The 288,358-nt window shown below is 47.0% G+C and overlaps 2 protein-coding genes and 1 pseudogene across 4 annotated transcripts; all 3 read left to right on the top strand.

The window, feature by feature from the left end:
• The first annotated feature begins 15,861 nt into the window (after window positions 1–15,861).
• LOC128103625 (kinesin-like protein KIF11) lies at window positions 15,862–27,724 on the top strand (annotated as a pseudogene).
• Window positions 27,725–28,739: 1,015 nt separating this feature from the next.
• On the top strand, window positions 28,740–134,358 carry Fam120a (family with sequence similarity 120A). Of its 3 annotated transcripts, none has more exons than XM_052728173.1 (18): window positions 28,740–29,260; window positions 50,087–50,333; window positions 55,718–55,800; window positions 78,495–78,623; window positions 79,528–79,624; window positions 86,762–86,859; window positions 87,044–87,327; window positions 95,379–95,466; window positions 97,478–97,705; window positions 100,037–100,211; window positions 110,433–110,682; window positions 114,912–115,026; window positions 120,164–120,373; window positions 121,740–121,922; window positions 122,405–122,552; window positions 125,949–126,090; window positions 126,673–126,769; window positions 132,464–134,358. In XM_052728173.1, exons 1-18 carry the CDS (start codon window positions 28,787–28,789, stop codon window positions 132,776–132,778), a joined length of 3,363 nt encoding a protein of 1,120 aa, XP_052584133.1. In that variant the 5' UTR covers window positions 28,740–28,786; the 3' UTR covers window positions 132,779–134,358. The 3 variants fall into 3 exon arrangements, with proteins under 3 accessions (XP_052584133.1, XP_052584136.1, XP_052584135.1); XM_052728175.1 differs by having other exon boundaries at window positions 28,741–29,260; window positions 121,740–121,923; window positions 122,415–122,552; XM_052728176.1 differs by lacking the exons at window positions 121,740–121,922; window positions 122,405–122,552; window positions 125,949–126,090; window positions 126,673–126,769; window positions 132,464–134,358 and adding an exon at window positions 116,324–116,378 and having other exon boundaries at window positions 120,164–120,213.
• An 8,821-nt stretch (window positions 134,359–143,179) lies between these two features.
• On the top strand, window positions 143,180–217,267 carry Phf2 (PHD finger protein 2). The gene is made up of 22 exons (XM_052727986.1): window positions 143,180–143,338; window positions 181,803–181,888; window positions 185,860–185,974; window positions 189,333–189,493; window positions 192,184–192,325; window positions 194,949–195,135; window positions 196,774–196,936; window positions 197,955–198,042; window positions 198,420–198,526; window positions 198,911–199,002; window positions 200,117–200,206; window positions 200,678–201,046; window positions 202,007–202,126; window positions 202,501–202,616; window positions 204,563–204,741; window positions 204,830–204,900; window positions 205,565–205,725; window positions 210,960–211,231; window positions 212,969–213,064; window positions 213,530–213,639; window positions 214,233–214,614; window positions 215,324–217,267. The coding sequence occupies exons 1-22, from the start codon at window positions 143,241–143,243 to the stop codon at window positions 215,410–215,412; spliced, it is 3,294 nt and encodes a 1,097-aa protein (XP_052583946.1). The 5' UTR covers window positions 143,180–143,240; the 3' UTR covers window positions 215,413–217,267.
• The last annotated feature ends 71,091 nt before the right edge of the window (window positions 217,268–288,358 follow it).

A 288,358-nucleotide genomic window follows, 5' to 3' on the forward strand; every position in this document is an offset into this window, starting at 1 on the left:
AATTCCATTCTTATTGTTAAAATAGTCTATCTAGCCGGGCAGTGGTGGCACACGCCTTTAATCCCAGCACTTGGGAGGCAGAGCCAGGCGGATCTCTGTGAGTTCGAGGCCAGCCTGGGCTACCAAGTGAGTTCCAGGAAAGGCACAAAGCTACACAGGGAAACCCTGTCTCGAAAAAACCAAAAAAAAAAAAAAAAAAAAAAAAAGTCTATCTAACGTATATGTAACATTTTTACTTTTACTCACCTGTTCATAGGCAAGCATTTGTGGTTTTCCCATCTTTGGCTATTGGGAATAAAGCTTCAGTGAACATTAGCACAAAGTGTCTGTTAGTATCTGCTTTGAGTTTTTTGGGGTAAATGCCTGGAAGTGGAATCTCTGTGCCATATGACAGTTCTAAGTTTAACTTTCTGAAGAGCTACCAAGTGGTTTCCCACGGCAACAGCACAAGGTGGTTGGTTTTAACTGTGAACTTGATGCAATGGAGAATTACCTGGGGAGAGTCTCAGTGAAGAGTTGTCTAGAACAGTTGTCCCGGAGGCATGTCTGTCTCGATTCCAGTAAGTGATGTCAGAAGGCCCGCCCAGTATGGGTGACATCATTCCTAGGCAGGAGATCCTGGGCTGTGTTAGAGTGGAGAGAGTGAGCTAAGTATGCTTGATGTACTCTCTGCTTCTTAACCTTGCACGTAATGTGACTCACTACGCGAACTTCTTGCTACCTCATCTTCCCCACAGCAATGGACCTATGACCCAAAACTGTGAGCTGGAAATCTTTTCTCCTCTAAGTTGCTCTTGTCGGGGTGTTTTTTTTTTTATCACAGCAGCAGGAAGATAACACTAAGACATGCCTCGTTTTACTTTGTAATCGGCAATCCGAGGAGTTTGTCCCCCCATCTCACCTGCAGCTGTGCTGTGGTCTGGGGAGGACTGAGAGCATCCTTCGGAAGCTCACGTCTTCAGAACTTGGCCTTCAGCTGATGATGTGTAAGGCAGCAGGGTCATTAAGACATGAAGCCTAGGGCTTCGAGGATGACTCAGGGAGTAGTAGAGTGCTTGCTGAGTAATCGTGGGGACCTGAGTTTGTATCCTAAGCACCCACAAGAAGCCAGGTAGTATGTCTGTTACCCCAGCACTGGGAGGGGGAGTACAAAATCAGACGGACCCCTTGGCCTTGCTGGCCAGCCGGCTTGGCAAGCTCTCGCTTCAGTGAGAGACCCTGTTTTAAAAAAGAAGTACTAACATTATTCTGTAAGGACTTTCTCTATAGAATTAATGTTTTAAATTTTAAAGGAAAATCTAAGGCTCAAATCTTTTTTTCTCCCAGGGCAAGGTTTCTCTGTGTAACCCTGGATGTCCTGGAACTTATTTTGTAGACCAGGCTGGTCTTGAACTCACAGAGATCTGCCTGCTTCTGCCTCCCGAGTGCTGGGATTAAAGGTGTGCCACCACCGCCCGGCTAAGTCCCAAATCTTAACGAAGCTAGCCTTACCACTTAGGTTAGTGGACTGCTTTGTGCTTCAGATTCAGGATTTAATGAATTAAAATTTTAGTGGTTTTCTCTTACCACTATAAAGATGGTAGTTTTTTTAATGACATTTAGTGTGTGTGTGTGTGTGTGTGTGTGTGTGTGTGTGTGTGAGAGAGAGAGAGAGAGAGAGAGAGAGAGAGAGAGAGAGAGAGAGAGAGAGAGAGAGAGAGATATTCATATACCACAGTGCTCATATGGAGGTCAGAGGACCACTTGTGGGAATGGGTCCTAGGTATCACACTTGGGTCTCCAGGTGTGGTGAAGCACCGTTATTCTCCGAGCCCTTGAAGTTGGCCGTCTCGGCAAAGTCTTGTAAATAAACATGTTCATAAAATTCACATCGCTGTTTTTCCTTTTATTTCATGGAGTAGTCTTCTAGCAGGGGTAGTCTTCTAGTCAGTGGGAGTTATGAGTTGGGGGGACTTGAGAATGGGCCTGGGGCTCATTTCTCAGATGCTCACTTCAACCCTCCGCCTGGTTTCCAGAGGTGGCTTCCTGTCTCTCTATTCATGCGTGTACTGCACCCACTCTTTCCTTTGTAGATCTGGACAATTCGCAGTGCACTCTGTGCAGAAGTCCTGGTCCAGGAAGTACTGTTGCTTAGCAACAGGTTAACAAGTTCTTCCTCTTTGTGGCCCATGACAAAAGAGCTGAGCAGAACCTCCACAGCACTTATTTGTCCAACAAATACACAAGTAGTCTCTTGTGCAGTGTTATGGATGAGCAGCAGAACTTTGTCTGTCTTTAGCTACAATATGGTTGACAATGTATACTTTCAATCAAACATTTATTAAAAGTTACATACTTGTTTGACTTGATTTTGTTTTAATTTTTTAAAAGTTTATTTTTATTTGTGTATGTGCATATATGCGTGTGCGCTTGGTGTGTGAGGAGGGGCATATGTTCCAGGGTGCCCACGCAGAGGTCAGAGGACAACTTTTTTTCACTTTTTTTTTAAAAAATTAATCTTTTTTCGTTGGTGTTTTGCCATGAATGTTATCCCCTGGAATGGGAGTTACAAACAGTTTTGAGCTGCCATGTGGGTGCTGGGAATTGAACTCGGGTCCTCTGGAAGAACAGTCAGTGCTCTTAACCTCTGAGCCATCTCTCCAGGCCCCAGAGGACAACTTTTTTAAGAACATTTTTTACATTAGTTTATTTAGAGAGGGCAGGGAGACGGAGAGAGAGAGAGAGGCATGTACCTACCACAGAGTACTTGTGGAGGCCAGAGGACAGTTTGCAGGAATCCGTCCTTTTCTTCCATCATGTGGGTCCCAGGGATTGAACTCAAGTTGGCAGCAGGCTAGGGAGCAAGCATGTTTACCCACTGAACCATCTTGTCACCCCTCCCCTTTAATCTCTCTCTCTCTCTCTCTCTCTCTCTCTCTCTCTCTCTCTCTCTCTCTCTTTTCTCCCCTCCCTTCCTCCCTCCCTTCCTCCCTCCCTCCCTCCCCCCTCTCCTGTGTGTGTGTGTGTGTGTGTGTGTGTGTGTGTGTGTGTGTGTGTGTGTACTTAGACATGTGCCTGCAGGTACCCTTGGAAGCCAGAACAAGGTGTCAGACCTGCTGAAGCTAAGTTATGGGGCCACCCAGGGAGAGTATTGGGAGCAGAATTCAGGTCCCTGAGAACTGGTGAGCTATCTTCGCAGTCCCCCCCCCCCCCCCCCCCCCCGCAGATGTTTTTAAAAGGATTAGCTATTATTCTTTGACAATTTCATACATATATACAGTGTATCTTGAGTATGAGCATCCCTCCTTAGCTTCCCCCTTCACTGCTCCTTCACGTTCACGGCTCTTCTTTGTTTTCTTTTATTGTAACCCACTGAGTCCAATTAGTACTGCCCGCCCTGGCCTCTGAAGGCACCAGGCCTGCACACGCACAGACAAACATGCAGACGAAACACCCAGACACACAAGATATTGAGACATAATTTACACACAGCTCTTATGTGTGCAGTTTAATGGGTTTTGCCGTACCACAATATCAATTTTTTAAAATTACATATTTATCATTATTGTGTGTGTATGATGTGTGTATATGAGTGTAGGCACTTGTGCATGCCACAATGCTTGTGTGCAGATCAGAGGACAGCTTTCTGGAGTTGGTTCTCTCCTTCCCAGGGTGGGTCCAACTCAGTTGCCAGGCTTATCCACAAGCACCCTTGCCTTCTGAGCCGTTTCACCAGCCCCATCAATATCAGGTTTTAAAAAACTGTGGTAAAATACACATGACATAAAATTTCCCATTTAGCCATCTTAAGGTATGCAACTCATAGATTTTATTCACAGTGTTGCACATCCGTCACCAATGTATAGTTCCCTAATTTTCATAGAAGTTGTACAATTCAGGGCTGGAGATACGGCTCAGTGATTAAGAGTGCATACTGGTCTTGCAGAGGACCTGAGTTTGGTTCCTGGCACCCATGTTGAGCAATTCAAAACCACTTGTAACCCTAGCTCCAAAGGGAACTGATGCCTCTGACTTCTATGGGTGTCTGCACACACACACACACACACACACACACACACACACACACACACACATGCATCCATCTATCTATCTGTCCATCTGTCTATCCGTCTGTCCATCTGTCTGCCCACCCATCCATCCATCCATCCATCCATCCATCCATCCATCCATCCATCCATCTAATTAAAAATAATGAAAATAAATTTTAAAAGAAGCTATAAAATTATGCAATAATATTCCATTGTTCATCCCCAACCTCTTGAAACTCTGATTACATTCTGTCTCCGTGAATTTACTTATTTATTATTATTCTAGCCTATGCTTTTGTGTTATACTTACGTAATTATTACCAGGCTGGAGAATTGGCTCAGTGGGCTAAGAGTGTGTTACACTTTTCCAGAGGACCTGAGCTCAGTTCCCAGCACTCACATGGGATGCTCACTGTGTGCTTATGCACACACACATCTACATATATACACATAAATAAAATAAATCTTTTTTTAAAGTAAACAAATCATTGCCTAATGCAGAGCCATGAATTTTCATCTACTTTTTCCCTGAGAATTTTCTAGTTTTAGAGCTGAAGTTTTGTTAAGGTCTTATTTCTTCCTCTCCCACCCACTGTCTTCTCCTTCCTAATGGGCTGGCTGGAACATTCGGTATTTTGTGAATGGCCACAGTGAGGGTGACGGCTCTGGCTCCGGGTGGCCAGTCTCTCCTAGCATTAACTGCAGAAGTTGGATGTTTTGTCTTTGTAAATGATCTTTATCAAGACAAAGGCATTTCCGTCCTATTTCTATTCTTTGGAGACTTTTTTCTTATGAATGGAGACTTATTTTTGTCAGATTTTTCTCTGCCCTATATGGGCAGTTATATATTCTCTTTCAGTCTGTTTTTTTACTTCCCAGTGCTGAACTAGGCCTGCATTCTTAGAGGAAACCTCACTTTGTCATGTGTATAATTCTTTTTCTATATAGCTGGCCTCAATTTGATGATATTTTTAAAAGTTGATAATAAGGGTGGGAGACATGTCTCAGCAGTTAAGAGTGCATACTGCTCCTGTAGAGAACCTGAGTTCAGTTCCCAGCACTCATGTTGGGTATCTCACAATTGCCTATAACTCCAACTCCAGGGGATCTGGTCTCCCCTTCTGACTCAGGGCACTTGGATGTATGTGCACATACCCACATAGATATATAATTAACACAAAAAATTTAAATTGATAAAAATTAAATAGGAATAAAAATTGATAATGAGCAGCAAATTTTAGTCAGTCTAGTAGGGGCATAGTAATATTGATGCATATAACATTTTAAACATTAATATATCTTAAAGTATTTTCATGTTTATATTAACGAAGAATACTGGTCTACAGTGTCTTATTTTTAATATGTCTTTGGTTTGAGTATCATGGTGATACAGCACACGTACCAATGTGAACACATCATACATCACACACACACACGCACACATATACACACACTTACATACACACACACACACACATACACACACAAGAACACATTTTATGTTTTGAATTCTCTCAAAATTGTTGAGGATTGGCTTTCCATCTCTGTTTATTCCTTCTCTTTTCTCTCTTTTTGTGGAAAAATACCAAAAGAAGAATTTGAATCATCATGCTGTTCTGGATTCTACTTTGCATGGTCTGATTTAGTGTGTTCCCCACTCGCTTTAGTCCTTCCTTCCTTCCTTCCTTCCTTCCTTCCTTCTTTCCTTCCTTCCTTCCCCCATCTCCCTCTCTCTCTCTCTATTTTTTATTTTTTGTAAATTGCTAGTTAAAGTAAAAGGTAATAAAAGCACTAAACACTAAGTACTAAGCACTAAGCAAGAAACAGCTCAGCAGTTTGGAGGACTTGCTACTTTTACAGGACCTGGGTTCATTCCCCGCACCCATATGGGGGTTCACAACCATCTGTAACTTCTTACTTTCAGGGAATCTGATGCCCTCTTCTGACCTTTGTGGACATGCCCATAGTGCACTTACAAACACTCATGCACATAAAATAAATCAATCAAAAGAAAATTTTAAGTAATGAGAACACTTTGAAAGTCTATCAGAATAATGAAGGAGTGGAGTAATCTCTATGTAACACCAGATTGAGGAAGCTCAGGGACCTCAAGGGTGATGTCTGAAGAGAAGAAGCCTGTCAGAAACCAAGTCTTAGGGTTTTTATTGCTGTGAAGAGACGCCATGACCATGGTTTAATCCATTATATTAAAGAGGGGAAGCATGGCGCATGTGGGCAGACATGGTGCTGGAGAAGGAGCTGAGAGTTCCACATCTGGATCCTCAGGCAGCAGGAAGAGAGACTGACGCTGGGCCTGACTTGAGCATTTGAAACCTCAAAGCCCATCCCCAGTGACACACTTCCTCCAACAAGGCCACACCTCCAGCAAGTGACACTCCCTCCTTGTCTATGGTGCCATTTTCATTCAGACCACATAGAGGGTCGCAAGATGGCTGAACAGCCTGGAGAACTAGAAAGGCTAAGCAGAAAGAATGAAGCCGACTCCAGCACTCCAGCAGGGGAGAGGCAGCCACAGCCTCTCCCACCACATAGGCCAGGAGCATTGGTCTGGAGAATGGCAGCTGACCCTAGTCATGGGACAAGCCCACAGTTTTCATAGCCTTAAATTCAGTTGTAGGATTTGGTGTGGGAGTGATGCCTGCGGAATAGTTTGGCATTGGGGAAGTCCACTTGGGCACTCTCCATACTTCTGAGGACTGTGCTCACGCACATCTTGAGAGGGGATGCATTGCTTGAGATCGATGTCTGGTGGGCCTCTTTGGTGTGCAGGAAGCGGTCATGGGTCAAGGAGGGCTGGACACAGATATGCTGAGAAGCCCAGGCAGTGAGAGGCTTCTGTGCTGACAGGGTCAGAGGACAGCAGCCCCGCCTTCTTTGACTGAGGACAGGGTAACTGAGGAGATTGCCAATCCTGAGCCAGAGGTCAACAAGCTTCTCCAACTTCATGCCTTCCTCTCTGCCAAGCGGATTTCCATTTGCAGGAGTGAGAAGCCTGAATCCCAGGTTCAGTGGATGCCTTCTGCAACCTCCTCCATCCTCCAGGACGTGTAGTTTTGAGCAGAACTAGAAATCACTGAGGGCAGTAAAGACCTCAGTGCTCCCACAGGCTCCCAGAAACCTCCACACTCCCTGGACATTAGTTATTAGCCACCCCAAGATACACAAACTGAGCAGCCTCAGGAGAGTGAGCAAAGGCACCTAAAATGACTGTGACCCTGTGAAGCAGCTGACTGTGAGCCACCCCAGTTTGAACAACAGGAAGCGGAAGAGCCTCAACTTCAGTTGATGTCATCTTCCACCTGACCACAGAATATTCTGGAGAATGCAGGCAGAAACTGCTCTAAGACACTGTCTTTGAGCTTCCCCCTTTGCCCCTATATTTTTTCTTTTTGCTCCTTTTCTATATTTGTTAATTTCTTTTAAAAAATTGCTCTTAATTATGAGCATGCGTGTGTGTGTGTGTGTGTGTGTGTGTGTGTGTGTGTGTGTGTGTGTGTAAGTCAGGCTGAAGTTTCCTCTGCAATCCTTGTTTGGAAAAGAGTAGTTCTCGTCTAAGGGCACTGTTAATTCAGTGTGCAGCTTTCCTGGTTCTTTCTACTGAAGTCTGTTAGTTTTTCACTTGTTAGTGTTTTCCTTTGTTTGTTCCCTCTGATTTTTATGTTCAATTACTCTTAGGTTTGCTCTCTAGGTAGTGCTTTTAGTCTACTTAGCAGAACAGGAGGAGCTTCCTTGACTCCATCTTTCTGGAAGCAGGTTCTGAGTGTGTTTGAGCGTGGCTTCCCTTCCGGCAGCTGTCCTTCATGGTTGGTTTATTGCTGTTGTCCTTGACTTTCCCTTTCCTCTCCACATGTGCTTGGATCACAGCGGTGTCTGTGTGATCTGGTCGTTGTCCTCTGTGGTTCTGTGACGTGTATTCTTTGCCGCTGATTTCAGCAGATGCAGGTTTTCATGTACAACAGCTTTCTTTCAAGAGAGGTTGTAGACGTCACACACAGTAAATGCTGAGACAATGTATTTTCATACCTCTCTTGAAGCATTGTTGTGTTTTGTGCTGCAGGCCGCAGGAATATATCCTAAGAACTGAGCTGGTTATGGCAAAGTCACTACCTGGAGGGATCAGGGAATTCCTCCAGAGGAAGCCAAATTCCAAGGAGTTTTTGGTGTTATTTGGCTTGTTATATATCAGCTGTAGTCTGTTATGAAAATCATGTGTGCCTTCATAGTTTTCCCAATTGACTTTTCCCTTAGAAGGGCTAACAGTGTGGACTGATCACTCTCTGGACATACGCATTCCAGGAATTTGGAAAACAGCCTCAGGAAAGGCTTTCTCTGGAATCAGATTATCTCCCTTAGCCACTTTCAAGGACTAACAGGAGACACCGCCCAGGTGGGTGCCCAGCTTTCAATGACTAACAGTGATAGCAGCCCACATGCAAGTCTCCTGACTTAAGGTAAATTCCACAAGGAGACACCGCCTAGGTGAGGTGGACGTTAAGTAAATAGCTTTACACAATTTAGCTCGGACCCTCCCTTTATATACCGGGACTTCCAGGGCATGTGGAGGACAGAGAAGAAAAAAGAGAATGGAAGAACTAGATGGGTAAGAACTTGAGAGGAACAAACTGAGATGGGGAAGAACTAAATTGAAGGGCTAGAAGAGAGGACTAGAGGAATGAGATGGAAGATGAGGAAGAGTCAGATGGGGAAGTCCTAGCTGGGTAAGAACAAGGTGAAAAGGACCTAGATGAGGCAGAATCAAGACGAGAGAATTAAGACAGAACTTAAGAGGGAGCAGTAGATAAACAGAGAGAAATCAGGCAAGAAAGGAGCTAGACATGAGAACAGAACTGAAGCTGTGTATAAAGGATGTTATGCCAGAGGAATTAAAGCAAGTGGACTATAGAGCTTGGTGTGCTGAGATCCTATTTCCTGAAAATAGTCCTCGCCATTAGTAGTTCTATCTCCTGACCCCTGGGATATATAATATTAAGGTTGGTCCCGCTAATATTATACAAGAGTTTTGGTCATGTATATATGGAAAGTCTACTTCTGTAGGTTACAAACTCTATAATCTGAGTTTGATGGACCGAATTGTGCTCTGACCCAAATGTGACTTTGGATTACAGCCTGTAAGGAGGTAAGCAAAGCTGGGGGTATTCTTTTCTTTCCCAGTTAGGTGAGGACTCAGTATCAAAGTAGCTATCCTCAAGCCAGGAAAGCAACCCTCACTGGAACCTGACCATGCTGGCTCCCTGAGTTCCCACTTCTACCTTTTACAACTGTGATAAAATAAATGCTTATTATCTAAGCCACTCCGTTAAAACAGTTGTTTGTTACAGCATCCTAAACTAATATATGCTATTATCAATTGGGTTTAAACTTTTGATAAATAGCGTCTTAGTTAGGGTTTTTATTGCTGTGAAGAGACACCATGACAATGGCAACTCTTATAAAGGATAAGATTTAACTGGGGCTGGCTTACAGTTCAGAAGTTCAGTCTGTTATCATCATGGTGGGACATGGTGCTGGAGAGGTATCTGAGAGTTCTACATCTTGTACAGACAATAGGAAGTGGTCTGCGACACTGGGCATGGCTTGAGCATTTATGAGACCTCAAAGCCCACCCCTACAGTGACACACTTCCTCCAACAAGGCCACACCCACTTCAACAAAGCCACACCTCCTAATAATGCCACTCCCTGTGAGATTATGGCTGCTAATTACATTCAGACTACCACAAATAGTTTGTAAATAATTTCCTGAAGAGATTTGTTTGGGGCAGTGTCCAACTATTTGACGTTGAACTCATGATCCTCTTACCTCAGCCTTCTGAGGGCCGAGATTGCAGGTGTGTATTGCCACACTCAACTTTCCTCAAACAATTTAAATGAGAATTTTAGCCACATGTGGTGGTTTCCCTCTGTAATGTCAGCATTCAGGAAGGCTGAGGTAGGCGTATCAAGATTTAGAGGCCAGCCTGGGCTACCACAGTGAGTTTCAGGCTATCATGGGGCTATATAGCAAGACTCTGTCTCAACAAACTTAAGGGAAAAGAAGAAAGGAAGGAGAAAGGAAAGGTGGGCTGGCTTCATCTAGCTAGGCAGGAGTGTCTCTGTTCTCTTCATTTCTGTAGGCATAGATTCCCATCAGGTATGACTTCCCCCAGGCCAGAAGGATGGATATCATTCAACTTTTAGTTTGTGACGGGGTCTCAGTATGTGCTGTCCCAGCCTCCAAGTGGTGGAATCACAGGTGTGAGCCCCCGTGACCACCTCATCTAGTTATGTTATGGGGGCCAGTCTTTTGCTAGTTTTTGCTTGAAAGGGTCCTTGTATTTCCTTTGTTCTTGAAGGCTCCTTTTAAAGATTATTATTTTGTGTTTGCGTGTGTGCCACATGCACACATGTCCCGACCTGTGGAGGTAGAAGACAGCTTTCAGGATTCCATTGTCTCTTTGCACCGTGTGACCCTGGGATCTAACTCAGGTCTTCAAGTTGGCATGAGAAGCACTTTACCCACCAAGTCATCTTGTTGTCCCTTGAAACAAGGCTTTGCTAGATCAATAGTTCTTGGTTTTCAGGAAGTAGGTGGTGCTGTTCCTCATGGAGATGTGCTGCCATTCCTGTGTTAGTCTGTTAATGTGGGGCAAGGGTGCCTGCACCTGTTACAATGTTTACTTTTTGAGGTAAGCTTTTAAAATCTGTTATTGCTGGGGGTGTGGTGCTCACACCTTTGATCCTCAGCAGGCCCGAGTCCTAAGTCATTCTCTTGTTAATTCAAGGAAATGCTATTCCACTGTATATATTTCATGATGCTTCTTCTCAGAACCATGGTTATTAGTCATAGTTGTTAGTCCCCCAGGTGGTTCATCTCTCCTCTCTCTCTCTGTCTCTCTGTCTCTGTCTCTCTTGCTTTCTCTATCTTTCTCTCTGTCTCTGTCTCTGTCCCTGTCTCTCTCTGTCTCTCTGTCTCTCTCTCTTTAAGACAGGGTTTGTGTAGTCCTGGCTGGCCTTGAACTCAGAGATCCGCCTGCCTCTGCCTCCCGAGTGCTGGGACTAAAGGTGTGCGCCACCACTGCCAGCCTCGGTAGATTTTCAATGTGAAACCATCAAGTTAAGTGTTTCTTCATAGCAATAGAACAGTAACTAAGACAACTTCTGATTTCAACATCTCTAAATTAAGAATTAATTTGTAGGAACTGAAGATGTGGCTGAGTTGGTAGAGTGTTTTCCTAGCATCTATAAAGCCTTGGGTTCAATCCTCAGCACCATTTAAACTGGTGTGTACACCTGTAAATCCCAGAACTTCAAAAAAGGAGTCAGGATGGGGCCAGAGAGATGTCTCAGTGGTTAGGAGCACGGGCTGCTCTTCAAGAGGACCAGGTTCAATTCCCAGCACCCACATGGCAGCTCACAACTGTCTGTAACTCCAGTTCCAGGGGATTTGACACCTTCATACCAATGCAAATAAAATAAAGTTAAAGAAATTATTTTTTTAAAATAGAGAAATTTATTAAAAAAAAAAAAAAGGACCCGGGACGGGTGTGTGAGTAGAAAGATGGTGTCTTAGTCACCGTTCTATTGCTGTGCAGAGACACCATGACCAAGGCAACTCTCATAAAGAAAGCATTTGAGTGGGAGCCTGCTTCCAATTTCAGAGCTTTATTCCATTATCACTGTGGTGGGGAGCATGGTGGCTGATAAGTGTGGTACCAGAGAAGTAGTTAAGGGCTACACACCCTGATGCATAGGCCAAGAGAGACTCTGGACTTGGCATGGGGTTTTGAAAGCTCAAAGCCCACCCACAGTGACACACTTCCTCCAATAAGACCACACCTCCTAATCCTTTCCAAATAGTGCTAAGCATTCAATTATATGAGCCTATTGGAGTCATTTTTATTGAAACCATCAGAGATGGCGCAGCTGGTAAGAGCACTGTCTGCTTTTCCAGAGGACCTGGGTTTGATTCCAAGTCCTTACATAGCCGTTTACAACTGTCTTTAACTTCACTCTGGCCCCTGCAAGCACTGGGCATGCAAATGCTAATAGACACAGACTTACATGTAGACAAAAGACCCTACACATAAATGTAAAAAAAAGTGGAGGTAGGAGGGTCAGAAGTTCAAGGTTCAACATAGGCTGCATGTTGAGTTCAAAGCCAGCTTGGCATACATGAAATCCTGTCTAAAAAACAATAATTTGTGTTGTTTTATGTTTCATTTTCTTGTGTGTTTGTACACATTAATGTGTGACAGGCTTATCTGGCAAGACTCAACGCATACACCAACTCGCCAAAGGGACCCATAAAAAGACAACGGTAAAAACTGCATCGAAGTCCAACTCTGTGAAGTAATGAGGTTGTTGTTGTTTTGGTAACTAACAGGAGTGTGGGTGAAAGGTGACAGAAGCAGGAAGGCCCAAAGGCAGCCACGCATCACTGAAAATCCCACTCCAGCATGCATGCTGGCTCACGAAAGCTGCAAGGGGGCTCTCTGCACGGCCTGCATGCCTCCCGATAGTCCAAGTAGTCTCCTCTCTCTGCCTTGCCTGGTCTCCTTCCCCAGGAGTTATTTACTCCTATAAAGCTAGGGAGGGGCCTTCGAGAATCCTCCAAGTTTCCACTGTCCCAGACCTGTGACTTCCCTCCCAGGTCTTATGAGTCTCCTTTTCCCTCCTGGAGAGAAAGTTTCAACCCAAGGAAACTGTTATACAGTAACATGCACACCACAGCACACACATGTGGAGGCTGTTATATAGTAACATGCACACCATAGCACACACATGTGGAGGCTCTTATACAGTAATATGCACGCCGTGGCACACCCATGTGGAGGCCTGGGGTTCATTTGGGGATTCCTTTTGCTTGCTCTTCCACTGTATTTACTGAGGCAGGACCTCTAAACCAGGTCAGAGCTCCTTGCTCGTCTTACTAGCCAGATTGACCTGAGGATCTCACCTTTAAAGGCTGGAATTGCAGGTGGGCCATCATCTGCCCAGCATCTATATGGGTTGTCCTCACGCTCGTCATCTCCCCAGCCCTAATCTGTGTTATTTTAAGCCACTGAGTTTGTGGAATTGTCACAGAGACTGTCACAGAAAACCAGCACTTTCCACTGAAGGTGTTCATACTCTTGCAAACCTGGTAACTTAATTGAACACTCTTTTGTTTTGAGTTTGGAAAGGTCACAGGGTCACTCAGTGTGGCAAGAGCAGCTGCATGCTTTAAGAGGAGCCTCTGCAGACATACTGTTTTTATTTATTTATTTGCTTGTTTACAGACAGTGTCTCATTATGTAGCTCTGGCTGGCCTTGAACTCAGAGAGTCTCCTGCCTCTGCTTCCTAAGTGCTGTCATTAAAGGCAAGCACCACCATGCCCAGTTCAGACATGCTTTCTGAACAGCATCCCTCTTTCCATGCCCCATCTCTCTGTTTTCTAATCAACCTGCTCAGCCCCCAACCCAAGGACTAACAGGACCTACTTCAGGTACTATCCCTTACTTCATGGCCAGAAAACTTTTTCTATGCTTGGAGCAGTTGCCATGGGGAAGTTCATCTGATTTTTAATCAGTGAAGGACCCCTGCTCTTCATTTCCTGATATTTGAACATCTAATATTTTGTATGCTATTTTGTTTCTTCATATTTATATTTTGGGCAGGTGTGTGTGCATGTGTATAGGCACACATGTGCTGTGGGATGTTCTGTATGGCAAATGTGTTGCTAATTAGTCAATAAATAAAACACTGATTGTCCATTGGCTAGGCAGGAAGTGTAGGCGGGACAAGGAGGAGAATAAAGCTGGGAAGTGGAAGGCTGAGAGAGAGACACTGCCAGCCGCCACGATGAGAAACAGCATGTGAAGATGCCGGTAAGCCACGAGCCATGTGGCAAGGTATAGATTAATGTGTTTACTTGATCGGGTCTGAGTGGCTGTGGGACTGGCAGGTGAGAGAGATTTGTCCTGACTGTGTGCCAGGCAGGAAAACTCTAGCTACAAATGGCGCCCAACGTGGTGGCAAGAGTTTCCACCTAAAAACTGAGAAAAAAGATTCTAAAATGGAGTTAAAAACAGCTTCCTAATTGTCTCTCTCAAATAAGCGGCAGCTGCTGGTTTGAGCTACTGGTGGGTTCCTAGTGTGCACGCTTGACCTGCAGTATGGCGGGAATGAGACCTCTGCAAGTGGCACATTAAGCTGCATGGTGGATTTAGACTTTGCTAGTACAAAATTAAAAAAAAGAGGTTTCTGGGCTACATGCTGCTTGGCTAAAAGCATAGACCCATGATAGCTCCCAGAGCTGGTGGTAAACTACCACTGCCATGTTGGGAAGCTGAGGTGGGTGGAGCCAGCAGCCACAGCTGCTGCAGTTTAAAGCAAAAGATTCACAATAAGACAGATTCAGATGTAATAATTTACAATGTGTGTAAAATATACGTAGGCTTGAAAGAGACAAAAAAAAGGTGATATATACAGTTATAGAAACAAATACATAGTTTTAAAAATAAAGTCTTTAAAGAGACAGTAAAATTAATATAAAAAATAAGCCACATAAAGATGAATATTACACAGAGAATCTGGATTGTGTTGTCTTTGGGATTTTTAACTGCAGAAAAACATTGGATTGTAAAAGCTGTTGAGTTATGCCAAAATGTATATTTTAAAGGTACCTTGACTTCAAAATTTGGATATAAGGATATGTTGCTTTGGAAAAGGGTCTCTGCTTTTGTTCCCACAGAAAGCCAGAGGCTATGGATTTGTTCCAGATTAAGATACATCAGGTTTGATCAGCCAAGACCCCCTGAAAGGTCTCTGATGACATCATGGCCCAGATGATCCAACATCCAGAATGGTTTGAAGGCAACTGGCTCAGATGATACACCCTCATGGACTATTCCATAATCCTAAAATTTTCTTTGTATCCCCATAAGATACAACGCCCTCCTCCAGCAGGAAGTAGTAAGAGAAGCTACGCCCAAATTCCCAAATTATATGTAATTTTACTTTGTTAAGGTTAAAACCTTCCTTTTTGAAAAAAAAAAGGGGGGGGGGAGTGCTGTGGGATGTTCTGTATGGCAAATGTGTTGCTAATTAGTCAATAAATAAAACACTGATTGTCCATTGGCTAGGCAGGAAGTGTAGGCGGGACAAGGAGGAGAATAAAGCTGGGAAGTGGAAGGCTGAGAGAGAGAGACACTGCCAGCCGCCATGATGAGAAACAGCATGTGAAGATGCCGGTAAGCCACGAGCCACGTGGCAAGGTATAGATTAATGGAAATGGATTAATTTAAGCTGTAAGAACAGTTAGCAAGAAGCCTGCCACGGCCATACAGTTTGTAACCAATATAAGTCTCTGTGTTTACTTGATCGGGTCTGAGTGGCTGTGGGACTGACAGGTGAGAGAGATTTGTCCTGACTGTGTTCCAGGCAGGAAAACTCTAGCTACACACATGTATGTGAATGGATGGGAGTGGAGGTGTATGTGTGCATGTAGAGGTCAGAGGTTGATCTCAGAGGTCTTCCATTGCTCTCCACATTATATATTGAGGCAGGGTCTCTCACTTAAACACACGGCTGACCAATTTGGCTAGTCTAGCTCACTAGCTTGCCCTGGGGTTTTGTTTGCCTTCCTTGTGCTGTGTTATAGGCAGGCTACATACCTGCATGGCATTTTGGGGGTACGGGGGGGGACCTGAATTCTGGTCCTCAGGCTTGCACTTCCAGAGCTTTACCACTGTCATTTCCTCAGCTCTTGTCTGTTTTTTTTTTTTTTTTTTGGTTTTTCGAGACAGGGTTTCTCTGTGTAGCTTTGCGCCTTTCCTGGATCTCGCTCTGTAGACCAGGCTGGCCTCGAACTCACAGAGATCCACCTGGCTCTGCCTCCCGAGCGCTGGGATTAAAGGCGTGCACCACCACTGCCCGGCTTGTCTGGTATTTTAAGTGCATTAGGTGGGTGGGGAATTCAGTGCCATATCACGGCCAGAAGCGAAAGGATACAATTTAAGATTAACTTGTTGAATCAAAATCTTAAAATATATTTCATATGCTTTCTAGGTATGAACTAATTCCTTTCCAAACACCTTTGAAGCATCTACTAAACAAATTAATTATTGTATTAATGCAAGTTTTATATGGGCCTATTTTACCTCCAGTGGACTAGAGAGTATGGAAGTATGTAAGCTTCGGTACAGTGCTTTAAAAATCTGAATGCTTTGTTGTTGGTTTCTGGGCAGAGATGAGTCTGAAGGTTCAGTTTCTCCAGTTGGTGCAGGTTGGTGGCCACAGTCAGAGACCCGTGTGAACAATGGGGGTGCTGTGCTGCAAGCCTTTAGTTGGGAGAAAGATGTGGGTGCCCAGGCCCCCCAGTGTCAGAATCATCTCCAGGCCAACAGATTTTGGCAGGACTGTCAATATGTCTGTACTGGATACTTTTGTCAACATAAGATATAGTCAGTAGGGAACCTCAATTGAGAAAATGCTTCATGACCGATCGTGGAGGGCTCAGCCCATTGTAGGTAGGGACACCTCTGGGCAGGAGTCCTGGGTGCTATAAGAAAGCAGGCTGAGCAAATCATGATTAGCAATAAAGTAAGCAGCACCCTCCATGGCTTCTGCAGCAGCTCTTGCTTCCAGGTTCTTGCCATTTGAGTTCCTGTCCTGACTTCTTTCAATGATAGCTATGATGTGGAAGTGTAAGCTGAATAAACCCATTCCTCCCCAATTTGCTTTGGGTCGTGGTGTTCCATCATTAGCAATAGTAACTCTAAGACAGTGTCCCAGGAAGAGCTCTCCCGAGAAGGAGCAGAAGGGCAAGAGCATTCAGGTGGTGGTGAGATGCAGACCGTGTAATTTGGAAGGGAGGAAAGCTAACTACATTCAGTAGTAGAATGTGATCGTACACAAAAAGCCCTTAGCGAATCAACTGTAGGACTCACTGACAAGAGCTCGAGGAAAACATTTCCTTTTATATGGTGTTTGGAATATCTACTGAGCAAACCAATGTTTACAAAAGTGGTGTTTGTCCATTCTAGATGAAGTTATTATGGACTATAACTGGGCCATCTTTACAGACTGGCACTGGAAAAACTTCTACAGCGGAAAATGAAAGGTCACCTGGGAGGAAGATCCTTTGGCTGGTATAATTTCACAAACTCATTTAATTTTTGAGAACCTTACTGATAATGGTACTGAATTTTCAGCCAGTGTCTCTATTGGATATCTATAATGGAGAACTTTGGATATTCTCTGACCATCTTCTTCTGAGAGACTACTTTGTTTGATGATCCTGTAACAAGAGCGGAGTAATAATCAAAGGTTTCGAGGAAATTACAGAGCACAACCAAGGTGAAGTCTACCAAACTTTGGAGAAGAGAACAGCAAAAAGGACAACTGGAGCAACCTTGGTGAGTGCTTCCTCTAGTTTTTCTATATAATACACATGAAAAGATGCGACAATTGGTGGAGAGCAGCTTGTCAAAATTGGAGATATGCATTTGGTTAATCTTGCAGGAAATGAAAATTTGGCCATCTTGGAGCTGTTGACAAGAGCATCCAGGATGCTGGAAATATCTATCAGTCCCTGTTGACTTTAGGAAGAGTTATTACTGCTCTTGTGGAAATAATACCTCATGTTCTTTATCAAGAGTCTAAACTAATTAGAATCTTGCAAAAGTCTTTGTGTGGGGGGGGGGTACGAGAACATCTACAATTGTAACAAGTTCCCCTACATCTCTCATTTTTGAGGAACCTGTGAGTACATTAGAATATGCTCAAAGAACAAACTGAGTAAGCCTGGAGCTGATCAGAAACCTGCCACAGAACCTATTAAGGACGACACAGAAGCGATGGAGTGTGTAACAGGAGCTCTGGATCCAGCCCACAAGAAAAATGGAGTGTACATCTCTGAAGAAAATCTTAAAGAGTCATGAACGGAAAATTAACTGTTCAGAAAACTTATTGTTGAACTGGTTGAAAAAAGTATCAGTGCCCTTGAGGAGGGGCTCAGTAGTGTTAATTATTTGTGGGTGATAAAAATGAACTTGACCAGTGTAAATCTGAGCTGCAAATAAGGCTCAGGGACATGAACCCACTCATTTACAAGAAATAGACTTACAAGTTATTAGAGAGGAATATGTCTCTTTAACATTGGAAAGAACATAGGCAAAACCTCAAGCCTCCAGCAAGAAAATGTGGCAGCTAGTGTGTCTCAGATTTCTGATGTGCTATGAGAAGAGCGATCATTAGCTGCACAAAGTAAGACTGTTGCTCTGCAGAAATCAATTACTGAGCTTGTGACTGGCCATCCTGGTTCCCTCAAGGCTGTCTCATCCCCTGGTGTGGTGTCCACACTGAAAACCAATATACAACTGCAACACAGTTTCAGGACTTTATTGGCAATGGTTGAAAAGACAGGAGATTTAAAAAGAAAAGAAAAAGAAAAGTTTTCTCAGTGTATTATATACTAATCTACATGGACTCTAAGAAAATATAGTTTCTTCCTTGGTTCAATCACAAAAGCTTTGTGGAAACTTAAGGGAAGACTTGAAGGCAGCATGGAAACCCATTCACAGGAAATTTGTCAGTTAATCAATAGTTGGATGGAGAGATTCTGTGCTTTGGAGGCAAAGTGTGAAAATGGCCAGAAACCACTTAATAGTACTCAAGAAGACACAGAGTGGAAGTCAACAGATGTAATCAATAACACAACACACTGTAAAAACTTATTGAGGCTGAGGAGACGGCTTAGCAGTTAAGAACACTGTCTGCTCCTTCCAGAGAACCTGGGTTTGATTCCCAGCACTTACCTGGAGGCTCACTACAGTCTGTAACTACAGTTCCTAAGGGATCCAATGCGCTCTTCTGACCCCTCCCCCCACGGCACAGTACACACATGGTGCACCGATGCATGGAGACAAAACACCCATACACATAACATAAAGAGAACTTAAAAAATTATTGCTAGGCCAGGTGTGGTGGTGCATGTCTCGGCAGAGGCAGGAAGGAACAGTAAAGTCTAGGGCTTAATGAAACTATAAAAACTTGTTTGAATAACCTTAATTGCTTATTGCTGAAACTAGATATCCCAACAGGTTTGACACCAGAGAGAAGTTATTTATATCTATCAACACTGGTGAGAACTGAACCATGGAAACAGCTTCTTGATCAGCTGCAAAAGAAACAGCCCAAGCTGTCAATGATGCTAAATTGTTTGGAAAATGACAGAGAGACCAGTCAAGACATGGATGAAGGAAAGGGGGTTTCTGGAGCTACTGACTGAAGAACCTTTACTTCAAGAGCCATTTGTATGTACCAGTGTGGATTGCTCAAGTGGCTGTGTTCTATTTTTCCATCACAAAAACACAGGCGTTAACCCAGTGGAGAAGTCTAAAGTGAAGAAACCTCACACACAGCACTGTTTAAAAGAGCAGACTGTACTACAAGCCTGCAGTAAATTTGTGTCAAGATTATTTTTTATTTATTTTTGGTTTTTCAAGACAGGGTTTCTCTGTTTAACAGCTCTGACTATCCTGAGACTCATTTTATAGACCAGGCTGGCTTCATCTATAAATTCAGAGAGATCTGCCTGCCTCTGCTGGGATTAAAGAGGTGAGCCACCACCGCCTGGCTTTATTTATTTTTATGTGCATATTTGTCCATGTGAGGGTATTGGATCCCCTAAAACTGGAGTTACAGACCAGTTGTGAGCTGTCACGTAGGTTCTGGGAACTGAATACAGGTCCTCCAGAAGCCAGTGCCCTTCTTAACCACTGAGCCATCTCCTCAGCCCATCCCCCCCCCCTTTCTTTCTTTTTTTTTTTTTTAAGAAAAATAAGTCAGGTGGTGATGCCTTTAATTCCAGCACTTGGGGGGCAGAGGGAGGTAGTTCTCTGAGTTCAAGGCCAGCCTGGCCTACAGAGCTAGTTCCAGGACAGCCAAGACTATGCAAAGAAATCATCTTAAAAAACAAATAAATAAAATCTGACAAGCCATAATTTGAGGCTGTGTACAGACTGAAATGGGATAGACTTTATCAAGCAACACAGTTAATGTATTAAAGTTGAATGTGCTTTTTTTGTGATCACTGTAGTCCAAGTGTGTAGGGAGTATACTGAGTACATGTGTTTCTAGTTTTTATATAAAGTAGTCCTTCTAGAACAAGTGAGAAGTATTTTTCTTGTATGCTATTAAATACCAGATATATGGAAAATGTGTTGTTCTAGGCTTTGGCTGGCATAGGGGAATGTTGCCAGCACTTAGCCTTGAAAAGTGCCATCTCCTCTGCTGTTTTGCTCTGAGTTCATACATACATACATACATACATACACACACATATACATATATATGTATACACACACATACACACACACACACACACACACACACACACACACACACACACACACACACACATATATATATATATATATATAAAGCCTGTAAAGAGATTTTCCTGTTTTGCCTTCTCAGCTCACTTCTCCCCTTTCATCTGTTACCATGTCATTTGTAGAGAGCTACAGGTTTGCTTATTATAAAAAATCCAGGGTTTTACTTAGCAATCTTAAGCACGTTTTAGTGGTTATTGCTACAATCATTGTCAATAATAAACTTGACCTGGACTGAGCCATTGAACTATTTGCCACAGCAGTTTTTAGTCTCCTAAGTGATGGAAATGGCATGCAGTGTTTTCACACCAAGAGATGCATAGGCATCTTTATTGAGAGCCTTTGTAATAAAAGCAGACATTGGGCTTTTAGTGTAATTTGTGGTGTTAAATTCAAAACAGAAAAAAATCAAGTGGATCAAATTACAACAGGATAGTTCTTTTAGACATCTGGTTTCATGGTAAATCAATTTATAATCAAGGGCTTATGATTTTTAAGGCATGGCCTGGTTTGTCTCTAAGGACTGGGTCTCCACAAATCTTACACGGGTCAGGCATGTTGTAACATTTAATTTTTTTAGATGTATGTACATGAATGTTTTAACCTTCATACATCTCTGTGCACCACATGCCTGCCTAGTGTCTGTGGAGGACAGAAGTGGGTGTTCTTCATACATCTCTGTGCACATGCCTGCCTAGTGTCTGTGGAGGACAGAAGAGGGTGTTCTTCATACATCTCTGTGCACATGCCTGCCTAATATCTGTGGAGGACAGAAGAGGGTGTTCTTCATACATCTCTGTGCACCACATGCCTGCCTAGTGTCTGTGGAGGACAGAAGAGGGTGTTCTTCATACATCTCCGTGCACCACATGCCTGCCTAGTGTCTGTGGAGGACAGAAGAGGGTGTTGGATTCCTTGGGAATTGGAGTTAGGATGGGTATGAGTTACCATGTTGTGTGCTGGGAATCAAACTTAGGTCCTCTGCAAGAGCAACTGCTCTAAACTGCCACGCCATCTCTCCAGACTTATTAGTGCAAGTGTTACTGAACCATATGGAGGTTAGAGGACAACTTTGTGGAGTAGTTCTTAAGTAGTAGTCCTTACCTTTTCTAATGCTGTGACCCTTTCCTCATGTTGTGACCTCCAACCATAAAAATTATTTTCCTACCTCCTAACTGTAATTGTTACTGTTTCTGAATTGTAAATATCTGTTTTCCAATGGTCTTAGGCAACCCCTGTGAAAGGGTTCTTTGACCTCTAAAGGGGTCACAACACACAGGTAGAGACTGAAGTCATGTTGCCAGATTGCATGGCAAATTGTTTTACCCAAGCCATATTGCTAGCTCTTAATTCTGATAGGGCCTCATGGAGCTCAGGGTAGCCTTACTTTGTAGCCATGATGACCTTGAAGTCTTCCTGCTTCACCCCAAGTGCTGTAATGATAGGTATGTGCTACTACTACCCAGCGTTCTTTCCTTACTAAAGACCAGAGTGACTTTCACTGCTGGGTTAATGACATTCTGCTCAAGTCACTAGCACCCCAGGTGTATTGTTGATACCCACCCACCATTCCTTAACCCAGTACCTTAGACTGCTTGGTCAAGCTACCACTGAAATTCTCATCATTCGAATACTGGCGCTTTGACTAATCTTTGTAAGAAATGATTTGTTTATATTGTACTTTTTGTTGCCTATGACCTGAGGGTCCAAACTGACAGTGTAACATAAAGTCTTAAGAGACTCTGGAAAAACAGTAAGTGCCCTTAACCCCTGAGCCATCTCTCTAGTCCCTTGAAGGTTTGTTTATTTATTTTGAGACAAGGTCCTACTATGCAGACCAGGTTAACCTTGAGCTCAGAGATCTGCTTGTCTCTGCCTCTGGAGTGTTAAGATTAAAGGTATGAACCATGCTTGCCTGAAGGTATTTTTTTTGGGGGGGTTGAATAAAAATGGCCCCCATAGTCCTATAGGGATTGGCACTATTAGAAGGTGTGGTTTTGTTGGAGGAAGTGTGTCACTGGGGGGTGGGCTTTGAGGTTTCGGATGTTCAAACCAGGCCTAGTGGCTGGCTGTCTCTTCCTGCTGCCTGAAGATCCAGATGTACAACTCTCAGCTACTTCAACACCTATGTGCCTGCCTGCTGCCATGCTTCCTGCCTTGATGATAATGGATTAAAGCTCTGAACTGTAAGCCAGGCCCCAATTAAATGCTTTCTTTTGTAAGAGTTGCCATGGCCATGGTGTCTGTTCACAGCAATGAAACCCTAAGACAGGGGGTTTGGCTTTTCGAGAGAGTATTTCTCTGTGTAACAGAGCCCTGGCTGTCCTGGAACTCTGTAGACTAGGCTGGCCTCAAAATCACAGAGATCCAACTTTCTCTGCCTCCCAGTGCTTAGATTAAAGGTGTGTGCCACCATGCCCAGCCTAAGGCTGGCTTTTATACAAAGGACTAGGTGTTGTAATTGTGATGAAATTCTGGGTGTGGGCTGCCCTATGTGGTAGATGATGCTCCAGGCCCCACTTACCAGGGCAGCTCTTCCTACTCCACATGCTGGGGACTTTAGGGGGGCAGCAATGATGAGCAGGGGAAGAAGGGCAGTTATTTAGTCTCAGTGTCTTAGGGTAGAGCTTTCCCATGCTGTCAGTAGCTCCACCCCCACTGCTTTCTAAATGTGAGGCAGAACTTACTGTTTTCTACATGCACTTTGTTCTTGTAGCTCAAGTAACCCAAATCTCTTTGGCTGTAGTCCCAGACCTAAGCAGGGAGTCTCCACCATTCTCAGGATGACTATGCTTTCCAGAGAGAATCAAGTTCATGTGTCCCAGCCTGGATAGCTTCTCAGACTCTGATCTAAGAGCAGTGATTTTTCTGGATATATTTTTATTGTGTGCACAAGTGTAACAGATTACTGAGTAACTCATCTAGAAATGGTTAAACCTTAAAAATCACTTTGTACTTGAATGAATTTCTTAAAAACTTCCATTGGATTTCTAGCATACTAAAAATTAAAATTTAAGGGTAGTGGCACACTTCTGAAACCTTAGCACACAAGAGGCAGAGGCAGGAGGACCATGAGTTTGGGGCCAGCCTGGGCATTCTAGTGAGAGTCTTTCCCCCAAAACCTAGAGATTTCATCCTGCATTCTATCAGGCAGTATTTATGGAATGACTAGAATAAGTTCTTTCTCCAAATAGGATTACACTACAACAGCTTCCACTACTGCTGCTGCTCGGGTCACCTCTTGGAAGTTGCCTAGGGAACATACAGCCCTCATTTCAAAGTCCTCGGCAACTCTTGAGCACAGCTATTTCTGATTTGGCCCAAAGCCATCAGGACACAAGTTTGGATGGCATGATGGCTAATAAACAAGAAACACAGCAAAAGGGGCTGGGAAGGTTACCTGGGAAGAAAGCGCTTGCTATGCAGACATGAGGACACGATTTCTGGTCCATGGTGCCCACATAAAAGCTAGCTATGGGGGTATCACCTGTCATGACATCATGGGGTGGGTGTAGAGACAGGTGAGTCCTGGGGTCTCACTGGCTAGTTAGGCCAGCCAAAAGAGCAAACTTCAGGTTCAGAGGAAAGACACTTAACAAAAGATGGAGGTAGACAGAAGACAACCCGTGCTGACTTCTGCCTCCACAAACTTGTCAGGGGCAAACATACATCCTCTCTCCACCCTCCCCAAAAGGAAAATGTCAGAAGCAGGCAGTGTTCTTTAGGTTGAAAACGTAAGACAAAACTCTGAGACCCTAAGTTCAGCTGCAGTGCTGGTTGCTCTCACCCATGTGGGGGGACTTGTCTTACTCAACCTGAGAAAACTGTCCCTGTTTGGTGGTGACACTAGTTTTCTTTCTCAGCAGAGTCGGCATCAACAGCTGACCTGGTGGGCAGATCTACACTGGTGGCCTTGAAAATGAGCTTCAGTATTGCTGAGTAGGTTATTTTTGTTTTGTTCTGGCAGGGACTTTGCAATTAACACAACAGCCTCTGGAAATCTGAAAAGAGAAAGAAAGGTAATTTACATCAGTTGTTTGAATATGCATGTTGACCAGCCTTCTCCACTCATGCTAGCTATCAGGGCCTGAAGACCAGCCAAACAGAACTGTGAGCATGCTGGAAAGGCTCAAGGGACCAATTACTGACCTTCCATTTCCTATGCAGTTCCCAAGTCTGCAAAAAAATTCAATAATTTAAGGCTAGGAGTGACTCTCCTTCCTTTTTACTCCAATATGGGAACCGGAGGAAAACAGGAACATGGGTTCTCAAAGGACAGCAACACACTCCTAAATCCCATTCATTATTTGAGGGGAAAAGGCAGAGACCTGTTCATTCAGAAATCTTACTAGGATCCTGGTTCCAGTGCAAAGTCAGACAGTTCTGTTTTTTCCTCTCCTTTCTACCCTGGCCTATAGCAGTCAAAGTTCAGCACTAGGTAGGGAGTCCACAAAGCATGATGCCCAGATCTCTAGCTTCAGTAAAGAGGAATGTTGGAGAAGCTGGTTTTAGATGCCAAGAAGTGGTACAGTGAGACACAAGAAAAGGACCCCAAGCAGCCTCCACTAGTATAGACAGGCAGGTAGGGAGCAATTCCAGCAATTAAGGAAGTGCAGGGACTTTTGGCTGAGATGGTAAATAACTCTCATATAATAATCATTTCAGGACTCTGTTCTTTATCTGTGCTATGCTGCCTAACAGAAGCCAGAATCATCTAAGAGGAAGGAACCTCAACTGAGAAAATGCCTCCGTAAGATCAGGCTGTAGGCAAGCCTGTTGGGCATTTTCTTAATTACTGATTAACTTGGGAGGGCAAAGCCCATTGTGGGTGATGCCATCCCTGGGCTGGTGGTGCTGGGCTGTATAAGAAAGCAGGCTGAGCAAGCCACGGGGAGCCAGCCCTAAGCAGTGATCTTCCAAGGCCTCTGCATCAGCTCCTGCCCTGACTTCCCTTCATAAAGAGCTGTGAAACTGAAGTATAAGCAAAATAAACCCTTTCCAACCCAAGTTGCTTTTGGTCATGGTGTTCATCACAGCAAGAGAAAGCCTAACTCAGACACCTGCCAATGTTAGATTTTACAAGATCTAACTTTACCTTCCCATTGGCTTGTAACTTAAAACTTTAAAATGTATTTTTAAAATAGTTCAAAGGGAAAATGAATTGACAGCTGTAAAGAGAACAGCATTTTTAATCCACCTGACTGAGGAGGACAAGAAAATGCTTCCTAATCCCAGAGTACCCAAAACCCCCAAGCAAGAGAAGCCTCAAGACTAATGAAAAAGCCTGTGCTCTGTGGAGACTTGGAAGCAACAACCAACGAACAGAGCAGGTCTAGGCACACAGCACAGGTTCAAATCCCAAGCAGGGACTACTGTGTCTCTTCATGGTCACAGGGTCCAGACTTGGCTGCAGCCTGCTGTTCCTCTAACCTTGGCTCCTGACGACCTTCGCAGGAAAGAGGCTGCCACCACTTGAAGAAAAACTCAACTGTTATTGCCAATATTTTTGTCAGGCATTGTGTCTCATACCTGTGATCCAGTTCTCAGGAGACTGTATCAGGAGGATTGCTGTAAATTGAGGCTGGCTGGACTTCATAGTGAATTCCAGATCTTCTCGGGCTATCTAAAGGAAATCCCCCAAACCAACCCAAACTCCCAAACCAAAACTGGGCAATAGTTTCCTGCTTTAGGCTATAGATGAATTAACTGATGAGAAACAAGTTAAAATGGAAAAAAGCTAAAAGCAAGCATTTCTCCCACTGCCTGGGTAAATTTACACACTGTGGCTGGCTTTCTTTCTCCATTAATCCAGTGATCATAACTTTTTTTTTTGAGACAAGGTCTCTCTATGTAGCACTGGCTGGCCTGGAACTCACTATGTATACCTGACTTGAATCCACAGAGCTTCACCTGCCTTTGTATCCCGAATGCTGGGATTAAAGGTATGTGCCCCCTTGCACTTTCATTTGGTAGTTCTTGTGAAGCCTACGCTTAGGCAGGTTTTAACATTTTTATTTTTCATCTGTTTTTTTCAATAGCTTGGTAATCTCTTCACGAAAAGTTCCTCTCATACAGCCCAAACACTAAACAAAGAAAAAAGTCCCGAGTCATATTGTATTCTTAAGCAGATAAAAAGTTTTAGTGTTTTTCAACAGGGCTTGCTTTTACCTTGCTACTTAGAGAATTTAAATGTCACTCAACCTGAGTTTTATTTACAGTGTTGTCAGCCAAACATTTACCCCATCATTAATAAATTTTACTCAAAAATTGTTTATTTTGAAGTGCATACCCAGTTAAGTAGGGAAAGTAAGCATGATTACATTTTGAAGGCTTTGTTTATGAAAATGAATTTTAAAGTTCCAAAAATTCCACAGTCTACACAATCACAGGAGTAGGAAGTGACTACAAATTCAGTACTATTGGCATCTGTGTAACAACCTGGGCGGTCAGTGACAGCCAGTGTTCTCACAGGTGAAGTGGTTTTCAGAAGGACCAGAGTGAAGAGGGCACAATTTCTGTGGTCCACCTCCAGAACCTTAGCGTTCCCGTCTTAAGACGAAAAGTACATTTATTTCCAGAATCATGAATACTAGCACAAAAGGGTTTTCTCTCTTTTTTAAAGAAAAGCAAGAATGTTTAAAAGAAATAAAAACAGGATGGGGAGTCAGCAGGGGCCAAAGGGTGGCGGAGCATGCGCAAGGCCCCAGGTTGGTCCACCAGCTCTCAAACAGACCAACAAACAAGAAACCTCAACCAAAACAAGTCCAAACCTAAACAACTGGATGAAAATATGTGGAATGTATTTGTCAGTGAAACTACAAGTGACGGGACTCAATCTTGTATACTAACCATGAATTCCAAAACATTTTGGCTATTTTTGGGGTGTTATTATTTAGCTAGGCTTGAAGTGCAACTCCGGTTTCTAAATAACATGTAATCCTGGCCTCATCACTAATCTTATACATAAGAGGCATAATTTATTGGGTTTTCAAAATCCATCAAGGCACCACGAGTGTTTTATCTACGTCACAGGGGGCCTGTGCTTGAGATTAAGAATAAGGTGTTATGATCACGATACACTGTGATATTCTTTAAAAGAAAAAAAACGTATAGAATTCAGTTTGCCTTTTCTCGGAGTCGGGGGCTTTGGGTCTGCATGGACTTGGTGCTCCCTCTGCGCGCCTCCTGTGTCTGCTGCACCCCGCTCCAGCACGGGCTTGCCCGGAAAAAGAACAGACGAAGAATGGGAGGTAAGCAAAACCCAAAACGCTCCTTTAAACTTTTTTTTTTTTTTTTTTTTTTGAGACAGGGTCTCTCGTAGCCCAGACCGGCTTCCAACTGGATGGAGATGACCTTGAACTTCTGATCCTCCTGCCTCCACCGCCAGAATGCTGGGGTGACAGCCTGCGCGCTACACAGGGCTCGAAGCCTGGGCTCGGTGCCTGGCAGACAGGCACTATGTCAGCCGAGCCACATCCCCAGCTCCCTTTCCGACGCCCAGGAGCACTGGGAAAGATTCCTCTTTCAGGACGTTCGGTCCCAGCACAGCCTACGTACCGTCGCCGCCCGGGTTTAGCGGGCTCCTCACTACCTTCTCGGGCAGCCCCGAGGCAGCGCACGTCCGGCCGTCTCCGGAGGGCGGCGCAACGCGGGGAGGCTTGCGGCTCCCGGGGAAGTCTCCTCAGCCGGGCTCTGACGCGAGGCCGTGAAGTCACGGCCTGGTCCCGGGAGCGACGCCGCCATCTTGTCGCCCCTGTCCTCTTCAGCGGCTCGCACTCTCAGGCTCCCGGCTTCCTCGCCCCGCCGGGCGACACACGCGGCGGAGGAGGGGCGCCAGCTGTCGGCCACGCCTCCCCAGCTCGCAGCCGCGCGCGGGGCGGGGCCGGCCTCGCAGGCCCGTGGCCTCGGGGCGCGGCCTGCACGGGCCCAAGCGCCTCCCCGAGCCCGCCCGGCCGCGGCCCCCTCAGGGCCCGACCCGCGGAGCAGCGCTCCTCCTTCTCCGCCCCGCAGCCGCCGCCGCCGCCGCCCCGGCAGCCCGGCCGCGGCCCGGCGCCGCCTCTTCCGCCTTCCGCGTCCGCGCGGGCGGGCCCGACGTCAGCGCCGCCCCGCCCGGCCCAGCCTCGGCCTCGGCCTCGCAGCGCGGCGGCGGCGCAGGTCCCTCCCCAGACATGGCCCTGGGAGGTGGCAGCACATGGCGGCCGAGGCGGCCGTGAGCGCGCCCCCGGCCAGCCCCAGCCCGCCCTGAGGCTGCCCGCGCCCGCCGGCCGCGCCACGGCCCCGCCGCCCCCCGCCCCGCCGCCGCCGGCCCCGCCGCCGCCGCCGCCGCCGCCACCCGCGCGCGCCCGCCCCGCCGCCGCCGCCATGGGCGTGCAGGGCTTCCAGGACTACATCGAGAAGCACTGTCCGAGCGCCGTGGTGCCGGTGGAGCTGCAGAAGCTGGCCCGGGGCAGTCTGGTGGGCGGCGGGCGGCAGCGGCCCCCGCAGACCCCGCTGCGCCTGCTGGTGGATGCCGACAACTGCCTGCACCGCCTGTACGGTGGCTTCTACACCGACTGGGTGAGCGGCGGCCAGTGGAACCACATGCTCGGCTACCTGGCGGCTCTGGCCAAGGCCTGCTTCGGCGGCAACATCGAGCTCTTCGTCTTCTTCAACGGCGCGCTCGAGAAGGCCCGGCTGCACGAGTGGGTCAAGCGGCAGGGCAACGAGCGCCAGACGGCGCAGCAGATCGTCAGCCATGTCCAGAACAAGGGCACGCCACCGCCCAAGGTCTGGTTCCTGCCACCGGTCTGCATGGCCCACTGCATCCGCCTGGCGCTCATCCGCTTCCACGTCAAGGTGCGGCTGGGGCCAGCGGGCCGGGGTCTCACGGTTGAGTCTGAGGTCCCTTTGGGCTCGAGTCAGGGTCGGGCCTGGTGCCCTTTGGACTGGGATCCCTTCGGGTTTAGGTCAGGGTTGGGGTCTGGTGTCAACTTGGGCAGGGGTCAAGAGTTGGGCTATGGGCCTCTTCGTGCTTGTGTTTGGGCTGGGCCTGGTAGGGATCGGAGTTGAGCCTGAGGTCCCTCGGGCCAGGGTTACAATTGGGCCCCGGGTCCCTTGTGCTAGGGTTCAAGGCTTGGCCTAGAGTCCCTTCGGGCTTGGGTTTGGGTTGGGCCTGTGGGGCTCTCCTTGGGCCAGTGTCAGGGCTGGACTAGTTCCGGGAAGCCCAGCCTGGCCCAGGCTGAGTCTTGGGTGCCCCTGCCTGTGGAAGGCCAGGGAGCAGGCCTCAGTGTCTCTTAGGGGCCCTCTGGGACACAGCGTGTCACCATGCTCAAGCTCGATGCGAAGTCCGCAGAGGAGCCCTGGAGCAGGATGGATGTCGGGCCCATTAGGCCCAGCGTGGTTGAAGTCCGCCCACAGCCATTCCTCTCCACTTTCTCTCTGGTCTGCTGTGGGCCCGTAGACCTGTGTGTAAGACACTTAAGGCTTGTGGACAGACCCACACCCAAGAGGGATTGGTGGTGTCATCTCCAACATCCTCCCAGTCTCTCCCCTCCTTTTGGAGGCTGGCAGGCCACTCCATGGTCTTAGACTTAATTGTGTATGCATCTGTCGACATTAACCCGCTCTTTCCCAGCAACAGGTTTACCTCGGAAGCCTGTAGAATAGTGACAGTGGGTCGCCATGGCTTTAGGGACAGGCAGCTGAAAATAGAGATTGCCTCCAAAGCTGTGGGAGGCAGACCTTGTGTGTAGCCCCTTGCTGCTCTCGGATTCTGAAGGCAGACCCCCTACCTCTACCTTTGAAAATGAGATGTTTGGAGAAATTGCTATGGTACAATTTTGGTGTTAAGATTTCAAGGGACTGTAAAACTTGATGGAGATGGGGTCTCGTCAGTTCTGTATGTCTGATGTGAAGGTAGTAGTTCAGAATCAGGAGTAAGAATTTGGGGGTCGTTTGGCATAGGCACAAGCTTGCTGGAGCTGTTTTTCTGCTGCACAGGAAGCATTCAGTGACCTTCAGCGAGCCCTGATGAGTGGGTAAGGAGAGCTGCACATTGTCAGCCTTCTGCTGTCCCTTTGGCAGAAGACTCTGCAGCCAAAATTGGGCCAGAGGAGAGCTTAAGGGCCCAGCAGTTGACTGAAAGCGGAGCACCTAACTTATCTTCAAAAGTTTGGGTAGCTTGCATTTTCATGTTTTCTTTAAAACACTTGTTTTTTGGGGGGTTGCAGGGTGGATGAGGCTATTTAAGTTTTTAACATTTGCCACTGTCTTCCAACTTGTTCATTTCTTTGGAAACTGAGCTTGAGTTGAAAGTTTTAGACTGTCTCCCTCTTCCTGATCATCCCTGCTGGCAGTGATGAGATGGTGGTAGTTAAGCCTAAAATGATTGCGGAAGTCCCACCCAGGATCCTGTTGCAATTGGTGAAGTTGTGTTTAAGTCTGTGGGTGGAGGCAGCTGGAAGAGTGGTGATTGGCCCAGGAGTGTGGCAGATACACTGCGTGTCATTTCTCAGCTAGTTCGTGTGAGAGGCAATGTGTGCTTTTTCACTTTTTCTCTGTAGCCTGGGGCTCTCGGAAGGGGAAAGTGGAGCCGGTCCTCTATGATCCACCTCTAGTGGACAGTCTGAAAAAGGTCCTGGTTTAGTGCTGTTTGGTGATGGGAAGTGACATTTAACACACAAGGAGTTATCACCAGCTTTTGCTAACAGCACAGGGCTGTATCCTTAGTCAGCCCACATTCAAGAAAACATTGAATATTAATTACTTCAGAATAGAATCTGGGTGTGTGGGTTCGTGTGTGCTTTTACCTTTTTGCAAGAAATGTTGAATTCTTACAAATGGTAAGCTCTTTTTAAAGACAGGATCTCACTATATTGCCCTGGCTGGCCTGGAACTCTCTATGTAGACCAGGCTGATCTCAAACTCACAGAGGTCCGTTTGCCCCTGCCTCTGCCTCCTGAGGCTGAGATTTAAAGGTCACACCACCATATCTGGCTGATTGTAACATCTTTGGGCCCTTGTGAATGCCTCCCATACCTAGTAGATACTCGGGATTTTGACCAATGTAGTGTGTGTTTAGAAGCTAGATGTAAGCCACATTTAAGACAGTCTCGATGTGTTTGGTGGAACATGCCTGTCATCCCAACACTTGGAAAGTTGAGGCAGGAGGATCCTGAGTTTGAGGCTAGCATGCATGGGCTTTAGGGTAAGAACCTGTGATCTTACTAGCAACCTCACTTTTTTGAAAAATGCCTAAGAGATTTAGCTTTTAGAAATTTCTTAGCAACCAAGCACAATCTCCAGAACATTGGGTAGAATGACAGGAGAATAGTGTTGTCTTTCCTGCCTGAAGGACCTCTCTCAGCCTGCTCTAGCCTTTGCAGAGGTAAGTCTAGCAACCCCGTTGTCCATTTTCTCAGCTCTGCTTGAGGAGAGAGCGAGTGAAGGAGAAAGTCTGCTGGAGGCAGGAGTGCCGTTAATAGCAAAGGAGACACCAGAGAGAAGAGGGGAACTGCAGAAAGCAGACGGAATTCTGGGGGTGTTTTTAATCAAGAAAACAATCCTGTGCACTTGGTGCCCCTGAGGATAGTGCAGTATTTATTCTCTGAGGATGATTTTCAGGGGCTGGAAGGTGGCTTAGCCGTTAAGAACACTTGTTCTTGCAGGGGCCCCGGATTTGATTCCCAGAATCCGCACAGTGGTTCCCAACTCTCTAGACCTCTGGTTCCATGGTATCGGAAGCCCTCTTCTGACTTCCGCAGTCTCCAGCTGTGAATGTGGTGCACAGACATACAAACAGGCAAAACATTCACACACACAAGTAAATCAAAAAATAATTTTAAAAAAGTAATAATGTACTGTGCATGTTTTAAAAAGGATGCTTTTGAGTCATAAAAATTACCTTTAGTGTTTGTGTGTGCATGTGTATATTGAATTTTTAATTGTTTTTGAATGCTCATAAAAACGTGAAACAGTGATGAGCTATCACTACATGTCTGGCCGAATAGGTGAATAGGAAAGACTGTCAGCACCAGGTGCTAGCAGGATTCTGAGCATCTGGAATTGGGCTGGCAGTTTATTTGATTATGTGTATGGGTGTTCTGCCTGCATGATGTAGATGTGTCTCCCTCCACAGCCCTGTCCCTCTACCCTATGTACACATACACTCTTAGTCCCAATGCTAGACCTAAAATTGACACCAAGCAGCAGGATTTCTCCATTCCCTGTGGTCACCCTTCATCATAAGCAGCTTCACATAGCTCAAACAGTAGAGCATTCAAGTGAGGACATTAGATTAGGAAGGACACAACTGTGTGTGGTAGACAAGCACCACTTCTGTGCTTGGTGCCTGCAGAGGTCAGAATAGAACATTGGATTTCCTGGAATTGAAGTTACAGATGGTTGTGAACCACTATGTGCGTGCTGGGACTTGAACCTGGGTCCTCTGGAAGAGCAGCCAGTGTTCACCACTGAGCCTTTTCTCTAGTGGCAGTTTCTTACTAAGTGTTCATATTCTAGCAAATCTCACTAATGGGTATTTTCTTAATGAAAGTTTATTCACATAAACACTAGCATTTGCCCTGGGGATATAGCCAGTTGGTAAAGCATGCCTTGTATGTGTGAAGCCCACAGGTCCATGCCCAGCACTGTATAAACTGGACATAGTGGCACATACCTCTAGTCTCAGTACTTGGGAGGTAAAAGCAGGAGAATCAGAAGTTCAGGGCTAACCTCAGCTGCATAGCACTTAGAGGCCAGCCTAGGCTCCATGAAACCCTGTCATGGAAAACAAAACAAAACAGAAAGCCTGTAGCAGTTGGGAAGGTGGCTCAGTTAGTAATGCCTGCTGCACAGAGAAGAGCTCGGGTCTGAAGCAGGACTCCAGCACCCATAGAGGAAGCTGAGCATGGCAGTGTCAGCTCTAACCCCAGTGGGGCATGTGGACATGGGGAGATCCTCGGGGCTCGTTGACCACGAGTTTCCATGTTCGGGGAGAAACCCTTCTCACAAAGGTAGAAAGTACTTGAGGAAGACACCCATCCTGAGCCTCTGGCTTACACACACACACACACACACACACACACACACACACACACACACACAGAGAGAGAGAGAGAGAGAGAGAGAGAGAGAGAGAGAGAGAGAGAGAGAGAGAGAGAGAGAGAGAGCTAGGTTCACAAAGTGTGATTCTCTTTTATATGACCTCCTCTGAAAGAGAAAGCCACAGGGATGGGAGTCCAGGAAGTGACTGAGAGTCAGGAGAGAGGGTGTGAACACTGGCTACAGGAGTGAGCTGCTTGGAGATTGAGGGCAGAACTGTCTGTTCTGGTGATAATAACACTTCAAAATCAAAACTACACCAAAACTAAATAAAAATTAATTTACTGTATGATAATTACTACTTCAAAAAAAGATAAATTTTGGTAAAGAAATTGACATGAATACCTATGCATATATTATGTTGTGTAAAAAGCATTTCTGTTACAAAAATACAAAATACCATCTTTTTAACTTTTTCTAGTGTTTTTAAAGTAGGATATCTTTTATTTATTCTTTGACAGTTTCATACATGTAAACCATCTCTTTTTGTCATCTCCAGCTCTTCCTCCCCTTTCCCACTCCCCTACCTTTTTTAGTGTTTTATAAATTGGCAGAAAGGTATAATTTCCTGTCATCTTTGTTTAGAGAAATCCTTTTTGATTTAGAAAATGCTTCTTTGATAGAGTAATAACTATGTTTTTAAATTGCATTTAAATTTATTTATTTGGTGGTGGGGCATGTGTGTTGGGGCACTTGTGGAGTCAGAGGACAGTTGGGCTTCTCTCCATGTGGGTCCTGGGACAGACTCAGGTTGTTGGACTCCTTTGTCTGCTGAGCCGTCTTGCTGGCCCTTGCTGCATGTTTTGCACAGTTAGTGGATCTGTGACCATTAGAAGTTGGTTTAGAGATAATTTTCTTGTGGACATTACACAGCATTACTTGAACATGGCATTTGCTAGTCACTGGGAGAGTAGCCTTTGTGTGCCTTGAGTCATGGTAACCTTTGAAGCCTCAGGGAGTGACTTGTGTTTATTTAAAAATCTTGGTGACATTCATTCACTGGCACTGTCTAAACACCTCTCCTACCAGACGGGAGGTGTAGGTGTGAAAGTTTATCCTGAGGTTCCTCAGACCTCAGTCTGAGTTCCTTCCAGTGGGGCTCTGGTAAATCTATGCTCTGGTCTGTTTGCTCAGAGCTTACACAAAATGGTGTTCCTGTGTTCAGCCACGCCAAGGAAACACACTTGTCTTTAGGACTGATGGTCTTTTCTTGAGAGTCAGCGGCAAGGAATAACCAGTGTCACCCTGGATGCTTCCTGGTCCTCGGTCACATTCACTCTGTCCTTAGCACTCAGTACCTATCTTCCTGGCTATTTTACATGGTGAGAAACAACGTCTACTGATTCAGTTACAAATGGGGAGGGACTAGGCACCCTGCAAAGGGAAGTGCAGGCTAAAGTCAAAAGTCCAGTTCCATTGTGTGAGTACTTTAGGGGTGTGCCTACATAGTGCTCATGCCCTGGCTGTTCTGAGAGCAGGCGTTTGCAGTTACAATAGGAGCAGCAGGGTTTCTGCTCTCCGATCACTAGATCCGGAGAACTAAGAGCAATGCTCAGGGACCTTTAAGTAACCAGGAAATACAGTTGAGAATTTACTGAAACTGCTCATCCATTCAAAATAAATATTTTTCTCTTGTATGTCAGTTTTGTAACTAGTCCCCTGTTGCTTAACGACAGGAGGAATACATATTCAGGTGGTTTCTTGACGTATACTTAAACCTAACTGGTGTAGCCTGCAGGCTATATATATATCTGGAGACCTGTTGCTCTCAGCTACAAGCCTGTACAGTGTCTGGCTGTAAAGAACACCAGAGACAGTTTAACATAATGGTATTTACAGCTCAAAACAGAAAAGGTACAATAGAAAGCTAGACACAGTATACACTGACGCTGAATGTTCCAAGGCACATGGCTGCAGCTCACCACTTGAAGGGTCAGTAATTTTGTAAGCTAAACAGTATTCCATTTGTGTGTGATAGCGATATATATCCATAGCTAGACATCTGAATTTCTCCTGCTTTTTGATAATTGTGAAAAATGAGTAGTGCTTCTATGAATGTGGTATGCAAATAGATTTGAATCTTTGCTTTTATTTCTTTTTAAGTATGTACTCAGACTTAGAATAGCCAAGTAATTGACAGTTTTGTTTAGCATACATACACATACATACACACACCACACATATTAGTGGTGTTGGGGATTGAGTCAAGGGTTCATGCTTGCTAAGCAAGAACTTTGTCACTAAGTTACATCAGTCATATATTTAATTCTTTCAAAAGTGCTTTGTTATTACCACAGTGGCTACAGAAGCTATATGTTTTATGTCATATGTTATACTACACATTATCAGCAATTTTTAATATGTGAAAAATCTTTTTGTGTTTTTTTTTTTTTTTTTTTGAGACAGGGTCTCTCTATTTATAAAGTTCTGGGTGTCCTAGAACTCACTATGTAGACCAGGCTAGTCTTGGTCTCAACAGATGTACTCTTGCCTCTCTGCCTTTGCTGGGATTAAAGGCTTGCAACATCACGCCCCCTTTCTTCTCTTCTCTTTCCCTCCTCATTTACCCTCCCAACTCCTCTCATGTCTTGTCTTGCCTTTTTACTTTTCTCTTCCAGACAAGGTTCACTGTATAGCTCAGACTGGCCTGGAGCTAACTGTGTAGACTAGGCTGGCCTCAAACTAATGGCAGCCTTCCTGCTTCATCCTCCTGGGATTATAGATGTGAGCCACCTTGCCCAATGGCATGACAGCCAAGCGGGACTGTGCATCCATGTTGCCAGATGTCCAGATTTTTTAAGTAAACCAGAAATCCACATTTTATTTAAAGTTATCCTACTTAAAAACTGTCAAGCCAAGCAAAACAGTACTCTAGGCTGGATTCAGCTCCTGAGCACAAGTTTGTCATTGAGCACTGATTGTTCTCAAGTTGTTGTCCTCACCAAAGTCTCTTTTCTAGAGTCCCACTGTCTTTTCCCACCTTGAGTGCTCTTCAGTGGCCAAAGCAGTTTAGAGACTTTCCCTAAAGGCCAAAGGCCTTAGGGTTCCCTCTTACATGCTCCTCTTTTTCCTGGTGTCCAGTATCACCTTTTGTGAGGGGCATCCCAGCCACATGCTCTTAATGTCGGACACTCGCCAAGCTCTCGATTCGTGTCTTGTCTCCTTGCCCTACTAACCAGTGGTCCCTCCCCCTTCCACCAACCAGGCTTGTTCTCCACATCCCACATGCTCACACCCCCACCAGCTATGTCCTTAATCTGCCTCTTGGCTTCTCACTCTGAATAAATTTCTAATTTCATTGTTGCTGTCCCAGAGCTTGGACCCGATAAGAAGTGTCAACCCCTTCAAGGCTTGTGTTCTGTGTTCCTTTCTGGACGTCTTCCCTGGACTTCCCTTGCCTTTTCCCAGTTCTGTAGTTTTACTTTCTACCCAGACAGATTTGAGCCTCCAGATCACTCCCATCAGTCTGCACTGCTTCAGTCACTTGACTGTTCCACCTCCCCACTCTGCTAGTCCCTACACTAATGACACATGGTAGCACCACAATCTTCTTACCTCTTCCTCTTCCTCATTCCCAGCATCCTTGACACAGAAGGCTACCTACCACACAGCTGCTCTGCAAACCCATTGGCAGGTTCTGAAACCAAATTGTTCTCTATCTGTTGGCATTTAAGAAATGATACAGACTCATACAACCAGAATCTAGAAATGTAAGACATATACTAGGAACTAGTACCATTTCCTGCTGGTATGTCAGAATGGCCTCGAACTCGAACAGTTAGTTACCCCAGGTTATTCATCTTTCACACCCTGGCAGAGCAACCCACCACATCTTCAGAGAGGCCTCTGTTGTGTTCAGACTTGACTAACTTGACTAAGCCATTAGAGTCCAGCTCTGTTCAGACTTGTAGACCCTTCTGCAGCCCTGGCCATTATATCTTATGCTTCATGATTCATGCCATCCCTACCTTATTTACCTGTTTAACTTATTTGAGTCTGTCATACCATCTTTTCTGATTGCTACCTCACTTAAGTTTGTCAAACTTATACTCTCTTCAAAGCCTGTCTCAAACACCACCTTGCTTCCTTGGTGTGTGTGTGTGTGTGTGTGTATGTGTGTATGTGTGTGTACGTATGTACCCATGTTCGTGCATTTGGAGGCCTGAGCAGGACGTTGGGTATCTTCCTGTATTAGTGACCACCTAACTGCTTAGAGACTGGGTCTCTCAATGAACTGTAGCTTGTTTTGGTTAGGCTAGGTTGGCCCGTCTCTGCCCCTCAAAGGGTCACAGATGCATGCAACTGTGAGTTCTGGAGATTTGTCCTCAGGTCCTCATGCTTGCAGAGCAAGCACTCTTACCCACTGAGCCATCTTCATAGTCCCAACATTTACTTAAACAAACAAACAAACAAAAAACCCAGGGTCTCACTGTGTAGCCCTGGTTGGCCTGGAACTCCCAGAAATTTGCCTGTGTCTGTCTCTGGAGTGCTGGAATTAAAGGCATGTGCTGTGGTTGATGTAATGTGTACCCCAGTAAACTTATCTGGGGGTCATAGAACAGAACAGTTACTAGATTAAATTTAGAGGTTAGGCAGTGGTAGCACACACCTTTAATTCTAGCATTCCGGAGGTAGAGATCCATTTGGATCTCTGTGAGTTCAAGGCCACACTGAAAACAGCCAGGCATGGTGACTCACGCCTTTAATCCCAGGAAGTGATGGCAGGAAACAGAAAGGAATATAAGGCATGAGGATCAGGAACTAGAGGCTTTTTAAGCTTTTAGGCTTTTAGCAGCAGTTAAGCTGAGATCCATTCCAGTGAGGACTCAGAGGCTTCCAGTTTGAGGAAACAAGGTCAGCTGAGAAATTGGCGAGGTGAGGTTGGCTGTGGCCTGTTCTGTCTCTCTGATCTTTCAGAATTTACCCCAATAGCTGGCACCATGTTTTAAATTAATAAGACCTTTTAAGATTTGTGTTACAATATGCCACTATGCCAGGCTTTGTTTTTTGTTTTTTTTGAGGGTTTTACTATGTAGAATTGTCTAGTCCAGAACTTGCTATGCAGGCCAGGCTGGTCTTGGCCTCACAAGTACTGGGATTAAAGGTTTACACCACTACATTAACATTCACTTTTTTAAAATTAAATTTAAATTTAATATTTACTGTATTCTTTTATATAGCCAGAAAAATTTTATTTTCTTTAACATTTGGATCAATATACATTTATTAAAATGTGTTTTCTTATGCTTTTTTTTCTGTTTCCCGAGGGGCTTAATTCCTTTTTTTTTTTTTTTTTTTTTTTTTGGATTTTTCGAGACAGGGTTTCTCTGTGTAGCTTTGCGCCCTTCCTGGAACTCACTTGGTAGTCCAGGCTGGCCTCGAACTCATAGAGATCCTCCTGGCTCTGCCTCCCGAGTGCTGGGATTAAAGGCATGCGCCACCACCGCCCGGCTCCTTTTTTTTTAATGTTTACTTATTTTATGTGTATGAACCATTTGCCTGCATGTATACATATCTATACATATCAGGTGCCCACAGAGGCTAGTAGAAAGCATCAGATTCCCCCAGGTCTGGAGTTATAGGTGGTTGTGAACTGTCATGTGGGTACTGGGAATCAAACTCTCAGTCTTCTGGAAAAGCAGCCGGCGTTCTTAACCACTGACCCATCCCTCCAGCCCTGAAAGGGGCTTAATTTTAGCAGGCAACTGAGTGCCTCTTGCTGCTTGTCATGGAGCAGAGAAGGGAATTGAGAATTAGGGAACCTTTGGGAAGCTTTCCCTGGGTTAGCCAGCGTCGAGGTAAGTCTTTCATATTAACGTTTAGAACTTTTTTGATGCCGTAAGATGACATATTTGTGAAGACTTGGGAGTAATTCTTAGTTAGGGTTGACAGATGAGGTAGTTGGCAGTGTCATCAGAGCCCCCAGGGCAGAGGATGTTAGTTGGGTAGAGGCCAGGGATACTGCTAACATTCTGCAGAGTCCAGAACAGCTCCCTGCAGCAGAGAGTTACCTAGTCCTGAATACTAGTAGTGCCAAGTCAAGGAAATCTTGATGCACTCAAATCAAGGATTCTAAGTTGTAGGGCTTTGGGGGCCTTTGTACACCGGGAAGAGAACTCGGAAGTACAGCTCAAGTTTCTAAACTAAAATATACGTTTATATATATTCCCTATCTTTAAGATATTTTTAGGCCTATATTACTCTTCATTTGAGTTTACTGAAATTTATACCAATGAGAAGAAGCTAATTAATACACAGTACACATTCCACTTTGGTAAGCAATTAACTGTAGGAGTAAATGTCAAAAGACTGTATATGAAGAAAGGTAGTTTAGAATGATTAGGCTATTTTCTAGTGGATTTGTAGACAGAATTTCAAAGAAACAAAACAAACAAACAAAAAACCCCTAAAACCAATTAGACATATAAATTTTGAATCAAAGTTTGGGGCCAGAGCCATGGTTCAGTGGTTAAGAGCACTGTCCTCACTCATGTAGACATATACATGTACACTTAAATAAATAACAACATGCAGTGTTTTAAAATTCTCCAGCTGCATGTGTATCTTACTTATTTTGCTTTTTCTTTTTTTCCTCCCCCGATGGAAAATAAGTTCTATGAGGACCTTGGCTGTCATCCAGCTCCTGGAACAGTCCCTGGCATATTGTAGTTGTTCACAGACTACCTGCTGAGTGTGACACACCCAACACTGCAGCTTCCTTCTGCAGGCTGTGTGACAGGAGGAAGTAGAGGATTTTTCAGGCCAGAGTCAGTTAATTCCAAAGGTGACTGACTGACTGAGCTCATCCCAGCCACCTGGTGCCTGGATTTTATCTTGCAATAATCCTTTTATGCTTCTTAACTCAGATGTACTCTGTTGAGAAGGCATAAAGGAGGGCTGTGTAGGTAAACTGGCATCTGCTTTTCTCCTTGCTCCTGATTTGAGGCATCATGGGGGAGTGTGGACTGAGCTGCCTTTGAGAGATAGCATCCATTTGTGCCCTGGCCATTTTGGTATTTATTTTGCTATTGTCTCAGAAAAAAACAAAACCAAACCCTGACAAAAACTAGACTAGTGGTTGGAAAGAGTGGATTTCCCGTGCTGTTGCCGTTTTGCCGTGCTACAAACCCTGCAGCTAGTGTGGTGTAGTTAACAGGCAGTCCAGCCAGAGGCTGGTGGACTCCTCAGGCCAGTGTGGGCTCCTTTTGGAACTAGAGCCCATTCAGGAAGAGTGACAGGACCACTGAGACAGCTGGGGGTTCTCTAGACCCTGCCCAGACCATTTGCAAGTTGTTGGACCGTAGAACTTTGCAGACATTGCTGCGGTAAATTGTATCAATCTAAAATTCTTTTTTTTTTTTTTTTTTTCTGAACTCTGAGAATTAAGTTTTGGCTTTTAAATTTTGGAATGAATTTAAAATTTTACCATTTATTTATTTATTTAGATACAAGATGTTGCTATGTTATAACTGAGACTTCAGGTGCATGTCACTGTGCCCAGCTTAGAGTGACTTTTTTTAAAAAAATAATTTTATTTAACTTTATTTCATGTGCATTGGTGTGAAGGTGTCAGATCCCCTGGAACTGGAGTTACAGACAGTTGTGAGCTGCCATGTGGGTGCTGGGACTTGAACCTCTGGAAGAGCAGCCAGTGCTCTTAACTGCTGAGCCATCGTCCCTCCAGCTCTTAGAATGACTTTTAACAAAAATCTGTTTTAAGTTTTAGTCGAGTCATTTGGAGGTTTTTATAGTAGACTATTTTAAATAGAATCCATATAAAATACTATGAATGTCTCTTATCAAGTTTTTTAATTTTTAAAAAAATGTAAAGTTTAACTTGCATTTCTTTTATATCTACTCCCTTGTTTGTTTTTTAAAGAAGAGAAAGAAAACAATTTTATTACCAAATAAGCAGAGTCAAACTGCAGTCATGTAACAAACAGCCTGCTAAAGGAATTGAAAGGGGAAAAAAATCATACCCTTTGGTAGTTCAGAAAAGGCATTACATACATGCTCCATTGTCATATATCCACAGGGAAAATAAGGTTTGTATTTTTTATTAAGTAAAAAGTTTTATCTTGGAGTTAAGTGCCTAAGTCTTCTAAGATCAGGAGTCGAGGTGGTACCCTTCTTTTATTATTGTGTTTTTACAATTGTAGTATGGTATACATAATTTGGCGCCTTAACCAGTTTTTGCATATATAAGTGTGTAGTGTGCATTCTTGTGTGAGCACATGTGCATGTGTACATGTGAAAGCCAGTTGATGTTGAGTGTCATCCTTTACTGATTTTCACTTTCTGTGTTGAGGAGCAGGCGGTCTCCCACTGGAACTCAGAGAGCCTGAGGGTTCCACTAGTCTAGCTAGCCAGCTTGCCCGTGGAATCTCAGCTCCACCTTCTGATCCCTGGAATTACAGATGGGCCACCATGGCCCCACGTCTACACGGGTGTGGCTAGGTGGGCAGTTGCAAGGCAGCTGCTTTACCCTGTTGAGCCGCCTCCCCACCCTGATGATGCACCTTTTTGGGAACTGCTATGCTGTTCTTCATACTTGCTCTACCACTTTACATTCTCGCCTCCCCACCCCCCGGGTTCTGATTTTCCACATGCTTGCCTATACTACTTCTTACCTGTTTTGAATAGTAGCCATCCTGCTGAGTATGGTTACTTGTGGTGTGGTTTGCATTTCTCTAATACTTGCCAAAGTTGTGCATCTTTTTTGGTGCCACTCCTTTTATTTCAAAAGAAATGTTGCTGGCTGTGGTGGAGTTCAGATATTTTTCATTGCTTTTAGGACCATTGCCTTCTATTCTTATGGAATAAATGAGGCATGTAGGATCTGCTTGGTCAGCTGTGATCGCAGTTTCTCTAGAGGGAGAGATTGGAATGAATGCTATTACAGTTAAATCTCTATCTCTCCTTTAAAGTCAGAAGCAATAACCCACCTCACCAGCTGGAATTGACAGTTGCGTTCTGATTTGTGAGTTGGATGAGGGCAGGAACAGAAGCCAGGAGTGAGTTTCACTACCTAATACCTGTTGACTAGACTTTTGTGGGCATACGTCAAAGCCTGTTCTTGTTTTGTCTTTTTTTCTCTTTTTTTTTTTTTGGTTTTTCGAGACAGGGTTTCTCTGTGTAGTTTTGCGCCTTTCCTGGGACTCACTTGGTAGCCCAGGCTGGCCTCGAACTCACAGAGATCCGCCTGTCTCTGCCTCCCGAGTGCTGGGATTAAAGGCGTGCGCCACCACCGCCCGGCTTTGTTTTGTCTTTTAGACAGAAGAAGTGAGGTTCATCTATGACCAGGCTAACTTGTATTTTCTTGGATGGCTGGAGGATGGATTAATTATTCCTTGAGCTATTGTAAAAGCATTTTGAGAAAGGTTATACACAGTGTTTCTCTGTGACATGTCCTGTTTTACTTCAGAAGTGCCTGACACATTTCAAGTGTTTGTTACTTGAAATGATTCTGTGAGGTTCACATGTAATGTGTCCACTCATCCCAGTTTCCTTGTAATGAACACAGAAGCACACCAATATTAAGTGGGCAGTTTACCCACCTGCTTAGCAGGGACATAAGAGCGTGCTTTCCCTGGAGTTGAGGAGCGAGTGGTAGGGCTGCCTCCAGGGCTGTCCCTTTGTCTGCATTTCACAATTAATGGATTAATTATTATACTTGCTAGCTAATCTTGAAAACTTTAAATTATTATTCTTTATAGAAGTAGCTTTTCTCGGGAGGCAGAGCCAGGCGGATCTCTGTGAGTTCGAGGCCAGCCTGGGCTACCAAGTGAGTTCCAGGAGAGGCGCAAAGCTACACAGAGAAACCCTGTCTCGAAAAACCAAAAAAAAAAAAAAAAAAAAAAAAAGAAGTAGTTTTGACTTACTTGCCCCTCTGTTTTTAGTATGTGTGGGTATTTTGCCTGCACATATGTCTGTGTGCTGTTTGTGTGCCTGGTACCCACGGAAGCCAGAAGAGGGCGTTGGATCCCCTGGAATGGGAGTTACAGACCGTTGTATGCCACTGTGTGGGTGCTGGGAACCAAACTCTCGTTCTCTGGAAGAGCAGCCAGTGGTCTTAACATCTGAGTCATCTCGTCAGCTTCTTATTTATTTATTTATTTATTTATTTATTTATTTTTTTTTTTTTTGGTTTTTCGAGACAGGGTTTCTCTGTGTTGCTTTGCGCCTCTCCTGGAACTCACTTGGTAGCCCAGGCTGGCCTCGAACTCACAGAGATCCGCCTGGCTCTGCCTCCCGAGTGCTGGGATTAAAGGCGTGCGCCACCACCGCCCGGCATTATTTATTTTTTTAATATGACATCTAACACCATATTGACATTAAAAATCAACCCAGAATTCTGTGTAAGTTGATAGTAGAATAAAAATCATCCTAAGCTAAATAGAAGGTACCTCCTTGAGAGCTAAACCAGTACATTTTGCTGCCACTTAAGCTTTTCAGCACTAACCTTCCCTGTTTCTTGGGAGGGCTGGCTTAGACGGGCACCTTGTGTGGGTCGCTGGCCTTGCACTCAGCTGGAGCTGAAGAAGATTGTTCTTTTGAGTGTGTTCAGGGATTCTGGAGTTTCACTTTCTTGGTTGGAAGCATGCACTAGTTCTAACACTGTAGGTGGTCTCTGGCTTCTGACATGGGATTTCCAATGACAGATGGGTTCTCTCTAAGTATCTGTGAAGGCTTCGTTCTCTTGTTGTATGCTTTCTAGGGGTTAACAGTAACAATCTTCTCAATGCTGTGTCTCATAGCATTCTTTTTTGTTTTTTCGAGACAGGGTTTCTCTGTGTTAACAGCCCTGGCTGTCCTGGAACTCCCTTTGTAGACCACGCTGGCCTTGATCTCACAGAGAACCACCTGCCTCTGCCTCCTGAGGGCTGGGATTAAAAGAGTGCAACACCACTGCCCAGCTATTTATTATTTTTTAAGAAAGGGTCCTGCTATGTAACCTAGACTGTCCTTGAACTTTCCATGCCTTGGCATACTGAACACTGAGATTATAGACATCTGTCACCAACTGATCACATACATTTTTTTTTCCCCTGTGTTGGGATTTGAATCTAGAACAGAGGTTCTCAACCTGTGTGTCATTCCATTTGGGGACCAACCAACTCTTTTCACAGGGGTCACTAAGATCATCAAGAAACACAGATATTTACATTATGATTTATAATAGTAGCAAAATTGTAGTTATGGAGTAGCAATGAAAATAATTTTATGGTTGGAGGTCACTACAACATGAAGAACTGTAAGGTTGAGAACCACTGAGCTAGAGTCTCCTGCTTGTTAGGCAAGCACTTGACCCTAGAGTTCCACCCCCATACCAAAGATTTATTAATTGACTTCTGCGTGTGTATCTGTGTGAGTGTATGTGCAGGTGTATGAACTAGAAGAGATCTCTGCCTGTTCCTTTTCAGGCAGGGTCTGTCCTTACAGCCAGGGCTCCTTCTTGGCCAGGCTGGAAGCCAGCAAACCCCAACATGCCTCCTGTCTCTGCCCTACTGTGCCCTGGGGAGTGAGGGAGTTAGGGCTGCAGGCATTTGTGGGGTGCTGGCTTAGGTACTTGGGTCCAACTCTGGTTCTCATGACTGCAGAGCAAGCACTCTTCTTAACCACTGAGCTGTTTCTCTAGCCTTAAGTGTCACAGTTTTTATTCACTTCTAAAAATGAAATTAACAAGTTTATGAAGTTATAAAAATACAAATTATGTTATTCCCAGGCTCATCTTGGGAAGAGTAGAAGCAAGAGAAAAGGAAAAAGTAATGGAGTCCTGAATACCAGAGGAGGATGGCTCCTATTTGTCCTACCCTGTCTTCTGAGCACTGAAACTTTAGTACTTCATTTGTGTGTGCATGTACATGTGTTCATGTATGTGTGTGCACATGTACATGTGCACATATGTGCGTGTGCATGTGGAGGCCAGTGGTCAATGTTCAGTGTGTTCCTCTCACTCTCTACCTTATTTTTTGAGACAGGGTCTCATCGAAGCTAGAGGCCATTGGTATGGCTGGTAAGCTCCTGGCCAATCTCTTGGCCTTCCTCCTTAGTGTTGGGATTACAGAAGTTCTTTTACATGGATTCTGGGGATCCCAGCTCAGGTTCTTATGCATGTATAGCACACACATCACCTGAGCCATCTCCCCAAACCTTATTTTAAGTTTTTAAAAAATACAATCCAATCTATTTATTTTGAGTCAGTAATTATGTAGCTGAGGCTGGCCTTGACCTCTTGGTTCTCCTATTGCCACTTAGCAAGTGCTGGGGTTACAGGTGTGTGCCACCATGTCCAGCTTCTTCATTATTACATTTGATGAAGACTGCCTGTGGTGCGGCACTCTTCCCTTCTCCCGCTCAGAGCTCCCGTTTGTGCCGTTTTCCCTCTGATCACATCCTCTGCTAGGTCTTTTTATCAACTACCATTGCCTTAAAGCTTGGAGAATTGTGTCTTCGGCCACTGTAAACATTCATAGTTATCTAGCTCATTCATTCATTCATTCATTTCATTATTCAGTCAGTCAGTCAGTCAGTCCTGGTTAAAGGCTGGAAGCAGGTTAGTGGTGGGGTGAGGGTGGATTCTGCCCAGTACTACTGCAACACAAAACAAAAGAAGAAAGAACAGTCTGATTAGAAAAAGAAACACATTCTTTGGTCCTCTCTGCTGTAGACTTGGCGCAGATTCTTACAGTTTATGGGACCCTCTCTACAAAGAACAAGGACCTCTGCTCACACACACATCTTTGAATTAGAGAAGACTTGCTGCCTGACACTGGGGAATCACTGAGGTGGAGAAATGCTATAGCTTGTGAGTTCCCAAGGATTCTTAAGTTACAGATTAGCAAGGTGGTCTCTCCAGCAGCAACAGTATGCGCGGTCGCTGAGTGGTCTGCAGCAATTCCCCCATTAGTTTCTTCCTCCACCCCAGCAGAATTGTTTGTTCTCAATACTGGTTTTCAGATTAGCATTTAAAAGCAAAGTGTAGCTGGGTATGACTATGAAGGCCTGTAACACCAGCACTTCGTAGGCTGAGGCAGGAGGATTGCAAGCTTGAAAAAACACAGTGAAATCCTGCCTCAAACAAAGGAACAACAAAATCCAGTGTATTAAAAAGCTCACAAACTTTAGTAATTTACCCCAACTCTAATTTGCAAATGATTAACAATACTGTGATTTTTCAATAAAGACAGATAAAGCACTAAATAAATAGCCAGCTGCAGTGGATATATGATTAACTGCAGGGGATGGATGATTGGCTGCAGTGGATATATGATTAACTGCAGGGGATGGATGATTGGCTGCAGTGGATATATGATTAACTGCAGGGGATGGATGATTGGCTGCAGTGGGTATATGATTAACTGCAGGGGATGGATGAGTGGCTGCAGGGAATGTCTGAGTGGCTGCAGGGGATGGGTGATTGGCTGTAGTGGATGTCTGATTAGCTGCAGTGGATGTATGATTAGCTGCACTGGATGTCTGAGTGGCTGCAGGGGATGTATAATTAGCTGCAGGGGATGTCTGAGTGGCTGCAGGGGATGTATAATTAGCTGCAGGGGATGTCTGGCTGCAGGGGATGCATGATTTGGTGCAGGGGATGTCTGAGTGGCTGCAGTGGATGCATGATTTGGTGCAGGGGATGTCTGAGTGGCTGCAGTGGATGGATGAGTGGAGGTCCTTTTGTTTTGTAGAGACAGACTTCTAAACTGTAAGAATCTGTCCGAAGTCTCCAGCAGAGAGAGGACCAGAGAGTGGTCTGCTTTCTGGTGGGACAGTTCTTTCTGTCCTTTTGTAGTAGTGCTGGGATGGAACTGAGGGCTTGTACATGTTAGGCCCTCCCAGCCACTAACCTGCTTCCCAGCCCTTAAGCAGGTTTTGTTTTTTGTTTTTCTTTTTTTTTCTTTCTCTTAAAAAGTTGTGCACCCATAATTCCACTACCCTGATACAACTCTGTTGGGCCTTTTCATTTCCAGTCTGTTTCCACAGACACAGTTTTACATAGCTATAATTAACATTTTATTGTGTTCTAATATGATTAATGTTTTAATGAAACTTTCCTCAAGTTTTTCTACAAAACGTTGTAGTGACTACCTGTTTCATAGTTTAAGCTTAGTTTTCTCCTGTAGGAGTTACTATGATTCTTTTCATGGTTCTAATGATTTTTATTTGGTAGATTAATTTTTAGTCTATTTCTTGGAGTAGGGTTACTAGTCAAAGAACGTGAAGGTTTTACAGCTTTTAAAATATATCGCCTACTGTTTTATACCACTCCCAGCATTATTTGAAAGCTGACAAGTTAGACCTGACCCCTGCTGACTCAGTCTTCACCTTCTGCTTTCTGGCTTCTCAGCCCAGGTGGAGTTCTACTTCCTGGTCTTTGATTTTTACCTCAGATCTGAATGGGCATGGCAGTGGAAGCCCACCCAGAACTGCCTCTTCTTCTCAGCCTTTGGTTGAAAAACTTTTCCTTAGGAGAAGCCTCTCCTGCTTTGGGATGTAGCCACTTCCCTGCCCTGTGAAGCCGATAATCTAGGAGCTCAGAGAGTGATGTACTGAGGAGTTGAGCCTAGCCCTTCTGGTCCGTAACCTTGGAGGTGGATCTATCTGCTCTCAGTTTTCTGGAGCAAGGTGCTAATAAACCTCCCGCAGATAGAAGCATGGACTGCGTAGACTCGCTGCACCATCTCCTACAAGCTCACGAATCCTCTGGAACAAGCAGTCACCTGTGTGTCCTAGGAATCTTTTAGGAAATGGCTGGAAAACAACCAGTGTGGAAGAATATTTGATAAAGAACTTGGACTAGACTAAGATTACCATTTCTAGATGGGATTAATTTTAGAAATTTTTTTCAGCTACTTTTCTGTTTTAGCTGGTATGTTTCTAGATTAAGGATGAAGTAAATTTCTTTTATTCTAGGGAGAGCATTACCTAATTGTAGTTTTGCTTTTTCTTATAACGTATGTTTTATTAAATTTTCTCCCCAAGAGAATTCAAAAGGTTATTTTTCCTTTAACTATTATCCTCAACAGTTTGCTTTGCCTCTTGATGAGATTTCATTACAACTAATTTCAGCTAGACCTGGAAACCACTTCCATTGTGAAAGCCAGCAAGGAGATTAGTTTAATGATGGCCACCACTGAGGAGACACAGATGTTCTGTGTCACTTAGGTACAGTAGGATAGCTGCTGGTCACTTGACCCTTGGCTGCTGGAACTTAAAATTTCACTCATTACATCCATACATTAGATCGTAGTTCTAGAAATTTCAGGTTAAAGAGGCATGTGTTTCTCCTAAGTCTCTGTGGAGATTGAACTGAGTCCCCTGCTTCAGTGGAAATTCTAGTCTCTAAAATACCTTCATTGGCTGGGTGGCAGTGGCGCACGCCTTTAATCCCAGCACTCGGGAGGCAGAGCCATGCGGATCTCTGTGAGTTCGAGGCCAGCCTGGTCTACAGAGCGAGATCCAGGACAGGCACCAAAACTACACAGAGAAACCCTGTCTAGGAAAAAAACAAACAAAAAACCCAAACCTTCTTCATTCATAGAAACAAATAGCTTTCTAGAATTTTAGTTGGACAGAGTTTGAGAATTAATAAGAGAGGGAAATCAGTAGTTTGGGATTTGAAGTATTATACCTTGTTTAAAATTTTAAAAATGGCCGGGCGGTGGTGGCGCACGCCTTTAATCCCAGCACTTGGGAGGCAGAGGCAGGCGGATCTTTGTGAGTTCGAGGCCAGCCTGGTCTACAGTGCGAGATCCAGGAAAGGCGCAAAGCTGCACAGAGAAACCCTGTCTCGAAAAACCTAAAAACAAAACAAAACAAAAAAAATGATTTTGACTTTGGTTTTTAACATTTCAGAGCCGTTTTCAGTGCTGTGGGTATGTGTCTAGGACTCCAGAGGACTTCGTAGGTGTCTTCCTGCTCCTCAGCGAGCCTCCAGGCTAGGTTGCTGTGTCTAGTTGACAGTGGGGATGCAGAGGGAGAGTGCCTGGGCTCCTTCTCTTCATAAACATGGCAGTTAGCTAAGTGGTAGTCCTGATGTGGCTTGCACAGGGACAGTTATCTTTAGGGTGTTCGTGTGTACCCCAGGCTCATCTCTAATGAATACCTCAGGAGCATAGACTAGGAGACAGGTAATGCAGGCCTTTACTTAAGGGAGACAGTATGGTGTTCCTTTCTGACCCTTTTGATGTCCTTTGAAGAGGCTGTTGGCTCTGCAGATGTGGGTGCCCTCTTTGTCTTACTCTTTCTGCTTTATTTTCTTCTTCATCTCCCCTACCCCTTCCATTTTCCTTTCTCTTAAATACTGTTGGAGGGATCAGTCAGATTTGCCTGTTTTTAAGTAGGATAAGTTTGGATTGTCATGAGTGGGAATTAATTTGCTGTCTAGATGGGATAGTGGGTTATTGAGAGGTGATTTGAATTCAGTTTTCCTACAAAGTTCCTGTTGGAGCACTGTGCTGCACACTTGGTCCTGGCGCTTTGTGATCCTTTGGGTAATGTTTATGTCAGACTGCCTGCTGAGCCTGCTGCTGCAGTTAGAGCCTGCATTTTATGGCATCTCCTTTTTTTTGTGTGTAGGTTGCACAGAGCATTGAGGATCACCATCAAGAAGTGATTGGCTTCTGCAGAGAGAATGGTTTCCATGGCTTGGTGGCGTATGACTCTGATTATGCACTGTGCAACATCCCCTACTACTTCAGTGCCCATGCCCTGAAACTGAGCCGCAATGGGAAGAGTCTCACCACAAGCCAATATCTGATGCACGAAGTTGCCAAGCAACTGGACCTGAACCCAAATCGTTTTCCTATTTTTGCTGCTCTGTTAGGTAGGTGGAGTAGTGTGAAAACTATTTTCTAAGGGAGTGGTACAGTAAGCATACTGATGTATCTTTTGAAGATTTTCTGCCTGAGTGCTTTGGTTTTATATCTGATATTTACATTTAAGAATGAAAGAATGGGCTCTTCAATTGCATTGTTTTGGGTATGTTTTCTTTATTTGCTAGTAATGTATTATTCTTGTTTCTAAGCTTTATATGTTGTTTATATATTGTTCTATCCAGGCTGAAAAACTTACTTTGTGATAAACTCCAAATTTTAGGACAATAACATTTCTGAATTACATATGCCCACTATGTTTTCTGAACACATGCCCACTATGACAGTGTTAGTGATCATCAAACTGGTATCATAAATTGTGTTTATAAAAGAAGAAAATATATGTGCCTGGCATTGTGGCACAAGCCTGTAATCCCAGCATGCAGGAAGCTGAGGCAGGAGAATCACTGAACTGAGCTACCCAGTGAGACTTTCTCAAAAAACAAGTGGGCTTAAAGGGTGACTCAGCAGTTAAGAGTGTACTGCTCTTGGGCTTTTTGGAGCCCACTACCTATGATGGGACACCTCATGCAGCCTTGAGGCAGGGGAAAGGCTTGGACTTGCCTCTACTGAATGTGCCTCCCAATGGGAGGTCTTGCCTTATTATGGGGGGGGGGGGAGTTGGGAGGGGGAGGCTGGGGGAGCGGGAGGAGGGAAGAGGGGGATCTTTGATTGGTGTATAAAATGAATGAAAAAATTTTCTTAATAAAAAAGAGTGCACTGCTCTTGTAGAGGACCTGAATTCAGTTCCCAGCACCCGTGTTGGGTGGCTTGCCTCTGTAAGTACCTGCACACATATGTGCATATTTCCACATAGAAACACACATGGGCTGGAGATACGGTTCAGTGGTTAAAAGCACTTGCTGCTCTTTCGGAAGACCTGATTTCAGTTTCCGGCACCCACATGACAGCATACAACTGTCTGTTACAGGGAATCTGACACCTCACACAGGCATATATGTAGGCAAAATACCAATGCACATGAAATAACACACACACACACACACACACACACACACACACACACACACACCCACCCACCCACCCCAGAAATTTCTTCGGTCGTGCCTAGCCCTGTGGTCGGGATGAATTTCTCCTAACTGCTTTCTCCCACCTGCTTCCTGCAGCTGCTTGGTCCCAAGTAAACATACAGAGGCTTATATTATTTACAAACTGTATGGCCTATAAGTCAGGCTTCTTGCTAGCTAGCTCTTACAACTTAACTCAACCCATTTCTATTAATCTATATATTGACATATGGCCATGGTGTTACTGGTCTGTGGGCATCTTGTTGCTCCTTGGGCGTGTGGGCTGGTGTCTCCCCCAACTCACCCTTCATCTCGTCTTTAGTTTGAATGTACCACCTAACCTTATCCTGCCCTGTCATAGGCCAATGCAGCTTTATTTATCAACCAGTCAGAGCAATGCATTCTCACAGCGTACAGAAAGACAGAAAGAAACCCCGCGCATGCGCACGCGCACACACACACACACACACACACACACACACACACACACACACAATTCAAAATAAATCTTTGATTAGAGAGACAGTTCAGAGGTTAAGAGCACTTACTGTTCTTGCACTGGACCCCACCCCCACCCCGGTTGGTTCCTAGCACTCACATGGTAGCTCACAAAACATCTATAACTCTAGTTCTAAGGGATCCAATGCCCTCTTCTGACCTGTGGGCACCAGGCACACATGTATGGCACACATACATACCTATATACATACATGTAGGCAAAACACTTGGACACATACAATAAAATAAATAAGTTTAAAATTAGAAAAAAAAATCTTGCTGAGCAGTGGTGGCACACATCTTCAATTCCAGCACTTGGGGAGGCAGAGGCAGGGGGATCCCTGAGTTCAAGGCCAGCCTGGTCTACAGAGTGAATTCCAGGACAGTCAAGACTACACAGAGAAACGCTATCTCAAAAAAAACTAAAGGGAAAAGAAAACCACACACACAAAAATCTTTAAACACAAAGAAAATATGCCACAGGGCTAAAGCATTGCTGTGATTTCTTTCCCTTTGCATGGTAGCCACTATTATAAAAGAAAACAATTACTTTTTTGTTGTATTTTGTTTTGAACAAGAGTCTTATATAGCTCAGCTTGGCTTCCAGTGACCTTGTAGCCGAGGATGAGCTTGGACTTTAGGTCTTCCTGTCTCCTCTGGGATTACAAGTGCATGATACCACACCTAGCAGAAAAACAACTACTTTAAAATAAAAACAAACTATTGTAAGTAGATTAAAAACATCCCATGAAAGAATTATTTTGCTGTATTTCCAGAAAGGATATACTTTATGTATTAATTTATATTACTTAAATATGTTTCAAGCAGTAACATGTACATATGCACATTTTTTTGCTTATTTGCTTTTTTGTTTTTGTTTTTTGAGATGGGGTTTCTCTGTGTAGCCCTGGCAGTCCAAGAACTTGCTTTGTAGACCTGGCTGGTCTTGAACTCACAGATCTGCTTGCCTCTGCCTCCTGAGTGCTGGGATTAAAGCTGCACGTATACACCTTTTACTTTGCACCTGCCTTGTGCAGTTCCTTTCCTGTTAGCCTCCCCTTCCTATGTCTTTGTGTATGTGTCAAGCTACTTTAAAATTCATCTCTTTAACTTTTTTTGCATAATTGTGTCCAAGTAGAAATGCATGTTTTTTGGAGTGATTTTTTCCTGAGACTTAATTCCTTGGCTCTCTACTTTAGATACTCAGGGCCCTTTGGGGAGCTGAATGGTCTCTAGTGAAGTTACTGTGCTTTCTATGGAGTTAGCTCATCCTGGGAAATTAATTAGATTGTGGGTTATTTTTACAAATTTCTAGTTACCAGAAAGATAGGTGTATGCAGGTCAAAGGTCAGTCTCCAATGACTTTCCTCTGGACAACTGTCCACTTTTGTTGTTGATTTCTTTTATTTTGAGACAGGGTTTCTTATTGGGATCTGGGGCTCACCAGTAAGTGTAGGCTAGCTGGCTAGTGAGCCCTAAGGAGGGTCCATTTGTGTCTGGTGCACATGTGCCTCATGTTGGGGTTATATAGGATGTGACATTATATATGTCTTTTTATGTGGGTGGGTTTTGGGGTTACAGTTTGGGTCTTCTTGCTTGTAAGGTAAGCATTTGCCAACTGATCTCTGTCTCTATTTAGCTCTAGTTGCAAATATAGCAAAAAATTCTTATGGAATTTTTTGTGTTTTGAGATTTGGAAGATTAAAAGAAATGAAATATATTTTCAGAAGTTATAATGTAAATGGATACTTTTTTTGATGTTAAAAGTATGTGTTGAGCTGGGCATACATGCTTAGCATTTAGAAGGCTGATGCAGAAAGATTGGGAATTTGAGGCCAGCCTGGGTGACCTTGACATATTAGTTCCAGGTCGGCAGAGTTGTATCTGAACCTATTTTATAGCCAGGTGGTGGTGGCACACGCCTTTAATCCCAGCACTTGGGAGAGAGGCAGAGACAGGAAGATATCTGTGAGTTTGAGGCCAACCTGGTCTACTGAGCTAGTTCCAGGACAGCTAGGACTGTTATACAAAGAAACCCTGTCTCGAACCCCCCCCCACCAAAAAAAACCCTAATATATTACATATATATTGGTAGGTAGGTGGCACGTTACATAGATGATTCAATGTTTACTTAAGTGCTAAGCAGAATGTCTTTTGCCTAGATTGAAATATGGATGAATATTTGATTTCTGTTTAAGAAATACTGAATATATTTCTTTGAGGTAATATCAACTCATACTTTTCTAGATAATTATATTAGAAAAATTTGAAATAAGTGAAGAAACAATCCATAGCAATACTTTAGCTAGCTCTGTATATCCCTGTTACTCAGGAGAATGGGGCAAGAAGATCATAAATTTAAGTCCTGTTGGGCAACTTAGTAAGGCCCTGTCACAAGACAAAAAAGTGAAAAGGGGGCTGGAGTGTAACTCAGTGATAGAATGATATCAGCCCTTGTTTAGTTCCCAGTAGTTAAAAAAAAAAAATAATAAAGTCATCCAATTAATTTGAGGTATAAGAGTCTAGTCTATTTAAGAAGTTTAGGCAAATTATGAGCAAGTTTGTTTATTTTAGATTTTGTAAAAATTTCATTATCTTTTTTTTTTTTTTTTTTTTTGGTTTTTTGAGACAGGGTTTCTCTGTGTAGCTTTGTGCCTCTCCTGGAACTCACTTGATAGCCCAGGCTGGCCTCGAACTCACAGAGATCCGCCTGGCTCTGCCTCCCGAGTGCTGGGATTAAAGGCGTGCGCCACCACCGCCCGGCAAATTTCATTATCTTTAAATAAAGCTATTTTCCTTTTCTGTCATAGAAAGTGCAGCTATTTAAAGTTTTATTTTAGGAAAGTTGAGTGGAATACTCATTTAAATGTTTGAGTATTTTTATAAAGTCCATTACTGATACTGGAATTAACTTCATATTTTTTTAAGTTGAATCTTTAAAATAACCCTGAGACTTTGTATTTCACAATAAGATTCTGTGCAGGTCACTAACAAGTTCAGCAGCACAGAGCCCAGTTGTGTGCACAGCTGGGCTTATCTGTGGGTCTGATGTCCTGGTTCCTATTGCACGTTGGGGTGGGTGCTGTGCTGTAGCAATGCTGCAAAGGATTGCCTTTGTATTACTGCTTGTTAGTAGGGAGTTAATGAATCTGATGTTTTAATGTGGAAGTGATAAAACCATGGTACAAACATCACAGAGTTACTTAGGAAATTGCTACTTTTAAATTGCAGCGAGAGTACCAGCACCCTGTAGGTGTTAGTGTTTCAGGCACTCATGCCCTGCTGTGAAAGTAGAATACCCTTCAGGAATGTAGTTCTTACTTGTAGACTAGCATAGCCCTAGAGGTAGGACAGACCGCTCAGATATTGTGGTCTGTGCTTTGTCACAGATACTTTTGGTGATTCGTACTGTAACACAGTTGTCGTCATTTAATCTTTCTAGGGAAGATTTTATAACCACAGACTCCACATTTGGCTATGTAATTGTCAAATCATTTCCAACCACAAGTGTTTCAGGAACACATGAAAACTTAGGTCTGGTCTCTATGTGACTTCCCGGAATCCTTAGACTGACTTTTTGCATAGTGCTGGGAAGTCATTCGTGTGATTGATGTCCAGACTATACTGAACATTCACTTGGTGCTTGAGTCAGCTGTAAGGACTGCCTGCTGTGTGTTGCTTCATAGAACAGTGTGAAGAAATGTTGGTCTGCTTGAAAGCCGAATGCAAGTTAGCTAGCATGCAGTGGTGGGGTGTTTCCCTGTGTCGCTGATAATGATGGCTTTTACATTATCACATTTCTATTCTAGGAAATCACATACTACCTGATGAGGATCTGGCTTCCTTTCACTGGAGTTTACTTGGTCCAGAACATCCACTCGCCTCACTGAAGGTACAATGTTGCTTGGTTTTCCAGCTTGCGGCTCACCACTGTGACTCTGCTACTGCTTAAACGGCGCCTTAGTGACTTTCCTGAAGAAGGGACATGCTGTGTGGTAGAGTGTCTTGTTTGTGACTCACCTTGGGATCTTCTCTGTCTTCTTAAGTAACCTGCTGCCTTCCTTGTTCTCAACACCTGTGTGGTAGGCAGACATACACATTCCATCAAAATCCCCTTCAAAGAATGTCCTGTGCCTAGCTAGACAAGAAGAAATCTTTGAGCTGCAATTTTTATAGATTAACATTTTTACTTAAAATACTAATTTTTTTTCAATAGGTAATGTCATCTGTCACTTAGATCAACATCTTTTAGCACACAGTCTGAGCATTTTTAACATAGTCATAACTTTTTACCTTTCTACAGTTATAAAATAGTGTATTTTAATGCTTCTTGAATAATGAGAGAATGGTTCATTTGCACTGGTTTATTAACACAATGTTCTTTTTCTCACTTCCCTTTTCGTTTTCTCCGTTTGTGATAGCAATGAACATCAGAAAAGAGACATTTCACCAGGGTGTTCTGAAGTGAGGAGGTTGTTTATTCTATGTAAGCCTACAAGAAAGGAGTGAGATTGGTGTGGGCCGTGAGGACACTCTGGCACCTGTCAGTGACACTATGCCTGGCATTATCACTTGTTAGGTGGCTTAGGAAATGCAAAGGTGGGGACTTGGACACTGTCACTTCCAGCTCTGGGACCAGCTTCCTTAGAGTAAGGGAAAGGGTAGAGAGTGGGTGGATGGTCTCCAGAGGCGTGCCGCAAAATCTGCATAAACGGTTGTAATTGATGTTCACTCTTAAATGTGAGTTTTTCTTTCCTTGCATTATTATTGATTTCCTGAAGGGAAATCTCTCAAGTAGGATTCCTTTTTTTAGTTCTTGCTGCTCAGAACCTTTTTTCCTCTCTCATCTGTGTCTTTGAAGTATTTTCTTTTCACTGTAATATTTCTTGGTTAAGTAACCTTCAACTTCTCTTGAAGGTTAATTTCCCCTTCCTTTTAGGAACCACTTGTTTCCCTTTTACTTTTTTTTTTTTTTTTTTTGGTTTTTCGAGACAGGGTTTCTCTGTGTAGCTTTGCGCCTTTCCTGGAACTCACTTGGTAGCCCAGGCTGGCCTCGAACTCACAGAGATCCGCCGGCCTCTGCCTCCCGAGTGCTGGGATTAAAGGCGTCCCTTTTACTTTTTGCAAAGCTTTCCTTTTGCTGTTGGTAATGGAGTGTCCCCTGTGTGTTCTTAGGAATGAAGTGACAGGACCTGCTATCTTGATGATGGCGAGTGGAGTAGAGGCTGGGATGGTGTGGTCTCTAACAGCTGGGCTCCAGGTGCTGCACCTGTGCACATTTGGCCTGTTAAGCACTGGGTCCTTATAAATGGGGACTTCGTGGATACTTGCTGTAAGGGATTTGAGTGGAAACCTCCCGCTCTATGCATGTATTGTCACATGTTCAGCTGGGCCGCCTTTGCTTTGCCCTCCATAAGCCTAGATATGAAGAGTAATTCGTAGGATTGTTGGGAAACCAGCTTAGTAAGTATATGTAATGCTGAAAGGATAGAAAATGTTTGTCTAGGTAGCCACCATCTTGGTTCAGTACTTGCTGACATTCCCCATAAATTATGTAGACATGTCTGTGTCTTGTTTTAACTCAGACTGTTTGGAAACAAGATGCAGTTGTCGCAGCACACTCCATCCATGCGTACTCCATCCTGTGTCACTGCACCTACCACTGAGGGCTTCTTCTCTGTATTAATGTTACCAGTAACAAAACTCCCGGCAACTCACAAATAGAAATTTGAGCATTAGATCTATGTTCCGTTTTTCCTTTTAAAAAAACTTATTTTTGTGAAGTTGGGAGGAAAAAGTGAGGGAGGTTAGGGGAAGAATTGGCGGGGAAGGAATGAGAAATGAGTTGGATCCAAATACATTATAAATGTATGAATATTAAATAAAATTTTTTTTAATTTATTCATGTATTATGTATACAGTATGCCTGCAGACCAGAAGAGGGCACCAGATCTCATTACAGATGGTTGTGAGCCACCATGTGGGTGCCGGGAATTGAACTCAGAACCTTTGGAAGAGCAGCCAGTGCTCTTAACCTCTGAGCCATCTCTCCAGCCCCTAAATAAAATATTTAATAAAACTTTTTTATAGTTACTAGTATTTTATGTGTGTGTGTGTGTGCTCATACATACACACATATATCTCTTGGAGAGGTCAAAGGACAACTTGCAGGAATTGCTTTCTTCTTTCCATCATGTAGGAATCTGGAGATTGGATTTAGGTTGGCAGACTTGACAGACAGCATGTTACCCAGGCTGAGCGATGCTGCTGGCCCCAGATTCAAGTTTTCCAACCATCCAGCCCGTGCTCTTAACCATTTGAACCATCTTTCTAGCTGTTGTTGGCCACTTTTTATGTTTAGATTTCTTTGTAGGCATTTTCTGTGTGTGGCACTGTGTTAATCATCCTAACATGGTTGAGAGCTGCGTGGGATGATTTTTCTTTTGGAATGTTATTGATATGCATCCCAGCTGCTATTATTAATCTTTCTCATTTTTCAGTTATAAAATTAATTCTATCTTTTGAAAATTTGAATACTTGTTGCTTATCTCCATAATACTCCTAGAATTTTAATTGGTTTTAAAAATTGATATTTAGTTTCAAATTCAAGTTTTCCTCCCGATGTGTAATCTGCACTTAACCTTGCTGTCTCCTCAGGGCTCAAGTAGAATTCTTTTGCTACTTGTTCCAGCTTGCTCTTTGCTCCTTGAGACCCCCTTTCTCTTTCATCTTGTTCCCAGGTTCCTGTGCCTTGAGTTGTTAGACAGTGAATTCATGTAGGACCAACTCACTGTGAACAATAATGTAATAAATTTCATTCTGGCAAAATGTGCCAAATGTGGTGTGATAAAAGATTGAAATAGGTGAAGACTCACACTTGAGCATACAAACTGGAAATCTTTAAAAGAATCTGACACAGTATGCTAAAAAGAAAACTCAAAGTCTCGAGAAAGTTTCATCTTTAAATACCTAATAAAATCACAGATATCATGGATAAGAAGCCAGCAGTCCACAGTTTATGTGGCTCAAAGTCCTCAGTATGCTTTCAACACTAGGACTCTTCCTTCCCTTTTCTCTCCTCTTTCACTTCCCTTTTACAGGTTTTCTGTGGCCCAGCTGCTCTTGAACAGCTGGTGAACTCATGAATACCTGCCAAGAGGACAGCTCGGTGGGAAGATTGTGCTGCCCTGTCAGTCAGTGCCTTGTGTTCGTTCATAACTAGACTGAGTGCTGTGCTGGACACAGTCATCACCCAGCACGTAGAGCTTTTTCAGTCACTCTTCCTCCCTCCCTTCTTTTCTTTTCTTTTCTTCTTTTTTTTCTTCTCTTTTTTTATTTAAGACAGGGTCTCACCATGTAACCTTGACTGGTCTGGAATTTGCTATTTAGACCAGGATGGCCTTGAACTTAAAAATATCCATACCTCTCTCTGCCTCCCAGTTGCTGGATTGTGCACTTTCTCAGTGGCTTTTCAAGTCATATACAATTAGGATCTTGGCTTTGAGGTCCTTTGCTTCAGTCTTGGAGGCCCAGTGGCTGGGTTGGCCCTGTTAATGGGGACCCTGATAATGGCAGAAAGAAAGTAACCTGTGGCAGGGTAGGTGACTTGAGGGTTGGTCAGACTCCCAAACCTGAGGCTGTATGTGAGTTCATTGGCTGTAAAAGGAGAGTATGCCATTTACCTGGAGTGGCTGGATATACTTGGGGAATACCCTATTTTTAAGTACAGAGCAATCCTCACTGTAATCTTCTGGTGGAAGAAAATGCTCTTAGTATATAATATTTTAGTCTTAGTTATGTAATTGTGAAGAACCTTTCTGTACTGACTTACAGTAATGAACGTCAGATCAATGTGCCTTGGCCTGCCAAAGCGGCTTCTGCTGGACATCCTACCGTGCCCACTTGGTTGGTCTTGGTGGGGCAGAGTGTTCTCTTAAGTTAGCCTCAGGCCTTGAAGTGTGTGCGCTACCATTGCCTTTGTGGCGATGCCCCTGACCCTGCTTCCCTTGTGCCCTGGGGATAGTTAGGCCACTTTGCCTGGGTATGAAGATTGGTGACTGGCCTCACACAACCCAGCCCTTGCAAGTGTTCTGCAGAGGTGTGTGAGGCTGCAACATTAGCCTGGCGTAGGGCCCTGGCCACAGTCACACCCTAAAAGTTATTTTTCCAAGTGTGTTTTGTGGGTTTTATATTATTCTATGATTTTTATGTCCTTACCAGATACAGGAATTTTGTTTTAATTTTTAAAAAGTCTTATCAATGTTGCTAGCTTTAAAAAATATATAAATTTCTTCTTGTTGCTGATTTTCCAGAATTTGCAGTTTCTGGAATGATTTACTATCCCTCATCTCTTGTGTGTGTGTGTGTGTGTGTGTGTGTGTGTGTGTGTGTGTGTGTGTGTGTGTGTGTGTATGTGTGTGTGTGTGTGTGTGTGTGTAATGATGCTTACTGTCCAGTGTCACTAACCTCAGTGGTGGTGGTGCTGGACCTTGTCTTTGGAAAGGTGGCAGCAGGGGCCCAGTAAGCTGATGATGCTGTGTGGAGCCAGCCTCCCTCCAGGAGGAGCAGCAAAATTCCAGTGTTTAGAGGCTTCTTTTGTGTCAGATGAGTACTGGAGCTAGATTGGTGGACTAGTGGCTTTATTGTTCTGGAATGCTCTCTAAAATTCAGTTGGATATAAATTCAGTAAATACGTGTTTTGCTTTTTGTCCTAGCACAAAGGGACAGTTTTGTCTCCATGAATCTTCTAGGGAAGGAATCCTGCCTGTATGTTAGTGTCAAGCTGAAGTTAGCACAATGCATCCTTTACCTTCAGTCAGTCTCTGGCTCAGTAAGAGCAAAGAAACAATGTCTGAGATGTGAGTACTTCTGGACTCTGGAGAAAACAATGGTAGGGACTGAAAGGCAAATAAACTGAACATTCTTCCTTCTTTGCCTGTAAAAAAAAACAACAGAAACAAAACATTGTCTGAATAGAGGAGAAAAAAAATGTAGTCGCCTAACTTGAGGTGGTTTGACTACACATTTGCTCTTATTAGTTGATCTTTATGATTTTTCTATTTCTTTTAACATTTTTACCCTCCAGACTCCAAATGGTAGAGAAAAGTGTAATGTGGAAATGAAAGCCACCTAAAATCCTGCTCTAGAGAAGAGAATTGCCTTTAGCATGTTTGTGTATCTGCTACTGTTTAGCATTGAGTTATGGCCATGATGTATATTAGCTAGGCATTTGTGCTGTTGGTTTGTTTGTTTTGAGACAGGGTCTTGCTGTGTAGTCCTGGCTGGCCTGGAACTCAGCACAGTCCTCCTGCCTCTGCCCCACAGGTGCTGGCCTAGCTACATGTTCTCAGTGGTTAATATGAACCCCGAGAACCTAGATTTAGTATGAAATTTATTCTTTGCTCATTTTTAATTTACCCATTGAATTGTTAAGTGGAATGCTTTTAAGTACATGACAACTCAAAGGCTTTCTGTTTCCTAAAAATCAGTGTGGGAAATGTGCAGCTCTAAGGAATTCGCTGCAGTCTGTTGGGACTCAGGCGTAGCTTTCTGCCCAAACTTTTTAGGTTAGGATGGGCTTCCCCTCATAGTGATAGGAAGAGAGGGACTTGCTCTTCCATGGAGAGAGTGAGGACCTCATGAGGCAACTGCTCAGACTTAGTGATAGGTCTGTGATAGGGTTGGGGATGGAGTGTGGTGCTTCTGAGAACCCTGGAGCAAGGCAGGAGGACAGGCGCAGAGGGAGGCTCCAGGCCGGTGTTTGTACCTTCTGTGCTCACCATGCAGTGCTCTAGCTTCATTTGAAATGGCAGTGTAGTTAGTGGCAGTATTTCATGTCCTGGCTCGAGTCCATAGCTTTGACTCTGTTCCAAACAGGGTGGGCTCCAGTGCTACCTGCTCAGCACTCACCTTACTCTGAAAGTCGGAACGGTGTTGGGGTGCAGTGACATTCAGTGCTGCTTTCTAATCTCTGTCCCTGACAACCCCTCACCCTGAGCAGATGGCCGGCCAGCACTGTTGTTACACTACATCCATACATTGGAGGCTCCAGGGCAGTTCTTTGTTCCCTAGAGAATATCACTTGTTAAGACTAGACCACAGGTCAGGGGATATAGTCAGTATAGAGTGCTTCTATCCTTAACACTGTGTGGGTATGTCGATTAGTACAGACATGGTTTTTCAAGACTACACTTAGGTCAGAAGCGGAGAGTGTACCAGCCCAGCTTTGTGTGCTTACTGGCTTCTTCAAGGCTCTGAGATAGGCCTTGTCCAAGTTGGCCTCTTGAAACTAGCCTTTTCCCCAGTGAGACATTGTCCTTCCCGTGGGCTGTGTTTAATATGGTTTCTATATAGGATCCCCCCCCCCACCCCCCCCCCGTCCCTTTCTTACTTGCCCAGGCTCAGGCACAGCTGACTCCCATCTCCAATTCTACAGTAGCCCAATCTTCCCATCAGTAACTGCTGTATTAAGATGTATCACTCACATACGATCAAATCCAGGACTTTGTACATGTTAAGGGTTTTAACATTCAAAGCTGTGAAACCATCATAGAATATTTTTGTTATGCCAAAAATTATGTACTTATTAATATACCCCAGTTCCTTGATAATAAACTCTGTCGCTTCATTATGAATAGAATCAGACACTGTACCATTCTTTATTTGGTTGCTTTCACTTGATGTAATGCTTTCAGGGTCTGCTGATACTGTGGCATGTCTTAGCACCACATTCCTTCCTGGGCCTGGAGGACATCCCATTGTATGTTTATGCCACATTTTGTTTGCTTGTCAGTCTATGGACTTTTATGTTGTTTATGCTTCCTGGTGATTTTAAATTCTATTATAAGCTGTTGGTGGCACATGCCTTCAATCTTGGGAAACAGAGGCAGGCAGATTTCTGTGAGTTCCCAGAACAGCCAGAACTAAACAGAGAAACCCTGTCTCAAAAAACAAAAACAAAAGATTTTTAAAAAATTAAATAAATTCTATTATGAACACATTGGCACACTTTTTTATACATTTCTTCATTTCTCCATAGTGTCTGGGCTGTGTGCTGTTTAGTGTTTTGAGAGTTCATCACACCATTTATGCTGTGTAGTGGCTACACAATTTCTCTCCCCCCAGCAGTATGTGGAGGGTTGGATTTCTGCATGTCCTTACGAGCAATTGTTACTGTCTGTTCTTGTGTTTAGTCCCTAGTGCTTAATGAGGTCTTCATTTTGCTTTCAAGTTGACTTTCTCTAATAACTAATGATGCACATCTTTTCCTATGCCCATTGGCCATTTCCCTGCCTCCTTTGGGTGGTCTACTTGGATCCGTTGCCTATTTTTAAATTGAGTTATTTATCTTCATCAAATTAAAACAGATTTTAATATATTCAGATGCAATTTTTCCGTTAGATACAAGATTTGCAAATGTTTTGTGTGTTTTTGATTTTTGAAACAGAGTGAGTCAAGTTAGCTTCAAGCTTCCCATCCTCCAGCCTCCACCCTCTCACGTGCTAGGATTTTAGATATGTACCTGCATGCTGAGCCTGCTGTTGCCTTTTTCTCCGTCTCAGTGGCCTCCTGTTAATTTCCACATCACTAGCTTGGTTACATTTCGTCATTTGCCCTATTCCCACCTCCTAAGCCCTTGAGCCTCAGTGTGCCTTAGTTTAGTGCAGACATCTGAGTTGCACCCTAGGTCCTCTTGTATTCTACTGCAGCCTCCTGTCTCTAGAGCCAAAGTTTCCATGTAATGACTTAATTTCAAATAATTAATAATTCTAATAATATAATTCTTTCTGCTACCATGACATTTTACCTCCAGTACTGAAACAAGAACACCCAGGGAGCTCCTGATAAGCATCATGCACCCGCTACCCCTACATCATCCATCTTACCTTCCTACCATGCTCCATCCTGGAGGGTATAATGACTCTGCTCTTAAAGAACAGGTGGATGTCATTGTGGAGACATGGTCTAAATTAAAGAAAGAGCCTATGAGCCCATTGTCAAAAATGTCCTTTCTAATCACAATTGCAGCAAGAATTTCTGTATACATTGATTTAAAAATGCATATGGAACTTTAAAGGACTGAAAATAACAACTACCATTCCCTTCACCCTTTTTTCTCTTGTGTTAGGGTCTAAGCCCAGGACCTTGAGCATATCGACAGACAGTCCTCTACCACTGAGCCATTTCCCCAGCCCCAAATACAATTATCAATATGAAGAACAAAGTAGGGTGACTTAATACTGTCACGTTTGAAGACTAAAGCTACCACTGTCAGCCAGGATGAACACATAGATCAGTGGAACGAAACAGTCCAGAAATAGCACATATATATTGTCAGTTATTTTCATCAGAAATTCCAAGGTAATGTGGCGATACTATATTCCCCAAAATATTGTGCACCCTAATAAACTTATCTGAGGTAAGAGAACAGAACAGCCACTAGATATAGAGGCCAGAAAATGGTGGCACACACGCCTTTAATCCTAGCATTCCAGAGGCAGAGATCCGCCTGGATCTCTGTGAGTTCAAGGCCACACTGGAAACAGCCAGGGGTGGTAACAAGAGCCTTTAATCCCAGGAAGTGATGGCAGAAAGCAGAAAGGTATATAAGGCGTGAAAACCAGGAACTAGGTTGGTTAAGCTTTTAGGCTTTTGAGCAACAGTTCAGCTGAGATTCATTCTGGATGAGGACTCAGAGGCTTCCAGTCTGAGGAAACAGGATCAGCTGAGGAATTGGCAAGGTGAGGTGGCTGTGTCTTGTTCTGCTTCTCTGATCTTCCAGCGTTCACCCCAATACCTGGCTTCGGGTTTGTTTTTATTAATAAGACCATTTAAGATTCGTGCTACAAGGTAACTTTACAACGAATGAATATCCATGTGCAAAATAGAATTTAACATTAGAAGAAAGTAGCAGGGCAGTGATGGTTCACATCTTTAATCCCAGCACTTGGGAGGCAGAGGCAGGCGGATCTCTGTGAGTTTTGAGACTAGCCTGGTCTACAGAGCGAGATACAGGACCATGAGGATTGTTACACAGAGAAAACCTGTCTCGAAACAAACAAACAAAGAAACAAACAAACAAAAACAAAAAGCAAACAACAACAAAAAAAACCAACCCCAAAATTAGAAGAAAATCTTTATGAGTTCCATAGACTTAGTTAAGAGATGAAAAACAACCCCTCTAAGAGAAACTGTTTGCAAAATAGAATGTGTCTAATAAAAGATTTACTTCCATGATACATGGGGATTGACACAAGTGTCAGATAACCCAGTAAGACAGTAGGTAGGCACAGGTTTGGGTCAGTCATTTTACAGAATGCTCAAAGGGTACACAAGAGGTACTGCAATGTTAAAAGCAGTTATGGCCACTTCTAACCTAGTATGGTGGGCTAAATGAAGGTGAGTGGGGACAGTGTCAAGCAGTTGCAGCTCTGCTGCTGTGGAGTGTGGCATCGGAAGAACAGTCACTTTGAGGGCAGTATGGTGGTTTCTTGTAAGTCCGACATATCCTGTGCATCCCAGCGGTCTCATTCCTGAGCACTTATACTGGAGAAATAAAAACACCGCGTTCACACAGACTCCTACCTGAATGTCCATAGCAGCTTTATTACTGCCTCAGCCTAGAGATAATTCTTACTGAAAGATGATGGGTGGATAAAGAGCTACCAAAAGAGCACAGTTAGGTCTTGGTAATATACACAGATCCCAACAGTGTTATCTGTAGACCCAGAGGAAATAGATGTGCTGCACTCTTGTGAATCTGTGGAGAAGACTACTGCAGTGACAGGAAGCAGGTCAGTCGTAGGCTAGGTTGCTTTGGGATTGGCCTAGAAGCTTTCAGACTAGTCAAAGTAGTAGGACTGAAGTGTCTTGTCAAATACAAATACTTAATGTAAAACTTGAAATATGGATGTTATTACATAATCTCTTATAGCACGTTTTAATATTTCCCCAAACAAAACACCAAAGGAATACCTAGCAGCAAGAGAATTGGTACAAAACTGCAATCCCTTTAAACAAACACGTGGCATTATTTTAATTTTGCTTCATGCATTCAGTATTGGATTTTTAAAACTGTTAGGTTTTCTGAACACCTTTGTAAGAAAATGTTTAAAGTCACAAACTTGTTTCCCATGGAACGAGTATACCGTGCAGTACAGCACTGTGGCATCAAGTGTGCCCGTCTTCCACTTTCATACCAACTTAAGCAGTTTAGAGAGCACTTAGTTAGCAATTTTATTCAAGCCAGATATCTAGCCGATTTGTGTGGATTGGGAAAAACTTGTGTAATGAATTGTGCTCCTCATCCACATACCTATATACACACAGAATCTGGTGAGCCACAAAGCTGTTTACTGTTTCACGGGTTTCAATTTGTAAACAGCTGTTTTCCAATTCCTGCCTATATGATAAAAAGTATGCAAATGGCTAAAAATCATGTATTCTAGATGAGGAGAAATGCCTGGTATGAATGTTGCTTAAAGTAAAACATTTTTCTGAACCCCAAGTGCCGACATTTCCTTGTGTTTCTCTTCTTTAACTGAGTCTCATACAGCTTCCAGGCTGAGGGCACCCATTTTTTGTGATAAACAGTTTGGTGTATAAATGTGCTCCTTTGTTTTGTGGCCATCCTAATGTTGAAGTTCTTTTTCCTTAAGATGCAGCATGGATATGTGTAGATGTATCCAACCTTCTTATTAAATAAGAAACACAGAACCAATGCAAAGAAGAAAGCCAAGAGGTCAGAGCTAAGAGCTAAAACCTTACCCTTCCTCCTGCGGTGGTCCTACCTCTCCGAACCAGAGCTACCCCTGTGTTAAAGTCTTTATATAGAGTTCCTGTCCTGCCTTCTCATTGGTTGTAAACCCAACCACATGACCGCCTCCTCACAGCCTGTCTGTATAGGCCTCCAGGTTTTCCATGATTGGTATTAAGATTAAAGGCATGTGTATCCAATAATGGCTGTATCCCTGAACACACAGAGACTTACCCAGCTCTGCATACCAAGTGCTGGAATTACAAGCGTAAGCTACTACTGCCCTGCTTTCCTATGGCTTGCTAATAGCTCTGACCCCCGGGCAACTTTATTTATTAACATACAAATAACATTTTAATACAAATAAAATATCACCATATTTCCCCTTTTCTATTTTAATAAAAAGGAAAAAAAGAAAAAGCTTATAACTAATATAAGAAAAACTATATACAAAAGTACAATAACTATATACAATATATACAAGTAATAAATACCTAAACAATGTCTAGTCCATTTGTATTTGACAAATTCAGAGAAAATAATTTCATTATCTATCCTATTTTGATAAGTCCAAAATGTATCCTAATTAATCTTCAACTATAACTAACCAACCTTCAACTATAACTAACTAATCTTCAACTCCCTCAGAGACCCAAGAAGGAAATAATATTAGCTAACAAAAATAAAAACAGGAAGTGCATGCAAGCAACTTCCAAAAAATTTGTGAGTTGACAGAAACAGCCAGCTGTCTGGACAGTCACCTGAGGTTTCTCTGAAGTGCTGGGGCATCATCTTCAGCCTATAGGCTTAGCATATCTGACAGACTCATTTGTGAAGTAGGATGTACACAAGGTCAACAGTTCAACCTCACATTGAGTGAAAGTAGTCCATGTACCAGAAACACCTGAATTCCACTAGTGTCGTGTCATGATTCAGGATTTTAAATTCTGGAAATTGTTGATGGTTTTTTAATTCAGCTGTTCATTCTTCTTGGCTGTGTATATATGGCTTCATCTCAGCATCCCATTCTTCTCCATATCCCTCTATCAAATGCCAGTCTACTATTGAGAGGCGTGAGCTTAGTTACTCTTCAAGAATAACTGTTTCAGCTGCTGTTCCATTGCACATCAGAGGCCATCGGCCCACTGCCTGTTCAGCTGCCTTCGAAGAAAAGGGCACTGTACCTTTTCCAAATTGCGAAGGCCACTTCAGGGATGGTGCCATATTGTCCTGGCCTCTGAAGATGCCTTTTGATAAAGCCATAACCACACTTGTTTTGGCAAGAATCAGTAGTCCTTTGTTTCATGTCCTGTCTGTTCATTTTGTCAGCAGTTGATTCGAGGATACTTTGTTGTCCAGTGGCTAACTTTTGCCACAATGAAAGCTAACTCCATATACAGTTTCTTCAATGCCCATATTTTCTCTGAAGTAGATTGGTACTGCCAGGAGCCGACATGTCTCATAGTCATAACAAAAAAGAAAAATTTTCTAAGTTATTAAAACATTTTAAATGCCATATTCTGTAGATCTCTGAAGGGTTTGAAGATATCCTGTCTATCTAAAATATATCTACTCAATCTTGAAAACATACCTAATATAACTACAAGTTCTATTATAATGTCTAACTACTAACTTTCATTTCTTTATATCCTAATAGTTGGTAATAACATTCAAGGATCAGAAAATTGCATTACATTGTTAGATGAACGGTTCAATTAAAAAATATATATAACATTTTCTAACAATATCAATTTCAATATATATAATTTGTATACAATATAAAACAATCCAATCCAATGTATTTACATTTTTCTTTTCTTTCTTTTTTTTTAATAAGAACCTTAAATCTAATCTCCTTTGCTTAGCCTTTTTCCTAACCCTTGACAACAACTTGTAACCAACCCCCCTAATCAATGAAAATTATCCCAGACCCAAAACCCATTAAAAGACCAAAAAAAACCAACCGCCCCACACCACCTCTTTGGGAATATGGGCGTCGTATTCTTGAAATTGCTTCCTGCTGGGTATGGGCGAAGGTATCTTTATCCTGAAAGAAAAATTTTAGGTTAATTGTCAAATTCTAGGAAAGGTAAATATATCCTTCGTTATCCAGTCTGTGTATAATGCCAAAATTCAGGGTTTATCTCAAATCCTTATTCAAGTAGTCTTTGAGACTGGATCATCTCAGCTAGCTCTCTCAAAATTGCTCTGAGCACTTTGTAGTTCAAAGCTGATCTGTAGATGATGTTTGTCAGCTTAGTGATGTTATTATTGTCCACGTGGAATTGTTGTTGTTGTGGGGCCCCATCTTCTTCCTGGAGACTTCAGTTGATGTTAGGCCTGACCGTGATTTCCTGCAAAAAACTGATAAGAGACTCGAACACAAAGACTATATATGCGACTTTTTAGAATTAGTACACTATATGACCATTTATATCTTAACAAAGTTTAAAATGTATATATATCTATATATATTAATCTTGTAAATTTTGATATACAATTCATACTTTAAGAAAAGTTTAAAGAATCAGAATAGAATCAAAGAGTTGAGATTAGTAATAGAATAGTCCCTTAATTAATTTGGCTTTTCTCCTGTCCCATAGCAGAAGATGGCTCTTTTATTCTGGCATGATACAGGGAGTTTGCATTTTCCTTTTAACAACATGCTTGAGTTTAAAGAAGGAGAGAGCCATTCTCCAACTCCAAAGTCAGCTTTAAATTTTAATTGAACTGGGACTATTAGAAGTTAAATAGTGTTAAATCTTTAAAGAAAAGCAGAAACAAACATTTAGGAAGACATAAAATTTTTTTTAGATAACATACCCATACGCCATTTCACTCTGTTTCTTAGGATAGATGATTTGTCCCTTTTCTTCAGTTGTCTCATTTGTCCAGTGTTCTTCAAATTCCTTAACCTTCATTCTCCTAAAAGACAAAAACAAAAACCTTTCCCCAAGGTTTTTTGGGGATGTTCCTTTTTGACAAGTTATCTGATTAAATGAAAAGGCATGTGTTACTGGTGTAAGTTAGTTTAAATTGGATGTTTACGATAGTTGATGAACTATCACCTCCTCTAATAAAGAGGTCTCTCTTGTTCAAATTGAACCTTTATCAATTTTGATGGTACCCACAGCTTATCTTCTCCTGTAGAAATAAAAGCAAAACCTCGTCCCCAACGTAACACATATCCTGGTTTCCATTCTGAGGTCAGCACATCCTTAAAGTATATAGGTTGATTTAATTCTGTAGTTTTTTCTATTATCCAATGTCTCTGCAGCTGTTGTTCCTTTCTCATTGGCATTGAGAAAATTCAAAGTTAATAGAGCATTATGTAGTCTATTTCTGGGGGTTTTTGTTACTCCTTTTTGTTTATTTAGCATATCCTTTAGAGTTCTGTTTGATCTTTCTATAACTGCTTGACCTGTAGGATTATGTGGTATACCTGTAACATGGTTTATATTATAATAAGCAAAAAACTGTTTCATTTTAACAGAGACATATGATGGAGCATTATCAGTTTTGATTTGTGCAGGTATACCCATAATGGCCATAACTTCTAGCAAATGAGTGATTACAGAATCAGCTTTTTCAGAACTCAAAGCAGTTGCCCATTGAAATCCTGAATAAGTATCGATAGTGTGGTGTACATATTTCAGTTTTCCAAATTCTGCAAAGTGAAACACGTCCATCTGCCAGATTTCATTCCTCTGAGTACCCTTTGGGTTACATCCTGCTGGTAATGGTGTTTGATTGTAGAAGGAACAAGTAGGACATTTCTTTACTATTTCTTTGGCTTGTTGCCAGGTTATGGAAAAATCCTTTTTTAAACCTTTACTATTTACATGATGTTTTTTATGAAATTCTGAGGCCTCCAGCACATTTCCTATCAATAATTTATCAATCTCATCATTGCCTTGTGCTAGAGGGCCTGGCAGACCAGTATGGGATCGGATGTGAGTTATATATAAAGGATGACTCCTTTTTCTGATTGTATCTTGTAATTGAATAAATAATGAAGTTAATTCTGAAGCATCGTGGATAAATTCTGCAGTCTCAATATGTAATACTACTCTTTCAGCATACTGAGAGTCAGTTACTATATTGAGAGGTTCTGAAAAATCCATTAATACCAACAGAATAGCATACAATTCTGATTTTTGAACTGAATTATAAGGACTTCGAACCACTTTACTTACATTTTCTGATTTGTAACCTGCCTTTCCTTGTTTGTTGGCATCTGTATAAAATGTACGAACTCCAGATATGGGTTTTTTCCTCACAATTTGAGGCAAGATCCAATCAGCTCTCTTTATAAGATCAATTCTATTGCTTTTGGGATATTTGCTGTTAATTTCTCCCAAAAAATTACTACAAGCTTTTTGCCAAGCTTCATTTTCTATCCATAATTTTTCAATGTCCTCCTTAGTTAAAGGTACGACAATTTCTGCTGGGTCTATTCCTGCTAATTGACGAAGTCTCAATTTTCCTTTCCAAATCAAGTCAGAGATTTTTTCCACATAAGTTTTTAATTTTTTATTTGGTTTATTTGGTAAAAATATCCATTCCAATATAATACCTTCTCTTTGCATTAATATTCCTGTTGGGGAATGCCTAGAAGGTAAAATAACCAAAATGCAATCCAGCTTTGGATCAATACGATCTACGTGCCCTTCATGTACTTTCTTTTCTACCAAGGCCAATTCTTTCTCAGCTTCAGGTGATAATTCTCTTGGACTATTTAAGTCCTTATCACCTTCTAAGGTTTTAAACAAATTATTCAGTTCTTCATTTTTTACCCCAACAATAGTTCTTAGATGAGAAATGTCTCCAAATAATCTTTGAAAGTCATTAAGAGTCTGTAGTCGATCTCTCCTAATTTGCACTTTTTGAGGTCTAATTTTTTTTTTTTTTTTTTTTTTTTTGGTTTTTTGAGACAGGGTTTCTCTGTGTAGCTTTGCGCCTTTCCTGGAACTCACTTGGTAGTCCAGGCTGGCCTCGAACTCACAGAGATCCGCCTGGCTCTGCCTCCCGAGTGCTGGGATTAAAGGCGTGCGCCACCACCGCCCGGCGAGGTCTAATTTTTTGAAGTTCTATTTTATATCCTAAATAATTAATAGAATCTCCTCTTTGTACCTTTTCTGAAGCAATTTGTAATCCCCAGCAAGGCAAAATTTTCTTTACTTTTTCAAACATTCTTTCTAAAGTATCTGCATTTGAATCAGCTAATAAAATGTCATCCATATAATGATAAATTATAGATTTAGGAAATTTTTTATGTACCACTTCTAATGGCTGTTGTACAAAATATTGGCACAAAGTTGGGCTATTCAACATTCCCTGTGGGAGAACCCTCCATTGAAATCTTTTAACCGGTTGAGAATTATTGTAAGTAGGCACTGTGAAAGCAAATCTTTCTCTGTCTTTTTCTTGTAAGGGTATTGAAAAGAAACAGTCTTTTAAATCAATAACTATGAGAGGCCATCCTTTTGGTAATAGAGTAGGCAAAGGAATTCCAGACTGTAAAGAGCCCATTGGCTGAATTACTTTGTTAATTGCTCTAAGGTCTGTTACCATTCTCCATTTACCAGATTTTTTTTTTTATAACAAATACAGGAGAATTCCAAGGGCTGGTTGATTCTTCAATATGATGAGCATTTAACTGTTCTTCCACCAGCTCTTGTAAAGCCTGGAGTTTCTCTGTTGTTAAAGGCCATTGCTGAACCCATACAGGCTTATCTGTTGACCATTTTAAAGGTAGAGCTGTTAGTGTTTTTGGAAGATTATCAGTTGTTGTGCCCTGTTCTTGTATGACATGGATGGCTGGTGAGCACTCATTAGAATAATATCTTTTAATATTTCTCTCAGAAACATGTACTAATATATGATTTGTTTCTGAGATTGGAGGGATATTAATCTGAGTATTCCATTGTTGTAACAAGTCTCGACCCCACAGGTTCATAGCTATGTTAGCCATATATGGTTTTAATTTTCCTTTCTGTCCTTCTGGACCTATACATTCAAGCCATCTTGCACTTTGTTTCACTCTAGATAATGTCCCAATTCCTAAGAGTTGAATGTTTACCTCCTGAAGAGGCCAAGTTGGATGCCAAAATTCTGGTGCAATTATGGTAATGTCAGCACCTGTGTCTACCAGACCAGACAACAAAACACCATTTATTTTTATTGTTAGTTTTGGTCTTTGTTCATTAATAGAAGTTTGCCAAAAATTTTTCTTTATGTTTTTTCCTGTATTTCCTATTTTCTCTGTTTCATCATCTCGACTAACATGATTTATTCCAATAGACATTTGGTTATTTAGTTGCTTTGAGTAGGGGTTTCCTCTACAACTGCAGGAAAGGTTTGAACTGGATTTACTGTGGGGGCCTGCCTGAGGCCCCTCTGGGAGTTTCCTTTTTTTTTTTTTTTTTTTTGCAAAGAAGAAAGCCAAGAGGTCAGAGCTAAGAGCTAAAACCTTACCCTTCCTCCTGCGGTGGTCCTACCTCTCCGAACCAGAGCTACCCCTGTGTTAAAGTCTTTATATAGAGTTCCTGTCCTGCCTTCTCATTGGTTGTAAACCCAACCACATGACCGCCTCCTCACAGCCTGTCTGTATAGGCCTCCAGGTTTTCCATGATTGGTATTAAGATTAAAGGCATGTGTATCCAATAATGGCTGTATCCCTGAACACACAGAGACTTACCCAGCTCTGCCTACCAAGTGCTGGAATTACAAGCGTAAGCTACTACTGCCCTGCTTTCCTATGGCTTGCTAATAGCTCTGACCCCCGGGCAACTTTATTTATTAACATACAAATAACATTTTAATACAAATAAAATATCACCATAGATATGAGTGATGGTCTGGTGGCATGTTGCAGGACCTAAATGATGGATGGCATTCTGTTTGAGTGTACATTGTGAGTTCTCATACATAGGGTAAATGGGCATCCACAGTTGTTTAAAGGTAAAAGTAAACAAAGAACATTTTTGAAGAAGAATTTTGAAGTGATGAGGATTGGTGACACACACTTGTAATTCTGAAACTCAGGAGGCTGAGGCAGCAAGAACATGAGTTGGAGGCTAGACAAGGCTATGTATTGAGAGGGCTGGATAGCAAATTTCAGGTTAGCCTGAGCCGCCTTGTGAGATCCTGTCTCAAAAAGCGGGGTGGAAGAAATGTTACCCAACATAAAAGTACATATAGTTGGGTAAGTGTCCATTTTCTTTGTCTTAATACACACACACACACACACACACACACACACACACACACACACACAAATCCTATTCTGGATGAGATGTTGAGACCACTTAGAATTGAGGCAGTGTCTGTCTACTAGTGGAGTGCAGTGCTGTGACTGACCTCATGAAGAAAGTGTGCCTGATTAAAACAAAATTGCCGTGTCAGTGTCTGACATATCAGAAATAGTGTATTGGTTTCCCCTCGGTTTTTGTGGAAAGCAGCTTGCCTATAAGCTCCCTGTGCAGTGGGAGCTATCTGGGGAGACTGGCCTGAACCTCACCCCTGCACAGAAGCATTAAAGACTGCTAAGTTAGCTGGGCGGTGGTGGCGCACGCCTTTAATCCCAGCACTCGGGAGGCAGAGGCAGGCGTATCTCTGTGAGTTCGAGGCCAGCCTGGTCTACAGAGCGAGATCCAGGAAAGGTGCAAAGCTACACAGAGAAACCCTGTCTCGAAAAACAAAACAAAAACAAAAACAACAACAACAAAAAAAGACTGCTAAGTTATCCTTTCTAATGATGAGTTTTAGAAAGCGTTGGGGGGTGGGGGTAGTTGTTTATTTTTTTGTCAATGATATTCCATGAGTCTTCGGTTATAATGAAAATATCTGAATACTGTGTTGTGGTGGGCTTAACCTAACAACTGGAATATAATATAGTGACATTAGTTAAGTGAATTTAGAGCTCTACAGTATAGTCAAGACTGGAGCTACAGGATTATACGCAGTGAATAAATGCTTCTGTAACAGGTGCCATTGGTATTTTGTCTTATCTGGAAGAGATTGTTTACTTTGTGCTTTGTCGGTATAGTGTATTGTTTCTTCTTAACTTCCTTAAGATGTCCCTTGAAATAACTGACCAAAATCAGTGATTGTAAAGAATCAGCATCTCTGGCTGTAGAGCCCTCTCCCTTCCAAGATCCTACGAAGAACCCCATGGTCTAGTCGCTAGAGACTGCCTTGATTTCCTGTGGTGTGAGTACCATCCTTCACTGGCTACCACCTTATGGATATCTCTACACCCACTCCAAGGAAGACTAAAGCAGCCCTGGGACTGTCAGCTGTTTGGTGGTATAGCTGAACCTCAAATGGCATGTATTGGTGAAATTATTAAGGCCACTCCACGTAGTTAAAAGGAAAGTTTATTGGTGGCGTAACTTACAAATGAAGGGATAGGTAGGTCGCAGGGTCTGGGGAAGGTGTATCGCAGTCCACTGCTCTGCTTGGTCAACCTCCACCGTCCAGAGTCCAGGAACAGAAAGAGCTGGCCCATCTGGATCTCGGGTCTTCCGGGTTCTCCCTTGGCCCCACCTTGTAGGGCGTGACAGTTAGTTGGAACTTCCAGATCAAAGCTGGAATGGCTACCCACTACAGGCATGGACATAGTGTTTGTAGAGATTAGATACCTGCCCTGGGAACAGGCTAGGAAATGCAGCCAGTGCCCACATCACCGACCCAGCCCTGGTGCTGGGTCTCCTGGAGAATTTTTTTAATTCAAATTAAATGTATTCTTTACTTTTCTATTGCTATGATAGAATGCTTTGACAAAAAGCAACTTTGGGGGAGAAAGGGATTATTTTGACTTATAGTTCCAGAGAGGATAGAGTCCATCATGGTGTGGAAGGCATGGCAGCAAGAACATGAGGCTGGCTGATCATATTTCAGTTATACGTGGGCAGCAGAGAGAGAACAAACGGGAGGTGTAGTGAGGCTGTAAAATCGAGCCTTTTCCCGGTGATAATACTTCTCTTAGTAAGACTCCACCTCCTAAGGGTCTGTAACCTTTCAAAACAGGACTACAGCTGGGGACCAAGTGTTTAAACGTGTGTGTGGTGTGTGTGTGTGTGTGTGTGTGTGTGTGTGTGTGTGTGTGTGTGTGTGTAGGGAGGGGGCATTTCATATTCAGAGGTCAAAGGACAGAGCTTATGTTCATTGGCATGAGGGAATGGAATGTCTTGTCTGCTGATTCATTGACCATAATCTGTCATTTGGGGCTACTCTGGCAGGTCACTGATTCCAGTGTGGTGGTTCTGTGTTATAGCTACCTGTCACAGATGTATGGAAGATCATAGCACAAAGTTTTCAGTAGAAAACGGTTCATTTTGGGAAAACAGTGCTCAAAGTGAAAATTCATATTGGGAGATTCCTCACCCCCTTCCCCAGACAGAGTTTCTCTGTGTATCTTTGGCTGCCCTGGAACTCTGTAGACCAGGCTAGCCTTGAACTCAGAGATCCTCCTGTCTCTGCCTCCTGAATGCTGGGATTAAAGGTGTGTGCAACCACCACCCAGCTTACATGAAAATTTTATGCTTAGGTAATTATCATTTTTACCAAAATAACATTACCTATTATTTAATTTTTTTTTCCGGGAAGCACAGGGTGGGTAAAACCCTGTGGATCTTTTATACCTCCCTCCTTTTTTGAACAAAGCAGTGATCTACAGTAAAATTCTTCCCAATTTCATGATTGTGAACTTGATCATAAACAGTTTTTAATGAAGCAGAAATCATTTATACTCTCCTCAGAAGCAGAATAATTGTTTCCAACTTCAGAGCTGCTGGAGTTTTTTTGACGTTTGTTTTTCCTAACCTTATATTTTAAGCTAAAATTAAAAAATGGAACTAAGAATAGACGGTTGTTGCTCGGGCCACCTAAAAGATTTTGGGAATGCTTACTGCACCATCTGTTCAGATCAGGACTCTTGAGGCATCAGCCTCGGTGGAGTGACAGCAAGGAGGTCACAGGCTCCAGCCATAGGCTGCCTTTGCTTTGAAAAAGCAATCAAGAAGCCATTTTATAGCCAGTGACTTCTGTTCTTGCCATCTTGAGTTACTGTCTTTTAATGTATATAGCCACCCAAATAACCAGCGTTTCAGATACTGTGTAAGCATGGGGAGATAGTCATTAGTGGTGCATCTAGTATTTGAGTGGCCAGCTAGCCACAAACACCTGTTTGAACCTGTGGATTATAGGTTGAAGCCAGGCCATCAGGACACTCCCCAACCCCTCAGCCCACATCCTGCCCTTTCTGATGGGACACTCATTGAGAGCAAGGTGCCCAAGTGTCTGTTAGCAGGAACATGAGCGTGAGGTGGTTCCGGGTTAGCTCAGGATTTCTGTCCTGACCTCACCTCTCTGGCTGCTGGGGTGACCCCATACTTGCCTTGTCCTGGGCTTGTTGAAACATCCCAAAGGAGGCAGAGCACAGCCCCTTCTACCTAGAGCAATTTCGAGCACGTTCACCCTTCTGCGTGTCTTCTGGGAGCATGAGTGGCAGTAGTCTTTTGCCACACACACAGAGGGGCTTTAGGCTTCTAGGAATGTGCTGATGGTCAACATCAGGAAACACTTCAGTCACACTCAGGGAGCCCTCATGGTATTTTCCCTAACCAGAGTCTACAAACCAAATGAAGAGTGCTGCTCTTATGGGTGAAAAACAGTGATCCACATGGAAAATTCCACGTGTTTTAAGGGGGAAAAATACATTGCCTTTTTTTTAAAAAGGGAAATTTAATGTAGCTTTGGGCATCTGGAAATTTGCATAGTAATCTCAAAGTATGAATGCATGTATTTTCCATTTTATTTATTAAGGTTAAACTTTTCTTAAATCATTACCCTCCCTATACACACACCTCTGGTCTAAAAAAAAAAAAACAAAAAGACCACGAACATTATCTCAGTGTTAGAGAGCCTAGAAGTTTAAGTGGGTCTCACTGGGCTAAAGTCAAGCTCTAACAGGCCTGTGTTCATCTGCAGTCTCCAGAGAGAATTCTCCCTGGCCTTTCCAGCACCTGCTTACATTCCTTGGCTTTTGGCTCCTTCTCTGTCATCAAAACCAGCAATGGCAGGTCTTGTCTTTCTCATGCCGCCTCTCAGACACTGTGCCCCCCATGGAGGACCCTGTGATTACACTTTGCCATCCACACAGTCTAAGACAAGACTTTATTTTCAGGTGAGCCAGTTGGCAACCTCTCCTGTCCTGCCACACCACAGTGTATGTTGCAGGTTCTGGATAGCAGAATGGAGATAGTCGTGGCAGCCGCCATTGCTGTGCCTACCCTTTCTAATACTAACCCACCTTCTGCTGGTAGGAGCTGTTCTTGGGTAACGAGAGACCCCACTCTCATTATTGGATGTTAGACTACAGTCTCTAGTCCTCTTTTTTCAAGTGTGTCTTTAGTGCACTGACAGTGCTACCAGTGTTGTCAAGTTCATACGTAAATGTGGTGGGTGTAGGCACTTGGTAACTGAGTTCATCCTTCAAGTTTCAGAGAGCCTTGGGTGCAGGTTCAAAGGTCACACTATGTTGGCCTAACCTGTTAATACAGAAAGGAAGCTAATGGCTTCTAGTGGAGCTGTTCAGTTTGTGGGGTGTAGAACGCTGAGTGATGAAAGCCCAGCCATGCTCTTTCAGCCTCACAGGGTAGAGCCAGCTATTCTTAGAGGAGCCCAGGCCAGGATCTCATGGGTAGGAGGTATGCAGGTCCTAGCAGGGGTCCAGTAGGCACCCTTTGGAGTGTCTGGGCCCTGCATGCAGACTTACCCATCCCCGAGGCTCCTGCCTGCTGCTGATATGTGCATTTGTCCTCCAGGTCCGAGCCCACCAGCTGGTCTTGCCACCCTGTGATGTAGTGATCAAAGCCGTTGCTGACTATGTCCGCAGCATTCACGACACCTCTGACCTGGATGCCATAGCTAAAGATGTTTTTCAGCATTCACAGGTAACAGCGCAAATTGGAAGAACTGGGCTTTGCATGGGTTGTGCTCAGGGGGATAGGCTGGAAGGCTGTGCTTGGGATAGGACGCTGTAGGCCGTGGGTCAGAGGATTAGTGTGCCCAGTATGTCTTGCAGCAGCAAGTGGTCTCAGCCATGTCACCTTGCTTGTCAGGTGAACAGGAGGGAGTTAGTGTAGTGATGCCAGGGTCTGTGGTGCTCTGTGCTCATAAGATGTGTGTGCCAGGTGATTGTTTTTGTTTTTGTTTTTTGTTTATTGTTTTTTTTCTTCTGAGCCAGGGTCTTTCGTATAGCCCTGGCTGGCTTTGGATTCACAGCAATCCACCTGCCTCTGCCTCCTCAGTCCTGGGACTGAAGTTATGCATCATCATGCCTGGCTCATGCCAGAGTTTTCAAAAGATAAACTGCATGTTGGTCAGATGGCATTGTAGATTGACGATTAGACTTTCTGTTTTGGGAAATAAAGAATGTAGACAAGTCAGCTCAGTAGAGCAGATGAGGATTGAGATGCCGAGGCTCTGCCTGAAGAGCCTAAGCCATGCTCATGTTATCCCTCCAGTCTATGCCATCCATCCCACAGCAGGTGGTGGGCTTGGCGGTGTGGGGAGAGTGTCAGAGACCAAACAGAGTTGGTCAGAGAAGCCATAGAAACAGTACCCATCCCTGATGCCAGCTGAGAAGTCTTACTTTCTGACCACATTGCTTTACATTTCATTAGTTTTTGTTTGAAAGTTTGGTAATAATCTCTTGTGTTTGATCGAAGGTTTTTATATCATTCTCCATTCTGATCTAACCTGAAAGGTTACAAATTATTCATGTGCTGAATTATGATAAAAATGTTCATACATATGACCAGTGGCATGACTAAGGCTTTCCTACATCTCTCTCAGTCTAGAACAGATGACAAAGTCATTCGATTTAAGAGAGCAGTTGGGTATTACTCAGCGAGTAGCAAGCCTATGCCATTTCATCCACCACATTACTTAGGTAAGTAAACAAAGCCTCCGTGTGATTGCCATTAACTGTGTAAATCCTGAGATTTCATTATTCTCCAGCAGATTTTATATGTTTATCTTACTTATTATTTTGAGACAAGGTCTCAGTATGAAGACCAGGCTGTCCTTGAACTCAGAGAAGTCTGCCTGCCTCTGCCCCTGTATACTGGGATTAAAGATATACACACCACATATGGCAGCTTTGTTCTTTGAAAGTCTGATTTTCTGCACTTGTACAAGTGTGGCCCACTTTCTTAGTGGTTCCTAAGAGGGAATGTATAGACTTGGAAGGGAAAAATAGAGGCCGGGGACAGGCTGGCAGGTCACATCAGGGACGAGTCTCCTGAGGACACAGACAGTGCTATAGATTGACAGGAGCTCCTGTTGTGCTGCTGTCGTTGCTGCTTTTCTCTTCCTCCTCCTCTTCCTCCTCCTCTTCCTCTCCCTCCAGAGCCATTGTTTTTCCTTGCAGAAGGGCAGGTTCAACGTAGAGATAAGAAAGTCTAAGAAGCGGCACCAAGGCCTGTTGGTGTCGTTTGTTCATGGCAACTGTTAGCAAAAATAGAACGTTCCTTAGATGTATGTGGGAATTATACTTTCCAAAAGTTCTTTTTATCTGTTTGTTGTGTGTGTGTGGGGGGCGGGGGCGGGGCGGGGCACATGTGTGCCACAGTTGGAGAGACAGTTCTTTCCTAACGGGAGAGCTCAGACTTAAGTTGTCAGGTTTGTGTGGAAAGCACTGTTACCCAGACCCGAAGAGCTGTTCTTTGTGCAGGATTCAAGTATGATTCTGTCAGTGTGTTAGGCACTGGGAACTCAGAGCAGAGATACTGGGCTTGGCATGACAGGTGGGAGGGGAGCAAGTCAGTGTACCTGTCAGACACTGTGGCTGAGGGAGATGGGATTAAAGGGCTAGGGGAGCCTGGCCATCTGTTCACCCAGCCTCTCTCTCTCCTGATACTCTTTTTACTCAGTTGTATACTGTGCAATTCACTTTTCTCAGAGTAGTCAGAGTAATCTTTCAAAATATGACATACTACACTTAAATCCCTGCTGGCTCCATCACACTTGGCTTGACTCCCATGTCTTTACTCTGCTTACACCTGGCCCCGCCCTGCCTGCTGACAGCTTGCCCCTCAGGCCCATGGCACAGGAACTTTTTGCCTTGAGTGGACGAAGCTGGCTTCTGCCGGTGACCTTTTGCACCGACTAGTACATCTGGCGTTCCTCTCCCTGACAGCCTTGGATTGGGGTCAGCTGGTGTATGAGACCCAAATGTGAGTGTCTGTTCGCCAAGGGCACCCAATGTTTTCTGTCAGTTGCTACATCCTCACACAGTGTCTGCAACTCTTGGTGGCTTCGCCTCTGCACCTTCTTCCACCTGCAGGGACTAGGAAACCAGGGCCTGTTCTGCATCCCCTGTGGATAAATACTTGACTGAATGAATTAAGCCATTATGTTTTTAAATCAAGGGAATGAAGTAATGTGTATTTTGGCATCATTTTTGGAAAAGGAACACAGTTTATAAAATGGAACAGGTATACATTGTTCCATCAGTTAGGATATACCTGCTGTATGCTTTGCACACAGGTGATGTTTCATAATTGCTTGTTGAGGTGATAGAAAGCATGAAATCAACACTAGACCCTGTGTCTGGCCCATCTAATACAACCACTTGCTGGCCTTGGATTTCATGTTCTGTTGTAGTGGCATCACTGCATGAATATGAAAGAGAAAGTGTATGTGAAGTATTTGTTACAGGCAGAATGGCCTAAAGGGCACCAACTGATTGAATCAGTGACGGAATGCTGAAATGAATAGTCAGGAGGCCTGACTGTTCAAGGAAGTAGGACGGCATCATCAAGTGTCAACATTTGGCTCCTCTGCATATTACTTTGGTTTTCACTGCTATAACAAAATGTCTAAGGCTGAGTAACGTTCTAAAGAAAAGAAGACTGGGCTGGCAAGATGGATCACAGGTAAAGGTTGTCCCTGTTGCCAAGCCTGATGACCTGGGTTCTATCTCCAGGTCTCACGTGGTGGAAGGAGAGAAGAGCAGATGGGGCCACAGTGATAGCTCCGTGCTGGAACAAGAGAGCACGCTGTGAGAGACAGACTACTGCGGTCCAAGGGTCTTTAGTAGTTCCCACTGTGCTCCAGCCCTTGAAGGTTCTGTCCATCACCTTCAGTACCACCAAACTAAGGACCAAGTGTCCATCACATGACCCTTTCAGAGACAGCATATCCAGACCACAGCACATGGGACAGTGAGCAGCAGCTACCATTTAAGCAGTTACTGGAGATTATGTGAGCAGAATGGTGCCTCACAGTGTATTAAGGACAGGAAGTATGGTGAAAGATAGTGTAAGCCTTCCGTATCTGAGTCCTTAAAGTGTTTGTAAAGGAAATTGTGTGGAAAATGTCCTGATTGTTCCCTGTCATTTCCTCCCAATAATGCAGCATAGCAACTGTATATGCAGCATTACCTTGTAGGTATTTAGTCGTTGTTCTTAGTCTTTTATGTAAAGCACACAGGTAGGTGTGCACAGATTCTCTCTGTATGAATTCTCTGTATGCAGGTTCTTTGTAAATGTACCATATAGAGAAGGAACTTGGACAGCCATGGGTTTTGGTATCCACTGGGATAATGGAGTTATCAGGACACCCTTGGAATACTTTGGGGATACTGAGGGATGACTGACTGTACATATGATATCTCATTGGTCAAGGCTAGAGACCATGTTGTAAACAAGGTAAATTTTAAGTTATAATGTGTGTGAAGTGCATTCATGTTTTCAGTAATTAAATGATACTTAAGTGTTTTATGGATAGAGTTGACTGGAAATTCAGTTTCGTTTTCCGTATTAATCCACTCAAAGGACAGCACCCTCAGCTTATAAGGGTCTCTCTGGGCCTGACCTGATAAAGGTCATTACCGTTTCAGTACTACTACCCTGGAGGCCTGGAGAGACATCAGTATCTATTCTACCCGTGAGCTAGATGTGTGAGGCTTTGTTGGAAGATGGAAAAAGTATGTGTTCAGATAATGTCTTTGTGCCTTCTCTTAGCTTTTTAAAAGTAAGTACAGGGCATATTGAGAAGGCTCGGCCAGGGAGTGTGAGTCCCCAGAACTCACATGGTGGGAGAAGAGAACCGACTGTTGCAAGCTGTCTGACAACCTCCACACATGTGCTGTGCAGCATGTCAGCACACACACACTAGGGGTGGCGTGATTTGTGTCCTAGCACACTATCAGCTACAGCTTGTCATGAATCACCACTTTGAACACAAGCATGAGAAAGACTTAAGTTGAGTTCTCAGAATTTGTGGTTTAAAGTGACAGATAACACAAGTACTAATGTCCTACTAGTTATTTGAGCACAGACTAGTGCTTATGCACATTTAAAAGCTTCAGGAGAGACGCCAGAGCCCTCCCTATCTCAGCCACCTTCCTGTTACCGTGAAGAGACACTATGGCCAAGGCAACTTCTAAAAGAAAAGGTTTATTGAGGCTCAGTTCCAGAGGGTGAGACCATGACCATCATGGCGGGGAGTATGGCGACAGGCAGGCTGGGCACTTGAGCAGTAGCTGAGAGCTTACACCTGAGCCACAAGGACAAGGCAGAGAACACTACTGGGGAATGGCATGGACTTTGGAAACCTCAAAGCTTGCCCACCAGTGACACACCCTCTCCATCAAGGCCATACCTAATCCTTCTCAAACAGTTCTACCAACTGGGGACCAAGTATTCAAATATAGGAGCCTGTGGGGTATTCTCCTTCAAACCACCACACTTAGGAAAAGTAAATGAGCTGCTAGTACACTCTTGTCCAGAAGGTTAAATTGTCCAACGCTGTTGAGGATGTGAAATAACAAGAAGTGTTGCTGCTCTTGAGGTGATTCAGCAGGTCAAGACACTCTCTGCTACTCCTGACAACCTGAGTTCACTTCTGGTGGCCCACATGAGTGAGGGAGAGGTGACTCTTACAGGCTGTCCTCTGACCTCCATATACATGCTGTGTCATGTATACCTGGTACCTTCACACATGCACCCTCACAAAATTAATCAATAAAAATGTAGTTGAAAAAAAAAAGAACTTTGTTGCTGGTGAGAATGTAAAATGGGATAGGCACTTTATCAGACAATTTGGCGGCTTTTCACAAAGTAAAACATACTCTGACAATTATGATCCCAGCAGTCATGTTTGTGGATATTGCCCACACAGAAACCTGCCATGGATGCTCATACCAGCTTAATTTATGTCTGTCCAAACTTGAAAGCAACCAAGATGTTCTTAAGAGGGGTTACGTGGATAACTATAGCATTGGTATAGTGGAGCATTATTCAGCCATGCAGAGTCACAAAGGAACCTTAGGTGCACATTGCTAAGTGAAAGAAGTGAAACTAAAGGCTCCATACCACGTGATTCCAACTGTGTGGAATATAGTTCCATATTTCCATAGGAAAAGGCAGAACCATGCAGACAGTGAAAAGATCAGTGATCCTAGGGTTATAACAAGGGAGCAATGACTAGGTAAAGCCTAAAGCACTTTTCAGTAAATGTGCCCATTGAAAAAGAGAGTCCGCCAATTATAACCAATCATTGAAAACTAATGTCGACAGCAGGAGTTACGTTGTTTTAGTCTTTGAATCAATTTTCAAAGCTCCATTTTTAACATCCCTGGAAAAGTAAGATATAGCTTGTCTTCCTCTTTTGTTCTCTACCTTATTATCTGGGGACAAGGCTTTTCATTGAACTGGAAACTTGCCATTTCCATTAGGCTGGCTGACCTCTGCTGCCTCATCCTGAGGTTGTAGGCATGTGGGTGCTGGGGATTTGAATCCAGGTCTTGTTGTTTGCAGAGCAAACACTCTTATCCACTGAGCCATCTCCCAGTCCCAGACATTTAAAAGTTTACTGTTCCTATTTTGTGTTTGGGTTAATGTAGCATCTCTAGGTTAACAGAAGAGCCTCTGTTAGGTTGGGCTGGGAGTGGGGGTTGGGCTGTTATGTCTGCAGTTAGCTGGAAGTGGTTCTAGTTTAACACCATTCCTTTAAACAGGTATCTCAGTTTAATATAGAGGAAAGGCTAGGCAGCTCTGTGGGCAGTGTGAGTCACTGGGGTGGGTCATGGAACTGAGCTTTGGGGTCTTGGGGAGAAAAGTCAGTGAACACACCTCAAAGGCAGTTGTATGTGCCGCTTTTCTGTGCATTCCTGGAGAAGTCTGTAATACTTAACACTTTTTTTTTTTAAGTTGTAAAAATACTCTACATTCTTCCTGCATTCTTTTTCTCCTTTGTTGTACATACTTTGCTAACAAAAGCCTGCCTCTAGTATGTGGTGGTAAAAAGGAAATTGGAAAGCAGCAGTATTGCCTGTACACTGGGCCCTATGTCTCTTTTTAGACTCTCTTGTCATAGAGAAGGGGGACCATGGTTCTTTTCAGCTGCTGCACTGGCATGGAGAACAAGAACCAATTTAGAGAGAGGCCCCCAAGACAGGTCCTGAGTGGTCAGGCATTTCTTCAGGAATATGCAGACAAATTCATTCAGTCACCACAGGACTGACATGAGAGAACAGTAGCTTGCTTTGTGGAGACACAGCGTATGTTTGCCATTGACTACAATGTTTGGTTTGAGGGCACTGGAGAGGTGTCTCAGCAAAGGACTTGAGTTAGGTTCCCAGCACCCATGTCAGGCAGTTTCAGCGGATCCGGTGCTTACTTCTTGCCTCCACAGGTTCCTGCACTCATATGACACACACATGTGCACACAAATAAAAATAATGGAAATACAATTTAGAGAGAATCTTTGAATTTATGTTATATTGTTTGTTTGTTCAAAGGAAAGTTTGTGCTTTTTAGGGAGGTATTAGTAGTTCTAGCTAAAAGTAGCATAACACAGAGTGGTTATCTTCAGCTGAAAGGGATGACTATAAGCTGTGAGCCCAGACCTTGTTGTATTATTCAGAAGTTAGCCAGCCTGGGGTGGTGGGGGTGCACGCCTTTAATCCCAGCTCTCAGGAGGCAGAGGCAGGTGGATCTCTGTGAGTTTGAGGCCAGCCTGGTCTATAGAGCGAGTTCTAGGACAGCCAGGACTACACAGAAAAACCCTGTCTCAACCACCCGCTCCCAAGTTAAATAGAAAAGGTCAGCTACCAGAAATTAACCAGGCTTTCTACAGTGATTCCAGTGACAATGCTTAAGCATTACTGGATTTTGTAGCTTTTTTTTTTTTTGGTTCCTACTTCACTATGATTCTGAATTACCATAGAATGTCTTTAACAGGTGCAGTGACTTTTACCTCACACTTGGAGAAGAACTGGTAGACTGGTTGCTTGTGTGCAGGTGCATGCATGTTTGGTGTGTCTGCATGTGTAAATGTGCCCTTTGAGCACACATGCCAGGCTGACTCTTCCCAGCTGTTTGTAGGGCAGTTCTCTTTGTTCAGTGTAAAGGGGAAACTGTGCCAGAATTTAGTTAGTAAGAGCCAAGATCAAAGGCCTGTGTGGCAGTTCAGGCTCTTGGAGATGAGAATGCTAGAGAGATGACAGCTTGTGAGCTTAGCTCCTGGATCCTCGTGGAAGAGGAGAAAGTGTGCAGCAATCTGTGCATTTCTTCCAGTATTTGTGAGCTGCACCGTGGCTCTCAGGAGACCCTGTGCCTGCCAGATTGGAGCAGTGAGGCTAGCATTGCATTTATAGTCCTAGTGTGACCCTGAATCAGTCCTACAATATGGAATTGAAACTTTTCTTTCACAGAGAGGGAGAGTGAAGAACTCTGGGAGTGGGGTAGGTTCCTTGGCTGGAAGCGGGGTTAAGAGGTGGTGGTCACGTGTGCTTCCCCTGCCCAGTGCTGTTCAGAGCAGAGCCTAGAAAGCCCTCTGATCTGAAGAGAACACTGAATTTGGGAGCTCCAGGCTTGGTTTGTTTCCACTTCTAAAGCAAAATGAGGAAGTCATGGCATCTGAAGCCACATGATAAATCCGAGTTTCTAAACGTTTCTAGGAAGTGGTACATCTAAAGAGGGCAGGGCACATGGATCCTGGGCTTTCCCCAGGGGTCTCCTGGAGATTTGGCATTCTCTTCACAGTTTCTTATTATTTTCTTCCCATATTGACAAAACAGCCAGACCAAATCCGTTTGGAATGCCTGGGATGGTGCCACCATATGTTCCCCCTCAGATGCTCAACATTCCACAGACTTCTCTGCAAGCAAAGCCCGCGGTAAGGTATCCCCTGAGTCAAGTAGTGCTGTGGGCCTTGGATATGAACTTTCTTAAATTCTTAGGTTGCTATATAAGATAGATGCCAATTTGTCCACTTAAAAATGTCTGAAGAGGACACAGCCAGTCCAGGCTTGCCTCAAGTCCTACCAGCCCTGTGCACTGACTTGTGTTCTACACCTCAGATCCCACAGGTGCCCAGCCCAGGGGGTGCCCCAGGCCAGGGTCCATACCCATACAGCCTCCCTGAGCCTGCCCTCGCCCTGGATACTAGCGGGAAGAACCTGACAGAGCAGAACAGCTACAGCAACATTCCTCATGAGGGGAAGCACACACCGCTGTATGAGCGCTCCTCGCCCATCAACCCAGCCCAGAGTGGCAGCCCCAATCACGTGGATTCTGCCTACTTTCCTGGCTCTTCTACATCATCATCATCAGACAATGATGAGGGCAGTGGCGGGGCAACCAAGTGAGTATGCACAGTCACAGAGTGCGCTGGGTGCCGTGACCTGAGGGCTTCCTTAATTCTTCAGCTACTTGGAATTTATGCCAAAAGTTATCTACCACAAGTGGGTGCTGTATGTACCTAGAGGAGGTCTTTCCAGTGCCAAGTCTTGCTGTTTTAGCCCTGTGGCTGGAGATCCTAGGAACCTGGGAAAGTTTACCAGTAACTCAATTATGTTACTTCTCAAATATGGGGGCTGCTGTGTGGCACCACAGGCTCATCATGTACACCAACTCCCCTGACAGCATTAATCTCTAGGCTCCCTGGAGAAGAGAGCCCCGAATTTCTCTCCTCTAAACTCAGCAGCTCAAGGCACCATTCTTGAAATAACACCATTTGCCTAGCCAAAAGTATAGAATGCTGCCTGGATTCAGATCAGACTTCTTCCTAGAGAGTATTAAAATTCACAAATGCACAGTTGGTTAAAATCGGATGGCAGAAATCATAAATATATCCTCCTTTGCTCCCTAAAATATTCTGCTTGGAAGAAAGGGGACTAAATATGTTCCTGTGAGTCCATCTCCTTACTCTGAGCACTGTTTACATGAGGTAAACAGCCAGGGCAGGCTACTACTGCATGGGTGCCAACAAGACTGGAGCCTGTTACATTTACCTCTGCCCTCAGACACAAGAAGTTGGAGAGGTGCAGTTTCCAGCATTAATGCAAGTTTTCACTGGTGTGTCTACCTGCAAAATGGAAGCAGGTGTCTACTGACCTGGGTCAGTGTTTACTGAATCTTCACACCTTGTCTGGATACTCATTGACTGGATGTGCAAATTCCAAATGAAGTTAAGAATTGTTTTTTAGTATTTGTACTTTTAAACGAGTTGTTTAGCAGGATGATAGGTTTTTGGTCTTTTGAACCAGAATCTCTGGGTTACCACCCTAGAAATTTGCATTTTAAACAAGTACACTGTGATTCTCATCCAACCTGAAGGCAGCTGGCAGGTGGTCTAAGAAGTTCTCTGTCTAGAATTCTGAGACATTCTACTGGGTCGGTAAGAACAAGGCATCTGTACAGGGAGCATTTGTTATCAGTTATGAAACACTGGCAGAAGGCAAAAGAAGAAAGCGTTCGCTTTGAGCCTTGCAATGACAGAGCTATGGAAACCAGGTCTAAGTAGTTGCTTGCACGAGGTGGATGGTGATTACCAGATGTGGAGGGAGGACATTGGGAAGAGTGCTGCTCTCTGGTTGGGATGAGAGTGTCTTCAGCTCTTTGCTGTTAAAAAGACTCTGGCTAGCTGTTCCCGGGTTCTCAGAACTCTCTTGAAGTTCCTGTGATCGTTCCCCAGAATGCTATCGTTTGACTATTTCCTATGCATCTTGTTCCTGCAAAGTTGATGTAAACTGCTCATTGTTTTGCCAGTGTTGTGGAGAAGGTGTCCTTCAGGAAGTTTGATACATGCACAGACTCACATCAACGTTGGACTTGAGTTGTGTGACTCAGGAATTTAATTCCTTTAATTGGTGGCCTCATTTATGACCATGAATATGAAATTGTGAGGAAGGTAGCAGAGGAGGTAAGAAGCCTCTTCTGAAGCCCTGTACTCCAAGCTTTGTGACGGATGCTGTGATACAGTTTGGGTTTATAAATGTGGTGGTGGGGGTCACAATCCTCAGGGAAGATCATAGGCCGTGGAGTGAATTGCATGTAGAGTGTGTTATGTGTAGCTCAAGTCTGCATATGAGAACAGAGTCTTGTGTTCTTAGTTGCTCTGCACCCTGGTCAATAATGTAGTTGTCCCAACTGCTCAAAAGACTGAAGCAGTATGGGCTTGTGAGCCTAAGTGCTCAGGCAGCCTGGGTAGCATGGTGAGACCTTGTATTTAAATATGAAGGCAATACCAGGTACAGTATCTCACTCCCATAATTCTAGCACTTGAAAGTCTGAGTTTGGAGGATTGCTATGGGTTTGAGGCCAGCCGTGATTACATAGTGTTTCAGGCCAATCTGGGCTACAGAGTAAGATCTGTTTCTAAAACCTCAAGCAAAACAAATAAAAATATTAGTAGGAAGCCGGGCGGTGGTGGCGCACGCCTTTAATCCCAGCACTCGGGAGGCAGAGGCAGGCGGATCTTTATGAGTTCGAGGCCAGCCTGGTCTAGGTGCAAAGCTACACAGAAAAACCCTGTCTCAGAAAACTAAAAAAAAAAAAAAATTCCTATTAGTAGGAATGATAAGCCAGGATTTTACCTTTGATTTGGGCTTGACCAATACTGTGTTTTTAGGAGAGTCTTGAGAGAAAGGAAGCTTTCTGTTCATTTGCCCAAGAAATGCTTGAGCACTCGCAGTTTGGAAATGTTTGTGGCAGTGTGCTCTAATGGTATACTGTGCTGGAGGACAGTATACAAATGGCAAGTCGGGTCCCTCAGGATGACCATGTGAGGAAATTAGAGAGCAGAGGACCAGTTAAGTGCTGGTCTCTAGATCTGGCCTTGCAGAGCTGAGTGGACCTAGCCTGTAGAGATCTCATGTTTTTGTTTGTTTGTTTTAATAAAAGGAGTATACTTCCTTTTTGGTGCCATTTGCCTTTGAGACAGACAGTTGAACTTCATAAGTCTAATTTTTAACCTGTCCAACAGGGCACTATCAACCCTTACAATTTCTATACTATAAAATAGCAGGGAAGAGAGTCCTTCCAGTTCCCTCATAATGTGCACATGACTCCTTGCCAGCTAAGACCCCCAAGACCACTTGGCTGTGCTTAGGGACAAGCACAATATACTCAGTAAATACTCACTAGTTAGGATGAAAAACCACGGCACAAAACAGAATGTGGGTTCCTAATTTAGAAACACTTCCTTTGGTGTATGTTGTGTGATACTGTATGGGAACAGTAGCCAGATTCTGGTATAGGATGGTCTACTGAGTAAATGGTCAGGTTTCCCCAACCTTAAGTCAAGTAATCATTGACTGGGGACTGTTACAGAAGAAGTAAAACTGCAAGAAGAGTTTCCTGCAAATGATAAGGTAAATATTTTCAAAGAACAAATGATAAGGGCCTGTAAAATGGCAGTTAAGAGAGCTTCGTGGGCTTCTAGAGGACTGGAATTTGGTTCCCAGCACCCACATTAGGTGTCTCACAACCACCTGTAACTCTAGTACCAGAGGATCTGACGCTTTCTTCTGGCCTTCATGAATATCCACGTACGTGTCATGCTCACACAAACAGATAAACACACATACACATACAAGTAATAGTAAAATATTTTAAATGGCAAAAGATAAGACACTTGTGAATTGGCAGTAACACTGATATCATTAAATATGTAAAAGGAAGGCCTCTTTCCCTGGGACGGGGGGGATGAAAATGCATCTTAAAACTTTTAAAACATCAAATACTTGTTCTTAAACAAAAAGAGTGGGATGCAGGTGGGATCACTCCTAGCAGATCTCCACCCTTGTTCTTGGCCTTGCTGTGGCAATGGCTGCTTGGTAGACATATGTTATGTGCATGCATGAAGGTGAGTGTGGACTATTGTCAGCAGGGGCCATATGTACAGGAAACATCGCCTGTGTTGCAGAGATGTCCTAAAGAACTGCAGGTGCCCATGAGGCCACAGAGGATACAGATGCTCCTAGCTGACTCCTGAGCAGATGGGTAGGCCATGCTGCCAGGTTTGTGGACAGCAAGAGCTGAGCAGTCCCCATGCTTTACTCCTTCACTGCCCTTTATTTGTTTAATGCTTGTCTAGCATTTTGGTTTCTCTAGTGGGATGAATGGTAAGGTGGCTCTGCCCCACCCTTCCCTTGGAGTCTTCTGTGATGTGGGTGGCCACTTGCTACCCAGCCAGGACACCGGAAGAGGTGAGCTGCATGGACATGCTGATGGGAAGTCTAGGCCTGAGTTTTAATTGGTGACTTCTGCACAGACTTGCACTTTTCTCGTGCACTGTTTGTGGAGGAAAACAGGTTTATCTGTGCCTTGGGCAGCAACTGAACCAGCCAGTTGTCTAGGCTTAGGACAGGTAGTTGAACTCCCCTCCCCAACAAAAACAAAAAGAAGTGTTCTAATTTCTAACTAAATTATTCTCCCCCCATCAGAATAGCAACAGAGCATACTTCTTGCTCTACTTTTTGTTAAAATTGCTAATAATAGTAATAATAATAATAATAATAATAATAATAATTTAAGTTGGTATTGTTTTTCTTCCTTTCCTGGCCTCTATTGAACCTTTGTAACTGTGTTTGGACTGAGAATTACAGTTGGGTCTGTATTGGAGGTGTTTATTTTGTATTGCTTTCAGAGGTTTATTTGGGCTTGTAAGATTTAAATCAAAGGAGACTAATAACTTGGATATTTTAAATTCTTCATTTATGCATTTTTTTCTAATTACCACTTTTAGTAGACAGAATTATGTAGAGTTAAAACTTTAGAAAATACAAAGAATCCCGCACAGTTCCCAATCTAGATGGTGACCAGCCAAAGCTTGTAAATGCATAGCACCTTATTTTTCTTTGCATATACTAAAAACCATTTTTATAATAATGAGGTCTTAGGGACAGCTTGCCCTTTTCCTTTTCTTTATACTTTTCCTATCCTTTGCTTGATATATTATTTAAGCATATTTGTGCATGTAAATAAAGTGTATGAATACTTGATGTTTAATAAATAATGTGCTCTTGATAAATATTGCTAACTTTTTACTGGTGTTTTTAAATGTGTATGTAAAAGTCCTTATTCAGAGAGGTTGAACATTTCAGTTTTGTGACTTTGTACAGGCTTGTTTTGTTTTGTGAACATAGATGTATGTCTTTCATGGAGCAAAGAGTCCAGTGTACTAGGATGTACAGTATATATTGTTGATTTTGAGTTACAGTATCCTAGTAATATGGTAGTATTTCTTGCATAAACTCTCCCCCACCAATTCTAATAGCACATGATTCCCAGAGGATCACATCTAACCTGTGAAAAATGAGCCCAAGAAGGTAGGCTACTGAGTGCCAACATCCGAAGGCCTGCTGAGCTGCTTCTTGCCCTTGCAGGATCTGGGTTGGCATTTTTAGCTGTGGTTATGTAGCTTCCTGCTTGCCAAACCCCAGCACACTCAAATGTGGATGGTGGTGGCGGGTGTGTGTGTGTGTGTTGCTGAGTTGCTTGTGAATTATATAAGCTAAGATGTCTGGAATAAATGGCAGCTGTCACACTGTTCAAAAATTAACTAGTAGAGCAATACAAAACTAAAACAGTGGTTTGATTTTTAATGTAAAATAGCTGAAAGGTTTTGTTCACCTTTTGACCTGTAGTTCAGGAAGTGGACACTTTAGATTATCTGTCTGTCTGTCTATCTATCATGTATCTATTTTTGGTGGCTAACAAAGAGAATTCATGGTTCCTTACTCTGGGGTTCAAGAACATTGTGGACAGGGTTGGGAGAAAGTTTGCTGTGTGACCTGAGGAGCTTTTCTCCATTGGTTGTGCTGGTGTGCCAGAATTTACATTTATATTTTGATTCTTTTAACATATTTCTGCGATCTTTTCATTGAGGCAATTCAGAATTTTATTTTCGGGAAAAATTGTTTGGTCTTTATTCCCTATAGCAAGAGAATGATGTTCTGGTTGTCGCTAGCTGTTTCATATTAGTCTTACCACGTCGAGAGCTCACAGACATTGGTGTCCTGGAGAGTGTGAGCCAGGGCCTACTGCCACACTCCCTGAAGGAAGGTCTTGTTTCCGTCTAGAGCACACTGTCACCTCTAACAGGTGCATGTGACCTGAGTGTCACCAGTACAGTGCTGCCTACCAGCTCTCTGCCAGCCTGCACAGCTTGCCCTGCCTCATGGCCTTTCCCTCTGCAGCTGTCTCCACAGAGTTGCAGTTGAAGTGGCTACTTGCTTGCTGTATTTTTGCATGTATATTGAACTGCATCTGCAGATGGCTGCTTATCACAGTATGTGGCACAGTCTGGAATAATAGGTCAGGGACTGAGTCCAGTGCCTTTTTCTTGGGGGCTGAGGGGAAGATTTCCTTCTCTGAGCCTCAGTTTGATCATCAAAGATTTTTGCCATGGGATTATAGGTGAGATTCAGAGAGAGCTCATGCTGGCTGGTGAGACATCTGGTTCTAAAAATAAGCGTAAGGTGCTGCTAGTTGTGTCAGATGAGTTACAGAGTGCTGAACTACGTGTGTTCTTCAAAGAGCACAGCATTTATTCCGGCCACATACTTTGTTTTCTTACATTGTGAAGTAATGGCTAGCCTATTGAAGTGGATTAGACCACTTGAACATTGGCTATATTAAGATGCTTTCCAGGAAGAATAATGCTAGTCTGTCTCATGAGCATCAGGATGATGGCATTACTGTATTTTCAACTTGATGGTATGTGTATAACCAAACAGGCACGTGTAGAGTCTCTGGGGTGTTAGGTAGCATGGTACTGTACCTTGGCTGTGGAGCCATCAGAGAAGTGAGTCCCCTTTCCTTCAGCTTTCCTTCCTACTGTTGCCATCCAGTTTTTGGGTAACCTCAGGCACCCCAGGAACACTGCACACACACCTGTGGGTTCAGTGAGCGTTCCAGGCAATTCTCCTGCTTTCAAGCAGATTCTGAACCTTTGCTGTTTTTTATGTCACGTAAGAAATAAGTAAGGTCTGTACCTTGGCTGTATACTACTGAGTGATTGATTCATCATTCCCTGGGCCTCCCTCTGTCACCTGTGTCACATCTCTGCATTCTGGGTCTCTGTGGTTTTCGGTGATGTGCCCTTCACTCTCCGGAGGTGACTCTGCTCCTTTTGCCTTTTGGTCCCCACTGTGGCTTTAGCTGCAACTGAGTTTTTATATACAGTGGTGATGTTGTACAGAAGAGTGGCTTCCCTGACCCTGGGAACCTAGACACAGTGGAAGCCCTTTACCTTTTTATGTCGACTGTGCAGTTTTTGGCTAGAAGAACCTGCCATGTAGTGAGTGGGATCAAGGAAACTCTGGGGTGTCACCATGTGGAACAGCACTCATGATTTAAGATGGATGGGACATTCCTAGAATGCTTCCTTTACCTCTTCTGGAAAAAACTGTTGTGTGGATCAATTACGAAGGCAAGCCTATATCCTGAAGCGACATGTTCTGTAGCCATTACAGGTAATTTAGGCAAAAGGGCTGCCAATGAAGGATGGGTGTTGGGACCATGTATCCAGAGCGGCCCCAGCTATCCTTACCTGGAATCACCCTGCCTACTGGCTTATTCTTGTATGCCCCACCTCTCTGTCTCAAGCCTTTCGTGCCCCTGCTACCTATTTCCACCTTTGCTAGGGACCATGACTACTTACCTGCTAATATTGTGTTCCTTAAATACAAGTGAACAAAGGATTTATGAAGTAATGCTTATCGAGACCACTCACCTCTCATCTGCTGCATTTCAGATTTTGAAACTACTGTCTAAACTCAGGAAAGTGTTTCGGAGGCTGCAGACAGCTCATGCGTCCCCTTGCAGCTTGTCAGGTGGGGCTTGAACTATGCCCTCCTGACTGTTCCATCTCTTTCCATACCCTGTTTTTCTGCTTTGCCAGGCTGTTTGCCAAACAGGAATCTGTCTCTGTTCTCTGAACTTGAGTTTAGCTATCTCCTGTGCCTACACCCCACTTTTCTTCCCTTCCCCATGAAGGTGGGGTGCCTTTAAGAGTGTTGTTATCTTACGCTGAGAAATTATGCCAGAGAACATTGAGTCTTGTCCTGCCTGAGAGATGTCACTGGAAGTGTGTGATGCTTGTTTTCCTCTCCTGATTTCCATCATGGTGCCTTGGAGCCACAGTCTGTCTGTGTCTCAACACTCTCCAAGCGAGCACAGCTTTGAACTGCTTTCTCATGGCTTAGTTAGTGCCTGATCGCCCCTTTTCCCTTTGAAGCAGGAGGAAATAGTCCCGAAATACAATTATGGGGGAAACATAAGGCCATTAGAGCATGGAAAGTTATTCCTATTGATGTTGACTCAGTAGACTTAACTCGGGCCCTTCTTCTCTCTGTGAAGTGGTTTGGTTTAGTCCATAGTAGTCACGTCCTATTCATTTATGTTTAGCCACATCGGCGGGAACAAGATTGGCTGGGAGAAGACGGGAAGCCACACAGAGCCACTGGCACGGGGAGACCCCGGAGACCAAGTGAAGGTACAGAACCCACACCTTCTACTGCTTATTTTCTGACTGGGCATGCACACTGGTGACAGAGAGAAATCCTTTCTGCCTTGTGTCCTGAGTCACATGTTCTCCAGAGGACTCAGGAAGGGAAGGAATTGTTGAAACTGCCTCAGTCTGTTTGGCTTGGGAAGCATGGTACCCAGAACACTCTTTCCTCTCCAGGACATGGTACCTGAGCCTTCCTGTGCCTCCTTTTAAGGGGACTTTGTGAAGACTGATTTAGAAAGCACCTGGAATATGTTCGTTTAAAGTAGAGAAGTAGTTGGGTGTGGTGGTGCTTGTCTTTAATCCCAGCACTAGAGGGGCAGAGGTAGGGGGATCTGTGAGTTCCAGGCCAGCCAGGGTTATACAGTGAGGCATTGTCTCAACAAAAGGAGTGCTGGGCGGTGGAGGCATACGCCTTTAATCCCAGCACTCAGGAGGCAGAGCCAGATGGATCTCTGTGAGTTCAAGGCCAGCCTGGTCTACAGAGCAAGATCCAGGACAGACACCAAAACTTCACAGAGAAATCTTGTCTCGAAAAAACGAAACAAAAAAAATTAGGAGTAAACTAAATTCTGTTTTCCCCATACCTACTTTTGTTTACTAGTAGTGACCTCTGGGAATACTTTTTTTGATTTGCAAGATCATCTCTGCCACCTGTGGTTCCCGAGGAAGAGCAAGACTCCTGCTTTAAGAGGGTTGGGCAAGATCATCTGGGTACCAGAAATTCATTTAAAACTCTGAGTCTGCTAATGATGATGACTCAACTAGAAATAAGGAACAAAAATACTTCATGAGGAGCTGTTGTTCATGAAAGAGTCTGGCAAAATACTTTGCACTGTTTTGTATCTATTCTTATGGAAGAGGGAAAGTGTAGAAAGCCCTTATGAATATTTCACAGGTTCTTCTAAGACCAAATTTGGCACTTGTGTGTTAAAAGATAGAATTAACACTCAATTACATAGCCTTTGTAATGAAGACATTTATTACAAAACAGAAAAACATACATGTTTTTAGGGTGACATCAAATCAAGCAATAAGCAGTTCTTATTTCCAGCATTCTGATCAAAAAAAAAAGTTTATTGTGCAAATAATAATTACTCTTGGGCAGTTTTTCAGATAGTTCAGAGTATGCCAACGCACCTGCCTCTGTCTCTTCTCTCCCTGGCATCCTGCCTGGCATTGGTGCCACCCTAAGTTAACCCATCGTGGTTTCAGCTTTCCTGCCCTGTGCCTGCTGTGTGTAAGCAGTTGTTAACAAAATGGGCATTTTCCACTTACCCACTTTTCAGAGTTGGCATTTATAGGTCTGAGTCATTGTTTTTGATGGTTTTAGAGAGAGCATTTGTGGTGTCCTGCATTGTTGCTGTTACTATTCTGTTTTACTTTTGCCTCTGTGTAATTTCATGGGGGCTTTATCATGACTAGGGAGCAAGTTTTAGATGGAAATTTTGTTCTTGAGTACCACGCAGTGGCTTTGAATTATAGGACTGAAGTCAGACCTGGTATGAATTCAGCTTTTTGAGTTACTGATTATAGAACAGTGGTCACATACATAGCCTTTCTGAGTGCTGGTTTCCTAATGAGTAAAACATTAGCAAAATCTTAAGGACAGCAGAAAGACAGAGAGCCAGAACATAGTGATGGTCAGAGAGAGGCACCTTCAGAGAGCTGGAAGCTCCGTGCAGGAAGCCCAGGCTTGGGAGAGCTGTAGCAGCTTCCCAAGATGAGTTTTCCAGTCCCTACACTACAGAAGGCAGTGTGTGCTGTCCTCCTTGGCATGGTGTGTGTTGGTGGTGGTTTTGTGCATAAGGCAGTCTGAAGAGAGAGAGGTGTGTTCCCTGGCCACCCTGCATTTTGGTTGGCGCTGGATCTGACCATTCCAGGCAGGAGTCATCTCTGCTCTCTGTGGTTTTTAGGTGCACAAGTGCCTTATACATTTGAGATAATGAGAATGGGACATGAACTCTTTCCCCCACTTCTGCCCTTTGCTCTGTAGGCAGAAGGTTCATCCACTGCCTCTTCAGGAAGCCAGCTAGCTGAAGGCAAAGGGAGCCATATGGGCACTGTTCAGCCAATCCCATGCCTCCTGTCGATGCCCACCAGGAACCACATGGACATTACCACACCTCCTTTGCCCCCCGTCGCACCTGAGGTGCTGAGAGTGGCCGAACACAGGCACAAGAAGGGACTGATGTACCCCTACATCTTCCACGTCCTGACGAAGGTATTATCCAGGGGCTTGGAGTAGCTTCAAGTATTTGGCAGGCATTGTGTAACTTTTTTAACTTTTGTAAACTTTTTTTTGTCTTTCTAAAGTATTTCTTGTTTCTAAACATTAAACAAAAGAAAATTTGTACCTGTAAATGCAATTTAAAAGCAAGTAATGAAATCTTACTTTCCTCTTCAATTTAATACAATGTTTTTTGAAACAAGACTTTTTTACACCATATTTGTGTTGTAATGTCAGGTTAGTCATAATGTCGTAAGTGATATCGGACTTCTTTATTATTTGTCCTTAGGCAATTACTTCTCTTCTGAATGGCTAATAGTACTTAATGCATTTTGACTTTGTTCCTCTACTTCATTGACTGCAGTTTTAATGATAGGACCCAAATGCAATACAGGAATTTGTTAAAATGTACTATTTAGAAATCGTTTTATGGAGTGGCATAATTTACCTTATTAGTGTCTTACCAAATGTATAGCTCAATATATGCATATAGTTTACATTGTTTTTTAATCTTATGTCTCAGTGTATCTCTGTGTAACTAAATTTTCTCAGTGATTTATGGTCTTCATGTTGGCACAGGTCACTTTAGTGACAAATTTGTCATAAAGAATTGGTTTATTAATATCTTATTATCAACATATTTTCTTCATTACATGGCCCCTATTCTCCACCCCCCCTCACCCCACCCCCACCCCCACCCCTATTTTCTGCAATCCATTTGTGGCTTGTAAAATGGAGTCAGTAAATGCGAAAGGCTCCTTCCTATTTGATAGTTCTCATGAGGTGAACTGTTGGCCAACTCATCCAAACACAGAGAATATTTAGCTAATGCTATAACTCAACTCTTAATTCATTGATTTTTTAGTTGTCACTGCCTCCAAGTCTCGTCTTACTGTTTAATATGCGTGCATGAATAGCAGTGGTCAGGTTGTGCTTGTAAGACAAACATTTTAGAGAATCACCAAAAATTATGCAAAATGCAAGTTTTGTTTTTGGTATAGTTAAGAGCTCAAAATTTTAAAAGACAATTTTCAAAAGAACATGTATAGAGATGGCACTCTTTCCTTGTGAGACTGTTTGAGATGTAAGGGACACTGGAGCTACCTTCTGCATCCGTGCTGCCGACCTTGATGCAGTTGGGTAGATCCATGAGAAGAGTGCAGATAGTACTAATAGCTTTCTTCTGTTCTTACAAATTTCAGGGGAAGATTGACAGAATGTCCAGGGTTGGGAACAGTAAACTTAACTCTCTTTTAATTTAAAAATGCTACTTAAGATTTTTCAGTATAGGGGACAGTTTAGACTACAGTGCATACTATTTCTTGTGAGCTGAATAGCCATGATATGCAATTGTCAAGGCTGGGACTTTTGCAGTAATGTGAAGTTCATAGTAATGTTGAGAACGTTTGACTACTGGATTAGTGAAGAGGATAAGGAGAAAAGCAATTTTGAAATTTGTGTGAAAGAGCAAATATACAAGGTTGTTATTAAGAGAACTTACAAATAATGTTTAACAGGCATTGAAGGTCATGTGTGTGTTTTGTTACAAATATACATAAATAAAATTCCTTGAATATTTTGATGTATTGTGATGCCATGCAGTAGAAGTTTGGCAACAGCCTAAGCTGCTGAACACTACAGTCGTTTGTCTCTTGGTGGCATATTCTTGAGTCAGATGAAGGTCTTGCCATGTTGGGACCTGAGTTGGGGGTGGAATGCTTTCATTTTCTGTCCTATCAGCTGTCTGTGGCTCGAACATGCTGAGACCTATGGTAAGCACCTGCTATTGCACTGGGGGAAGGCGGAGGGCATGTTTAAAGAAGAGCTCTCTTAGGGAGATCATTTTTAACGTGGAGTCACTTTTTATGGAAAAGCTTGGTAAAATATGACTTTCATTTCAGAATACTTCATTCCTTTGATTTTGTACAGGTCATTGAAAATTAACAAATTTTATTACATCTGACCATCTTGATCCATGAATAAAAGTTGTAGATTCTTCATGCTTTCTTCTGTATTTGTTGTCTGGTGTTATCTGTGTAGAATGTTTAAAAGACTTTGGCTCATCTATGTGGTTTTCTTTTGTTCTTGGTTTTTGGGTTAAACATAAAGTAATATAGGATTAATATTGAGTCTCTGGACATACATTTGGATCACAGACTGCCAGGGAACTCTCCTAAACATCTCACTGTAGGCAAGTTGTAAAGCCACTGACTTGGAATAGAATAGCTATATCATTAATGGAGATGATGCAGTATATTGCTGTGAGTTTCTTGTAAATTCAACATGAAAAATGTGCAATATTATTCTGCTTTCTTCCATGCAAAGGGTGAAATCAAAATTGCTGTTTCTATTGAAGATGAAGCCAACAAAGACCTGCCTCCGGCCGCCCTGCTCTATAGGCCAGTTCGTCAGTATGTTTACGGAGTCCTGTTTAGTTTGGCAGAAAGCAGAAAGAAAACTGAGAGACTTGCTTTTAGAAAGAACAGACTTCCACCAGAATGTATGTACTGTAACAATCCATTGTTTGTTTCCCTCGGTACCTCGTAATCTCTTGTGCATTTTCTAAAGCCTTAGAAGAACCATGGCTGAGTTGCCTGAGACCCTCCTTGTGTAGGAGGTGGGCTGTTCTCGGGGCGGTAGTCCAGGGTAGAACCCTCAGAACAGGAGGAGAAGCCACACTTGGTACTGTTTTAGTAATGATGTTTATCTGGTAAAAGAATGAAACAGCAGGTTTCCATGTTAAACTTGATATGGCTCTGAAAACATCTTGGATGGCCATCACTCTCTGTAGTTACCCAGTTTTATACTCAAGATGCATATGTATCTGCTCTATGCTCATGAGGCACAGATCTGTGCTTTCCAGCCCCTCGGAGTTCTGGAGAACAAACAGATCTCATAGTGGACTCACCTCAGGACTACCATGATTTACCTGGGTACAACCACTTCAGCTCATCAACTTAAAGGGTGGACACTGGGAAGGACTGTTAGGAATGCTGGTCAAAGTTGAGGTCCACAGCATTGCCCTTCCTGAGGCATGGGTCATATTTTGGGGAAAGCCGCCTTTTCTTCCTGACACTTTTATCTGCTAATTTAAGAACGCACAAACCACTTCATGTGCCGGGCGGTGGTGGCGCCTGCCTAAAATCCCAGCACTTGGGAGGCAGAGGCAGGCGGATCTCTGAGTTCAAGGCCAGCCTGGTCTACAGAGCGAGTTCCAGAATAGCCAGGGTTACACAGAGAAACCCTATCTCAAAAAACAAAAATCACTATATGCTAGGAAGTACAGAATTTATCTTTAAAACATCGAGTCTAAAATCAGAATGTTATGAATTCATAAATTCCTGGAATAGTCTCTCGAGCAGGAACCTTTGGTTGTGGCTCTGGCTGTGGTGAGCAAATGTTAGCCTCACTAGCCTCACCAGGTCGTGACACATGGTCGTCGCTCCCTGACTAACTGTAATTCTGAGCACGGAGACTTTAAGCTCAATCTACAGAATCTGGCCTGAACTCACAGACTGCCCTCCTGCCTCAGCATCCTGAAGTCTGGGATGACAGGTTATGAGCCAAAACACCTGGTTTAAATTCAATAGATTCTTAAATTTTCTTTTTGTTGTTCTTGTGCCAAAGTTAGAACCTGTAAGGCTTTAAAACAAGTGCCTTGTTTTCCTTTTCTGTAGTTGGCAGATGTGATACTAGCCCTTCTGCTCTCTACCTTTCTGTGCCAAAAGGCTGAGGATTCCTGGGGCCAAAGGACTGGACTGGCTTCTCAGTAGATGTGCTTTTGTTTATTTGCTTATGTTTTCAAAAACAGGGCTACTGTTTAAAGAGTTCCCAGTAACCATATGCCATCCCACAGAACTGGTGTGCCTGACTTCTTCCGCTCAGTGTCATGGTGTGCTGCCATGCCAGAGATACTCAAAGAGCAATCTTGACCTCTTACGTCCTGCTGCAAGTCTGTAGGCAGCAAGGACAAGTCTTTTGCAAAGCTGATGTGCAAAGTACATGAGGAATGGGGGATGTTAGGGGCCACAAAAGCCTTTTCCTTAGATGCCTGCCTGCCTCTAACCTTGTTCCAAGCAGCCTTGGAAATCCCATGGAATAAGCCATCAAGGAAAGGAAAGATTGGAGTAAGGAAGTATGAAGTGACTCATGCACGTATCTCAGGTGTGCAGGCTGCTGGCCTGTTTGGGAGAGAAAGGAACATGGAAGAACGTACAGATTGGAGGTGGCAAACTGTTCCTCAGGTCTTCTTCTCTTTAGACACAGCTGAAATGACAGACAGGCCCTCACTTTAGGATGTGACTGTGGCTGCCTCCTTCCTTCCTTCTTCCTACTTCTTCCTTTATGAAGTTAGAAAATTAAATCCTTTGGCTCTCCCCCACCCACCCCCGCCCCCCATGAGAAAGGATCTCTAGAGAGAAAATGTATGTGCTAGAGAGTAGAAACAAGTGTAAATATGGAGCCAGTGTCTGGACGCAGACTGAAGAGGTAGGAGGTGTCCGTCCATTCCTTGGAGCCACTGTTCCTGGAAAGGGCAGGAGGAGTATGGATGACAGAGTGTTTGGGCTTGGTTTGGGAAAAGGAACCAAGTAACACTGTGCCAAAGAGTGGGACCAGCCAGGTGGGCTTTGGAGCGAAGGGCTTCTCCTCACACAACAGTGAGCTAGCCTCTTGTTAGCTGTGGTTTTGTGCTTAGGTAGAAGTGTTTGAAATCAGTTCTGTCAACATGTCTTACTTCTGAGTGTGTGACTCCTAGAGGAGTGTCTAACAGGCAATCACAGAATGAATGAATGGCCGGGTGGTGGTGGTACATGCCTTTAATTCCAGCAGAGGCAGAGGCAGGCAGGTGGCTCTCTGAGTTTGAGACCAGCCTGTTCTATGAAGAGAGTTCCAGAACAGCCAGGGTTACACGGAGAAACCTCATCTTAAAAAAACAAAACAAAACAACAAACAAAAAAAAACGAGCGAGTGATTGATACCAATGCATGGTTATGATTCATTGAGGTGGATACACGAATTCTTTTAGTATTTTAGAGGTTCTTTGAAAGCTCAGTGCCAGGACATCCCCTCCTCGTGTTTGTGCTCCTTGTTTTCAATCTTTGTATAGGAGTAAGAGGGTCATTCAAGGTTTGGGGTCAGTGCTGCTGCTGTGTAGAAAGATATGTGGGATAGCTGTGTGTAGACTCCACAACAGATGAGGCCTTTGTGTGGTAAAGAAAGGGTCCCTGCAGATGCTGTGTAGTTAGTTAATGAGGCCCCTAGAATTTCAGATGTTTGGAGAAATGTATTATTACTGTGCTAACATAAATAGAAACGTTCTGAGTGGAAATGATAATGTAACTTTGATTGTTAGTGTTTAATATTGAAGGACTTTAGTATTGTAAATATGAGGGAAGATTTTTATGAGCCACCAGTTTGGAATCTAGACTTCTGTGGAGAACTCTTAAAATGGAATAGATTTCTTGCTTTCTGTATCAGTTAATTCACAGGGGAAGAGAGGAAGAGAGTGGATAGACAAGTCTTTTTTTTTTTTTTAAGATTTATTTATTTTTATGTGCATTGGTGTTTTACCTACATGTATGTCTGTGTGAGGATGCCAGCTCCCCTGGAATTGGAGTTACAGACAGTTGTAAGCCTTCATGTGGGTGCTGGGAATTGAACCAGGGTCCTGGAAGAGCAGCCAGTGCTCTTAACTGCTGGGCCATCACTCCAGCCTCCCTGCCCCACCCCCCCCAAAACAAAAACTCTTACTGCATTTTTTTTTGACAAGTCTTTAAAAAATCTTTTTTTATAGGCCCAGTGTGGTGATGCCTATCTGTAGTCCCAGCACTCAGGGGCAGAAGTGGGAAGTTACCTCAAGTATGCAGCCAACCTGGCCTATCTAAGTTTCAGGCCAACTCGGAGTATATAGTGAAGCCCTGTCTCTAAAAACCAAACTAACAGAAAACACTACCACCAGAAGCATCACTTTTTATGACAGTAATTCCTTCCCACCAAAGAACAGTCTCATTGGATTCCCAGCCCTCAGCAGAGACACTGCTGTCTTTATCATCCCTTGAACGTTGTGAGCCTGAATCTTCTTCTCTGGTTCAAAGTGTATGAGAACTTAGTGTGTGTATGGCTGGCACAGTCTCCTAATGCCTACAGTGTGTGCTTGAAAGTGTCTCTTTTACAGCCTGTCTGTTGAGTTTTACCCAACTGAGTACTGACTACCCTGAGCATCAGATGGGGCTTCATTATCTGCAATAGCTAATTGCTGGCTGTATGTTCTAGTGTCAGGTAACTGCTGCCACTTCCCAAGGCTCTGAACAAGCCAGGAAAGTAAGCGTTGTGCTGCCATGAAGCGCCTAGCAAGGTTACTCAGGAGCACTTATTTGCCATGATGAAGCCATGACTGGATTTCAGTCCCACTCATGAATGACCCGTAGTGTACATGATATTATTGATAAATGGAAGGAGAGCCATAAGCCACAAAAGTGTCCTGTGAGGGCAGATCCTTGCAGGATGGTTCTTTCCATGTACGACCATGTGGGTAGACTCTAGATGGTGCAGAGTACCTCAGAATACATAGGGCTAAGCGCCTGTCAGTGGTCACCAGGGCAATAAAAATTTGTCAAGATGGCCTTATTAGCAGAGAGAACTATCCAAAGTGTATAAAGAAATCTTATGTCTTATTTAAAAATACTATACCCATATACCCATTTGTAAATATAGTCCTGTGATTAAGGCATGTGGACATGTTCATAATTTATTCTTAGTCTTTGAGTGTTTTGCTTAAGGTTCATTTACCTAAAATTAATTTAAACTGGGATATCAGTCACTTTAAACATTTCAGCCTTGGCTTGGAGTGTGGCCGAATGGGAGAACACTTGCCTAGCACCTGTGAGGGAGGCCCTGACTGACTTTAATCTCAGCACTGCAAAAGATGAAGACGAAAAGAAAAAGAAAAAAACAAAACAGACCAGCCTTTTCAGAGCCATTGCACTGTACTGTTAGTTCACTTCCTATTTCTCTCCATTTATGCCTTGACTCTGTAATTTTGCTTTTAAGAAATTCATCAGAAAGCAAGCCAGTGAGATGGTCACAGGTAAGGAAGCTTGCTGCCAAGCTTGATGACCTAAGTTTGATTCCTGGAGTCCACATAGTAGAAGGAGAGAATTGACTCCTGACAGTTTGTTCTCTGACTATTATATGTTTGCAGACAGACAGACAGACAGACACACACTTTTTAAAATTTAAAAACAAAGGAAATTCTCCAGGGAGGTCTGGGGATGTAACCCAGTAATAGTGTACTCATCTTGTGTAGCGATGACGTAGTTCATTCTTATAAACTTAAGGGCCTTTGCTGATTGCAAGTTTTTCAGTGAAATTCTGATCCCTGTTGGTGGATCCAGGGCGGGCACCCACACTGAGGATAGGCTTAGTGCCCCTGCTGTCATGGAGGCAGGAGCCCTGTTTCTGTTGCCTAAGTAGTAGCAGGAGCTGAAGCCACATCTCCTGTCTTAAGTTTTCCCTTTGAAAAGGTAAAGCTCTGGAGCTTCCTGGTTCACCCCTGCTGGTCAGGAAGCTTTGTGACTCTGCTGCCCTCCTGAGCCTGTTTACCTGTGGCCTCTCAGTTATCCCCAGTCACTGGTGTTCTCCAAGGACTGACTGATGGGAAAGGTTAAATGATTTGAGGCATGAGAGTAAAATGCAGGTTTCAGCAACAGAAAGGGGGATGAGGAGCCTTTACTACAACTGCAAAGTGCATTATTCAGAATATAAAGCTGGATGAATGCATTCACCATGATACACTTGAGCTGTGTGTGGTAGCACATATCTGTAATCCTAGCTCAGAAGGCTGAGTCGTGTCATGAGCTTCCATAGTCAATTCCTGGCTAGCCTGGACTACACAATGAGACCTTGTCTCAAATAAAACAGAGCAAATACCATCCATTTTATTAAATTAGCCATTGTTTTCTTGCTGATGTTTCCTGTATATATGAAGCCTTCCCTAATATCTCAGAATGATGCAAAGGAACTAGCCTTATTAAAGAATGAAATGTAGAGGCAGGGACAGTGTAGCTTAGCAATAGCCCAGGCCCAGGTTTGAGTCCCAGAACTGCCAAGCAGAAAGGAAAAAAAAGTAGATGAGCTTCTGGAAGAGGGTGTGGGGGCATCATGCACATACCTAAATGCTGGGGTGGGGAAATATGAGAATATTTTTGATGCATTTCAGAATTAGAGTTGCTTTTATGTCCCTCTAGCTTTATCTGTGTTGTTTTTACTGAGAAAGAATCTTGCTGTGTAGCCTAAGCTGGCCTTGAACTTAATCGTTTTCCTGCCTCAGCCCCAGATATGAGATTATAGGCCTGTGTGCTCCCTCACCCAGACATTCCCATGGTTTCTATGAAGCCTGTTTACAGATCACTCTGAATTTCTTTTTTCTGTACAGCTTTCCAGTACTAGCACAGACAGTTTTCTTACAGACTTCAAATTAACCAACACAAGTAGTTACTCAGGATCATCACCACCACTAGTCTGTAGGATGATTCTTTTGAATTGATTATTATTTCCTAAGTGGCTTTTTGAGTTTCTAAAATGCCAGGAGCCACATGCCTGAGGAGAAAGAGGACTGAGCAGCACTCATCTCCCTGTCTTTGCTAGTGTGCCTGCCTGTGAACTGTGGCCTACTGAGCACCATCTCTCCAGAAATGAAAGTTTTAAGAAAAGACTCTTCATTCATTCCCCTTTGAGGATGTGGAAGTGCTCAGAGTAGGGAACTAGAGTGGTGTGCTCCTGTCTGCCTTCCACTCATTGGTGTTGGGAGTGGGCAACATCCATGAGGAGGAAAGAACAGATTTCATAGTATGCAGTTTTTCTTTCTATCCTGAGGTGAAGCTGTTTACATAGTTTCTCCTGAACAATCTCAGGGGCAGCAGCGCCTCTCCTCAGTGCACATGTGTATGCACACAGGTCACAAGTTTGGAAGCTGCTCCTCTTGCTGCATCTTTCCCCCCCTTGTAGAGGTGGTGTGGCATGCTGCAGCTGCCCCTGACATGGTACTTCTGTGGCACCGGGCTGTAGAGGCAGCCACTACCAGCCAGTAGACACTGCTCTACAAAGTGGACTGTGCCTATTGCTCTTGGGCAGGGGATAGATGCCCGGAATGTTTAGAGGTCGTATATTAGGCATGATACAAGGGCATGATTGACATCTGATGGCAAACACTGGGTTTTTATGGACAGCTTGAGTGGGGCAGTGTTGTATGGCCCCGAATCGCATTGGAGGGTGTACTTTCTATAAAGTAAGTGTATTAGAAATTGAGCTTCCACTTCCATGAACACTTGATCTCCTAGAACTGGTTTTGCTAAGGTAAAGTATGGTTTAGGGTAGGGTCAGAAAGATACGCTCGATCACCTTCTAGAAGTGGGCTCCTTCTAGAAGCAGTGGCTTTGCTGTGGTAGGAAAGGTGACATTCATGTTTGTTGAGCTGACAGATCATAGTTCTTGGGTAATCTTTCTCTGTCCTGAAAGTGCAGCATGAGTGTGACTTCTGCAGTGGTCCTACCACTGATGCACACCCTATCCCCAGGCCAGACAGTGCCCCTGTGGCAACCCAGTGCCCCGCCCCCTCTTTAGTCTGTTATTTAAAATGAACTTACAGGGCTAAGGGTAGATCTAGGAGTAGTGGTGGGTAAATATGCTGTGGTGAAATACAGTGGGTGAAAATGTATTATATGGAGTTTTCAAAAGGAATTAATAAAATGTTATGTTAAAATTTAATGTATTGTAATCAATATAAGTATAATCATAAATTTGACATAGTATAAGCTATGATACACAGTTTTCCCTTCATGGTGAGAGTGCTAGGTGCTTTTTATGTTACTAATTAGTGTTTTGTTGCATAGCAGGGTTTCGGCCCTTTTCCTTAGCCCTGGAACCAGGCCAGGGCTGAGAAGCTAAGGCACGTGTGCTTCACTTGTTGCCGAAACTGTCTCTTTTGTCCCCCCATGCCTGACATATGAAGTACTCACTAGCTGTGTTTAGTGATTGGCCAGCGATTGCACAGCTGTTGAGTAGTGATGTATTCAAAAGGTCTCCACATACTGAACTATTTAACAACATCTGAACATCTGGGAAAAACAAAACAAATCCTGAACACTGCTGCCTTTTGTGTGTTTATTGCACCTATTAGGTGTGAACTGTGCTTATCATGAGCATTGCAGGTGGATGACCAAGTGCTTAGTGCTGTGTGAGAGGCCTTAAGCCTCCTCACCCAGCCCTTCTGCATCTGTGATCTTGCCTGGTACCCTCTGTACCCATGGGATCCCCAAGGTGTAGGGTCCATAATGTATCATCAGATGAGGCAAATTCCGGACACTGCTGGCCATCAGAGCCCTAGGCAGAAAGTTGTCAGGGTCCTGATGCTGGAGGAACTGCCTCTATGGGCACTAGGCAGGCAGTGCCTAGAATGTGCACAAAACACCATCGAGTAAAACAATTGCTTGTTACTAAGACATGTACATACTGAGATCTGGTCCCCCAAATAAATAAAACAGAACGTGTGCTAAAAAAAATCATTAAAGATAGACTAAAAACAGCTGAGGAAAGGGAAAGAAGTACAACAAAGAGATGAATTAGAATGCCTCTTTTAAGAAAACCCCAAAGGACTCTAAACACAGGAAATCTGTCTTTTATGATGCACTAAAATGCACGCTGTGAGCAGAGTGTGTTTGTGGATTTTGTGTGTGTGTGTGTGTGTGTGTGTGTGTGTGTGTGTGCGCGTGCGTGCGTGCGTTTGTGTGTATAGGGTGTAGGGGGAGAGAGTGCGCATGAACGAACAAATGAACATTGTCACAGATGTGGGAATCTGGTCAAGCTCAGTTTGAAGGGCCCTGGCCTGCCTTTTCCTCGCAGTACTAGGTGTCCTTTGTGGTGGACACAGGAGGGAAGAGGCAGGGAGAGGAATGGGCTTCCAAAATGGTTGCGTGGGGGGTGGGGTGGTGGTGATGGTGGTGGGGTGGTGGTGATTATATATGTTCTGATGCTGGCACAGCTGGAGAAGCTTTGGGGATCTGAGCTGTGCTGGAGCTCAGTGGGAACCAGGTGGAATGTGGTGATGTCTTAGATTGTGCGTCCACGGACAGGCCCTGCTTGCTGATGGCAGTTTTACTGATTTTCTTGACACCTAAAATATTCAATAAAAACAAAAAGTATATATTGATATATATAGAGAGAGTGTCTGTTCTGAGTTGATAAGCTGTCAAGTAAGCATTTTAAGTTGTCTCAGCCATCTGTCTAACACTATTCAATATTAGATATCCTTAAACGTGTTAATACTTATATTTCCATCTAAGAAATGTAAATGAAGGGAATTTGCCTCATGACAGCAGTACTTCTTGTAAAAGGGACATTTCAATGACTGTCTGCACTTGTACCCCTGCTGGACTTGCTGGCCTGCATGCCACAGGGGCCCTGCCTGGAGCTCTCCCTGAAGGTGTGCCTGCCATGTTCCCATATGTGACCCTGTTAGCTTACGTGTTGAGATTGAAATGTGTTCAAGCATATTTTCCTGTTACTGATACATTGTACCTCCCGGTACCTAATTCCTAGCAGTTTTTATTGTATTTGAAGAGATCATCATATCACCCGACTATATTTAGACTCAGTGGAACTGGAGGTCGGCCAGTTACTTAGGTGATTCTCCCACAATTTTGGAGTCTTCTGAGTCTCCACAGCCCTAGGTATTTCATTAGAGAACTGAATCTAGGGGTAAGGTTATTTGGTAGGCTATCCTTAGCCCTGTCCTGGTTGTCAAGCCCGGGGGAGCCTTGCATACAGGCCCTGCTCTGTTTCTGGAGTTCGCTGCTTGTTGCTTGTGAAATACACACTCAGATCTCATCGTCTGATTGTTATCTCAGTAGAACTGAGGAATCTCAACTTGCAGATTGCAGGCTGGATTGTCTTTGGATTGCCCCTCTTGTAGCTATCCCTTGGTGTTGTCTTTGAAGACTGTGGGACTATGTCATGTTTCTGTGTTTGTAAGAATTGACTCCAGCAGTGATGAAATCCTGGATGTGAGGTCATTGTCTGTAACGTGCATTTAGAACAATTTGCATCTTTCACAATGAAGTTTTGGAGAACTTTGCACAGTCTTAAGTCCTGCTGAAGATAATTGCTGTGTTCTGCCATCATCTGGGATTCAGAAGTTGGAATGTTCCTTCTCCATGGTCGTACTGGCCACCGTGTAGTGCTTACTTCCTGTTCAGATAGAAATCCTTAAGTAAAGTTGTTGCAAAATGTAAATGGCTTCTCAGATCTGACTTGTGGAAGTATTTATAGAGAAAAAGAGAGTGCCTAATTTGGGTAGATAGATTGGATTACCAGAGAATCCCATATTTTTGTGTATTCCATCCATTGTTAGCACTAAAATTCCTAATAGATTTAAAGTAGCAACAAATCTAACATCTGTGGTCTATACATTCAGCAAATGGGAAATCAAGTCTTGATCTGTCTGAGAAAAAATTTATGTGTGGCCTGACTGAAGATCTAAGTGAGCTGTTAACCACAGTACAGAGGGTCAGAGAAACCCTATGCTTAGAAGCTTGCTAAAGAAAGAAGGCCTCATTCTCTGAGGAAGGCCAGTCCTGAGGCCTGGTGCTAGAGCAGGTTGTTTTGGTGCAGGCTGGAGGGCTAGTGAGCAAGCTGCAATGAGCCTCTCTGTGTTTTTCCTCTGCAGTCTCGCCAGTGATCATTAAGGAATGGGCAGCTTACAAGGGGAAGTCTCCTCAGACCCCAGAACTAGTGGAAGCGCTGGCCTTCCGGGAGTGGACCTGCCCTAACCTGAAGAGGCTTTGGCTGGGCAAGGCGGTGGAGGACAAGAACCGCCGGATGAGGGCCTTCCTGGCCTGCATGAGGTCCGATACCCCAGCCATGCTCAACCCCGCCAATGTGCCCACTCACCTCATGGTGCTCTGCTGCGTCTTACGGTGCGTGACTGTCCATGGGACTAAGGGCTGCTACAGAGCAGGGGCACAGTCATGATGTTCAAAGTCTTCTGGAAAAATGACAAGCTTCCTATATAGGAATTGTGCTGTCTGTTAAGATTTGTCTTAGATCTGTGTTTGTATGTATAGTCTAGGGATGTAGGTTGCATAAATGCAACAAATATTTATACTGTAGAGTGCATTTATGGGTATATTTGCAAACACATAGCTTGTAAATACTATGTCATTGTGTGAATGTATGTGTGCTCGTATTGTGCACAACCTCTACACTGCACGCATACATACATACATACAGAGAGAGAGAGAGAGAGAAAGAGAGAGAGAGAGAGAGAGAGAGAGAGAGAGAGAGAGAGAGAGAGAGAGAGAGAGAAAATATGTGCACTTTGTGATCATGAGCAAAAGTGGATTTGGTTATTGTTCTAGTCATTTCTCTGTTGCTATGGTAAACTATGGTAAACACCAAGACTTAAAGCAGCAATTTGAGGGAGGAAGGTTTTCTGGCTTATAGTTTATAGTCATCAAGGGAAACTACAGCAGACTGGAGACAGGAACTGAAGCAGGAGCTCGGCCTACGGGCTTGCTCAGCTGCATTTCTTAAACAGCCTAGACTCACTTCTTCAGGGATGGTACCACTCACAGTGTCCTGGGACCTACATTAATTAGCAAACAAGAACTCCATCCCTCACCCCCAATCATACACATCCTCACAGGCCAATCTGATGGGTGCTATTCTTCAGTTGAGAGTCTCTCTCCTAGGTATGTCTAGGTTTGTGTCAAGTACAGTCAGTTTATAGTCTTTGTTCCAAGTATAAAATGATGTGTAACATGTGACTTGTCCACTGTCAACACTTGTCCTAGGTAGCACACTGGACCCTATGTGATATATAATCTGTGGTCACTTCTGGGCAGCACACAGCCACATTTGTTGGTTATGGATGAGGAGTGACATTCACATTTTGTCTGCCTAATGGACAACTTCATGCTTCCTGGACTGATGATAGTTTTATGTCTTGACTGTTTATTCTTTTGACCCCATAAGGAAGAGTGGGCCATGGGCATGGTGAGGTGGAGGAACACAAGTATCTCTCTGGCCTCTGCCTCCCCATGTAGATCATCATTTATCCCTGACTTCGACAGAGAACCACAGAGATGGTGTGGCATTCTCCCATTCTCCAGAGACAGCTTTTGCCAGTGTTCTTAGTCTGCACCCCTGGGAACGGTCACATTGGGCGTTACCATGTTGTGAGTGTCATAGTAGGGCAGCAGGTAGGGTAGATAGGGAGCCTTGTTGGTGCAGTCTCTAGAATCCAGGAACCAGAGATGAGGAAACAAGGAATGTGAGCAGAAGTTGATGTTGTGTGGTATGGGGAGAAGACTGGAAGGTTTGTTGTCGTGCTACACACAAACTAAATCCAAGAAGAGCTTCTTTGAAAGTGAAGAGATAAGACCTCAGACAAATAGATACAGGCTGGGCTTAAGTTAAGTGTTCATACGTCAGTATGAAATATAAAGGAGGAGGCTGCGTGTGTTGATGTACACTTGTAATCCCAGCACTAGGAGAGGCTAGAGGAGGAGGGTGAACAGTTCAAGGCCACCCTGGTCTACGAAGTAAGATCTTAGTTCAAAAAACCAAACAGCCAACCACATATACATGAGTATTTTTCAAGGAGGAAAGGGCCAAGGCCCCATAGCAAGGCTTCAGCCAGCTGGCTGTGTTTGGAGATACTTCAGACTGTGCCAGGTGTGTCCTCAGGATGATGTCAAACCACCTTTTCCCCAATTCCCATGTAGAGGGCAGACAAGCCTTTGAAGGCGCGGGCGGGAACAGTCTAGACTGCCCCTTAGCCTCTGTGGTAGAACAGAGAAGGGGATGATGTAAACAGCTCTTTCAAGTCCATTGCTACAAACTCACCAAATATGTTTTTGTTTGTTGTTTGTTTTTTGAGACAGGGGTCTCAGTATATAACTCTGGCTAGCCTATAACTTGCTATGTAGTCCTGGCTGGCTGGAACAGAGATCCTCCTGCCTCTACCTTTTATACGCTGCCCAATTAATTGCATAGAAAAGACACCAAAAATTTCTTAGATAAATTAGTATTTGAAAACATTCTAAACATGCAGATAAGAAACACTGAATAAATGAGATCCCCCAGAGTGAGTTGCTATTTCTGTTATCTGTGGGCTCTGATCCTTCCTTTCTTTCATAAATATGTTTTCTTCATCTGTCTCTATCTGAGAAGAGCTATAGGTAACCAAATAGAAGGGCAAGGACAGGAAATGCACACTTTGACCAACAGGGACATGGATTCCTCCAGCTATGCTGAGTTCTGAGTCTCCTTCCAGAAAAACAGAAAACAATTGGGAACTATGACTGCCAACTTTCTCTGATCCAAAATTGTAAAAGGAACCTAGAGACAGGGTGGAGTCTGAGAAGCTAGTGCTCACAGGTCAGAGTTTGCATCGAAGAGATGAAAGGAGTTGAACAGGGGAGTGAGGCTGTAGGACATTGGAAATGTGCCAATGCCATTGGAGCCTGCAGGCTCAGAAAGGGACAGACACAGTACAGGGAAGTTTGTATACTTATATATATAGTGCTACAAATAAATAGAGCTATTAATAAAGGAGTAGAAGTATGTAAGTGATAACATGAAGAAAAGAGAGGAACATAAACCGTGGTTATTTAAGGAAAAGAATATTGTGTATTATAGATATGTAGATATTGATCATAATATCTACAACAATATTTTTATTAGTCAATAGTTGGGACTTTTGTCACATATACTTGTTTTTTTCCATTAAGCTTATTGAACCTCAGTGGGATCATTTTGTATGACTTCTGGCACTTAGTTGCAAGATATGTAATATTTATCTAATTATTTATTTGAGACAGGATCTCACTATAACTGTCTGGCTTGGAATTCCTCATGTAGACCAGGCTAGCCTCAACTCACATAGATCCACCTGCCTCTGCCTCAGTGCTGGGATTAAAGGAGTGCACCACCATTTCTAGCCAAAGGATGTAAGTTTTGTCAGTACAAATATTGATAGTTGAATTCACTTTTATTTAAGTGCAGTAGAAATAGTATCCTTCACAAGGAAATTTAATTGCCCATCTACTTATGCTACATAATTGTACCATGAAGTGTATGTCTCTCTGTCTCTCAGTTTCCTCATCTTTGATATAGGAAGACTTATTTCAGCTTCAGAATTGCTAGGACAATAGATAAGTTCCTGTCTGTAAAATATATAGACCAATGTCTGCCTCTTAGTGAGCATGTGAAATTCCACTTTGCTTATCAATCTCATTAGAACCTACCCATGCCTTCTCGTAGTGTACATTCCCATGGGTGAATGCTAGCTAGCTCTGGTCCTGGTTTTGTTAACTTGGTTTTAAGCCTTGGAAAGCCTACTCAGCAGCAAAAGTGGAAAGAGTGTTGTTTTGCATATCATGACTCTCCATACTCCTTTGAATTGTTCTCCAACGCTCACAAAGCAGTCTGTCTTCAGGAGCTTTGTTTGTTTGTTTTTGTTTTAAATGATAGCTAGTAACCTGATCTGGTGCTTCTTAAGGTTTGTTGGGTACAGAATCAGTACTAGTGGGCTTGAGGGTTTATGACTATTACAGTTAGCCATTCCAGTTCCTAGAAGCTACTTGGGGTTGTATTCTGTAGTGATGGAGGCTGTTGGCTGCTTGACAGATCTATCCTAGTGGAAGTTGATTCCCTTCAACCTTCCACACCAGGATGTTCCAAATGTGAAGGTGCTCTCAAGTGCATTGAGTAACTCCTCCTCATAGACACTTCGTGCACCATTCCCATGTTCAGCCTCTGCTGGGGAGCCCTCAATTCAAATGAGACAGATCTCACTCTAGCCCTGACTGGCCTGGAACTCTCTGTGTAGACCAGGCTGGCCTTGAACTCACAGAGAACCACCTGCCCCTGCCTCCTAAATACTGAGAATAAAGCATGTGCCACCAGGTCTGGCAAAGCACCTTGTTTTTAATGACTGTACACAATACAACATTCTCGCATGCTGAATGTTGATCAAGTATGCACTTTACAGCTGGCATTGGCTCATAGAAACAGAATGGCTGAAAGAGAATACAAAGGCTATTTCCCGGGTTGCACCATTCCAGATTTACTGAGAACCTCAGTTTTTCCAAGTCCTGGCTAACAGCTCCAGTCATTCCACTCTCATTTTATTCCTCACCAGGTATATGGTGCAGTGGCCCGGAGCTCGCATTCTGCGGCGTCAGGAGCTGGATGCCTTCCTGGCTCAGGCATTGTCCCCCAAACTCTATGAGCCGGACCAGCTGCAGGAACTCAAGGTACCAATCAGCCTTGTTTCCTTGTCCTGGGAAGTCTTGCTTTGGATTTTGGTGTAACTTTGCTAACCCTCACAAGACAGTTGTTTGGGCACCAAACTAATGATACTAATGTCCTATGTGTCAAAGCCTTCAAGGCAAAGGGGATATTCCTGTCTAGGTATGGCTGTGCCATCAGGGTTTGTAAGCAAGAAAACAGTCAATTCCACGTTTATCAGATTTTATATGTTTATCAATGGATGTTTATTCTTGTTTTTCACATCAGAAAATAAACTTCTCTTTTTTTTTTTATTTTCCCAGGGGATTCAATCTTAGGAATTTTCTAACATCTAGCCAGGATTCTTTTTCTTATTTCATTCCATTGTTCCTAGCTGCAACTTTAGTTTTCTCTAAAGCATATTCTTTGCCCTTCTACTGTTGCACAGTCCCTTTTAAAAGAACCACTTGAAGAACGGTGTTAGACCATCATCCCGACACCCCTTTTCGTGAGCCCTTAATGTCATGTTCCTTTTGATTTTTGCCTTCTAGCACTCCTTTGTTCTTTGTGTTGGCAGTGTTTATTTTCTCCTAAGTTGGCCCTGGTTTGTAGTGTCATCTTTTTCACTACACTCATTAGTTGCTGTGTTCATGATTATAATTGCTTTCCTATTTCTGTATTAAATGTTAGAAAGTTCAAGACCTCGAGGTTAGCTAAACTCAGAGCTCTGCCTTTTCTTTTTAAAGTTAGGGTTTTGTTTTTCTTTGTCAACAGTTATTTAATTTTTTTTATCAGATTTGATTTAAAATCTGCTAATCTCTATTGATAAAATTACCTTCACTTTTAGATCTTTTTGCTGTTCTTTATGAACGCATCTTATGGCAAAGATTTTAGACTAGCTCTGTATTTTTTATTTATTTTTATTTTTTTAGTATTTGACAGGTGGTTCTCAATAAATTTCTGATTTTTCCCAAAATTATTATGTTAAATTGCATATTTTGGTGCTAACTGGAATTCCCTTGAGGCTTCTGATGACTTTGAATCAAACTAAGTACAAAAACCAAAGCTCGGCAGACTCGCCCTCCAACTGTGTCCTTTACTTTGTGGATCAAGCTTTTCTGTTTGTTGGGCAGAAATTGTTGCTGTCTTTAACCCTTTTGTTTTCGGTGTCAGGCAGTGTGGCGGACCCAGTCAGGTCCTCCCGCGTGTTCCCTGGGTGCCCCGTCACCACCGTCCTCGCCGCAGGCTGTGCTTCAGGGGGTGGAATCACTGCCCTAGAGTGTGGTGCCACCCTCTACCTCTCCTCCTGTTTCTCTTGTGTAGATTATTCCTTCAGTATTGACATCCCAGTTCTGAAAATCAGACCGCCAGGGACCAGGTATGCCCACCAAGCCTTATTCACCATCAAGTTACTTTAACCAAAGTCCATCTTCTCTCCCATATCCTTTTCATTTTCGGATCCACATGCAGGATGTACCTTTTGAAAACTTTCATTTTGGTTCTTTTGAGGCCTTAGTGCTTTCATGGTTTTCTCCTGATTCTTCATCTAAGGCGAGACATTTCTAAAGATGTATCAGTGAGATACATTCCACGAACAGGGGCCTTCTGTCTGATGCATCGCAGCCTGGGTCTTCTTGTGTGGAAGTTGGTGGTCCTGTTTTCACAAGCACAGCCCACACTATTCATTGTCAAGATTACTACACATTTTCAAAGAGCTGTGAGGGAAAAATAGCATGGGATGGAGAGGAAGGAAGCTTGTTTTTGTTTTTTTGTTTTTTAAAGATTGAGCATCCTCTCAGCTATTGCATTGAGAATTGATGGGAATGTTCTTATTTCAGGCTACCCAGAATTCCTGTGTAGAGTTCAATGTTCCAGAATTCAGTGGTAGAAAATTAAATTTTAAAACTGCTTTTTCATTTAATCATTGACGTTTTTGACATGTCAAAAGCAACAACGGTGCTTTTCTGTAAGATGCCTCTTCACTGTTGAAGACACAGTCACCTCTCGACTGTCGCTGTTGCTATGCTGGGCTGTCGCCCCATTTGTGGATTGCCTAGACCTGTCACTCTTGTCCCTGTCAGCGTCCCACACATGCTTTGCCATCAGAGCAGGAAAAGAGGAAGGCAGATCCTACTTCTGCCAGTTTGGACTCTTGCTACTAGCTTTTCTGAAGAGAGGATTAGTGGGAAAAGACACTGCACCATTAGCTAAAATGAGTTTTTAAGAATTCATCTCATCCATGCTTTCTCTGTCCACCATGTCCATGAATAATTGAGCATGTTCTGTGTGGTTCCCTGAGTACCTGTGACAGTGATTGATGATCCTCATTTTCTTCCCTGTTATATTTTCTGAGCCATTCTCCTAGGTTTTGAGCATGAGTGTAATTGTTAAGGTAAAATTAGCACTGAGCCAGGGATTCAAAGTGGGTGGGTGAAGGACGAGGAGAAGGAACTTTTACCGTTGTGATATTTGTCCAGTTTCTTCTCCCTTGTTCTTGACATCCCTATAATTCTTTTAACAGTTTCACATGCCAAGTGCAGAATATAAAAGATGGAAAATGAAGAGCTTTAAAGACAGTATTAGGGGCGTGCAACATGTCTGTGATACCTGTAAGAATTGTTTTGCATATAGGTAAATATGACATAGAGTAAGAGTCTGTAGCCCGTAAGTAGAAGTCAAAGTCACCTCACTAGGATTGCTTCTGGAACTAATTGGGCAGAGAATAAATTCTGCAGCTGTATTTCTTGTGAAGCCAGAATTTTTCTGTCTGTTTCTCTAGTTGAGGAACTTTGGATAATGTTGAATATTTTATTTTCATTGACATAAGACAATAAGTACAGATATCTGTACAGTTCAGGGTTCTAGTTAGCATTTAAGGGCGCTGGAGAGAGGGCTTAGCAGTTAGAGCACTTGCTGCTCCAACACCCACATTTACAACTGTCTGTAACTTCAGGTCCTGGGAATTTAACGCCCTCTTCTGGCCTCTGTAGGTACTGGGCATTTACTAGTGTATATAACACATAAATAACGATTTTTTAAAATTAACATTTAAGGAAATAAAACACTGCAGTATGAATTTTAGGAAGCTTTAGGGCAGGCATTTTGGCAAATGCTTAGGAACCAGAGACAGGAGAACCAAGAGTTTGAGGCCATCCTGGGGTATATACTAAGCTGTTATCTCTAAAACAATAGAAATATTTTGAAGGAAGTCAAATATACACAGTAATGGAAATCTTATTTACATAATTATATAGCTTTTATATAAAAGTTTTAAGAACTTTTACCTGTTAAATTAACAATAGTTGTCATTACTAAAATTGATGATTATCTTGAAAGTATACTTTTTATCTTCATTGCTGAGGATTGAACCCAGGGTTTCATGCATGCTAAGCATGTTCTATACCACTGAGCTACATCCTCGGACCTAACATCATTTTTTAAATCCACAGGAGCAGTCCCTCAGTGGCCAGTGTAACTCATATATGAATGAACGCACACAAGGGCTTGCTCCATTCCTCTGAACAAATTGAGAAATAAGTAATTCTAACAAGGGTGATTCTGTGTTGTATACCTCTGCTCTACTCTGTTAAACTCCACTTACTGTGATATGGCCAGGATTTTAATCAGTGGGATTTTGTATCTGGATATGACCAGTAGTAACCCATAACCTCAAGAGTTGCCTGCAGGCTGCCACAGTTGTGTCCACAGACAGGCAGTATGGTATTTTCATAGAGGTAGAAACTTTAGAGTACCACCATATCTCTGCCTAAACCTTGATCCTGATTTTCCATTCTCTGGTGTAGGGCCCAGAGCACATGGGCTGGAAGCAGTGGTCCAGATGAGGGATTCATAGTCACTGTCCTCAGGGGGGAGGGGCGGGTAGTGGTGACCTGTGTGCTGGGCTGGCTCTGCTTGTTTACAGCCCGCTTTGCTTGGCTACTCTCCAGCAGGCCCGCTCACTCTGGTGAGGATTCTCCTTCCTTTCTGTAGCTCACAGATGGAATCTCAATAAAGCATATGCATTCATTTGTTTCAGACTGACCCTCTCTTTCTCTTTATTGCACATAAATATGAAAATGCGTTTAATTCTGCCACCCTAGTACCTCATGCTTCTCACAAGTATATGACTAGTGACACACTAGGATCCAGATCTATAGATAAATAGTGTTTGTAAATTCATGACCTGACTCCTCTAGGCCTTGCAAGTTTAATTGTATTGACTTAAAAACTTTAGAAAAGATTGGCAAGAATGTTAGCTGATGATAGAAGTGTTGTTACAAACAGTGGGAAATAAATAGCAGATAATCATAAGTTCATTAGCATTTGGCACTGAAATGTTTTTTGTTTCATATAATGCCATTTTCCAAAAGTCATTTTCCCTGCCACAGTGCGGCCTTACCTGGACGCGTTCCCCTCAAAGATTTCATTCTTGAAAAACTGTTGAGGTGAGAAGAAAGAAACCAGAGCAGAATTAAACCTTTGTCCTGGCTAGTCCATAAACTAGGTCCTTTGCACACAGATGATCAAGAGTCCATAGGACTATGTCAAGTGTCTTACTCTGCCCGTTGTCTGAGAGGAGAGTCAGCCTAGGAAGACACAGGTTTGGGGAATACCAGTAAAGCACAGTTCAAGTACAGTGTTTCTCTCTTTGCATTCTTTTGTTTATGAGCTAAAACATGTTGACAGTTTAATTAAGCTTCTTTGAAACGACATATAAAGCAACAAACATATAGTGCAAATGTATTTCAAAATGAAGTTATGCCAAGTAATTTCTTAATACAGTACTTGAAAAATGCAGGATCTTAAAACATTCCTTTTGGACACCCTTCTGTTAGCCCAGGGCTGGTGTTCAGATCTAGGCTTTCCCAAAGGAATTGTGGGGCTCTGAGCAATGAAGGAGACTGAGCCTCGTCAGTCCCTTTTTCACGTCCAGTCTTAGCACCATAGTATTCATACTGTGTAGTAATTTACAGATGTTCATAAAATGCTCCTAACTATTGTAGTAACAAAAACCATTGTTTGCTTTGAGTAAGACTGGGTCTGGGTAAAGCCAAGGTGGTACTCTTGTTGAGGATTGTGCCGTATTAACTTTGGGGAGTTTTAGTGGGAAAGTGTGATACTGTAGTACTCTTACTTTATATAAATTACTCTTTCAATTTAAAGATTGAAAACCTAGATCCCCGAGGAATTCAGCTGTCAGCTCTCTTCATGAGCGGAGTAGACATGGCACTGTTTGCCAATGATGCATGTGGGCAACCCATCCCCTGGGAACACTGTTGTCCTTGGATGTATTTTGATGGAAAGCTCTTCCAGTCCAAACTTCTCAAAGCCAGCCGGGAAAAGACCCCACTCATCGACCTCTGTGATGGTCAGGTATGTTGGGGACAGGGTGGCCATCTTGAGCTATAGTGGAATGCAGTGTACAAGCTAAATCTGCTATCTTAGTCAGGACTGCTATTGCTGTAATGAAACACCATGACAGAGCAGCTTGGGGTGAAAGGATTTATTAGACTGCCATGTCATCATGTCATTGAAGGAAGTGAGGACAGGAACTCAAACAGGGTAGGAACTTGGAAACTGGAGCTGATACAGAGGCCATGGAGGGGTGCTGCTTACTGGCTTGCTCCCTCTAGTTTGCTCAGCCTGCCTTCTTACAGAACCCAGGACCACCAGCCCAGGGATGGCACCGCCCACAATAGACTGGGCCCTCTCCCATCAGTTGCTAATTAAGAAAATGCTTTGCCGGGCGGTGGTGATGCACGCCTTTAATCCCAGGACTCGGGAGGCAGAGCCAGGGGGATCTCTGTGAGTTCGAACCCAGCCTGGGCTACCAAGTGAGTTCCAGGAAAGGCGCAAATCTACACAGAGAAACCCTGTCTCAAAAAACAAAAAAAAAAACAAAAAAGAAAGAAACTGCTTTACAAGCTTGCCTGCAACCTGGTCTTAATCGAGGCTTCCTCCTCTCAGATGACTTTAGCCTTTTTTTGTGTTGACATAAAACTATTCACTACATCTGCCATCTTCTATCTAAACTGAGTGTCCCAATGGATCATTCTCAACAGATCATTGATTCTCATTACTTAAGAGGTAATATGTGTTCTTTGATTGTGATCATTGAGCTCATGACCAGCAGGATAAGCTTGTGGCACATCATAGCCTGGTATCCTTTTTCAAGCCGTGAAGAACACTTCAGTACTGTGGGAGTATCTTAACCAGTGCAGCCACCAAAGGGGGCAAAAATGCAGAACTAGGGCAGCAGGGAGCCCCATTTTTCAGCATGAGCTGTACTAAGTAGCAGTGCTGTCCCACAGGAGCTCAGCTAGGGTCATTTTGTCATGTCCTGCACCCTGTATATGTAGGTCTTAGAGTGACCAGGGAAGCACCCGACTGTTGATTTAGGTGTTGAGAATAAGCATTAGGAGTAGGTAAGGGGCTGGAGAGATGGCTCAGCAGTTAAGAGCATGTGTTGTTCTTGCAGAGGACCCAAGTTCAGTTCCCAGCACCCACATAAGGCAACTCATAACCACTAGCACCAGGGGGGCTCTGACCGCTTCACAGACACTTCACACATGTGCACATACCCACACAGAGACAGATAATTAAAAATAAATATTAAAAATAAAGAACTAGGAGACCATGCAGATGCGGACTTTGAACAGTAGTGGCTCTGTTTTGTTAGTGACTGCTCAGATGTAGTAACATGTGGATGATGTTTTCACCTACCTGTCTTGACTTCCAGGCTGAGCAGGCTGCCAAGGTGGAAAAGATGCGCCAGAGCATCCTGGAGGGGCTCAACTTCTCCCGGCAGAACCACCCACTCCCCTTCCCACCACCTCCTGCTCTGCCCTTCTACCCAGCATCTGTGTACCCTCGGCACTTTGGGCCAGTCCCGCCCTCACAGGGCAGGGGTAGGGGCTTTGCAGGTGAGTTATATTGTGGAAATCCGTTAAGTGGGGGCAGAGCGTGTGGTCCTTCTAGTGGCACCATAGCTTGCCATGTGGAGACCTGTAATAGTGGATTTTAGGAATCCATCTTACGGCGATAATTCTTCCAAGTAGGGATGAGAGAGTAGGATCCTGAAGAAGATGGTTAGAAAGAAAAAGGGAGTCACCTTGATTTCAGTCATCTTTCATGTGTACGGGAAAGTAAATCCCTCTGAGTCAGAGGGAGCTCTCTTCTGGAACCACATCTCCAGGTCTTTAGGAGCCCACAGCCAGTGCCCTGTTGAATGACTGCTGAGGGAGGCTGGCCTTTAGTGATGTCCTCTGACTAGGAGGGAGTGGGATATTGAGATATCACAAGGGCCGTAAGTGGAAAGAGATATGGACTGTTGTGCCTACTTTTGTGCATGGGAGGTCCCTCTGAACTCCATTGCTCATGCTTTTCCTGTTTCTCTCTACCCCGGGTCCCACAGGAGTCTGTGGCTTTGGAGGCCACTATGGGGAAACCGTTGCAACAGGCCCTTACCGTGCCTTCCGGGTGGCAGCAGCATCGGGACACTGTGGAGCCTTCTCAGGCAGTGACAGCAGCAGGACTAGCAAGTCCCAGGGCGGTAATTATTACGCACACCTCTCCCGGACTTCTGCCTGCCAGCACTTCCTCTGCTCCAGCATTTGACACCTTCCTTCCTTGGCTGTCCTCGCAAGCCATCTCTAATGTAGTGCTTTTTCTCATGGGTCCCTGACTGACCCTCTGCCCTTAGGTCTGTGCTACTCTGTTGTAGCTGTCCCGTCTCTGCTTCCAGGGTAGGCCACTAAGTGTCCACCTAGAAGAGAACTTGTCTGTGTACCAGTGTGAGCTGGCCAACACATTGGGCTCACGGGCTAGGCTGCCGGCTTTGCATAGTGGTGTATGTCATTCAGCCATCCTTTGGTAAAGGTGCTTGTACCTGTGTAGAAGATGCCAGCAGGTGCAGAATTCCTGGCCCACAAAAGCTTCTGATTGTTTGTTTTACAGAAATGTTTTTAAAGAAAATTCTAATCTAAAGTAGTTTATTGTAAATTTTCCTTACATCTCTCTTCATTTGTGTTGGTCTTGGTTTGAAAATAGTTTATTGCAATTTTGCTGTCACTTGAAGCCATCAAGTCATGGTGCAGGGTCAGTCTGATACATTCCGAGTTACTTTCAGGATAGGCATACCTTTTTGGATGGTAACATTTGCCAACTCAGTTACCTGGGCACTTACAGTGGCCAGCAAGAGGCATGATGTATGGAAAGATGTGGCTGAGGATCAGTTGTCTGCAGCCCCAGTGGGCCCTGACCTTCCTGTTGCTCAGCCTCTTGAGGGCTTCTCTGCCTTCTGGCTGCTCCTGTAATTCTTGACCCTGATGTGTTTGAGCTCCCTCTGGAGCTGACTCTGATGCTGTCTGTCCTGTGGCTGGGGAAAACAAGGGGGAGAATGCTTCCTGGGACAGTGTGAGGAGGAGAAGGTACAAGGAGCTTACCTTGCCTCCTGGCTGTCCTGTTCACACTCATCCTGTGCAGTGTGCGCCTGAAGCATATCAGCTGTGGACCTGGAGTACAGGTGCATGCAAGGTGTTCAAGACAGAAAATAGATGTAAACTAGCTTAGTAAAACTTCAGTCTTAGTAGGGCGGTGGTAGTGATGCCTGTAATCCCAGCCCTTAGACAGGGGCAGGCCCTAAATGGGATTTCTCCATCAAATCCCTCCCCTCAGGGCTCAGGGGACCCTGCAGAAGAGGAGGCAGAAAGAGTATAAGAGCCAGAGGGGATGGAGGACACCAGGAAAACAAGACCCTCTAAATCAACAGGAGCAAAGCACATACGCACTCACAGAGACTGAGGCAGCATGCACAGGGCCTGTACAGGTCTGCACCAGGTCCTTTGAGTATATATTATGGCTTCTGCTTTATTGTTTTTATGGGATTCTTGAATGTGTGAACAAGTGGATCTGTTTCTTGTGCCTTCTCTTTGGCTCTTTTCCTTTTGTTTGTTTTGTCCAATTCCAATGTGTCAGTTTTTGTTTTATTTTATTGTATTTTATTATTATCCTTTAGAAGCCTGTTTGTTTTCTAATTAGAGACAGAAAGGGAGTGGATCCAGATGGGAGGGGAGGTGGAGAGGAACTAGAAGGAGGAGAGGGAGGGGAAACTGTAATCAGGATATATTATGTGAGACAAAAAAAAAAAAAAAGTCTATTTTTAGTAAAAGGAAAAAAATAAAGTAAAATAAAAAGAAGACATGCCAGGAAAATTTCCACAAGTTCAAGGCTAGTCTGGTGTACATAGCAAGTCTTGGGTCAGCCAATACTACATGGTAAGATTGTGTCTCAAAAGAACATTATTTATCTTAATTAACTGGTAAAATAATATTACTGGCATAAAATAAGCTATTATTAAAACATATTGTCTGGCTGGGTATGGTGGCACACTCCTTTAATCCTAGCACACTGGAGGCAGAGACAGATTTGAGCCCAGCTTGGTCTACATAGCAAGCTCCAGGCCAGCTAAGACCCTGTCTCAAAACAAAACCCGTCTTGTCTGTTTCTTTATACTCCTACCATGTGGCTACAGGAAACATAGGCCCCTCCTAAAAAGGGTGGGTAACTTGGTGGGCAGACCTGTTTCCATTGCCTCCTCAGCTTCGTGAGTCAGTCCTAGGCACATGTCTTGACACCAGGATGGTAGGGAGCTTGTGATAAGTTCAGGAGTAAGGTGTTCAGGCTCATTTGTTTGAACAGTTTTCCTATACTTAACAGTTGAAGAAATGGCTTAGGTCAGAAAACTAGAATATTCACGCTGTCAGTAATTAATAGAAGTTTGGTGAGTACAGTGTATATTTAAGTTTGTACTTAAGGAAATCTAATTTAAAAGTATGGTGACTATGTAGTCCACCTATAATTCCTCCCAGGACACAGAGCAAGAAGGTCAAGAGTTGATGGCAGGCCTGGATTGCGCAGTGGGACCCTGTTTCATGGGGTGGGCATATAGTTCAGAGGTAGAACACTTGCCCAGCTTGTGCCTGGCCCTGGGTTCAATTCCTTGGACTGTGAGAGTGAGAGAGGAAGGGCTGCGTCTAGATTTCTCTAATGTTTGGCTAATGATATAAATATGGAGAAAGGCATCCTGAGGTGGCACAAGTCCATCTGGTAGTGTAGAAGGCAAGCCGGCTGCACTCAGCTACACTTCAACTTTGAATTTCCCTAAATAGGAGTTCACTTTGGCAGTTGGAATCCAACTCAGTTGCAGATCCATTCGTTTTTGTATTTTAAACATTTATTTATTGTGTGTATGAACATGCTACATACTTATGGAGGTCGGAGGACAACTTGCTGGAGTTGGTTCTCCTTCAAACCTGGAGCTCAGTGATAGAACACAGCTAGCTCATCCATCAGACTTAGTGGCAAGCACCATTACTGGATGGAAGAGCCATCACATCAGTCCCCGTCCCTCTCCCCACCCCCCAACCCTTTTAAATTTATACAGGCTCTCTCTATATACTGCTGTTGGGCCTCAAATCCACAATCCTCCTGCTTCAGTTTCCCAAGTGTTTTGATCACAGGTGTTTACTACCATACTTAGCTGTGTTACGGGTTTTTAGAGCTTGAAATCACATAGTGTAGGGGTAAGCATGTCTTTAATCCCAGCACTTGGGGGAGGTAGAGGCAGGTGGATCTCTGTGAGTTTGAAGCTGGCCTGTGTTCCAACCTGAAGAGTTCCAAGACAGCCAGGGCTACATAGAGAGACATAATAATAATAATAATAATAATAATAATAATAATAATAATAATAAAAAATAATAATAATAATTAAATTGCATGGTGTGCACAGAGAGCCTTCTGTAATAAAATCTTCATAAAGCAGAGTAAATGGCATCTTACTAAATAGGAACCAGAACTGAGTGGGAATTGCTTCTCTTTGTTGATCCTGATGCCGTGGTTGTAAAGATCTTATCTTCTTGTTTGTTTGTTTGTTTGTTTCTGTGTGCAGGAGTCCAACCTATTCCTTCTCAGGGAGGGAAGCTAGAAATAGCTGGCACCGTGGTCGGCCACTGGGCTGGAAGCAGGCGGGGCCGTGGGAGCCGAGGACCCTTCCCTTTGCAGGTGGTGTCTGTGGGAGGACCAACAAGAGGGTAAGCTCTCGACCTGGATGGTGTGTGCTTTGTGTAAGGGCAAAAAATAGCCTTTGACTGGCTTCTCCTCCTGAGCAATTGTTCCCCCCCTTTTTTTGGGGTTGTTTTTTTTGTTTTGTTTTTTTTTTTTTTTTTTTGAGACAGAGTTTCTCTGTGTAGCCCTGGCTGTCTTAGAACTCACTCTGTTGACCAGGCTGGCTTCAAACTCACAGATATCTGCCTGCCTCTGCCTCCTGAGTGCCGGAATCAAAGGTGTGCACCACCACTGCCCAGCAAAGGAGTTGTTCTTATGTCACTGGATAGGTCCTGTTTAACATTATTCTTAGTGTTACATGGAATCCTCTTATATAACATTGTATAATTGTTTGGTTAGTCATTATTACATATTTTAAAAAATATTTATAATTTTAGTTTTGGAGTCAAATGTCTTGGATATGAACCAGAAAAATGATTCCTTGGATTTGATGTGACCATACTTAATACTTGCTGTCTTGCACAGCATAAGATCTCTTTGAGAGTATTTTAAACATAATCTTTGGTAGATTTAAGTCTGTTTGCTCTTGTCTTTCTGTATTGACCCAGGCGTCCAAGGGGAGTTATTTCCACTCCAGTGATTAGAACGTTTGGAAGAGGTGGAAGGTACTATGGCAGAGGCTACAAAAGCCAGGGAGCAATTCAGGTAATGCCAGCATGGTGTTCCTCTGTCACTCCTGCCCATGTCTCCCCTCCAGGCTGTTTCCCCCGGCCTGTGTCCTGACTGTAGGGCAGTGAGTTCCATTGGCAGTTTTCAGTCTTCTGACTTGATACCTGGCTGATAGGTGCTTTCCATGTTTGTATAAAACTTCCTATGAGCCCAAATCCTTCCCCTCCATTGAGGAACTTCACCAGGGTGATACCTGTGGTGCTTGACCTCTTGTTTGGACCAAATGAGGCCAGGCTCCCCTGGCCATCTGTCTCTGAGTTTGCAATTTCTTTAGTGGAAAATATTCAGGGTCTCACTACGTAGCCCTGGTTGGCCTGGAAGTTGCCATGTAGACCAGGCTGATCTCAAACTCATAGAGATCCGTCTGCCTCTTATCTTTTGAGTGTTGCTGCAATTAAAAGCTTGTACCACCATCTGATGGAAATGGGATTTTGAGAGTATTGGCTAGATACCAACAGTTACTCGGTCCACAGGCTAGATCACAGTTCCTGGTTAAACATGTACATATGATATATGGGATATATGGGATGTTTTTGTTTGTTTGTTTGTTAATTTTGTTGTGTGTGTGTGTGTTGAGATTTGCTTATTTTTCAGTCATGTGGTGATCGTGCATGCCTTTAATCCCAGCACTCAGGAGGCAGAGGCAGGTGGATCTCTGAGTTCCAGGCCAGCCTGGTCTACAAAACAAGTTCCAGGACAGCTAGAGCTCTACAGAGAAACCCTGTCTCAAAAAGAAATGTGTGTGTGTGTGTGTGTGTGTGTGTGTGTGTGTGTGTGTGTGTGTGTGTGTGTGTGAGATGACTTACTTTTATTTTATGTATGTGGATGTTTTGCCTGCATGTATGTCTGACCATCATGAGCCTCAGAGACTAGAAGATGGGACTAGAGTTAGCGAGCCTCCATGCAGGTTCTGGGAATATAACTCAGATCCTCTTAAAGAGCAGCCAGTGCTCTTAACCATCGAGCTCTCTCCTGCCCCACTTTTTTTTTTGTTTAAGATAAGATCCTCCTCATGTATACCTGTTGTATCTATGCTTTTCTTTGATCTCTTCTCTGTCTCAAATGTCCTTTTCCCTGGATGAACTCCCTGTAGCCTCCTTATGGACACCTGTACCTTGGGCTTGCCATATGGAGACAGTTTGCTGTCACTCCCTGTCCCAATAAAATTCTTGATGAGTTCAAACAGATTTACTAATACTCTACTATAGTATCTAAATGTACTCTTGTCCATCTTGGAGAATCTTGCTTCTGGGGGAGTTGATTAAATGAACTCATCCATAATTAGTCAGTGCTTTGTCACAGACTGCACACACAGGCTGCGTACCTGCTCCCAGTGTGCTGAGAACAGCTGGAGGGTGCGCGCGTGCGTGCGTGTGTGCGTGTGCGTGTGCGTGTGCGTGTGTGTGTGTGTGCCCCTTGCATTCTTGCACCACCCTCATTTTAAGCACTAGCTGTGCTATTCTCATTTGGTGTCCGGGCGGGGAGCCATGATTTGCCTCATTTGTCTTGGTTCTATAAATACCTTTTTGTCCCACGTCCCCTTCAGGCTGTAGGCATCTGTTTGGGTCTCTGAAGCCCTTTTCGCAGTGGTACTTGAAGAATTGCCCCTTAGGAAGGACTGAAGGAAACTGTTCAGTGTGAAGATTGTTTTCCTAATCAGGACACTGACTTGTAGACTTTCTCCACTGTTGTCTTGCTTTACTCCATTTTCTTCAACTTACCTGATGTCAGTCACATTGAACTCAGCCGTGTGCTAGACCTCTGTGCTCCGTTTGGTTTTGGTTTCCCATGAAGCCCTCGCTGGCTCTTGTATGTCTGCCTTTGATACTTGGCAGGCTCCTCATTGCTTGTCTCCTCTCTTCTCTGTTTTATAACTCAAGCTTCAGTTTATCTATAGGGTTTTTATTTTCTTTTGTTTTCCTTTTTCCTTTCTTTGGTTGTTATTGTTCTGAGACAATCTGGCTACATAGCCCTGGATGGCCTGGAACTTGCTATGTAGACCAGGCTGGCCTCAAATTCATGGAGATCCCCTGCTACTGTCTCCTGGGTGCTGGGATTAAAGGTGTGGACCACTGTGCCATGTAACTACCATGTCACACCTTATGTATTTATTTTTATTTACTATTGTATGTGTGTGAGTATGGTGCATGTGTATATATTCATAAACCACACTGGCCACGTAGCACTAAAAAGCTCAACTTGGTCACATTAGTTTTTTTTTTTTTTCTTTCACCTTTGTGTACATTCCTGGGATTGAAATCAGAATGTCAGTGTTTTTACCCACTTGAGTCCTACTTGTTTGGGTTTGTTTGTTTGTTTATGTTTATTTATTTATTTATTATTTTTTGAGGCAGGGTCTCTCTACATAGCCCTTGCTGTCTTGGAACTCGCTATGTGCACCAGGCTGGCCTCGAACTCACAGAGATTTGCCTGCCTCTGCCTGAGTGCTAGAATTAAAGGAATGCACCACCATGACGAGCTGTTTTTTTGTTTGTTTTTAAAGACTAATTTTTAGGATTGTTTTCGGTTCACAGTACTAAGAAAGGTAGACTTCCCTATACTACTGCACACCCCTCTGCCTTCCCACAGTCTGCTTTTCTCTCAAAGTGATGCCTTTGTCACAGTTGGGGCACCTCCAGGACACACAGAGTCTCCCGAGTTCATAGCTTGTAGCAGGCTTTCTTCTGGGCCTCCAACCAGCTCCCAGATCATGACACGGAGGAGACTTACTATTAGTAATGAATGCTTGGCCTTATCTTACGATTGTCCCACTAACTCTTAGAACTTAATTTAACCAGTTTCTCTTTACCTACATTTTGCCTTAGGGCTTTTACCTTTCATTCTGTATGTCTTACTCTGTGTCTGTCTGTCTGGCAGCTGCCTGGCTGGCCCTGGGCATCTCTCTCTCCCCCTAATTCTTTGTTCTCTCTGCCTGCCAGCCTGGCTTAGCCCTCTACTGCTATTGGCTGTTGAGTTTTCTTTTTTTTTTTTTTTTGTTCAGCTTTTTATTAGACCAACCAGGTGCCTTGGGCAGGCAAAGCAACACATCTTTACATAATTAAACAAATGCAGCATAAACATATGTAACGTATGTTTACCTAGCTAAACAAATGTTCCACAGCATTAGCTTATGTCAGACTTCACTCTTGGTGCCATACATTCCACAAGTTCAAACAGAATGTGCGGAGGGGTCTGCATTCCCATACTGTGGTGGGAGTTTGACTACTCTAAACACTTTGTGCTACGCCCTCTGCCCACTTGCTACTTTGTCTGAGATTTCTGGGAGCTTCTGATTGTTTTTACTATCCTCCCCCCCCCCCCCCAAGTTTTGCCTTTTCCAGAAGGTTAAGTAGGTAGAATTGCACCCATTCATTGTCTTTTCAGACTTTTGGGTTTTTGTTTGTGTTTGGTTTGATTTTTCAAGACAAGGTTTCACTGTGTATCCTGGCTGTCCTAGTGCTAGCTCTGTAGACTGGGGTGGCCTCGAACTCACAGAGATCCTCCTGCCTCTGCCTTCCAAGTGCTGGGATTAAAGGCTTGTGCCATTACTGCTGGCAACTGTAAACTGCCATATGGGTGCTGGGAATTGAACCTGGGTCCTCTGGAAAGCAGCTAGTACTGTTAATCACTGAGCCATCTCTCTAGCCCCTCAGACTGTTTTTCCTTCACTTTACAATATGTATTTTAAGTTCCTCCTTGTCATTTTGTGAATAGTCTATTTCCTTTTAATTTAATAATACTCCACTGTCTAGACACATCTCAGTTTGTTCTGTTCACCTGCTAAAGGATGTCTTGGTAGCTTACAGTCTGGGCAGTTGAATTAACAGAACTGTGTGGACATCTCAGTGGAGCTGGGGGTATTGTTCAGTGCTATAGTGCTGGCAAGGCCCTGGGTTTGATTCCTAGTACCTCAAATGAGCAACACTGAGTGTAGGCTTTTTATAGTTTCCCAAGTTCTCATCTCTGGGGTAAATACTAGGAGTAAGATAGCTGGATCACATGGCAAGAATTCGCTTAGTGCTGAGCTACTGAACTGCCTTCCTGAGTGGCAGCTTTGTTTGACATTCCTGCCGTTAGTGAGGGAGAGTTGCTTACTGTTGCAGAATATGATTTTAAGGTGTGTTGCTTTTGTTTATGTTACAGTTGTTTAACGCTGAAGCTGCGTAACTGTGCCTTGTCTAAAACACCTGATGATCTAATAAAGATCTGAATGGCCAATATCGAGGCAGGAAAAAGATAGGTGGGGCTAGAAGGCAGAGAGAATATATAGAAATAGAAATCTGGGAAAAGAAGTAGCCAGAGAAGGAAGAGGACTCCAGGGGCCAGCCACTCAGCTACACAGCCAGCCACGGAGTAAGAGTAAGATTTACAGAAGTAGGGGTTGAGGATTTAGCTCAGTAGCGCAAGGCCCTGGGTTCGGTCCTCAGCTGGGGGGGGGGGGGGGATTTACAGAAGTAAGAGGATGGGAAAAGCCCAGAGGCAAAAGGTAGATGGGATAATTTAAAGTTAAGGAAAGCTGGCAAGAAACATGCCAAGCTAAGAGCTGGCATTTATAATTAAGAATAGGCCTCCATGTCTGCTTTATTTGGGAACTGGGTGGTAGGCCTTCCCAAAGAGCAAAAATAAACAACACCTTTCTTATCTTGGCCATTTGACCATTCTAATCATTGTGTAGTGATATATTGTTTAAATGTGTGTTTTTCTGGTGACCTGATATTTATCACATCTTTTCATGTGTATGTAATTGCTATGTCACTTCTGTGTTGTCTTGGTGAAATGCCTGCTAAGGTTTGGATCATCTTTGATGCTGTGTGTATTTTGGTGGCTTTTCGTCTGTCCTCAAGCTTGAGCAAGTGTCACTATGAGCCCCACCATCCTTCTCACTCCCAGAGAACCCTATTGACAGTCACTCCCCACCCGTGACCCTTTCTTCAGCTCCCATTTCCTATTCAGTCTCATTTGTCTAAAGGGACTTTTAGAGTCCTAGATTGTCATAACTTGATGACTTAGAAACTTGGTTTCTAAGGGGAGAAGGCTTGCAGCAGAAATCTGCCAGGGCACAGTGTCTGTCACATGTCAGTATGTAGGCATCACCATCTCGGAGAGCCTTGTGTTGGGAAATGTGTCAGGCTCAAGGTCCATTTTTTTCAAGGGAATTATTTGTCAACCTGCTTAGAGGAGGAGGGGCAATCCAGAAGAGGTCATTCACAGCCCTTGTGCTGTGATTCACACAGCCTTGCTTTGTGTTGAGGTTGCCTGACTGAGTTTGTTTACTCTGTAAAGATGGGGCATGTGTGTTCTGAGACCTATGCATTTTGGAAAGTATGAGGACAGCCTCCATTTCAGAGGAGACTCACCAAAAGGTGCTTGTAACTTTAAATAATTAGGTACTATGTAAAGGGTTAGATAGAGCACTCCAGGGGACTTTGTCATGTCAAAGCAAACATTACCAGCAGAGATGTTGAAGGAAGGGGCCACAGAAGGAATTAGCCAAGACAGCTGAAGGCCAAGCAGAACAGAGGCCAGGGGCCTAGCCTCTCACATTTTGCTTCTGAATTCTCTGGCTGAGGCATTATGGGCAAGCCGTGTGTCCCTGTCCGTCCATGTTGTCCCCAGTCCAGCCCTGCCTCCTCCATTCCTAAGGCTCTTGTCACCTCTCCTTCTCAACAGGGCAGGCCTCCTTATGCTGCGTCAGCAGAAGAAGTGGCCAAGGAACTGAAGTCAAAATCGGGGGAATCCAAGTCCTCTGCCGTGTCCTCAGAAGGGTCCCTGGCTGAAAACGGAGTGATGGCCGAGGAGAAGCCAGTGCCCCAACTGAATGGGAGCTCAGGCAACTCTCGGGCCCCCAGTCACTCTGAAAGTGCCTTGAACAATGACTCTAAAACGTGCAATACAAATCCTCACTTAAATGCACTAAGTACAGACAGCGCCTGCCGCAGGGAGGCTGCTCTGCAGGAGGCAGCTGTCTTAAATAAAGAAGAGTAAACTTATTTTTATAGAGGGTGAAGGACGCTGGAAGGGTAAGGATTTCGGAATATCTGGAGAGAAAGAGAGCCTGCAGTTACGTACATTTTGTCCTTTCCGTAAGAGAAAAATGAGGACTTTGGAAATTCAGATCCCTCTTTGATATCAGAGATTTAAACAACACAGTTTTTTAGTTTTAACCAGTTGTAGTCAAAATGCTACAATAAAACAAAAAAAGAGAGAAAGAAAATGAAGAGCATTTGACTCCCGCACTTAAAATGAAGTACACAAAGTTTTAACTGGTTATGACAAAAGCCTAGAGTTGTGTTTCTTGAACTATAAAGAAAACAAATTTTGGCAGTCTTTAAGTATATATAGCTTAAAATATAATTTTTAGCATTTGGCACCATATGTATGCCATTATATTTGATTTCTGCATTACTGTTTCACAATGAAGCTTTGTTTTAAGGCTTTGATTTTTATGATTATGAAAGAAATAAGGCACAACCACAGTTTTTCTTTCTTACTTAAATTCCATCACTGTTGATGTGGTTCTTTTGTGTTAAAAAAAAAGTGCAACTATCAAAACTTAAAAAAAAATTATAGAGTAAACTACTGTTGTGCTGATTTTGAATACACAGTACATCATACATACTTTACAAGCAAGTTCAATGGAGATAAAGTTGAAATCATAGAAGATGCAAATGACCTTTCAAAATCAACACAATGTGTTCTGAAACTTCGTGACTAATACCATGCATCTGTGATCAATGAGCTATGTGGTTTTGAATCGGATGTAGACCATTAGTACTACTACTTGAGCTAAACTTCTGCATGGTTCATAATTTTTAAAGTGTGTAGTTAATATTATGCATGTTATTGTCCTTTCTTCCATTCTTACCAGTATGTGCCCATTTGCAAAACAAAAATGCTAATAATCAGTAATAGTCCTATAAAAGATGTTAACTCTGTTTAGTCATTGACTGATCTTGCTCTAACCTTAAAATTTTGTGATTATTGACCTCTGTTGCATTTATTCTAAACCCCCCCAAATTATCTAGCCGTTTGGAATATCGACATTACCCTGGTGTACTCACTGCTGTGTGCATTATTGTTCTTTGTTGCTGTTTTATGCCTTCATATTAGCAAAATATGAAATCTGTGAAAAAAAAAAACCCCTTTGATCTTAAAAAAAGAAAACACCCCTCCCCTTCTGTAGCAGGAAAACAGATTGCTTGTTCTTGAGAAGTTTCCCATCAGGAATTTAGTAGAAGCAGGTATACTTCTATCATTTCGATGTTTTGTTACTGTTTCCAAACAATGTACTTTGAATCAGAATCACTTCTTACGTTTCATATACTTCCGATGCTCTTCATCACATTAGTGATCAGAAATGAGGTGTAACTCCCCAGCCCCTGCCCGCAAGAGCTAAGTAGGATCTTACTGTAAGTTGAAGGGAGTTCCGCCCTAACTCATGGATTGTGAAGAATGAACTGCTGTTGGGTCTGATTGACTGTCGATGGATTGTGGTGTGGTGTATCTGGAGGCTATTGAATGCAACTTACAATGCTTAATAAAAATCTTTATTCTTTTAGTATAAAGTATGGTGTGGCTTTTAAATTCACTTGTAAAAGCATAAATTTTACAGAGGTTTATTTCAAATTGAGGTAGCTTATGAAGAGCTTCATCAGATAACAAAAAGTTCAGAGATATGGTGCCCTGTCAGAGTAATTCTAGAGAGACATTAGAAGGTGGTTTATATGAAGATTATTCTGAGCACAACGTTTTGAGTTCCGTTAAAGACAATCAGGCTGAGAAGTCAAAAGTGACTTTTATAAAGGCCTAAGGGAGAAAAATTGATCTGCATTAAATCCTCCCTAAACTTGGAGTTACAAGTGTGGCTGCTTTTTATGCCATCTTTTTACCTCGATCTCCTTGCAGCCTGGTTTAGGCGTGTCTGGCTTAGTGGCCAGGAAGTGCCTGCAGCTAGCACTCCCAGCCTAGGCCGCTTGCTCGGCGGGCGGGGCGGGGTTTGCGCGGCAGATGCGCGCGCGTCTAGGGGCGGGGCCGAACCTTGCCGAAGGCTGCTGGTCGCCCTGGCTGCCGCGCCAGGGCGGAACCGCGTGACGAGGCCTGGGACTGCGCCTGCTCGGTCGGTCAGGCCCTGCTACTTAAAGAGCCGCGTCTGCGGCCTTGCGCTACCGGTGTTACGCTGCTCTGCGACCCCGGCAGGCGTCAGGAAGGGCTGGAGTTGCAGCCACCGGGCCGGACCCACCGGCGTCTGCCTACTATGCTGTGACCTCCAAATTCCGGGGGAAATTACTTCTTGACTGATTCTATTAATTTGGTCTCCAGGGTCTCAGTGACGGTGAACCTTGGTGCTTGTTGCCCTTATCAGGTCACCAGAACCTTTGGCTGTGTTTGGTAGCTGGACCTATATCATCTTACAAAGCCACGGTCCCAGGAAGGACTGTGGCCTATGGGAAGCAAGTCCAGTCCACTCTGGATTCCAAAAGAATGGCTGCAACCGAAGTAGAAGACTGTTACTCTGAATATGCCTTCACACATGGCACCCTCGCAGGGTCTCCCCGCGGTGACATCCACAAACCTCACTATTCTGGATCCTCAGTCCAACTGACCTGAGGTCAGCAAACTGACCAGAACAGCCTTCTGGCTTAAACTGAGGGGCTAGTAGTTTTGTGCTCCGTCAAGTCCCAAAGTCAGGGATCTCAGAGATGGGATCTCTCCCCCCACCCCTTCCCCTGCTTTCATATCACTTGGATCGCATGTGTTTAAGGCCTAAGAGACCACTCTTGGCTCCAAGGTAGGCTTCCACCTTCCTAACTGGAAGTTTAGGCTTGAGCATGAAGGAGAGTGTCCTGGAGGCTCCAGGGATATGGAACTGAACCCTCACTTTGCTGGGTACATACTCATGTTCTTCACACACCACTGGAATTGCATGGGATCACTAGGAGGCCAGTGCCAAGATAGGACTTTGGCCGTCTGTAGCACTGGCCAGAACTCAGGAACAGATTTGAGGTTTTGTACACACCCAAGATGAGCTCAACCTGGTGGTGTTCCTGGTCAGATGGCTGATTGGGGTCGGGTTGCTGCTTTTCGTGGGTTTTTGTTTTGTTTCATTTTTGTTTTTCTCATTTTTTTTAAAAAGAAACTTTTATGGTTTTTGCTGTAAATCTTTGCCATCTTGAAACTATTGTGAACACCGGGTCTTCTTTTTTGTTGTAATACAAATTTTCTTTCTCCTCAGCACAGAGGGGACATTCTGCTTACTTAAGACTCTTGTGTAGCACCTTTACCAGGCCTTGCTCTCCCTTCGAGGGACAAGGTACAAGGCCTGGACCTTGAAGCATTTCCGTTAAAATGGGGAGCAACACAAGTGTTCACATTTAATAAGCAAAATATAAGGACAGGAGATGGGGTGAGGGATGGACAGGCCACGCTGTAGGTGAGTCCTTGTTGCTTCTTATTCCTGGTATAGCTGGACCGCAGTGTCCAGGAGCTGTTTATATGAACAAGCTCAGCTGTGTGGCAAGGCCAGTCTGATGGTGTTTTGCCAATTTTGACAGGCAAAAATTGGCTTTCATTTATATGACCTTGATTTCTAGGGAGGGTAAACACGTTGATGGTTATGGTTAATGTAGCCTCATTCTTCATTTTCTGTTTGACAGAGAATGTTTGATAATTCCTGTCTATACTTTCATCCACACATCACTTACATGAACAAAAGGGACAAAAATCAGCCTGTCCCTGCCTGGATCTCTAAGCAGACCTGAGGTCTGGTGTGGTGGCAGATGTCTTTAATCCCAGCACTCAGAAGTCAGAGGCAGGCGAATGTCTATGAGTTCAAGGCCAGCCTGGTCTATAGAGTGAGTTTCAGGACAGCCAGGGCTACACAGAGAAAGCCTGTCGCAAAAAAAAAAAAAAAAGAAAAAGAAAAAGAAAAAGAAAGAAAGAAAGAAACAAAAAACAAAACCCCATAAAGAAGTCAGCCTATCTCAACTCTTCCTGCAGGGCAAGCATTAGCGACCAGCTCTGAGAATATGCTAATTTATTGTTCCCCTCACAGCCTACCTCTCCCCATGATATCTCAGAAACATGTTTTCTGCCGCTTAGCCCTTCATGTGGTGGGGTGGACAGGGAAGAGATCTTTTTGTCATGGGCCTGTCCTAGTGGGCTGCCAACCCTGCCCATATCCTCCACACATGGTTCCCTGGGTGGCTAGGTACTGCTCTGCACTTCCCAAACCACAGTAGGGTGCTCAGGCTCCCTGTCATCACCCTGGGAGCTCTTCCAGGAAGCAATCCACATGGCTCAAACTAAGGTGACCTGGAGGCCCTCGGGTGAAGTCATATTGAAGCTTTGTAAAGATGTAGCACCCTATGTTAGGGTCTGAACCATGCCCCCCTCCCTCAACTCATTGGGCCAAGACATAACTACTAGGATCTCAGAACGTAGCCTTATTTGGAAATAAGGCCTCTGCAGATACAAGTACTGAGGAGTTGGGACAAGGTCATGTTGGAGTAGAATGGGCCCTTATCCAGTATGACTGGTGTTCTTATGAAAAGGGAACTCGGACACAGAAGCACAGGGCTAAGGCCATGGGAAGACAGGAATGACACTGTCCTAGACCAGGAAGCTGTGAGAAGGTGGACAGAGGCCAGACATAGATCCTTCTCTGATGCCTCTAAAGGACTGCAGCCCTGCAGACCCTTGAAAGGGGCTTGTGGCTTCCAGAAACAGAGATGGTAAATGCCTGCATCCAGGGCACCCAGTCTCTGGTCCTTTGTTAAACCCTCCTGGGTTTTCATAGGCCTGGTAAGGGGAAGCTTCTGAGCCCATAGTAGGGTCACTTCTACTCACCCAGAGCCTATACGTACCCCCACCCCGCACCCTCCAGCTTCTGGGATTGGAAATGGCTCAGGGTAGAATGTGAACAGTTTTGTGGTTCCATAGAGAATGAATATACCTAAGGAGCCAAAACTACAGTGGTCATGCTTTTTGGACAAGGGGAGATGGGATTTCAGGCTGAGGGTCTGAACCAAGTACCATAGTGAGCCCTGCACAAGCACCCCCAAACCCATGGATCAAAAGACCCAATTTTCCCTAGGTAGAGGGATACCCATCCAGTCTTCGATGCCCTAACTGATCACTCCAGGAGAGTTACAGGGACTGGCACTACAGGGCTGCAGAGGGCACAGTTCTCTGGGGCTGGGAAATGTCACCTGAGTAGGGAGAGCAGGAGCAGTTATACAAACACAAGTTAAAAGGAATCCATGTTTTAAAAAAAAAATGAGACAGAAGGGGTGGAAGGTTCTAGGAAAAACAGCAGAGTGAGTGAAAACTTCCAAGGTACCAGGTAAGCCACACTAGGGGACGATCTGGAGGACAGGTGGGAGTTAGGCAGAGTGCATCTGTCCAGGATAGCTCTAAACACTACACGTGCATGTGTGTGCACCCTCACACAACACCTTTTGTTAAAATACATGACTTCAGTAAAGAGCAATATACAAGATCAACATGGAAAGTCAGTTTTGTTTCCATACACTAACAATGAATAGCCTAAAATAAATAAATGAGAATTCTGATGCTAAAGATGTAGCTCAGTTGGTAGAGTGTTTTCCTAGCATGCATGATGTCCTGGGTTTCAGTCCCAGCACACCAAAAGCCAGGCGTGGTGGTACATGACTATAAGCCATAAACTCAAGAGCTAGAAGTGGGAGGATACAGGCTTCAAGGTCATGTTCAGTTACCTATTAAGTTGGATGCCAGTCTACATTACAAGAGACTGTTTTTAAGAAAGGAGGGGGTGTGTTGCTGAAGTGGTGGTTCTGTGGTTAAAAGCATTGGCTGCTCTTCCAGAGGACCCAGGTTCAAGTCCCAGCACCCACATGGCAGATAACAATAGCCTGTAACTCCCGTCTGAGATCCAACACCCTCTTCTGGCCTCAATGGGCACCAGGCACATAGCTGATGTATGTAGACATATATGTAGGCAAAACACCCATACACATAAAAACTAAAAAAGAATAAAAAAGACATATATACCAGTCCATGGACCAGTGTAATGGCTCAGCAGATAAAGGTGCTTGCCACCAAGCTTGATGGCCACTTGAGTTTGAACACTGGGATCCACATAGTAGGAAAGAACAGACTCCTCCAAGTTGTCCTCTGTACCCCTCATGTGCACATACAGATATACACACACACACACACATTAAGTAAATGTTAAAAATAAATGAATGTAATAGTTAAAAAAAAAAAAAACTACTCAAGAATAAACCAAGGAGGCAAGGCAAATGACCAGATTTTGCTCAGAGTAATTAAATGGGAAGACAGACTGTGTTCACAGATTAGAAAACTTCATACACAACCACTTAAAAGCACTGTCTAGTGCTGTCGAGATGCCTCGGCAGGTAAAGGTATTTGCTGCCAAGTCTGACAACCTGAGTTTGAGCCACAGCCCCTATGGTAGAACGAGAGAAACTGACTCCCAGTAGTTGTCCTCTCCAAAATATATAAATAGTAATTAATTAATTAAAACCTATAACTTTTCCTACAATCCACAGCAAAATCTCATTAAAAAAAAAATAAGTCTTCGGGCGGTGGTGGCGCACGTCTTTAATCCCAGCACTCGGGAGGCAGAGCCAGGCGGATCTCTGTGAGTTCGAGGCCAGCCTGGTCTACAAAGCGAGTTCCAGGAAAGGCGCAAAACAACACAGAGAAACCCTGTCTCAAAAAACCAAAAAAAAAAAAAGTCTTTATAAATCCTTTGTGGGTGTGTGTGCACATGGCATGGCACCCATGTGGTGATCAGAAGATAATTTTGTGGAGTTAGTTCTCTTATCCACCTTAATGCAGGTTCTGGAGAATCTTATCAAACTCAGGTTTCCAGCTTTGCACGACAAACACCTTTACCTGGCCCCAGGAAAAATTTAAGGAAGAAAAATCATTTTGTTTGAATCTTTTTTTTTTTTTTTTTTTTTTTTGGTTTTTCGAGACAGGGTTTCTCTGTGTAGCTTTGCGCCTTTCCTGGAACTCACTTGGTAGCCCAGGCTGGCCTCAAACTCACAGAGATCCGCCTGGCTCTGCCTCCCGAGTGCTGGGATTAAAGGCCTGCGCCACCACCGCCCGGCCTGAATCTTTTATTTTGTTTGTTTGGTTTTGGTTTTTGATACAAGATTTCTCTGTGTAACAGTCCTGGCTGTCCCGGAAGTAGCTCTGTAGACCAGACTGGCCTCGAACTCACAGAGATCTACCCGTCTCTGCCTCCTGAGTGCTGGGATTAAAGGCATGTGCCACCACTGCCCGACTCCTAAGGAATCTTAAGGAACCACAAGCAGCCATAGAAATCTTATAAAAGAGTTAGAAGACTCACACTTCCTGGTGACAAAGCTTACTACAAAGTACAGTAATGGAAACTATGTAACATCAGCATAAAGAGATACATTGACAATCTGGATACAACAAAGTGCCCAGAAACAACCCATCCATGTGAGAATTCTCAATAAAGGAGGGGCCAGATAAGACGGCTCAGCCAGTAACGTGCTTGTCACTGAGCCCAACAACTTGAGTTCAGTCCCTGGGCCCCACATGGTGGAGGGAAGTGATGACTGCATAGTTGTTCTTTGGCCTCCAGGCACACACTGTGTCAGATGCATGGTCACACACATACACTAAATACATAAATGGGGTTGGGGGAAAACCTTGACAAGGAGGCCAGCACTATTCCAGGAGGAAAGGCCCATTTCTTTAGGAATGGTTCTGGGAAACCCGGTATTTACAAGCAAAACAATAGAGTTGCTCAGTGTGCCTCAGTGGAGGGAGGCTTGTCTATGCCTAGGAGCTGAGGTTCTGTGTGGTACCGAGGTCGTGGTGCCACTAGAGTGCCTGGGTACAAAGCTGGTGTAGGGATCACATAGCCAAGAGCCAGTTCCCCTTACAGGGCCACAGGCCAGGCCAATGGGGATGAATGGTGGTGTGGGAACACAGGCACTTAAGGAGTGGAGGGGGTAGAAGCGCCAGTAGAGGGGGCCACCAGATCACACTGCCCCTGCTCTGGAGCACCTCTTCCTCTTGGCCAGCAGGAGCATCTCACTATCACCTCCTTGTCCCCTCTCCTGGGTCATGTTCTCAGAGGATGACTCACCTGTTCAGCCTTTCTATGCTTTCCTCCACTGTCTACTCAAATCTAAGTCTATCCCTGGCTCTCTCTACTCCACAGTGAACAGGAAAGCTGACTCTTCTCAACTCTGATGTAAAGCTGTCAGCATACATTAGGTGCTCAATAAACATCTAAAGATAGGAGGTGGGAGGAGAGATGGAAAAAAAGAACAGAAGTTGGAGGCAGAGGCCTGGGATGGGGTCTGTTTGCTGCCACACAGCGCAGCAACCCCGGAAGAGCTCTGAGAATCAGGAAAATATCTGGCCCCCAAGCACAGGGACAGCTAGAGTGGGCACAGCTGGATGCCAGAGAGAACATCAGAAGGTAGGGAGAGGAGATGGAGGCACCGAGTGGCCAGTACCCCACAAGGAGGACAGGCTTTCTAAAATAAGAGTGAGGTGAGAGGCACAGGTTCAGGACTCGCAGAGATGGGCTCTTCCCTTGCTCCCTCTGCCCCAACCCTTGGCAGGCCACTCGTGCATTAAACTGCTCTGAGCTTCGGTTTTCGCTTCTGCTAGATGGCATCAGCACCACCCCTTGGGGAAACGGGGGGTCCCTTAAGTAACAGGGGTAGTGTCTGCCCCTACCTGGACTCACTCTGGGTTGCCTATAGACTCCACCCTTTACTTGCAGGAATTCATACCTGGTGCTGATGCTATCCATGGACAGTGGCTTAATAGTTATTCCTTGCCTTCTCATGAGAAAAACCACTAGGACAAAGGAGACCAAAGGTGACAGCTGGAATTCAGGCAGGTGGCTTGAACTGAGTTCATTCTGTATAGTTTGGAGGGGTACCCTGCCTGCCCCCAATTTCCCAGGTTGTTTTTCCTATCTTCCCTTCCACATGTGTGCCCTTAGCTAACGCACTGTTTGTCCTGGTCCAGATCCTGAGTTGTATTCCTGGGTTCACAAGTTTGGGGAGGGTAGGGGGTGGCTGAGGGCAGATTCTGGCTCAATGAGATGATCTCATTGAGCAAATGATGATCAGCAATGGAGCAAATGGTTGCTTGGCAGCTGAAGTTTGGGCAGGGATGTTGAGGACTCTGCCTTGACAAGGTAAGCAGAGGCCTGAGACTCTAGAGTTCACTTGCAGAGACTAGCATCTCCAAGTGTTATGTGGGGACAAGCAGAAAGGAGGCAAATCTAGCAGATAGGTTTCTTACTGGGTATGTGGCACACTGCTCAGCAGGGGCGATCTGGGTAGGGGATAGAGGACCCCCCCCCCACTCCTATCCCACCAGCAAATGAACAAACAAGCCCTAAATAGGACAGGTGAGACCAGAGAGCCAGTTGAGGGCAAGGCTGCAGGGGCGAGAGTGACAACACAACCCCTTGTCTTCTCCCCAATCCTGTGGCTCAGATGCGAGTCACTGGACTGTCCTCCGCCCCTAAGGTCTGGGGGTCTAGGGGCTGTAATGAGGGCTTCTGGGCGGCACCAGTGCCAGGTAAGCTGTGTCCCACAGTAGCTCGCTCTCGGGTCCCCTGACTTTTGTCCTCCACCTCTGGGGGCCGGAGCATCAGGAAAGTTCACCGGATCGCGCGAGGGAGCAAGGCAGCCCCCAGTTAGGAAGAAGGGGAAGGGGAGGTTGTTCAAGAGCCAGCAACTCAAACGCAGTTCGGGATGGGAGGGAAGCTGCCGGGCCCAGGAAGAGGAGGAAAATCCCCCTGTCCATCCCACTTCGGGGTCAGAAGAAAGTTAAGGCCAAGGAGTTGCTTCTGGCTGAGGCAGGGCTGTGCGGACTGTGCCCACGCAGCCGGAGGCAGGGGGCTCCGCGGCTCGCCTCCCCTGTCGTCCCGGGGCCACCCTCTCCCCGCCGGGTCCCCCCCGGCCTGCCTGCTGGCTCCCCCGGGCCCGCGGCCCACCTTCTACCGCGGCCCGCCTTCCCGGCGGCGGGAGCGGGGCCCAGGCCGGCGGGCGGAGGCGGCGCCACCCGGGGCGCTGACGTAGCGGCCGCTCGGCGGCCGGGGGTCCCTTCGGTGGGGCCGCGGCTCCCCGCCCGCCGCCCCCGCGCGTCCATTCGCTTTGTGTCCCGCGCGCGGCCGGGCCCCCCGCGCACTCTCAGCCTTGCGCCCCGCGGCCCGGCGGGCGGCTCCCGGCGCGGCCCCAGCAGCCCGCGCCGGCATTGTGTGGACGCGCCCGGCCGCGAGCGCGCGCGCGGCCCCAGCCGAGCGCCCCCGGCCCCGTCCGCTCCGGCCGCGGCGCCCGCGCCCGCCGCCCCCGCCGCCCTCGCCGCGCGGCCCCCGGCCCGGCCCGGCCCGACCCGGGCAGCGCAGCGGCGGGGCGAGCGGCGGCGCGGCAACATGGCGACGGTGCCCGTGTACTGCGTCTGCCGGCTGCCCTACGACGTTACCCGCTTCATGATCGAGTGCGACGCCTGCAAGGACTGGTTCCACGGCAGGTGAGCGCGCCGCGGCCCGCCCGGCCCACCGAGCCCCGCGCCCCAGCTGCGCGCCCGGGGCCCCGCCGGGCACCGCAGCCGTGTTCGGCCGCCGGGCCGCGCGCCCTTTTGTGCCCAGGGCGGGGGGCGTACGGCCGCGGCGCACAAAGCGAGGCCCGCGGCCGGGGCGGGCGAGGGGCGCGGGGAAGTTGGGGCTCCGGCAGCTATGGGGCTGGGACCCGGCCGCCTGACAGCGGGGCCGCAGTGGCCGCGGAGGCCCGGAGCCGGACGAGGCCCAGGCCCGGGGCCCCCGCCGCCAGCCCCCTGCGAAGTTGCAGGAACTTTCCCCGCGCGGGCTCGGGGCGGCCGGGCCGGGAGAGGCGGGCGCGCGGCCCGGCGCGGGTCCCCCGAGAGGCGCGACTGGCGGGCTCCGGAGCTGGCAGGGCTAGGGCAGACCCGGGGACGGTAGCGAGGTGGTGGCCGATGCCCCCAGTCCCTGCCGGAGCCGGGAAACCTCCCCAGGACCTTGTCCTGGCGGGCAGGACCCCTCAGGGGACCCTGCGCGCCTACGGCCCGGGCTGGCCTGCGGGCCTAGGCGCGAGTGCAGTGACAGACCGATGTGAGTGTCTGTCTGTGTGTTGGGGTGGGGGTGTTATGGCTTGGCCACCTCCTTCCTGGCCTGCTCAGTTCCCCATTTTCCTCCTCTCCTCTCCATGCAGGGACACCCCAATTTTGACATGACCTTATGCTCTTTAAGGAAGGTGGGGAGGGGGAAGGAGGTGAGCCCGGAGATACTAAACCCGCCCTCTCGGCCCTTGCCGGTGGCCATGACCTGGCCTTGTGCCTACTTTTCAAGAGCCTAAGTCCCTTCCTACTCAGAAGTAAGAGGAGGAGAAAGAGGTGATCATCCTGCTTAAACTGCTCCAACAGGTTCTCTTGTGTCTGACTTTGCCTGTGGGATGTGCTTGGGCCTCAAGAGGGTTGGCCCGAAGCTGGACAGGTCTGTCTGTCCCCTAGGTGTGAGTTTTTAGCAGCTAGTAGCAGGCTGGAGGGAGAGAAGCGTGTGTAGTTCTGGATGGTCTCTGAGCTTCCTTCCAGAGAGAAGACCCTCCTGTTTGCTCACATCCAGGATCTTTAGTAATCTTAAAAGAAAGCTGTGGCCTCTGGTCTAGTCAAGTGTGGGGAGCTAGGAAGCAGGGATGCGATGGGCCTGCTCACATCTGTAGGCCCTGGGACAGAGGCCGACCCTCATGGGATAACCTGACTGGCCTTAGGAGGGGTGGCCTTTTATGGCCCGCTGAAATCTCTTGAGTATTCTGTGCTGCCTCCCCCAAATATCTAGGGCTGTGGAGAGCCCTCAAAGCTGTGTGACCCCTGGGTTCTGTTCCAAACAGGGCCGCTCTAAACAGCGACCAACTGATATCCATCATCTCTAAGGGGCTGTGGACAGATCACAGTGGGTAAGAGCCTAGAGGCCTCCCCAAATGCAGAAATGCTGGAAATCTGGTCCTGAGTAGCCCCAAGAGTGGTGGAACCCCTTCTTCCTGTCTCAGTTCAGGGCCTGCAGTGGGGTACCTGTCAGTTGGGCTCCTGCCCAGGCAGGCAAAGAAAGGGGAGATTAGATCAGTGACCAGTCTTGGTACTTTAAGAGATTTGTTGTCTGTTTTTGTTTTGTTTTTGGAGGCCTAGTCACCTTACTACTTCTCTGAGGATTTCAGTTTGATCTGAGACAGGCAGTTCATTAGCCCAGATGCATTTACACCTATTTGGGCTGTGGGTTATAAAAGGGCTCAGTTATGGCAGGTGTTTTCTTATGCTCAAGTGCACCCTGAGTGGTACCTATTCGTGGGTTTAGACCTCTGGCTAGCTCTGTGCAGGGTCAAGGGTTGGGGCCTAAGTGAGGCAGGGAGGGAAAGGCCTGAGTCTCTTCCTGCTCCTGTAGCCTGGGACAGATCCCCCGGCCCCTCTCAAGTCTCGCTTATTCAAGAGTGTAAGGCATGTGGTCAGCTCCACATGTGTCTCTCCCTCCAAAGATTCTTGAAGACCCTTGATGATTCTCTTCAGAGCTTTGTAGCACCTGGATTGTTAATTCCCTCAGAGTTTACATCTTACCTCACTTTTAAACAGCCTGCATGCCTTTACACTTTTGGTCTTGAGGAAACAAGACTCACTGAAGAAAATTTAAAGCAGTATCCCCAGGAGTGGTAGAGCATACCTATAATCCCAGCACCCACGAGGTGGAGGCGGGAACATCAAGAGTTCAAGGCCACCCTTGGTTATATATCACAATCACGTTTGAGGTCAGCCTCCGGTATATGACCCTGTCCCTGTCTCAAAAGTAGCAAGAAAGACTGCTGAGATGGCTCAGCAGATAAAGGCCCCTCCTGACAAGCCTGTTGACCCCAGTTCCATTCCTAGGACCCACATGGTAGATGCAAGCTGCCCTCTGATGTCCACATGTGCACCACGGCGTGAGCTTCCCTCCATACTAAATTTAAAAAGTAGTAAGAAATGCACCCAAACACCAATAACAAGAGAAGGGTAGAAGTTTGCTGCACATCCCCTCCAATCCACTTCTCCTAAGGGACTTAGTTGGCTATGCCAACTTTGAAACCAGGGCGAGAACTTTGGCTCAGTGCTAGGGACTGACTGAATGGCACACTTCACTCAGACTTCTTTAGCCAGGTTTCGCTCCCCGAAGTACTTTTCCTGTTTCCAGATCCCACACGGAATTGGATTCCTTACCCTGGCAAATGTTTCTTTTGAAAGGAAACTTTGTGTCATTCTTCAAAATGGAGCATTATTGTAACTTGTCATACACAGTAACCATAAAAATAAACACAGTAGCCAGGCGGTGGTGGCACATACCTTTAATCCCAGCACTTGGGAGGCAGAGGCAGATGGATCTCTGAGTTGGAGGCCATCCTGGTCTACAGAGTAAATTCCAGGACAGCCAGAGCTACACAGAGAACCCATTTTGAAAACAAAAACAAAACTAAATAAAACTCCACAGTAACCCAAAAGCCTCAGTTTGTCCTATCTGGGGTCACATTACACATTTCTAGCAAGTCTTTGGGGACAATTGGAATGAGGATCTCTTAAGTCACCTACGCTTACAGTGATGGGATGTTGATTCTTGGTTGCTTCTGTGGCCTAGAACTTGCTTGGGATGGCTGCTTACCAAAGCCTAGCTTGATTCCATGATGAGTGTGCCTCTGTAGAGGCACCATCTCCACAGCACCCTTGCAGGCAATCTCTTTGGGGACAGTCCTGGTGGAATGGGATGAGGTGTGTACCACACTGAAGATGGTTTATCCTGCATTTTTTGGAGAGGATGGTGGGGTTTGGGGAGCATGGGGAAGGACCCTCACCTTTTAGTCCATGACATGTATTGGCTGAGTCTGAGTGGCCTCTCCCTAGGCCCCTGCAGGATTCTTCATCCATTCCTGCCTTGGCTATGATGACTCATATCCCTTTGCTTTCCTGGGATCTCTGTGGTGCCTGAGAGTTGGGGCTTGGATTTAGAAGGGATGGATTCAAAGGCAGGACCCTGTAGAAAGCAGCTGGAGGCCAGTTGCCCTCCAGAGGTGTCATGTCTGGTCCATTTGGTAGGAACCTGGAGCCCTCCAGAAGCCTTGGGAACCTATCTTCTTTACAAGTCTTAGCCTTGTGCAGAGCCTTGGGTCAGAACCCCCAGTCCTTCCTCGGGCCCGTTTCATCCCCTGGGTGGATGGGAGCAGACCCCCTGTGCAGCAGCACTCCTCCCTGCCACATGTGTTGGAGGACCCGGCCTCTCACTTGTCACTGCCTTGCTTGGAAGAATTTTGACCTCTGGGAGGCAGGGATGGCTGCATTAATTCATCCAACATCTTTAAGCCTGACCCTCTGACCCTCTTATGGGTGCTCATTCCATCAGAAGGTTCCTTGGAGGCATTGCCAATAAAATCGACTTCAGAAAGCTTAAGAGACGTGCAGGTGACCTAGCGACAAAAGTCTCACTCGTTCCTCAGGAAATATTTGTCCTGTGTTCTAGGAGGGGCTCAGAGATGGCGGTGAGACCTCTGTGACTGGCCAGGTGGGCCTCTTGCCTGTCTGTCACGAGGCTCTTGTGTATGGTCTAGACTTGCAGATGGACTTCTATCTACTCTGGGGGGTGGGGTGTCTTGTCTCAGAGTGGCGAGTGAGATCTGTGGGAGCAGAGAAATAGGAAGGAAGGCAAGGAGGTCAAGGGAGAGGGGACTTAGGTATAGGCAGAAAGTGCACTGTAGGGTCAGGGCGGGGATCTGGGCCAAGCAGTGGCAAGAGCAGGCTCTGAGGATTGCTTTTGTTTTTTGTCTGTCTGTCTGTCTGTCTTCGCCTCCTCCTCTTCTTCTTCCTCTTTTTTTTTTTTTTTTGAGTCAGGGTCTCACTGTGTGTCACTCTTAGGCCAGCTTTTAAGTCTTTATCCTCCTGCCTCAGCCTCCTGGGTGCTTCACTTAAAGGTTTGTACCACCCTACCTGTTGAGACAGGTTTTGTCAGAATCCTAGTGATTGTGTTAGGACAGATGCAAGGTAGGGGTAGAGAGCCACCATTTCAGCGAGAGGGTGGGGCTCCTGGGGACATCATGTCTGTCCCCCTGGGCTCTACCTGCCCTCTTCTTGGGGTTCTGTTTCTATGTCCAGCTCCCTCAGACTGAGGGGGCCTGTGTGGGCTTTCCTTGTGTCATCTTAGCCTTAAGGTCCTTGGAGCAGAGCTGCATCTGGGGTGCCTGGAGACATGGAGTGGGGCTCATGGCAGTGCTCAGCATGCCAGCTCTGTTGTTGGCCAGCAGAGTTCGTGTCCCACAGGAAGGAGCACAGCCAAGAGCTGTCTGTGCTATCAGAGATGCTGATACTGGATATGGGCGAGAGACCCTCTCCACTGAGATGACACGGAGATCTATTTAGGAGTAACAATCCATCATTTTTGTTAGATTTATTTATTTTATATGTAATGCGTTTTGTACATATGTATGTGTACCATGTACATGTCTGGTACTTATGGAGGTCGGAATAGGATGTCATATTCCCTGGAACTGCAAGTATGGGCGTTTATGACCTGCTGTGTGGGTGCGGGGATTTGAAACCTCTGTATTCTTAACCATCTCTCCAGCCACTAACCCATCATTGTAAGACGAGGAACTCTCCCTCTGTGAGTTTGCAAAGTTCTGGAAAAAGTGGGAAGAATGTCCACTCAGTATCGGAGGAGACTGGGGATCTTGGTTGTGTTTCCTGAGAGGGTTCAGCTTGGTGTGAGCCTCATCCTAAGCTCCATGATGTTTGCTTTTTTTTTTTTTTTCCTACTGGTAATATCTGGCCGGCAACAGGCATGGTGCAAGCACAGGATTGCAGCCCGTATTTGTTTGGGGCCATTTGGGCACCAGGCGTAATTACAGATGGCCCAAGATCTGGGATGCCCAGTGCCAACTCCACTATCCCGGGCCACCTTCTTCTCTTTACCATCTCCTCATAGTACCTCACACTTGCCGGACTCTGATTTAGAAAGAATGAAGGGATTGCTGTTGGAACCGGGCCACCATCTAATGCTACATGGTGGCGTGGCCTGCAAGAATCTTCTAACTTCTCATCCTCCGATGTGAGGAAAACCAGTCTACCAGCTGGGTCTTCAGACCACGATGTTGACAGTGGGGCTGCAGGTGCTTGCTGTATTTAGGCCATGCTGAATGCCTGTGGGACTCTGCCCGCCTCACCCTGTCCGGTCTCCATACAAACTGTGAGTGGAAGAAGTCTAGTCTAGTGGGTCACAGTGTCAACTTTGTTGTCAGCGCTGACCTAGAGGCAGCCAAGTCTCTGTCACGGATGGCTTTCCTGACCCCAGCAGTGGAACTGTGAGCCAGGGCAGGTAGAGGAGTTCACTCTTAAGATGCTGTGACGAGGAGAGGTGCCTTGCTTGTGCTCTTCTCGGTCAAGGTTGGAACAGACACTGGGTGCTGATAACCACATGAATTCATGGATGTGGCAGTATGGTGTGGTGTGGGCCCAACGGGAGAGTCACAGGCAGTGCTGAGTGTGGAGAGGTCCCTGTCCAAGCAGCCGTCCGAATGGTCCCTGCTGGGTCTCAGTGTATCCCTGCCTCCCAGGAAGGGGCTGTCACCTTTGTCCCCTTCCTTCCCTGCTGCTCATCTTCAGTTCCCTTATTTCTGGTGACTTCCACTTTTAGTTTTGTGGTTTGGTGGCCCTGGACTTCTATAGTAGTCCACTGCCCTTATTAAAGCACTGAGTTTAAAGAGACAGAAAAACCTATCTGGAACTCTAGCTTGGCTGTCATCTCAAACCCTGAGACCTGGAGGTCTTTTTCAGGCAAGTGAAACAGTCAGTCTCTTGTCTTTCTGAAAACACAGAGGTGAAATGCAGTTAGTGTGAAGTTGACCATTTTAAGGTAGACAATTTACCCCTGCACCACACAAGGAAGAGTTCAGTGACATTCAATGCATATGTGCTGTGTGATCCTCCCCTCTATCCATCAAGCAGCCATGCCTCTTTCCCTGCCTGTCCCCATCCCCTACTAACTGGGCAGTCTTCTAGCTCTGTGGGTTTACCCATTCAAATATTTAGTGTAGACAGAATCATACAACGTTGAACATTTTGAATTTGACACCCGTTTCTGTTTCTGAGGCTAATATTGAGGTTCAGTTGTTAGTGTTTTTATTTTATTTTATTCAAGACAGGGTTTCTCTGTGTAATAGCCCTGGCTGTCCTAGAACTAGCCCTGTAGACCAGGCTGGCCTCAAACTCAGAGAGATCAACCTGCCTCTGCCTCCTGACTGCTGGGATTAAAGGCGTGCGCCACCACGCTTGGCTCTGAGTGTTTTTTTAATGACTGAATAATATTCTACTGCCTGGGTGACTAGGCCACAGTTCTCCACTGTCGGTTGGGTTGGGTTATCTCCACACGTGACTGTTGTAAATAGTGTTGCCATGCACATTTGTGCACAAACGTTTGCTTGAACACCTGTTTCCAGTTTTTCTGGGTATACTAACCACATGTGTTAGCACTGAACTGCACCCCCAGCCCTATATTTAACTTTTTGAGTAACCAACAGGGTATTTGCTGCAGGGCCCGCCCCGTGCTCCCATCTGCACCAGCGATTGCTGTTTTCCCGTCTTTTTATTATAACCATCCTCACGGGTGTGAGTGCGAAGTAGTGTTTGCTGGTGGTTTTGACTTGTTGTCCTTGATAATTGATGGTGTTGGGCATCTTGCCTCTGCTGGCTGGTGTTTTGGTCCTTGGCTTTGAGAGACGTCTACCTAAGGTCCCCGTCTCCCAGTGCTGGACACAGAATCCAGAATTATGCACTTGGTAGGCAAGGAGTCCACCACTGAGCTACACTCACTCCCAAAGCCCACTTTATTTAATTATTTATTGATTATGTGTGTTGGGCTGTGTGTACATGCTCGTATGCCATGGCAGCATGTGTGTGGGCAGAGGACAGCTTGCAGGAGTTATTTTTCTCCTTCCATCGATTGGATCCAGGGCATCAGCCTGAGGTCGCCAGGCTTGGCAGCAAACACTTTACCTGCCGCGCCATCTTGTCTGCCCTTTCCTTTTTTTTTTTAAATTGGAGTGTTTCTTTTCATTGCTGAGCTTTAGAGGTGCTTTATGTATTCTATCAGAATTCTAGCAATTACACCTTCATCAGATACATGATTTGCAAGTGTTTTTGTTTATTTTCTATTTCCTTGAATTAACTTTTCGTGTTCTTTCCTTTCCTTTTCTTCTTTTGTTTTTTTGAGACAGTGTTTCTCTGAGTAGCCCTGTTCTTGAACTAACTCAGAGATCTGCCTGCCTCTGCCACCCAAGTGCTGGGATTAAAGGCACGTGCTGTCAGCACCCCAGCTACTTGTTTGTGGCTTGATACCATCTGTTGGTGCATAAAAGTTTAGCCTTAATGAAATCTAACTTATTTATTTATATTTCTTGTTCATGCTTTTAATGTCCTAAAATCTCTTGTCAAATCAACTGTTATAAGGTTTACCCTAGTGATTTTTTTTGAAGTTTCATACTTTTTTTTTTTTTTTAAATATTTTTAAAGGTTTATTTACTATGTATACAGTATTCTGCCTACATGCCAGAAGAGGGCACCAGATCTCATTACAGATGGTTGGGAGCCACCATGTGGTTGCTGGGAATTGAACTCAGGACCTCTGGAAGAACAGCCAGTGCTCTTAACCTCTGAGCCATCTCTCCAGCCCCCGAAGTTTCATACTTTTAACTTTTTATTTAAAAACATTATTTATTTACTTATTTTGTGTGTGTGTGTATGCACATGAACACATGCACACCATCATGTATGTCAGTGTGTGTGTGTGCTTGTGTGTGCATGCATGAACACCATCACGTACATGTGAAAGTCAGAGGAAAACTTGTGAGAATTGATGCTGTTCTTTCTATCATGTGGGACCCAGGAATTGAACTCGTGTTACCAAGCTTGGCAGCAAGCACCACTTAGCCACTAAGCAGTCTGCCTGGCCCTCAACTCTTTGATTTAGGTTTTGAAAATCTTTTATTTGTAGTTGTTGTTTTTGAGACAGGGTCTCACTATGTGGCCCTGACTGGCCTGGAATTTGCTCTGCAGACCAGGCTGGCTTTGAATCACTGAGATCCACCTGTCTCTGTCTCCTGAGTGCTAGAGTCAAAGGTGTGTGCCACCAGGCTTGGCTTTTCAATTTTTTTTTAAATTTCAGGGGGCACATGCCACAGCGTGTGTGTGTGTGTGTGTGTGTGTGTGTGTGTGTGTGTGTGTGTGTGTGTGTCAGAGTACAACTTGCAGGAGTCAGTTCTCTTCTTCCACCATATGGGTCCTGGGGATTGAACTCAGATCATCAACTTTGGTGGTAAGCATCTTTAGGTATTTGATCCATTGTGTGAGATAGGATCTTGGGATATTCCTTTTTTTTTTTACAGGCCATGTTCACCGCTGTGGTGAAATTCCTAAGGTAGATGCCTAAAGGATGAAAAGTTTTTGGTTCCTGGTCTTTGAGTTTTGTGACATGGTTACTTGGCCACATTGCTTTAGGCTTGTGTGATTCATGCTTTCTACATGTTTATGTGTGTGCACACACGTGTGCAAATGTAAATGTGGAGGCCAGAGGTCAATGTTGAGTAACTCCTATCACTACCTTTCTATTCTTTTTTTAAAATTTTCCGTTTCTTTCTTTCTAGACAGGATCTCTCACTGGCCTGAAACTCCCTCATTTGGCAAGGTTGTCTGGCTAGCAAGCCCCAAGGACCCTCCTGTCCCCATCTCACCAAGCGCTAGGACCACAGGGGTGAAATATTGCATCATGGGTTTTGTTTGTTGGTTTGTTGTTGTTTTAACATGGGCACCTGGGATCAGAACTTAGGCCCTTGTGGTAAGCACTTTAATGAATGAGCCATCTCCCCAGCCCCAGCTGCCTTGGTTTTTTGAAACGGTCTTGCTGTGTAGCCCTGTCTCTCCCCAAACTCATGGTCTCTCTGATTCATCTTCCCAAGTGCTGGGATTATAAGTGTGCGTCATCACTCAGCTTCCCATGGTATTTTGAAGATAGCTTCTGCTCTATTGAATGTCCTCCCTTGTTGAAAACCATGTATATACATGGGGTTTATTTCTGATCTCTCAATTCTGTCCTCTAGGTATTTATGTCTCTATTTAGGCCAGTGCCACATGGTTTTGAGTACTGTGAGTTTGTAGTGTGTTCTGAAATCAGAAGTGAGCCTTTATGCTTCATCCCCCCCCCCCCCCGAATTATTTTGGCTATTTGGGAACAAGTATTTAGCCCCTTGTGATTTCATGTAAATTTGAGGATTGACTGCTGCATTTCTGCAAAAATAAAAGTAAAGGAAAAAGACAGCTGGATTTTGACAGGGATTGCAGTGTTTATAGGTTGCACATTGCACTCTTGACTTAAGACTTCTGACCGTGAGCACGGCAACTCTCTCTGTTTATGTGCGTCTTCTTTAATCATTCCCATCAGTGCTTTGTGGTGTCCCAGTCTTTGACTTCCTTGTCTTGTTCCTAGATATTTTGAGGGTAGTGTTTCTGTAAGTCATTCACTGTTACAAGTCTTTCTCTGTCGCGCCAGCCAGCCCCCAAATAATGACACAGAACTTCTTATTAATTATGAAAGGTTGGCCTGTAGCTTAGGCTTGTTTCTAACTAGCTCTTATAACTTAAATTAACCCATTTATGTTAATCTATGTTCTATCACATGGCGTTACCTCTCTTCCAGATTGCACCTCTTGTTTCCTCCCCATCTGGCTGGTTACTTTGCCCCTTCTTCCCAGTTCTCTTTCTCTCTGCCCCAAAGTCCAGCCTATACCTCCTGCCTAGCTATTTGCTGTTTAGCTTTTTTATTACACCAATCACAGCAGTACATTTTCACACAGTGTACAATTATCCCACAGCAATTCACTGGTGGTGCCTGGGTTTTTTGTTTTTTGTTTTTTTCTTTCTTTACTGTTGGACATTGGGTCCAGGGCCTTGTGTATACTAGACAAATACTCTACCACTGAGCTATACCCAGCACCATTTCTGGCCCTTTTACTTTCTTTCTTTCTTTCTTTCTTTCTTTCTTTCTTTCTTTCTTTCTTTCTTTCTTTCTTTCTGTCTTTTTTTTTTTTTGAGACAGGGTTTCTCTGTGTAGCTTTGTGCCTTTCCTGGAACTCACTCTGTAGCCCAGGCTGGCCTCGAACTCACAGAGATCCGCCTGCCTCTGCCTCCTGAGTGCTGGGATTAAAGACTTGCGCCACCACCCTTTTACTTATTTTCATAGTTCTCTTATAACATATAACTGGATTTTTCAGAATCACACATGTGCCCCAACCCCCTTTGGGTTTTATGCCCATGCTGGTATGGCACACCCAGATACTGGGTGCACAGTGCATGCCCTCATACCTTTGAAACAGGGTTACCATCTTCCTTTTTAACCACAAGCTTTCCCAGGCCCCTGTGCCAGGTGCAGGCCTAGGCATTTTTGTACGAGTGGGACTCCTTTTGCATCGTGCATACTGTCTTCTTGCACGAGTCTCCATTTCCTTCCTCAATCACCATCATCCTGGGGGTTGCCTTTATGACTGAAGCCATGTTGGGGACCCCCAAGACTTAGGCCAGTGATGTTTTTGAGCTGTGCTGGCTGCTCCATGCAGGCAGTGTGTGGCCTCACCAGCATGCAGGCTCCCCTGAGAGCTTGGTGGGTTACTCTTGCCAGGCGGACAAGCCAACTGAAGCTTAGTGGGTTCAGATTGCTGGGTCAGTGCAACCGAGTACCATAGGCAGCCGCTGTGTCTGTCCCAGGTCTCTGCAATAGCCCCTCCACCCACAGTGACAGGAAACCCCAGGCTTGAGCACAGGACCCTGTCAGGCAAGGAAGAGCACGCTAGCAATGTTCTGGGGGGAATGTCTGGAGTTAGAACTAGGCAGATCCACTGAGTGTGTAGGCCGGATAGACTGTAGAGTTTCTGCAGGGGCAGGCCGAGACATGATTCGGGGTACTTTGGGGGGAGGGGTTCAGGGACCCAAAGACCTTACAGGGAGTCTAGGAAAGTGACGTCATTCCAAGCCTGGAGTAAAGTCTCCATTCTTTCTCATCTCTTCTGATGCTCCTCCAAGGTTAAAGACCCAAGTGAGGATCAGGGAAGGAGGTCCCTGACTAGCTGCCTGTTGTCCAGCTACACCGCCTGGAGAGAGGGTGAGCGAGAGTGCAGGTGCTGCAGTGGTGGCCATGGGCAGGCCGAGGAAAAACTGCCGTCCATTCTGTCAGTCTGTCTGTCTGAGGTACAGGCCTCCCTGTGTCACAAGAGCAGCCTGAAGGAGCTGAGAGGATGGAGGCTGGCATGTGTGCTGGGTGGGGCTGTGTCCTGAGGAGCTCTGGGACACATTCTCTGACTGTGCACGAAGGGCTGGTCCCACAAGCGGCCCATGTGGAGTGGAGTGTAGGATAGGTAACCCTAAGAGAGAATATAAGGCCGCCACTTATTCTTAAACCTAACACTGGACTGGGCACAGGCCAACATTTGGGCAAGTGTGAGGGCTTGAGTGAGGGTTGATGAGCCACACCTGGGGGGCCAGGCTGTGGCAGAGACCCTGGGCCAATACTCTAGCAGTGTGGTGGTGGTGACCTCGGGAGCAGACAAACACAGGCTGAAAGTCTGTGATGTTGCCTCTCCATCTCCTTTCCCCTTAGGAATCCCACTGAGGCAACTGTGTGTATTCTCTGTGACACCTTGACAAGCCTACAGGGCAGGTGGGAGGTGCTCACAGGAATGTGTGTTGGCCACAAGGCCCCGGGGGGTCCTTTTCTGGGAGCCTTGTGCCCTGACTCACTGGCATAGAACACTGACCTGGAATTTAGGCCCTGTCTCTCTATGGGAAGAACTGTGAACCAGAGTTCTGAGACCCTTGACATCCGGGAACTGTCCAGAATCTATTTTGAGCCTGTCTGTCTTGTAGAGGAACATATTGAGGACGGGATGTGGTAAGCTTGCTGAGTGGGGAGGACCCGAAGTTCTCACATGCAGCAGGTCACACAGCACACGATTGCCCACCAGTGCCCTTCCCCTTTAAGTGTGAGGACTTGTCACCATGAGGGCCTGTGCGGTCTCTGCCTAAAAGAGGACAGAAGTCTGCTACCCTCTGCCTAGCTGCCTGTGACAGGTGCTGTAGGACCGCCCCCCTGGGAGCAGCCTTTCTTGCCCATGTTTTGCATACGGCTCTGGGCACCTCTGATGCCATCCTGATCTTGCAGCAACTTCCCAGTTGGCCTTGGGTATGAGGCTGCTCAGAAGAAACCAGCCAGCCAGGTTCCCCTGAATCATGGCTCCACTACTTGTGGTGGCCAAGCAAGGATCCTGCCACCCTTGGTAGTGCCTGGGAACTACACATCATGCACAGTGGTCCCTAAATCCCAGTGGGCACAGATACCCTGCATAGGCTATGCTCAGAGTCAGGAGGCGTAGTGGTAACCTGGCTCCTTATTTGTCTGTCCATCTACATAGCCACATTTTCTGGGGTGAGGGATGAAGGACTCCCAGGGTGAAGGATGACAGTAACGGTCCTGGGTTGAATGACAGAGGAGCTCCTCTGTAGTAGAAAGATCACCTAAGAAGGTGTCTCCTCCTGTTTGCCTCTTGGTAGGTCTGAGTCTGCTGGGCCCTGTTCTGGCTTTGAGCCCACTAGTGTTCTTTGGAGAGTGGAGACAGTAGCTGCCTTTGGCATTGAGGTTCTCATGGTGTACAGTGTTCCCGGGTGACCCACTTAGTCCAGTATGTGTATAACTGACCCTTAGTCTCCCAGCACTCTCCTGTCACTGATGCCTGCTGGCCTCTCTGGTCTGTCCCCTGCCTGCTGGGGACCCAGATGGGGCCTTGGAATTGTGCTCTCTGGATTGGAGGTAATCCAGCTGCTGGGCAGTCTCCTTGGTGGCTCCCCATGGCCTGGTAGCAGTCTTGTATTTGAGCCTTTCTCTCCCACTTCAGAACCACTGGGTCCCAGAGTCACAGTTTCAGGGCCGATTCAAACACTCCAGAGCTGCAGGATAGAAGTGGACAGCTCCAGGGGTGCCTCATATCAGCCCTGGAGGGTTCAGCTCTAGCCTGGAGCTGTGAGAAACGACTGCCTTGAGACTGGAGAGAGATTGCTCAGCGCTTGAGAACTTGTACTGCGCTTGCAGAGAACTCCAGTATCACTACCCAGCACCCATGTGGGTGATTCACAGCTGCCTATAACTCCACTCCAGGGCATCCAACGCCATCTCCTGGACTCCATGGGCATCTGTACATTCTCATCCACAGACCCAGACACATACACATGTAATTAAAAAAAATAAAATAAAAATCTAGAAAGGAAGATCAAGGAGGATGGACAGAAGTAAGGACATGTGGACTGCCTGGGCCAGATGCTGCTCTTCTCAACTTAAGGCACAGGCAATTGAGGATAACTCAGAGTCAGGAGAGAAGAACCAGCCTGACGGATGACTTTCCCCCTCACCTCTTGAACTCTAGTGCCTAATGAGGCCCTGACGGCAGTTCTGGGAGTGCCTTAATGGGATTTATGAGCAGGGCTATCCCTGTGGATCTTCTAGGTAGTGAGAGCCTGAGGCTGCTTCCAGGGGCCTTGGGCCCCCCCGGCTGGGACTTCTGCTTTGTGCCTCATTCTCCTTGGATCTTCTTTTGGTTCCTTCCACACAGCGCCATCTCATCTGCAGAGCTGGGACGGATCTGAGGGAACAGGTCCAAGCATGGAGATGGCAGGCTTTAAACAGGAGAAATTGTGTTCAAGTTGGGAACCTTTCTAATAATTGACACTGCCCCCCAGGGACACCATCTAGGGAAATGAGGTCTATGGTGGACAAGGGATGCTCAGTTTTGTGCTGTCGACATTTGGACTAGAGGATGTTTGGAGTGGGGCCTGGCCTATGCGCTGTAGTATGTATAATTCTGGTCTCCATCATGCAGATTCTGGGAGCTCCTCGAGCTGTGATAACCAAAGTATCTTCAGTCTTTACCACGGGAGGCAGACATGGTGGCACCCAGGGACAGGACAGGCCCCACCCCGAAATACTCTTTCTCATCTTGAGCCCCTGCAGTGCTGGCAGGTGGGGACATGGACCTGTCCACTTCAGTGCATGTTGGCAGGTGTGTGTGCCACATAAACAGCAAGCACCGAGGGTGTGGAGTCGAAGGATAGAGCACCCCAGGTTGTCAGATGACCACAGGTCGTACTGCCCTTGCTACACTCTGGCAGCTGAACTTTTGGTGTCTGGTGCTATAGTTTTATTTTGTGATTTCCTACCTGCTGCTGTCCATTCATGGTGAAATCCTTCTTCGCCAGAGCCGTGGCATTCTACCCACAGTCCTGATTTCTTTCTGATGACAGAGAGCCAGCAGGTTCAACGTGAGGTGTCTGGGCTGGCTGCTTCCCACATGTTCCACTACTGTTTTGTTTGAGCCTTGTCTGCCTCGAGGTCAAAACTCACTTGCTTTTCAAACCCTGTCCACTTTCCTCCCTTCCCCCAAGACTAGTTCTCATACAGTCCAGGCTGGCCTTGAACCTGCTATATAGCTGAAGATGACCTTGAATGTTTTCCCTGGTGCTTCTGCCTCTACCTCCCAAGAGCTGAGTTACAGGCGTGTGGCATCAAGCTCTGCTTAAATGGTACTGGGGATGGAACCTATGGCCTTGTGCATGCTAAGCAAGTGCTCAAGCAGCTGAGCCACACTCCAGCCCTTCTGTGCACTTTTCAGGTTAGAGATGCTTTAGATTTGCAGACAGGTTGTGTATATGGCACTCAGTTTCCCTGAATGCTCACATCCTACACCACTAGAATAGGAGCCAGCATTCATCATTGCTGTCCATGGTCTGGGCTGACTCACTCTGCAGCTCCCTTCACAGGCCCTTCTGCTAACACCACGCTGGAGGCTAAATTGTGCTTGTACTCTCTGCCCCTCTGGCTGTCACGGTGACCTCCCTGTCTCTGTCCTATCACTCCGGAAGGTGAGACAGCAGTGTAGGCTGGATCTGAGGATCCTTTTGCCTTTGAGGGGCTGCTTTTCCTCAGGTAGCCCCAACAGACCTGTGGGACACCTTGACAGCTCATGGGGCCGTGTTAGGCCAGCCAGGTGGTAAGCTGCTGAGGCCAGGGGAGAGATCCAGTGTCACTTGGCAGATATCATGGTGATATCAATACACACCTCTGGTCTGCTGAGATGTGGGTCATGAACCCACTCTCCACCCTGTGACTATCTGGTCCTGACAAGTGGCCAGACTACAGTTTATGGGCCTGGGGCATTTCCTATTTACAGTTTCTTCTGCATCTCACTTTCTAGAAAGGAGAGAATTAACTCCATGAGTCTCGTCTGGCAAAAGCAGGACTCTGCGACAGTTTGGTTTGGCTGTGACTCTCCATTGGGTGCGACTCTTTGTTGGATGCAGTTTTACTGTCTTGAGACATTTGGTCCAAGCTCCGCTTCTAACAAGTGGGAAACCGGCACTGTGCGGGAGATGGTGACTGTGGGGACAGGGTCCTTGCTGCCTCTTGTGGCCCAGGGCTCCTTCCTTTGAGCTGTTTTGCTGAAGGAAATCACTGTACAGAAGTCAGCTTTCATCTGAGAACACCCCAGATGTAAGGCAGGCAGTGTTGGTTGGCTGCCCCAAGCCTGCTGGGCTGCAGCCATCGGACTGTGGTGTGCCTCCTGCCATCAGCCCTGCTCCTCACTGGGGACCTTGCAAGGAGCCTGGGTCCTGGGTTTGTTTCTTGTCTGCAGTGATGTTAGGGGTCTGGGTGTGGGGACACAGGAACCACTGAAACTCCTTCGTCTGCTCTAGGTCTCCCTCACTTCCCATGGCCCTGGCATCTCTATATTTGAATGTTTACAGTGATGTTGGAGCTCTGGGCTGGGGGACATAGGAACCACTGGAACCCCTCAGTCTGTTCTAGATCCCCCTCACCTCCAAATGGCCCCGGTGTCTCAACTTTTGAACATTTGGATCTTTACCTAGGTAGAGGTCTGTATGTCAAAACCTTGGCCTCAGCTCTTATCCAGGTCAACTCAGAGTGTCCTCATTCTGGGAAAGCCCCAGTTCTGTCACCTTGGGATGGGGGGCAGGAGGGGCTCTGTGGACACCTCTCAGGTGTGCTTTTCTACTGGAGCAGCTTCTCTGATTTAAAAAAAAAATTAGATTTATTTATTATTTTATTTTATGTGTGTGAGTGTTTTGCCTGTCCGTATGTTTATATACCACCTGTGTACCTGGTGTCCACAGAGGTCAGAAGAAGGTGTCAGATCCCCTGTAAATGGAGTTATAGACGGTTGTGAGCCACTTTGTGGGTGCTGGGAATCTAACCAGGGTCCTCTGCAAGAACTAATTCTCTTAACCACCAAGTCATCTCTCCAGCCCCGACTCCTCTGCTCTTGACCCATCAGCTTTCAGGGATTTCAGGGTTTTTCTCACTCCTGGGGGAGGTTTGTGATGGTGACGTTGTGAGACCACCACAGGATGGATGGTGGCAGTGCCATGCCTTGGTGACTGACCAGCCTGAGTGGACTGTTCACTCATGGCATTCAGTGACCCCACCAACCCACTTGGAAACACTGTCCACTGCTTGGTCCCTCACACAGTACCCCATAGCCTGTGGGCCCCTGGTGAGAGTGTCAGCCAAGACAGTCCCTGAATGCCCCTCTGATGGCCAGGACTCAGGGGCCAGACCTTGTTCTCCTGCCTGTTGTGTGTGTCTACATCTGCTCATCATCTGTCCCTTGGTGTTAATTACCTGACGTGTGGCTAGGTGTCTCACCTGCTGTCTGTCAGCCACCTGCTCCTGGCCCAGTGAGTGAGGCCATGTTCCCACCAGCCACAATTAGGAAGGCTGCAAATGGCGGGAGCTTTCGCGGGCGTCAGGAGGTTGCAGAGGCCTGGCCCGTGCCAGCTCTCTGTTCATTGGCTGTTCCTGTTCCATCCTAGAGAGCCCCACCCGACCCTGCCTGTTCTAAGCTCCTGATTAGTCACTTTCTCATGGAATGAGTCACCAGAAGGCACCGTCTCCCCCCTGTACCGCCTGCTCCAGTCCTGAAGCTGTACCTCTAGTAGTCAGGGGCAGGGCCCATCTGGAGGCCCGTTCTGGAGAGGGGCTCTCAGGAGCCAGGTCTCTACCAATCTTTGTGTTTCTTATCTTTCATGGCTTTAAAAAAGGTCAAAGAATAAGTGGTAGAACATTCCAGCAAGATGAGTCACAGAGCTCACCCTCTAGCAGCAGGGATCTCCTGGGGCTGTCAGAGGTCTTCTGACTGCAAGGGCCACAGGACACAGCTGTCCCCAGGGTCTGTCCCTTGCCCAGGGCTGAAGAGAGTAAGCTCACCTCCCTTGGTCCAGAGTCCTTATCTCTGTTAATCGGACCTTGGACTGCATTTGCTCTCCAGTCAGGTTTGTTTGCTGTCTCTGAGGGTTTCATCCAGGGAGAAGGCTTTAATTCCCAAAGCTTCTGGGAAGAGATATTTGCTCTACATCTGCATACAATTGGTTTCCTTAGAAACCACTGGAATAGATGCTCTGGAGCCTGCTTCAGATTTTTAAAGAGACCCTGTCCTATATCTGGAAGATCTAAAAAACCCACAGAGTGATTTTAGAGTACATACAAAGACATTGTGAATATTCATTTAATAACTCAGACTCCTGGGCTGTGGAGTGATAGAGCTGAGGGGTGATTAAATAAATGACTATGTGCACGCACAATGGGAAATGATCCAGTTGCCAACAATGTGTTTACAGCGGGTTTAATGACTGGGGGAAATGTTTACAATGTAACATTAAATGACTTGCTGTATTTATTAGTAGGGTGACAGCTGCTGTTAATTAGTCAAAATAGGCTCAAATTTTAAAATATTTAAAGTTAATATTTTAGTACTAAAATTTTATTTTTTAAAATGAAGGGTTTAAAGGGTTATGATACTTTCCCTCAAGCATTTTCATGGAAAACCCATACTTTCCAATGGGTTTTCCAGATCAGTCGTGAAAAAGAATGACTTGAGGACACGATGCTCCTAGGTGTGGGTTGAGAAGGTTTGTTGTAGATATCAGAGAGAGCACAGCTGGAGGCATCTGGAAGGGTCCAGATTGAACCAGGTCTTGAGAGGAGAGTGGGGGAGTGAGAGAGGGAGAGACGAGAGAATACCTGGGAACTTAGAGACCCAGAGGCCAAGAGGCAAAGAAACTAGCGTAGCCACAATGGCTGGGTTATGTAGGAATCAGGAAGGCTGGGAGAAGGGAGGCCCAGCCCTGGGCTGCAGAGTTGAGGGTAGGGGGACCTGCCAGCATGTCTCTGTAACTGGTATTGGCCATGCTGGGAGAGGCTGAGAGGCTGAAGGACAGTGTCCGCTTTGATGTGTTCATAGTCACTGGCTATTTGTCCTGAGCTTGAGACCCAACACTTTTATAGATTGGAAATTGAGTAAACTGGGTGTGGTGGTGCACACCAGCTCAAGAGGCAGAGACAGGAAGATCGCCATACATTTGTGGCCACCCTGCACTACATGGTGAGATTGCTTCAGAAAACTAAAAACAAAACAAACAAAAAAGAGAAAGAGAAACAGAGGAGGCAAGGAAATCAGCTTGTGGATGTGTACTGTCTGGCTCCTTCTAGAGAAGTTTCTAGACACTGGCGTGGGAATAATTCTCCTTGTCCCACAGATGTTGGCCGCAGGCCTCTTGATGCTGAAGGCTGAGGGGGAGGGTAGCCCCACTCTTTGGGCACACTCTGCCCCTTTACCACTGTGACCTCACCCCCAGAGTACTTTAGCCTACTGCCTGCCTTGTCCTCAACCCCCAAGGGCCTGGGAGCTGCAGGCTCTGCCCAGCCTTGGGGCTCCTTTCTTTCCCCAGACTCTGATAGATCCTCCCTCTCCCCTAAGAGCAGAGACCACTGTGCAGAGCGGTGGGGCCATCCTGTCACCAGCTGCACTCCTTGACCCAAGGGTGCACCTCGGGACCTAGTGCTAAGCCTTGCCACCAGCTGAGGGGAGTGAACAAGTCAGCTCCGGACATGCTAAGCACTGCTTTCCCCAGCAGTGGCTCCTGTGTGGCTCTGAGGGTGAACTTAAGCTTCTGTAGGACTTGAGGTGCTAGGCTGATGTCCAGTGGGGAACCCACACTTGCCAAGATGACATGATTCCTCACAGATGCTAGGGTACTTACAGATACCAAATGGTTGCTGGCAAGCAGGTTTCCGAATACTTCCAGATGCCAGCGACTGCTCACAGATATGGGCTCTTCCATGTACCACCCAGTTACTCCCTGGTACTCGGCTGTTTGCAGACACTGAACAGTTACTTGTAGGTATTCAGGTCTCAGTGGCTCTAAACAATCATGAACAGGTATTTGAATGCTTAAAGAGGCTAAGTCATTGCTTGCACGTGACAAAATGTTTTGGGCAGCTACTCCATCTGGAAGCAGGGTGACCCAAGGCTGAAATATAAGGAGCCTTGTCAATAGGATCACTCTCCTCCAGGAATTGCCATAGAGAACTTGTGATCTGTTTGTTTGTTTTGTTTTTCGAGACAAGGTTTCTCTGTGTAGCTCTGGTTGCCCTAGAACTCACTCTGTAGACCAGGCTAGCCTTGAACTCAGAGATCTGCCTGCCTCTGCCTCCCTGAGTGCTGGGATTAAAGGTGTGCGCCACCACCACCCAGTGAGAACTTAAGAATTTTTATGAGCTTTGTGAAATTGAGGATTTTGAGACACAGAGAATATTTTCTGTCTACCTGCATTATGTTAACACCCAACTCTGGAATAGCTTGATTATGCTTTAGGACCTTTCTGAGTGTGCCAGGCACACAGTACCATGCAGGAGGTGCACGTCGTGTGTGTGTGTGTGTGTGTGTGTGTGTGTGTGTGTGTGTGTGTGTGTGTGGTGGCCAGTGGCTGATGTGCGGTGTCTTTATCACTCTTCACCTTAGTTTTTGAGACAATGTTTCTCACTGTACTGGAACATGCCACTTCTGCTAGCCTGGCTGGCAGTGAACCCCTAGGATCTATCTCTCTTTGCTTCCCAGTACTGAAGTCACAGACGTGCCCCTTCTGTGCCCTTTTGTATGTTTGTCCTAGAGATCCAAACTCAGGTTCTCATGCTGACATGACAGGCACTTTACCTACTGAGCCGTCTCCCCAGCCCAGAGGCACGTCCTGTGTGAACAGGTTGAGTGTGGCTGGCTGCCTGCCCCCCTGCATGTGCATGTGTCCTTTACAGGGGTGTGTGTGTGTGTGTGTGTGTGTGTGCATGTGCGTGTGCACTTGTGGCTGGCCTTCAGTTGCAGGCTCATGTAGCCAGAGACCTAGTGATTGAAGGGTGCTCCCAAGAACCCTGGATCTAGGTCTTTTGAGGTGGAGCTCATGAAACAAAAAGCAATCCAGTGTCTGTGCTTCATCAGGGCAGGCTCAGTTACAGCGCTGTTCTGATGTTGGTTTGTGCCTCTCCACAGTGCAGGAGATGCCATGATAATTCAGATTTAACAGCTACTCTCGCTTGGAGTTCTCCTGTCCACAGTGGCCATTGCTCGCCCACTGCCATCCTGAATGCCCTGTCCCCAGCCTCTGCCATGCCTTTCAGTGTCAGACACTTGCTCTCCTGTGGGCCAGGTTTGGAGGTGGGTGGCATTCCAAAAGCTGATTTCAGTGCAGGGTGCTGCATGTCACCGGGTCACCCAATTCCCATACTCCCCTGCTTATCTGACACAGAACTTAAACTGCTAACGCTGGTCATCAGGTGCAGGCCATGGAAGACCTCGAGGCCAGGGACTCAGCACCCTAAGCTGCTCCAGCCCTGTGAATTCCCCACTCTGACAGCTTGACCTGATCGAAGGAGAGCCCTTGTGTGTGCATGTGTATGCATGTATGTGATGTCTGTGCATATAGTGTGTATGTATTTGTTGTATATATCATGTGTGTTATATTCTGTTTGTAGTATGTGATATGTTGTGTGAGTGATGTATGCAGGATGTAGGGGTATTTGCTTGGTGTGTAGTTTGTGTAGTATATATGTGCATATTTTGTGTAGTATGTTTCTATATAGAAATGTGGTATGTATATGTGTATGTGTGATGTTTGTGTGTGCTATGTCTGAAGTGTATTATATGTATGGCGTGGTGTGTATGTGTATGTGTGTGTGTGTGTGTGTGTGTGTGTGTGTGTGTGTATGCCTTACAGTGGCCAGGTGATATGCTAGGACCCTACCAGCCTTGTCTAGTTCTCTGAGATTCTGAGGGAGGTGGCTGTCATCTGTAGGTCTTGGCACCAGTCACTTCCTCTGGGAAGAAAGGAGCAGGACCTGACGGTGGACAGAGCTTTCTAGAGCAGCACATCTGTGATTGTCACCTGTGGCCACCTGGAGCTGCTTCTGTGAAGCCCTAAATAGCATTTTCTTGCAGTGTGGGCTGCCTTGCTCAGCCACCTCAACTGGGGTCTGACAGGACCCCCCCCCCCCCAAAGATGACTGTGACAACCTACATGTCATCTTGTGGATCAAATCCCTGCCATATTTTCAAGACCAGGCAGGCAGCAGACATTCTGGGTTCACATCCCAGCACCCTGTTGAGCCCCAAGGACAGGACTCAGTTCTATCTGATGGCCCAGAGTGGCTGGGCCCAAGGAGTGACCCTTCTCAGAAGCCCTTGCAGGCTCCACGGGAGGCTGAGCTGCTGCTGTAGGCATTTGTCCGTGCCTTTGTGCCTTGGAAGAGCAGCTAACTTGCAGCTTTGTGCTCTGGCTGTGCCTTTGAAGAGGGATGACCTCAGAGCACTGACAGGATTCCTTGTGCGGAAGTGGACAGACCAGCGAGGCACCAACCCTTTGCAGTGGGAGGGCCTTCCTCCCTGGGCTTCTGTTAGAGTGCTTACATGAGTTAGGAGAAAAGAAAAAGTGTAATGAACAGGCACAGGACCCCGAGCTTTGGTCCCCGAGACTGTCCAGACTCCCCTGCCTCCCTCCCTGCCCCTGAGCCCAGATGTCCTGCCTGTTGCTTGCATTTCCACCCCCTTGTTTCTTCCCTGGGGACTTTCCAGACTTACTGAGGACTGGGTATTTTGTGGGGTGTTTGCCCACCTGCCCATGCCCCTCTGTGGGCTGCAGTTAGGGTGCATCTGGGCTGGAGGGAGCCATGCCAGCGCCCATCACTCACTCAGTTCTGTGTGACCCAGTGCAGGCTCTCAGGGCACACAGGTATTAAGCCTTGGTTTCCACCAGGGTCTGCTCATGATGGCACCCAGGCCTCGGGCCCAGCCTCCACACGCCTGGCCCCTCTCTCCTTGCCCCGTTATAGACTTGCTTCTCCTTCAGGAAAAGGAGTAGCTCTGCCCTGTATCTCCCACATTCCCAGCTGACATCTCTGTGGGTGGGCACACACAATGTTTTTTTCTTCTCTTCCCTTCCCTCCACTCCCTTCCTTCATTTTTGGGAACTGAGCCTTGGGCTTTGCACACACTAGGTAAGTGATTTTGTATCGAGCTGTATCCCCAGTACTCTTTTTCACGTTTTTACTTTTGAGACAAAATCACCTAAGTTACTCAGGCTGATCTTAAACTTAAATTTGCCATCCTCCTGCTTCAGCCTCTTATGTAGGTGAGGCTAGAGGTTGTGCTACCAGGCCCAGCCTGATTTTTAATAGCCAAGTTTTAGATCTATTTTAAATTTATAAAAGAAAGAAGAACGAAATCCCTGTATACCTCCCCTACCCTGCACAGCACCCCCGTTTCCTTATGAGAATCTTTTACATTCATGTGGTGATTTGTGACAGTTGATGAACCAGTATTGGTGTTTTAGCATTAACAAAGTTGGTAGTTTGTTTTAGAAGCAAGTGATTCTTTGTTAAATTATTTTTTTGTTTGTTTGTTTGTTTTTCGAGACAGGGTTTCTCTGTGTAGCTTTGCGCCTTTCCTGGAACTCACTTGGTAGTCCAGGCTGGCCTCGAACTCACAGAGATCCGCCTGGCTCTGCCTCCCGAGTGCTGGGATTAAAGGCGTGCGCCACCACCATTTTTATAAATTTTTTTATTTTATGTGTATGGGTGTTTTGCCTGCATGTATGTCTATGCACCACATGTGTGCCTGGTACCCGTAGAGGCTAGAAAAGAGTGTTGAATCCCCTGGGACTAGAGTTACAGACAGTTGTGAACCACTATGTGGGTGTTGGGGAACGAACTCAGGTCCTCTGGAAAAGCAGCCATTGGTCCTAACCACTGAGCCATCTCTCCAACCCCTAGAAGCCATTCTTTCTATCACATATCCTATTTTTAAAAATCTCTTGTGTTTGTGTGGTGTGTGTGTGTGGTGTGTGTGTGTGTGTGTGTGTGTGTGTGTGTGTGTGTGTGTGTTATGTGCATGTGTGTGTATGTGCAGTGTGTGTAGTATATTTTATGTTGTGTTTGTGTGTATGTGTGTACACGAGTGCTCGTGGGTCAGAGGACATCCTCAGATGTTGGTCCACACTGTCTACCTTGCAGACAAGGCCCCTTGTTCACCATTGAGTGTGCCAAGCTGGCAAGCTTTGAGAGAGTCTCCTGTCTTCACCTCCCGTCTTGCTGGAGGAATGCTGGGGTTACAGACGTGCTGCTGCATCTGGCTTCACCTGCGGCCCGTTGATCCAAACTCGGGTCCTCATGCTCACACAGCAGGTGCTTCTCCGGTGAGCTGTCTCCCAGCCCCACCTCCTGTGGAGTTTGACCATAATGCCATGTGTCCATTGTAGGACAACACAGAACAATTTCCCTGACGTCTCTGTGCTCCATCTATTCACGCTTTTCCTTAACCCCAACCCCTGGGAACTGTTGATCTTTTTTCTGCCACCATAGTTTTTCAGGGAGTCCTACAGTTGGAATCACACTCTGAAGACTTTTCAGACTGGCTTCTTTCACTTTGCAGTGTATGTTCAAACTTTCCGTGTCTTCATTCCAGCTAACATTCCCTTTCCTGGGTTTCCCACAGTTCAGCAATTCATTCTCTTCCTGGAGAGCACTGTAGTTGTTTCTACATTGTAGTGCTTATGACTGTGCACAGGTTTTAATCGCGACATGAGTTTTCAGCTCTTTCTGGTAGAGATCAGGGAGAGCAACTGTGAAATCACATGGTAAGAATGAGTTCATTTTCCTGAGAAATGGCAAAGCTGCAATACTCAGTGGCTGTGGCACCGTTGACAAGTGAGTGTCCCAGTCGCTCCTTTCCCCACCAATGTTTGGAGTTGTCAGTGTTCTGGACCATCCTCATGGGCATCTCCTGATGACGTGATGTTGACAACCTGCTCAGGTAATGGCCATCTAGAGATCTTCTTGGTGAGGAGCTAGTTGAGGTCTAGGGCCCACTTTAAAATCAGGCTTTTTTCTTGTTGAGTTTTAAGAATTCTTGCAAATTTTGGATACCAGTCTTTTAACAGATATGTTTTGCAAATATTGTCTCTGTTTGCGGCTCATCTTTTTAATTCTCATAACAGCATCCTTTTCAGAGCAGAAGTTTTAGATTTTAACAAAATCCAACTTGCCAACTCTTTCATAAATCTTGGCTTTGGGGTTGCATCTAAGTCATCAACAGGGCTGGGGAAATGGCTCAGCAGGTACAGGTGCTCACTGCAAAGTCTGGAGCTCATGAGCAGGTGGAAGGACAGACTGACTCTGCAGAGCTGTCCTCCATATGTGCTCAGTGGTGTGTGTTTGCTCTCATATGCATGCACACCCCTCCCCCTGCACGTATTCATCATGCTAACTTTTAAAAAGTCATCTTTAAATGTAGGCTCATCTAGATTCTCTCATGTGTTATAGGAGGTTCATGGTTTTACATTTTTTTTTTTTTTTTTTTTTTTTTTTTTTTTGGTTTTTCGAGACAGGGTTTCTCTGTGTAGCTTTGCGCCTTTCCTGGAACTCACTTGGTAGCCCAGGCTGGCCTCGAACTCACAGAGATCCGCCTGGCTCTGCCTCCCGAGTGCTGGGATTAAAGGCGTGCGCCACCACCGCCCGGCTGGTTTTACATTTTACACGGGGCCCATGATTCCTTTTGCTATGAAATGTATTCCATCTCTGCCTGATTCTCTTATATTCTTTTGCACGTGGATGTCCAGTCGTTCATCAATACTGTCTTCTCCATTGTATTGTCCTTGTTCCTCTGTCACAGGCAGATGATTGTGACTGTAGGGTCTGCTCCTGGCTCTGTATTTCATTCCATGGGCCTGATCCCTTATGGCCACGTGGTTTCCATCATCGCTACCACGGCTGGAGCTAGATGGTGCTTGTCGTCTGTTCTATTGTGGTAGCTGTTCTGGGCCCTTTGTCTCTCACAGAAACCTTGGAATCAGTGTGTTAATCTCCATAAAATGACGCGTTGAGATTTCTCCTATAGCTCCCAGAGACCAAGTTGGGAATAGCTGACATCTGACAGCATCAAGCCTTCCTGTCCATGAACATGGGTTATGTTTCCATGTTTTTAGTTCTGTGATTCCCTTCATCAGTTTTGTGGTTTCCCTTATGTTTACCTTTCTGTAGAAATTTACACTTTTCTCATTTTATTTTGATAGTAAGGCCGTGAAAAGGATGTTCCATTTCTTGATTTTTTTTTTTTTTTTTTTTTGGTTTTTCGAGACAGGGTTTCTCTGTGTAGCTTTGCGCCTTTCCTGGGACTCACTTGGTAGTCCAGGCTGGCCTCGAACTCACAGAGATCCGCCTGGCTCTGCCTCCCGAGTGCTGGGATTAAAGGCGTGCGCCACCACCGCCCGGCTCCATTTCTTGATTTTAAGTGTTCATCACTGGGCATATAAAGGGAAACTGATTTTGTTAGCAACCTTCTGTCTTGTATCTTTGTCACATACTTATGCTTCAGCTTCAGGAAACAATCATGCATCTGTGAACAGTGACCATAGGATTTCTTCTTTCCCAGGTGATATTCCTTTTCTTGTCTTATTGCACTAGTCAGGGCTTTCACATGGAATTGCTGGGAAACAGCAGGGAGAGAGATGCTTGCTTCTTTCTTTCTTTTTTCTTTCCTTTCTTTTCTTGAGATCATAATTTTCTTGATCTTGGCAGGATTCTGCTTTCTCACTGTGGGGTTTTTGGTTCATGGTAAGTGTTCTTTGTCACAAGTTTCTGTCTGTACCCAGTTTACTGAGAGTTAACCATGCATGAGTCTTGAATTTTATCAAACATTCATTATGTAATTTTTTCTCTAACCTGTTGATATATTATGTAAATTTACTTTCAAATGTTGAACCAGCTGTGCATACCTGGAATTAATCACAGTTGATCATGGTATATAATTCTTTATATGTTGGATTGAATTTGCTAGTATTTTGCTGAATTTTTTGTATCAATATTTAATATTCATGAGAGATTCTGGTCAGTGGTTTTCTTGTAACATCCTTGTCTGGTTATGTATTAGGGTAAGACTGCTCTTGTGGAATGTATTAGGAAGGATTCCCTCTGCTTTGATCCTTTGAAATAGATTGTAGAGACAAGTGTGATTTCTTAGTAAAATACTTGATAGTATTCACTAGTGAGCTCATCCCCAGATGGTGCTTTCTGTTTTGGAAGGCTGCTAATTACTGATTGAGTTCTTCAGTAAATAAAGGTCCTCTCAAATGTCTGTCTGTGTGTGCATTTTAGCAGAGTATATCTTTAGGGAATTGGTCCATTTCAGGTAAGTCAGTAAAATTTGAGCACATGGAGTTGTTTAGTTTGATTTAGTGTGTTTGAGTCTTCACATACAAAGTAGGTTTCTACTAGAACACACATAGTTGGGTCTGCTTTTATCTTTTTCTTTTCTTTTCTGCTATCTATTCTACTGGTCTCTGCCTTTTAATTAGTACATTTAGGACATTAATATTTAAAGTGGTTATTGATATAGTTGGATTACTATTTACTGTATCTATTACTGTTTCTTTTTTGTTTTCAAGACAGGGTTTCTCTGTGTAGGTTTGGAGCCTGTCCTGGAACTCACTCTGTAGACCAGGCTGGCCTCAAACTCACAGAGATCCGCCTGCCTCTGCCTCCCGAGTGCTGGGATTAAAGGCGTGTGCCACCACCACCCGGCCTATTATTGTTTCTTATTCATTGCCATATATATGTATACATGTACACGCACTCTCACACACATTTGTGTGTATGTGCGTGTATGTGCATGGGTATGTATGTGTCAGTGTGCATGCACCTTTGTGCCTATGACCAGAGGTTGATATTCCGTGTCTTTCTCAATTGCTTCTTCACCTCATTTTTTGAAACAATGTTTCTCACCGAATCTAGGGCTCACTGGCTAAGCCACCTGGCCAGAGCCACAGGGATCCTGTCTCTACCACCCAGTGTTGGAGTTATAGGAGTGTACCACCATGCCAGCTTTTTATGTGGGTACTGGGGTTAAACTGAGGTCATCATCTTCTTTTTTCTTTCATTCTTTTATTATGCCCTCTTTGGTGTTAATTAAACATAAGACTTTAGGGTTTTTTTCCTCCTGTCAGTGTAGCAATAACATTTTTTACGTAAACATTTTTAGTGGTTGCTGTGGTGGTTTGAACAAGAATGTCCCCAGAGCCCCATGTATTTGAACACTCGGTCCCCAGTTGTGGATTGTTTGGAGGTGTTATGAAACTTACAGGATGTGAAGCCTTGCTAGAGGAAGTGTGTCTCTGGGGCCTTTGTGGCCTCACCCTGCTTCTAGTTTGTTCTCTCTGCTTTGTGTTTGTGGTTGAAGATGTCATCTCTTAGCTTCTAGCCATGGCCGCTGGCTGCCGTGACTCTCCGACATTATGGACTCTCCCTCTGGAAGTATCAGCCAAAATAAACTCTCCCATAAGTCACTCTCAGTCATGGTGTTTTATCACAGCAGCAAAAAGCTGCTGATACAGTTGGTTGCTTTTGGGTTTACAATGTACATTTATGACGACTCCAAGTCCTCTCTCACACAGGACTCTAGCTGCTCTTGGTAGAGGAAGAAACAGTATTTTAAGGATTCTTTACTGTGCTTTATAACATTGCTGTTTTTAACTTGACTTATCCATAAACAACAGGCACAGTATACACTGTTACTATCATTTTGAACAAATACTTACCAGTTAGGTCAGTTAAGGGTATGAGAAATGGGAGCCAGTGAGATGGCTCAGTGGGTGAGGGGACTACTGCCAAGTCTGACCACCCAAGTTCAATCCCTGGGCCCAACACAGTGGGAGAGAACCAGTTCCTGCGAGTACTTCTCTAGCCTCCATGTAGGCACCATGGTGATATAGCATCCTTGGCTATATACTGAGGCCAGCATGGGCTGTGTGAGACCCTATCTCAAAAAGAAAAACTAATTAATTAAATTGAAAAGGGGGGCTGGTAAGCTGGCTAAGCCAGTAGGAGACATTGCACACGGGCCTGGTGATCCTAGTTCGATCTCAGAACCCCAGAGGAAGGACAGAACTGCTCCTGCAAGCCTCTCTCTGACTTCTTTATGCACATGAAAAATTTAGAGATTGCTAGACTCGGGATTCCATATGTCGCCTGATTCCCCAAGCCCTTTAAATAGTTCACTACATACTCTTGTTGCTCCCATGGTTTTTGAGAACTTGGATGTAAGTCTGTCCTTGCTTCTCTGTAGGTAAGGAGCTTTCCTCCTGCCCATGGGCTTTTCTCAATCTTCTCTTTGTGTGTGAGTGTGTGGGTGAGTGTGTGTGAACATGCACACAGTGCATGTGAATGCATGATCACATATGTGGAGGTCAGAGGACAACTTTGGGAAGTAGGCTCTCTCCTACCTTGTAGATCTTGGATATGGAACTGAGGTCATCAGACTTGGCAGCAAGTACCCTACCCACTGAGCAGCCTTGCTGGTACTGTCTGGGTTTGTTTGTTTTTGCTTTTAGTGTGCTTTGTATTTTCTCTTGCAGATATACAGTTTTGAAAACAAGCATTCTGTTTACTTACTCCCCGCCACACAGAAGGCTTGGCCTTTCACACATACCTGCATGCTTGCCTCTTTGTCTCTTCTGGAAGCTGAGATCACATGGTTCGATGTGTCCCACCTGGAGCTCCATGGTGTCTGTTACTGAGGCTGTATTGCGTTAGAGTTGTACCCTAGGAAGTGTCTCTCTTCACACTCGACCCCTCACGTTGTGCTGATGGTGATGGCCCAAGGAGTCAAGGTGTCCTGGGCGACCAAGTCTCTTGCTTGGGCTTCATGAGCTTGAGTCGCTAGCCAGAGGGTTGGGCTGGAGAGTACCCCGTTCTTGCTGCCTTGAGCCACTTTCTCTGAAAGCTCTGCACGTACCAGCACTCGCTTTGGCTTGCATCCTGTAAAGACTTATTTGTGAGTGTCAGAGAGTATATATTTGAGACAGGGTTTCACTCTGTAGACCAGGCTGGCCTTGAACTCAGAGATCCATCTGCCTCTGCCTCCCAAGTGCTGGAATTAAAGGTGTGCGCTACCACACTCAAGCAGAAAATATTTTAAAATAAATGTATATGTACTTATAAATTCAGATAGCTTCGACTGAAACAAAATCAGACTTTCATGATTAAAAATCTTTTAAGGACTAAGGGTATAACTCAGTAATAAAGTGCCTGCCGAGAACGCATGAGGTCCTGGGTTCAAACCCTAGCATCACACACTCAAAGGTTTTACTTTCCTTGTGTGGATGCTAAAAAATACGAACTTTGGGGGATAGGGAGATGGCTCACTTGGTAAAGTGTGTGCTGTGTGAGCATGAGGATCTAAAGTTGAGTCCCCAGCACCCACTTAAAAGCTAGGTATATGCCTGAAACCCCACTTGATAGGCGGTTCTCTGGAGTAGGCGGACATGCCAGCCTACTGGAATCAGTGAGCTCTAGGTTCAGTGAGTGACCTGTCAGAAAGGAAGGTGGAGAGCAAGCAAGCAAGATGTCTAGTAGTGTTGACCTCTGGCTCCACATGTATGCTTACACTGTACATTTACACCCACATATACACGCACACACTTGGACATGTGCACACATGTATACCTCATGCATACACAAACAAATAAAATGCCAGCAATCCCCACCCATGAACTCATACATGGTCTCCTGCTAAGACTGACGCACTTGCTTGTTCCTCTACAACATCAGTGTTAACGTTTGGATATTACCGTACGCCAAGGGCCTGTGTGTGGATGCTTGGTCGCAGCCTGTCACGCAGTCGGGAGGTGGCAGAACCTTAAGGAAGTGAAAGCCAGTGGCAGGAAGGCAGGTCTTTGGGGGTAGTGCCCTGGAAGGGTATGCCCACCCCTCTCTCCCCCGTACCTCTCTCAGTCTGCTTCCCAGCTGTGCTGAGGAAGACAAGCTTTCTTTGCTACTGTTCCCACCTTCATGCTCTGCACCACAAGCCCAAAGTGGTAGATGAGTGACTCTGGACCAAGACTCTCAAACTACGAGCCAGAATAAGTCTTTCCTCTTTTAACCCAGCGCTTTGATTTTCTCAGGTGTTTGCCACAGTGACAGAAAGCTGACTCACAATCAGCAACACCCTTTTAACTGCAGGTTCCAGTGAGCATTTCTGACTGTGGTGTGTCCTTTTCTATAACTGTAAATTACAACTTAGTCATTGGTCAGCCAGATACCATTTCCTCACCTGATTTTCTTACAGAAAATGGTCTTTTCACAGCTACATCCGTAACACACAGTTCAGCACTAGACCAAAGCCTCTCCTAGGCACTTGTGACTCATTTGCAAGTGGTCATTTATTTTGGTTCCTGATGTTCTCCATTGTCCTGAGTTGTCTTCATTACTGTGCCCAGGAGGGATGCAGTGACCCCTTAGGCTTTGTGTGTGGAGGGCAGTGTCATGTCTATGTCTATGTGGGTGGGAGGGGCCAGTGCTCTTTCAGGTACACGTGCAGCCAGCCCTGACCTGGTTTTTTCATTCTGTTTTGAGATAGGATCTTACCAGGTAGCTCTGGCTTTCCCCAAACCCATTATATAGACTAGGCTGGCCTTGAACTTCTGCCTCCAGAGTGCTGGACTTGCAGGTGTGCACACCACAGCCAGCTCTCGACCTGGCTTTAATTAGAATAACAAGTGTGGGCCTTGCTGACTTCTTTCCAACAAATGCTGCTTTAAATAATCCTGTAAATGTGATTTTGCACCTTTAAATGAGTTGGAAGTCAGATTTCCTGAATGCAGCCCTTAAGATTCCTGTCAGCTCAGTCATCATGAACATCCTGGCCCTCAGTGCCATGGCCACTCATTCTCCCAGCTCCGGTTTGCTTCAAGACCTGGGGACATCTCTGCTGTGTCCTGTAAGTGCAATGATGGTGGCAGTAAAACGTGAAGGGACTCGAGGCTTCTCCCTTCCTCTGGGAGTGGTACAGCTGCCTCTGGGAGACACTCAGCTCACCCTGAGTTTCTTAGAAAGGTCACAGAGCATTGTCATCAGGGATGTTTGAGAGTACCCAACAAAACACATGGCTTTAGAGCTGAGTAACAATAAGTGACAATAAGTGGGTTTGAATGCTGTATGGCACTGTGCCAATGTTCCTTGGTCATAAACTCACTTCCCATCAAGCTGCAACCCCAAATCCCTTCTTTTCCCACGCTCTGGCACCTAACTTGCCATGTGTCTCTCTAGACTTAGCTGTTGTAGATATTTTACCTGAAAGTTGTTATACAGTGTTATCACTGTGTATTGGGCTCCCCCCCCCCCCCCCCCCGACTAATCTAGTTTTTTCTATTCATATGTGTTGTTGAATATGTAAACTTTAGGTCGATTAATGTGTTATTTGTATGATCACATATTGTTGATCCATCCACCTGTCCTTGGATATGGGATGTTTCAGTTACCGTACATCCCACTGTTTTTTGTGACTACAGCGTTGAGGGAATACAATTCCTAAATCTTAGATATATAGCTGAGTGAAACTGCTGATTCATATTTCATTGTATGTTTATTTTCTGGGGCAATCAATCTTCTTTTCCTGTGTCCGCACCAGTTTACATTTTTCTCTGTCGAGGACATTATGGAAGGGTCACAGTCTCTCCACATCCCGCTGGGTGTGAAGTTGCGTCTTGCTGGACTTCGGTTTGCACTCCCCTAATGACTCGAGCGCTGGGCGTCATTTCATGCGCCTGTTGGCTGTTTGCTCATCCTCTCTGGGGAAGTGTCTGTTTGAGTCATTTGCTCATTTTAAAATTAGATTATTTTATTATTGAGCTATAAGAGTTCTTTCTGTATTTGGATGCTAGACCCTTACCTGATGTGTAATTTTAAATTTTTTCCTCCCATTCTGTAAGTGGCCTTTTCTTTTTCAACAGTGTTTTTGATGTACAAAAGTGTTTTTTAATTGAAAAATTCTTGGACAGCCTCCTACATACATACGATGAATTTTGGCCTTTTCCACACCCACCCCATTATATGTTCCCTTCCGTTCCCTCTCCACTGAAGCTCATCTATTTCCAATAAGCCCTCTCCTCCTCCTCCTTTTTTGAGCCACTGAGTTTAACTGGAATTCCTTGCACAAGCATGGCTGGGTTTTTTTTTTACTGGGCACGGGCGACTTATCAGGAAGGGGTGGGGCTTCAGGAGCCCCTCCCCCATCCATGACGAATGATGCCTGGCCCAATCTTAGAGGCACAAACAGTTTTTAATTTTGGTAAAGCTCAGTTTATCATGTGTAGTTGCTGCTGCTGCTTATTCTTTCGGTGTTATTTCTAGTCATCCATTGCCAGATCCAAAAGCATGAAGATTTCATTCATGTTTTCTTCTAACAGTTTTATCATTTTAGATCTTATATTTGGTTGATCAGTTTGTTTTCAGTCAGTTTTTGTGTAGGGTGTCAGGTGGACATTAAGGGGTAGAGACAGGCAGACCCCGAGGACTCACTGGCCAGCCAGTCTAGCTAAAATGGTGAGCTTCAGGGTCAGTGAGAGACCCTGCTTGCTCGAGGCAGTAAAGCAGAGGACAATGGAAGAAGACACCCACTGTTCAGCTCTGGCCTCTCCATGCATGTGCACAGGTGTGTGCATCTGCAAACCCACGTGCATGCAGTATAATACACACACACACACACACACACACACACACACACACACACACACACACACACACGGAATAGTCTTTCCTTATTGAATGATCTTAGAACTCTTGTCAAAAATAAATTGACCAGGGTTATGTGGGTTTGTTTCTGGGTCTATTTCTATTCTGCTGTCTATTTCTAGCTAGATGCCAGGGCCACACTGTTTGGGTCACTATGGCTTTGTTGTAAGTTGTGAAGTGTGTGTTCTCTTAACTTCATTTGTTTTTGAAGATTGCTTTGGTTATTTGGGGTCCTTCACAATTCTGTGTGAGTTCAAGGTCGGCTTTACTCTTGTCTCAGCGGCGTGCAAATCTTGTCTGTATTTGAGGTACATTTCCCCCAAATAGTTTATCCTGCTTGGTGCTTGTGTAATCGATTTCTAGATCTTCTTTCGATTATCTATTGCCAGTGTCTAGAACACGGCTGTGCTTGTGTGTTAATCTTGTATCCTAAAACTTCCCCTTTAATTTCTTAGTGCTAACATTTTTTTCCCCCCCGGAGCTGAGGACTGAACCCAGGGCCTTGTGCTTGCTAGGCAAGCGCTCTACCACTGAGTTAAATCCCCAACTCCAACTAGCATGTTTTATATACAGGGCTTCCATGTGATTTTCTGAATATTTACGCAAGTCATCTGCAAATGAAGATCATTTTACTTATTTCAATTTGAAGGCTCTTTATTTAGTTTTTGCTGCCTAATTGCTCTGACTAGCACTTATTATTATTATTAAGAGATTTTCTATTTATTTTACATACCAACCACAGATTCCCCTGTCCTCCCTCCTCCCATCCCCCATTCCCACCTCCTCCAAGGCAAGGTCTCCCATGGGGAGTCAGCAGAACCTGGTACATTCCGTTGAGGCAGGTCCAAGCCCCTCCTCCCTGCACCAAGGCTGCACAAAGTGTCCCACCATAGGCACTAGGCTCCCAAAAGCTGGCTCATGCACTAGGGATGGGTCCCGATCCCACTGCCTGGAGGCCCCTAAACAGTTCAAGCTAAACAACTCTATCACTTCTAACATTGTGTTGAGTAGAAGTAGCAATGGCTGACATCCTGCCTCATTTCAGATCTTCTGGGGAAAGGCTTTTGGTTTTTCATCATTCTGTGTAATATTAGCTGTGAGTTTTTCATATTACACCTTTATCTTGCTGAGGAAGTCCCCTTCTGTTCTTAGTCTATAGATTAAAAAAATGTATTTTATATATTTATATAAAAACATACATACACATGTAGCTAGAGTTTTCCTGCCTGGCCCACAGTCAGGACAAGTCTCTCTCACCTGCCAGTCCCACAGCCACTCAGACCCGACCAAGTAAACACAGAGACTTATATTGCTTACAAACTGTATGGCCGTGGCAGGCTTCTTGCTAACTGTTCTTACAGCTTAAATTAATCCATTTCTATAAATCTATACCTTGCCACGTGGCTCGTGGCTTACCGGCATCTTCACATGCTGTTTGTCATCGTGGCGGCTGGCAGTGTCTCTTTGACTCACCCTTCCACTTCCCAGCTTTATTCTCCTCCTTGTCCCACCTACACTTCCTGCCTAGCCAATGGCCAATCAGTGTTTTATTTATTGACTAATTAGCAACACATTTGCCATACAGAACATCCCACAGCGCGCGCGCACACACACACACACACACACACACACACACACACACACACACACACACACACGTATGTCTTTAATCCTACCACTCAAGAGACAGAGGCAGGCCAGTCTCTGAGTTCAGGGCCAGCCTGGTCTACAGAGTGAGTTCTAGGTCAGCCAGGGCTACACAGAGAAACTCTGTCTCCCACCCCCAAATAAAAATAAATAAAATTATGTATAGGTGTTGGATTTTGTCAAGTGTTTTTTCTGTATCATTTGAGGTGCTCACGTGGTTCTTCCCTGTGTTTGTATGAGGTGAGACCATCTTAGGAAAGATGGGGGTTGGGGAAGAACTGGGAAAGATGGGAACAGAAGTATGCAGGAGAAAGGGCCACGTGAGCTGTGCACCTTGCCCTTTGCCTCAGAAGGGGTGAGACTTGCACAGTCCCTGCTGCTGTGTGACCTCCAGGCTGGGGCCCCAGGGCACACTCTTTCCTTGTGCAGTGTGATGCTGCAGGGATTGAAGCACAGGCTTAGGTCATGTATTGAACTGTCCTTGCATTCCTGTGATGAGTCTCACTCGGTTGTGGAGTACCACCCCCTTGTATGCTGCTGCATTTACAATATAGGCTTTTGTTTTTGTTTTTGTTTTTCCCCTCTGAGACAGGGTTTCTCTGAGAAATAGTCCTGGCTGTCCTGGAACTCGCTTTGGAGACCAGGCTGGCCTCGAACTCACAGAGATCCACCTGCCTCTGCCTCCCAAGTGCTAGGATTAAAGGCGTGTGCCAACACCATCCGGCTTACGATATAGTTTGCTAAGGGTTTTTATACTGCTATTAATAAGAGATGTTGGTCTGGGTTTTTTTTTTTTTTTTTTTTGTATGCCTTTGTCTGGCTTTGGGATCAAGATATTATTGATCTCATAAAAGGAATCAGGAGGGCTGGGGATAAATGATAGAATCCTTGTCTAGCATATTTGAGGCCCTAAATTTTATTCCCAGCACCAAGAGAGGGGGTGGTTCAGGAATATTACTTTCTTTTCTTTTTGTTTCTGAGACAGCTTGGTATTATTTTTTATAGAATTCACTAGTGGTGCTTCTGGGCTTTTCCTTTTTGTTACTTTATTCCGTGTGTGTGTGTGTGTGTGTGTGTGTGTGTGTGTGTGTGTGTGTGTACACATGCTCGCACCCAGGCATGAATCAAAGGTTGGGGGTCAACTGACAGGTGTCTGTTCCTTCCACCCTTCATGTCCAGGGAATCACACTCTCATTGTCGGGCTTGTGGTGAGCGCCTTTACCCCGAGCCATCATGGTGGTCTCTGGAGTTTTCTGAGGGAGGTTTTGAGGAATGGCACAATGACTTACAGATCTGTTCATTTTTTTTCTGTTTTGTCGGTGTGTGTACATATGTGTTGCTGGGTGGTAGGAATCAGTCCCTGGCTTTAGATGTGCTCAGCAAGCACTCTGCTGCAGAGTTACAACTTACTCTCCTCTTTTTGAATTACCTTTTGTAGTTTGTGTGTTCCTAGGAATTTGTCCATTTCACCTCGGCTACCTAATTATTAGTCTTTAAGTAAGTCTGGTTTCAGTAATCTTTCTTTGAGCCCTCTCTTTGTGTCTGGTCAGTCTAGGTAAGAGCCTGGACACTTTGGTTTGATTGCTTCTCTCTGGTGTTCCTTGGTCAGCTTGTGCACATTCTGCTCCCTCCCTGAGTCCTTAGTTAATGCTGGGTGTGGTGGCGCTCGCCTTTAATCCCAGTACTAGAGGCAGAGACAGGCAGATCTCTGAGTTCCAGGCCAACCTGGTCTACAGAAGTGAGTTCCAAGACAACCAGGGCTATACAGAGAAACCCTGTCTTGAAACAACAACAACAACAAAGATGTCCTCATTTGATGGGAAAACAAGCCCAGATACAGAGATATGCTGCCCCATCAGGTGATGTTTGAGGAACGCAAGAAGTCAGGAAAAGGCCCTCCCTTTTCTTTCCCAAGGGTGGCAGAGGTCAATCTTGTCTGTCACTTCCTAGAAGACAATCACCTTGTTTTTTGAGACAGGTTCTCTAACTGAGACCTGAAGCTCACTGATTAGGGTCGGTCATCCGCCAGTGAGCCCCCTGGAAATGCCTGTCTTCACCGCTCCAATACTGGGTTATAAACATGTGCCACGACTTCCTGCTTTTCTTGATCAGTTTCTGGGGATCTGATCTCTGATCTTGGTGCTTGCATAGCAAAGCCTTAACTGACTAAACCATCTCCTCAGCTCTCCTTACTTATTTTTAGTAGGTATAAAATTTATAATAGTTCCCTATGAGCCAGTACACCATGAGCCCATATATTTAAAAAAAAAAAGACAAAAGAGCACATTTGAAAAGTCATGCCAAACACAGCTGGAGGCAGTCTGGGAACTTTGACTTTTGGTGGATTTGTAGAGCTTGCCCTATGCAAAAGTCGTCTGCATAGTGTATGGTGGTGGCTTCCAGAGAGCCAGTTCCCTTAGCCCTTCCTGGGTGGAGACTCTGTGGCTGCCCTCAGGCCATGCCACTTGAAAATATACCAGGTAGCTCCCTCTATGCTTCTGTGCTTGCTGGAAGGTGGGTTGGTGCGTTCTCCAATCCAGTGATTTTTCCACTTGTGCGATTCACCTGTCCCAGCACCCTGCCCATGCACTGAATTCTCACCACGTTCTTCCGCTGCCTCCTTTACCTTAACCAGAGTGGAAGGGGTCGGGATAGAGCCCCATGCTTTCCTTTTGCTGGTTGTGATGTTAGAAGCCTGTTGGTATTGAGGGTAGCATCCATTGATTCCGTCCTCATTCCCTAAGGGCCTTTGGCTGCCAACTGACCAGTGCCAGTGGCTGTCTCCTGGGCAGGTTTTCAGGCCTGGAAGAACCCTGGGAGGGAAGAATGGGACACATGGGTCACTGTCTCTCAACCTTGCCCTGGCCTCCTGAAACTGAGTGGGGTGAGTGGTTGTGGTGTAGCTCAGGGTTCGCAGGTCTTCCCAGGTGTGTTCTGTTCCCTAGCTACCACCAGAGAGGCTGTGCCACTGTCTCCCAGACACTCCCCTCCCAGGGTGATGATGGAGGTGGTCCTCACCGAGGCAGGCTTGCTGGATGAGTGGCACAGCACTGGGTCCCCAGAGTGGAGCAGCTGCAGCTGCGTGTGGATCCCACTGCAGATTCGTGTTTGAGGAGGGCGGCTCTGCAGCCCTTTCTCCCCTCCCTCCCCAAGGACCATGGTCCCACACTGCTCTCCTGGCCTCAGTCTCCAGCAGTGAGCAGGAGCTAGCCCTGAGCTTATGGATGGAAGGTGCTGAGGGAGGCTGACCGGGGGCGTACTAACATCTGTCTCCTCCTGTTTCAGCTGTGTGGGGGTGGAAGAGGAGGAGGCACCTGATATCGACATTTACCACTGTCCGAACTGCGAGAAAACCCATGGCAAGTCCACGCGTAAGTACCTCTGCCCACATGGAATACCAAGGTCACAGCCTGGTGGCTCTGGTTCTGGGGACCCCTCCAGTTTAGCTGACTGCCTTCTGATCGACTCTTGCCCCTAGAGGCAGCCATGCAGGTTCCACCATCACCAAGGCCTTGCCAGGACCACCCCTAGCACCTATAGTGGGCAGGTTAGCCCATGTTAAGTGTGGGTTTGTGGCTCAGGTGATAAAAGAGGTGTTCAGGGCTCCCCGCTCACCCAGGCTGCACATGGATGTTTGTGAGTGGTTCTGTTGTCCATGCTCTAGGAGCTCGGCTTAGCCCACCCAGCATCCCTACAGGAAGTCTTTGAGGGTCTGGCTTTCCCACAGTGCCTGCTGCTGGGTATCCGATACTTCTCCTTCCCACCCCTGTTCTCTGGGCCCTACTGTGCAGCAGGTACTAAGAGAACACCCAAGGTGTAGACTCAGCTCATACTGTGCAATTTCATCCAAGTAGGCTTTGAGCTCCAAGGCTGAGGCCTAGTTACAAGTAGGGAGCAGAGCTGTGGCCTGTAGGAATACAGGGACTGGACCTGTGTGCGAGTGCGTGCGTGTGTATCGCTGTCCTCAGGGCTCCTGCCTCTGTTGGTGTTAGAAGTACTCACATACCCTACAGGTAGACATGCTCTGGCCGTTTCACTGTTCACATCCCATGCCCGGGGCTGGACTGGGGGATCCGGATGGGTCAGAGGGGATTGTGTCCAGCCGCCATCATAGTCACTGTGTCGCCCCCCCTTTCAGGAGAACCTCACCCAGGTACTCTTTGCAAGCCGAGAGACCATATCCCCTGCTTAAGTGCTGTGAATAGAGAGACGAAGATGAGAGAGATGCAGACAGCGGGGTGGGGGTAGTGAGGTAGGGATGCAGACAGCGGGGTGGGGGTAGTGAGGTAGGGATGCAGACAGCGGGGTGGGGGTAGTGAGGTAGGGATGCAGGCAGCGGGGTGGGGGTAGTGAGGTAGGGATGCAGACAGCGGGGTGGGGGTAGTGAGGTAGGGATGCAGACAGCGGGGTGGGGGTAGTGAGGTAGGGATGCAGACAGCGGGGTGGGGGTAGTGAGGTAGGGATGCAGACAGCGGGGTGGGGGTAGTGAGGTAGGGATGCAGACAGCAGGGTGGGGGTAGTGAGGTAGGGATGCAGACAGCGGGGTGGGGGTAGTGAGGTAGGGATGCAGACAGCAGGGTGGGGGTAGTGAGGTAGGGATGCAGACAGCAGGGTGGGGGTAGTGAGGTAGGGATGCAGACAGCGGGGTGGGGGTAGTAAGGTAGGGATGCAGACAGCGGGGTGGGGGTAGTGAGGTAGGGATGCAGACAGCGGGGTGGGGGTAGTGAGGTAGGGATGCAGGCAATGGAAGGGATACAGGCAGCTCAGGAAGTGGGAGACAGGCACCAGGGGACTCCAGTGCCACGGGACTCAGGTAACAGTGGGACACAGACGATGGAAGGACCTGGGCAATAGAGGGTCCACACTCCTGATCAGTGAGCCAAGGCTTATCTGAGAACCTGGAATATTGGAGCCTGGCCTGGCTTCTGGTGAGGCTGGTACTAGGTGGGTGGGCACTCCCTGTTCCTAGGCTCTGTCTGCTATCTCTTGGCCCTTCTAGGGCCTGGCCTATGTGCATTGTTGGAATGGTGGGGCGGCTCTGGTTTCTGGTCATGCCCTAGCACAACCTTAGCACCTGCCAGTTCAGGACTCCTAAGGCACCTTCCAGACCTCCCCAGGCACACAGCACTTATGCTCAGAGTGTCTTGCCATGGGGTCAGCTAAGTCACTGATAATAAGGACTCTCCTGGTACCTTGTTAAGCTCAGGGTCTTCTTTATCTTTATATTAGAAATGAGACAAACATGGACCCAGAGCTGTTCTGTGGGGCCTGGGAGGCTGGGTCACGGCCAAGCGGGGTTAGATGAAAAGACACCAGAAGGCGTGTTCTTAAGGAAGATGGGGTTAGGTCCCTAGTGAAGGTGATCTGGAAGATGCTGTGGTCACGCTACCCTGGGTGGTTCATGGTGTGTCAGGGAGTCATCTCCAAGAGACTCTAGACTGGAGAGGAAGAAGTTGGAAACTGGGCTTGAGCCTCTCCCAAGCAGTCACAAATGTTTGGAGAGGTCCTGACTTGGGGGCTCTTGCCTGAGTCTGCCCAGGGTAGAATGAAGGTGTGGTGCGGGGTTGCATCAGTGGTGAACAGTTGGGCATCCTCAGAAAGAGCATTTGTATGGTGTCAACAACCTATCCACCGGGGAAGGCATGTGTACTGCCTCACCAAGACTCAGCCCCTGGGCGTGGCTGGGGTTTGAGCAGAGGCTCCACTCAGCCAGGAGCCCAGGTACCAGCTCCAGTTCCCATTCCCACCACCAGCTCCTAGGGGGTGAGTGACATGTGTATAGGGCATCCGCATTTTTACCTGTGTGCCTACGTGCGTGTTTGTCTGGTTTTGCCGCTAGAACAAATGCCACAGGCTGGGTTGCTTAAGTAGCAGGAAATCCATTTTGTGCCGTTCTGAGCACAGAAAAGTCCAAAATCAAGGCACTAGCTCCTCCGGCATCTTCCCACAGGGTAGAGGGTGAGGGAGCCTCCTGTGCTGTCTCCACCACCTCTCCAGACTTCAGTTTCATGACTTAGTCTCCTCTCAGGTGCCCCACTTCCTAGTCACCTTGAGGACTAAGGATTTCAACATATGGATCTGGGGCACAGACCAGTCAGAGCCTGCTCAGGTGTGTGTGCACATATGTCCATTTGCGTGTGTGCTCAGAGGGGGCTGTGTAAACACTGGGGTTTGGACTCACTGCTGTTATTGAGAGTCTTGTACTCCGTCAGATGCCATGGTCCAAAGTCCGAGCCCTTTCTCTACCAGCATACGGTCTCAGTTTTGAGCTGAGTGCCTATGAGCTCTGTGAGCAGTGCCTGTCTGTGACACTGGTCATACTTCCATCCCCAAAGCCTTGGTGACAAAAGGCCCTTCCATGCTCCTGGAAAGTTCCGGCCTGTGGCTGGTACTGGGAGCCCTCTTGAGGATGAAAGCCTTCCTCCCCCTTCCTGTCCCTTCCACCCTGGCTTGAGGCAGGGCCTGCAATGGGTGGGTTCAGGGGAAGAGCAGGAGCCAGGGCCTCCCATGCTGCTTTCTCTTCATTAAGCAACAGTGGTGTGGGTTGTAAGCCCAACCCCACACAGTCTCTGGTGCGTTCTTTGAGGTGATTTTGGCCTGTAGGTCTTGGTGATTTTGGCCTGTGGGTCTTGGTCAAGGCCATGAGACACATTTATTTGACCAATAAAAATTTGGTACAGGAGTCTCTGGCTCCTGGACATGAACCTGGTGAGGTGCCTTATGTGGCAGAGGCCAAAGGAGCAGTGTTGCTCTGCGGCCACAGCAGAGTCACATCCGTGGGAAGTGTACTCAGCTGGCTGATGGACCCCCCTCCCCATCCCTAACTCAGGCTGTCACTGCCATGCCCCCTGTGGGGTTGGGGTGAGAACCCAGGTGTCCCCAGCACTGCCCTCTGTTGCAGAGAGCACTGCACGATATCCCTACCCTTCAGGCCATCTCCATGGGTCTGTTCATGGGTACACTGCCTGGTAGGTGGGGAAAGAGGGATTGGATAAGGAAGGTCCTGACAGAAAGGTGGTAGCTCTTCATGTGGAGGCCAAGCAGGATGTGTCCTCCCAGCACCTGGGCTGAGAACCTTCCAAGAGATGCCTGAGTGAGGAGGGCCAGGGCTGGAGTGGAAGCGTGACCTCCATTGTGAGAGGTGGGAATGAAGATAAGGAGGTGCGGGTGTGGGCCGGCAGGCTCTGTGGGAGAGGTTTTGAGTTCTCTGTGTTGGGGACTCCCTGGCTTCCTTTCTGCCCGCTGTGGTGCCCAGCTGGGATGTCTTCTTATAGGTGTGGGGGCCTCCCAAGTTGGGTGGGAGTTGTGCTTGGAACAGACCCATCCCCTGTCTCCTCTACAGTCAAGAAAAAGCGGACCTGGCACAAACATGGCCCTGGGCAGATGCCGGACATGAAGCCAGTGCAGAACGGCAGCCAGCTCTTCATCAAGGAGCTGCGGAGCCGAACTTTCCCCAGGTAGGTGACCTTTCTCAGGTGGGTGGACCGTCCCTATCCTCACCCATGTGGTGGTCCTTCATTGGGTAATTGGACCTTCTCCAGGTGAACTGTCTTCCACAGATGACTGGCTTTTCTCACTGGGCAGACCTTCCACAGGTGGGCCTTCTGGGGGGTCCAGGCCGTGGTGTCTAAAGGGCAGACCCATCCGCTGAAGCCTGGCTCCTCCCTCCATCTTCTGACCACTGCACCCAAGGCTGTGTGTACGGTCCCTTGGTGCACATGCCTTTCGCTGGGGACTCTGGATGTCAGGAACCTGTTGTGGGGCCAGGCCTTCTGTAGACAGGTCACTTCTCTCCTCTGTCTGCATCTCTTGAGGACATTGGCACTACTGTTGACCTTTCTTCCTCTGGGTGGAAAGTACCTGACTCCATCCTGGTGTCCGTCCACCTGCCCCATGCCCTTGTCACCTGGTGGAGGCCCTTGCCTTCCATCTATTGCCTACACCCTGTTCTGTCTGAGGTCTGGCAAAGAAGTGGGCAAGAGCAGTCTCAGGAAGTTGTTCTGGGTCAGCCACAGTTGTGAGGCTGGTTCCGTTTGTCTGACAGAAATCTTTATTTCTCCCTTACTTTGGAAGGATAGTATCACTGGGTGGAGAGTTTCCAATTGCTGGGTTTCTTTTGATGCTTATTATGTGACTTCACATGAGCAACTGAGCTGCAGTTTACCCTGGCTCCTCTGAGTCGGGTCTGCTCCTCCAGCTCCCTAACCTTCACTGAGATGTAGTTCACTTACTGTAACGCACTCATATAAAGTTCAGGAGCTCTTGGTATGTGTGCGTATCTTCATAGATGTGTGCATGTTCATAGATGTGTGCATCTTGACGAACGTTTGCATCCTCATTAGTCAATTTCAGAGCCTTTCATCTCCACAAAGAAATCTTGTCAACTTCTCTTTCCCCATGGCCCTGAGGAACCACGGGCACCTTTCCCTGCTGAGCTCATTTTCTCCTGTGTACATCTGCTTGCTGAGACATTTCCTAGAAATAGAACCACCCAGGATTTGGGTGGCTTCTTTTATTCCGATTATTTTCAAGGCTCATCCCCACTGTAGCATTTGTCAGGACTTCATTCTCTCTATGGCTGAATAGTCTCCCATTGTCTGCCTGGACCACTGGCTGTTTATAGCGTTCAGCTGATGGCCATTTGGGCTATTTCTGTTTTTGTTTTTATGTTTTTACTTTCTGACTACTATGAATAATTGTGGTCTAAATATTTATGTACACGTTTTTGTGTGGTCATATGTTTCCATTTCTTAGTGTGGAGCCTCTGGGTCGGATGGAAATCCTGTGTTTAATTGTCTGAAAACCACCAGGCGACTTTGCAAGGCAGCTGCATCCTGCGACATCCCTGCTAGCCTTGCAGGGAGTTCTCCGAATTCTCCCAGCTCCCCCAACTGTCGAGCCTTTGAATCTGGCCATCCTGGGGATGTGAAGAGGTCTCTCATAGTTTGACGTGCATGTCTTTCGTGACTAGAGATGTTGAACAATTTTTGTTCACATGTGAGCCTTTCTGTCTCTTCTTAGAGAATCTACTGAGAGCCTTTGCCTCATACATTATGTGTGTGTGTACACACACGTGTGCACCTGCATTTGCAGGCCAGAGGGTAACCTTAGGCATTGTTTAACAGGCATGATTCTCTCTCTCTCTCTCTCTGAGATGGGGTCTCTCAGCCCACACTTTATTTATATGTTTATTTGTGTACATGTGTACATGCATTCATGTGTATAAAAAGGCCTGGTGGCAGCTACCTTTATCTGCTGAACCATCTCACTGATCCTGCCTCACACTTAAAGTTTTTTAGATTTATTTTATGTGTATGAGTGTTTTGCTTGTATATATGTGTGTATGTATGTATGTATGTATGTATGTATGTCCAGTGCCCATGGAGGTCAGAAGAAAGTATCAAATCTCCTGAACCTGGAATTATGAATGGTTTTGAGCTACCGTGTAGATACGAGGCACTAAACCTGGGTCCTCAGCAAGAGCAACAAGTGCTCTTAACCACTGAGCATCTCTGCAGTCCCACCACCTCACACCTTTTAAAATAATCTTTTTGTTGTTGACTTATAAAGGTTTTTTTAAACATATTTTAATGACTTTCAAAAATTCTGTGTATGTGTTTGTATCTGAGTGGCCATATGTGCTCATAAGTTCAGGTGCCTGTAGAGTCTAGATGAGGGCATTGGCTCCCCTGCAGCTGGACTTAGGGGCAGCTGTGAGCCACCTGACAGTGTTCTTTCTTAGCTGCTGCGCCATCGCTCTGGCCCCTCTTTCCATAGTCTAGATGCATATTCCTTGCGCGTCATTGGCAGATATTTCCTGCCCCGTAGTTTGTCTTTTGACTTTCTCAATGGTGGCCTTTGAAGCAGAAAGTGCTTTTGGTGTTGTTGGTTTTATCTAATCTTTCACTTGTTTCTCCTGCTCTTGTTACTGTCTAGAACCTTCACCAAATCCAAGGTCATGAAGATTTATCTTCCTGTTTTCTCCTAAAGGCTTTGCAGTTGTAGCATTTAGTTTGTACCTGAATACATTTGGAGTTAATTTTTGCATATAAAATGGAGTAAAAATCTGCCTTCCTTCTCCCCAATATCACATGTTGAAAAGACTTTCTTCTGCTGTTAGATGGTCTTGGCATCTCTGTTGAAATCATTTGTTCATAAGTGTCCTCAGTTATGTCTGGACAAAGTTCTAGGTACTGGTCCAGGTTTGTTCTTGTGCCAGGACCACACTTGACTCCTGTAGTCAAGGTTTGAAGTGAAGAGGTCCTGAAACTTTACTCTATGTTTTCAAGATTGTGTTTGTTATTCTGGCCCTCTCATGTGGCTCCCTCATGTGGTCCATGTGGACTTTAAGATCGGCTTGTGAGTTTTGACAAGAAAGCTACCTGAGATTCTGCAAGATGAAGTAGAAGGATTTGTTTTGCTCTCTCTTTGCCATGCAAGGGAGAGAGAGAGAGAGACAGAGACAGAGATACAGAGACAGAGATACAGAGACAGAGACAGAGACAGAGATATTGATCCACCCAGGCGATGGTGTCTCTCTGCCTGCCTATGCTGCAGTGGAAAGGGTGGCCAGCACACAGGAACATAGCAGAGCTTTGCTGTCCATCATCATTGTGGTACCAGGCTTCCACCTCCCCATCAGTTACCAATGGACCTGTGTGCCTGCTCTCAGTGGTGGGTTGCTGGAATCAGCACCACAAACTTGCCTACAGCTGTCTCAGTAGTTTTCGGGGTGCTGCAACAGGCCAACCTCCAGGAGCACGGGAGGCACGTGGCTAGGTATCCTGAGGCCCCCAACCCACCCTTTGTCCGCAGTGCTGAAGATGTGGTGTCCCGTGTGCCAGGCAGCCAGCTCACTGTGGGCTACATGGAGGAGCATGGCTTCACCGAGCCCATCCTTGTCCCCAAGAAAGACGGACTGGGCTTGGCTGTCCCTGCCCCAACATTCTACGTGAGTGACGTGGAGAACTATGTGGGTGAGTACTATCCTTTGTGTATCTTGTAGGAGCCTGCAGTAGGGAGGTGTTGGGATGAGGAACTGTGCTATGTATAAGTGCCCGGCCTTATCCGTGATCTGATGAGGGTAGGTAAGGCTTAAGGCTCTTGAGACAGGATCAATCACTGAGCTTGGAGCCCCAGTGACCCTCCTGTGGCCATTCTGCTTCTCTCTCCCAGTACAGACATTACAGGCATGAATGGCCACTCTCCCCACTTTAAATGAATGCTAGGAATCTGAGCTCAGAATATGTAAATACTTTGCTTTACCCAATGATCCATCTCCATGACTTTCATGAAGATTTATTTGTTTGTTTGTTTGAGACAGGTCCTCACTGGGTAGCTCTGGCTAGTCTAGAACTCTTTATGTAGACCAAGCTGGCTTTGAACTCCCAGAGCTCTGCCTGCTTCTGCCATCACACCTGGCACATGGAACATTTTAAATTCACAAAATGAAGGAAATAAACAGCAAGCCTGTGTACCTGACTGTTGGCCACACACCCACCAGCTTCGTGTTGATTTTCTCCTCCCCAAACTTCTTTTCCCTAAAAGTATTTTAAGACCTACCTTTGCCTACCTCTTTTTGCCCATTAACAACAATGCTAGCTGAACATGGTTTTAAACATAATTGCAATTCAGTCATTGCACCACATTGATAATTCCCTGATAGAGTCACATGATGTTATCATCTACAAATGTGTTGGGCCACATTCTTGGCTATCCTGGGACATATGTGGCTGTGGGCTGCAGGTTGGATATACTTATACTTTGGCCTAATTCTCCCAGTTCCTTTGGAAAATTCCTGTTTAGAGTTGTGGAGAAGACTTGCCATGTAAGTCTGATGACCTGAGGTGATATTCCCAGAACCCACATAAAAAGCCAATGTGGTAGTGTATCTCTATAATCCCAGCACCCCTACTGTGAGATGGAAGCCTAGGACAAGATAGTCACCCAGACGCTCACAGACCAGCTGGTCTGGAGTATGTAGTAGCAAAGAACAAAGAGAGCCTGCTCACACCAAGTGGAGCTGAAGGTGTGGACCAACTCCTGAAAGTTGTCTTTTGACCTCCACATGCACACTTGCATTCACATACATAATACACACGCATGCATGCACTCGTTTACATGTGCAAGGTCCTGGGTTTTATCTCCAGAAATACAAAAGACTCTTTACATTTGGCCATTTGACTCAGACTTTAAACAGGACCCATGGGTAGCATTTGGTTTTCATGTCCTTTACATCTTCTTCTGTGACAGCCTCACACCCCTGCCATTTTGTTAGTTTGGTGGGTCCTCCAGAATTTCTCATATCCAACATGTGATTGGTTGTCAGAGTCTCTGCTATGGCATCTGGCAGATCACTGGGTCCTGGGTGTTTTCCTGTAGGCTTCAGCTTGCAGCCCTTCTTGCATTTCCACTCAAGAATTTGTGGCTCTCCCTTCCCAGTGTGTGCACCTCCATCTTTGAGGACACCTACAGTGCCTAATACACACCTGTAGTGATGCTGCCATGCTCAGTGGGGCCTGGTGTCCAGGCTTCTTGTCCACGGATGCTCCAAAAGCTTCCACCTTGTGTTTGAGCAGCCACTGTGGACCCCGACAAAAGGGCATGTTTGCCTGTCCATTCTGTGTTGTTTCTTCCTCTCTTGAGCATGACTCTTCTGTAAAGACTATTCTATCCTTGGTTATTTGAAGAGCCTCAGCTTTTCCTCATCAGCTACAGAAAGGGCAAGATAAGAGTTCTCCCCTTTAGTCATCAATTAATCAGAACAGGAAGTTGGTGTCTATATTAGTTCTCCTATATTAGAGTTCTATCACTGTAATAAAATATTTGAGACAAATAATTTTTTTTTTTTTTTTTTTGGTTTTTCGAGACAGGGTTTCTCTGTGTAGCTTTGCGCCTTTCCTGGAACTCACTTGGTAGCCCAGGCTGGCCTCGAACCCACAGAGATCCGCCTGGCTCTGCCTCCCGAGTGCTGGGATTAAAGGCGTGCGCCACCACCGCCCGGCTGAGACAAATAATTTATAAAGGGGGGAAAAGGTTATTTGAACTCATAATTCTAGAGCTGCAAGTCCACTGTCATCGGCCCCAAAGCCTTGGGTCCCTGATAAGGTTGTGTGTGATAGAGATAAACTATGATATGAGGAGCAAAAGGAAGAAGGAACCAGGGTTCTGCAATCCTGTCCAGGGACTTCATTGTGACCTAGGATTCTCCCCACTTCCTAAATGTTCCACTGCCTCCAAATAGCAGCACAAGCTGGGACCAAGCCTTTGTATATCTATACCAAACAAATGCCCTTGAAATGCAGGGCTCCTGGCTTTTAATTTTAATATTATCCTGGAAGTATTTAGGTTAAGATGTTTGTTGTTATCTGAAGCTCAACTTGACCATGCATCTGTATATTTATTTGCTGATGTGGTCTTTCTAACTGAGGTGAGATTCACTACCTCACAGTGTTACTGGGTCCAGGAAAGGACCATTGGTTACTCTGAATTCACAGCAATTATAGGTAGAGGAGATAAGGTCAGCCCTTGTCTGTTCTATGGGGTCACTGCCCATAGGACAGTGTATAAGGGCAACTGAAGACATGTAAGTGTCCACCCCTGTCATGTCCTTCAGGGAGGCCATAGCACTTTCCTCCCGTGCTCATGTCTTCCACTTCCTCCCCAGGGCCAGAGAGAAGCGTGGATGTGACAGATGTCACCAAGCAGAAAGACTGCAAAATGAAGTTGAAAGAATTTGTGGACTATTACTATAGCACCAACCGCAAGCGTGTCCTCAATGTGACCAACCTTGAATTCTCAGACACCAGGTGACAGGCTACTCTGGGTTGGGGCTTGGTGGGTCTGGCTCAGGGTCCGTGTCACCGGTCTTGAGTTCTCAGGATGGTGTTGGGCCGTCCTGATGTGAGGGCTGCGAGAGCTGGCTCTGGTTCCTGCATGGGGTCCTGGGGCTGTGAAGCCTGGTTCGGGGTTCAACCCTGGTGTGGGGACTGTGAAGCCTTACTTGGGGCTCTGCCCTGGGTGGAGGCTGCAAGGCCTGACTTGGTGTCCTGCTCTGCATGGCCTGCTGCTGTCCTATGAGCTGCCCAGGAATCACCATGCAGGCTTGGTTCTCCTGCCTCTTAAAACACACTGAAACAACTCGGATGAAATAGGAGCAAACAGAGAAAGCACCCCCTCCCAGAGAAAGCCATTGAGGCAGTATGAATGAGTCCCTTCCAGAAGCACGTGCTCCTCATCCACACTCATGGCATGCTGAGATGACACACTGGCACACACACTTGTGACACACAGAAACTCATGGAAGTATGACACACAAAACAGAAGCACAACACATTGACATACACTCATGACACACAGACAATGCACACACCCACTCACACTTGTAATACACTCATGCATGCCTAGGGACACACTAAGACAGCACAATGACATACTCTCATGACACACTGAGGCAGTACACTGACACACCCATAATCATGACATACTCAGAACAAGCTGTAGACACACTCCAGACATGTCCTTACAGACATTCACACTCATAAACACTCTGAGACACAGCACTGACATGGTCAGGATACCCGTAGCGTATTCATTATATGAATACACAGTTCCCTCCTGACCGTACCATAACCACTGAGACTGTCAACACACTGTGACACTCACTGCACCACACTCAGCACTTCCGTGGCGTACTCCCCGCCACATGTACCAACACCCTCGTGTGCACATACTTACTCATCTCTGTGGAATTGCACTGTGGCGGCTGCACTGTGGCGGCTGCTCTGCACCTCCCAGGTCTACTGCTTGCCTTGAAATAGGAGGCCACTCCCAGATGTCCCAACAGGTCCCAGGCGTTATCATTAGCATGATCCCTGTGGGATGGGGTGTCTGTAGGTCAGTTATGCACAGGCTCTGCCCTATCTTGAGGCTGGGGCAACAGGGCCAAGCTGTGACGTGGGGGCATTTTCATGGAGATGGAGAGCTCCCGTACACTGACCAGGAGCGACATAGCAAGCCTGGAGGTTACACCCATGAGGAGCAGGGAGCACAGACAGCAAGAGGGGCCTGGGGGCTGATGCCTTTATGGGTCCTAGGCTTCATCCAAATGCATTGAAGACCTAGGAGGGTTTTTATTGGTCTGTTTACAGGAGGCGTGAGTTCCCTGGGGGTCACTGAGAGGGATTGCCGGGACAGGTGTGCATCATGCACACTGAATGTGGGCGTCAGCAGAGTTGGACATACGAGCTGCCTGCCCCACAGAGAGGGAGTCCCCAGCTGCAGAATTTATGTGGGTCATATTGAAGATGTGGAAGGAGGTTAGGGACTGGGGGTCGAGTCAGGGTGCTAGAGCCCTACCTAGGTATGGAAAAGGCTAGCTCATATGTAGGATGGATAGAGAGGATCAGCCTGTACAGAGCTACTCCAGACAGGGTCAGGGTGCATGTGGCCTTCACCAGAGGCAAGGTAGAGGTGTGCGGGCCATAGGAGTTGAGGCTAGGTGTAGAGGTGTGAGAGACCCTGTTAGGCCCGAGGCAGCAAGAACATTCAGATCTGGTTCTCTGCCACTGCACATGGGTGCTGACATTTCACTAAAACCCAGGTGTATTCTGTCTATTGCTGTGGTAAAACACCATGATCAAAAGCAAGTTGGGGAGGAAAGGGTTTATTTCATTTTATAGCTATAGTCCATCATGCAGGGAAGTCAGGGAGGGAACCTGGAGGTAAGAACTGCAGCAGAGGCCATGGAAGAGTGCTGCTTACTGGCTTGCTCCCCATGGCTTGCCCTTATACATGCCAGGACCACCTGCTCAGGGGTGGCACCACTACCCACAGTGGCCTGGGTCTTCCCATATTGGTTATCAGTCAAGAAAATGCCCTACAGACTCGCCCACAGGCCAGTCTGATATAGGCATTTTCTCAGCTGAGGTTCCCTCTTCTCAGATGACTCTGGCTTGTGTCAAGTCAGAAAACAAAACAAAACAAAACAAAACTAACCAACACACCGGGTCACCTCTGCCTTTTCCCACCTTCATTGGAGTGATGTAGCTGATTTGACAGCAACTAAATGTGACAGGGAGTCTCTGGGCACCTGTTTGTCCTGGAGGGAGGTACAGGAGGCACTGGGCCATGTGTGAGAAACATTTCTTCTGAAAGTCTTGTGGTACCAACCCCAGCGGACCACTTTAAGGTCTCACCTGTCTGGGGTAGAGACAATCTCCATGGCCTCTGCAGCCCTACACAGTGGCCGGGCTCCTCCCACCCTCTGGAGCCCTTGGTTTGCTCCCCTATAAAGCGAGATGGCTGCCCAGGGCCTGCAGATTTACGAGGTAGCATGTGGCAGGAGCCTTGTACTGTTCCTACCTTAGAATGCATTAAACATGGAAGCTCTGGGCCCTATCCCCCTGACTACTCTTCCTTGTATGGCCCTAGAATGTCCAGCTTTGTGGAGCCACCTGACATTGTGAAGAAACTTTCATGGGTGGAAAACTACTGGCCTGATGACGCATTGCTGGCCAAGCCCAAGGTGACCAAGTATTGCCTGATCTGTGTGAAGGACAGCTACACTGACTTCCACATAGACTCTGGGGGTGCCTCAGCCTGGTACCATGTCCTCAAGGTGAGCCACACTCCTCAAGACATACCTCACCCTTGACCTCCTTATTCTCTGTCCTCAGGATTACAGCCCCTCCAAGCCCTGTCTGTGGCCAGGAAGTCACCCACTTTCAGAGAAGGGGGACCCTGGGATGGCCAGTTCTGGGGCAGGAAGCCAACAAGATGTGTATGGGTAGAGGAGTGTCTGGGGCCAGTGACAAACATGTCCTTGGGCTCATTAACAATTAGGGGAGGCCACTGGTCACCAGTGCCCCAAGTAGAGTGCAGAGATGCTGGGAAGACTTCCCAGCACCCACACCGATGTCAGCAGGCCAGATGGCAGCAGGTCCCTGAGCCAGTAGGGAGGGTTGAGGGCCTTATCACTGAGGCAAAGAGGGAATTAGGAGAACAGGATGTATAGAACAACAGAAACCCTGAGCTCTGGCTCCACCAACAGCAAACTATGCTTCTCCAGACCAGCTCTACTTGAGCTGGGGTGGTGGATTCACATACCCATTCTGGCCCTGTGAGACTCTGAGCAAGCCATCATGGTGTCTGTTCCCAGAACATGAAAACGAGGCTCCTTTTGCTCTGGATGCAGAGCCTGGCCTGGGCTTGCCCATGACCACCCGGGAAATGATGACTATCTTTTTTCTTTTTTTTTTTTTTGGTTTTTTCGAGACAGGGTTTCTCTGTGTAGCTTTGTGCCTTTCCTGGAACTCACTTGGTAGCCCAGGCTGGCCTCGAACTCACAGAGATCCGCTGGTCTCTGCCTCCCGAGTGCTGGGATTAAAGGCGTGCGCCACCACCGCCCGGCTGATGACTATCTTTTAATCCAGTCTGGAAGCCCAGAAGCTCTTGAGAACAGAGCTGCTAAGCACTTGTTGTATGGCAGTTTGCATTTTTATTACTCCCTGAGCACACATGTAGTGCCGTGGAATGTGTGTACTGCTCCTGACCATATCGGGCTCACACACCTAGAACCTTCCTAACAGGGAAACTTCCAAAATGCAAAAGCAGTGTTGCAGGAGAGAGTGGAGAGCCTGAGAGGATGCTTTTCAAGTCAGAACCCCTCACCTGACCTCAGCAGGTGGTGAAGGGCTCCACACCAGGCCCATTGTCCCCAGCACCTGCTGGACTCTGCTATCTGTCTCTGTGCTCCAGGTTCTAGTGGGCTGTGTCCCCTGGCAAAGAGTCTCTAGCACCTGATAGACTCTACCCCCATCCATAATGTTACCAGAACCCTGTGGGCTCTCCATCTGTCCTGGTGTTCCCCAGCATCCCATGGCTTTTGCCCCACCCTCATCCCCAGAAACCTAGTGGACTCTGCCCCCACCCCAGCATCCTCAGTACCCAGTGGGCTCTGCCCCCGCCCCAGCATCCTCAGCACCCAGTGGACTCTGACCCCCGCCCCAGCATCCTCAGCACCCAGTGGACTCAGCCCCCACCCCAGCATCCTCAGTACCCAGTGGACTCTGACCCCCACCCCAGCATCCTCAGCATCCAGTGGACTCTGACCCCCACCCCAGCATCCTCAGCACCCAGTGGGCTCTGCCCCCACCTCAGCACCCAGCAGACTTCCTCCACCTCAGCAGCCCAGCACCAGGTGGGCTCTGCCCCACATCCCTGGTGTTGCAGCTCTGCCACTGGGCTCTTTTGGCAGGGGGAGAAGATCTTCTATCTCATCCGGCCAGCCTCAGCCAACATCTCCCTGTATGAACGCTGGCGGTCAGCCTCCAACCACAGCGAGATGTTCTTTGCCGACCAGGTGGACAAATGCTACAAGTGCACGGTCAAGCAGGGACAGACCCTCTTCATCCCCTCAGGTGAGTGCACAGGGCCCAGGCTGGCTGCCCATCATACTCACTGCCTCCATTCCCCTACTGCATCCCCCTGACTGGAGGGTCTGGCTTCCCTGGCTGGCCCCTGCCCTGGCCCAGTCCTCATGGAAGGACCAGCAGTGGGCCTTTCACAGCAGGAGGCCTGTGTGCCGGCCCTGCCCTAGTCAGCACCAGGTTACCTCAGGGGTGTGGCCAGCTGGCTTTGGCATGGGAGACCTTGCTCAGTCAGTAGCTCTGGAGGAGGAGCATAGGTATTTAGAAGTGTTCCTAAGGAATGCTTAAACTAATGTAATATAGTATGCCCTGAGCAGCCAAGGCTGCCTGGTTCTGTCCTGGCAGGGTGAATGTCCAAGCTGAAAAGTCCACTCTCAAAGACTCCTTTCCTCTAACGTAACTTGACTACATCCTGAGAGTAGAACACAGGCCCCACTGTACCGTGTAGGAGCTGATCCACCTGCAGGTTTCCTTGTGATTATGTGTATGGTTTTTCGCTTACAATCAGGATCCAAATGAGGCCCTAGAACCCAACTAAACTTGGCCTCTGACCCCGGCTCTAGGGCCTCTCCTTCCCTGAAGGGAGGAGTTATAGGTTCTCTAGAGTCCGGCCCCAGCTCTGTCCCCTGGAATAACCTAAAGACAAATCTCAGCCTCTAGGGAGAGTGACAGTTCCAGCTCTGTCTCTTCTCACCCCTGTGTGGGCAGGTCTGAGATTGGGCTCCCTCTCCTGATGGCAGTGCTGTCCAGGGGTGTCCTGACTATGTCCCCTTGGCTCCTAGGCCTCAGTTTCTATCTGTCTGGTAGCACGGTGTTCAGCAGACACACCGTGTTACCTCAGACACACTCTCTCCATCTTTCCCAGAGGTTCCTCCCTGTCGTGAGCAGGGAGGACCAATGAGGCAAAGGTCTGGGATGGCAGGAGCTGGAGTCCATGGTGAGTGGGGGAGGCGAAAGCAGTCATGGGAGCAAGGTAGAAGCTGGCCACAGCTCTGCGTTTCTCTTCCAGGCTGGATATACGCCACACTCACCCCCGTGGACTGCCTGGCCTTCGCTGGACATTTCCTCCACAGCCTCAGTGTGGAGATGCAGATGAGGTGGGGGTCTCCTGCACTGCTGTCTACCCTTGGACCCGGTCTCCCAGTGGGCACCGTGGCCAGACTCCTGGCTGGGCCCGACTGCGGGTTGCTAGGCTGACATCTTTGTGCCGAGAGGAAGGAGGAGTGGGTTCCATGGTCTGGGCCAGAGCAAGCCCAGTGGTGGTCTGGGATCATTAAAGCTGCTGTTATCTTCCTGGACTATGGCCAGCCTCTCTAGTAACCACAGTCCACTGCTTCCACCCATGGTGGCCATCACTTGGGGTTACGTCGGGCCCAGTGGGGAAGCCTGAGCTGGCTCAGTAGCCTGGATCCTCCCTTTGATGTGGCCTACTTGATGCTTCCTGCACTGATTAATTCTTTCCTGTGGCTTCCAGGGCATATGAGGTGGAAAGAAGGTTAAAACTAGGCAGCCTGACTCAGTTTCCCAACTTTGAAACTGCCTGCTGGTACATGGGGAAGCACCTATTGGAAGCATTCAAAGGTACCTGTCACTCCAGGTTGGGTGACTTGAGCCGGCAACCCTGGACTAAGGGACATCTTGGTCCTTTGTGAGCCCTGGTCATGATACAGGATAAGAAGGTCCCTGGAGGCTTGGTGTAAGCTCTGACCCACTAAGACAGGGCTGGGGGTTCCTTGGTAGAGAGGGGAAAGAGAATTGGCCTACTCAGGGGCCTGTTGGGTAAGCTTCATATGAGATGGGAGGTCAGTCATTCCCCTGCAGGGCAGGTGCCAGGTGGGCGGGTACCCCAGATTCCAAGGAGAACCGTTGGCAGTTGGACGAGTGGCCTGGGGCAGTGGCCTCTGGAAGGCCTCTTGCTGGGGCAGGCTAAGCAGCCACCACACTAACCTTTCGTGTCCTTCCCAGGTTCTCACAAGTCTGGGAAACAGCTGCCCCCACATTTAGTTCAAGGAGCTAAAATTCTCAATGGTGCTTTCAGGTCATGGACGAAGAAGCAGGTAGGAAGCAGCGCACTGTGTACTTGTCTGAGGGAACAAGGAATTGGGGGAAGATACCAAGGGTGTGTCCCACAAGTAGTAGGCACTGTCTCCCCAGGCTGGCCTAAGCTGGCCTGCTGACACTAGCCTTTATTGAGGGGTGTGTTGGACAGATGTAGATTGTCTGGGCCAGCCTGGGGTCACTGGCTCCAGGGCTAGATTCCTTCAGGAGTTTGGGCAAGGACAACTCTGTTAATCTGGAAAGGACAGAGAGGGTCCCAGGAAGCAGCTGGTACATTGACCACACATCTGGATCTGGACAGGAAGTGCTAGGGATGCACATGTGGTTCTTGCCACTCAGCTGCTGTAAAGCCTGGTGTGGATGTAGCCTCCCAGCCAAACTGCTTTGTGACCTGGGGACCCCTTTCCCTCCTCCTTATCCTCTCCTGTGATCCTGTGCACTGGTTTCCTCCAGCTCCTGGGAGCTGTTTCTCAGACAAAGGCCACAAGGATGCCAGCTTTCCACTTACTTTCTCCTCTTGTCTGGGTTGTGGCTACAGGGTCTGGCTTAGCCTAGGGTAACCTTGTGATGGTGTCTCCCATTGAGGGCTCTCAATATTCAGAGCACCTGTCCACCTCAACTGGAAGGACAAGAGGTCCCTTCTAGGTCAGGGAGAACAAGTAGGAGGCCTTGGGGGCCTCGAGGCAGAGGCCAGGTAGGGAACCATGTCCATGGCCTGTTTCCACCCATGTGTGGGCCGGATGAGGTGGGCTGCCAGTGTTCTCCTGGGACCATCCTGTGGCTACCATCTTCTTGAGACTCAAAGCTGGGACAGTCCAGGGGTCCCTCCCACCTCCCCTTCACCACATGGTCAGGAAAAGAGAACTGGCTCACATCCACTCACAGCCAGCTAGCTAGCTGGTGGGGGCATCAGGCAAGGCCCAGTCTTGACACATTTTTCACTAACAGAAGTGACGCACAGAAAGCTGCCTCACTGGGCAGGGCCCCAGAATCCTTTGCACCAGGCCTTGCTCCATGGCAGCCTCTCACCCCAGGGGGTGGCCCTGGCTGGGTGGACAGGGAGTGGCTGAGGTACACAGTGGCCAAGTTGGCACTGCCCCCACTGTTCCACAGGCTTTGGCAGAGCACGAGGACGAGCTCCCCGAGCACTTCAGGCCCTCACAGCTCATCAAGGACCTGGCCAAAGAGATCAGGCTCAGCGAGGTAAGGCCATGCCAGGGTGGCAGACTCCTGGGACAAGGGTGGGCTCAGAGCCTGCCAGGGAAATTTCTCTGCATTAGTGTCGTGCCCAGGGCTTGAAGAGTGCTTGGGAAGAAGAGATGAAGGGAGAGAAGGGTGGAGAACCCCGAGTCTAGTCTTTGAGTCCCAGTTTTCCTGAGTCTGGAGGAAGTAGGGCAGAATAGCCCCAGGAGGTGGGGACTGAGTGACGATGGTCTGGAACAATGTGAGTGTGTCACACAGGGCTGTCGAGTTGTGTGAACATTTCTTGATGTTATTGGACAGTGTGATGAGCATGCCACTTGACAATGTGGAACAAATATGACTGTGTCACGTGGTGTGGGCTATGTATGCCTTTCTGGGCTGACAACCTCTCCCAACATGGCTGGGAGGGTCCCCTGAGTCCTGGCATGGTCTAGAGGGAACACAAATGACCCTTTCCTTTTCCCATACCAGAATGCCTCCAAAACTGTCCGACCTGAAGTAAATGCTGTCGCCTCCTCAGATGAGGTCTGTGACGGGGACAGGGAGAAGGAGGAACCGCCATCTCCCATTGAGACTACCCCACCTCGATCCTTCCTGGAGAAAGTGTCCAAAAAAAAGACTCCCAAGACTGTGAAGATGCCCAAGCCATCCAAAATCCCCAAGCCTCCCAAACCCCCCAAGCCCCCCAAACCCCCCAAAACCCTGAAGCTCAAGGATGGAAGCAAGAAGAAAGGGAAGAAATGCAAGGAGTCGGCCTCACCCACCATCCCCAACCTGGACCTGCTGGAGGCCCACACTAAAGAGGCGCTGACCAAGATGGAGCCACCCAAGAAAGGAAAGGTGCGGCCTGAGCTCTTCCCCGTGATGTGCTGAGGCTGCAGCCCCTGCCTTGGCCAACTAGGGCTGACATGTCTTTGCTCTCCTTTGTTACTGGGTGGAGAGGGGAGACCAGCTGTGGGGTATGGACTCCAGAGAGTGCAGGGGTCCAGGGTCTGCCTATCCATAAATCTGCACAAAACACTTCCCTGTCTGTGCCAGCTGCTAGGCCTGCACATCGGGCCAAAACCCCAGGCAGATCCTGCAGAGCAGTGAGGCCCCCTGGAGAGAGGTAGCACAGCGTGTTTGTTCTGTGGCAGGGGTAGCACTCAGGAAGGCCACTGGATTGATGTGGGGTGGTCTCTAGGCAGAGGCCACCCTGCTTAGTTTTCCCAAGTACTAGAACCCACTCCTGGGCTAAGGCCCTGAAGATATACAAGGCATCTGTTTGAGGAAGAACTGGGAGAGGGCAGAGGGTTAGGAGAAGGGATTGTTAGGAGGGCCTGAGCCACTGAGGACAGAGAGATGGGCTCACTAAAGAGTCTTACTGAACCTATGAGATTAAGGACTGTTGGTCATGAACTCCTTCCAGGATGGGTATACTTCTGTCCTACATCTTGGGGCCATCCTCATGGCTTGTAATATTCCATTGGTACTGTTATTCTGGGGCAAGGAGGGAAGGAGGGAGAGAGGGCTGGATGTATGAATGAGTAGGTGGATGGGTGCTTAGGTCACTGATGGGCAGTGAATGGATAGATGGACAGGTGGATAGGTGGATAAATGGGTGAGGGACCGGTAGGTAGGTGGATGGTTGAATGAGAAATGAAAGACTAATGAACAGATGGATAAATGGGCAGATGAAAGAATGGATGGATGTGCTGTGTGTGGACCAGCAGGAGTAGACCACTTGGTTTCTGTGACATTGTAACCCAAGCCCATTCGCCTTTTATGTGTACCTTTGGGTCATGGCTGCTCTGTTTGCAGACCCCAAAGAGTGTTCTGAGTGTTCCCAATAAGGACACAGTCCACACACAGAATGACGTGGAGAGGCTGGAAATCCGAGAGCAAACTAAGAGCAAATCAGAGGCCAAGTGGAAGTACAAGGTGAGGATGGGGTGTAGACCTATGGTAGGGTATGTCCTGTCCCCAGGAGGCGGGGCCTAAGGAAAGTCTTGTGAGTCTGGAGTACCCATGACCTCCTATAAACCATCCCCTGGGTATAAAACCAAACATGCATTCTTTGCCATTTTTTCCTCCACTGTCTCTCACCTTCTTCACGGTCCCATTTCTGGTCCATGTTACCATTCCCTGAGACTGGGCAGCATCCCAGGGTGGGTCCTGCATGCTGATGGCTTGGCCAGCCTTAGCATCTGTGAACAGCTTTCCTGGGAATGTTCTGGTTCCCAGTTATGTCCAATAACATGGGTTGGACTACTAGCCCCTCATTGGACTCAGGGACAACCTTGGTCTTCTTTCAGAACAGCAAACCTGACTCTTTACTGAAGATGGAGGAGGAGCAGAGGTTGGAAAAGTCACCCCTGGCTGGGAACAAGGACAAGTTCTCCTTTTCTTTCTCCAACAGAAAACTTCTGGGGTATGTGAGAGCCTGGGCAGGGGTGAGGGTAAATGTACAGATGTCCCACATCATATACATGTCCCCATACTGTGCATGCAATCCACACACCCATCAAATACTGTGCATCATCCTGTACCCACAGACACATTTGTCACATGCACACTCCAGTGGATATTCCAAATTGTACTTCATACCACGCACCCACATGTATATATGACATCATGCACACACCAACATACACATAGCGTCATAACCTCCACCAACACTGTCCATAGCAGGCATGCATGCCCACACACCGTATGTATACAGATAGTTATATACCCTCATCACATACTCATTCCATACATATGTAAGTAATGTAGTCATCCCATAGGCATCTCACATCTACACTCCATATATGCTGCACACTGCATGTACCCCCCACATCATAGACACGCGCGCACACACACACACACACACACACACACACACACACACGCACGCTTGGTTGACACCCTTGAGTGATTCTTTTCCGAGCCGCTGATCTCAATCACAGCTCTGTTGCATCGAACACCTTGGTTTCTGCTTCCAAAACAGTCTGCAGGTACATGGAGGGTACAGTTGTAGTGAGGGCCAGCAGGGCAGCAGGGGGCCCTGACAGAGCGGCTGCTGGCGTGAGCTGACTCTGAGGATGTGAGTAGGATCAGCAGACAGTTCTCTGAGCCCAGTGGCCAGCAGGGCAGGACGGTGCACTCGGTAAATTCATGACTCCACATGACTTCGTGGGGAAAAATGTGTGGATTTGGGTGCTGAGGGCCTCAGGAGAGGTGCTGAACTCAGAGAGGGAAGCCACCAGCTCTGGAGCTAGGTGAGCCTCAGCATAGCCACTGCGGCCTCGGTTTCAGTCGTGGGCAGGAAGAATGACCACCACACAGGTACCTTTATTGCATCCATCATTCCCACAGTGTAGGGTGACGAACGTGTCCTGCTGAGATATCCCCATTGCCTGCAGGAGTGGCAGCCTCTGCTTTCTCTTCTGAGAATGGAGGGAAAGGCCTGTGGGTGATGGAGAAACAGGATGTAGCCAAGTGGTTGCACTCAGAGTTACTTGGTGGAGTAGAACCTACACAGGCCTGGTCTTGCTACCCTGATTTGATGAGTCTGCTTGTCATTTCATTAGAAGTGTCCCTTCTGGGTCCCAGAGAAGCTTTCCACTAACATCAGTTCTATGACACGTGGTTTAGAAATGCACACAAAATAGATAAGCCTCTAGAGCCATATGTATATACATGTACACAGGCGTGGTGGTCTGTGCTGTAAGACCGCAGCGTGACAGCCTTTCCTGAGGATGCTGGAGGCTACTATGGCCTGGTGTGCCGTCTGTCAACACGGCTGGCATTTTGTTCAGCTTGCTGTCCTTCCTATTGAGAAAAGTCTGTCTTGAAGGCCCAGAATGGCCTAAGCCTGATCTACTCCTGGGGAAAACACAGCATCCTTGCCTTGATGTAGCAAGAAGAGAGATACACATTTCATAGCCCAGAGGAGGTGCACTGTGGCTCAGCCCTGGGTGCTACTGTTTTGTTTGTTTGTTTGTTTTGTTTTTCAAAATTAAGTATGGAGAAAAAGACACGAGGGTTGGATTTATTTACACTCTGGCAGGCTGGCAAGGAGGGTAGAGGCTGTGCTTGTCAGAACCAAAATAGATAGATCATTCCAGAATTTCAGTTGCTTAGATCTTTCTCTACAGTGCTTGACTGTATATCCTGAGCCTCATACCAGGTGACATGGAGGAAGGAAGAGGCTATAGGATTGGGCCATGTGCCTCCCCGTGAGCAGACTTCCCACAGTGGAACTAATGGTTGTATAGCCCCTGACCAGCTTCTTGCCTTCCAAGTGGATGCTTTCTTCCAGGTCCCTGTAAGGTTCTGTTGCCTGCTGGCCTCAGGGCCCTGGGGTCACCTGCTGATCTATCCCTTCTACTCCAGCTCCAAAGCCCTCAGGCCTCCGGGCAGCCCTGGTGTGTTTGGGACCTTGCAGAGCTTCAAGGAGGACAAAGCCAAGCCTGTACGCGATGAGTATGAATATGTATCGGATGATGGGGAGCTGAAGATAGATGAGTTTCCCATCCGGAGGAAGAAGAACGCCCCCAAAAGAGACTTGTCCTGTGAGTGTGGTGGGCGTGGGCAGGAGGTTCCAGGTGGTCTCAGCAGACCCCTGGAGGCCTCATCGATCCCTGTCTGCTGTGCTTTCAGTCTTATTGGACAAGAAGGAGGCTCTCCTCAGGCCCGCCGCAAAGCCAAAGCTGGACTCTGCGGTATACAAGGTGAGTCAGCTAGCTGTGTCCTCCACCTCTGCAGTCTGCTTCTGCTTGATGTGCCAGGATACCCACCCTCGCCCTGCCTGTGGACTGGGCTCAGCTGTGGAGTTGGCATAGGAAGGACAGGGTTTTGCTCAGTCCATGGTACCAGGACTAGCTGCTCCTCTGGGCCTGATCCATGGGAGATAAATGCAGCGAAGCTTGTCCCCAGGTAAAGGAGTGACAGGGAGTGGTTCCCCGCCAGCAGGGTTCTTATACTAAGATGACCTCCAAGACTGGCTTTCTAGAGGAAAAGGGTCATTGCTGAGATCCCATGTTTCCTGGGGAGCCCAGGAAGAACATGAACCACCTGCTGGGATAAGCTTATCCACGCCAGAGGTTTTTAGTCACAGCATCCTGATGGAATTCTGGGGCTTCCTCTTGGAAAAGCAGTATAGGATGTGAAGACAACTTTAACCTCTGTGATTTCAAGAACCTCAGGAAAGACTTGGCACCCACATCTGTCTTATGAGGGCTTTGTCCATTGCATGAGCCTGAGACTATTCTGTAGCGTTCATTAGAACAGAGCTCTTGAAAACTCTTGAAAACCCCTTGAAGGGAAAAAGCTCCCCCTCCCCCCGCTGCTCTCAGTGCCCTGTCCTGACTGGCTGCTCTGTCCCTGGCTCTGCAGAGTGACGACTCCTCTGATGAGGGCTCTCTGCACATCGACACGGACACCAAGCCGGGCCGCAACGCCAAAGTCAAGAAGGAGAGTGGGAGTTCTGCAGCAGGCATCCTGGACCTGCTGCAGGCCAGCGAGGAGGTCGGGGCACTCGAGTACAACCCCAACAGGTGGGCCCTGACTGCATCGTGCAGCACGCAGAGAGCATGGCTGGCCCGGGGCACAGGCCGGGTCACATAGTGGGACTCAGGCTTGCGGAATAGCCTGGCTAGGCCTCATCTCACTCATGATGGTCCCACTTCCTGTCACGCACTGTTGATTTGAGTTTCAAGCACTTGTCCGTTGTTCATTTCTCATTGAAACTTTAGTGGCATTTCCAGGTGTGGCACTGACCGGTGACTGAGGGGGCACAGCCTGCACTCCCTAAGACACCAGCAACAGTAGTTCCTCCCAACTCTATAGTCACATGACAGCTTTGTACTCTAACTGTATAGTTGAAGAAACCGAGGCTCAGGGAACTTAGCCTTCTTAGGGCCCCACAGCTTAGAGGTAGCAGAGGCAGGCCCAGGCTCTGGATTGTAGTTGGTGTTTTTTTTAGTCTTTGGGGGCCCACCATCCAGCTCCCAAATAAATACACGGAGACTTATTCTTACTTGTGAAGGCCCGGTGTTAGCTTGGCTTGTTTCTAGTCAGCTTTTTTAACTTAAATTATCCCATTTCTCTTTAACTACATTTTGCCTTTGGGTTTTTTTACCTTTCTTTAGTGTATATATCTTTCTTTCCTTCTTACTCTGTGGCTGGATGTGTGGCTGGGTGGCTGGCCCCTGGTGTCCTCCTCTCCTTTTCTTGCTCCTTCTTCTTTTTTTGAGCCTAGATTTCTCCTCCTATTTATTCTCTGCCTGGCAGCCCCGCCTATTTCTCTCTCCTGCCTAGCTATTGGCCATTCAGCTCTTTATTAGACCAATCAGGTGTATTAAGCAGGCAAAGTAACATAGCTTTACAGAGTTAAACAAATGCAACATAAAAGAATGCAACACATCTTTGCACCATTAAACAAAAATTGCACAGCATAAACAAATGTAACGCATCTTAAGCTAATATTCCACAGCACTGTATTGACCTGACTCAGGAGCCCAACTTGGGGTTGCTAAAGAGTTGTTGGGTTCTGAGCTTTGTCCACTTGTGAGTGCCAGTCCCTCATGGTCCCTCATATTCAGGAAGGCAAGTCCCATAGGCCCCTCTTGGGTGCCTGTTCCCACATCTGCCTGAGTAGTTTTTAGATGACTGCCTCAGGCAGCAGCTCACACCGACTCCAAGGCTGCTCCAGCAGGTGGAGGCCTAGGTCAGGCCTAGATGATATGAAGATTCCGGTAAGGTGGATTAAGGGCTTGATTGAAACAAGCTTTCGCTAAATTAGTTGGCCATATTTTATTTCATAGATTGCTGTTTTGAACGCAGTATCATGTTCACAGCCAGCCAGCCTCAGGCGCTTTCCTAGTGAGAGTGAAGCATGATGGGAGATGTGTGCATGGCTTTGGGCCCAGGATCCTGGCTCAGCCTGACATGATGCAGTGAGAGCTTGGTGGCCACAAGGTGAAGCCTGGCTGTGGCCTCTTCCCCATTGGAGGCGACAGCCCTCCACATTCCAGACTGTGGCCCCCGTGCAGGACTTTACACAGTCAATGGTGGTCGGGATGCCTGGCTTCTGGCAGAAAGTACATGCTAACTAACACTTCAATGACTCATCTTGGGGTCTGAGAGACTCCTCAACACCCTGGATCCCCCATGACCTCAATGGAAAGGTCTGGGAAGTTAGAACATGGGGTGAACGTGGCACCACCCAGGATGAAGGCAGACAGGGCCTTGGTCCTAGCCATCAGGTACCTTGTTATGGGTGTTGTGGAGAGGGAACTCTGGGTGGCATTGAGATGGAACACAGATGAGGCCATTTGAGCCCTTATCTGTGAGGCCAGGAGGGGACTGTCTGCTAATGAGAAACTGGAGCTGCCATGGCCCTGTGCCCCAAGTCTGGGGAGAGTGCTCAGCAGACACTGCATGTGTCCTCACACATGTGTCTGCCGGAGCCTCAGAGGCCAGCCAGCCCCCTCAGCCTGCCGCGGGCAGTTCCTCTCCCAAAGTCTCCCATTTGGAGCATAGGTCAGTTTTTGATGGTCCATTTGCTCTGTTTTAAGTACTGACTGTTTGGGAAAAAACAGCTGAAGAAAACGGAGGAAAATATGTTAATTTCTTGTGAATGGTTTGCTTGGTGTTTACCGCTGTGGGAAAAGGAGGGGATTTGGGTATGGTAATTGGAGGATTAAAGTATTATTTTCCACGCTGACTGGTTAAACTCTGTTCATTGATTCTCCAGCAACCTTGCAGATAGATGGGCCAGCTGGGTCTGGGGTCACCCAGATGGCATGGGTGGGTAGAGCTCATGCCCAAATGGGCTCTCGTGGGGGTCCTACCCTCAGTGTTTAGGACCCTCATGGTGGATGTCTTGGCATTTCCCTGGGACCTGCATTTAGGGCTCTGCACCTAGAGAGTATAGGTGAGCTATTTGTTCTTGACAGTGATCTGCCCCTGCTCAGAGGAGTCCATGAGACTGGCACAGCTGGGCAGTGCCCGGGCAGCTGCTGGCCTGTGAAACGTAGCCCAGGCATTTTGCAAGGGCAGGGCTGGCTTTACAAGGGAGGCTTCAGCATTGCTTTTTGCAGAACTCAGGGCTGTGGGACTTGACCCTCCATTTTGACTTCAGACTAGGAGGCTGCTTCGGAGGGCTGTGGAGACAGTGGCTCCCCTCTCCTCCTCAGGCTCAGGAAATGTCCCTCGGTCCGTGGGGCATTAGCCTAGGAGATAGCTTTTGTCTAAGCTTGCCTGTCCAGCCCCAGTGGGGCTGTTCCATCTCTTCTGACACCCCTTCCCCCCAAACAGGGCCCTTGTCTTTAGAATCCTCATGCTTCTGAGTTGTGGCTTTTCTAGATCCCTTCTGCCTGGGTCCTTCAGCCGGTACATAAGGCGGGGGGTCTGCCCACCTCTGTCTCACACGTGTGTCATCTTGAGCAAGTGGAGGGAAGCATGGAGGGGATACCTGGTCTGCACAATACTGTGTGCTCTCACTGCCATTCATCACCATTCTGGTCCTGGGCTTGTCATGAGATCATCTCCTAACACCCTTTTCTCAGAGGCTGGCATGCTTTCTCCGGCAAAGGTCTTTCTAAAAGTGCTCCAAATACTTGGATGCCGTTCCCAGGATATAGCAAGGTAGAAGCTGGAGACAAGAGGACTTTGATGCAAGAGTCTCAGGAGAAAAGGGACCAAAGAGTACAGGGTAGGGACAGTGGGATCTTATGTGCCTCTAGTATGGACCATGATAGACTGATGTAGGTGGCTGATGTAGCTGTTACCCCTGGTACTGGTAGAGGAGTTCTTCACCAGCTGGAGTAAGCCATTCTTTTCTAGGCTGGGCTCGGCTGTAGGGCTGCTGAGCTAAACTAAGTACCAGGAAGTCCCCCGAGGGAGCTCTCACTGGGCCAGGTCATCATGGAGTCATGGGAAGTTTGGCTCTTTGCCTGGGCATCAGGTGACATTTAGATCTGTGCTAGACCCTGACTCAGAATCTCCTGGCAGGGCCTAGGTGTAGGCATTTTTAAAGCAGTTCAGGTGGCTGTGGCTTATACAGGTGGGGAGTCTAGGCTGGAGGAGGTGAGCAGGCTGGGCCAGCACAGGGTGCTGAGGAAGCAGGAGCTGGGTCCTGTTGGGAGATCTGGTGGAGACTGTGGAAACTACCCAGGAGTGGCTTAAAACCTAGCCCCAAGAGCCTGTGCAGTTCAGCAGCAGCCAGGCCTCAGGTCTATGGTATAATGGTGAGCACTGCTCCCTGAACTTAGTTTGACATGCTCTTTCTGGAAGTCAGGGCACCAGTGCAGCCGAGGTGAGGGCATGGGACAGTAGATAAGGACATTGCTAGACAAGCACAAAAAGGGCATGGCAACAAGGACTCCACAGAAGAATGCACATGGAACTCTGTGGGCATTCCTCCACGGAGCTAGAGGAGAGGAAGACTGGGGAGCAAGAGAAAGCTTGCAAGTCTGCATGGAGGGACCCAGAGAGGGGAGCCTGGCTGAGCTCAGATGTGTTGTTGCAGATATAGATATGGGTGTGCATACAGGTGTACATGGGGAGAGTGCAGGGCTGAGTACAGGTAGATGAGTGTGTGGAGGCAGGTGTAGATGAGGGTATACATGCAGGTGTAGGTGAGGGCATACATGCAGGTGTAGGTGAGGGTATACGTGCAGGTGTAGGTGAGGGCATACATGCAGGTGTAGGTGAGGGCATACATGCAGGTGTAGGTGAGGACATACTTGCAGGTGTAGGTGAGGGCATACATGCAGGTGTAGGTGAGGGCATACGTGCAGGTGTAGGTGAGGGCATATATGCAGGTGTAGATGAGGGCATACATGCAGGTGTAGGTGAGGGCATACGTGCAGGTGTAGGTGAGGGCATACATGCAGGTATGCATGGAGGTTTAGGTGCAGGTGCAGATATAGATGAGGGTGCAGGTGTGGATGAGGGTGTAGGAGCAGGTGTAGATGGATGTATATGCAGGTGTAGGTGTGGATGTAGATGAGTGTGAGTATAGGTATAGGTGAGCGTGTGTGTGTGTGTGTGTGTGTGTGTGTGTATAGGCGGACATGAGGGTGTAGGTGTAGCTGAGGATGAGGTACAGGTGTATATATATCTATATATATCTATATCTATATCTATATCTATATATATATATATATATATATATATATATATATATATATGGATGCAGGTGTGGGTGAGGGTATAGGTGTCGATGAGGGTGTGGATTCATACTTGGGCATCGATCACCTTGGTATAGTGTGTCTGGGAGAGAAGTGAGGACTTCTCCATTTCAATGTAGGAGTGAGGAGAAGGAATGCTCCTGGCTAGGACTGAGGTCAGGGTCAGCCGTGGAAGGGCATAGAGAGCTGGCAGGGTACAGCACTCAGGTAGCTGAGCCTCTGGCCAACTCACATTGTAAGAACCAGTGCATGACGGTGTAAGACCTAAGCTGCTCCATCTGCCCACCTTGTGCATTTCCTTGTGACCCAGCTCCATCCCAAGAGCCTCTTTCCCTCCCCAGAGTGTGGCTGAGTGTACAGAGGAGCCTGACAGGCCTTTCCCACTGTTAAGTCACCAGCCCGTGCGCATCACTCTGTCATCTACTGGCTGTCCAGGCCGAGTGTGTGTGCAGCTCTGGGCTTTGGGTTCCAGTAACAGCACCTTGAACTACAAATTGTGGATCGTGGGCTACGGGCTCTAGTCTGTGATCCAAATGTCCTGGCTGTGGGTCAAAGGCCATGGCTGAGTGCTTGTTGTCTCTCTCTGTCCCCAGCCAGCCCCCTGCCTCCCCCAGCACACAGGAAGCCATTCAGGGAATGCTGTCCATGGCCAACCTGCAGGCCTCGGACTCCTGCCTGCAGACCACATGGGGCACTGGCCAGGCCAAGGGTGGTTCGCTGGCAGCTCACGGTGCCCGGAAGAATGGCGGTGGCAGCAAAGGCACGGGCAAACGCCTGCTGAAGAGGACTGCCAAGAACAGTGTGGATCTGGAGGACTACGAGGAGCAGGACCACCTGGATGCCTGCTTCAAGGACTCAGACTACGGTGAGTGGCTGCAGGCAGGGCTGCTGCCTGTAGGGGGCAGCACTGGCTAGGAACTGGTCAAGGAGGCCGGTGATCTACAGTCCAGACTGTAAAATCCATCTTGGGCTGGGGTGTGGTGGTGCCTGCCTTTAATCCCAGCACTCCAGAGACACAGACAAGGCGGATCTCTGTGCTCTGAGCCACCCTGATCTACATAGTAAATTCCAAGGCTAGCCAGGGCTGCATAGTAAGACCCCGTGTCAAACAAAATACGATCCTTTGGTGGCCTGGGTACTCCAGCCATGGTCCTTTTCAGAATGTCTGCCCTATGTCCCCATCCACAGTTCGTCGCTCCCCCAGCCCTGACCACTTGTCAGGTTCTTCAGATCTCTGTGGATCTGTTTTAGACACATTATCTAAGTGGATCTTATAACATGTGACTCTTTGTGGGGCCCTCCATACTGTGGCACGTGCCAGAATTTCCTTCCTTTTTCAGACTGAGTAATATTCTTTCCTGTGTGTAGGAAATATACTGTAAGTCCATGCGTGCGTTCATCCCTGGCCTTGGCCTCTTCTTTTGACTGATGTGAACCTGTGGGTACAGGTTCCTCTTGGGACCTGTACTCTTGTCCCACGGATGCTGTGTTTCTGAGTGGGCCCTGCTGGGTCAAAGGTCACTGTGTATTTAGTTTTCTGAGGTCTTGCCTGACGGGTGTCTTTGCAGCTGAGCATTTAGCAGTGACAGGACTTTGGGGTCACTGTACCCACCCTGTCTGTAAGATGGAAAAACTGAGGCCTGAAGATGACCCTGCAGCCATATGTGAGGTCAGAAACCAACAAGGCTCTGGCCTTCTGCCATGGGCACAACCACCAGGCCTCCTACCAGCAGAATCTGCCGGACTTAGGCACCCGATTTCTTCACCCCACCTGAGGGAGCATTCCAACAGTGTTGCTGGCCCGGGCTTCTCACCCCCATGGCTGACTGGGTTTAGTCCAGTACCTTCCTGGTGGCCAGAGGCTGGGATTTACTGATCTAGGCCCCTGTGAGAGCTCCTGAAAGAGGGCTCTGCCCTGCAGCTGCTGCAGATCCAGGCCCCGTGGTGTGCGCGCTCTACATTGATGGACAGACTGGCAGCAGAGCGAACTCCTGTCTCCACTGTCTTTGTGGGTTGGAGGGCCAGGCCTGCTGCCACCCACAGAATCACCAGTATTGGAGAGTCCTCAGTTGGCCTTGTTGATCGGGGAAGTAGGACCCACAGTGCAGGGGTCACTGGGGGAGGGGTGCCAGGGAAGCACCCCAATGGCCATGTAAGCTACGAGGCAAGCACCTTCTTCCGATTTGCTCGGAGGGTCTTGGGACCTCAGACACAGTGGGATTAGCCCAGCTGCCTCAGTTTCTCACTCCCCACTGTAGCAGCCTCCAGAGGGACTGCATGTCTCAGGCTCCTGAAGCCCCTGTGAGCAGTGATCCCAAGTGCTGAGGGCTTTCAGGCCCCAGGCCATCCTGGGGTGGGTGCGGCTGGCGGTCTGTGCACACCTGCCTGCCACGTGTAGGTGCCCTTGCATACCCGCCTGCCACGTGTAGGTGCCCTTGCATACCCGCCTGCCACGTGTAGGTGCCCTTGCTATGGCAGTTTCAATAGCACAGCGAGTCTGAGAACCTAAGGACAGATCCCTGGGTCCCTGCAGCAGCAGCCCCTCCCCAGCCCTGGCTGCACCCAGCCACTCAGGGGCCTGCTCTCTTATTGCCTCCTTCAGTTTACCCCTCACTGGAGTCTGACGAAGATAATCCTGTCTTCAAGTCCCGGTCAAAGAAGAGGAAAGGCTCAGATGATGCCCCCTACAGCCCCACAGGTAGAGCCGGGCTGGGGGTCTGACACGTGGCCACTGAGGACATAGGCGTGGCTCTAGGCATGTCCAGAAGAGTTTGGACAGCTCCCCATAGGGCCCTGACTGGGGCTCTGCTTTGTGTATTGGGACCTCTGAGCCTAGATCTTACTCTAGAACCTTCTCACTTGGGCCCTTCCTTTCCAGTGTCTTCCGTTAGAAGATCCAGGAGGGGCACCAGACACGTGCTGGGGTGGTGGGTGGGAACAGGCATGCCCACCCCTGCCTACCTGGCTTTCCTTGCCCAGTTTGCTGGGCCTCCTATACTCCCTTATAGATACCTCAGCGTGGCACCAACCTGGGGAGAACAGATGTGATATGGCTTCCCATCCAGAAAGATGCTTGTGGTGCCCCAGACTCAGAGATGGTCTGGGGTAAATGGGCCACTACTTCCAGAGCCTGATTGGTTGGCCTTCCCCGTGTCTTCCACAGCCAGGGTTGGCCCGTCGGTGCCAAGACAGGACAGGCCTGTGCGTGAGGGGACCAGAGTGGCCTCCATCGAGACTGGGCTGGCAGCTGCTGCAGCCAAGCTGTCCCAGCAGGTGAGGAGACTGAGGGCCCTTACAAGAGGAAATCTCCATTGTGTGAAATTAGGCTGACCTCCAGACACCTCAGCCACTGCCTCCTGGGTGGAGATTGCCAGGCTAGGGACTGTCAGGCCGGATAGTGACTCCAGATTCTGAGGAGGTACACAGCCCCATGCCCCTTAGCCAGCCAGCCAGGCACCTCTCACAGACATATGGTTGCTCTCTGGTGCCCAGGATGCCCTCATTAAATGCCTCTGGGAACTCCTCCCATCCCCCGGGGTCCTGGCGCTTCAAGTGGTGCACACAGCACACAGGCAGGAGCTGCCCGTCCCCGTCCCCCCCCCCCCCCCCCCCCGTCTCCACCTGCTCCCCCCATCTCCTCTCATTGGTCATCTCCTGGCAGAACTCACAGTGGCTAGCATGGGCCAGACTTTCCGCCCTGGGCTCGGTGGGAGAGGCCTCCCAGCCACTGTTCTCTGTGCTCCCTACCTGGTGGAGGTCCAAGCCCCCTGAAGCCTGCATCAGGGTGGAGGCCGAGTTGGCTGTGCCCCACTGTGGTGTATCTGGGGCAGCTGATGGGTAGCACAACTTCCACACTTTGTTCTTAGGAGGAGCAGAAAAACAGGAAGAAGAAGAACACCAAAAGGAAGCCGACTCCTAACACTGCCTCCCCCTCCATCTCCACCTCCACCTCCACGGGTACCACCTCGGCCTCCACCACCCCAGCCTCTACTACCCCGGCCTCCACCACCCCAGCCTCTACCACCCCGGCCTCCACCAGCACAGCCAGCAGCCAGGCCTCACAGGAGGGCAGCTCGCCTGAGCCCCCACCTGAATCACACAGCAGTAGCCTGGCTGACCACGAATACACAGCAGCCGGCACATTCTCAGGGGCCCAGGCTGGCCGTGCCTCCCAGCCCATGGCCCCCGGAGTCTTTCTCACACAGAGGCGGCCTTCTGCATCATCCCCCAACAACACTGCTGCCAAAGGTACCCCTTTTGCCCTCTCTGCCCCTGCCCTTAGGAAGAACACTGTAAGGGGGATTCTGGCCTCAGGACGGCAGGTGCTGGGCATCTGAGACAGTTAATGTCCATGCATCTGCACGGCCCCCACCCTTCCCACGAGTGTTTGCTGCTGGCCTGCTTAGTCGAGTGAAAGAAATAGGCTAAAGTCAGGAGATATGGCCTGAACAGGCCTTATCAATTACAAACTGAAGGACTGACTAGTCCTCAGCTCAGGGCGCTGACTCAGGCATGTGGCCGGCCATTTACCACAGATGAAGATGGGTATGATTTGAGCCAGGCTGGTGAGTTAAGCCCCTCTGTGGGTGAGTATCATACCAGCCAGGCCTGTGGCACCCCTGTAGTCTCCTTCATCCCGCCTACCTCCGCTCCAGCCTGAGCCTAGTGGTCCAAGTTTGGTGGCATGGCTATTTACTGGTGGTACTTTAGATGGCCCTGTTGCCAGGGGTTGGGGCCCAGGGTGGCCTCACTTCCTAGCCACGCCATCCTGAACCAAGTCCATGATGGTCTCTGTACCTCCAAGCACTTGGGCTCCATGAGGGACTTCTGAGCCCAAGGCTCAGCCTAGCTGGCTGGTTTTATAGAGGTGGGTGGCACTTAGGGGCCTGTGGGATCCCTTTCTGCTCTAGCTGTCACTCTTGATTAAAAAAAAAAAAATCTCTCCTCACCTCTGTAGGAAAGCGTACAAAAAAGGGCATGGCCACCGCCAAGCAAAGGCTTGGAAAGATCTTGAAGATCCATCGGAATGGGAAACTGCTCCTCTAAGGCTTGGGAAGCCAGGATCCTTCTGCTCTGCTCAGGACCCCCGGAGCCCCGCTACATCAGCCCCTCCCAGGAGGGTGGCTGTGCCATCTGGCCCAGGAGGGCCTTGCCTCCTCCCAGCCACCTCTCCCCAACACGAGCATCTGTCCCTTGAGCAGGTGGAGCGAGCGGAGCATGGCCGTCCCTTGTTGTGAACATGGACATCCTTTCTCAAGTTGCTTAGAGTGACCAGTTCCTGAAAGTGGCCCTGCCAACTTAAGGACCATTCCGGTTTCAGGACAACCTCCAGGCACCCCACCAGAGCCTGGTGACCTCTATGGCTCTGCTTGGGAGCATGAGGCCTTCAAGGAAGGCGAAGTGAGCCACGCTCACCAGCCCGAGTCCGAGCTGGCCCCAGGCTGGCAGCCTCCAAAGGCGTAAAACAAGGCAAAGAAAGGACACAGAAAGAGAGGAGCTGTGGGGTATTGAATGTCCCCTCCCTCCTCTTCCTGAGTGAGTCTTACGGCACTTGGCCAGTGAGGAGAGGTTGCCCCAGCTTCCTGGCCGGCAGGTAGCAGGCTAGATAGTGGGTGTCACACCCCGAATGCCTGGGGACATTTGCGGTTGTCAGGACCCACAGTTAGGTTGGTGTGTTAGTGGGTGGAGGAGCCACTGTGGGGTCACAGGGGAAGGGTGACAGCTCAGCCACGTCTTAGGGTCCAGGGGACCCAGGCTAAGCCACGTGGAGGGGCCCCACTCTGGAACAGCACTTCTAGGCCAAGGCACCCTGCCCTGAGTGGGCAGACAGGTGGGCAGGGCCACAGGGCTGGAGCCAGCATGGCAGCGCTTGTCTGAGCCCCTGGGTGGCATCATGAGCATGGGCCAACCCAGGTGGCGTGTCCACCCATCGACACAGAGGGGCTGGGTTTGTTTCTCAGGCAATCCTGTATTTTCATTTTAGATGTATTTCCGGAAGCATATTTTTCATAGAATGTAGCGTGTAAATAGCTTTTTAAATGACTTCTTTTTTATAAGAGCAAAAGTATCTCTAGGAATTTCTTTCTATAGAGTCCTTCATTAACCTTTATACGAGTTTTTGCTCCCCTCTCCCTGGCTCTGATGGATGGTCGGGTTCCGACCCCTACCCCCTTTTCTTTCTTTCTCTCTTTCTTTCCTTTTGTTACTCTTCTTACTTTTCCTCGTAGGAACTAAGGTATTGCCTGAAAAACAACGGCGTCTGCGCAGCCTTACACTCTGTCTCTCAGAGCGGATAGTACACAGATTCCCTCCCACACGCCCTGAAGCCGCGTCTCCAATCCCACACCAGCTCTTCGCTCTCCTTCTTGTATGACGAGGGGTCGGGGATGCAGTTATTTTACTAGCACCTTGTGAAGTATTTGTGTTTCGTGATGCTGTAATTTATTAATGTTTGTAGCTTTTTATATTTGTACATTTCTTATGAGGTTTGTTTCTACACCCGTTACCCGGATGTGTTGTCCATGAGGAGATGCAGCTTGGCGGAGGCCTTATCCACTCCCATTTGACCTGTTTGGAGGGACGCCATCCCCAGGGCCCGGGGCTGGGAGAGGGGCATCTCGCGGGCCCCAGGCTTACTCAGAACTGGTGTTTTTAAGGTTTCCTTGACCCTGTCCTTGTGAACATTTCTATAATCTTAACCCGGGCATCAAGCTGTTTTCTCTCCTTCTCTTTTTAATTTTATTATTATTTTGGCGACATGTACATTTCTAACAAAGTTTATCGTGGTTATTAAAGTGTTCTATTTCCCAGTTCATATTACTCTTGTATCGAGTCCATGAGGTCTAAGGCAACTTAGGCCAAAGTTTTAAAAAAGTAAAACTATTTCAGGTTTTGTACAGAACCATGTCTTTGTCGTACTTGCCTCCTTCACCGCCCTTCTGTCACCCCATGGGACACGTGAAGATGGGACCAGCTCCCCTGCCTGGGCCGTGGGTGCAGCGCTCCCCGGGGAGAGCCTCAGACTGTACTCCGAAGCCACCTTGCCTCGAAATGTCAAGCAGGAGTGTGCATTCAGAAGAACTCTTGGGGTCCCCAGGGTGGCAGCCTGAGTGAGACCCTAGCCCTGTAGGCCAGCCAGAGCCCAGTGAGGAGGCCTCCGCCCTTCCTGTGTTCCCCACGGTGTGAGGCTTACTTGGCTCCAGTGGGCTCTGGCCAGAGGCATCCCTGGGGGGCCTCTTTTGGCCACCATTGATATTATTTTCAGCAAGGCACCAGCAGCTGCCCTTCCCATGCCATTCCCTAAAATGTCATCACAGGATGTCCGGCGTGCAGGTGAAGATGCTCAGCAAAGGCTGAGAGATGAGGCTCAGTTCCGTTTCAGGGGGAAGCTGATAGCAACAGGTGAACAGCCACAGAACATGTGTGAGTCTCTCAGGCAGCACCTCAACTATGCGAGAAAGAAGGCCACGCCCTGCCGAGCAGGTCCCTGTATCCTCCCAGCCCCATATGTCCCTGGGTGTCACCCAGCGATAGTGACCAGAGCTGGACACGAGGGTGGGCTCCCATTTTCTAGATAATAAGCTGGAGGCCAGTCTGTAGCCAAGGTCATCTAGATAGAAGGAGCTAGCAGGAGACCTCTCTGCCAACACCCTTGGCAAGCCTGGAAGCAGATGCCCAGGGGATGGATATGGACTGGTGGCTGTCATTCCTCATGCCTACTGCCATGTGACACATCACATGACCTTGGGGGAGCCCCTCTTCTTTAAGCATTATGTTCTCTGGAGCCTGCTGGATGCTCAGAAGAGAGGCTCCAACCTGAGCTGTGACTGAGCCCTGTGGTGGGGGAGGGGCAGCTACACCCCCTTGTCCATGGGGGTGGGTCCCAGTGTTGCCACTAGGTGGCGCCTTGGGCCCATGCTGAGCTGCAGGCTTCAGGCACCTGGGTGTGTATGCCCTCTCCTGCCCTCAACCCTAATGAGCCACAGGGTGGTCTATGGCCCTCCTACCACCCCCAGAGATTACTCTGGGTTGCCCCCACCCTATCCCTGAAACATAGGAGTCAGCACCCAGCCCGGGTTTCCTCCATGCAGCCACACCCCAAGTCCAACATCTGGGCCTCACACCTCCCTCAGGTGGGCAAGGTTTGGAGCCCAGGATTCCTGCAGCAGGCTGATCTATCCACCCCCTTCCCAAGATGGCTCTGAGGGCTGTCAAGGACCTGAGGATCTTGGGTCTGGGAGGAACTTCCCGAGGCCACCCAGCATTTCCCAGGGCCTGGCTCCAATCCATGCTGCCTTCCAACCAGCCTGTACCATGTGGAGAGCTTTTGCTGTGTGCCAGGCAGCCTGTATGTCTGTGGGCAAAGAACACAGGAAGGACCCACCAGGCACGGCTCCTTCCTTCTCCATCACTGACTTTTGTGAGCTTCTAGGAAGAGTCTCAGTGCAGCCCAACTGGAGCTGGCACTTTCCTGGTCAGCCAGACCTCAGGCTTCTCAGACAGACCCATGGGCCAAAACAAAATGAGGGACCATGGCTACCCCTGAGCAGGCCCCAGGGAGCCCACATCAAGGAGCTGGCCCAAGGAGGCAGAGGGAGAAGTGAGCCAGAAGCAAGGGACCCTCCCACCCCGTCCCGGCATGTTCTCATCTTCTCTATGCGTGGCAGGAGAGCAGCAACATGGTGGCTCTCTATTCCCGTGTGCCCTCCTTTAGATACCTAGACCCTTTGTCCACCTGGTCCTGAAGCCAGTCCCTGAACCTGTTGTTGGAAGAAATGGATCTTATTGAGAGCCCGTGGGGGGCAGTGCTCAGAATGAACACCAGGGGGCAGGGCAGGGCTGGGAACAGGCCAGTGACCACCGGTTACTTCTCCCCCAGGGCATAAAACAAAGTTACAAGCACGTGCTGGGAAGGAGACGAGAAAAATGGCATCGGCTCAGTCAGTAGCTACCCTAAGCACAAGTGTCAATATCGTCTCTTATACATGTCATCACACATGACACAACCACTCTCTGAAAAAGGTATTGCATGGGGCCATGGGGAAACTGAGGCACAGTACTTTACAGCTGCTAGAGCAGACTTTAAGTGAAGCCCAATCAGTTCCACTACTTTTGGGCTTTTGAGAGATACTCTCCTGCAGATGGTGGTCAGGAGGGCAGCTCTCAAGGTTTCCCTGAGGCCTAGACCCCTGCAAGGGTCTCACTCAGTCAGCACCCTCCACCTAGACCCCTGCAAGGGTCTCACTCAGTCAGCACCCTCCACCTAGACCCCTGCAAGAGTCTCAGTCAGCGCCCTCCACCTAGACCCCTGCAAGGGTCTCACTCAGTCAGCACCCTCCACCTAGACCCCTGCAAGGGTCTCACTCAGTCAGAGCCCTCCACCTAGACTCCTGCAAGAGTCTCAGTCAGCACCCTCCACCTAGACTCCTGCAAGGGTCTCAGTCAGAGCCCTCCACCTAGACCCCTGCAAGAGTCTCAGTCAGCGCCCTCCACCTAGACCCCTGCAAGGGTCTCAGTCGCCACCCTCCACCACTCCCTCCCCTCTGGGTCCTTTTCTGTCCCCAGACTTATCTGGGTCTGCATCCACCCTAGACTGCTCTGCCTTAAACAAGGGTCGTACTTTGCAGATGGAGACACTAAGGCAGGGCAGGACTGGGATACATGGCCACCAAAGGTCCATGGCATCAGGAAACTGGACACTGGTTCAGTAGGAGAGCTGAGGGTCCACTGTCAAGTGTCACTGTAGTCCTCTGAGAAGGTGCCACAAGAACTTGGAATAAGTCATAGGGTATCAGGACTGAGGGTCAGAGCTTTCCTAAGTGTCCCTGTAGCTGGTGTGATCACATTTCCCATGTGTCTGCTGTGTGCTGGCCAGGGCCTCCACACATTCTTGTGACTTACTTTGCTCTTAAGCCTAGGTAGGCCCATGGAAGAGGCAGCTGGGTACATGTCAGCCTTTCTGAGGGGGTGACTTGAGCACACAGAGCACTGAGACCCTGAAGGGAGGCATGGGGCAAAGGCCCTGGGGCAGGATCAAGTTTGTTGAGAAGGAGCTGGGAGGCGATGTAAGTGGAAAGAAGAGGTTGGGAACCCCCTCCCTTCCCCATCCCTTGACAAGCCCTCGCCCACTCTGGCTATGTAGGCTCAGCTCTGTCATCTGCAGAGTGGGCAGAATAGCCCTGACTTCCCTCAGAGGAACTCTAGGCTAACTTCTCCCCACCAGGACCCTGTAGGAAGTGATCCTGCCCAGAGGACCTGGCTTCCTTTGTGACTTTGGGCAGGGCCATTTCCCTCTCCTGGCCATTTCTTTCTTTTTTTAAAGATAGATTTATTTATTTGTTTGTGTATTTGTTGTACAGTATCCTGCCAGTGTGTATGCCTGCATGCCAGAAGATCTCATTATAGATGGCTGTGAACCACCATGTAGTTGCTGGGAATTGAACTCAGGACCTCTGGAAGAGCAGCCAGTGCTTTTAACCTCTGAGCCATTGAGCCATCTCTCCAGCCCCTCTTGGCCATTTCTTTCTTTCTTCCTCTTCCTTCCTTCCTTCCTTCCTTCCTTCCTTCCTTCCTTCCTTCCTTCCTTCCTTCTTTCTTTCTTTCTTTCTTTCTTTCTTTCCTTCTTTTTTTCCCCGAGACTGGGTTTCTCTGTATAGCTTTGGAGCCTGTCCTGGAACTCACCTGGAACTCACCCTGTAGACCAGACTGACCTCGAACTCACAGAGATCCGCCTGCTTCTGCCTCCTGAGTGTTGGGATTAAAGGTGTGCGCCACCACCACCGCCCCTCCTGGCCATTTCTTGCATTGCTGTCTTGATAAAAGGTCGTTTCCAGCTGGAAAAGGAAGGAATCAAGTCCTCCTTCCTGTGACCAGGTCTACCCCGAGAGCTTTTGCAGTGGGATGGCTGGTCCTGAGATGTGAGGGTAGGTGGAGGCTGCCTCCAGCTGCATAGTGATACCAGGCAACCTTGAACCCTGTGGCCAGAGCCTTCTGGGGTGTTCTCCCGACTCAATGCTTAATTAAACACTTAGTGTTCCTGGATCTTGGTGTCCTTATAATCTAGACTTTGTCACATTTTGCAACTCACACTCTTTTTTGTGTCCAGACCCACCCCCCTACCCTGGCCACAGGCTCTATTGAGACGTGGACATGCTGGGTGGTGTCCACTATGGAGTGAGGGAAGGCCATGGGAGGGGAGCCGGCCAGTCTGCCTGTAGCCTAACAGATGGTGTCCTCTCTCTTGAGCCGCCCACTGCTCAGTCTGAGTCCAGCCAGCCTCCTTCTCATCCACCCCCCCCCCCAGGGATGCCACCTCGGCAGAAAAATGATGCAGTTCCATTAACATCTGACACGGATTTGCTGGCCCCAAACAGACGAGTACGGTGTAAACACCCGGCGCTGGGCCCTAGCCCGGCCTCTGCATGATCCCAGTAATTAATTGTCCTCTGTTGGCCGGGCCACACTGGGCCCCTTGATGCAGCCTGAGTAGTTTCCAAATCGGAATCCGGCCCTGCCCCTGTGCATGGTGTTTACCAAACAGCGGATGTACTGGGCATGGCAGGAAGGAGCAGAAAGAGGGGGTGAGTCTCACTTCTGGTACTGATGTCAGGGTGGGGTCCGTCTTTGCCTTCCCCATCCAGTGAGCAGGAACCTTAGCTTTCTCTTTGTAAAATGGGACAACAGTGCCATTCTCCCAACGTGGCTGAGCTTGAGCCAAGTACAATGGGGTCTGAGTGTAAATGCCACCCACGACCGATTTCTGGGGCTACCTAGCCTTGAATGGGAGAGGACAGACTGAGTGTCACACAGGAGACTGGAGACACCTCCATTCATGTTGGTTAATTTAATAAGCACACAGGCCACCTAGATATCGTTTCAACCATCTTTTTTCCCCCTTTCTGCCACAGAGGGACAATTCTTTCTGTGCATTGTCCAATAGTAATAGACCAATTATTATTTCTTTTATGTGTCTCATAGGGAATTTTTTTCTTACGAGACGAGTCTCATATAGCTCAGGCTGGCTTCAAACTCTCTATGTAGCTGAGGATAACCTTGATTCTCCCGTGCCCATCTCCTGAGTGCTGGGTTTACAGGTATGTACCACCACACTGGTTTAATGTGGTACCCAGGGTGTTGTGCAGGATAGGCAAGCACCCTCCAGCTGAGCCACATGCACATCCAGGGACTCTTATACAAACATGTGGAGTCCCCTGGGCAGTGGGATTGGTTCCAGGGTGCAGCTGGCCCTGCCTGGAGAAATGTCAGTGTTTCTTTTCTCCTTTGGCAGTTGAGGAGAACAGCATGCCCCTTTTTTCTAGGGCCCTTCATGATTTGGGAGCTCTGACCACTTGGGAGGAGTTCCCATGAGCTGCGACCTGGGAATAACCATGATCCCCTGGGGCACCACCAGGATTGCAGTGATAAGCTGTGTTGTCTCTATGCCAGCTCCTGGAAGGGCCATATGGAGTCACTGGGTCCTTCTCACTGGTCAGAAAGGCACCCATTTCACCTTTGAGTTGGGGAGACAAAACCTGCTTCTTTGCTGTGGACTGCCTGGCTCTGCCTTCCAGACACAGTGCAGTTCATGGCTGGGGGTCAGCATGTCCCGCCCACATTTGGGATCTATGTTATGTGTCATACTGGTATCACAGGGGACCTGGTTTCCCAGTGGGTGGGTTGCTCCTGCCGTGGAATCGCCATCACTCTCTGGGTGCTGGGTTAGGGTTGCCTGTGGTAGCGGCCTGCCAGGGTGGCTGGCTCCTGTTCATAGGGAGCAACTAGGGCTGGGGGCACACCCAGGTGACAGTTCTGGGTTTTACTCTTCTGTATTTTCCCTCTGGGCTTGTTTATTTATTGTTGTCATAAACTCTGTATCATTTAGTTGTTTCCATGGCTTTGTGTGTGTCTCCAACCCATCAAATCCTTTGCCCTTTCTTTGGATAGACAGACTGCAGATCTAAGAGACAATTCTGAATGTTGTCCAGGGCCTCAGGCTGCATCCTGCTGGTTCAGAGAGGAGGGGCCCAGTACAGAGACCACACCCCCAACAAGGGCCTGTTTGGGTCTCACTGCCTTGTCACCCCTATATTCAACTTTGACACACCATCTCTTTTGGTCACCGTCCATTTCAACCTGTCAACATTCTGCTCCCCCACCTTCTCAAGTCCCACAGCTAAGCAGGGAATGACATCCTTGGGGCAGTCAAGTGTTGTGGAATAGAATATTTGTTTAACTATGTAAAGATGTGTTGCTGTTTCACCTTGCCTGCTTAAGGTACCTGATTGGTCTAATAAAAAGCTGAACAGCCAATAGCTAGGCAGAGGAGGGTAGGTGGGGCTGCTAGGCAGAGAGAAAAGGGGACAGACAGACACACACGGAGGAAGCAAGAAAGCAGGACAGATAGTATGTAGATGAGGTAAACGAGCCTCAGGGCGGCACATAGATTAATAGAAATGGGTTAACAAGTTAAAAAGGAGCTAGTTAGAAACAAGCCTAAGCTAAGGCCAAGCATTCATAATTAATAATAAGTCTCCATATCATGGTGGTGGTCCAAGAAAGTTTGCTACAGTCAAGCAAGCCTCCCCATGGCCCACTTTGTCTCAGAAGACAGTCTGCATACTTGACCCTATACCCAATGGTATGGAGCCATGATGGTGGACAGGACGTTTAGTTCATGGAGATTGGAGTGATCAGGCTCCTGGAAGAGACAGAGTAGAACAGTGATGGTTTTTAGAAGAGGAACTACCTGAGTGGGTCTTACAAAGAGAGATGGTGGCCTGCCAAAGAAGGAAGGAGATTCCAAGCAAGAGATTCCAATCCCCTATGGTTTACGGGAAGAAGTGGGGACATGAGGGACAGTGGACAGGTATGTCAGCCAACATGAGTGACACTGGGAGCTTGGATAGGTTCTGGGGCAGCGGGGAGTAGGCTGTGCTGAGCCAGACCAGCCAGATTAAGACAGACAGCATCCGGGTGGCCCTGCTGAGGTCCGGGGTTATCACTGCTTCCTCCTGTGAGGGCCGGGTGATTCATGGGCTCTGGGCACTGGACAGGTGGTCAGGGGCCTGAGTGGGAGGCAGATCAAGTTGCTTGCACCTTTGGTGGGCAAATCAGGGCCTCCCAGAAGCCCAGAAGGCAGAGGCCACAGTCTGGAAATTGCCAAAGCACCTATGGCCCACAAGCAGTCTCTGTTCTCCCGTTCCACGCTCAGGCCAAGGTGTCACTCATTACCTCCTGAATAGTCTGCGTCCCCCTGAACTTGGCTGAGCTCAGTAAGATGGAAGCCGTCTTTCTGGGCAGCCCAGGGTGGGATGTGTAAACCAATGCCACAAGGAACTCTGGTTCTGTCAGCTCCTGTCCCTAGTTCCTACCCTGTTGGTCATACAGGGGTCAAAAGTGGCATAAAACTACTCAGTGCCCATCCCATCCATCCCCTCTAATAGCAGCTATGTCTGGGGCCTGTGGGAGAGTCATGTATTCTCTGGATGGGGAGCCCACAGAAGCCCAGGTCCTGGGAGCCGTGAGTCAGACAGGGCGATGCATGTGACTCTTTGAGGGAGGCATGCCTCTGGAAGCAGAAATGAGAATAGAGAGCAAGATCTGAAGATTAGGAAGGAGGGAGGTGGCCACAGGTCCAAAGTTGGGTCCAAGGCCGGGTCATGGAGAGAACAGGATGGATTTGAGAAGTCCTAGAAACCTCAGGGAAGTTAGAAAAGATGCTGAGCTAAGAGAAGTGGGGTTGCTTGGAAAGTGAACGCCACCCTTTTGCAGCAGGGTCGTTGTTAGCATTCAGGCATCTGTACTGGCCTGTCCTTAGGGTCCTAACAGGATATGGCCTCAGCTGCAGCCACTAAGAGCACCCCCTGCTCATTCCCTACGTTCTCTTATAGAAGGCAGGCCCTGTCCACCTCCTGTCTCTCTCTCTCTACTGCTGCTCTTGTCCCCAGGAGAAGATCTCTGCCCCTTCTCTTCTGCCTCTTCTTCTCTCCTCAGCTCTTGTCTCCCCAGTAAACCCTCCATGTGGGCTGTGTTGTGTGGCGTGACTTTTTGGGGTCCCTTGGCTCCAACCCACCAAGATCGCCTTCCACCATTTTAAAATAAAGTATAACAGTCATCACCCCAGGCCCAAGTGTGGAAATGTTCACACTACTGCAGTTGGCACCAAAGATGTAGGTAACAGGACTGAATATAGAAGTTGAAATTTTTACTTAGTTTTAGTTACTTTGCTTTAAATTTAAACAGCAGAATAAAATCCAGTGGAATAGAAGATAGGAAAACAATAGGGGAAAAATCCATGAAAACCAAAAATTGATATCTTAAGATCCATAATATCAGTATAGCATTCCCTAGAGAAGACAAAACAAACAAAAACAATACGAACAAGACAAAAACCCAGAGAGGATGCACATGGCAAATGTCACAGACAGAAGCTTGGCTGTGAGGGTTGTAGATTCCACAAGTTTAGTTAGGACTGGAAATAGCAGCAGGACTGGACAGATGGCTCAATGGTTAAGAGCCCTTCTTTCAGAGGACCTAAGTTCAGTCCCCAGCACCCACGTCAGGCGGCTCACAACCACCTGTTACACAAGCTCTGTGGGGGTCTGATGCTCTTTTCTGGCCTCTGTGGCCTCCCCTTTCTCTCTCTCTCTCTCTCTCTCTCTCTCTCTCTCTCTCTCTCTCTCTCTCTCTCACACACACACACACACACACACACACACACACACACACACACACACACATGCACATGCAGACACACAAATAAAAATGAAAAAAAGTACTTTAAAAATGAAAATAGCAACAAGTGCAGGGCTGGGGATGGTTGAGCAGGTAAGAGCGCTTGCTGGGCAAGTATGAGGACCCAAGTTCAAATCCCCAGCACCCACATAAAAATCTGGGTGTAGTCACCCATGCCTTTAACTCCATGAGAACCTGAGTTCAAATCCCCAGCACCCACATAAAAATCTGGGTGTAGTCACCCATGCCTTTAACTCCAGGGCTGTGGAAAGTAGAGACAGGAGGATTGCTGGGACTTGCTGGCTTCTAGCTTAGCTCCAGTGAGAGACTCTGTCTCGAGAGAATAGTGTAGACAGTGATAGAGCAGGATACATGATGCCTTCCTCTAGTCTCCCCGCACAATGGATAGATAGACTTGCACATGTACATGCATGTACACCACACACATGCTCACAGACACGTGAATAAAATAAAAAAATAAAGAACCCAAAAATCACAACAGTGAAATATTATGATCAACTGAGTTTGACCATTTGTCAACTTAGATGACTTGGGAAGTTCCTTGAAAAATGCAAATGATGAAAAAAGATCAAGAAAAACCAGAAAATCCAGTTAGCTTTCTGCACATAAAAAGTTTGCACTCATAATTAAAAGGCCCTCTAACAAAGAAGTCTAGGCTCAGATGACATCATTGGTGAATCATGGTGAATATTTTATGATGATATATTATAAGTCTTTTTCTGAGAATAGAGATGGAGCAATACTTCTCCCTGTATTCTACATGGCTAGAGTTACTTCAGTCTCAGAAGTAGAATTAGGCTGACTAGTGTCTCATCAGGGAGTTTGCTGCCATGACAACCTGGAGGTAGTTCCAGGGACCCACAAGTAGCAAGAGTTAGGTTGTCCTCTGACTTCCACACATGAGTCAGGGCACGTGTGCCTCTCTCCTCAAACAAACAAATTTGATTTTAAAAAAATGAAAACCATTCTTTGTGTATACAGACAGACTCTCATAAATAACAGAAAATAAAATCCAACAGTGTGTAAAAGGCAATATGTTGTATTTCAAGACAGCTAATGTCCAAAAGGCAAAGCTGATCTAACCATCAAATCTATTCAGTTCTCCATATAGGGAGAATAAAGAAGAAAAACATATGATCAAAACTGCCTGATAAATTATGTAGCTATGCAGCACAATGGCTTCTCAGGGCATAAGAACAGAAAGGGTTGTCTTTGTCTTGATTGAGATGATCTGTGCATGCTGTTTCATGGTAAGGAAGCTAAATCTTTTCCCCTAAGAACAAAATTGAGGTAAGGATGTCCACTCTCAACCGTTTTATTCAGTGTTGTACTTTGTCAGTGCAATAAGACAAGAAAAATAAATCAAAGGCATACAGATTACATGACATCCACAGATGGTGTTATCATTTTCAAAGACTTTTTTTAATTCTACAAAGAACTTCTGGAACAACTCTGTAAAAAAAAAAAATACAGAGCATAAATCAGCTGTGTGTGTGCACACGCATGTGTGTGTGTGTGTGTGTGTGTGTGTGTGTGTGTGTGTGTGTGTGCAAGTGCATGCTTGTGCTCTCATGCAAGTGTTTGCTAAGATGGAAGATATGGCAAAGGCCAGCATGTTGAGGTTCTAGGGTGTAATATCAGCACCAAACAAATTGACTGTATTTCTACATGGGAGTAGCAGGTATCTGGATACTGAAATGACACACATATTTCCATAAATATCACTAAGAATACAAAATATGCTTATGGATCAACTCAACAAGAATATTTGCAAACCTATAAGGTAAACTACCAAAGCCAATGAGAGAAATTACAAAGGATTTAAATAAACGAAGAGATAAAACACATGTATTAGCTGGGCGGTGGTGGCGCACGCCTTTAATCCCAGCACTCGGGAGGCAGAGCTAGGCGGATCTCTGTGAGTTCGAGGCCAGCCTGGTCTCCAAAGTGAGTTCCAGGAAAGGCGCAAAGCTACACAGAGAAACCCTGTCTCGAAAAACCCAAAAAAAAAAAAAAAAAAAAAAAAAAAAAAAAAAAAAAAAAAAAAAAAAAACACATGTATTGATTGGAAGAGTCAATGCTTTTAAGATGTCTATTTTCCCCCAAACCACTCTACACAGTTATTGTAATTCATTGGCATGGAAATACAAAGGGCCCAGAACATTTAAAAGAGTTTTTTGAAAAGAACAAAACGGAATGACTTCACAGTGGTTGTTTTCAAGACTGGATGAGATGGTTTTAAGGCTTATGTAAACTAAGTGAACAGAACAAAGTAGTAGCTATAGAGAAATGGAACTGAAGATGATATCTAGAAATTAATCTGCATGAATCTTTTAACAGAGGACCTGGGAATGTAACATGAAAAAGAAGAGGTCTTTACAAATAAGGTATCTGTGTGGGGGTGGGGACTTAACTTCGATTTTTCAAAAAAATGTTTTCAAGATTTATCTAAGTGTATGAGTGTTTTTGCTGCGTGTATGTATGTATGTGTACCATTTGTGTGTTTGTTGACAAAGCGCCACAGAAGAGGATGCCAGATCCCCTAGAACTGGAGTTAGAGATGGTCGTGAGCCTCCATGGAGGTGCTGGGAACTGAACCTGGGTCCCTGCAAGAGCAGCCCATGCTCTTAACTGCTGAGCCATCTCTTCAGCCCCTAATTTTGATCTTAACTCATATAACTTTTAAGAATTAAGGCCAATGACTCCAGAAAACTAAATGAAATGTTAAAAGAATGTATTTTCTTAAAGACACAGTGGAAAATCTCCACATGTGGGTTAAGTTTTAAGCTACACACACACCACACAAAAACAAACATAAATTAAAAACTGGCAAACTGGGCTTCACCAAAATGAATAGAAAATCCCTTTGCCAAATCATAATAAGAAAGTCTCAAAGAAAATCCATGAAAGGCATAAACCTGGAGCCTGGGGAGACCAAGAGAGTCTCATACAGAACAGCCTGAAGAAATCGACATCAACAAGCAATGCCAGAAGAAGCTCTGGAGACTAAAGATCTCCAAAACATCAGATTTCAATTGGCTGTTACCAGCAAGGAAGGGCCAGTTCTCAAGGAGGGCAGACTTCCCATCAGAAACCACAGTATTCAGGTAGAAGCGGTCCAACCATTTCAAGTCTTTCAAGAGAAGCACTGACTGTGGGCAGTGAACCTGTACGTTATGACAGAAAGGAGGACAAAGACGTGCTCTGCAGACTGGCACACTGATGAGCATCAGTCTACTGAAGGACTCAATGAACCTGTTGTTCAAATCTTACATGGTCTTTTAATAAAAAAAAAAAAAACCCAGAGCCAGATATCAGGGTGAAAGCTGAAAGATCAGAGAAGCAGAGCAGCAGCCACTAGTTCTTACCTCTACGAAATCCTCAGCCTAAAGAGAGTGAGTTCCTGTCTCCTCATGCCTTATATACCTTTCTGTGTCCTGCCATATTACTTCCTGGGATTAAAGGTGTATGTGCTTCCCAAGCAAAAGCATGAGATCTCAAGTGCTGGGATTAAAGGGGTGTGCCATCACTGCCTGGCCTCTATGTCTAATCTAGTGGCTGACTCTGTCCTCTGAGCCTCAGGCAAGTTTATTAGGGTACACTGTCTATCACCACATGAACCTAAGAGTTTAAGTGCTAAACAGCACAGCTTCAAGGCATCCAAAGGAAACTCTGATAAAGCAGAAAGAACAGACAGATTCACAAGTGTTTGGGACCGCAACACTGGACTCCCAGCAACTGATGGAACACAGACCACCCCGTCAAACAACCACGGAATTCGGGTTTTTTTTAAACAGCCATGTAACATTAAACAAGATTGACTATATTGTGGGTCATAAAACACATTTTGACAAATTAAAATTGAAACCATGCAGAAAGTGTTCTCTGACTAAATTGATTCAATTTAGAAATTATAAGGCAAAGTCAAAAGAAAATTTCAAAATGTATGAAAAATAACATTATTTTGCAGAAAGAAACAGACTCACAATGAAAATTCAATAATAGCTGGGCACGGTGGTGCACACTGTTTATCCTGGTGCTCAAGAGGCAGAGGCGGACAGATCTCTGTGAGTTCGAGGCCAACTTGGTTTACAAGAAAGTTCCAGGACTACATACTGAGACCCTATCTTAAAAAAGAAAGAAAGTTAGTTCAATAATAAATGGAAATAAGTAAAAATAAAAGCATATGAAAACATTTGAGATTTAGTAAAAAGCATGCTGAGGGAATTTATGGCAAGGAACACTTGTAGTGACTCTTTTTGATGGCGCGAGAGTTGAAACCCAGAGCCTCATATAGTTCAGACAGTCACTGGACCACTGGAGAGGCTCTTCAGCCAAAAAGTCCTACAGTGGAAATGGGACAAGGCTTGCAAATTAATTCTACAAACTCACAATGGAGAGAATGTTTGCACCCCTCCATCCTAATCTGTTTTCGATGGAAAAATCTAGCAAACAATTAATGAGTAATTAGCATTATTGTTTAAAAGCCAATCAACACAATCCATTGTTTTGATTGGTTAATAGAGAAAATTCCTATGAGTTTGTCAACTGGTGATAATAGGCTTTTGATGAAATCCAACTATCATTCATGGGGGAAAAAAAAACGCCACAAATTAGGAGCAGAGAGAACTCCTTCAGTTGGCTAAAGGCATATACAGGCAGCCTATAGCTAATTATTGCTAGGGATTTTTGGTCTTTTGGGGGGTCCCACCCAGCTCCCAAATAAATCACACACGGAGGCTTATTCTTAATTATAAATGCCTGTACTTACCTTGGCTTGGTTCTTGTCAGCTTTCCTTAACTTTAAATTATCCCATCTACCATTTGCCTCTGGGTTTTTTCCTGTTCTCTTACTTCTTTAAACCTGTAAATCTTACTCTTACTCCGTGGCTTGCTGTGTAGCCGGGTGGCTGGCCCCTGGAGTCCTCCTTCTCTGGCTACTTCCCTCCTCTCACTCTCTATTTCTTTCTTCCTTTTCCTCCCAGATTTCTCCTTCTATATACTCTCTCTGTCTGTCAGCCCCGCCTATTCTTTCTCCTGCCTTGCTATTAGCCATTCAATTCTTTATTAGACAGGCACAGTAACACAGCTTCACAGAGTTTAACAAATATAAACAAAAGTAACACACCTTAAAATAATATTTTACAACAGTTAATGGCATGCTTGACGGTAAAAGACTCTTTCACACACACAAATTACAAAGGAAGAAATAAAAAACGGTCCCTGTTTACAGACGACATAAATGTATAGAAAACCTAAAGGAAACAAATCAAAACAAACCTCAAAGCGAAGCTGAAGGCTAAAGGATTAACACAGAAAAGTTGGTGTTTGCATATACCAACGATGAGTGCTTGGTGATCGAAGCTGAACCAACAGCTCTGTTCACACCCCAAAGAAAAGGAAGCAGGAATGATAGGGTCCCAGTGGAAAAGGTGGGTTGGGGCTCTGAAATGGCAGCAGTCACAGAAAGCTGACGGGACCGATCAAAGACAATTGGAACAAATGGGGACGCATCCCATGTTCATGGAGTGAAGAACCCTTGGGGGCAATGATAGCAGCTTGACATATAGACATAATGTAATTTTTATTAAAATCTCAAGGCAATCATCGTATAAATTTATATACAAAAGCATAGGATATTGAGCATTGTTAGTTGTGGAACTGTGTCATCCCAAAGCCTCCATTGACTTCTTAACTTTCAGTACCTCAGAATGTGATCTTATTTAGAGACAGGGGAAGGAAATGAAGATGAGGTTATTAGGGTGGGTCCTGACACATCCCACTGATGCTTGGGGAAGCTTGGATAGACACACACACACACACACACACACACACACACACACACACACACACAAACACACACACACACACACACACACACACACGCACGCACACGCACACGCACACACAGAATGCCAGGTGAGCATGGAAAAGGCCATCTGCATGGCCATGGGGAGAGGACTGGAGCAATCCTTCTCTCACTGCCGTCAGAAGGAGCCAACCCTCCTAGAAGGGAACATGATTTGAACATTAAGTCTCCAGAATTGTGAATACACTTCTGTTTCCTAAGCCACCTGTGTTGTGGTGCTGGGCTACACCAGCGCTAACAAACAAGACAATTAGCCAAAGCAATGTAGGACAAGAGGGATAGAGTGGGAGGAGCTATTTGTGATCAACTCAAGAATTTCTGCACAGCTCCAGTGGGCGAGACATGTGATCAGTGAGATGGAAGAGAGCATCCAGAAGGAGACCCTCACAAGCACATGTGACCGGCTTTTGGCAGAAATGTAGAAATAACTCCAGGGAGGAAGGAAAGCTTTTCCACAAATGGTAACGCTCATGGGTGAGACAATGAGCCTGAATAATCTTACACCTTAAAAAAAGATTCACTTTGTAAATTCATGTACATATTTATGTGTGTCTGCATACGCACATGTGAGGTTGGGTGACTAAGAGGCTAGACAAGGTGTGTTGGATCCCCTGGAGCTGGAGTTACAGGCAGTCTCATGAGCCACACAACATAGGTGCTGGGAACTGAACTTGGGTCCTCTGCAAGAACAGCAAGTGCTCTCAACTTATTATTGAGGCATCTCTCAATACCCCTGACTATCACATCTTATTAAAAATGAAGTCTAGGCTGGTAAGATGGGTCAGTGGGAAAAAGGCACAGACTGCCTGCCTGATCACCTGAATTTGATCCCTGGAACCCACATGGTAAAAGGAGAGAATAGACACCTTCCTGCAAGTAGTCCTCTGACCTCCACATACACCATGGTATAAGTACATGCATGCACACAAATAGTCAAAAATAGTAACTCAAAACAGATCACTTCAGTATAAAAGTATAAAAGTTTTATGCTTTACATTTATTGGCTTTGGTTCCTAGTTCAAACAAAACAAACACTCCTGTGTGAGTTTTAGAAAAAAAAGAAAAAAGAAAAATATCTCTAGTTTTCAGACTCATCAAAGGGTCTTTGGACTCAACACCAAACCACTCTAAGAAAGGAAAATTGGTGAAAGCAAAATGCCTTTGCTCCTCTAAGAAAGACACTGTTAAAAGGATGCTGGGCACACAGTGAAGGTACACAGGCACAGAGATCCCAGGGACAAGATCTAGAACTCAGAAAGATCTTCAAAATAAACTGTGAAAACAAGCCGTCTCATTGGGACACTAGCGCAGGGAATGACTTCTGTTATTGTTGTTGAAGATGGAAGCCAGGACCATCCAAATACCTTGGAGCTAAGCAAGTACCCTACCAACCACTGAGCAACACTCCCAACCCCATGAGGCATTTTCCTAGAACTGCTAAGCACATGGTAAATGCTAACAGAATACGTGGTCTGGCATCACCAGCCAGCAGAGATACAGATGACAACACCAAGTGTATCACTCTACACCTATCACAGCAGCTGGTCTGAAAAGTGGGGTGCACTTAAGGCTGTAAGGACCTGGGGAACTGTGTCATTCAGGATCTTCCTGCTGCAGGAATGGGAAATGGTGGGGTCACTCAAGAAAGCACCCTCAGTTCTTTAAAGCCGAAGATACACAGCTTGCTTTCTGGGGCACTGAGGAGAGAAATGAACATTATTGTCATTGGAATATTTCTATCAGTTTTCTATGGCACAAAGTCCAGAAACAGCCTCGATAACCCTCACGGATGAACACTGACATACATGGTGGAGCATCCCCAGCATGGAGAGTCTGGAGGATGGAAAGGAGTTAGGGGCTGGGTGACGGCTCAGTGGGTAAGAGCGCTTGGTGTGCAAGCATGGAATCTTGAGTTTGAATCCTCAGCACCCACATGAATAGTCAAGCATGGCTACACATGCCCATAACCTCACACTGGGAGACAGAGATGGAAGATCCTGAAGGTTCTTTGGTTAGCCAGCCTAGCTAAAAACCTCAAGTTTCTGGTTCAGTGAAAAACCCAGTCTTAAGGAGAGAGACATCCTGCTCTGGCCTCTGCATGTGCAGAGTTGCACACACACACACACACACACACACACACACACACACACACACACACACACATACACACAGAGTTTGGTTTGTTTGTTTTCTGTGCTGGATTGAACCCAGGATCTTGCACATCCTAGGCAATCACTTTGCCTCTGAGCTAGATCTTCAGCCCTTATACTTTTTATTATGAGACAGGTCTTACTAAGTTGACCAGGGTGGCCTTTACCTTGTTCTGCAGCCCAGATAGGCTTTGAACTTATAATCCCCCTGCCTCAGCTTTCTAAGTAGTTGGAATTGTAAGCCCGGACTACAGGGTCAGGCTAGGAGTTAGTACTGATTGATGTTTGAGAAATGTGACTCAGGGGAATTATTTTGAGCCATAAAAGCCAGTTTCAACAGGACATGTCTGGTATGATTCTTTTTCTAGAACATTCATTAAGTAACATAATTATAGAGATGGAGGCAGATTAGAGGTTGCTACGGGTCAGGGATAGAGTTAGGCAAGGTCGTGATGGGACAGTCTTTATAAGACAGTATGGATGAGAGAGCTGATTCTTGGGACCGTCACCTTAAACTATGCAAGATAAAACTGCAGAGCCCCAGAGCATGTACACATGCAAACACATGCTCGTGTTTAACATTGACTATTGTCCATGTCCTCATTTTAATATCCTGCTCTTCTTCTATGATCCATTCCCATTGCGAGAAGGAAGTGTGTGTAGGATTTCTCCTGTATGGTTTTCTGAAAATTGTTTGCAATCAGTATCCAAATAAAAAAATGTAAAAAGTCACATTGTAGAAGAAAAAAAATCTAACTAGGATGTATAGACCCCCCAAAGTGACAAAGAACTCTTACAGATTAATAGTAAGACACACAACACAGTAACATTGGATGCAAGATGCTTTAAGAAAATATGCAAATAAAAATTAGCATATGGAAAAGTACTTGAAATCATTTCTTAGGGATATGCAAATGAAAACTATGCTAAGGTTCCATCCATTAGGCATGCACTAGAGAGATCACCATGGAAATGACTCTTGGGCAGTACAGGTTGAGAAGGAAGCAGGCCCACTGTGTGAGACATTGTGCTGGTTGCCTGTTAAGTTAAACACACTGTAGAGGCCATCCAAGATTTTTGGGGGTGGGCATTTCCCCCAGAGTAGCTGGGTTTATGAGCTAGATGGAGAAGCCCAACCACATAGGGGTAGAAGAGTAAGTGAGAAAACTGGTCTGTCAGCAGCGAGTCTGCTCAGTTCTGAATGCATGAGCAGCTGATGGCTTCCCACAGGTGTGGGTTTGGGGGATTGAAGAGGCAACAGAGTCCCAGAGCAACACCAGAGAGGTGAGCAGGGCAGCATGGGCTTCAGGGGACATTTTAAGGAGATGAAAGGGCTCCCTACCTTCACAGTGGTGCCAACTCTTCACAGAATGAGTTTTGTGGTACCTAATTCACACCTTGTTTTTAGTTTTTGTTTTTCAGGCAATGCTGGGTGTGGGATTCAAGACCCGTGCCTTCTTAGGAAAGTGGTCTACCCCCGAATTATAGTTCTCTTAGCCCAATATAGTTGGTTTTAACACTTTCCCATGTGTCCCTGAACCCTTTTCTGCTCAGGTCTGAAACACATCTTGAAAGTCACTTCCAACAAGGGAAGGACCAAGGTCTGGACCCGTCAAAATCTGACGTGACAGCATGTTCCCTCTGTCTCCTGTGGGCAGACCGTATTAAACAACTACCTACTCACTGGCTCACCCACCAGCACCTTCCTGGGGCTTGATCTCCAAGGCCCTCCCCTTCCATCTCGGTCAGCTGGATCCTTTTTCTCTTTGGTGTCTGTGGCAAGATTGCCTCCTCCAGGAAGCCTTTCAGGATGATCCAGGCTGAGCCTGGTTCCCTGTGGGTCCCTCATAGCCCTTGGTGTCTCAGGATTGACCTGTCATTTGGTGTTGTTTGATTCTTCCTAGAAAGCCATGCTCTGCTCCCCACTCCACTGGGATCTCTCTTCCAGGCAGGGATCTCCACTGGGGCTCCTATCCCCTGCTACGCAGGACCCAGGACCCGGTGCTAGGCAGGAGATCTGCATCCAATCTCAGAGGCCTACCTGTGTTTGGAAATTCAAGCCTGACAGGTGGGGCGGGCCCAGCAGTTGGGGAGGGTTCTGAGCTGATTCGTTAAAAGGTTTTATGAAAGCATGCTAAATAGACCGTGCAATTGCGAGAATAAGTTCTTTTCTGGTGGAAATTACTCAGCCATTTGGTTCTTATTTTGGCGAACGCGGCTCGGCCCTTTTGAACGCACTTGATACGCCTCGGCTGCCAGAGCAACAGGAAGATATGCTTTGAATTCCCTGTAAACCCCGTGTAAACACCAGGCTTACGGGTAATTGCAACAGAACCCGGCTCCGCCCCGCAGCCTCTGCGAGCCACCCCTCCCGACTACTGCCAAGGCCTGCAGCCCCGCAGCTCCACCCTGGCTTCAAGGTCTAACACGTGCCAGCCCAACCAGCATCCAGACAGATGCTGGCCTTTAGAAGGGCTTCCTCCTGGCAAGAAGAAGCTGGTAGCTTCCTGGCCTCAGGCCTTTGCCTCCTACCAGCCGCCCTGGCTTGGTGCAATCCGCGGTCTACGACTGGGCTCCTAAGCCAAGGCTTCCTTCCAAGGCAGGAAGATTCCTGCTCCGGTTTCAGCAGAGAGGCTTTGGTCTCTGGGCCCCTTTGCCCGGTCCACTTTCCTCAGGTCTGCATGTTCTACACCACACCATGGGGCCCTCAGCTAACGGGACGCCCACCGGCTCCGACTTTTGGTGGACACCAGGACTTTCAGTGGGTCTGGCATTCAGGGTTGTGCCTCACATCCAATCTGAGGGTGGGATTCTTGTTTCCTAGCTTCCAGAATCTTGTCAGGCTCCACTAGACCATCCCTCAGGCCCAGCTGGATCAAGGCACAGATCTGGGACTGAGCAGCGCTGGCCCCAGTGTTCAGACTGCAGTTTGGGTCCCCAGCACCCACATAAATGCTGAGTGGATGTAGCAGCCCACCTGCAATTCCAGCACTTAGGAGGAAGAGAGGGGAAATGCCTTGAGCAACCTGACTTGCTAGGCTAGCCAAATTCTCAAGCTCTGGCTTTAAGTGAGAGACCCTGCCTCAATATGTAAGGTAGAGGGCAGTTGATTAAGGCACCTGATGACAACCTCTGGACTCCACATTCACCCACACGTGCATCCACATACATGAACACACACACACACACACACACACACACACACACACACACACACACGCTCAGGCTGTACCTGCCCCCATAAAGAGTGACAGAGAGATGAAGAAGAGATAGCTATTCCAGAATACCACCCCCCTTCAAATGGGATTGAAGCTCTTTCTAAGGGCTCCAGGCAGTCCTCAGCTCACTGGCCTTTCTGCCTTGTCATTAGAGGCTCCAATGCTCGCCCTCTGGAGGATGAAGCATTGGGCACTATCTTGGGAGCAGAGACCAACCCTTGTAGGCCCAGGTGCTGCTGGTACTTCATCCTCAACCCCAGCCTCCAGAACCATGAGAAATCAATCTCTGTTCTTCATAAATGGCCCAGCTTCTGGCATTTTGTTACAGTAACCTTAGTGAACTAAGGACCAGGTCTTGCTGATGGGAGTGCTCTGGTACCCAGCAGCACCTGGGATGTGTGTTCCTCTCATTCTGCACTCTGCTTCTTCAACTCTTTTGGTAACCATGGTCATCTCAGAATTGATTTCTCCCCATATGTCCATGGCAAGTAAGTGACTCAGCCCAGGAAGGGACTCGACACACTGTAGCTAGGAACTGCCTTGAAAGATGCAGGCAACTGGATGCTTTTGGATCATTTAGAGGCTTCCTTACTCACACATCTAGCTGGGGGTGGGGTGACCCCGTGAGACTTGGGCTTCGTGGTGGCATGGTGACCTTCTCTAGATAGAGGCTCTTAGGAGGTTCCAGGCTCTGTGGGAGAACTTCCTGGGAGCCCAGGCAAGGTTTATGGCATCTATAGCCGGGAAGGCTGTCACAGAGTCACCTCCCCCCACTCTGTTGGTCAAAGACTTCCCAAGTCCAGACACATTCCAGGGGAGGGATGTGGACCCCACTTCCCTACTTCTTGATGGAAGACACATCAAAAGTAGCAACTAGTTGCAGCCAAATGTCCCATCAGCACAAATGGCAAGAATAACATGACCTTTCTCAGGGCTGGGCCTGGGCTTCATCCTGGCCTGTGCCCCTGAACCCTGCTTATGCACTAGACCTTATGAGTGGATGCTTCTATCCCTGGGGTCCCTTTGAGGCAGCAGGCATGCGGTGCAGGCGGGATTTGGCCCTGGTGTCTGCCTCCTGGGGTGCAGAACACCCTCTGCTTGGGCAACCGCTGCTTATTAAAGTCGCATGAAAAACATTCATTCTGTCCACAAATGTTCACCGTGCACCAGTCCCAGTGGCCAAGCTGGACGAGGCTCGTTTCCTGGAGCTCACAGTGGGGTTGTGAGACAAGAAAGCAACTGGAACACACCAGTCCCAGGCAGGCAGGATGGGATGGAAGCTGCAAGAGAGAGGGGGGTCCTTAGAAAGGACTCACTACCTGACACCAAGTAGGGGCTCAGACCTATGGAGGGACCCTCCAGGAAACAGTTATAAGCCACAAAAAGGTCCCAGGGGCCAAAGGCCCTGGGGTGCCACCAAGCTGGAAGGATCTGTGGGCCAAAACCATGAAATCAAGAGAGGTGTGAGTAGCATGCCCCTTGGGGCCATCCAGAGGGTTCTGTGGATGCTAGTAGAAATGAGAGGACTGAGTAAATTAGGGACTCACCGAGGCCCCTTCAAACCCAGCCTGTGCCCTTTCCTCCTACCCCAGGCCACATACTGAGGTCTGCCAGGAGCACTGGCCTCCACAGGGATTTTGTTCAGGCAGGTCAGTGCCAAGACCAGCCTCAGATTCGCCCTCCCCACCCCACCTCCGCCTGGGTGCTGGTGGCTGTCAGGTAAAGCAGGCGGCAGATCAAACGCCCCCCCAGGGCCTGGCCTTGCCCATCAGGAAAACATCACGTGGCACTGGAATGAGGTGATTTCGAGCAGCCGATGTGAGGAAATGGGTATTTATGTAGCTGTGGGCATGGTTTTTATTTTCCCTAATTTTCAGATTACTTTCGATTAGGCCTCTTCGGAGTAGAAAAGGCTTGAAGTGAAATCGATCCTGCCTAAATCATTATGGCCAGCTCAGCCCCAGGCTGCCTCTGTAGACAATTACCCCAGACCCTGGGGTTAGGGGGCAGACTCCAGGCAGGGGACACTTCCCGGGGCTCACCGAGACTTGAGCAGGCCCAGGGCCTTTGTGCCTCGTGGCACACAGCAGCCATTGATTCCTGGTCTCTGGCAAGAGGGGCAGGGAGGGCGCTGAGCATGGAGTAATCCCCACCACCATCTGGACTCTATCTCTGTTCCCGCCCCTAAGTCAGGACAGGGAGGGGGCTGGGAGGGGGAGAAGGGGAAAATGCCCAGGCCAAATTCAAATGCTTTCATGAATTTTGCAGTAGAAATGTTTTGACGTGAGTATTTTTGTCAGTCTCTAGAGTTTGCCAAAAGAAACTCAACTCCCCACCACAGCTCGAGTGTGTCCTGCAGGACAGGCAGTGGGCCCCAGCACCTGCAAGGCTAACCGGGGTGGCATGTGGGGGGCTCAGGGGTCCCAGTGGTACACAGGGAAGACCCCAGGGGGCACTTTGCCTCCAAGGGGAACATTCAAACATCTGAGGGGTGGGTTCAAATACAGGGGCAGCTGGGAAGCTGGAGGAAAGTGGACATGAGAAGGCCCCTGCGACAACAGGGCTTTGCTTCCGGGAACTTGGAGGCAAAACCAAACTTTTCTTCTTCCTCCTCCTCCTGCTCCTCCTCCTCCTCCTCCTCATCTTTACAGAGTCTCATGTAGCTAAGTATTCTCAGACTGTGTAGATGGTGCCTTTGGACTTCGATCCCTCTGCCTTCACCTGCTGAGCACTGGGATTACAACCATTCACTACCATGCCTGGTTTACTGGGTGCTGGGGAGGAACCCAGCTTCATACGTATTAGGCAAGCACTCTACCAGCTGAGTTACATTCCCAGCCTCTATATGCTTTCTTTTTAAAAGTATAAATTTTGGGGCTGGGCTGTGGGGACACATGCCTTTAATTCCAGCATTTGGGAGACAGAGGCAGGTGGATCTCTATGGGTTCCAGGCCAGCCTGGTATACAGAGCGAGTTCCAGGGCAGCCAGGGCTCCACAGAGAAACCCTGTCTTCAAAAAACAAAAACAACAACAAAAATATAAATTTCTATTTATTCACTGAAAATTTCATACATGTATACAATGTATTTTGATCACTTCTACCCCAAACATTCCCCCTCCAACTTTCTCCTAACTTAGTGAACTCCTTTCATAATTATTTCTTCCTTCCTTCCTTCCTTCCCTCCCGTCTCTCTCTCCCCCTCCCTCCCTCCCTCCCTCCCTCCCTCCCTTCCTTTCTACCCGTCCTTTTTAGCTCCCCTGAATACAATTTGTACTGCCTGAATGCTCATGAGCATGGAGTCACCCACTAGGGCATGGGAACCTACTGGTGTCCATACTCTTAAGGAAAAGTGACTTACCCTCCCTCAGCAGCCAGTCTCATCGAGGGGTGGGACCTTGGGAACCCCGCCCACTCCAGGCTGGAATTTGTAACTGGTTTGATCTTGTGCAAGCCTTGAGGGGTAACCAATCCTGCTGTGAAATCTTGTGTACAACAGCTGTGTCCTGTCCAGAAGACATTTCAAGCTCCTCCTCATCCTCCAGCTATTATATTCTCTCCGGCCACTCTTCCAAAATGTTCCCAGAGCCCTGGGGAGGTGGTTGATATAGATGTTTCTGCAGCCAAGCATTCCAGTTGTTCTCAGCCCCTAACAGTCTTGAATTAACCACTACCCACTGCAGCCACAAGCTTCTATGATCAGCGTTGACAACTGCACAAATCTGGCAGGAGGCGAAGGGAAGTGTAGCCTTTCTTATTGTTTTCCACTTTTGCAATGAGTATGAATAACTAAAAATACTTGGAGTATAACATTTCTTTTATCTCCCTGAAGAGATCAAGCATAGAATTGACATGTGACACAGCCATTCTGCCACTGAGGGTTTACGCTGAAGAATCGGAAGCGGGGACTCAGATGAGTACTTAATATTCTCAGTGACAGACTAGGTGGGCCATCCTTTTGGATGCAAACATCCTTTTGCATGTTTGACTGTGATTAGGAACCCTCTCCAAATGGGAGACTAGGACAAATTTCAGTGAGTGATTACAATGACAGAGACCTCCGTGGGCTACCCAGGACACAAGAAAGGATCACAACCTTGTCGTGTGGGCAAGCAACCTGGTCATGGCCTGGGACTAGTGGAACCTATAGGAGGCTTATGTCAACCAGCTCTGGTTGACGTCTTGCACACAGCCTACACTGCTCATAAGGACTCTCCACTCAGAGACTGATATTTTCCTCATTGAAGAGCTAGAAAAACTCAGTCACCTAGTACTGGAACCATCTGATACCACGAGCCCCTGAACCTGACACAGTTCACCTGCCTTCATGCCTTACCCTTATTTTTTCAATTGTGACAAATATGCACAACGTGATTTTATTGGTTTTTCCATTTTTAATTATGTAGTTGAGCAGGATTAAGAATATCACAATGGTAGCCAGGTGTTGTGCGTACCTTTAATCCCAGCACCTAGGAGGCAGAGGCAGGCAGATCTCTGTGAGTTTAGGGCCAGCCTGGTCTACAAAGCAAGTTTCAGGACAGCCAGAGCTGTTATACAGAGAAACCCTGTCTCAAAAAAACAAAACAAAACAAAACAAACCAACCAACAAACCAAACAAACAAACAAAAGGCTTGTCACATAAGCAGGAGGCCCTGAGTTCAAATCCCAAGACTCCACTCACAGTAACATGCCCCTGTCATCCCAGAGCTCCTACAGGGAGATAGAAGGTGGAGACAGGAGACTCCCCAGAAATTTAGGGGTCAGCTAGCTGGGTATACACAGCTATAAACAACAAAGAGATCTTGGTGGAAGATAGAATGGGAGGACAGACATCCAGTGCTGTCCTCTGACCTCTACATGCACACTGTGGCATGGATACTTTCACACATGCACACATCATACCCCCCCCACACACACAGACCATATCGCCGTATTGTTTACCATTCTCTCCATCTATCTCCATAGCTTTTTCAGCATTCCCAGCTGACCTCTGTCCCCATTTGCAGTTTCACCTGGACCCTGGCAACCACTGGCAGTTGCTGTCTCTTAATCCATCTCCTCTGTGTACTTCAGGTCAGGAGAGTCAGGCAGTGAGCATCCTTCAGTGACTGCCTCGTTTCACTTAGTGCAGTGTCTTCAAGGCTCATCTCTTCCACAGTGTGTCAGCATGTCCATCCTTTTCACGGCTGGATAATATTCCATCCCATATCCAAGTCACCTTTTATTGCTCCATTGATCCCTCGATGGACACTTGTGTTGCCTTGGCTCTGGGCTGTTGGAATGGCATGTTATAGATGTGGCTGTATGTTCTTCAAGTCCTTGATGTCTGTTCTTTTCGAGGGGGCATACCCAGAAATGGAATTGCTGGGTCGCATGATCACTCATCATTTGACTTCCTGAAGAAGACCAGGCTGTTGCCGGGCAACATGCCACTCTCCAGTTCCATCGGCTATGCACAGAGGTGCCAGTTTCTCTACATCTGGCCAGCATTTGTTCTTTTCCATTCTAAAAGCAACAGCTGTTCCAGGGGTTGTGAACTACTTACTCCCTACGTTCTGAGTGTGTTTCCTTCGTGATGAACAGTGTTGAACGCCTTTACATGAGTTCATTGACTATTTGGATGTCGTCTTTGGCCAAACATCTATTCAGTCCTTTGCCCATTTGTAAATTCAGTTGTGATTTTTGCATGGTAGTAGATTAAACATTTTCTTTACATGCATGTATTTACTGTATGTGCGTGCACACGTGTGTTGAAGTCAGAGGACAACTTGCAGAAGCAGTTTCTCTCCTTCCACCAGGTGAGCCCTGGAGGTCAAACTCAGGTCGTCAGGCCTGGGAGCAAGTGCCCGACGAGTCATCTCACCAGCCCCTGGCAGCAGATTTTCACATGTGTCCTCGGCGTGAGTCTCAGAGGTTTGATTTGCAAATCTCTTCTCTTGGAATGCGTGTTGTCTTCTCATCCCTATGTTTTTAGTTTTAGCCCTGAGGTTTAGGTTTTTGATTCATTTGGAGTTAATTTTTAAAAATGGTATGAGATAAGGGCCCAATGCTGGTCTTTCTTGTGAGGAGGATATCGAGTTTCCCCAACATTTTTGGTTGAAGAATGCTTTTCCCAGTGAGTGGTCTTGGCAGCAAAACAGAAAATCCCTCCCTGTGCACGGGCAGGCCTAGCTCCTCTTCTGGGTTGCATCCCGCTGGTCTGTGTGTCTGTCATCCCGCCAGACCACACACTTCTGGTGCCTGTAGCTTCCTGGTAAGGTCCTCCAACTCTATTCTTTTTAGAGATTATTTTGCTTCTCTGGATTCTTTTGAGGTTCCCCATGAGTTTAAATGTGGGGCTTTCATTTCTATAAAATGCCATAGAGACCCTGGAAGCAGTTATGGCCATTGGTGATATTGACAGTGCGCAGCCTTCCAGGGGGTGCAGGGGATGACGGGTGTCTCCCACTCACACCTTCTCTGGTTTCTTTCTGCTGTATTTTAGCAGAAAGACTATACATGTGCACAGGTCTTTCACACCCTTCATTACAGGGATCTCTCAGTACTTTGTCATTTTTTTATGTCAATCAAATAATTTTCATGATTTCATTTTTGTTTTTAGTCTCTAGAAATGCAATGTATTCTGGTATGTTGTTTTTGTGTCCTGAATTTTTGATAATTCATTTCTTGGTTCTGATAGTTTTTGTTTCATTTTTTTCCCCAGGTATAATTTCAGTCATTTCCATATAGAATATATATATATATATATATATATATATATACACATTATTTAAGGTATTATATGTTATCTAATATATAAATAAGGCATTTCTATGTATCTTATATATAGGGTATATATTATATAATACATATTATATAAAGTCATGATGTTGAATAAAGATAATTTTACTTCTTTTGAATTTGAAAGCCTTTTATTTCTTTTTCTCGCCTAATTGTTCTGGCTCAGACTTTTTAATTTTATATTTTGAGACAGGGTCTTGATACACAGTCCTGGCTAGCCTGGTATATACTGTGTAGCCCAGGCTGGCCTCAGACTCATAGTTATCTCCTTGTCTTAGCCTTAGTGTTGGGATTGCACCATAGGCTACTACACCTAGGTCAGGCTAGGAACTCCAACACTGTGAGGAACAGAAGTTGTGAAAGTGGACATGCTTATTTCATTCCTTTTATTTTTATTAGTTTTAGTTATGTACATGTATGTCTGTGTGTGTGTGGTATATTGTGCACATGAATGAAGGTGCTCATGCAGGCCAGAAGAGTCCCCCAGAGCTGGAATTAAAGGCAGTTGTGAGTGGCTGTGGTGATTTGAAAGAAAATGACCCCCAAGGGGAGTGGCACTATTAGAAGGTGTGGCCTTGTTGGAGGAAGTGTGTCACTGTGGAGGTGGGCTTTGAGGTTTCCTATGCTCAAGTGTCCCTCAGTGTGACTGTTCAGTCAACTTCCTTTCACCTGAAAGATACAGGACTGTCAGCTCCTCCAGCGCCACATCCATGACGATAACTCTGAAACTGTAAGTGAGCCACCCCAATGAAATGTTCTCTTTATAAGAGTTGCCATGGTCATGGTGTCCCTTCACAGCAATAAAAACCCTAAGACAGCAGCCATGTGGGTACTAAGAACAGAACCCAGGTCTCCTGCAAGAGCAGCAGGTGCTCTTGACCACTGAACCATCTCTCCAGCCCCAAGTTATAGCAATCTAATTCAAACTGACACCAAATTGACTTTCACAGTGTGTCATGCTGTGCTCTACACAGCTCTGTCCCCTCCTGCAGGTAACTGATGTCACAAACCACATCTTTGCACATTGTGTGCTCAACAAAGTAGGCATGCGCTGTTTTATTCATTGGTCTTTCTGATCCTATAGTAAATAAAAAATAGAATTTTAAAAGTGGTCTGGTGTTTATATTTTCCCGTGAATTTATCTTCATTGGAAGTTTTTATTTCTTTCTATCGCTTCAAGTTGTATTTGATAGGCTTTTATTTCAGACTGATCAATCCTCTCAGCATTTCTTGCAAGGACAGTTTGATGGCAACAACTCATTTACCTGACAATGTCCTACTTTCAAGACAGATTTTTTTTCTATGTAACTAGCCCAGGCTATCCTGGAACTTGCTCTGTAGACCAGGCTGGCCTCAAACTCACATAGATCCACCCGCCTCTGCCTCCCAAGTACTGGGAGACCAATCAGCTTTTTATTAACAATGAGAGCAACACATTTTCACAGTGTACAGGAGGATTATTACACAGCAGTTTTTTGGTTGCATATACACAACTTTCTAAACTTTTCTATGTATAATCATTACGTTTTTATTACATTTATTTATTTAGTGTATGTGTGGTGGTGGGGGGGGGACATACATGCCAGGGCACACATGTAGAGGTCAGAGGGTAAGTTGATGGCATTGGTTTTCTTCTATCGTATGGATCCTGGAGATGGAACTCCCGTAGTCAGGCCTGGTGGCAAGTGCTTTTGCCCACTGGTCTTATGATCACTTTTGAATTCCCTGATTTCCCAAACACTCTCACCAGAGCTTCTTTTTGGGTCTTGGGTGGTTTATTTTGTGTCTTGACCTATGACCTCTCACCCCAGGCATCTATGGGTCTTGGGTCTACAGTGAAACTTCTACAAAGTGGTATCTACCACTTTCCCGCCTGAGTCAGATGGGTGAGGCAGGTATCTGTCCAGTCCTACAGGTGTCTGCTCAACTTGTTAGAACACACACACACATAACAGTTTGACAGTAAGGTTGTCTCTGCTCTATCTGAGGGTCCAGAGAACACAGACACACAACAGTTTGTCAACAGGATTGTCTCTGCTCTATCTGAGGGTCCAGAGAACACAGACACACAACAGTTTGTCAACAGGATTGTCTCTGCTCTATCTGAGGGTCCAGAGAACACAGACACACAACAGTTTGTCAACAGGATTGTCTCTGCTCTATCCCAGGGTCCAGAGAACACAGACACACAACAGTTTGTCAACAGGATTGTCTCTGCTCTATCTGAGGGTCCAGAGAACACAGACACACAACAGTTTGTCAACAGGATTGTCTCTGCTCTATCTGAGGGTCCAGAGAACACAGACACACAACAATTTGTCAGTTAGATTGTCTCTGCTCTATCTGAAGGCCCAGAGTCTTGGTCTGGGTCCACAGACAGTCACCACTTCACAACTGAGGTTATGGATGATTGTGATGGAAGGCAGCAAAAGGGGAAGGAAACACCTTTTCCTTCTGGAACCTTCCCTTAGATGCTGTAAGCCCTTGCCTCATCTCAGAGTCTGACAAAGTGGATCGTGACAGCTGTTGGTTGTTTGTTTGTTTTGCTTCTGTCTTTCTGTCTGAAAACAGGAGCTCCGAGCCCCCAGTCCGTCCTTCCTGAGCATCCTTTCTTGCTTCTCCCCTGCCTAGAGCTAAGGTACCAGTGGGTACCAGTGTCAGTCAGGCCTTGAGTGGGTGTCCTCAGTCACCACAGGGCACTAGAAGGCAGGAGTCTTGTTACTGAAGGCATGTCCAAGGAATGCTTGAGTGGGCTGGGATTGGTCCCTAGAGGACCCAGAGCGAGGGTGGAAAACAGTACAGTGCTCGACTAATAACGTCTGCCCAGGAAGGAGAATGAGTAAGCTGCATATTTGTCATTTAAGTTCTGTTATCAACTTAGACCCCTGCACGTGGGAGACTGAAACGCAGATTTGCCTAACTGGTCCACGGTGGTGTTGGATCTTGGACCAGTAAACCTGGTTTCTGATTATCTTTTGCTACATAGCGTATAACCTCAAAGCTTTGTTGCTCAAAATAGCAGTAATGTTGTTCTCATAGGTCCTGTGGGTCAGAGATAGGCAGGACACTTATGGTGATGAGCTGTCTCTATTCTGAGCTATCTGGTGCCTCTGCTAGCAAGACTGGGGGTTTGTGTGCTCCCTGGGCTGTGCTCCCTGGGCTGTGCTCCCTGGGCTGTGTTCTCTGGGCTGTGCTCCCTGGGTTGTGCTCCCTGGGCTGTGCTCCCTGGGCTGTGCTCCCTGGGCTGTGTTCTCTGGGCTGTGCTCCCTGGGCTGTGTTCTCTGGGCTATGCTCCCTGGCTGTGCTCCCTGGGCTGTGTCCTCTGGGCTGTGCTCCCTGGGTTGTGTTCTCTGGGTTGTGCTCCCTGGGCTGTGCTCCCTGGGCTGTGCCCTCTGGGCTGTGCTCCCTGGGCTGTGCTCCCTGGGCTGTGTTCTCTGGGCAGGAGCATCCACATAGGACAGCCATTTTAGATGACGTGATGGAACAGGCCTGTCATCTGATTGGTTGGGAGGCTGAGTCAGGAGAATTGAAAGTCTGAGGCTTGCCGAGGCTACAGCATGAGTTCAAGTCCAGTCTAGGCAACTTAGTGAGATTTAATTTTGTCTCAAAATTAAAAAGCAAGACGAGTGAGATGGCTCTGCTGATAGAGGTGCTGGTCGCAACCCTGAGAACCTGAGTTTGCTCATGTGGGACGCACATGGTGGAGAGAGGGAAATGACTCCGAAACACAAGCCCTGACCACGTGCACACACACACAAAATATCAGTAATAAATGGATAAAAACAAGGTTCTTCAATAAGTGGCTAAACAAGCTGGTACATGTAGCATGCCACAGAGTAAAAGAAAAGGAACCATTACACCCTAACAACTGGGATGGATCCCTAGGATGTTACATTGAGCAAAAACACCAATCGCCAAAGTTTGCATATTACATTCTGGAGATGGCACAATTGTGGGAATGGAAGACAGATCGGTAGTTGGCACAGCTGAACTGTGAAGGAGATTGGGGAGCTACGGAAGGACAGCAGGAAGGCTGCTCTGATGGACAGCAGGAAGGCTGCTCTGATGGACAGCAGGAAGGCTGCTCTGATGGAGGGCCTCTGCCTCCACTGTGTTGGTAGAGCCACAAACCTACGCTAGACTTAGCACTACCCAGGCACATAGGCACACAGGCGGACAAGTCCGCAGAGAAAAGCTGGGAAATCAGAGCATATATACCACCCACTGTCGATACTTTGGCTGTATAGTGTTGTACTGTAAATTTACAAAACGTTACTTCAGGAGAAGCAGAGCAAAGCAAAAGGTCCATAGAATCTGTCTATAGAACATTTTTATCACGGCTTGGATGGATTTGTGGTGACCACAACAAAATATTCAGTTGAAAAAATAATAAGGAACTAGGGAGATGGCTCTGTGGCTAAGAGCAGTGGCTGCCCTTCCAGGGTTCAGCTCCCAGCATCCGCACGGCAGCTGGCCATCTTCTGTTACTCCAGTCTCAGGGATCTGATGCCCTCTTCTGGCCTCCATGGGCACTGCACACACTTGGTGTACAGATATACATTCAGGCAAAGACCCATACACAAAGCAAAAATAAATAAGATCTCAAAAAAAAATTTAGAAAGAAAAATAACAAAACGTCTGGAGAATTTTGATGAGGGGGCCAAAGTCATAAATAATATTTTATCCAAATAGGAAAAAAATCACAAACATTCAAATATTTAGAAAAATTTAAATATCCACTGTAATAGTTGTTTATAAATAACAGTATATTGTATTTTATAACAAAATCTCCTCCTGATAGAGGACACCTGTCAGCAGCAGTCTTTGCCCTAGAGGAGTTTCCATTAGGTGTCTATTTTTTATTAATTAGCTGATTAATTACTTTAATTACTTGGAGGCAGTGTCTCACTACGTAGCCCAGTTCTGGAACTTACTATGCAGCCCAAGCTGGTCTTGGAATTGTGATCTGCCTCCCTCGGCCTCCTGAGCTCTGGGATGTCAGGTGGTGTGTGCCATTGTACCTGCCTTGGGTCTCTGTCAACGCAGAGGCTGTAATTATTCCACGGGTATCATTGTGCAGTTCGCTCTGTCAGCCATCACCCTCTGCGTGGACTCTGGAATTTCTAGTGAGGCTTCTCCTGACATCAGATCGGAATGCAGAGCTTTGTGATCATGTCATCGCAGACACAAGCGCGAGGACAGCATGTGTGTGCTGCCAGAGCATCGCCCCTGTGCGAACCTTGTGGGATACAGATGCTGGTGTCACAGAAGTGGAGTCACACAGTTGCATTCTCCAAATCGGCTGAAGGTTTCCTGTACTGGTTATCTAGTCTTCCAAGATTTAAAGGTGCGAATAGCCCTGTTCTCCGTGGTAAGGAAGACAGTGCCAGGGCTCTGGGTGTAACTTGCTTGCTCAGCAGGAGAACATTTGCCTAGCACACAAAAGGCCCTGGGTTCGAGCCCCAACATTGCAAACAACAATGAAACAAATAGCTGGTCTGGGTCAAGATGTGGTGAAATACTGGGATTATTCCTGTTGGACATTAATAATCAGACAGAGAGTGTCTGTATAGCCAAATATTTGCGACATTAGAACATTTGAGCTAAAATAAGGAGGATGGTACTGAGTGGTTTTGCCCTAACTGAAGGGGACTGGAAGAAAACAGGAACTCAGGCTGGAGTTCTTACTCAAGTTCTACGTTAACGACACAAGAGTCTCTGCCTGCCCTGATGTCCTTGTCCCCGACAGCTATGGGGCTGAGATTTCTGCAAAGCAAGCTCAGACGCTCATTCTGTGTATGGCTGTATCACTGCTCACGGTGGTCAGTTCTGTGAGGAGGTTCTATTCCCACCCTCACATTGCCTTTGCATTAAAGTAAAAGCATCACGTGAGAAGGAATGAGAGTCTTCCAGTTGCAGTCATAGGGGTCAAGGGGACAACCCGAGTAAAGCCAGGGACACCAGACTTTGAAATCCCATTGCATCCTCTCTGCTGATGGAAGCAGTCTTTCTCACTGCCTGGGAAGATAGACTTCTGCCTGTCACGTCTGAAGGGCCTTCATTTTTCTCCCCTGCCTGGGAAGGAACAGCTGCAGAGTCTGCAGGACCTTCCCTGTCCCAGACAGCTGTTTCACAGGGCACCACCTGCTTTCCACGGGACTCAACCTCCATCATGTATTTTTGGTTTGAGGTTTGGAACTAGCCTTGGGGCTGGGGCTGTAGCTCAGTGGTGAAGCACTTTGGCCTAATGTGTGAGGCCCTGGGTGTGATCTCTGGTGCTGGGAAAGGAGGAGAAAAGAAAAAGCTAGCCATTGACTTAAAACTAGATGTAAAGCCCAGCAGCGTTCAAGGCAAGGCAAGAGGTATTCATGATCCACGAGGAAATTTGCTTTACTCCAAAACCACCCATTTCCTGTGCCCCAACTCAGACAGAAATTTGGGGGAATACACGTGAGAATGAACAGATGCCAAGGACGTACAACAGCGGTAGAGGGGTACAATGTCGGGCAGGAGGAGCATGTTGGTCTGTGCCTCCTAGGTGGGTGGGCATTTGGGCTTACTGTTATAGGAGTGATGCTGACGTGCTAGTTGACTGACTGACATACGAACCAAAGAATCCATCATAAATCATACAAGAGTGTGAGCATCTCATGGTATTCAGTCTATGAATGTTCTGGGGTCCTTAAGAACCTGGGCCTGGTAGAATCCCACATTTGTTTTCCATGATGATGGGAAGGGCCAAGCAGGAACTGTTAGAATCCTCTCCACCTCTAAGACAGTCAACTGAGTATAATTCTTTGGGAAACCAGAGGTATAAGTGCCAGGGGTGGTGGCTCTGCCTCCTGTCATTCAAAAAATCCTATTTTCATTCAAGAAGAGAGACATTCAGGAGCAGGATGTAGACTGCCCTAAACTCAGCCAAGTGGGGACTCCACTTGCAGGTGCCATGCCAGATGTGGTTTTATTATTTGGATACATGAACTCATGCTCTGGGACCTAATGTGTAGCATCAGATGCAATAGATACTTCTCCAACATCCCTGTGCATGGACACCACCAGAAGTAGTTTGCTGTTAGCCAACAAGGCCAGCGGTACACCTTCACCCATCCTCCTTGCTCAGAGGCACGGCAAGTCTCTAACCCTGCTAGAATTTGTTCCCAGGAATCCTTCTCACCTTTCCCTGACAGGATGTTGTGCTGGTCTCCTGAATGGACAGTGCCCTGGTGATTGTACTTGAGAAAATGGTAACAAATCTAGACTGATAGCTAAGACATTGATACACCACAGAGTAGACAATGTGATATGTGTGACATGTCCAGGGACTTCCACTTCGGCAATGTTTCTCCGGGCCTGGTGTATGGGACATGTTGTTGCTGTAACAAAATGCCTGACAAGGCAACTTAAGGAAGAGAGTTTATTCTGGCTCACACTCTAAAGGTGCACAGTCCATCGTCCATCGTGGGGAAGGCATGGTGACAGGTGCATGAGGCAGCTTTGCTACCTACATTTAGGGTGGGTCTTTTTAACCTCACTTATTATAATCTCAAAATCCCCTCACAGATGTGACATGCCCAGAGGTTTGTCTTCAGGTGATTCTAGACCCTGTCATGTTGGTGGTCAGTATCAACCATCATACAAGGTGAAGGATAAACTTGCATCTGGTCACTCACACAGTCAAGAAGAAGGCCTGAGGCCTTGTGGGCTTCTTTACACTGAGGAGACATAACTCTGACCTCTTCACTGAGTGACCCAAAAGTGGCAGATCTTCAGTGTGGTCTGGAATTGGACTCCATTGCAATAGGTCCAGGCTGTTGTACAGGTGACTTGGAGACTTGGGCCATCAGCTCTAGCAGATCCAATGGTGTGTCACTGGCAAAGGTAGATGTTGTTTGGAACTTTTGTCAGGTGAATTTCTGGTTGCTGGGATTTGGGAGCAAGGCCCTGACAGGGACAGATGACAGCTCTCCTTTGAGTCCATGCTTGCTCTGCTGCTGGGTCTCAGTAAAAATGGGAGGACTGCCTGTGGGATCAGCTACCAAGTTACCACATGTGGTGGTTTGAAATAAAATGGCCCCTAAAGGGAGTGGCACTATTAGAAGCTTTGTTGGAGGAAGTGTGTTACTGTGGGGGTGGGCTTTGAGGTCTCCTATGCTCAAGTCACACCCAGTGTCACAGACCACTTTCTGTTGACTGAAAGATGTAGGACTCTCAGCTCCTTCTCCAGCACCATGTCTGCCTTGCACACTGCCATGCTCCCCACCATGATGATAATGGACTGAAACTCAACTATAAGTGAGTCACCCCAATTAAATGTTTTCCTTATAAGAGTTGACATGGTCATGGTGTCTCTTCACAGCAATAGAAACCCTAACTAAGACAGAAGTTGGTACCAGGGACGGGGGTATTGCTGTGATAGGCCTGACCATATTTTTATTTGGAGGAATTTGGACTTTGGTACTTTGAGTTAGGAAAGCAGTGGAATGCTTTAAGCATACAAGTAGGAGCTGGGTGGTGGTGGCGGCGGCGGCGGCGCACTCGAGGCCAGCCTGGTCTACAGAGCGAGATCCAGGAAAGGCGCAAAGCTACACAGAGAAACCCTGTCTCAAAAAAAAAACAAAAAACAAAAACAAGTAGGAGCATGGAAGACGGTGGCGCTGAGGGTGATTTAAACTGTAAGGAGCTAGCTCAAGAGAGTTTAGAGGAGAAGAACATTAATATGTGGCCTAAAGATTGTTCTTGTGATGTTTTGGTGAAGAATGTGGCTGCTTTTTGCTCTTGTCCAAAAAGTTTGCCTGAGGCTAAAGTGAAGAGTTTTGGATTGATTCTGTTGGCAAAGGAAATCTCAAAACAGCCTAGTTTTGACTCTGTTGTGTGGTTATTAGTGTTAACTCTGATGAAGATTTATAATGAAAAGGAGCAGGCAGAGCAAATAAAAATACAAAATGAACAGATTGAGAAAAGGGGCACCAGGAAGTGGGATAGAGTTAAATCCTGAGTTCAAGGAGATAAAGGAATTAAGAAATGGAATAAAGGGAGTGGTGACCTCAGGGCAAGATCCTACTCAGTTAACCTTCCAACTTGTGAAAAGGAATTAAAGAAAAGCTTAGAGCCAGGTGTGGTGGTACATGCCTTTAATCCCAGCACTGGGAAGGCAGAGGTAGGTGGATCTCTGAGACTGAGGCCAGCCTGGTCTACAGAGCAAGTTCCAGGACAGTCAAGCTTAGGCAATGAAGGTAATCATCAAAAACAGAAAGCTGGTGAAGATGTAATTGAACAAGGGGGCCATGCTCCAGCCCTCGCAAGCAGCAGAACTTGCCAGTTTTGGTCCCGTGGTTCTGGCTTTAGAGTTAAGGATAGAAGAAAGGGGCTGTGGAGTTTGCCTCCGCATTTAAGGAAAGCTGCAGTGTGTTCTGTCAGCCTTCCATCCCTGTGATGAAGGTATATCAATACCTGAAGCAACCTACTGAAGAGGAGGAGAGTTTGGTTTGACTCAGGGCCTCAAAGGTTTCAGGCCACCGACATCTGGCTCCATTGCCTTGGGCTTGGTCAGCACAGCGGAAGCCAGTGATGGGGAAGCCGCTCACCTCACAGCAACCAAGAAGCAGAGAGAGGAAAGGGCAGGTCCCAATATTCCCTTCAAGGCCACATATCACACCCTAAGTTCCTTCCGATTGTCCCCACCTCCTGAAGTTTCTGCCACCTCTCAGTAGACCATGGGTTGGGGACCAGGCCCTTGATACAGGGGCTCCTGGGCATACTCAAGGCCTAACTATGACACCTGGCTTATAGAACCATCCCCCAACCCTGCCCCCATCATCACAGGCCTCCTCCTGGCATCTCCTCTGGTTCTGTGTCTGCCCGTGGTACTCTTACATGAATCTAGAGAGTTTCACGCTTGCCTGGCCTACCTTTATCTTAGTCATATCTGCAGGATCCTATCTCCCAACCAGTCCACATTCCAAGGTTCTGGGGATACCTGGGTCTTGAGGGAAATTGTTCAACCCAATATTTGACATAAAATAGCAGAGGTAAGTGTGGATCATTTCTGCATACTCTCTCTCTCTCTCTCTCTCTCTCTCTCTCTCTCTCTCTCTCTCTCTCTCTCTCTCTGTTCTGTCCCTAGTCTCATTTTCTCGGATCACTCTCTGGGGTAGGTCAGTTGCCATTTTGGAGTTCCCTCAGACAGCCATGGGATAGGCCCCTGTGGTGGGAAGCTGAGGCTTCTAGGCAACAGCCATAGGGTGAGTTCAGAGGCAGGTCCACTGACCCCAGTAAAGTCACATGACATTGTGCCTGCAGCCTCAGGGCAGACCCAGACCCAGAGCCATATGGCCAAGCTATCCCTGCCTTCCAGATTCACAAAAGCCACATGTTAATAAGGGTTTGCTGTTCTCAGTTATTAAGTTGGGGGGTCATCACATGAGCTAGCACAGACAAGGGGACAGGTCGGGTGTCCTCCAGTAAAGAACATACAAAAGCCTCAAATGGGGTGGAGTCTGAGAGAAGCCGGGGCAATGTTCTAGAGGTGAGGGCTGTTTGTGGCCCTAAGGGTCTGGCACCCACAGAGAACTCCCTGATCAAGGCTAATGGCACAATGTTTCTAGAATGAACTAAAGATGGTCCCTCTCTTTTGGCCTCCTGCATAATATAGGGGAGATGTCTGCCAGTGTGTATGTGTGGGAGGGGGGCATAGGCCCCCTCCTTTCATGGCCCTCTGTCTCCTCCTGTTTTCATTTTCCTGGGTTCCTCAATCACCCTCAACAGCTGTGAGCCTCTTTCCACCATGCTGGCAGACCTTCTCGGAGCTATGGAGGAAAAGTGCGACCTGGTCTTGTGAGTTATAAATGAGTCCATTAAGGGAGGCGGATTCACTAAAAGGCTGCCTTTGCTCCACCTGGTCCAAAGCCTCCCTTGCATGATCGATGACCCCATAGCCTGCAGACGGTCCTGAACCACGGTGCATTCTTAATGCCTCAAAAGTTTCCAATTAAAGGCAAATGGCTCTTGGCAAAGTGCAAAGCATTTTTACTAACTAAAATAAATACCTGGGCAGGCTCCATGGTTTATGACTTCTCCACATAGCTGAGAATAAGCAGCTAAGGAGTCAGGGGGTGAGGGATGGTAGGAATGAGAGACCCGTCAAGCCTGTGAAAGGCACCCCAGATAACAGTGCTGGGGTGGGGCTCCTGGGCTCCTGGGTGCCTGGGCTGGGAAGTCCTACACTGTGGACCTTGGTTGTTGCTGCTGTTGTTTGCGACAGGGTCTCATGAAGCCCAGGCTGACCTCAGACTCTCTATGTAGCTGAGACTAACTCCTGCCTCCTCCCAAGTGTGGGGATTACAGGTGAGTGCCAAAACCTCAGTTCTGTGAGTTGTTGGGGCTCGAACCCAAGGCTTTGTGCTTGCTAGGCAATCTCTCCACAACTGAGCTGCGGCCCCAGCTTTTCAATCTTCCTAGGCATGGGTGAAGTAGGGTGACTAGCAGAGATCACATGGAGACTACCTGCAGCCCCTTGGCCTCCACTGTGTCCCTCCACAGCCCGGCTCTGAGGCTCTTTCTGCACCTGCCTCACAGTTCTGTGGTACAGGAGGCTGGGCAGTGAAGGGGGCTTAGAGTCCTGGGAGATGGGGGGTCAGGCATCGCCATGGCTACCATTCCCTCTGTAGGTAATCTTTTCCTGTGATGGCTCCCTGCCCTCAGCAGATGCTGAGCATGTGTTTTCTCTCCTTTTTCCATCCACCCTTTGAATTCAGAGCTTCCTGGACATGCTGGTGGATTGGTGTCTGTAGCAAGCTGGACAGAGAACACTTCCTGAAGGCACCATCCCATTCAGGGAGTAAGAGTGATACTGACCTGGAAGCTTTTAGACCCCTAGAAATTTCACCTGCTGGACCAAAAGGGAATTGTCCCTTCCTTTCATCTCCCAGCCCAAGGAGTTGGGACCTCCCCCTCCCTTTTCCTTCCTCCCCCCCTCTCTATGCTCATGGTGCATGTGCACCACTACATAGCCCCTTTCAAGGGACCATGGACCTTACCTAGGACCAAGGATTAATCAGGGCCTCGCCACGGACAGGAGGGAAGCTATCTTGGGTAAGGATCTGACCTATCAGTTGGGAAGGGACATTTCCAGTGTTGGTGGTTGAAAGCCATTGTGCATGGCTTGAGTTGAGGATGGGAATTGTTCCCTACCTTCCAGGCTACCCTCCCTGTACTGCACTTAGCTAGGCAACCATGAGTCAAGACCCCACACATTTGATTTGTAGAGAGGACCTAGTTTCAAACTGGGACTTTGGGGCAAGACACAGGACTACCACAGCTCAGAGTCATTAACAGCAAGCACTAGGAAGGTGGTAATGGACTAGGAAGAAATAGCTGGAGGAGCCTGGGCGCTGGGTCACCAAGACTCCCATTTCCAGCATCCCACTGCCTCACATGGGGTCCTAAATATAGCCAGCTGAGGCACGGCCACTTCCTGCTGTCTGTGAACCATGTAAGTGCTCAAGGTTCGGCTTTCAGACATGCATGACCTGTCACCAGAAGCCAAGGGGCCCTTATGACAGTCCAGCGGTCCAGAGTCCTATCTGCATGCTTAACAGTCTCAGGAGGGAGGCAGCGTGACCCACTCTGCAGATGGCAGCTCAGTGTAGCACTTTCAGGTCCCTGGCCTAGGGAGGAGCCATGCTGGAGATGAGGTCAGCTCAGCCTGTGCTGGGACAGCTGCTGGGGCCTCCTCTGTAGTGGACTACATTCATGGCAGCCAGACTTGGGGAACTCCTGTGGATGGGTAGAGGTGGTCCATGGGTTCTCCCAGGTGGGGGGCGTCTTAGCCCTGTGTGAGAACCCAGAGGCTGATGTTACCCCCCTGGGAGGGGGGCACTGAAAGGAGGTCAGCTGCTGGTCCTCTTCCATGGGGGCCCCAGGCACTCACAGTATTAGGCTGAGCATCATCCTTCCCTCCTGCTTGTGTCCCACTGTCTAGGTTGGGCCAGCCTTCCTGCCTCAATGGGTCCTATTTGTCCCACATACCTGTGGTTTGGTTGGTATTTGCCAGTCACAACTCCCGATTCTACCTTCTTTCACAGACTGGGTATGAAGTTGGCTTCTGATAGCTGGAGGCTCAGTTTCCTGGGGGCCCATGACCTCCCTTCAAGGTCACCATGTCCCTTAGAACCCCACCCTATCTGCTGATGGGTGTTTTAGGACATATGGCCATAACTGGCACACATTCATGAAAAATAAAAAAATAAAGCCTGGAATAGTAGAAGGACACCTTACATCACACAAGGGGAGGAGGCACACGGGATATGGGGTCTAAACAAGTGGAACCTGGAACTTGGAACATGGGTGTGGTTTCCTTAGGCTCATGGTGGCTCTGGGTGCATATTTCTTTGTATGTTTCATACAACACACGGGTTATGGAAAATCACTCATATGAGCCTTTATTAAGGAGTCCATGGTTTCACATACTTCTCTCCTGAGTCATGCTCAGATCACTCTGGCCCTGCCTTCCTCCTAGGCTTTCCTTCCCATGGCAATCCTTGGACAGAGAGGACGACATTGCTCATTGCTGGAGTCCTGTCAATCCTGGCTCTGTGAAAGGCCCAGTGTCCCAGATCAGCCCTCAGAAAGGACAGTGTTCATAAGATAGTCTGATACGGTATCTCCATTGTGTCTCCATTCCAACAGCTCATCCTGAGAGGCCCCACTCTCTCACTTTCATTCCTCATAAGCCAGGAAACCATTCTCCAACACTCATGGGCAATAGTGAGGACAGCTGACTCTGACCTCAGACCCTTGTCCTGGAGTTCTCCAGCCTAGACCTCCTGGGAACCCATCCTCTTTGCCGGGGGTGGGGGGTGAGGGGGGATATGGCTGCTTCCCTAGAAATGGAATCTCAAGTGAGAAGACACTGTCCACTGGGACGCCAGCCAGGGCTGAGAGGAACCTGTGACTGGCCAGGAACACAGAGTTTTCTGGCAATGGGTGCCTTCATGGCCACCCTCCACCTGCCAAGGGCTATTTCTTGTCTTGGAGTGTTATGAGCTGTACTGAGTTCCTGCGAGAAGTCATGCTGAAGTCCTGATGCCTAGGACCTTGCGATGCTCCTCGTTTGGAAACAGAACCACCATGTACATGACAGGTTACAGTGAGGCCATACTGCATCAGCCTCCTCATCCAACATGTGGGACATCATTATGAGGACACAGGCACAGGAGACCATGGCCATGGCCGTGTGACCTCAGAGGCAGGGACTGAAGTGTTACCACCACAAGCCAAGGGGAAGCAAAGCTTGGCAGCCTCCACAGAAGCCAGCCAAAGCAGGGAGGACTCGCCCCAGCACTTTCAGAAAGTTCACATTCCAATCAGCACCTTGATCTCAGCCTTCCAGACTCCGTATCTGTGGGAATATGTTCAGACCACATCCCAGAAAATTCATATGTCATTATCTCATCATGGAATAAAGTTAACCCCCCCCCCCCCAAACCTACCCCTCACCTAGAGGAACTTCAATGGCTGTTCCCAAGGTGGTACCAAGGCAGAACTTCTGGGGCTAAACTAAATACTAAAATATCCCTGGTCACTTACACTGGGCCCCTAGGCTGATTTTACATAGATGAGAAGTATTCCCATAGACACAGAAAACACTTTCAAGAGAATGCCCTTGGTGGACACTGAACCTATCCCCCGCCTCCCCCTCCTCCCACTCCCCCCCGACTCTTGCTCCCCACCCTCATCCCTTGCCCGCACTCTCAAATCTCCCTGACTCTTTAAAGCAATGAGAAAACACAGACCTTTCTGATTGCAAATGTTTTTAAATGCCTGCGTATTAATGACTGGTTGAGTATGCACGCTGGCGAGTGGAGGGCTATCCTTCTTGTCTTAAATGAGAAAAAGTCATAGGAAAAATGGGCTTTGTGTTGTCAAACATTACTCTGAGCAGACGCCCTCTGAGCGCCCGGCTCTGGGGGCTTCCTGAAGCCAATTGCATTTTTCCTGGAGTGTGTTTAACGTCAGCACCCTGAGGAGCCTGGCTGAGAAGAGCCCCGCAGGCCAAATATTTACACAGCCAACCCTGAGCCCCATGGAAATGACCTCAGGAACATTGTTTTTAATTCATGAGATGTGGAGAGGAACGGGAGGCACGGCCTTTTCAACACTTGTTTCTGGACCATGGAAGCTCAGGGATAGGGTTCCTGGGTAGGGACACTATGGGTCTTTTCTGGACCCAACTTCCTTCCTCTGTCCTTACATAAGTCACAGAGCTTGCGCACACTTCTCCTGTAAAACGCAGGTAGAAACAGCACAGGTCCCTTGGGGCACTTCGAGGACAGGGTGGGTGCTCTGGGGGGGCAGCCACTCTCCAGGTGAGGATCTCAGCAGAGAGCCACGCTGATGGATCCAGGGCATCTGGGTGGAGAAGCATCCAGCAAAAGGGCAATCCAACCAGAAGACATAATTGGTCTTCCCTTCCCTTCCCTTCCCCTCCCTCTCTCCCTCCCTCCCTCCCTCTATCCTTCCTTCCCTCCTCTCCTTCCTCTCTTCCTTCCTTCCTTCCTTCCTTCCTTCCTTCCTTCCTTCCTTCCTTCCTTCCTTCCTTCCTTCCTTCCTGTTGCTTCTTTTCTTTTAGCCAAGGAAGACCTTGACCATCAGGTTCTCCCAAGATTATAGGTGTGACCCACCACACCTGGTTTGCGCAGTGATGGGGTTGGAACCCAGGGCTTCATGCATGCCAGGCAAGCACCCTGCCAGTGGAGCTGTTCCCAGCCCCTGGTGCTATTTCCCTCTCCAACTTCCCTCCGCAGCTGAAGAGTAGGCTTGCTTGGAGCTGGCCTTTGGCCGCCACCAGGCCCCTACCCTCTCCACTGGCCTTCTCCAGCCTCCGTTTCCCTGCTGGACCAACCTGGCACTTGGTAAACCCCGGTTCCCAGAGCCTTGCCTGTTTAAGGTGCAGCAAATCTTCCAAATCTACTGGCCCTCAGGACACCCCTTCAGCCAACATGCCAGCTCTCTTGTCCCCAGGCTGCGTCTCTCTGAAGGGCAAGTTTCGCAATGGTCCCTGAGTTCTCCTGTAGGCTTAGGCTCTAGTTGCCTCTAGTAGAATCTTGATACAGCTTCTCTTTATCTGCCCTCCCCAATTCTGCATCACAGCCCTCCTTCCCTTTCTGACTTCCTGGACTTGCCCTCAGGAAAGCTACCTGCCTGGTAGACTTGTATGCAGGCTGGCTTCTGGAGGGGCCCAAAGGGTGTGTTTTCTGAACTTCTAACCAAGCCAACTACGGTACCCTGATCTACAACCGCTGTCTGTCCCTTCCTGTTGTCGTGACTTCCCCGAGATGATGGACTATTATACTCACTTTGGAATGGCAAGGAATAAGCCTTTTTTTTTTCCTCCTCTGAGTTGTCTTTGGTCACATTATTTTATTACAGCAACAGAGAAGAGACAATACAGAAATTGATACCAAGACGCAGGGGTGCTTTTGATAAACCTGACCACGTGGCCTTTCTGTGTTTGGAAAACTTTGAAACTATGGGCAAGAAAAATGTTGAGTGTAGTGAGCACACTTCATATTCTGTGCAAACTTAGAAGTCAGAGATGTTGAAAGAAACGTGGGCAAAAAGTTCCAGCTCACAAGGTTTCAGAGGGAAGCAGGGACAGGTCCAGGACCTGGGTTAGAGACAGTTGGTGATAAGCAGGCTGAAGCTCTGGCTGCACTATGACTGTCTTGGAAGTCTGTGTGAGGCTGGATTAAAAAGGAGTGGACTAATTTCTTCAGTGGAAGAAATTTCAAGACAGCACACAGTTGGGTCTGTGGCACAGTTATTCCTGATTACTCTTACACTGGTTTACAATTTAAAAGGGCAATCAAAGAATTTTAATGCACAGTTTGGAGAGGAAAAGAGCACTAAGTAGCTTAATGTTACAGCCAAGACATGTGCTGAAAGAGAGGCTATAATTGTGACAGGCCACATCCAAACAGATGAAGTGCTTGTGGTTACAACAGAGAGGCCAGCCTTTACCAAGTAGAGGAAAACTCCTCCTGCCTGATGTCTCTGGCTGGGGCACCAACTCTTCTCCTGTCCTTGCACTTAAACTGAAACACAGGCTCTCCCAAGGTTGTGAGCCTGTTAGTCTTAGGGCAAGAATCATACCACCAACTCTCTTTTGACCTTGGGATTCAGCCTGGAACCAAACCATGGGCTTCACTGGGTCCTAGGTATGTTGGTTTACAATAAAGATCCAGGTGCTTACATAACTTCATAGTCACATGGACCAACCCTCCATCTCTACCATTGTATACAAGTACATGTAAGAGACACACACACCTATAAGGATCACTACATACACATGCATGGGAAGTTAGAATGGACCTTGGTTTCATTTCTCTAAAGTACTCTTACTGAGACAGATTGTGGGACTGAGAATGTATGTTATTCTCAGCTTTTGTTGCTGTGATGAAGTATCTACCCTGCACAGCTCAGGGGAGGATCCTCTGGTTGGTTTTTCTCACTAGTTCACAGGTTCTAGTCTGCCATGGTAGGGCAGGCATGGAGCAAATTAGTTCATATTGTGAAGACAAGGGAGAGGAGGGAAGAGAGAGAGGGAGGGAGGGGAGAGTGTGTGTGTGCTTTCTTCCTTTATTCCCTCTGTCCCTCTAACTCATTGGATAGTGCCATTCAGGGCAGGCCTCCCCTCTAATCCTTTCTGGAATTTTCTCAAAGATGTCCTTAGGTGCTTTTCTAAGTGCCTAGGCATTTCTTAATCTAGTCAGATTGGCCATCAAGAGCAGCCATCACAGCATGGCTCTGGTGGAACAGGATTTTTAAAAGTGAGTTTACTAAATTGGTCCTGGAGTTTCTGGAAGATTCTCTAATAGGATTATATCTAAGGACATAAACTACTACTTCCAATAGTCAGTGAAGCCCTTGCCATAGACAGTTCTATCACCATGACCGGGGACATCTCAACTTTCAGAACAGTGAGAAACTTGAGGATCTGAGTTTGATCCCCAGAGCCCATGTGAAGAGGCTGGGCATGGAGGTACACACTTGGAGACAGGCATCTAGGTCCTTGGTTCTCACCAACCAGTTAACCTCTCCTGGTGGCAAGTTCTGGGCCAATGAAAGGCCCTATCTCAAAAAATAAGAATGATACCCATGAATTACCTCTGCTCCACCCTACATATGCATGAATGTGTATACACACCAACACACACACACACACACACACACACACACACACACACACACACACACACAAAGAAAAGCTTTTTTAAAAAAAGAATGCTAAAGGTGTTGGTGAGATTAAGGGTGGGCTAATCAGCCAGGTCAGCACACGCTAAGCTAGAAATGACTATAACCAAGAGACTTTGCTAGCTGGGGCCAAAAGGCATGAGTGCTAGAGGAATAAAGGAAGGCTCTGAAACCCTGGTGTCACATAAGATGGCATTCAGAGCTTCTGGCTGTGAACACGCGTTATCCTTTAAGAAAACGTGAGAATGACCCACAGGTGATTCAGAGAACATCAGGACTGCCACCACAGTTCCAGGAAGCAATCAGTGTCTTCTTTGCTTTCGAAGCCTGGGGCTGTGTGGGCCAGGCCACCCCACTCAATGCTTCAGAGGCTGGACCACCAAGAATGTGGACAGCCACACAGAGCCACAGCTGGCCGACTTGAATGGGTGATGTTGCTCCAGTGAGCACAGGTGGAACAAGACAGTGATTCAGCTCAGGACAGTTAGTCCCCATCCTCAGGGTCTGATGGAGTATGCTTTGTTTGGTTTTGAACTTGCTTGGGACTTACCAATGCTCTAAAAATACCACTTTATTTTTATTTCATTTATCATTAATAATATTAATTATTATTATTTGTGTGTGTGTGTGTGTGTGTGTGTGTGTGTGTGTGTGTGTGTGTGTACAACTAGTGTGAGTTCATCTACTGTGGGCTGCAAGGACAGAGCTCAGGGTGTCAGGTGGCAGGCACCTCTACCCACTGAGCCATCTTGCCAACACAGGGCTCATCACTCCTTTCTCCTTTCTCACACCCCCTCTTGGAATGAGCATGCCATGCTCTACGTGCCTGGTATTTTGGGAGTACATAACTTGTTCTGGCTTCAGAGGTCCATAGGTAGGAGGAATCTTTGTTGAGTCTCTGGACTTGAAACTGATGCTGGAGTTGGTTAAGAATTTAGGGGCTGTCAGAATGAAGGGGAATTATTTTACCTGTGAGAAGGCTATGAACTTGGAGGAGGGAGCTATGGGCAAAATATTATGGAGTCCTATCCCTTCTCTAGATTCCTATGTTGAAGCCCTAATTCCCAAACAAAGACTGTTTGGAGAAGAAGGGAGGTAAGGTAGGCCAAGTGAGGACACGTGAGTGAGGCTCTGAGCGGATGGAATCTTCAAATTTCCTTTAAAGAAAAAAAGGCAGGCACTGAGGAGGCGGTCCAGTTGGTAAAGCCCTTGCTATGCAGCATGAGGACCTGAGTTTGTCCCCCAGGACCCATGCAAAAAAACAAGTGTGGTTGCATGTACCTGTAACCCCAGTGCTGGGGAGACAGAGAGACGATTCCTGGGGCTCACTAGCCAGTCTGGCCACATGGGTGAGCTCCAGCTTCACTGAGAGAGAGACCATGACTCAAAGAATAAGGCAGAGAGACAGAGACACTTGACATCTTCCTTGCACGTGCACACCAGCACACAAACAAGCATCAGATATATACACAACAAAGAGGAGACCAAATTCCTCCAGCCCCTTTCTGTATGCACACAGACACGTATGAGAATACAACAGAATGGTGGCCAGAGAATGCAGCATCTGGGAAGGAAGCCTCATCTCAGAAAGCAGATTTCTCTTGTTTGAGCCACGCACTCGCTGATGTTTGGTCATGGCAACTCCAGCAGACTAATAACTAGAACACTGGTGGATGAAAAAGAGGCACACTGATCAACGGAGCAGAACAGACAGCCTGGAAACAGGCCCAAGCCTATTTAATGGAGAGAACATGTTTTTAAAAATATGTATCGCTAGAATAGTTGTGATGCGCATAGAGAGAAAAAAATCCTAGACACACATTTTAAACAAGATCAGCTCAGAACAACTCTATAGACCCAGAGGTAAAGCGCAAAAACTGCAGAACTTATTGAAGGGAACAGAAAATCCACATAACCACAGGTTTGGTAATGGGTTTAAACAGAACACTAATAGTACATTGGAGAAATTCATGGGGCTGTGCAGTTCTGAGGTAGAGAACCTGCCTGGGGTGTAGTGTAGCTCTATAGAAGAGTGGCTGCATGAAAAATGCAGTATTCGACTTGACTTGTGAACTGAGAGCTGGGATTGCAAGCATGTGCTACTCTGCCTGGCTATATTGCCAAAAGCAGCCTACAGGTTCAACGGCATCCCCATCCAAAATACAATGGCACTCTTCACAGAACTATCCATACAAGAGCACAAGAGAGCAGCAAAGCAAGCCTGAGCAAAGAGAAGCATCTCACACCTGAGTTCAAGTCCGTGGTACACATGGTGCACGCCACGGAACAGAGGCATAGGGGCAAAGCCCTGCATAGGACGGGCACAAGAACAAACATGTAGATTAATGAAGTAAAAGGACCTGGAATTAAGCCACCCAGCTTCTCTGACATGAATGGCTGGGGAAACTCGATGTTCACATGTAGGAGAATGAAGCTAGATCCTGTCTCTCACCTTGTACAAAAATCAACTCTAACTAAGACCTTAACATAAGACCCGACACTCTCAGACTATTACGGGAAACACAGGTAAAGCACATTAAGATATAGGCATAAGCAAGGTCTTTCTCAAAAGGACCCCAACAGCTCAGAAAACAATAGCCCAAACTGACAAATGAGAGCACATGACATTTAAATATGTTTGTACAGCAAAGGAAACAATTGAGGGAAGAGATGGACTACAAGAAGGGAGAGAAATCTGTGCTAGCCAGACATCTGACTGATTAGTACTTAGAATATTTAAAGATCTGAAATATTAACTATCAGGTGTCAGCAAAATGGCTCCACAGGAAGAGCACTCACCAGCAAGCCTGATGACCCGAGTTCTGCCACGATGGAAGGCGAGCTGACTCCTTCACATTGTCCTCCGCCCTCCACACGTGCTTCATCTGCACATTGATGGAGCACTGCTTCATCCATCTCTGCTCCTCGGAGTGGCCAAAGACTTGGTTCAGCAGCTTGCTGGGACTGCACTGTTTCTCTCCAGACACTGAGGGCTGAGGGAGGCCTCAGATGTAAGTCAGCCTGAGGTGGGCAGGTCACTTGGTTCCTCCCCCATACACTGGGATGATGTATTAGTTAGTTACTCATGCTTCGGCAAAATACCTGGAAGAGACAACTTAGAGGAGGAAAGGATGGGTTTATCTTCTCTTTGTCTTTGTCTTAGTCAGGGTTTTATTGCTGTGAAGAGACACCGTGACCACGGCTACTCTTATAAAGGAGAACATTTAATTAGGGCTGGCTTATAGTTCAGAGGTTTGTTGTGGAATATTATTTTAACTGGGCAAATGTGTTACATTTGTTTATCCTGCAGGATATTACTTTAACTGTGTAAAGGTGTGTTGTTACTTTTGTTTATGCCGCCTTTGTTTAATTGTGTGAAGATGTGTTGAATCTGTTTCATCTTGCCTGCCTAAGGCACCTGATAGGTCTAATAAAGAGATGAATGGCCAATAGCTAGGCAGGAGAAAGGATAGGCGGGGCTGGAGAACCAAGAGAAAAAAATAGGAGGAGAAAAAGCCTGAGAGAAGAAGGAGGAGGAGAGAAGAAGGGAGATGCCCAGGGTCAAAAGCCAGGCAGACACTAGCCAGCAGACACAAGAAACAGTGAAAGTAAGATGCACAGAAGGAAAGAAAGATAAAAAGACTCGAGGCAAAAGATAAAGAGAAACAGGTTAATTTAAGTTAAAAGAGCTAGCCAGAAACGAGCCTAAGCTAGGCCAAGCATTCATAACTAATAAGGAGTCTCTATGTCACAATTTGGGAGCTAGTTGGTGGCCAAAAAGAAAAAGCCTGGTACAGAGGTTTAGTCCATTATTATCATGGCAGGAAACATGGCAGCATGTAGGCAGACATGGTGCTGAAGAGGTAACTGAGAGTTCTACAACTTGGTCCACTGGCAGCTGGAAGTGAATGCCACTCTAGGCCTGGGTTGAGAATTCTGAGACCTCAAAGCCCACTCCCAGAGACATGCACACCCCCTCCAACAAGGCCTATCTCCTATGGGCCTATGGGGACATTTTTATTCAAACCACCACGTTCCACTCCCTGACCTCCATAGGCTTGTAGTCATATCATAATGCAAAATGCATTTAGTCCAACTTCAAAAGTACCCATAGTCTAACACGTATCAGCACTGTTTAAAAGTCCAAAATTCAAAGTCTCTTCTGAGATTCATGCAGTCTCTTAACTGTAATCCCCTATAAAATAAAAATTAAAAAAAAGATCACATACTTCCAACATATAATGGCAAAGGATATACATTACCATTCCAAAACATAGGGAAAGGAGTGTAGTGAGGAAATACTGGACCAAAGCAAGACCTAAAACCAGCTGGGCAAACTCCAAACTCTGCATCTCCATGTCTGCTGTCAGAGCTCTTCAGATCTCCATCTCCTTTCAGCTCTGTTGACTGCAGCAGACTTCTTTCTCTTGGGCTGGTTCCACTCCCTGTTAGCAGCTCTCCTCGGCAGGTACTCCATGACTCTGGCATTTTTAACATCTTGGGGTCTCCAAGGCCATGCAGGCTTCACCTTCACAGTTTCACCAAATGGCCTCTCTAGGCCTCCATGCAGGGACACTCCAGACACATGCCTGGCCTCGGCAGCTGTCCTTAGTCAGAGAGGGAGATTCCATAATCCCTTTCTTCTACCTTTGACTTTAAAGCCAGAACCATGTGGCCGAAGCTGCCAAGTTCTGCTGCTTCCTGGGACATGTTGGAACATGTCCCCCTCATTCAATTACATCGCCACCAATTTTCTGTTTTCGATAGTTTCCTTCACTGCCTAAGCTTGGCTGTCCTGTAACTCGCTCTGCAGATTAGACTAGCCTCAAAATCAAAGACCTGCCTGCCCCTGCCTCCCTAGTGCTGGGATTAAAGGTGAGCAGCACCACACCTGGCTCTTTCTTTAATTCCTTTTCCCACGTTGGAAGCTTAGCTCGGTGGGGCCTTACCCTGAGGTCACCACTTCCTTTATTCCATTTAACATCATGCTTTTCTTTAATCTGTTTGTCTCCTTGAACACAAGATTTAGCTCCATTCCACCTCCTCATGCCCCTTTCCTCCTTGAACTGTACATTTTGTAGTTTTCCTTGCTCAGCCTGCTCCTTTTCATTGTGGATCTTCATAAGAGTGAACACTAACAACCACACGACAGAGTCAATCCTAGCCTGTTTTGAAAATTTCTTTGCCAATGTCATTAATCCAAAGCTCTTCAATTTAGCCTCAGGAAAATTTTTTAAACAATGGCAGAAAGCAGCCACATCTTCACCAAAATATGACAAGGACAGTTTCTAGTCCACAAACTAACATTCTTCTCCTCTGAAACCTCTTGAGCCAGGCCCCCACACTTCAAATCGCCCTCAGTACCATATCGTCCATGCTCCTATTATGGCCCACTTAAATCAATCAACTGCTTCTCTAATCTGAGGACCCAAAGTTCACAGTCCTCCAAACAAAAGCACAGCCAGGCCTGTCACAGAAATACCCCAGTGCCTAGTACCAACTTCTGTCTTAGGATTTCTATTGCTGTGAAGAGACACCATGACCACAGCAACTCTTAAAAAGGAAAACATTTAATTGAGGCTGGCTTACAGTTCAGAAGTTTAGTCCATTGTCCTCATGGTGGGAAGCATGGCAGCACACAGGCAGACATGGTGCTGGAGAAGGAGCTGAAAATTCTACATCCAGATTGGCAGACATCAGGAAGTGAACTGTCAGCCACTAGGCCTGGCTTGAGCATTCTGAGACCTCAAATCCCATCCCCTAGTGACACATCTCCTCCAACAAGGCCACATCTCTTAATAGTGCCACTCCCTATGGGCCTATGGGGGCCATTTTTACTCAGAGCACCACAGCCTTGCTCCGGGTTTGAGGGAGTACAGTCCATCATTGTAGGGAAGGCACAGCAGCAGGAGTTTGGGCAGCAGGTAACCTTCAATCTGCAGCCAGGAAGCAGAGACAGTTGAGTGCTGGTGTCAACTCCCTTTCTTCTTATTCAGTTCAGGACCTCAGCCCATGAGAGGGCACCACCCACATTTAGGGCGCATCTTCCCACCTCAATTACCCCAATCTGGAAACTCTCTCACAGGCATGTCCAGAAGTTTGTCTCCTCAGTCTTGTTGAGTAGACCATCAGTACTAACCGTGCACACAGCCACACAAATGTCCACCCACAGAAGCATGTGTGAACAAGTACACACACACACACACACACACACACACACACACACACACACACACACTAAAACAAAAAGAAGTGTCCTGTAGAGACAACCTGTGGGGAATTGGTTCTCAATCAGCACGTCAGCAGATGGAGAGTGAGACCTGTGTAATGTGAGCAGGGAGCTTCGTGCAAAAGACAATAACGGCACCACAGGGTAACGCTGTCAGTTGCTGGTCCTGAAGGTTGGTGTGTGAATCCTGCTGTGTTCACACACACATGATACCTGCTTCTGTGAGCTCTGCAGCTCACCTTCTCAGGAGGCTGAAGGGTTACTCTGGGAATCCCTTTGTGTTGAATAGTTTTATATTAACTTGATACAAGCTAAAGTCATGTGAGAGGAGAGAACCTCAGTTGAGGAAATGCCTCCTTAAGGTCTAAACCTGTAAAGTATTTTAATTAGTGATTGATGGTGGAGGGCCCAGCCCACTGTAGGTGGTACCATTCCTGGTTCTATAAGAAAGCAGGTTGAAAAAGCCATAGGAGAAAGCTAGTAAGCAGCACTCCTCCATGGCCTCTGCATCAGCTCCTGCCTCCAGGTTCCTGCCCTGACTTCCTCAAATGCTCACAACAGTGCTGTGGAAGTGTGAGCCAAGTTAACCCTTTCCTCCCCAGTTTGCTTTTGGTCATGGTGTTTCATCACAGCAATAGTAACCCTAACTAAGACAGGCTTCAACAGCACTTCCTGGGGAAAGCCTTCCTGATTAGCTAGTGCTGGGCAGCCTGGAGTTTCCTGTGGTACAAAAAGATCATAGACTGTCTTGGTGTTTGGGTCTGTCTCTGTAGAGCTGATGTCTGAAGACCAGGCTGGGGATCTCTGAGGCCCATGCCTCACCAGTCCCAGGGAGTCCTTGTTTTAGAAGACAGCCCCATGTTAGAAGAGCCTGAACCCACTGAGAGCTGTGGCTGCCTCTTGTGAGCCAAACCAGCTGAGTCATAATGGAGGCTTGTGGGGCTGAACACTTGAGGGGGCAGCAACAGCCACCTCCAGTTGACCAACTAGAGTCACCTGTGGAGAGGAGAGCTCAGCTGAGGAATCTCTATGAGACTGGCCTGTGGGCATGTCTGGGGGGCATTTCCTTAATTGCTAATTGCTGTGGGCGGGGCCATCCCTAGGCAAGTGGGCCTGGGCTGTATAACAAAAATAGATAAGCAAGCCAGATGTGGCAGGCCAGATGTGGCAAGCCAGTAAGCTGCATTCCTCCATGGTCCCTGCTTCCGTTCCCTGATTCCCCTTGATGATGTAACCATAAGCCAAATACACCCTTCCCACCCCCAAGTGGCTTTGGGGACAGTGTTTTCTCATAGAGACAGAAAATGAACTAGAACAACAGTTCTTGAGCCACGAAGTTGCACTAGCTCCACCCTGTACTGTCTGTCCCTGGCTGTGCCACACTCCTGCTCTGGGCAGGTTGTCAATCTTCTCTCACTCCATGAGATCATGACGATAGGACATGACACCCTGGAAGTGCAGAGCACCCAAGGGTGCCTTAGGAACCGTCAGTCATCTTCGAGTTGTCATGTGTCTATCTCGGAGCCACAGTCCTGGTCCCTGGAGGTGTGGGAGTGCTCTGAGGTCCCTGGCCACCAGCCTCTTAGTTAGTGAAAAGCTGACAAATGGACTTTCTCTGGCCATCCAAGTGGCAAATGTTGACACACTCAAAGCAAGTGTCTAAGGCCTGTACTGTAAGCTAACTTCCTAGGATGGTACAGGGAATGAGTCCAGATCCAGGGTGGGTGAGGACAGGGCAGGTACCAGGCTATCAGTGACACCTCAGAGGGGACAGTCACATTGGACTCACATGGGGGTGAGGTGTAGAGGGGCAGTCCTTGCATCAAAGCAGGTTTTGACACCCTGCCTGTGACCACCATTGGGTCCTTGGCTGCATCCACATCCATCTGGCCAGCATCACATGGGACTCACTATGGTAGGATGTGGTGAGATCTACCCCATTAGTCTCCCCAACAATGGTCATCCACTTTACACACAGTAATACAATGACAGTGGGTAGTTGCATCAGGAGTGCTGTGTCTGTGGGGATTCTAGGTCCCAGGCTGTACTGAGATGGCTTCAACAGCACCTCTCACTGAAACAGCCACAGCCACAGCCAAAGGGGCTGAAATGTGGAATATTCCCATGGGAGTTGACTTTCAAGGCTTCTCTGGGAATTTAGTGTATAGAAAATGCACACAGCAGGTGCTACATAAGTGCTTGTTGTCCTTGGCAGCAATTGTCACCTGGCTGCACTTGCTCTGAGAAGTGAGACAGGCCTTGACACCTGTCTTAGGGTTTCTAATGCAGTGAAGAGACACTATGACCATGGCTACTCTTATAAAGGAAAACATTTAATGGGGTGGTTCACAGTTTCAGAGGTTTAGTCCATTATCATCATGGACTAAGGTGGCATACAAGCAGACATGGTGCTGGAGGAGCTGAGAGTTAATACATCTTGATCCCACAGGCAACAGGAAATGGTCTGAGACACTGGGTGTGACTTGAGCATATATGAGACTTCAAAGCCCACCCCTACAGTGACACACTTCCTCCAACAAGGCCACACCTACTCCAACAAAGCCACACCTCCTAATGGTACCACTCCCTATGAGCTTATGGGGGCCAATTCCATTCAAACTACCACAACTCCCCTTCCTTCTCTGCATGCTGCCACATGCCCTGGCCCCCATTTCTCACCAGGCTGGGGATCAGGTCTTAGGGCCACCTGCCCACATGAGCAGAAGGCTACCTTGGCCTGCTTTGCACCTGAGGAATGATCTTGCTTTTCAGAATGATCTTACTCTCCTATGGGGGGCAATCCAGACCAGCCAGTGGCTCTCCAGTTCTCTGCCTGTACCCAGCCCTAAGCCAAGCCTGTTGGGCAGAAGCTTAGCCCACACCATCCCCTGGACTCCAAAGAGGCATTACTGCTCTGATCCTGTCCGTAGTGGCCATCTGAGCCAGTGTGACAACAGACCCCTGCCTGTCCAAAACATTACTGAGTTCCCTGGCAGAATGACTTCAGGATGTCACCCAAACCTGCCAGACAGTCACCAGTGCATGGGCTGGGGAGGTTTTGGAACTGTCCCCTCTCTCTCAAGTGCTCCCCCAGAGCCCCTCCCCCCACCGGTGGCCCCTTCCGCCTGTGGCCAGCAACTGGTGGTTGTGTTTAAGTGAGTAATTTGGCCCCCGTTTAAGGAGAGGAAGTAATAATAGTGGCCGTAATTGTCCAAATTACTGCTGCCCCTCTGAGTTTGACATTTGCCTAATGACGGAGACAGAAACCTGACCTGAGGCCCAGGGCGGGTGGGCAGTGATGACTCCTGGGAGTGTCCCCAAAGCCAGCCAAGCCTCAGTTGGCCGTGGCCCTGGAAGATGAGCCACTTGGCCCAGACACTTGCAAACCAGAGCCCAGAGAGGGATCCAATGCCCACTGCATTAAGTGTGGCTGGAGACAAATCACCTTCTACTATTTGGTAAGCTTTCTGTCCGAACCAGACAGAGCACCGTCCATTCAAAATCGAAGAACAGATCCCTAACCCCTCAGCATTGGTTTTGCTTGCTGCTGACGGTTGGTAAGTGACATCTAGGTGAGACTCCTGTAGTACTGGCTGGAGTCCAGGGGAAGTGCCTCCTGTACTGACTCCCAGAAGAAAAGTGCACGTTTGTGCGGGCATCTGTCTGGGTGAGGAGTACCTGTTATACTGGCATTCTGGTGAGAAGCACCTGCTATACCAGAGTTCAAGTGAAGCATCTTCTGTATCAGTGCCCAGGTGAGAACCTGCATACTGGAGTCCAGGGGAGATGCTCCTACCATACTGAAGTTCAGGTCAGACACTTGCTATATCAATCTCCCAATGAGACACCTGCCATGCTGTCATCCAAGTATCAATATCCAGGTGAGATACTGGCCGTGCAACACCCAGATGATCAATCCTTGCCATGTGGTCCGTGGGAGACACCTGCCACACTAGCATCAGGTGAGACATACCTGCTCTACTTGGTACTCAGTTGCTCCATGTGTGGCTCTATTGTCAACTACCATCAGCTGACAGTGCCTTTGTCGTGGTGACATACAAATGAGTGAAGCCTTGACATGCAACACTCCTGTCTGCGGGCTTAGAAGCTCCAGGTCATGGGACTTCATGGATCATTGCTTCTAGAAGGTAGAGAAAATGTGTCAGGCTATAAGTCTACCCATACTCACCCTGTGGTCCTGTATGAGTTCACAGCCACTACTACCATCAAAGAACAACTGTCTCAACAAAGACTTCCCCAGAGGGTCTGAGATGACACTGTCTGGTCATGCTGGCTGTGAACACACCTTCTCCTACTTCAGCTCAGGGAGCAGAGGCCCATCTAACCTGAGAGGCTCTGGGGGGACGCGTTTCTACAGCCCAACAGGCCCCAGGGGTGACCCTAGAAGCATCTCCCATCTGCCTCCAAGCTCAGGCAGAGGATTTCTTGGGTACAGAAGAAGGCCAAGAGCAGCGGAGTCTAAGGGGATTGGGGATCTAAAGGGGTGGTCTCACTCCTGCATATTTGGGGAGTTGAAGCTGCCCCCATCCACTGGGGCTGACGCCACAGGTGTCCCAGGAGTCCTTGGAGGCTCAGGTTCCTGCTTAGGGGATTCCTAATACTGACTCTGATCCAGTGGTTGAGGGCTGGGCAGCAGACTCTGGTTGTTAAGACACATGATGAGCATGCTGCTTCCTCCACCCCAGGTTGCTGAGTCAGTCTGTCTTTCTCTCTTTTCTTCTTTTGGTTTTATGTACAATATGTGTATTTATGTGTGCACATGTGGAGATTGGTGGACAATCTTGGATGTCCTTCTCAGGAACACGGTCTACTTCCTTTGAAACAGGGTCTCTCATTGGCCCAGAGGTCACCAGTTGGGCTAGAATGGCTGGCCACTGAGCCCAGGGACCCTCCTGTCTCCACGTCCCGAGTGTTGGGATTACAAGCACACATCACCATGCCTGGCTCTTCACGGGGTCCTGGAGCAACAAGTCCTCATGCTTGCTCAGCAGGCACTTTGCTAGTGAGGCCATTACCTCCCCACCCTCAGCCAGTCCCTTCCCATCTGTGGTTCTGATAACGCGAAGCTCTGCGGTGGCCCTGGCCTGGTCCTAGGCTGCAGGACCACACACCGGAACACTGCAATTCCTGTTCCTGGTCCACCCTCTACTCATTCAGCAGCAGCTCTGAGTGCTCATGGCTGCGGGGAAGGTAATGGGCCATACACTTCCCATAGTCACTTCAGAACCTCTGTTCATGCCTCACGCCTCCATGTACCTCAGGGTCTCCCTATAGGGCCGGGCCTGGAGACCCCTGTGAGCTACTTGCCCCTGTGTCTGGGGTTCACTGTGTGTTTTCTGACCCCCTGTTCAAAGGCGAGGGGACATGAGATCGGGTGGGATCTGAGACTTCAGATGGCGGTGGCTGAAAGAGTCCTGCATGCCTGGGAGGAGGTCATGGAGGCCCTAGACCTGCAGATGGTGGACTCTGGTGAGCAGGAGTCCTTGCCCAGCCTGGATGAGCACCCCAGGTGGCCATCCTGGCCAGACTCCCATGCTTGGTAGAAACTCACTATAGACTGAGAGAAAGGAGTATCAAGGGGTGGGGGGCTAGTGGGGTACAGAGCTTGTCCCAAGTACCAGTCCTGGGAATGGGGAGGAAGTAGTGGGGTACTGAGCCTGTCCTAAGGGCCAGTCCTGGGAAAGAGGGCCCACTGACCTCACACCATACCACAGCCTCTTGGCTTCCACAGAAGGCAGGGATGGGCATCCTTAGGACAGGAGACCTTGGAACAATTAAGACTCCTCAGGCTTAGCCCACAGTTAGGAGCCCTGAGAGTCTGGGGCCACCCCAAGCTGCACACCTTGGAAACTGGACTAGTCTCTGGGACACTGGGCTAGAGCAGAGTATCCCCAGAACCAAACCTCAGAGCAGAATAGCATGTCACCGTCACCAAAGACACCCACTGGTACCTCCAGGCTTTGCAGGGAGGAGGCACGGGCTGACTGGAGCGGAAAGGGACTCAAAGATGTGCCCAAGCCCACCCCAAACTCCTTTGGCCTGGAACCTTTTCTAGCCCTTTAGCCACTGGTTAAAAACTCATCCTTCCGGCCACGAGACAGCTGGGGCCTCTGGAAGAGCATAAAAACCTCACGCTGACACTCAGTCACCTTTATTATACACAGAGGCCCCTCATCTCCGGCCTCTTGAGAGGGCTCTCCAGCCAGGCTGCTGCCTGCCCTTGATCTGTGTGCAGTGTAAGTAAGCGGACCTCCCCCACCCATCCAGGAAGGGCCTTCACAGCCTGACTGGGGGATCCTGGCTCCTAGGCCACACTGTCTCCAGGAATGGATTAGGAACAAGTTGGCCACGATGGGCAGGGCCACTGCACCACAGGCCAAAGGGATGGGACAGTCACACTGCTCTGTGAAGCTTTGCCCTGCGCTTTCAACCCTCCAGGGGACTCTGGTGTAACTGTGCATCTATTCCACCATACCCCATCCACAGCTGCACGTGTGTAACACACATGTAGGAAGGTGTTGAGCCAAGCTGCAGAATTCTGAATTCTCTCACCCGAACTGTCTGCTGTGTGTAACCCGGAACATACATGATTCCCGCCCATTGTGCTTGCCTATGTTGAGACACGCCTTTAAAAAGGAAGTGTGAGGGCCTGAGGAGATGGCTCAGCTACGTCACTTGCCACACAAGTGTGAGGACCAGAGTTTTGATTCCCCAGAACTCATTTCAATGCTGGGTGGGCGAGGTGGTCTTACAAGGTGGAGACGGGCTCACCAGAGTCATCTCAGGCTAGAAAGGCCAGCCTTACCAGCAAGCTCTGGATTTACTAGAAAGACCTTGTCTCAATGAATAAGGTGAAAGGGTGGTTAAGGATGATTTCCCACATTAACCTCAGGCCTTCATGTGCATAAGTGCATGCACATGTAAAAACATGCATGCACATACATGCATACTACACACACACACACACACACACACGAAACTGGAGTCAAAAGCACTGACTTCCTCCTGCATCTTTCAGTTGCAGTAGCAGTGTTACACAGAAGCAGGCATTGCGTCCTACTTCAGGAATAACTCTGGCTGAGATCCCTCCACCTCAGTCTTCCTTTTCCTCCTTCCCCTGGTCAGCCCCACTGCAGGTGAGCAGCCTCTGGGAGCCACAGCCCTCTTCCCACCTCTGCATTAGGAGGTGGGGGGACCCGCAGTTCAAAGTGAGCACAGCCCACCCCCACTCTCATACCCTTACACTGTCTCACACCAAGTGCCCTCGCCAAGCACTGGGTGACACATGTCTGGATCAGACTGATCTCTGCCAGGTCCTGCTGCAAGTCATAAACACATGCGTGAGCAAAAGCAAACCCATGTGCCAAGCTTCCAAAGCTGAATGCTCTGATGAGGAGGAACATCAAGAGGAGACGCCTGCAGAAGACATATGTGTTTGTGAGAGAAGGGGGCTGTGAAGAAAATCATGTCATGGAGTAGGGTCTATAGTTCTGCATCAGGTGGTTCTGGAGGTGACGTGGGTCAGAGACATGTGGGATATACTAGATCTTGGGTTCAGACAGTGCAGGAGTAAGGGGAACATCCATCCTCCCCACCAGGGTACAGGGCCAACAGCTTTGGTCCCCTACGCCTCACTTCTCCACTCATGGGCACAAAGAAGCTGCCGGAGTTCCAGACATCAATGCACACTGAACTGTAGTTCTTGGGAGGATATGCCTCTGTCCGATGTCTGTGTGAAAGAGTTTATCAATCTACCTTTCCCCCATCCTTGCCTGAAAAGTGAGAAAGAGAAGTGTGGTGAACTGGACAGGCTTCCAGTCGGGACTTCTCAGAACCTGCAGTTTGTACCTAGAAGCTCTTCCAGGCCAATTCCCAAATGCATCTGACTCTTTCCTCCCAAGGTAACTCAGGACTGAACTCTGGGGATCCCTTGGTCTCCTGGGTAGATGTGTTGAAGATAAGAGGGAGCCCAAATGTAGAGGGTGGTTGGCAGGGAGGGAGGGGTCAGGACCCCTGGGGTTGGAACCAGGAGGAGGCTGGACAGGGGAGTCCTCCAGACATTTTGACACAATTGTGATAGGAGAAGAAACAAAGGACAGAGGGAAACAAGCCCAGACCTTGGAATCCATTATGTGTTGTCTTGAGAACCAGCGAATCAGGTGGGGTCACATGAGACCTGTTTGCCTATGAGATGGAATAGGGTTGACATCAAGATTTTCCAGGGCAGAATCTAAACCTCTTCCCCTTCCTTTCTCTCTGCCTGCATCCTGCCTTTATGCTGTTGCTTGAGCCCCGACCTCTCAGCATTGTCCCAGGGCTTTTGCACCTGCTCTTCCCTAGAACACTTCCCCAGGCCCCAGTCCACAAAGCTACTCCTCTCCCCCTCCCAAACCCTCTTTTGCAGGAAGCCCAACCCATCCCAACCTTGTCATCTACCAGGGACCTTCCTCTTCAGCATGGACCCTTCTCTGACCCTTCACAAGCTTATTGCCTCTTGTGTTCTCAGCCTCCTCACAGGGCCTGCCTAGGATAGATGCCAAGAAATCATTTAGTCTTTGCTTTTAATTCTTTATTCCATTCCATTACTTATTTGTGTGTGTGTGTGTGTGTGTGTGTGTGTGTGTGTGTGTGTGTGTGTGTGTGTGTGTGTGTATGCATGGTGTGTGTGGAGGTCAGGGGACAACTTTCAGGAGTCAGTTTTCTCCTTTTACCATGTGAGTCTCAGGGATGGAACTTATGGTCCTCAACCTTGGGAGGCTTCATCCACTGAAGTCATCTTGCCGGCCCTCAATCATTCTATATCTGTTCATTCAAAGGCTGGTGGTTAGCGCTGGGAGGGGAAGTGGGGTCCTTAGCATCCTCCAGCAAGCTCCCTTGTCATCACGGACCCAGTAAACCCCAGCAAGCCTGGAGCGAGGAAGCATGAAGGCTCCCGAGCCTTGGACGCAGATGTGGGGGAGGAGTGGGCTCAGCAGCAGCTCGGCACAGGCAGAGGGCAGGGAGTGTTTGAGGGCCTGTCCGGAATTCTGTCCCCAGCTCTGGTGGGAAGGAGGGTGTTCTGATGGGTTGCATTTTTATCTCCCTCTCCCTGTGGGCAGAAACACCCCTGGTGGTCCCCAGCCTGGTTCCCTGTGCTGGGAGGGGTGTCCCCAGAATCAGGTGCACAGGGTGAGCCCTTGCCTCCTGGCCTTCTCCTCTCTAAGCCCTGTGTTTACAGGAGCAGCCCACAAATCACCCGCCTGTGCTAATGGACCCTGCCCGTGGGCCTCTGACAGCCCAGGAGGCTTTTAGGAAAGGCCTTTGACTCCAGTGACTGTGGGTGCACTCTCTCCCCCACCCCCCTGCCTCAGGGCAGACACAAAGGAGGGTTTGGAGGACAGACACAGGGCTGGAGGATGCTTCCTGCTTTCTTGGACATTTTCAGGCAGGGTGAGACCCATCTACACTGGCTTCACCCACCACCTCTGACATATGGAGGGAACACTGAGGCCCAGGCCTGTGTCTTCTGCCTGCCAGTCAGGGAGGGCAGAGCTGCAGCAGAGGGTGTGGGGCCTGTGTGGGCCACCCTTTCCTTCTGGTCTCCAGACCTCATTGCTTTCAAAAGGGCAGCTCAGCTTGGCCTACGAGCCAGGAGGCACAGGTGTGTACCCCACTTGGAAATGCCCGGCTCCTGTGGGCCTCCTCTTCTATTATACTCCACCACAAGGCTTAGGGAGAGGAAGGCCAAGGAAACAGAGACTCACCATGTCCACAAGTACCAGTGAAGTGACTAAGCCCAGCATGGCTTCAGATAAAGGACATGCAGGCCAGGACAGGTGAACCTCACTACAGAGTGGGAAGGGCTCCTGAGAGGTCCAGGGTGGCAGGCGGCAGGCTCTGCCAATACCTCTGAGGGTTTATATGATCCAAACCTGTGGACATGGTGTACAAGAAGTTACCACGTGACCTCACAAGCAAAGCCACACTCCCATTACCTCCTCCAATACCTTAGTAACCCATTTGAGGGCTGAAGATGGGGCCTTTGCCCCCCCCCCCCCCCCCCCGCAACCCTGGCCTATGTCACCTGATAAAATAATGCTGGTAAAAGGAGCATATCACTTTCAGCCCTTTGAGTTATTTCTTTTTTTAAAAAATTGGTTACTTCTTTTGCCGAATATATGTACATATTACATATGGAAGAGAAAATACATATGGTTGCATGTAGCCAGGATTAATCTCAAACTGCCTGTGTAGCCAATAATGACCTTGAATTTCTGATCCTCGGGCCTCTACTTCTCGATGCTGGGATTACAGGTGTGCACCCACCATGGCTCTCTGTCTTTATTTTTGTGACGGGATGTGATAGAATTATTTGCCAACTTGATGAGATTTAGAAGCAACTGGGAGAGAGACCTCTGGAGGATTATCTTGATTCCATTAATTGATGTGGGAAGACCCATATTAATTGTGGGTGAGGCATTCCTTGGCCAGGGGATCCTGGACTGTGTAGCATGGAGAAAGTGACTGAGAATGAATGCATCCGTCCCTCTGTGCTTCTTGACTGTGGATACCATGTGACCAGCTGCTTCCAGCTCCAGCTGCCCTGACTTCCTGCCATGGTGAACTGTACCTTGAACTGTGAGCTGAGATTAAACCCCTCCTTCCTCAAGTCGCTTTTTAAGAATTTCCTTCCTTTTTATTTTCTGTGTGTGGGTGTTTTGCTTGTATGTATGTCTGTGGACCATGTTCATGTGGTGCAGGCCAGAAGAGGGCATCAGATACCCAAGGACTGGAGTTACAGGTGGTTGTGAGCCGTCTTGTGGGTGCTGAGGCTCAGACCTTGGTCCTCCGGCAGGACGGCCAGTGCTCTTAACGGCTGAGCCTTTGCTCCAGCCCCCTGAAGTTGCTTTTGTCAGTGTATTTTATCACAGAAACAGGAAAATAACTAAGATGTAGGTCTCATTCTGTAGCTTAGGCTAGCCTGGAATGCAGCAATCCTCCTGCCTCAGACTCCTAACTGCTGGGGTTACAGGTGTGAGCTACCATCCTAGCTGCCATATTGTCCTTATCCATTCATCCGGACATGGGTTGGTTTTGCTTTTGTAAACAATGTCGTTATGAACCTGCAGGTTTTAGCTCCCTTTCCCCTCCACCTTTCCATCCCCCATCCCTTCCCCTTCAGAGCACCGCTGCTCTAGAGAAATGTCCCTTCGGCCCCTTGCCTGGTTTTAAAACGGGGCTCTCATCATTACTGGCAAATGTTAAGAGTTCTTTGTCTGGTCCGGGCACAAGACCTTTATCAAATTCGTGATTTGTAAATATTTCCTCCCGTTCTCTGGGCCATGTTTCTGCACTCTTGACAGTCTCCTTTGAAGCACAACGGTTTTTCATTTGGATTGGACCCATTTGTCCATTCTTTTCATTTGTTTCATCTGCATTTTGGTGGCGTATCTAAGAATCTATCATCAGATACAAGGCCACAGAGACTTAGCCCTGAGACTCCCTAAGAGCTTGGCAGCTCCGTCTCCTGCACTGTATCTTTGATCCACTTTAAGTTTGCACGAAATGGGTTTGTACGTTGTTTTGAGAATAAGTGCCTGGGTTGCAGCTGAATACCTTGAAATGCTGCTTTGTAAGGGAGCCTTGAGGCCTGGCTTAGGCCGCTCCGGGACTTTGTCTCCCTGTAAGGAGCCCAGTGTCTACCCATCTTCTGGCTCCCTCTTCACCCAGCTCTGGACCTGGTGGTTAGGGACCATGCTTCTGGGATAGAGAAGTGGAAGCAGGTAACCAGGAGCCACCAGAGGGACAGAGTGAACTGTGCTCAGCGTCTTTCCTCAGGCTCCTCCCCCACCCCTCTGCAAGCAAGCTGGTCCAGTAGGGATGCTCTGTCCTCCTACAGAGCCTACTGGCCGACTGGGTGGCTGATTGTGCTGTTTGCCTTTTAGCAGAACTAGCAACAGCATGCTCCGCACTTTCCAAGTCATTTCCTTCACCCATGGAAAAAGAAAGACAGAGGGAGGGAGGGAGGAACATCAACTAGTTCCTCGAAGAAGCAGCTTGGGACTCTGTCCCGAGTGGGGTGGACCACTGTGATACCTGGCCCATTATGCGGTCTGACACCTACTAGAGAGAGCCCCGAGTTTGGTGTCTGGGGGATAGGTAGACTGTTGGTGCAGGAAGCATAGTGGAGCACTAGGCTGGAGGCACTGGTTCAAGCGGCCTTGCTCCTGCTCTTGCCCTGTACCCGCCTTGTCTTCAGGGTCACAGTGCCTCATCTGTCAAGCCTGAGGCTAGGACAGGACCTGCCACAGGCCTCAGGCTAAGATGCTAAGTGCTGCCCAGTTATGGTGACCACACAATCTCCAGGCCTGTCAGAGACCCTGGTAGCCCAGTGAGTGATGGCCCCAAGGGATTGACCAGCTGCCTGGGTGTCCCATAAACACAGCCTTAAAGTGGCTGGTGACACCCATCCATCTTGCCATTGGGCTGTGTCCTGGTGGCTTTCAAGGTGGCTCTCTCTGACACAGCCTTGGCCCCTTCTGGGTGGTGAGATGGGGGATAGTAATGGGTCTGTGGATGGCTAGATCCCCACAGCGGGTGCTGGGTGCCTAAGGTGGCTGGGGTAGCTGTGTGGAGGTAGTTTCATGAAGCTAAGCATCCATCCTGAGTTCTACTGAATAGGCCTCTACCCCCGAAGCTGAAGTCACAGCCCTTTGGGGTCTATCTCCTGACCATAGACAGGACACCAGCCCCAGCCTGACGCAGGCCTCCACGGGGTGAGGGGGTGAGGGAGGGACAAGAGAGGAGTGGGAACACAGGGGATGATAGAAGGGTGGCAACCACGGGCATCCAGGACTCTCAGGAGTCGAGATACAGGAGGCCTATGTTTCCTTACTCCTCCAGGGCCCCCCTAAACACAGCACACAGGCCTCCCCCACTTTCTGCATCCCCTGGGCCTGATGCCTCCTCTCTTCCCGTTTTTCTAGCTCCTCCCTCCCTCCTCTTCCTCCTCCTCTCTCTTCTTTATCCATGGAAAGAAAAGGTAGAGGGAGGGAATGAGGGAGAGAGAAAGGGAGGGAGGGAGGAGGCCACACATCACTTTGTTAGTTCTAGCATATCACCCCATCATATTCTTTGTGGGACATGCTAGAATTTTCTGGGTGATGGATCCACTTTCCCTGTTTCTTGGCTTCCTCTCTGATTGGACACTGGCTTATTCTGTATTTTGTTGTGAGCCTGGGGTGCCATGGATCTTTCAGAAGTCTAAGGAGGCTCTGTAAGTTCTGCCGGGGTCGGTCATCAGGCTTTCATTACAGGTAGCTGCCAAGAATTCAGCTCTGTGCACCATGTGGTCTGAGCCCTGGCCTGGGGCAGACCATCGCTGGGCAGCAGTGAGGTGTCCTCATACCTACCCTTGATCACTTGTAATCCATGGTGCAGTTGCTCTAACTACCACAGCACTCCCCTGGGTGGCTAGGAGAAGCAGCCTGGCATTCTCATGGGGGCCACCTCACAGGCCTTTCAGGAACCAGAACCTCACCTGAAGACTAGGAAGCAGAAGCCCAGAGGGATCCAGCAGCACTTTGGAAAGAAGTGGCGGGGTGCATGCCAGCCCAAGAGCTTCAACCTGGGGCACCGTGAACAGTCTTCTGTCGGTGAGAATGGAATGCCTGAGCACCCTCACTTTTCAGCCCATCACACCAATGTCTTTACGGAGCTTCCTTGCCTGGTAGGGCGTGGGGACGTAGGACCTGCCAAACCAACTCCTTGGGGGTCAAGGAAGGAGGATCATAAGTGCAAGGCCTGCCCGGGCTACAGAGCACCTTTGATCCAAATATGGACAATTTAGTGAGGTGCTGTCTCAATAAAAGGGCGGTGGCTGCCCCTCAGTGAATAGTTGCCAAGTATGCACAAGGCCCTGGGCTCCATCCCCAGCCTGCGCACACAAGTGGAAGACAGAAGAGGACTTTGGCTGTTCGGCTGTATACCCTGGAGACATGGTCTCTCACTCAACCTGGAGGTCGGCTAGTTGCTAACAAGACCCAGCGACCCTTCTTGCCTTGCCGGGGTTACAGGCACTAGTGGCTGTGAGTACTAGGGCTTTGAACTCAGGTCTTTCTGCTTGCATATCGACCCACTAAGCCATCCTGCCAGCCTCCCATTCTGTCTTGCCCTATGCCTAGGACTGGCAGGGCCAGGACAGGGAAGTCCATCCACCCCATTTCCTTTGCCCCAGTCCCAAGGGTAAACCCATACTGCCACCCTTCTACTTTGTCCCCAACCTGGACTCAAGCAGGAAGAGCTGGGTCTCCCTCTTCTGACTCGTGCCGCTGTTGGCGACCTTCTGCTTTGAGCCTCCTCCCCCTCCGAGCCTCAGCTTCCTCATCTGTAACTGGGGCTCAGTGTTTTTCCAGAGCAGCTGGGTAGGGCCATCCTACCTCCCCCAGGCCTTGGTGACATGCCCCCAAGGAATCCACTGCTGCCCCCACACTTCACTGTGTGACCAGCAGACTTGAGGGAGGGGAGGCCAGATCGTTTTTCAAACAAAACGGTATCAGATGTGTGATTTGGTACATATATATATATATATATATATATATATATATATATATATATATTTTTTTTTTTTTCTTCCTGGCAACAGCTTGAGCTGTGCTCAAGCCCAGGTGGGGGAGGTGGAAGGGAGGCCATTCCAGTGGCTTAAAACACCCCAGATAAGTGTGCAGTGATTAAGTGCCACCATTAGCTCTAATGGGCAATAATTGGCGATGAGAAACAATTTTCTAGGGCACCACAGCCTGGTGCCCCACACCCTGGCCCCAGCGGGGACAGCTGAGGGCTGATTAACTCCTGGGCAGGAGGAAATGTCGGAGGCACAAAAAGTTTCCAGATTCGACCATAATTGGAAGAAGTGATTTCACTTTCCACAGCAGGCTGATGAGGGGCCACCCACCTGCTGGCGAGGGTGGGGCTCATGACTGCTTCCTGCCTACCATGGAATGAAGTGACACCCCACTGCTGTGCAGGGAGCCACGCAGTGGGGGTGGGGAGTGGAGATGGGGCCCGTACTACTCAGTCTTTTTCCCCTAATTTTCTCCTTAAGACTGTGGAGAAGGTGCCCCTGCTGGCTGGCAGATGCAACCTGGCCCCCAGAGGACTCCATCCTAGCAGGGGAGGCTGGATCCTTCACACAGCAGTCCTTCACATGGCTGTGCTCACGTCTCCAATACCTTCCCCTCTGTCCCTAGAAGGGGATCCTGGTTGCTTCCACGTGGGTGAAGCTGAAGGTCACACCTCAACCCTGTTTTTCTACCTATGGTTTCCCTCTCCACACCTGCCGTTTCTAATGCTTACCTTCCTCTCTACCAGCTTCGCTCCCCTTTCCCCCACTCTGAAGCATAAATCACCACTTCCCACCTGCCTTCACGGCCATCTGCTGCCCAGCCTCTCTGAAATGCATCTTCTTGCCTCACGTGCTGACCATCTCCTTCCCAGACTTACATCTTTCCCTGCATCACTGAGTGGACAGCTTCACTGTCTCTCCCACCTGGGGTGGGGACAGTTGGCAGTTGGCACAGTGTGACTATTCATTTGTGGTTGTCACTGTCCCTGGATGCCCACCTGGAAACTAGGAGTCACAGTGAACTGGTCTGGTGTGCCTCCTGGCCCTGTGAGAGAGAGCATTTTAAACGTGTGCTGAGGGCTAGAGAGACAGCTCTGCAGGTAAGAGCACCTACCGCTCTTACAGAGGACCCAAGCTCGGTTCCCAACACCCATGTTGCAAGCTTACAATTACCTGTAACTGCAGCTCTAGGGGATCTGATGCCCACTTCTGGCCTCTGCCAGTACCTGCATACACACACACACACACACACACACACACACACACACACACACACACACACATACACACACACAAGCATGCATTCGTGCAAGCAGTTTAAAATATACATGATTTTAGACAAAAAGCCCAAACACAATTATTATAAATAAATGAATAAATGAATGAATGAATGAATGAGATGTGTGCTGAGGGCCTGGGGACATGGCTTAGTTGGTAAAGTGCTTGCTGTGTAAGCAAACATGAGGACCTGAGTTTGAACCCCCAGAACCCTTGTAAAAAGCCAGGCACAGCGGCATGCCCTTGTAATCCCAGCCTGGGGAGATGAAGACCGGAGGGTCCCTGGTGCTCACTGGCCAGTCAGTCTAGATGAATCAGTGAGCTGCGGATTACAGGCGAGACCTTGTCTTAAAGAATAAAGTGGAAATCAAAACAGAGAGATGACACCTGAAGTCAACTTCTGGCCTCCCTATGCAAGTACACACACACACACACACACACACACACACACACACACACACACACACACACACTTGCACACATATATACAGAAGTGTACTGAATTCCCACCCCCCCCAAGCCCCAGGACTCCTCTCTAGTGTGTGACTGATCAGCTGGGCAAGACTGGCTAGCTCCTCCCTTGATACTGGAGGTCTAACAGGGATCCAGACAAGAGCCAACAGACAGACCCTGGATGGATGGATGGATGGATGGATGGATGGATGGATGGATGGATGATGGGTAAATGAGGGAGAAAGGTCCTGAGGTCCTGCTGGGACCCAGGAAGGGGTGGCTACATGGCAAAAAGGTCTTTTCCTCCATTGACTTGAGACTGCAGGCCCCACCAGGCACAGGACTGATCTGTCACTGGCTTGTTTGTAGAGGGGGAGTCTTTCCCCATGAGAGCTTTGGTCCTACAGAAAGGCCCAGGATGAGTTGAAGCCTTTGGGTCGGCCCCAGCTGTCCTGCTGCCCTGCTGCCCTGAGGAGGTCAGAGTCTCAGCTCTGGTGTGGCTGGGTCCCAGCTGTCTTCACTGCTGCCCAGCTGCGTGAGTACAGGCAGGCTGATGAGCTTCCCCGAACCACCGTGCCCTCGGTCAGGAGACTCTTGGTGCAAGTAAACTCGGGAGACTAGGCATGAAGATGAGCCATGTTGGCTGTGGAGCCGCTGCCGTGGTCCCTGTGTAGGGTAAAACAGGAGCACTATTGGGGCTCCCGAACCTGTAGGCTGCTGCCCACGATGTCCCTTCATGCACAATCCAATGGTGCAAAGAGTGACGCTATCACCTTCTAAGCACACAGTACGGGAGGTGTGTGTGTTGGGGGGGAGGAGGAGGGCGCGAGACTTCCATGCCCGAGCTCCAAGAGCTCCAGGGACCTCACAGCACCAAGGCTGTGCTCACTGAGGCTTCTGTCTGTGCTCTCACCTATGTGGTTACACACTGCCACAGCGGTGACTGCCATCACAAGCACCTCGCCACCCACTTCTTCATAGGGAACACAACAAGCGGCGGACTGATGGTCCACAGAGGCCATGGAGCTAGGCTGCCTTCATCATCCACTCGCAGCAAACGGAGAGTGCTCCGCGTCACCGCCAGGCGGCGCTATGGAAACCCCGCCCCGCAGGTGAGGCCGGTGACCTGGCCGCCAGCACCTGCGGGGGAGGGGTGCGGCGCTGCAGGGACTCGGCCCCTCCGGGGCCCGCTGGGGCTTTCAGCAGCTCGTCCGGGAACATTTGCATGTAATTTGGGAGCGGGTCACATGTGGGAGTCATCAGGCGGAGGAAAGGCTCAATCAGGACCTAATCACTGTCTGTTTGGAGGGGTCTGGGCCCAAGTGAAAAATGAAAACGGGCCTATTTTGTTTGAGTGACAGCCATCAGCAGCCACCTTTGACCTCCCCACTCGAGGTCTGCCCGAGCTTAAAAGCCAATCATCAGGGCAGGGACCAGAGGGGGCACACCCCTCCCTCACCCACCACCCCATCTGAGCTTTTAGTGTTCATTCATTCTTTCTTTCAACACTCTAGCCTGGAACAGACGCGTGGGGGTGTCTTGAGCTGTCACTTGCCAGCTAGGCCACCTGGCAGGCGATCGTCAATGTTTCCACCTGCAGAATGGACGCAAGAGATGTGCCCGAAACAGCTGGCATTGATGAGCTGGAAGCTGAGGACTCCGAAGGGCTGTGGAGGGCGGGGCTAGCGCTAATTGCCAAAGGACAGGGGCAGAGTTAGGTGTGTCTTCCCTCGGGACTGGCGCTCCGAAGACAGCCGCTACCCAGACTTGGTTAGGGGCTCCGCTCTGCTTCCAGGGAAATAAATCCCTCCCTCCTGACACCCCCAGTTCTAGAAGAGGGGCCTGGGCCAGGTGATGAGAAGGGAGGCCGAGCTGAGCGGCTGAGATGACAGGAGGACCCTGGTAGCCCCGCACGGCGAGGCAACGTAGTTCACCCCAGCGCCTAGGCACCTCCTCCCTAGATGAGCTCTTGGTCTCTAGGGAGGCTCGGAACCCGGATCCTCCAGGAAGATCAGCCAGGCGGCACGGCCCGGAGGGCGCGAGTTCCGGGAGCCAGCCACTGCGGGACGCACGTGCCCCCGGAGCTCCCGGCCCGTCTCCCGCTCCCCAGGAGGCGCAGCTGAGCCACTCGGCTCGGGGACCCGGGGCGGGGCGGTGCATTAGCGCCCGGCCCGGTGTGTTTATCGGGATGTGGAGCGGGGCCTCCAGGAAACCGTCTGGCAGGCCGGCCCTCGGCAAATGGATTGCCAATTAATCAGCATGTATTTATGAGAGCGTTTAAACCATTATTAATGTAGTGTAAATACGGAACCGCTGGCGGCCCCGGCAGGGCGCGCAGGGGCCATCTGCTAGGCGGCCGCATTCCAGAGCCGCCCCCGCCCCGGGAATGGTCCCCGCCTCTGGGTTCCCACCTCCCAGTCCGTGGTGCTGCTCTTCTCGAAGGGCGCTGCAGAATCCCAAGGAAGATGCGCGCCAGGGAGCGACCTACACCCGTATTATACCTCCGGCCACGCAGGGAGGGCGGATAATGGCCCTGGCCTGCCATGTCTCAGTGTGTTCCTATCTTAGAGAGACCGAACAGGTGTCACGCTGGACCCTGTCCTGCGGTCACATGTTGGCTCTGTCTTGGGCACCTGAATTCCTGCTCCCTGCTGGACTCAGCCCTGGAACCGAAGGCTTTGGGTTGAGCCCTGGGGACTCTGAGCTTGTCCTCATTGTGGAGGTTCCTTTTCTCTTGCGAAACGCGCAGGCCCGCCCCAGCACACCTAGGATGGAACTGGACCGCCTTCCTCTGGGCTGGAGGGGTGCCTGCTGCCTGGAGACTTCCAGTAGGACAAGTCCTTTCTTAGGGCCACTACAGACTACTTTTCTTTATTGTCTGCACCCATTTTACAAATGAGAGACTATGACCTAGCAGCAGTGACCCAGGGACCCGGACCGCCCCTGCCGCCTCCTTCAGCATCCTCCTTGACACTTCCTGCAACCCCAGGCCACATCTCTTTGAGATTCAGTTTCAGGACCCACCCCCAGATGGACCCAGATCTAGATTTGGGCTTCAAAGAAGAGAGGTGGGAACCATCCACCTGCACACTGAGAAAAAAGACGAAGTTTGATATTTAAGACAGCAGCAAGGGAGAAAGATGGCCCAGAAGTTAAGATTCTAACTGCTCTTTCAGAAGACCAGAGTTCAGTTCCCAGCAGCCATGTCTGGCCCCTCACAACCACCTGAACTCCAAGTCCAAGGGATATGTTGCCCTCTTCTGGCCTCTGTGGGTGCTGGCATGAACGTCCCCACATCACACACATACTCAAGAATAAAAATAATCTTGTTTGTTAAAGACCGCAGCAAGAGTTGAAGAGACCCCCAGGTATCGGTGCAGATGTCTAA

Source organism: Peromyscus californicus, unplaced genomic scaffold (genome assembly GCF_007827085.1).
Source record: "Peromyscus californicus insignis strain IS unplaced genomic scaffold, ASM782708v3 Scaffold_8__1_contigs__length_139910024, whole genome shotgun sequence".
In the NCBI taxonomy this organism is placed as follows: Eukaryota; Metazoa; Chordata; class Mammalia; order Rodentia; family Cricetidae; genus Peromyscus; species Peromyscus californicus.

Excerpts from the sequence above, each read along its gene's own strand:
- Phf2 (XM_052727986.1), top strand. The coding sequence starts at position 143,241 with ATGGCGACGGTGCCCGTGTACTGCGTCTGCCGGCTGCCCTACGACGTT. Across the intron at positions 189,494-192,183 it reads TGACGTGGAGAACTATGTGG|GGCCAGAGAGAAGCGTGGAT; the intron begins GTGAGTACTATC and ends CTTCCTCCCCAG. Across the intron at positions 198,043-198,419 it reads AGTGTGGAGATGCAGATGAG|GGCATATGAGGTGGAAAGAA; the intron begins GTGGGGGTCTCC and ends TGTGGCTTCCAG.
- Fam120a (XM_052728173.1), top strand. The coding sequence starts at position 28,787 with ATGGGCGTGCAGGGCTTCCAGGACTACATCGAGAAGCACTGTCCGAGC. Across the intron at positions 50,334-55,717 it reads TATTTTTGCTGCTCTGTTAG|GAAATCACATACTACCTGAT; the intron begins GTAGGTGGAGTA and ends TTTCTATTCTAG. Across the intron at positions 97,706-100,036 it reads TCTTCCACGTCCTGACGAAG|GGTGAAATCAAAATTGCTGT; the intron begins GTATTATCCAGG and ends TTCCATGCAAAG.